Source organism: Bufo bufo, chromosome 7 (genome assembly GCF_905171765.1).
Source record: "Bufo bufo chromosome 7, aBufBuf1.1, whole genome shotgun sequence".
Taxonomy (NCBI): domain Eukaryota; kingdom Metazoa; phylum Chordata; class Amphibia; order Anura; family Bufonidae; genus Bufo; species Bufo bufo.
Genome location: NC_053395.1, coordinates 42,120,609 through 42,408,966, shown reverse-complemented (window position 1 = coordinate 42,408,966; position 288,358 = coordinate 42,120,609). Strand labels below are relative to the sequence as shown.

The following is a 288,358-nucleotide window of genomic DNA, read 5'->3' as shown; positions in this document are numbered from 1 at the left end:
AACTGTGTCAAAAGCCATTTTTTGTCTCCTTACATCACAAAAAGTGTAAAAGAAAGCGATCAAAAAGTCATATGCGCCCAAAATAGTGCCAATCAAACCCTCATCTCATCCCGCAAAAAATGATACCCTACCTAAGACAGTCACCCAAAAATTAAAAAAACTACGGCATTCATAATATGGAGACACTAAAACATGTTTTTTTTGTTTCAAAAATGCTGTTATTGTGTAAAACTTAATTAAAAGAATAAAAAAAAGTATACATATTAAGTATTGCCACGTCCATAAGAACCTGCTGTATAAAAATATCACATGACACTTTAAAATATATATATTTTTTAAAGTGTGTCAAAAAAAGCTATTTTTTGTCACCTTACATCAGAAAAAGTGTAATACCAAGCTATCAAAAAGTTTTATGCACCCTAAAATAGTACCAATCAAACCGTCATCTCATACTGAAAAAAATGAGCCTCTACATAAGACTGTCGCCCCAAATTTTTAAAAACTATGGCTTTCAGAATATGGAGACACAAAAAAAATCTTTTTTTTTCCAAAAATGCTTTATAATGTAAAACTGAAATCATACTTGGTATTGTCGCATCCGTAACAACCTGCTCTACAAAAATACCACATGTTAGATGAACACTGTAAATAACAAAAAATAAAAACTGTGCCAAAACAGCTATTTTTTGTTACCTTGCCTCACAAAAAGTGTAATATAGTGCAACCCAAAATCATATGTACCCTAAAATAGTACTAACAAAAAAGCCACCTTATCCCGTAGTTTCCAAAATGGGGTCATTTTATGACCACATATGGGGTGTTTCTGTAAATGACAGAATCAGGGTAATAAATATTGAGTTTTGTTTGGCTGTTAACCTTTGCTTTGTTAGCAGAAAAAAGAAGATTAAAATGGAAAATCTGCCAAAAAAGTTAAATTCTGAAATTTCATCTCCATTTTCCATTAATTCTTGTGGAACACCTAAAGGATTAACAAAGTTTATAAAATCAGTTTTGAATACCTTGAGGGGTGTAGTTTCTAAAATTGGGTGGTTTCTATTATGTAAGCCTCACAAAGTGACTTCAGACCTGAACTGGTCCTTAAAAAGTGGGTTTTGGAAATTTTCTGAAAAATTTCAAGATTTGAAATGGCATTCACAAAATGATCCAAACATGAAGTAGACATATGGGGAATGTAAAGTAATAACTATTTTATGGAGTTATTACTATCTATTATAAAAGTAGAGAAATTGAAATTTGGAAATTTGCAACTTTTTAAAAAATTTTGGTAAATTTGGTATTTTTTTTTATAAATAAAAATAAAAATGTTTGACTCAATTTTACCACTATCATGAAGTACAATATGTAACGAGAAAACAATCTCAGAATGGCCTGAATAAGTAAAAGCGTTTTAAAGCTATTACCACATAAAGTGACACATGTCTGATTTGCCAAAAATGGCCTGGTCCTTAAGGTGTTAAATTTGTGGCTGTAACATTGAAAAATGTGGAAAAGTTCAAGTGGTATGAATACTTTTTCAAGACACTGCAGGAACAGTCCTAGCAAGCACTGAGTGACATCGAAGTATCATCATCTTCTGCTCTTGTCACTGCTTGAATTAAAAGCCACTTCTTGTCCCATGATTTAGACATCTGCCTATTGCCGTGGACTAAGATACAACATTTTGCACCAAAATGACACCACAATTCTGGTGTAAAATTGGTCTCAAACTAAGGCAACCAATAGTTGATATAAAATTTGGCAAAAGTGCATAGCAGTGTAACTGACATAACTTTGCTTGGGGCCCCAGAAATGTCACATCCACCCCTTTGCAAATGAGTACTTAGAGGGAGCCCATATGGCTGTATGAAGAAAGCGTGCACAGTCAAAACTGATACCAATGGTAAGAACCTGTTTCAGTCTGGGAAAGCGCTGGCTCCGAGATGAGAAAAGTAAGATAATTTATATTGTGCACAATCATTCCGTGATTCCAAGGACAATGGGCTTTATAATTGAAGTCATCCATTTACGAGGGCTCAGAGAGCCATCTGCTGGTTGAAAAGAGTACTGCATACTTGCAATCATTTCCCATTCAAACATGACATTACTGACCATGCTCCCCTTTTTTGGGGGATATCACAATGTGGCAAGGCTTCAATAAGAAAAATCTGTGTTAGTCAAAAGTGAATGAGTAAAAAAAAAAAGGAAAATTTATTTTGCAGAAGTTCATTTATTAGTTTATGGAAATTTCCCATACAAATCAAACTTAATTACAGCATCGGACTGTATATTTCATATACAGTATCCACAATATACAAAATAAAGGTTCACATTATGAAGACGTTTCAATGTATTATCAGCACTGAGACTTGTACTGCTGGCTCATGATGGACTCCCCCAACCCTCAACAGAAGCTTCAAGTAAGCTGCAGTAATTACAGCCTAAGGTAGACATGGACGAGCTACGAGTAAGTAAGTTATCCCCAAGACTAATATTCTGTGTAGGCAAGGTGGCTCAGTGGCACTTTGTCCCAGCAGCACTAAGAACCTGGGTACAAATCTCACCAGCAACATCTACATGAGGTTGGTATGTTCTTGTGTTTCCTCCAACACGTCAAAAACATACGGAAAAGTTAAAAGGTACCTCCAATGATAATGTTTTCCACCTTCACCAAGTGATACTGGGAGGGCAGGGAGCCCTGATGCTTAGGCACCCTTTCCTCCAAGGCTTGCTCTATCTTACAGATGCATCATCTTAATTTGAGGTGGGATCATCCTTGGATTCAAGCTGGGACTACATGGTGATCTTGGCTAGGACACCCATCATGCAACCAATGATCACTGTGCACTGAACTGAATTGGGTCACTGTAGCTGTGCAAAAAAACATTCAATGCTGCTCCATATGTGTGAGAGATAAGGGAAATCACATATTGGGGGAATTCGTTATGTGTAAGGCCGATTCATTGGCCTGTATTTGTGGGAGGGGCTTGGCTGCCTACTTCAACGGCCAGCGCCCCTTCCACCTTGTACGACGCAGCAGAGTTTCCCCACCCACCCACCCTTACTGCCTACTACTCTCAAAGGGGATGCCCTCTTTCAGGCGTCTCTACTACGGCGCGGTTGCGGCATGACTCTAACCGCTTAGGGGCAGGGTAATTAGGTAGGACGGGGTGCATTCTCTTGGTTGCCACGACCACAAATAACATATATGCAGAATGTTGGTGCCATATAAAATATTAAAAAAAAGAAATAAATTGAGGCACACTTGAAATTTTACCAAATTCTGTTGCACGCTGCAAAACAAAAATGGAGACATTTTTTTTAAAGGGGTTTTCTGTTTAAGGGCTCATGCACATGAACGTATTTTCTTTCCGTGTTCGTTCCTTTTTTTTTTTGCATACCGTATGGGGAACCATTGATTTCAATGGGGCCACAAAAAAACCAAAAGTTAACCTATGTGCATTCCGTTTCCGTATGTCTATTCCGCAAAATAATAGAACATGTTCTATTATTATTCACATTACGGAAAAGGATAGTTCTGTTCTATTAGGGGCCAGCTGTTCCGTCCTGCAAAATACGGAATGCACACGGACGCCATTCGTATTTTTTGCGGATCCGTTTTTTGTGGACCTCAAAATACATACGGTCGTGTGCATGAGCCCTAATACTGATGCCTATTCTAAGGATAGGTCATCAGTATCTGATCGGTGGGAGTTCGACTCCTGGTACCCCAGCCAATCAGCTGGTTGAAGAGAAGGCCTGTTCCGTGCGAGCACAGCCTTCCCTTCATTATGTACATGCTCGCCGTCGACATCGCAGCGGTGAGCAGGTGTAATTACAAGTTGTCCCGTTTACTTCAACGGGACAGCTCTGGAGTATACACTTGAATAGGAAGGATATGTCCCATTGAAATGAATGGGACGGCTTCTTGTAATTACACCTGATCGCCGCTGCGATGTCGACGGCGAGCAGGTAAACAATTAAGGGAAGGCTGCGCTGGCACAGAGCGCGGCGTTCTCTTCAACCAGCTGATCGGCAGGGGGTGCCGGGTGTCGGATCCCCGCCGATCTGATCCTGAGGATAGGTCATCAATATTAAAATCCCAGAAAACCCCTTCACACACTTGGACAACCCCTTTAATGTGTTTTAGACACTTCTAACTAGTGCTGTGCGAATCAAAGTCAGGATAAATTTCCTCATGCCTCGTGGCAGCAAATAAATTTTACCTGAAATAGTGTAAAACACAAAAAAAATCATACTTACCTTATCCATTTGCTCGTGACGGGTCGGCTGCTGCCATCTTGCTTGAAGATCTCACATGAAATCCTGTGCACAGTGACTTATGACGTCACCATGGCGGCCAACGTGATGACGTCATCATGGGCCACGCAAGATTTTGCGCCAGATCTTCAATCAAGATGGCGGCGGCCGACCCAACACAAGAAAATTGATGAAGTAAGTATGATTTATTTAGTTTTTTTAAAATTTTATTTAACACTCTGTTATTACTATCAGATTCCGTGATCATCTATGAACGCGGCATCTGAGGGGTACAATGACGGGGAGCGGCACAATTGCCATTTTCCTGTCATTGCAACCACTACTTACAAAGAAATGTACTTCGTCGCAAAGCAAATTGTTTTGTAAAATTCGGCAAAACCGTTGAATCGTATTTTGGAATACTTGGCTCATCTCTACTTCTAACGTCAGCTGTCTTAAAGAGGGGCACGCCTAAGAGAAGCGATAAAATGCATCATTACAGACGGTGCCACTTTTTGGCACCAAAAGATTAGTGAAAATGGACGCCAGTCAGGTGGGGGCACAAAAAAGACAGAGGTGATTCGAAGGCCTAGGAAATTGTAGCAAATTTCTAATCCCTAGCAATTGGTCTCCAACAACTGGGCAGCAGATCCATGACAGATGGGCACCTGGTCCACCGGGATGTCCAGCATGCGTGGTGCTGACGCCATGGCAGGAAGTGCTGGATTATCAATTACGTCTCTATGAATAGAACATGGGACTATTTTTGTAGCATGGATTCATTGAGTCTAGTCCAGATTAATGGAATTTTACATTCACTTTTATTCTCCGCTGGTTGTCACAGAGGGTAATTAGCAGGGTACAGGTATGTAGCAGGTTACGGAAGGAATGTCTCACACAGTCCTAATGTTTAAACTGCATGACTGATGTTGGTATGTGAACCAGGTGTGAATGTGTACTCCAGACAAGAGTTGTCAGTCGGGATTCTTCACAGGCTAATGTGTGTCCACTAGCCCGACCGTCAGTACTGGCCTCATCGTGCTCCTAGTGGTGTAAAATCTATGGCTTCATTGGTGGAACGCGTCTCTCAATGGGCCCTCCTAGTACTGTATAGTGAGGGCAATCCTGCCATGATTGCAGTGCCCGCTCCGTCCTTTTCCTACAATTTTCTTATCTGTTTATGGCATTCGATGGATGACTTTTCTGTAAACTTGCATTCAAGCAAAGGCAATGCAGTGCATTATTCTCAAAGCAGGGGGGATTTATCAAAACTGGTACAAAGGAAATATAGAGCTTTTGTCCATAACAGCAAATCAGATTTCGGTCCTAATTGGCTCTTATGGGCAACTGCTCCACTTTTTCGTTGCACTAGTTTAGATAACTCTCCCCCATTTAGTTTTGCTAGGTACAGTTGTGTACAAAATAATAGCAGTGTGTTTAAAAAAGTGAATAAAGCTCAAAATCCTTCTAATCGCTTTTATTTCCATACACACAAATGCATTGGGAACACTACACATTTTATTCCAAATCAAAACATGAAGAAAAATATATCAAATCTGTGTTGTTCCTCTAAAAAAATTGAAGAAAAGTGAATATTAGACTGTTCAAAAAAATAGCTGTGTTTGTATTCTTCTTTACAAACTCAAACATTCACTATATAAACTGAAAAATGTTTGAAGATTTTGCTTTCCTTTGAATCACTTCACTAATATTTAGTTGTATAACCGCTGTTTCTGAGAACTGCTGTACGTCTGTGTTGCTCGGAGTCAGACAACTTCTGCCCCTGTGAACAGGTGTTCCAGCCCAGGATGATTGGACTACATTCCACAGTTCTTCTCTATTTCTTGGTTTTGCCTCAGAAACTGCATTTTTGATGTCACCCCACAAGTTTTCTATTGGATTAAGATCCGGTGATTGGGCTGGCCACTCCATAACATCAATCTTGTTGGTCTGGAACCAAGATGTTGCACGTTTACTGGGGTGTTTGGGGTCGTTGTCTTGTTGGAACACCCATTTCAAGGGCATTTCCTCTTCAGCATAAGGCAGCATGACCTCTTCAAGTATTCTGATGTATTTAAACTGATCCATGATCCCTGGTATGCGATGAATAGGCCCAACACCGTAGTATGAGAAACATCCCCATATCATGATGCTTGCGCCGCCATGCGTCACTGTCTTCACAGTCTACTGTGGCTTGGATTCAGTGTTTGGGGGTCGTCTGACAAACTGTCTCCGGCCACTAGACCCAAAAAGAACAATCTTACTTTCATCAGTCCACAAAATGTCTCTCTAGGCCGGTCAATGTGCTCTTTGGCAAATTGTCACCTCTTCAGCACATGTCTTTTTTTTTAACAGTGGGACTTTGCGGGAGCTTCTTGCAGACAGCTTGGCTTCACATAGGCGTCTTCTAATAGTAACAGTACTCACAGGTAACTTTAGACCTTCTTTGATCTTCCTGGAGATGATTGTTGGCTGGGTCCTTGCCATTTTGGCTATTCTCCTATCCATTCGAATAGTAGTTTTTCGCTTTCTTCCACGTCTTTCAGGTTTTGGTTGCCATTTTAAAGCATTTGCGATCAGTTTAGCTGAGCAGCCTATCATTTTCTGCACTTCTTTATATGTTTTCCCCTCTCCAATCAACTTTTTAATCAAGGTACACTGTTCTTCTGAACAATGTCTGGAACGACCCATTTTACTCAGAATGCACTGTAACCAGCATGTACAACATTTTCTGCCTTCCTTCCTTTCGTAAATAAGGACAATAATTGCCACCTGTTTTTCAAAGAATGAATGACCTCACTCATTAAACTCCACACTGCTATCATTTTGAACATGCCCCTTTCAATAAGTGATTGAATTACAGAGAATCGGCAGCATGCATGTCATGACTGTTGGGTCTGTTGGGTTTCTAATACTCTACTACACCTGCTAGTAAATTTTTTGCCATGTAGAAATATCATTTCTATCAAAAACAGTGATTGATCAGGTTAGTGATGTATGACTGCTATTATTTTGAACACAACTGTATGTCCTAATAATGCATTCAAAACTTACAGTCCCGTGGGTACAATAGTGAACTGTACAGCAAGCACAGAGCTCATTAAGGCAACACTATAGGCAGCGCAATATTAAACCCAGGTCACAAAGTGTAGCTCCTCGTGGGTGTGGCTGATGGATGGAGGAGGGGCTGGGTTTCTCCACTCTGCTCTCCTTCCTCAGAGGGGCTGACAGAAGTGCAGTATGAACAGCATAGGTGTCCTGCCTGGATTTCTTTGTACTCTGGAAGAGCTTCATACTTCTCACTAACCGGAGAGAAATCAAAGTCTGCCACCTGGAAAGAGAGAAAAAAAGTCAGAAAAATAGGAAACATATGTAAAGGAATTATCATCCCCATACTTACTATTTGTTGGGGACGTAAATACTGTATGTATGAGGGGCCCGGGCATTGTGAGTGGGTTTTTCAGGTTTGGATAACCCCATTAAGGCACAGGCTGTCGGAACGAAGCGCCAAATTTATGTAGAGGCCTGTGCTTCTACATCACCTTGGCGCTTCCTCTAGCATGGAAAACTCTGGCCTTAATAAATGTCTACCTTAATGTGTATGTTCTGCTGAAAGGGGTTCTCCGGGCTATAGACAGTAATGACCTACCCTCTGCACAGGACAGCAGTATCAGATTGTTGGGGGTCTGACACCCGGCACCTTCACCAATAAGCTGTTTCGGGCTGCTGTGGAGCCAGAGGCAGACAGCTCTATATACTATGTTGTGGCTGTGCAGAGATACCGTGCGGAGCCTTCTATCCTGTACAATGTTAGTGTCTGGCGCTGCAGCAGCCTGACACAGCTGATCAGTTTGTCAGACCCCCAACGAGCTGATATTGGTGACCTATCCTGCGGATAGGTCATCAATATCTGTAGCCCGGATATCCCCTTTAAGGGCTCAATCAGAATGGTAATAGTGCCTATATTCCAGACCAGATACCCACTGCACCACAGCTCCAGCACCGCAGTGATCGACGTGATATTTTACATACTGTACACTCTTACAGTACAGCTTTATCCCTGCCCTACTGGAATTGAGGCAGAAAAAGGAGCAAGTACAGTCACTTTCTATAAAATACCATCTTTACTGCCGCCCACGTGAATTGTCACCTCCAACAGATCAAGGACAAAATGGGGAAAATATGCAAACACCTCCCCCAAACTTCCATCACTCTGCAAGGCTGAAGTTTGGAACTGCCTGTGCTGCTCATTACAGAACAAGAAGTCCAAGCCGGCAGCTGGGAGTTTTGTTATTTTTGCACAATCTGACATATTGCTTCTCCATTCGACGCCTTCACAGATACTAACAATCACTCTCAATACTGCCAGCAGACTTACAGTCACACACAATGTGAGAAGAATGTTCGGCGCCTGCGCTGCAAAAAAATTCACTTATCGGTATAGCAGAACCTCAAGCTCAGGGTGCGGGGTGCAGGAGTTGTGTCACCCTATAATCTGTCAATATGTAAAAGAACAATGGAAAATGTCAAAGTCTGGAGAAAGTGAGGCCAGACGAAGCGGCACGCTTCAAGGGAGGCCGGCATGAGGGGTTTTGTGAGCAAGGGTCAGGCAAGGTAAGGGTTAAGTGGAAGCGTGCAGGGAAAGGGGGGAGGAGCTAGGAAGGGGCGGGGAGCGGCAGGCTGAAGTAGTGGTGAGGCAGGATAGCGCCCGCCATTTTAGGAAGCAGAGAGCCAGCATCTAGCATCTGAAGTGCAGCATCGCATACTGCAATGGCAGAAGCAGTGGAGGCGATGCTGCGGCGATTGAGGGAAGCGGCGGACACCAGGGGCAGTGACTGGCTGGAGCAGCAGGTGACCGCATTGCTAGGGGGGGCGGAGGTGGGCACGTCTAGCCCTAATCCAGCAGCTACACGGCCGCGGCGGGTACGGCCGCCGGCGCGCCTGAGCCCCGATTTACCCCCCCGGGTCCGGCGCCGTGTCAGGAGCCCCACAAGGGACCCTCCACGCCGGGAGCATTCCAGGGCTCCTGCGGCCTCCCGGCGTGGGAGGAATCCATATGTCCGGCGGGACCCTCCAGAGGCTGTGGGGCCTTCCCCTCAGCCCATCGTGGCAGCAGCAGGGGAGTCAGGACCTGGTTCGGCAGGATCCCCTCCTGTTCCCAGGAGCCGGAGGCCTGCTCAGCGAGGGAGAGGTAGTGGCAGCAGAGGCAGCAGCGGGGCTGCGCGGTCGGCCAAGGCGGCCCGGCGCAGGCCCTTACAGGATGAGCCCCTTTTATTGGCACACGAGGCTGCGCCTGTAGGTGCCAGGGACGGGCGCAGGCCTTGCCAAGATGAGCTTCTTACAGAGGATGAGGACGAGGCTGTTCTGGCCGGCTCCCCGCCCCAGAGCAGGCCTCTTGGGCATGAAGACAGGTGCGCAGATGCTTATGTGGAGGACAGGGAGGTGCGCAGGCCATTTCCTGAGGGCGGACAGTTCGCTACTGGTCCTGACACCGTCGAGGATAGAGGGCGTCCCGGAGCCATCCCTAACGCACCCAGCAGTGATAAGGCTGGGGTGCTGCCGGCGAACAGCGCAAGTACCCATCAAAGGAACGTCGTGGATCCAGGAGTCGTCCGTCAGGAATCAGGACCTGCGGCTGCCGGGTTCACAGCACCCGGGCAGCTAGGTGAGACATCACTGGGAACACTGTTATCTTTATTTAATGTGGCGCCTGAGGTGGGTGGGAGCAATAGTGCTATTATCGGTGGTTTGGGGCGCTTGCTGTGTGGTTTAGCGGGGATTAGTCAAGATAGGGGGGCAATGGGGGCTACCCCCTTAGCAGCGTGGGGGTTGGGGACAGAAAATAGCAATGTACCGGCGACCGCTAGCAATAGTAATGTAGCAGTGACCAATAGCACAGGTGTAGCCGAATCAGTGTCAGTGCAGACGCAGGCGGGAGGTGAGGAGGATAGGCCCAGATTAGATGACGCCGCAAAAGGGGAGGTGTATGTCTGCTTTGAGGGTCCCCTGGGAGCGCATTTGAAAACGGAGGTTCGTGAGAAAATTTGGAAGGGAGAGTATATAGAAATTTTTTCGCTGCTTCCGTTGGAACGTTTCAACCTTGATGTGGTAAAGAAGGACGGAGTAAGGAAGGAGGAGGATGATAAGCGTCGTTATCGCCTCATCCCCAGGTCATTTAGTAATTGGCTGCAGGCCTTTGCTATTTTGGCGAGTGTAATTGGGGAGAAGAGTCCGGAATGCTGTTCCCCTTTATTTTGCTATTTAGATGCTATTGGGGAAGCCTATAGAGTGTATGGGGGTTCCGGGTGGTTACGGTATGACGAACAGTTTCGTCAGAGGAAAGCGGTCCGTCCTAATATGAGATGGGACCATAAGGACATTGCGTTATGGATGAGGGTGACAGCGCCAGGCAGGAGTGGTCAGTCCTTTCGGAGTGAGTCAGGGGTTGGGGTACAGCAAGGTACAGGGACGCCCCCAGTTGGAAGAGGATACTGCTTCCTTTTCAATGAGGGAAATTGCAAATTCGGCCAAAAATGCAAATTTAGGCATGAATGTTCCGTGTGTGGCGGGGGCCATGGGGCTAGCAGATGTTTTAGAGGGGGTAGACAGAGAGGTGGGGATAGTTTTGCAAAAGGGGCAGACCCCAGTGCGAGTGGAAAGGATGGTGGGGCATCTAAATAGATATCCGAACCAGGAGTTAGCTGAATTTTTGTGTTTGGGGTTTAAGTTCGGTTTTCATATACCTTCATACCCGTTACCAGTCATAGAGAAGCGGAAGAATTTGCGTTCGGCATTGCAGTTCCCGGACATAGTGACAGCAAAGTTAGCTAAAGAGGTTTCCCTAGGGAGGATGGATGGTCCGTTTGTTAAATCACCCATCAGTAACTTGCGAGTTTCCCCTTTGGGTTTGATCCCTAAGAAGGAGCCTAACAAATTTAGGCTCATCCACCATTTATCATTCCCTAAGGGTGCGTCGGTCAATGAGGGCATTGACCCCGAACTTTGTTCTGTGGTTTATGCCTCCTTTGATGCGGCTGTGGAATGGGTAAGGAAGCTGGGTCCGGGTACCCTGTTGGCAAAATGTGACATTGAAGGGGCATTTCGGTTGTTGCCAGTTCACCCGGATAGTTTGTATTTACTGGGTTGTTTTTGGAATGGCGCTTATTTTGTGGATAGGTGTTTGCCAATGGGCTGTTCAATATCGTGTGCATATTTTGAGCGTTTCAGTTCTTTTCTGGAGTGGGTGGTGGTTCAGGATTCAGGTTGTCACTCTATCATTCATTATTTGGATGATTTCCTGTGTTTGGGGCCGGGGGGATCTAGGGTTTGTTCGTTGTTGTTATCCACATTGCAGTCTGTTTTTGAGTGTTTTGGAGTCCCTTTAGCGGTGGATAAAACGGTGGGGCCGGCTACTGAACTAAGCTTTTTGGGTATTGTCATCGATACACTGCGGATGGAGTGTAGGCTACCAGTAGACAAAGTGTCAGATTTAAGGACAGAGGTGGCGGCGGCATTGACAGCAAAAAAGATTCGCCTGCGGGACCTGCAGTCTTTGTTGGGCAAATTAAATTTTGCATGCAGAATCCTCCCAATGGGCCGCATTTTTAGTAGGAGATTGGCTTCGGCGACAGGAGGTGTGGTGTCTCCCCACCATTTTATTAGGCTAGGCAGGGAGTTGAAAGGGGATTTGAAGGTTTGGGATTCTTTTTTACAGCAGTTTAATGGCAGAGCATTAGTTATGGGGGGGGTGGTTGATGCGTTTGATTTCGAATTGTTCACGGATGCTGCGGGTGGAGTGGGTTTTGGGGCGTACTGTGAAGGGCAGTGGTGTGCGGGTCAGTGGCCTGAGTCCTGGGTACTAAAAGGATGGGTAAAAAACGTGGCATTGCTGGAACTATTCCCCATTGTGTTGGCAGTCACGCTCTGGGGGGAGAAGTTTCGGCACAAGAAAGTCCGTTTCCATTGTGACAACTTGGGAGTTGTGCAAGCCATCAATAGTGTAACGGCTTCTTCCCCCCCGGTTATTTGCCTGTTGCAGCAGTTGGTTCTCCGGTGCTTGTCCCTTAATGCTTGGGTGTTTGCGGTGCATGTGCCTGGTTCCTCTAACTGTATAGCTGACGCACTTTCTCGTTTTCAGTGGGAGCGGTTTCGCCAGCTGGCCCCGGATGCGAGTCAGGTCGGATTGGTGTGTCCAGAGTCGTTGTGGGAGATCCTGGAGGTACCGTAGCTGCTCTCTTGCAGGCATCATTGAGTGAAGGCACGTGGAGGATGTATGATAGGGCTTGGAGTAGGTGGCAGCAGTGGTGTAAGGACCTAGGGGTCGAGGTACTGGACGGGGAAATTCCGTTGTTACTTTTCATTGGCCACGTGAAGGATCAAGGTTGGTCGGTTGCCAAGATCAATGGTTGCATGGCGGGCTTGGCTTTCGGATTCAAGTTGCGGAATTCCTCGGACATTACTAAGTCCTTTTTGGTCCGACAAATTTTGAAGGGTTATAGAAGGTTTCAGCGCGTAAAAGATTCCCGCCTACCGGTGTCTTTTTCATTATTGTTACAGTTAGGGGAGCAGGCAGCTGAAGTGTGTCGCTCGGCTTGGGAGGTGAGCTTATTTAGACTAGCCTTTGCTCTGGCTTTTTTCGGGGCCTTTTGTTTAGGGGAGTTAGTGTGTGCAAGTGTGCGGCGGGAAGGGGGTCTGAGGTGTGAGGATGTAACGCTATATGACGACAGGGTGGTGATTTCTCTGAGATTTTCAAAGACGGATCAGGAGGGGAGGGGTCATTTAGTCTCATTGTTTGAGGTGCCGGGATGTCTCTTGTGTCCAGTACGGTGTTTGCGGGATTTTCAAGGAAGGGCAGGGGTCGCGGCAGGCCCGATTCTCAGACACGAGGATGGCTCCTTTTTATCGCGATTTCAATTTATAGCGGTATTCAAGAAATGTTTGCGTAATCTGGGAATGGACTCTGGCAAGTTTACGGGTCATTCCTTCAGGATAGGTGCTGCCACGGAGGCTGCTCGCTTAGGGGTGCGAGATGAAGTGATTAAGCGTATTGGGAGGTGGGAGTCGGAACGTTTTCGGCTGTATGTGCGTTTAGGGGCAGTTTAAGGCTGAGTCTAACCATGTTTGTCTTGTTCTTTTTTCAGGTGATGCCCCGTTGTTAGTATGGATCCTGGGCCATTCGTTCGTGTTCTGGGGGGCATTGCGAGCGGATGTTCGGCAGAATAGGCGGCAGTTGGGGTTTGATCGGGGGATGGCCATAGTAAGATGGATCGGACGTAGAGGTATGGTGTGGGGTAATGTTTTGCAGGAGGTTCATCGGCAAGCCAGGTTAGATAGAGTCCCAGATGTCTTGGTGTTGCATGTTGGGGGAAATGACCTAGGGGTCCGACCTTGCAGAGAGTTGATCAGGGATATCCGTTTTGATTTTTTGCGTTTGTGGTCCCTCTTCCCGTCAGTTGTCACTGTGTGGTCGGACATTGTCCCCAGGAAGGTCTGGAGGGAGGCGAGATCGGTGGAAAGGTTGAATAAGGCTAGGATTAAGCTGAACAGGGTGATTGGGCGGTTCTGTGCCAAACATGGGGCGGTGGTGGTGAGGCACCCCGAGTTGGAAGCAGGAACAGGAGGCTTTTGGAGACAGGATGGAGTCCACCTCAATGCGGTGGGCATTGATTTGTGGTCACTGGACTTGCAGGGAGGTATTGAAACAGCCCTCCGGGTGTGGCGGAACGCGCGAGCTTAAGGGCTGTCAAGCTGCGCGTTGTTGGCGGGGGGAGGTCATAGAAGCTGGGGCTACTGGATGGTAACGGTGAATGAGAGGGCCTCAATGGTGGGGCTGGACTCTCAGAGTTGGGGCACCTGGTTGGCTTGGTATGGCGTCCGTCAGTTGGTGTCCCCGAGCTTGTGGTACGCGGCTGGGGGCAAGATGGAATTGCCGTGGTGGTTTGTGGTCGTTTAAGGTGCAGTTAGGCGGCTTCTAGGACCTCCCTCGTCAGTTAGACATGTATATATATTTATATATATATGTCATTGTTATATCAAGTGTTATGTTTATTCATGTTATTTATATTATTTAATAAAAGACGGCTGCTGTGGCCGATTTAATCCAAACAGTGGCTGTGTGTGGTTATTGAGAGAGAAAATGGGGAGGGTTAGTTAGCTAAAGGATGGGGTAGTGGACCCGAGCGTAGCCAATAACCCTACTCAAGTGAGGCCAGACGAAGCGGCACGCTTCAAGGGAGGCCGGCATGAGGGGTTTTGTGAGCAAGGGTCAGGCAAGGTAAGGGTTAAGTGGAAGCGTGCAGGGAAAGGGGGGAGGAGCTAGGAAGGGGCGGGGAGCGGCAGGCTGAAGTAGTGGTGAGGCAGGATAGCGCCCGCCATTTTAGGAAGCAGAGAGCCAGCATCTCCCTCCCTCCCTCCCTTAGTGTTTACTTGGATGTTTCAGGGCGGCAACGGTATATTATAGAAGGGATGTATATATATATATATATATAAAAAAAAAGGTATTTTATAAATAAATAAAGGTATGTAAAAAAAAAAAAAATGGATAAGGGGTGGTGGACGGAGTGTGTCTTTAAGTGTTGCGTTTGTCGCAGCAGTCGTGGCGGGGGGAGGTCATAGAAGCTGGGGCTACTGGATGGTAACGGTGAATGAGAGGGCCTCAATGGTGGGGCTGGACTCTCAGAGTTGGGGCACCTGGTTGGCTTGGTATGGCGTCCGTCAGTTGGTGTCCCCGAGCTTGTGGTACGCGGCTGGGGGCAAGATGGAATTGCCGTGGTGGTTTGTGGTCGTTTAAGGTGCAGTTAGGCGGCTTTTAGGACCTCCCTCGTCAGTTAGACATGTATATATATTTATATATATATGTCATTGTTATATCAAGTGTTATGTTTATTCATGTTATTTATATTATTTAATAAAAGACGGCTGCTGTGGCCGATTTAATCCAAACAGTGGCTGTGTGTGGTTATTGGGAGAGAAAATGGGGAGGGTTAGTTAGCTAAAGGATGGGGTAGTGGACCCGAGCGTAGCCAATAACCCTACTCATGATGGATTCCTGGAAAATCATTCAGGCTCCAGTGAACCTTGAGGAATCTTTCGTTTTGGCTAGGGCTACATAGAGACTTGCAAATTGCAGTTGCATGGTGAGATTGCATCGAAGGAATGTTGTGTGGTTATGTTGGGGTATGCAAAATAATGCAACCAAACCTGTTGGATTTTTGGTCACATGCTCAATCGTAGACTGCAACGCAAGCAACATTTGACAGCAACTTGCTGGCCACCAGGTTGAAGTTCAGTGGGTTCTTTGACAGCTGACCCACAAATCTAAAATAGTTAACGGGGTTGTCTCATCTCAGACGTTGGTGATCTATTGGAAGGATATGCCATCCATGTGAGATAGGTGCGGTTCCCACCTCTGGGATGGGCTCCGATTTCCAGAACAGGCCCCCAAAAGTGAATGAAAGCGCACCCTGCCGATCAGCTGTTTTGAGAAGGCATCGATGCTACAGTGAGCGCCTGCCCTTTACGTTGTATAGCGGCTGTGCTTGGTGTGGGGCTGAGCTGCGTCTAGGCCACATGACACATGAACGTGTCGTCACTGGCCTAGGAAGGGCAAAGAAAAGGTTGCAGCGCTCACAGCTTTTAAAAGGGTAGAGATTATCTCCCTGTATTAGGCTTGACAAAGGCTGGGATGCAGCCGAAACGTTGCTGCTTGATTTTATGGCACACTTTCTGTAAAGTCCGTCTAATAAAAGATTCACTGGAGATGCTGCCGCTACCTCTCTTCATTTACTATACGGTTGACTGCTGAGGATCTGTGGTCGTGGCTCGGCTGTTGCATTACCGGTGTGGCCATTTATGTCCGTGGGTGCTGCTCTACAAACACTTTTGTCTACTATCCAGAGGATAAGTCATCAGTATATCTTGGAAAACCCCTTTAACTCTATGACCTATGGATATATAACTGGTCAAAGAAAAGAATTCTTGGGTGACCACTGAGCTCTCCCCATGCCAGGGCATACATTCCATAGTGGTGTACCATTTGGCTAATATTGGGCTCTTGAAGGTAGGGGGCTAGTTCTACCTGTCTCTACAAATTTTGAGATTATCCAACCAGTGGTAGATGTGTCAAGCGGTGTAGGGACACACTCTTATTAACATGGGGAATGCTAATACCCAGTTGTCAATTTATTTAGTAATTTCCAGGAGGAATAACAAAGGACAAGTACAATGCAGAATTCTACTACGCCGGGTCAATGGGAGTTTATGGCTACAACCAGCATATGCACTATGCCGGGTCAATGGGAGTCTATGGCCACAATCAGCATATGAACTATGCCGGGTCAATGGCAGTCTATGGCTGCAATCAGTGTATGTACTATGCCGGGTCAATGTGAGGGTATGGTTACAACTAGTATATGTACTGGGAGCATTCTGTAGCCATAAAAAAACTAGATTAACCAAAACTGTAGACAAAAAGCCAGGGATCCCCCATCCACATGTTACACTTTATGGATTTATTCCTGCTAAGTAATTGTAAAAAAAAAAATGAACATAAGGTTCTCATTCTGATCCACTTGACAACTTCACAATGACCTCTTTCAGGTGGGCCCTTGAACTGTAGTCGCTATGGTGTGGATTAGTGTGGACCAGAGTCATTGGAGCCTAGTCTCAAAGCAAGGCTGCAGTGGGGCTGTTGGATTGCCTCCTCCGGTGGGTGCTGCATGGGCGGATTGGCAATAGACCCTACAGGGAGATTTCCTGGTAGGTCGATGCCCAGGGGGGCACTTAATCCCTGCTCTTGGCCACCAGCAAGGTACATAAAAACCTGATGCTCTCTGCGTTAATTAATGTAGGAGAATCAGGCACTTATGTACCTGGCCAGTGGCCGCAGGTGCACTTCTGAATTGAATGATATTGCCATCCTTAGGACGATGACAGGTTCACACTGTGGGGCAGACAGCAGTATTTTGTGCTGCACTGTGATATCTGGTTCTGCTACGGCAGTATGTTGTGCTGCACTGTGTTATTTGGTTCTGCCGGGGTGGTATTTTGTTTGTGCTGACCACACCTACTTCTGTTGTCCCACCTTTTATCAACTTGGACCCACGTACTACATGGGGCCACTTTTAGTTTTTTTTTCCAGGGCCACTTTAAGCTCCCAGTCCACCCTTGGGGTGCTGAGTTATAGAACAGCATCGCCATGTGGTGCCTCACCCAATAGCATAGGGGCCCACTTAAACGAGGTCGCCATGAAGCTGGCAAGTTGGCTTACAGAGTTAGATCAAATATGTATACTAAGAAGCTGGATAAATGTGGATATGAGCGCCATGTTTTTCGCTCTACAAGATGTGCACAATCTATCAGTTTAAGACATTGTTCACACAAATATAAATTACAGCTGTGTGCTGGCCGTGGCCCACAGAAGAAAGTGGTACTATTCACGCCTCCGTTTTTTCCACACAGACCCATGGGGCATACACTATCCAGATCCGAGTCTCACAGAACACGGACCTGAAGACCACTGGAAACAACTATCTCCAATGGTCGTATGCCATGGAGACCATTGGAGACCAAAATCTCTGACAAGACACAGGGACATACAGATCTACTGCCGTATTAAAACCGTCCCAGTGTTTCGGCTGATGATTTATAATATGGAGTATCATAAAGAAACCCTGTAGCTTTTGAGCCAGGATCCAAATGGGTGGGGGATTAGTTAGTTTAGAAGGGGGCATTAGAGTTATATATGAAATGTTAATTTCAAGTCATTTCGAGTCAAGAATAAACCTAAATCCTACCTGGTTTATACATTTCATTGCACTTTGAAGAACTCTATCAAGCTGCCCCACATTTATGACCTCTAAGGTTAATTATGACATCACCTCAAGCAGGGGCGGACTGGGAACTTTATGTTTCAATGGGGTATTTATTGAAGGATTTATGCAAAAAAAATCATGTCAATACATAATAGAATATGTTGTAAACATGAACATAAGTTGAGGATACAACATTATTGGGTGGCATTCCTATTATAGCATATACATTAGTTAAACAAAGGTATGCAGCATCAGCGATTTGCATAGCCAATATGAAGTACAGTTTCAATTGCCAAGAATTCGAAGAAAACATCCAGCTAGGTTAATATCAATCACAAAGTAATGCAATAACGGAGATCTGTGGAGTGGGAGGAGGACAGCCATGGTTCCCAGAACTTTTCAAAAGTAATGAAAGTATCCATACGAATAGCCGTTAGCCGTTCATATAAAAGGATCCTGTTAATCCTATCTAAAACTGCTTGATAACTAAGTGAGGGAGATCGCCATTTGAAAGCTATATGTATTCTAGCCGCCAGGAGTATGAATTGTGATAGTTTAAATTTGGCATATTGAAGCCAGGAGGGTTTGTCTCCTAGGAGACATAATTGGAGAGAAGTAGGGTAAACACAACCCAATACGGATGTTAATATTTTGCTAATCTGGTTCCAAAACCTCCTAACTATTGGGCACGTCCACCAAATCTGGAGCATTGTACCATCCTCCTCACAGCCTTGAAAGCATCTGGGAGATACTTCAGGATAAATACGGTGCAATCTTGTTGGTACCAGATAGGTCTTGTGTAGGATTTTTATAGACGTATCTGCTAATGTGGTTTGCCATCACCCCTTGGTAAGGGTCTGGGAACGTTGGCACTATCCGGATACAGAGTAATCCATATGTATATCCTCCTCCCACGCCCTCATACAGTCAGGTCCATAAATATTGGGACATCGACACAATTCTGACATTTTTGGCTCTATACACCACCACAATGGATTTGAAATGAAACAAACAAGATGTGCTTTACCTGCAGACTGTCAGCTTTAATTTGAGGGTATTTACATCCAAATCAGGTGAATGGTGTAGGAATTACAACAGTTTGCATATGTGCCGTTAAGGGACCAAAAGTAATGGGACATAATAATAATCATAAATCAAACTTTCACTTTTTAATACTTGGTTGCAAATCCTTTGCAGTCAATTACAGCCTGAAGTTTGGAACGCATAGACATCACCAGACGCTGGGTTTCCTCCCTGGTGATGCTCTGCCAGGCCTCTACTGCTACTGTCTTCAGTTCCTGCTTGTTCTTGGGGAATTTTCCCTTCAGTTTTGTCTTCATCAAGTGAAATGCATGCTCAATCGGATTCAGGTCCGGTGATTGACTTGGCCATTGCATAACATTCCACTTCTTTCCCTTAAAAACCTCTTTGGTTACTTTTGCAGTATGCTTTGGGTCATTGTCCATCTGCACTGTGAAGCACCGTCCAATGAGTTCTGAAGCATTTGGCTGAATATGAGCAGATAATATTGCCCAAAACACTTCAGAATTCATCCTGCTGCTTTTGTCAGCAGTCACATCATCAATAAAAACAAGAGAAGCAGTTCCATTGGCAGCCATAAATGCCCACTCCATGACACTACCACCACCATGCTTCACTTTGAGGTGGTATGCTTAGGATCATGAGCAGTTCCTTTCCTTCTCCATACTCTTCTCTTCCCATCACTCTGGTACAAGTTGATCTTGGTCTCTTCTGTCCATAGTATGTTGTTCCAGAACTGTGAAGGCTTTTTTAGATGTCGTTTGGCAAACTCTAATCTGGCCTTCCTGTTTTTGAGGCTCACCAATGGTTTACATCTTGTGGTGAACCCTCTGTATTCACTCTGGTGAAGTCTTCTCTTGATTGTTGACTTTGACACACATACACCTACCTTCTGGAGAGTGTTCTTGATCTGGCCAACTGTTGTCAAGAGTGTTTTCTTCACCAGGGAAAGAATTCTTCGGTCATCCACCACAGTTGTTTTCTGTGGTCTTCCGGGTCTTTTGGTGTTGCTGGGCTCACCGGTGCATTCCTTCTTTTTAAGAATGTTCCAAGCAGTCGTTTTGGCCACGCCTAATGTTTTTGCTATCTTTCTGATGGGTTTGTTTTGTTTTTTCAGCCTAATGATTGTTTGCTTCACTGATAGTGACCGCTCTTTGGATCTCATCTTGAGAGTTGACAGCAACAGATTCCAAATGCAAATAGCACACTTGAAATGAACTCTGGACCTTTTATCTGCTCATTGACACAATAATGAGGGAATAACACACACCTGGCCATGGAACAGCTGAGAAGCCAATTGTCACATTACTTTTGGTCCCTTAACAAGTGGGAGGCACATATGCAAACTGATGTAATTCCTACACCGTTCACCTGATTTGGATGTAAATACCCTCAAATTAAAGCTGACAGTCTGCAGTTAAAGCACATATTGTTCGTTTAATTTCAAATCCATTGTGGTGGTGTATAGAGCCAAAAATGTTTGAATTGTGTCGATGACCCAATATTTATGGACCTGACTATATAGGGTAACTTGACCCCCTCTGGTGGTGCGTTAAGCACTCCATAAATCTGGGACAATAAGCCTTGTTTGTATAGTGAGTAGGTAACTAATCGCTCAAAGGGAGTGAAATCAATGGTTTGATTATTTGCCCGCAGCGAGTATAGGAAAGAAGAAATCTGACTAGTAGTAAACTGCTCCCGTTCAGGGGGGGGAATATTTATCTTTAAATTCGGATAGAGAAAGCAATTTACCTCTAGTTAGGAACCTATGGAGAGTGCATAGTTTATTAGAGATCCACCATGTGAAAGCATGTGTCTGAAGGCCCGGGAGAAAAACGGGATTACCTATCAAGTATGTTAATGGTGAGAGTTTAGATTGTAATGAGAACTTAAATCTTACAGATCTCCATAGGAGAAGGGAAAAGTGTGACAGAATAGAATTAGTGCGAATGACATCTGGTAGGGGGAGAATAGACCAAGTTAAGGCCCTCCAGGTGTAAGGAGCAATCATAGATTGTTCCAGTGGGATCCATAACAGATGTGTTTTGGGATCTAGATGGGTTAGGAACAATTGAGCCAATCTGGCTGCTTTGTAATATTTTATAAGGTCTGGAACTGAGAGGCCTCCTTGGGTTTTATGTCGGCACATCGTTATCCTGGATATTCGGGGGCGTTTGTTTGCCCAGATGAATTTCATGATAACAGCCTGGAGAGCCCGTAGGTCTTTGGTAACGATTTGTACGGGGAGGGTTCTAAATAAGCAGAGAAGTCTGGGGAGAACTACCATTCTTATTATATGGATCCTTCCTACCCAGGATACTGGAAGAGCATTCCAAGACACGAGGTCTTCTTTAATCTTGCGATATAGAGGCAGGTAGTTGATTTTGTAAACTGAGTCAATTGTTGTGGGCAGTTGCGTTCCCAAATATGGGATATGGTGAGGTTTGCATTGAAATGGGAAGTTTCGGAATATGAGGGATTTAGTAAGGGGTGTAACATTGCATAGGAGAAGCTCTGATTTAGTATGGTTAATCTTAAGGCCTGAGGTCATTGAGAAGGAATCCAACATCTTCATTAGAGAGGGAAAGGATATAATGGGGTTGGTAATGGACAATAGGATATCGTCTGCAAAACGGTTTAGTTTATATTCCTTCCCTCCAACTGAGATACCGGTAATATCCGGGTGAGCTCTTATGTGGGTAGCTAGGGGTTCCATTGCCAAAGCAAATAGGGCCGGGGATAGAGGGCACCCCTGTCGTGTACCCCTATGAATCTGAAAAGGTGAGCTATGCGTGGCTGGTAATTTAAGGCTTGCTTCGGGTGTGGAATACAGGGATTGTATTGCTGTCAGGAAAGGCCCCCCAAAGCCCATTGAGGAGAGGACCTTATATAGATAGTGCCAAGTCACAGTGTCAAAGGCCTTTTCTATATCCAGTGCTAGCACCGCCAGAGGGATATTGGTTTTGTTGGCTCTTTGTATTAGATTCAGGATTTTTCGGATGTTATCTGGGGCTTCTCTACCGGGAATGAAGCCCGCTTGGTCTTTATGTATGAGGTCAGGGAGCAGCCTATTAAGGCAGCGTGCTAGAATAGAGGTAAATATTTTGTTATCCAAATTGAGGAGGGAAATGGGTCTGTAATTGGAGGGCGATAAGGGGTCCTTGTTTGGCTTGGGTATTACAGTGATTTTGGCAGATAGGAATTCTGACGGGGGCTTGGAACCTTGCATTAAATGGTTACAATAATGGGTGATGTGCGGGATTAGTGAAGGGGCAAATTTCTTATAATATAGTGCAGAAAACCCGTCAGGGCCAGGAGCTTTACCAAGTTTTAGGTTTTTAATTGTAAATTCTACTTCCTCCCCCGTAATATCTTCGCCTAAACATGCTGACGCTTCAGGGGTGAGTTTCGGAAGTGGGATAAAAGATAGAAAATCTTCCCCAATCGATCCAGGATGCGCCCCAGGATTAGAATAGAGTCGTTTGTAGAAAGCATGAAACGTATCGTATATAAGGTCAGGATTTGATGTGGTCTGTCCTGAGCTTGTGCGTATTTGGAATACCTGATTGATTTTCTGTCTAGCTTTAAGTTGGCGGGCTAGCATCTTGTCTGGTTTGTTGGCATATCTATAGTAGTAGGAAGCTGTCCAGCGGAGGGCTTTTTCTGTATTGTTGGAGAGTAGCATATTTAGCTGTAGTTTAACACCTTTGATCGCTTTTAGAAGGTAAAGTGAAGGGGCTTGTTGGTGAGCTCGGACCAACCTGGTCAATTTAGCTTCTAAAGCAATTTGGGTTGAGGGACTGGGAACTTTAGGGAACTTAAAGTGAAAAAAATAAAAAAATAAAAAATGGACCCATGTTGTAGGTGGGTCCAAATTGACAGAAGGCGGGAAAACACAAATAGGCAGGGACAACAAAAGTAGGCGGAGCCACCAATACTGTAGTGCAGCACAAAATACCGCCCCAGCAGAACCAGATACCACAGTGCGGCACAAAATACTGCCTCTGCAGAACCAAATACCACAATGCAGCACAAAATACTGTCCCATCAGAACCAAATACCACAATGCAGCACAAAATACCGCACCAGCAGAACCAAATACCACAATGCAGCACAAAATACCGCACCAGCAGAACCAAATACCACAATGCAGCACAAAATACCGCACCAGCAGAACCAAATACCACAATGCAGCACAAAATACTGCTGCCAGTGCCACAGCATGGATGGATGGCAATACAGGGCCTGATGCTCCTACATTAATTAACGCTGAGAGAATCAGATCTTTATGTACTTGGCTGGTGGCCATGAGGAGGGCTTGGGCGGCCCCCCTGCACATTGGTCCACCAGGAATTTCCCTGTAGGGTCTATGGCCAATCTGCCCCTGGAAGCCAGAGATACTAGGTAGCACAGCTTTGATTTTTCCAGATATACATTTCATCTCCCTTTGTTTTCTTTGTATCTTTGTGATCCAAGGGAGGCTTACGTCATTCCAGTTTATTTTCACACCCGCTGCTTTCTATACGTCCGTGCAGCAGTCCATTTTTCGCAGAGCCTGTCTTCTCTGTACATCACACCAGGAGTGTAAATTAGCTTTCTGGTCCTGTGAAATATCCTTTCTCATTCATTTCCCTTGAAACGTGTGGCCCTGGGTATTGTACCTGCCTTCATCTGCAGCCAAGAATATCAAGATGCTGCCTCCTGAAACATCAGCCGTCATTATCGGTGAAAACCAGAATGTTCTCACTCAACACGTCCTCGAACGCCATTGTAGGGCGCATCAAAGGACGGGGACAAACAACTAGCCACCAAATTGTACCCCGTGCCGGTAATGCTCCTCAGTCTACCTGGAAGATCTGAGTATGCAGGTTTTTTGTGTATTATTTCCAATCATGAATCGTCTTTCTGTTTGATGGAGGGCGCTGACGTGCAGAGAAGAGGATTTACAGGTAATAGTGAGTCATAGCTGGAGATTGGGCAGAGGTCGTCAATGGCTTGTGGGTAGGGGGGGTGCGTAAATGATGCATCGGGACAAGGATCCAATTCTCCCGCATGCTATTGAAACGTGTTGACAGCCTATAATGAAATGTATAAAGAGGATGACGTCTTCTCCATTCAGTATCTGGAGGCCATTCACAATTTACCGAGTTACGGGTCACATTGAAGTGCAAGGACGTCATGTCAACAGCGTCAATCACAGGCACCATGCACATAAGTGATGGAGTCATGGCTGGCAATCTGTATCTCCATTGTCAGCAGTGAAATTTCCCTAGTCTTTGTTCTTCAGTCCATCAACAGAAAAACAAAAGCAAAACAAGCATACAGAGAGAAAAGACTTGTGCTGTGCAAGGTCTGCAACTTCTAACGTTAAAGGGGTTTTCATAGAGCTTAAAGGGGTTATCCAAGACTTAGAGAGTGGCTAACCAGTGGTGGGGCTCATACTTACCTGGTCCCCTCAGCTGGGTTCCGGCTCCATTGCTCCCCGGCCGTCTATGCAGCTCCGCGATGCTCTGGCATCAACATCCTGGTGACTGTCACCCGTGTGGCATGTAACCCAGTGATGTGCTGCATGGGTGACAGGTCACCATTGCATCTAGTGATTGGCAGCAGCAGTCACGTGGGGCCCGTCAACAGGAAGTTGATACCAGAGCATCATGGAGCTGCAGAGGCGGCCGGGGAGCAATGGAGCCGGAACCCAGCAGTGGGGACCAGGTAAGTATGAACCCCACCGCAGGTCGGCCACTCTCTGAGGTCTTAGGTAACCCCTTTAATACTAAGAACTAATCTTTAGGATAGGTTATCAATATCGATTCGGGGTGGGGGGTCTGACTTGCACCCCTGTGTGAACTGGTTCCACTTCAGAACTGGCACTGTAACAGTACAGCTCCGTACACTGTGCAGTGGCTGTGAATGGTAGTGCAGCACTGTTCACTTTTAAAGAGGACCTGTCCCCTCTCCTGACATGCCTATTTTAGTAACTACTTGCATTCCGCATGTAATAACAATTCTGATTCTTATGACTCTTTGTTGAAACTGGCTGACCTGTTACATGTGCACTTGGCAGCTGAAGGCATCTGTGTTGGTCCCATGTTCATATGTGCCCGCATTGCTGAGAACAATGACGTTTTAATACATGCAAATGAGCCTCTAGGAGCAACCGGGGCGTTGCTGTTACACCTAGAGACTCTGCTCTCTCTGCAACTGCCGCGCCGTCTGCACTTTGATTGACAGGGTCAGGTGTGATCACGTTTACATTTCCAGGCTCTGTCAATCAAAGTGGAGAGGGAACGGTAGTTGCAGAGAGAGCAGAGTCTCTTGGTGTAATGACAACGCCCCCGTTGCTCCTAGAGGCTCATTTGCATATACTAAAATATGAACATGAGGCCAAGCACACATGCAACAGGTCAGCCAGTTTCATAGCTACAAATCTGCTGGCCTTTAAACATTGCTGGCCTATTCTTGGGATACATTTCACCTCCGGGACCCCCACTGATCAGCACAATGGTGAGCCCTATATTCTGAATCCTACAGGCCAAGAGCTGACACACACACTAAGGTCTGTTTTATTGCATGCTACTTTTTCTATTGGTACATTCTTGGGTTGCGGAAAGACACCAGAGAACCCAAAAGAACCCAAACAAAACTCACTGAAATATGAGAATTAGGGCTGGTGCACACATGAATGGGTCTGCAATCCAGAAGGTGTGGTGCCCATGCCTCCACACAGTGTAGTACATGCACTACTTTATTGTGGTGCGGACCATCGGATGCAGATCACGGACCCCATTTAAGTGAAACAGTCCTGCGTTCGCATACGGCGGCCCTATAGTCCACTAAATGGTCACACAATTTCGTCTAAATCAATAGTGCAAGAGAAAAGAAACTTTGTAATATATATTTTCAGAGAAAACGCCTTGTTCTCCAGTTATCAGCTCTTCTCCCCCTCTTTTCACAAACTAGCATGCTCTTCAAATTGTGTGATGAATCCATCTTGTTAAAACCAAGATGGGGGCTGTCAGCTCACTGAAGGATTGCATTACATCATCCCACAGAAGTCTATGGAGAGGGAAGGGGTGGAGGAGTGAGCAGCAGAGCGAGACAGACAGGCACAGAGGCTGGAGCTAATAGTAATTGTTAGATCTCACCCAAGTGTTTATTCACATCCATACTGATCTGTACTTTTCTATAATATCATATATGGTGAGTGAGAGAGCAGGGAGGAGAATCTGCCGTCTCCATGTGTAGTCTATGGGGAGACTAGTTTATACTGACAAGACCAGAGATAACTGAGAATCAGAGATGCAGCCTGCAGAGGAGAAAACTGCTACAAATGCCGGCTACAAGTCACATAGTGGTCAGATATAATGCTGTCACTGTTATCTGAAAGGACCTGTACTCTTTAAAGATATGACTAATATGAATAATATGGCTCTTACCCAAGTGCTAATTACCAGCCATTGGTTGGCTGTCCCATGAACAATATTCTACATTTTTCAAACCAGGACGTTGATCTGAATACTTTTGTAATTGCATGTAATTAAACATTTAGTATAGCCGCTGAGTCATTCTCTGAAATCTTTATAGCGCCACCTGCTGTTTTTTTTTTCTTCTAAATTCTCTGAGGTGGACACACATGCTCAGTGCCACCTTTCAACTGCGACCAGCTGCAGCAGAAAGTACACGCCCCCCTGGGAAAATGCATGACCCCTGCGCTGCCAGCATGAAATACATCTAACAGAGCAATTGAAGCAATGAATCTCTGGATCCATGTGAGGTACAGGGCTGGTTCTAGCTTTGTTAGAAAGAGATTGTCATGTACTATATGATGTCTGATTGTCATTTTTTACATTAATCATGGGAGAACCCTTTTCATACCACATTTTAGAAATACTAGGACCATATAATGTACGATAATACCTATAGCTGCCCACATGCAGAATGCTGCTAGACACTGGTGGGGGAACCATAATTTACAGAATAAATCCATATAATGTTCTATCGGACAGCGGACATTCCCTGGTGACTTGGGTTCCTCATACGGTAGATCCACCATATATTACTTTCTGTGCATTGGATCCCGTTATCTGACAGCTAGGACACAGGACAGAATGGGTTTCTCCTTACAGGATAACATATGGCAGCTTATAGACCCAGTAACATACCTCCACCAATGACTTCTGATAGGGGCTGTGACTGCCGGCTCGGAATAAAGTATAGAAGATGAAACCAATAGCGATGGCAATGAACGCACAGCATGGGAGCACAAACCAGACTGGGTGCGCGCCTGTAGGAAAAGAAGCGTGGCGTTAGGACTGACAGTTCTGTGGTGTCTATGACAGTTCTGTGGTGTCTATGACAGTTCTGTGGTGTGTAAGTGGGTAAGTGACTGGCTCAGTGACCTAAAACCGCAGGTGGTTATTAACAGCGGACTGGGTCACTGTTACTAGTGGGGAACCTCAAGGGTCAGTATTGGAGGGGTCACCATTACTAGTAGGTACCACAAAGGTCAGTATTGGAGGGGTCAATGTTACTAATTGGTACCACAAGGGTCAGTATTGGAGGGGTTACTGTTATTAGTGGGGAACCTCAAGGGTCAGTATTGGAGGGGTCACCATTACTAGTGGGTACCACAAGGGTCAGTATTGGAGGGGTCACTGTTACTAGTGGGTACCACAAGGGTCAGTATTAGAGGGGTTACTGTTACTAGTGGGTACCACAAGGGTCAGTATTGGAGGGGTTACTGTTACTAGTGGGTACCACAAGGGTCAGTATTGGAGGGGTCACCATTACTAGTGGGTACCACAAAGGTCAGTATTGGAGGGGTCAATGTTACTAATTGGTACCACAAGGGTCAGTATTGGAGGGGTTACTGTTACTAGTGGGGAACCTCAAGGGTCAGTATTGGAGGGGTCACCATTAGTAGTGGGTACCACAAGGGTCAGTATTGGAGGGGTCACTGTTACTAGTGGGCACCACAAGGGTCAGTATTGGAGGGGTCACTGTTACTAGTGGGTACCACAAGGGTCAGTATTGGAGGGGTCACTGTTACTAGTGGGTAAAACACAAGGGTCAGTATTGGAGGGGTCACCATTACTAGTGGGTACCACAAAGGTCAGTATTGGAGGGGTCACCATTACTAGTGGGTACCACAAGGGTCAGTATTGGAGGGGTCACCATTACTAGTGGGTACCACAAAGGTCAGTATTGGAGGGGTTACTGTTACCAATGGGTACCACAAGGGTCAGTATTGGAGGGGTTACTGTTACTAATGGGGTACCACAAGGGTCAGTATTGGAGGGGTCACCATTACTAGTGGGTACCACAAGGGTCAGTATTGGAGGGGTCACCGTTACTAGTGGGTACCACAAGGGTCAGTATTGGAGGGGTCACTGTTACTAGTGGGTACCACAAGGGTCAGTATTGGAGGGGTCACTGTTACTAGTGGGTACCACAAGGGTCAGTATTGGAGGGGTCACTGTTACTAGTGGGTACCACAAGGATCAGTATTGGAGGGGGTCACCATTACTAGTGGGTACCACAAGGGTCAGTATTGGAGGGGTCACTGTTACTAGTGGGTACCACAAGGGTCAGTATTGGAGGGGTCACTGTTACTAGTGGGTACCACAAGGATCAGTATTGGAGGGGGTCACCATTACTAGTGGGTACCACAAGGGTCAGTATTGGAGGGGTCACTGTTACTAGTGGGTACCACAAGGGTCAGTATTGGAGGGGTCACTGTTACTAGTGGGTACCACAAGGGTCAGTATTGGAGGGGTCACTGTTACTAGTGGGTAACACAAGGGTCAGTATTGGAGGGGTCACCATTACTAGTGGGTACCACAAGGGTCAGTATTGGAGGGGTTACTGTTACTAATGGGTACCACAAGGGTCAGTATTGGAGGGGTCACCATTACTAGTGGGTACCACAAAGGTCAGTATTGGAGGGGTTACTGTTACTAATGGGTACCACAAGGGTCAGTATTGGAGGGGTTACTGTTACTAGTGGGTACCACAAGGGTCAGTATTGGAGGGGTCACTGTTACTAGTGGGTAACACAAGGGTCAGTATTGGAGGGGTTACTGTTACTAATGGGTACCACAAGGGTCAGTATTGGAGGGGTTACTGTTACTAATGGGGTACCACAAGGGTCAGTATTGGAGGGGTCACCATTACTAGTGGGTACCACAAGGGTCAGTATTGGAGGGGTCACTGTTACTAGTGGGTACCACAAGAGTCAGTATTGGAGGGGTCACTGTTACTAGTGGGTACCACAAGGGTCAGTATTGGAGGGGTCACTGTTACTAGTGGGTACCACAAGGGTCAGTATTGGAGGGGTCACTGTTACTAGTGGGTACCACAAGGATCAGTATTGGAGGGGGTCACCATTACTAGTGGGTACCACAAGGGTCAGTATTGGAGGGGTCACTGTTACTAGTGGGTACCACAAGGGTCAGTATTGGAGGGGTCACTGTTACTAGTGGGTACCACAAGGATCAGTATTGGAGGGGGTCACCATTACTAGTGGGTACCACAAGGGTCAGTATTGGAGGGGTCACTGTTACTAGTGGGTACCACAAGGGTCAGTATTGGAGGGGTCACTGTTACTAGTGGGTACCACAAGGGTCAGTATTGGAGGGGTCACTGTTACTAGTGGGTAACACAAGGGTCAGTATTGGAGGGGTCACCATTACTAGTGGGTACCACAAGGGTCAGTATTGGAGGGGTTACTGTTACTAATGGGTACCACAAGGGTCAGTATTGGAGGGGTCACCATTACTAGTGGGTACCACAAAGGTCAGTATTGGAGGGGTTACTGTTACTAATGGGTACCACAAGGGTCAGTATTGGAGGGGTTACTGTTACTAGTGGGTACCACAAGGGTCAGTATTGGAGGGGTCACTGTTACTAGTGGGTAACACAAGGGTCAGTATTGGAGGGGTTACTGTTACTAATGGGTACCACAAGGGTCAGTATTGGAGGGGTTACTGTTACTAATGGGGTACCACAAGGGTCAGTATTGGAGGGGTCACCATTACTAGTGGGTACCACAAGGGTCAGTATTGGAGGGGTCACTGTTACTAGTGGGTACCACAAGAGTCAGTATTGGAGGGGTCACTGTTACTAGTGGGTACCACAAGGGTCAGTATTGGAGGGGTCACTGTTACTAGTGGGTACCACAAGGGTCAGTATTGGAGGGGTCACTGTTACTAGTGGGTAACACAAGGGTCAGTATTGGAGGGGTCACCGTTACTAGTGGGTACCACAAGGGTCAGTATTGGGGGGGTTACTGTTACTAATGGGTACCACAAGGGTCAGTATTGGAGGGGTTACTGTTACTAATGGGGTACCACAAGGGTCAGTATTGCAGGGGTCACCATTACTAGTGGGTACCACAAGGGTCAGTATTGGAGGGGTCACCGTTACTAGTGGGTACCACAAGGGTCAGTATTGGAGGGGTTACTGTTACTAGTGGGGAACCTCAAGGGTCAGTATTGGAGGGGTCACCATTACTAGTGGGTACCACAAGGGTCAGTATTGGAGGGGTCACTGTTACTAGTGGGTACCACAAGGGTCAGTATTGGAGGGGTTACTGTTACTAATAGGGTACCCCAGGGGTCAGTATTGAGGGGTTAATGTTACTTGTGAGGCCCACAGGGGTCAGTATTGGAGGGGGTTAATGTTGCACAGGGATTAGCATTTGAGGGGTCACTGTTACTACAGAAGTCAGTATTGGAGGGAGTCATTGTTACTAGTGGGGTGCAACAGAGGTCAGTATTGGAGGGGTTAATGTTGATAATGGGATACCACAGGGATTAGCACTGGAGGGGTCACTGTTACTAGTGGGAGTCAGTATTGGAGACGTCACTGTTATCAGTGGGAAATCCGATAAACAATCCGATAAACAGTGGCGTCGCCAGGGGGGGGCCAGAGGGGGCCACGGCCCCCCCTACATCATGCTGTGCCCCCCCAACTAAAATGCCCGTGCCCCCCCAAGTTAGCCGCCGCAGTCGGGCACAGCCAGGGAGATGAGCGCTTCCATTGCGCTCATCTCCATATTCATCTGCCGGCCTGTGTGCTGCGGCAGGGGAGGGAGAGGCGTGTCCCTTCCCCTTTCTCTGATAGGCTGCAGGCACTAGGCCGGCAGCCTATCAGAGGCCGCAGGCGGAGCCATACAGCGCGGGACACAGGCCGGAAGAAGAGGCCTGCATCGCATCGCTGACATAGAGGTAAGTATGATTTTTTTTTTTTTTTTTTTTACAACAGTGTTATTGGCACATTGGGGGGGGGGGGCAGCTTATTCTTGGCACATGGGGGGAGGGGGGAGGCAGCTTATTCTTGGCACATTGGGGGGGGGAGGCAGCTTATTCTTGGCACATGGGGGGGGGGGAGGCAGCTTATTCTTGGCACATTGGGGGGGGGGGGCGCAGCTTATTCTTGGCACATTGGGGGGGGCAGCTTATTCTTGGCACATTGGGGGGGGGGGGCAGCTTATTCTTGGCACATTGGGGGGGGGCAGCTTATTCTTGGCACATTGGGGGGGCAGTTTATTCTTGGCACATTGGGAGGGGCAGCTTATTACTGGCACATTGGCGGGGCAGCTTATTACTGGCACATCACATTGGGGGGGCAGCTTATTACTGGCATATTGGGGGGGCAGCTTATTATTGGCACATTGGGGGGGCAGCTTATTACTGGCACATTGGGGGGGCAGCTTATTACTGGCACATTGGGGGGGGCAGCTTATTACTGGCATATTGGGGGGGCAGCTTATTACTGGCACATTGGGGGGGCAGCTTATTACTGGCACATTGGAGGGGGCAGCTTATTACTGGCACGTGATGGAGGGGTCTTGTTATTGGCACGTGATGGGGGCACTTGTTACTGGCACGTTATTGGTGGGCACTATAGGGGCATCTACTGAGGCCACAAAGAAGGGGTATTTTATATGGGGGGCTCTGTACAGTAGCATTTTATACTGGGACAAATTATGGTGGGTACTATGGGGAAGGGGGGAGAGGAGTACTATGGAGTCATCTACCGGGGCACTAAGAAGGGGTATTTTATACTTGCAAATTATGGGGGACACTGAGGGCATCTACTGGGGCACTATATATGGGGCATTTTATACTGGTACATTATGGGGGGCACTAGGAGGGAAGGGGGAGAGGAGCACTATGGGGGCATTTACTGGGGGCACTATATAGGGGTATTTTACACTGGCCCATTAAGGGGACATTAGCTCACCTGGGGGCATTACAAGGGGGTATTTTTGCACTGTCACATTATAAGGAGAATTATTTCTACTGGGGGGGCATTAAGGTGGGCTTTATTACTCCCCCATGGTATGAGCCCCCTAGTAGCAGCACCAGCCTCTCCCTGCTCTGCTATCCCTCTGCCCCTTCTCCAAATCCTTATTATGAAATCTTTCTCATTAGGATGAAACAGAACATCAGCTCCGCCGAGCCCCCGGCCAATGTGGTGAAGTGGCGTCCGAGATCCCCAAGGGCCAAGCCAAGTAACTGTAAGTTTTCATGTGAAATATGTTTGTTATACACATATAGCCTACACTGTGCCCCACAATGTACAGTATACCGCTACACTGTGCCCCACAATGTACAGTATACCTCTACACTGTGCCACACAATGTACAGTATACCTCTACACTGTGCCACACAATATACAGTATACCTCTACACTGTGCCACACAATATACAGTATACCGCTACACTGTGCCACACAATATACAGTATACCTCTACACTGTGCCACACAATATACAGTATACCTCTACACTGTGCCACACAATATACAGTATACCGCTACACTGTGCCACACAATATACAGTATACCTCTACACTGTGCCACACAATATACAGTATACCTCTACACTGTGCCACACAATATACAGTATACCGCTACACTGTGCCACACAATATACAGTATACCTCTACACTGTGCCACACAATATACAGTATACCTCTACACTGTGCCACACAATATACAGTATACCGCTACACTGTGCCACACAATATACAGTATACCGCTACACTGTGCCACACAATATACAGTATACCGCTACACTGTGCCACACAATATACAGTATACCTCTACACTGTGGAGTCTGTTCTATAAGCACCCTTGTTCTGTGGCGGTGGACAGAAAATAATCTGGAAGTGCCCCTCCCGAGACCAGCCTCTGGATCCGCCACTGGACCGCTCACAGGAGTGTACATTTCTTCTAAACTGTAATCCGTATCCTCTGACTTGCAGAAATCAGCACTCGCTCGGTAACAACTAACAGGCAGTACCTGAAGGCTGTAGCCTGGCCCTGTTATCGAAGCTAGCCGAGTGGTGTAAGGTTAAGGTACTAGTAGAGATGAGCGGCCCTTGAATCCGGATTTAAAGTTAGTTACTGCAGGATATGGATTACAGTTTAGAAATGTCAAATGTACACTCCTGTGAGCGGCGGGGAGGGAGATCTGTGGATGACACTGTTATAGAGAGGGGGATCTGTGGATGACACTGTTATAGAGAGGGGGATCTGTGGATGACACTGTTATAGAGAGGGGGATCTGTGGATGACACTGTTATAGAGGGGGAAATGGGGATGACCCTGTCATGGGGTGGATCTGTGGATGACACATATAGCATAAGATGCTATATACGGTATGTGTCATCCACAGATCCCCCCCCCATAGCAGTGTCATCCACAGATCCCCCTCCCTATAAAAGTGTCATCCACAGGCAGCTAGGACATGTTGAAATCTGAGTGATTTTTTTTTTTTTTTTTTTTAAACCACAGACAGCAGGACTTTTCTTCCCTGTTGCGGTTTTAGGTATTGGGTAAAGTATTGCAGCATTTCTAAGCGTACTTGTGTAAATGTATCGTTATAGCTGCCCCCCCTACTTTTGTCCTGGCCCCCAGTGTGCCCCCCCAAAATTTGAAAGCTAGAGACGCCACTGCCGATAAACAGTCCGAGGTCGGGGCAGGCAGTTCAGGGTCAGTACAAAGAACAGTCAGAGGTCAGGTCAGGCATTGAAGGGTCAAATCCAGAAGTAGATGAAACAGGCAAACAAGATAATGGCAGCATACTAGAAGATATTACTCAGGCACCTCCTAGAGGGGAAGGGACTAACATAATCCAGGGTGGACAGCCATGGGCTGGAGAAGGTGCAAGCACCCTGCCCTTCAAGAGCTGTAGAGAGAGCGTACGAGCGCTCTATAGGTAGTGAGAGGCATTGCCGGCAGGAAGGAAGCCTCGGCCTGAAGAAGGGAACATCTCTATTGCTCATTCATCACTGAAGAATGTCATAGATTACCATCCATGTCTTACCTGGAGAGGTGACGGTGATACTCTGATGTCCTGACAACCTGCTGACTTTATTCTGGGCTTTTACACTCAAGCAATAATGTCCGGCAGATCTGAACTGAAATCTTATAATGCTGGTAGTGCCATTTATCACCACTGGGTGGCACTCTTCTCCTTCCAAAGAGACACAGTCAGACTTGATTAGCCAGCAGACTGTCAAAGGGGGGCTGAAAGATGAAGGATCATGTCATCGATTTCATCTCAATCACCACTTTAAATCTTGAAACATTTCTAAAATAATTAGACATGTATTTTTATATATTCAGTCATCTTGTCCATAATCCTACACAGTTTTATTTAGGTTCACCTTAGAAGATTGTTTAAATATCCCAGATATACAGTAGATAACTCTGCCTTAAAGGCAACCTGTCTTCAAATACACCGCCTCTGCACTGCCGTCACAGCGCTTTACAGCATGGTAATAACTCTAGTCACTCCGTTTTACCATTACAAGCCAGCTCCAGCGGCAGATGAAGCCTGGGCCAGTACACCTCTCTTCACTGCGCATGCGTCATATTCTGCTGGTGCTGGCTTGGAATTACAGAGGAGCAAATTATTGGAAAATTCGATTTGCCTGCTTCGCCGAATTTTACCGAAAAGTTTGCTTTGTGACAAATTACTTCGTCACAAAGCGCATTTCTTTGTAAGTGCAATGACAGGGAGCGACGGTTGCGCTGCTTACCCGTCATTGTATCTGGCAGATGCTGCGTTCATACATGATCGAGGCATCTGATATTAATAACAGAGTAAAATAAAAAATACTTACCTGATCCATTTGCTCGCAACGGACCGGCCGTCGCCATCTCGCTTGAAGATCTAGGGCGAAATCTCGCGTGACCCGAGATAATGTCATCACGCCGGTCAGACTGCTCACGGATTTCGTGTGAGATATTCAAGCAAGATGGCGGCGCCTGGCCCATTGAGAGCAAATGGATCAGGTAAGTATGATTTTTTTTTAGTTTTTTACACTTTTTCAGGTTAAATCGATTCGCTGCCACAAAGCACCAGGAAATTCGGCTTTGCGGCGAATCTAATTTATCCTGAAATTCAGATGGAAGTCAACTTTGTGGACTTCGATTCGCTCAACACTACCTGTAATGCCAAGACTGACTGTACTCCTGAGACTGGGAACAATTCCATGACACAGCCAGCAAGTTCTACTTTATAACTTTACTTTTTCCTTTGAGCTCCAAGGCCCATTTGAGAAAGTTACTCCATCCAGTACGACACTATGCATTCTTTCCAGCTATATAGTTATAGGTAAACTTGGGGCATGTTATGGTCTTTTGGGGGTTCCTATATTTGATAATAGGTAAATTGAATAATTTAAATGTCTCCCACATTCCAATTAAATTGTATTATTATGGAACTGCCATAGGATCAGACAAGCCCACCAAAGTACCAAAAAGTTTCAAAAGGGTTTCTCGAGACCCCCAAGAATGCAGGTAGGTAGAGGCAGGGGGTGTCCTGTTTGATCCTCCACTGTTACAGCGCTGCTGCTCTGATGCTCCATGCCGGTCTCTGTTTCTGGAGCTGTAGTCTCCGACTACCCCATTTGATCGCTGCAGCCTGTCACTGGCCTCAGTGGTCAGGTAGGTGGACAGGGACGTCATTGATGGAGCGCCGGTCTCTCGGCAGCTGTGATGACTACCCCACATGACCACTGAGCACCGGCACTGGATCGGACAGGTTAGTAAGGCTTTATGAACACTTCTCCGCTATTATTCACACACTAGTAGTGACATAGACAGGTTTCTATACCACAAAACCTGCGTCAGCAAATCTCATCTGGAAGCAGGACGTGCCGCATATGCCCTTTACCTCTTCCTTCCTCTTCTGTCATCTGTCAGATCGGCATAAGGCAATGCTCTCGTGACTTGTGTCACTTGTAATGGCCACACGCTGGGTGTTATATATTAGGCAGACAGGGCAAAGTACAGTACGTCCCAGGTGCTGTTTGGTAAATGGGAAGAACATCTACAATGTCATAGATTAAGACCACTTTCACACAGGGGGATCATTTACTTACATCGCTATGCCAGTTTTTGGGGTAAAAAAGTCTTAAAGGGGTTGTCTGGGTTCAGACCTGAACCCGGACATCCCTCCATTTCCCCCCCGGCAGCCCCCCTGACTTGAGCATTGGAGCAGTTCATGCTCCGATGTTCTCCTTTGCCCTGAGGTAAATCGCGCAGGGCAAAGACATTTTCAGGAGTTCTGGTGTCGAAGCGGGGCTCTTTTTAGTTTTTTGATCATTGCACAATCACTTTACAAGCGCTGCGGCGATAAAAAAATCTGTTTTGATATTTTTTATCAATTGCAGCGGCCTCCGGTACTTCGCTAGCCTCCCCTTTGTAAGACAGGCTTGCTTTTTTTCTTGGGTAGTCTCAGGGAATACCCCTAAATTTAGTAGTCCAAATGTCAAACAGGGGGTATTCTTCTGAGGAGGCCTTCAGGATTCTGACCCAGTCGGATGAGGAGTGGGAACCCTCATCTGACGAATCTAGCGGGTCAGAATATGAACCTGTAGAAAGCAGTGGCTCTCTGACCCAAAGTTCGGACGAGGGGGTTGAGGTCCCTGATACCACCAGGCGTACCCGGCCCCGTGTCGCTAGACCACAGGTTGTGCAGAATCCGTTTCAAGGGCAGCAGAGTGGGGCTGGCGCTGTCAGATTACGTGGTGAGGCATACACCAGCAGCGCAGCCCATCTTGGACCTAGTACCAGCACTGCCGTACAACATGGTGAAGTGGCGAGCACCAGAAGGGCAGTTGAAGCTGGTACGGTGTCACGTGCAATAGTTACCCCGTCGCAGCCACCGCAAAGACAGGCCCGTAGAGCCCCTAGAGTCCCTGAGGTGCTGGCAAACCCTGATTGGCAGTCACCAACTTCAGCCGCACCTGTAGTACCCCCTTTCACCGCCCAGTCTGGAGTTCGGGTTGAGACGGCTCAGATCAGTACGGCCCTGGGATTTTTTGAGCTGTTCTTGACTGCGGAGCTCTTGGATTTAGTCGTGGCAGAAACAAATCTGTATGCCACTCAATTTATAGCCGCCAACCCGGGAAGCTCTTATGCCCAGTCTTTCTGGTGGAAACCAGTCCAAGTTTCCGAATTTAAAATTTTTCTGGGCCTTCTCCTGAACATGGGTCTAACCAAAAAGCATGAATTGCGGTCATATTGGTCCACGAACCCGATTCATCACATGCCCATGTTCTCTGCTGCTATGTCCAGGACACGTTTTGAGGCCATCCTGCATTTCCTGCACTTTAGCGACAACACCACCTCCCGTCCCAGATGCCACCCAGCTTTTGACCGGCTCCACAAAATTCGGCCCCTCATAGACCACTTCAACCAGAAATTTGCAGATTTGTATACCCCTGAGCAAAACATCTGCGTAGACGAGTCCCTAATACATTTTACCGGGCGCCTTGGCTTCAAACAATACATCCCAAGCAAGCGCGCCCGGTATGGGGTCAAATTGTATAAGCTCTGTGAAAGGGCCACAGGCTATACCCACAAATTTCGGATCTATGAGGGAAAAGATCAGACCCTGGAGCCGGTTGGTTGCCCTGACTACCTGGGGAGCAGTGGGAAGACAGTCTGGGACTTGGTGTCACCCTTATTTGGCAAGGGGTACCATCTTTATGTGGACAATTTTTACACAAGTGTGGCCCCTCTTCAGGCATTTGTTCCTAGAACAGATTGGCTGCTGTGGCACCGTGCGACCTAGTCGCCGGGGGCTTCCTCCAACGGCTCGTTACCACCCGTCTTGAAAGGGGGGAGAGGGCTGCCTTGTGTAACGAAGAACTGCTCGCAGTGAAATGGAGAGACAAGCGTGACGTTTACATGCTCTCCTCCATTCACACAGACACGACAATCCAAATTGAACGGGCAACCCGTGTCATTGAAAAGCCCCTCTCAGTCCACGACTATAATGCGCTCATGGGAGGGGTGGACTTCAATGACCAGATGTTGTCTCCGTATTTAGTTTCCCGACGCACCAGACGCTGGTATAAGAAGGTGTCTGTATATTTAATTCAATTGGCTGCCTATAATAGTTTTGCACTCTACAGTAAGGCTGGGAGAACAGGATCCTTCCTCAAATTTCAGGAAGAGATCATCGCGAACCTCCTGTATCCAGGAGGTTCCGTGGCCCCATCCACCAGTGTAGTGAGCCGTCTACACGAGCGACATTTCCCCAGTGTCGTTCCTGGTACCTCAAACCGACCGCCACCCCGAAAAAAATGTCGTGTCTGTAGCAGGAGTGGAATAAGGCGTGACACCCGCTATTTCTGTCCTGACTGCCCTGACCACCCTGCCCTATGCTTTGGTGAGTACCACACACAGGTACACTTAGCATAGGGATTGCATCTCACAGGACAGGCACACAGGGCTATTAGGGCCCTTTCTCTCACAGCTGCTGCAAACCTCTCCTTTCACCTGGGATAAAGTGCATAATGTACTTCGCCACATCTTTGGGCGATTTGCACATTGTCCCATGGGGAAGGAGAGGTTTGTCCTATAAAAGGTAAAAAAAAAAAACAAAAAAAAAAACACCAGTAAGCATGTCATTTTACATATACCCATGCTGGGTGAGAGAAATATCTTGGTCAAATGCCAACTTTGTATAAAAAAATGGGAAAAGTTGTCTTTTGCCAAGATATTTCTCTCACCCAGCATGGGTATATGTAAAATGACACCCCAAAACACATTGCCCAACTTCTCCTGAGTACGGCGATACCAGATGTGTGACACTTTTTTGCAGCCTAGGTGGGCAAAGGGGCCCATATTCCAAAGAGCACCTTTCGGATTTCACCGGCCATTTTTTACAGATTTTGATTTCAAACTACTTTGAACGCATTTGGGCCCCTAAAATGCCAGGGCAGTATAACTACCCCACAAGTGACCCCATTTTGGAAAGAAGACACCCCAAGGTATTTCGTGATGGGCATAGTGAGTTCATGGAAGTTTTTATTTTTTGTCACAAGTTAGTGGAATATGAGACTTTGTAAGAAAATAAAAAAAATCATCATTTTCCGCTAACTTGTGACAAAAAATAAAAAGTTCTATGAACTCACTATGCCCATCAGCGAATACCTTAGGGTGTCTACTTTCCGAAATGTCATTTGTGGGGTGTTTGTACTGTCTGGGCATTGTAGAACCTCAGGAAACATGACAGGTGCTCAGAAAGTCAGAGCTGCTTCAAAAAGCGGAAATTCACATTTTTGTACCATAGTTTGTAAACGCTATAACTTTTACCCAAACCATTTTTTTTTTTTACCCAAACATTTTTTTTTTATCAAAGACATGTAGAACAATAAATTTAGAGAAAAATTTATATATGGATGTCGTTTTTTTTGCAAAATTTTACAACTGAAAGTGAAAAATGTCATTTTTTTGCTAAAAAAACTTAAATTTCGATTAATAACAAAAAAAGTAAAAATGTCAGCAGTAGGGGTGCACCGAAATTCCGGCAGCCGAAAATATCGGCCGAAAATGTACCTAATCCATTTCGGACGATATTGTTACATATCGACCGAAAATATGGGGTGTAGGATTTGTCACCCACCATCTGCGGGCGGGCGCCGGGCGGGCGGTTTACTGCATCTTTATTTTACCTTACAATCGTGACGCTCCAGTAAGAACTCTGCAGGCAGAGCGGAGGGCGGCGTAACGTCACTTACTCACGTGACGCCCCTGCTCCGCCTCCTTCATTCATAAAGTGGGCGGAGCAGGTGCGTCACGTGAGTAAGTGACGTTACGCCGCCCTCCGCTCTGCCTGCAGAGTTGTTACTGGAGCGTCACGATTGTAAGGTAAAATAAAGATGCAGTGAGTGATGCTGTGAGCAGCAGGGCCGGGGCTGTTATGGGTAGGGGGATCGGTCTATGGCCCTGCTATGGGGAGGGGGGATCTGTGCACTGCTATGGGGAGGGGGGATCTGTGCACTGTTATGGGGAAAGGGATCTGTGCACTGTTATGGGGAAAGGGATCTGTGCACTGTTATGCCCATAACAGTGCACATATCCCCCCCCCTCCATAACAGCGCCACCCACAGATCCCCCTCTCCATAACAGAGCCACCCACAGATCCCCCTCTCCATAACAGCGCCACCCACAGATCCCCCTCTCCATAACAGCGCCACCCACAGATCCCCCTCTCCATAACAGCGCCACCCACAGATACCCCTCTCCATAACAGCGCCACCCACAGATCCCCCTCTCCATAACAGCGCCACCCACAGATACCCCTCTCCATAACAGCGCCACCCACAGATCCCCCTCTCCATAACAGCGCCACCCACAGATCCCCCTCTCCATAACAGCGCCACCCACAGATCCCCCTCTCCATAACAGCGCCACCCACAGATCCCCCTCTCCATAACAGCGCCACCCACAGATCCCCCTCTCCATAACAGCGCCACCCACAGATCCCCCTCTCCATAGCGCCACCCACAGATCCCCCTCTCTATAACAGAGCCACCCAGATCCCCCTCTCCATAACAGCGCCACCCACAGATCCCCCTCTCCATAACAGCGCCACCCACAGATCCCCCTCTCCATAACAGCGCCAATCATTAAAAAAAAAGTATTTTAAAAGTATTTGGGCAAAAAGGCAGTTTCGGTTTCGGTTTTCGGTCAAGGGCATCCTGAATTTTCGGTTTCGGTTTCGGACCAGAATTTTCATTTCGGTGCACCCCTAGTCAGCAGCAATGAAATACCACCAAATGAAAGCTCTATTAGTGAGAAGAAAAGGAGGTAAAATTCATTTGGGTGGTAAGTTGCCTGACCGAGCAATAAACGGTGAAAGTAGTGTAGGTCAGAAGTGTAAAAAGTGGCCTGGTCATTAAGGGTGTTTAAGCTATAGGGGCTGAAGTGGTTAAACACGTGCTAAAATATTTTGTCACGGGGCATTTTTGCGCCATGCTCACCACCTGGTCCAGGCAGCTCAGGCCCATTTACTTGAAAGAGACTGGGCTGAGCCCAGACCAGGGATCAGCAACCATTGACACTCCAGCTGTTGTGAAACTACAACTCCCAGCATGCAAACTTACACGGCTGTTCTTGTAACTCCCACAAAAGTGAAAGGAGGATTCAGAGAGTTGTAGTTTCAGAAGAGCTGGAGTGCCGGAGGTTGCTGATCCCTGGCCTAGACCATGGGCCCAATGAATGTGACATCACTGATTTAGGGCTTGTTCACACGACCGTGCCGTGTTTTGCGGTCCGCAAAACACAGATGCCGCCGGTGTCCCTTACGCAATTTGCGGAATGGAACAGCCGGCCCTTTATAGAAATGCCAATTCTTGTCCGCAAAACGGACAAGAATAGGACATGACTTATCATTTTTGCGGGGCCACGGAACGGAGCAACGGATGCGGACAGCACACGGAGTGCTATCCGTATCTTTTGCGGCCCCATTAAAGTGAATGGGTCCGCCCCCGAACCGCAAAAAATGCGGCTTAGATGCGGAAACAAACCACGGTCGTGTGAATGAGCCTTAGGAAGAGGCCTAGCCTCTCACTGGTGCACGACAGCCTCTTCACACTCCTGGGATGCTGGTAGTTGGACCCCCACCGATCAGATATGGATGAATAATCCTGAGGATAGGCTGTCAATATGAGACTCCTGGAAAGCCCCTTAAAATTGCTTGGACTCCAGACTGATACATTGTAGCAAACAGAACAGGAGACAGACGTGCTGATGACGTATTGGCAACATGTAACCAATCTACAGTACGTAGAAAATCGTCACCCTATTAATTTTACAGGTCGCCCTTACCTTCCACAGATATGCAGAGACATGTTGACTCGTTGCCTGGTGGTGGTCTCTTTAGGGCCGGCGATGGTGATACTACTTATAACATCTGGAAACCAAAAAATGTATAACTTGTAAACTTTCCTTATTCTATGTCCTGATCCTATGATGTTCCAATAATCCAGAATACCTGATAATCTGGCTTTAGTGGCAGTAGTGTTAGTAGAGGCCCATAGTAATAATAAGGCCCCTTTCACACAGGCACAGGCGAGATTTCCGCGCGGGCGCAATGCGTGAGGTGAACGCATTGCACCCGCACTGAATCTGGACCCATTCATTTCTATGGGGCTGTGCACATGAGCAGTGATTTTCACGCATCACTTGTGCGTTGCGTGAAAATCGCAGCATGCTCTATTTTGTGCGTTTTTCACGCAACGCAGGCCCCATAAAAGTGAATGGGGCTGCGCGAAAATCGCAAGCATCCGCATTACAATGTTTTGCACTCGCGCTGAAAAATCACGCATTTTCCCGCAATGCACCCGCACCTTATCAGGGCCAAAAACATGACGCCCGTGTGAAAGAGGCCTAACTGTAGAGCAGTAATGGTGAGTGTAAGAGAATCTTCCTGTTCGTTGCTGCTTTGCCATAGAGAGCAGCAGCAGGAAGAGAGACCGGAGTCTCCTCATACAGCTGATTGGTGGGGGTCCTGGGCTTCGGACCCCCACCGATCTGATATTGATGACCTATCCTGAAGACAGGTCATCAATATTAAAAGCCCAGAGAACCCCTTTAGGGTCGTCTGGTGTAAAAATAGTTGCTCAGGGCCTTTTTGCAATTATTTTACCACTTGTGTGACAATAATTTGTCACACATGCGTTTTACGCCATGTACAACTGATAGGCGGGATGCGGGTGTAGCTGTGGGGGTTTTGGGGGTCGTGCCAAGACCAGAGTACAAATTTACTAGTAATTTACTACTAATTTACTACATATTTACTCCCGGGTGCAAAGACTGCCATATACAGTATGTGCCTAATTTCTGATAAGGCGCACGCATACTACGGTAGTGCAGGGGGGGCAACTAAGACGGGTGTAAAAAGTTATCTTAGTAAATGTCCCCCAATGAATTAAAGGGTTAGGAACTAATTTAATCCACAAGTGAGAAGAAGAAGATTGTCTGGTAAGTAGGCCAAATGAGCCTCAGGAAGAAAAAACCTTGACACCCACTTTACATTTTCTCAGTGGAAAGGAATATGACTTTAAAGAGGACCTGTCCCCTCTCCTGACATGCCTGGTTTAGTAACTAATTGCATTTCCGATGTAATAACATTTCTGGAGCATCTCTTTTTATGACTCTATGTTTCACCATTCCTTTATTATTCCTGCGAGAAGTCATGAATGAAATACTAGCAGCTTGTAATGAAGGTCCTGCTGGATGTTACCAGATGGGGGCGTGTCCCTGACACTATCCAATCAGTGCTGCCACCAAGAAAGAGATGTCGTTTGGCAGCAGCCAAAGGAATATAAAAGGGAAAAGAAGAGCAATACGGCATTTTGCACATTTACCTTGTAGTGTCAGGACAGCTGTGAAGATTCCGGATTTTTTATCAGAATGTCTTTGGTATTTGGCATCATGGAGATGAGCAGTGACGTGAAGGGACACTTTATAGTCTCCTGGTGATGGGTAGTTGTGATGAACAAAAGGATCTGATGACAAAACTGAATTCCTGAAAATAAAATACACAAATGCTATATATATATATACACACCAAGATGAAAAGTAATAGCAGCACACACTAAATGCCAGGTGCTAAATCCTTGATCTGGATATATGAAATCCCCAAACAATGATGAAGGTAACGACACCTAATGAACAGCTCAAAAGTACATAAGTGTCATGCACAATCACATACAACCACACCAATTAAATGTGCACAGCATAGATAGTCAAATATTGTCTTTATTAGTACAAATCAAAATCTTTACATAAATGAACAGAGGATAAAAAATACACAGGAACAAACAGGACCATATAACTGGATCACAAGTAAATGTTAACTACAGTCCAAGCTGTATACTGATGCTGGAACAGATATCTAGTAATACCAATATAAAACCCTGAGCTAGGATACAATATACCATAAGTATATACCAGCAAGTAAATATATATATATATGTAAAGGGCATAGTGCCGAAGCAATCAATAGACAACAATAAAAAGTGGGATTTCTTGCCTTATAAATGGGGTTGGGACCATCAGTTGCGTTGAGGAGAAGTCAGGTGGATACACAGCTGATAGTCCTACTGAATAGACTGTTAGAATTTGTATTATGGCAAGAAAAAAGCAGCTAAGTAAAGAAAAACGAGTGGCCATCATTACTTTAAGAAATGAAGGTCAGTCAGTCAGCCGAAAAATTGGGAAAACTTTGAAAGTAAGGGCTATTTGACCATGAAGGAGAGTGATGGGGTGCTGCGCCAGATGACCTGGCCTCCACAGTCACCGGACCTGAACCCAATCAAGATGGTTTGGGGTGAGCTGGACCGCAGAGTGAAGGCAAAAGGGCCAACAAGTGCTAAGCATCTCTGGGAACTCCTTCAAGACTGTTGGAAGACCATTTCAGGGGACTACCTCTTGAAGCTCATCAAGAGAATGCCAAGAGTGTGCAAAGCAGTAATCAAAGCAAAAGGTGGCTACTTTGAAGAACCTAGAATATGACATATTTTCAGTTGTTTTACACTTGTTTGTTATGTATATAATTCCACATGTGTTAATTCATAGTTTTGATGCCTTCAGTGTGAATCTATAATTTTCATAGTCATGAAAATAAAGAAAACTCTTTGAATGAGAAGGTGTGTCCAAACTTTTGGTCTGTACTGTATATATATTTACTTGCTGGTATATACTTATGGTATATTGTATCCTAGCTCAGGGTTTTATATTGGTATTACTAGATATCTGTTCCAGCATCAGTATACAGCTCGGACTGTAGTTAACATTTACTTGTGATCCAGTTATATGGTCCTGTTTGTTCCTGTGTATTTTATCTGCTGTTCCTTGATGTAAAGATTTTGATTTGTACTAATAAAGACAATATTTGACTATCTATGCTGTGCACATTTAATTGGTGTGGTTGTATGTGATTGTGCATGGCACTTATGTACTTTTGAGCTGTTCATTAGGATTCATTTTTCCCGCAGGCATTAATTTGTTTTTCTTGCAGAGGTTTTTCAATTCCATTATAATGGATTTTTTGGCTCGGGAAACCTCTTGGAGATCCCGGGCAGAAGCAATTTTTAATCAAAGCGGTATTAATACACAGGATGTGGAACAACAAAAGAACACACGTGAACTGAAGGGGGCCTTCAAAAATCTCCTACATAAACGACTAAGAATATAGTGGAATAAGACTTCCATGGAACAGTATGTACTAAAAAATGTAATCCCTTGAGGATTAAAGGGTGCAAATTTTCCCTCTTATGGGTTGGAAGTGGACCAACTGAACCCTAAGTGGGAAGAGGCATGTAATAATTGTTCAACTACTTTTATGAAATTGCTTATTTCGGCTAATGATGTGATGTTGGTAGAGATCGATAAAGACTTAGTGAGTACGGAGACACAGCTCAAGCAAGCGATCAGCAATACAGATTTTGAAACCTTTAAAAATGAGATGGAGGAAGCCCACAATGCGTGGGAAGAACAGATTAAAGAGCGTAAAGCCAATACATTTCTAATCTCCAAGATTATGGGCAGAACCGTGTTTACAAATGGAAACAAAATAGATGGGATCCACGTAGCAGGAGTGTGTCCGTGTCTTCCCATTTTTCTACAGATGCTGAGGGAGCCAATCATGATGCTGGTTCCAAGGTATGGTGGGAAACAGAAGATCCGTCTCTCTAATAAAAGACACCGTACAGGAGAATCTGGTCACTCAAGACCACAGGTAATCAATCTATCGGATGTAGTCTTGACAGAGACACAAATAGAGGTTTGTACTTTGTCGCGGTAACTAAATTTGATCTTTTCACAGCAGTAAAAGACCTTAATTTATTCGCACGGAACTTGATGTTTAAAGAAATCTTTCATAAGGAGGGCGAGGATATAGCTGCGTTTACTAAAGAAGAACAGGGAGCCATACAAACTTTATGTGACTTATCGGATGAACAAGACCAAGGTCCGGTAAGTCACTATTGCCAAAATCTAAGAATTTTCCATCCACTTCACTCTATCCTAATATAGACATCTTTGTCAAATTAGTGACAGAAGACCTGAAGGGTATCTCGGCCGGGATTCAGAATGATAACTTAAACAAACAACAACGGATTGCAGTTAAACAATTGAGCAAAATGAAAAACTTGATTATCAAACCCTCCGATAAAAGGAGTTAATGTTGTCATCTGGCCAGTAAATCTATATGAGAGAGAGGCATATCGCCAACTACGTGATTCTAGATGCTATAAAAAGCTAACTTTCAATCCATTAACTGCCTTTCAGGTTGAACTTGGCAAGATACTTCATGTAGCCTATGATAAGGGTATAATCAACCAAAAAGAATTAAGATAGATAGATAAGAGATAGGTAGATAGAAAGATAAATAGAGCGCATAGGGCTTAGGTATTATAGCTCAGACTAGGCCATCAATGTAGGATTATTTGGGGTCAAATCTGAGGGACCACCATTGAGGACAAAGGCCACGCTTACTAGAAATCCCTGCTCCCTTCACAGCGGTACTTGACTCAGTGCTTCTCTTATTCTATGTGGCTATTTCTGGTACTGCAGCTCTATTCACCTGAATGGGCCTAAGCAATAGCCCTGCCTACAGAGTCCCACAGACCCTCGTTATAAAGCAGCTCTGCTGAACACGTGGGTCTCTGTATGGAGAAATTGGCCCTCGCCATGAACTCTTATTTTATTATTGCCGATGGATAATCTATGAATAGAGCAATGGATTTTGCATCCATCACGGTGCGCTGTGCAGTTTTTGCAGAGTTCTTTGAAACTGAATTGATTTTTTTTTCTAGAGCTCTGTTTTGTACTGTTTCATGGTTACTCCGGGAAATGTATGAGTAAATTGACAGCAGAGACCTACCATTATCCTTGTCAGTAGGACATGTCCTTACACAATATGACACTGCCGACGCGGACTGGTCAGTGTATAGGGATGCATCTTATTAAAAAGTGGAGTGTTAGCCCCAGAGGAATAGATGAATGGAGAGTTTTTGTGTTTGTCTTGCTCAGTCAGTTCCTAATCTCTGAATCCTCCCCTACATACAAGTCATTCTCCAGCACAAGCACTTCTATGTGGATTATTGATTAGATGTGTTACTAAGGTACTGACAGAGGGCGCAGCTGGCTGCATAAAGCCGAGTCGGGCTGCGCCAACCCGCAGCAGATTTTTCTGTAAAATCGTACTATTGTTAGCTTCCAAGGTTGGACGTGACTGGGATGCCTACGGCCACCCATGCTGTCTGGCCGTTCCCTAAGGGTTCATGCCCTAGGCCACTTTAGAGCTCTGCATGAAGCCGCAATCGGGCGCAAATACCAGTCTATGGGCCCACAATGCGCCAATTTCATATGCAGCAGATGGACAAAAAAAATTGGCATGCTTTATTGCATGCTGTAAGGTGTATCTTGGGGCTGTATGGCGGCACCCTACTGCACAGAATTGTGTGTAAATGAGGCCTTACTTACAAGCACAGGTAAAACGACCACTGTTCTCTGTACTGACAAACCTGTCATCGAAGGTCCATCTGTAGGTGAACGCAGCCGACTTAAAGAAGTCACTTGGGTCGTGAATGAGGAAAGATAATGTCACATTGCTGTTCGTAGCCAAGAAGAAGCCGTCTCTCCAGTGTGTGCCGTTTCTGTCCGCCTGTGACACCGCGAGACGCCCCACAATTCCTCCTGCGGAGTAAATCATTATGTCAGTCTATGATAATCAGTCCTATCTTCTGTAAATCAGTACAACAAAAAGCTCTACAGCATTGTAATTAGGGCTGCAGTAAACGATTATTTTAGAAATCGAGAATTCTATCGATTATTTTTTACGATTAATCGAGTAATCTAATAAGAATAAAATGAATTAATAGACTGTTTTCATTTATAAAAACTCATCAGACCCCCTATCATCAGTCCCCAACACCCTTCATTCCCCCCTGTGCGATCAGCTCTACTATCCCCCAGTGTCATCAGCTCCGTTCCCCCAGTGCCATCAGTTATCCCCCACCCCAGTGCCATCAGCTCTCCCCCACCCCAGTTTGGCAGGCGCAGCACTATGGAGTGCCTTTTGCGCTGTGGCATTAGAAGAATTCTGATATTTCTGACTTTTTAGTCTCACCAGACTGTCTATTACTCTGTAATTCCTCTAGCGCCGTTCTATGGAAACAGTAGGTTTAAAGAGCACACCAAATGATTAAAAATAACTTCTTTATTAACTTCAACTTTTCTTCATATATAACACTGCCACTTCTGCAGCAGATAGTCCATGTACATAACACGTGTTGAAAATATATCACAAAATGGCGGTATGCATAGGATGGTGGTTCAACTGTTCAATCTTGTCACTCAACATAAAATGGTGGATATATTTCTCTCTTCAGTATCTGTACTCTCACTTTAAGTTATTTAAGCACTTTATGATCTCTCTGAGAGGTGTATCTGAGGTCTAACTAATATTTCTACTTGCTGAATTTGGTCACAATTTGCAGTATGCAGTTAGCAGTAACTATTTGCAGATTGGTTGAGTATGAGCTGGTATGGTTGTATGCAATTTGGATTGCAATATAGAATTTGAATTTTGAACTTTGTAGTTTGCAATTGGTGGAACTGTAATTAAACACACATATAACTGTTTCAGTATACAGTTCTAATCACTATATTAACAGTAGGAACATTATATAACTGTTTTAAATGCCTATTTTGGCCTCTCTGCTTCCATAAAACACAGCTCATAGTGGAGTGAATGTCTGTTAAGCTTCTCTCCTCTGGTGTAATGATTCTAGCATCTCCTGCTAGGGGGATTTCCCACACAGATTGTGTGTGAGGCTGGCTGTGATTAGTCAAAACTCCTGCTCTGTGTGAGGCTGGCTGTGATTGGTCAAGACTCCTGCCCAGCAACAACAGTTTAACTCTATGCTTTCTGTTGTTTCTGCTGTGTCAATGAGCTTACCTTACATTATATAATGAATCTTAAAGGCATATTATCTTTTCTGCTTCTGTGAACACAAAATATAACTATTACATGACATCTTAACATGAAGTCACTGTAAATAACTCTGCTTTTGTCTTTAATGCACAAACATAGAAACTGTATTAAGGTTATTGGCAGGTTTAGCTATATAAACATATGAGCTATATTAGCAAACTAGGGCAGGTCTTAGCTGGCCAGCTACACTCCCACCAAAATTACCTACAATTCTATGTTCTAAGTAGTAGGACTTAAACATGAATTTGAGGAATTTCCCATCATGTTCTCAACTCTCAAATGTCTTTTATCACTCTCAAGTAGAACAACTAACTTCTGTATAGGACGTTCCAACTTGAGTGGAGTAGTGAGACGTTTTCCTTTTTTGTTAAGTTATGAGTCTCCTATTTGTATCTGCCCACCTTGGCCTCAAATTTTCAGGTATAGGTTCATCCCATCCTAACTTTTGTCTGCATAATTCTTGCAGTATTTCTCTTGCTTTCAGGATCACTGGGGCCAAGAATCCAAATGTATCAAATATAGAAGCCACTGTGGAAAGAATGGTACGTCTAGTTGCAACTTTCTTTTCAAGAGATACTTCAAAGAAGAACTTGTCATTCTCTACATTCCATCCCAATCCAAGTAAGTTTTTAACTGGAAGATGATCATAATTGAGATCTACATTTTTCATTGATGATGCACGTTCAGAGTCAATGATGGCTTCCAGTACCTCTCTGTTGTTTGAGATGAATTTATGAAGGTGCAGGTTTCCTTTTGCGCATAACTCTTGGCTTTCTTTCACAAGTTTAATTGCAGATTCTGTGGACTCTAGACTTATGAGACCATCATCTACATAAAAGTTTTTCTTCAGAAAATTTGCTGCTGATGGGCAATCCTTTTCATTCTGATTGGCCAGGTACTTCATACCATAATTGGCGCAACTTGGAGATGATGCTGCTCCAAACAAGTGTACTTTCATTCTGTATTCTGCTGGCTCTGAATCTGTATCTCCGTCCTCCCACCATAAAAACCTCAGGAAGTCTCTATCTTCATTCTTCACATGAAACTGGTGGAACATCTTTTCAACATCACACATGACCACTACGGGATACTTTTTGAATCTACAGAGTACTCCAGGCAGAGTGTTTGTAAGATCTGGTCCTTTTAGTAGATGATCATTCAATGCAACACCATCGTACTTTGCTGAGCAATCAAATACTACTCTAATCTTATCTGGTTTCTTTGCGTAGTAAACACCTTGATGTAGGATGTACCGCACTTCTCCTTCTTTAGGCTGGTTATTAACTTCTCTGCATGTCCTTCTTCGAGGATGCCTTCCATGAATTTCAAATAATCATTCTTGAGTGTGGGATCTCTTCCCATCCTTTTCTTCTAACATTGGCTAGGGCAAGATTTCTGTTATTTGGCAGACGGGGTCGTTCTCTAAAAGGTAAGGGCATTTTAAGATGACCTTGTTGATTCTGCTGAACAATTTCTTCTAGAATGTGTGCGAACTTTATGTCTTCTTGGGATACACTCTTTTCTTTAGAACTTATGTCTGCAAAGTTGGAGTCAAGAATCTTGATGACTTTTGCTGGACTTACAGTTGGTAACTCTGGAACAAATATTCGATGACACAATCCTGTCACCTGTCTTGAATTTGCGATCTGCTGTTTTCCTCCAACAACTCCCCATCCTAGATCAGTCTGAACAGCGTAGGGTTCACCCTTTCCTCCTGTGATTACCTTTCGTGGTACCAAGGCTTCGGGACAATCATAACCTATCAACAGTCCAACACCAAACTCCTTCAGCGGGGACATTTCATGAGATATGACAGATAGGTGCTCCCATTTATTGGCTGTTTCACAGGTAGGTATGCGATCTCGATCTTAGAGGTATATCGTCTTTTGTATAAGCTGGAGGTAGATCTAATGTGAAGTTTGAATGAAGTCCTCTAACTCTCAGTCCTTTGACCCTTTGACTGTTCACTAATGTGTCTCTCCCCGTCATTGTGGTGAGTTTGAGCTACACTGGTTATGTAGCAACTTGTAATTTCTTGCAGACTTCTTGATCAATGAAGGTGAAGTTACTCTGGGCATCCAGTGGCGCATAGGCGTATACCTGCCGTGACACTTTCGCCGCGCATGCTGGTTGCCAGTGGCAACTTGTTGGTATGCATGTGTGTGCGCTTTCCCTTTAAGGATGTTTCCTTTCCCTGCTTTGGTGTGCACGAGGTTAAGGTGTGCTTGGTAGGTGTGGTGGGTGTAACCTCAGGCCTATGTTTGTGTGGTGGAGCCTGAAGGTCAGTTTGACTTTGCTTCAGTCTGTGTAGGAGCTTTGCTCCCTGGCTGAATGATTATGTCTGTGTGAGCTATCCCTATTTGTTATTATGTCACGGCGGGGAGTGGGGAAAACCCCCCACCGTGTAATGACAGTGGCTGCAACGCCAGATAGCAGGGAGACGGTCACCTCCTAGTGCAACCCTGAACTCTCCCTAGACTCCTAACGCATGAGCCGCCTCATAATTAGCTGCAGATGAAAGTTCTCTCATGAGCTTTACTAAATCTTTAGTGACTGCAGTACATGTGTCCATGTTCCTTACAATATCCTGGGAAGGTGTCGTAAACGACCGCAGGTTGACATATGCTGCCATAAGCTCTGATTCAGATTCTTCTACCGTCTCTACTATATTACTTATCATACATGCTGGCAAACTTTTTTCCTTTCAGTGCTGCTTCTTGCTCCAAATCTTCCAGCATCTTTGGGGTCCGTTTTTTGGCACGTGATAAATGTCTTAGTTCATCTGCTTGAGCTATATTTGTTTGAGGCAAGACTAATGCTGCATCCGACTCTTCTACCTCAGACAGGTTCCCTTGCTCTTCAACTTCTACTCTATTTATCTTTGCATCCTCTAACAGTGGCATGGTAATACTAGACTCAGACAATTTACTTTCAATGCTATCACAATCAATACAAATAATAAGATGCCTTTCACTTTAAATGCAATACTGACAAATGCAGAAATAAATGACTTTCACTTTAAATGCAATACTGACAAAATGCAAAAATAAATGACTTTCACTTTAAATGCAATAGCAATAGGTGCAGGCAATAAATGACTTTCACTTTAAATACTTTAGAGTCCATATACTACAAACTGTTCTTTGTTTTTACTTTAAAGTCTCTTATTTCTGAACACAAAAAAATGTATCTTTATGCCAAAGCCTATATGCAACGATAAGTAATAAAAGGAAAGCTCTGACCTTATTCTGAAGAGCAGGAACAAATGTCAGTCTTAAAGGTGACATTTATTTTCTTGATATGATGCGATTCTCTGCGCTGACTTGCGATGCTCTGTGCAGACATGAGATGCTCTGTGCAGACTTGTGATGCGCTGGCTTGGATACGCTGCTTGCAGGCTTTGGGCCTAGTGGTGGGAAACTAGCTGGCTGCAGTACGTGGTCTCTCTGTGGATAGCGGTGCTTTGGACTTTGGCCTCCCACCAAGCATCTCTATCTCTCTCTAGGGATCACAGGAGGGTTGGCGCTCTTTCTCTGACTATTTTGCCTTTGCCGTTCTGCCACTTTAAAAGTCGGCTGCAGTTTGACTAATGCACATGTTCTATGGCCTCTATGGTAGCTCCGCTGAGGTGTCTTTGCTTGCTCACTCAGAGAAAAGTTGCTGCGCGGCGGTATATGATGGTGCTCGGCTGCTCTAATGCGCTCTTTACTGTGCAAGTTGAGAAGCGATATCACTCCGCCCTCTAAGGGCAATAGTTCCACTGTGGCAGGCGCAGCACTATGAAGTGCCTTTTGCGCTGTGGCATTAGAAGAATTCTGATATCTCTGACTTTTTAGTCTAACCAGACTGTCTATTACTCTGTAATTCCTCTAGCGCCGTTCTATGGAAACAGTAGGTTTAACCTGTTACGGACCTGATGTCTGGTACTTAAGGACACAGGGCATACCTGCGGTCGGTGATCGGAAGCCGGTGGCTGCTCAAATCATTGAGCAGGCACCTTGGGTAAATGCGAGAGGGGGTCCCGTGACCCCCCCCGTGTCAGCGATCGCCGCAAACCGCAGGTCAATTTAGACTTGCGGTTTGCGGCTTTTCAATGGTGCGGCGGCGGCGGTGCCATCGGGTCACCATGCGGCTGTAGGGGGGACCCGATCGCATGGAAGGCAGTGCGATGCCTTCCTGAGGCATCGCCGCTGCCTTCCTGTGACGTGCCTGTGAGATCCAGCCCCCTGGATCTCACAGGAAGCTGTATGAGTAATACACATAGTATTACTCATACAGCCAATGCATTCCAATACAGAAGTATTGGAATGCATTGTAAAAGGGATTAGACTCCCAAAAGTTAAAGTCCCAAAGTGGGACAAAAAATAAAGTAAAAAAAAGTTGAAATTAAAAGTTTCAAGTAAAAATAAACAAAAACATCATTTTCCCCAAATAAAGTAAAAAAAATTGTTAAAAAATAGAGGGAAAAAAAAGTTGATATATTAGGTATCTCCGCGTCCGTATCGACCGGCTCTATAAACATATCACATGACCTAACCCCTCAGATGAACACCGTAAAAAATAAAAACTGTGCTAAATAAACAATTTTTTTGTCACCTTACATCACAAAAAGTACAACAGTAAGCCATCAAAAAGGCGTATGCCCACCAAAATAGTACCAATCTAACCATCACCTCATCCCACAAAAAATTAGCCACTACCTAAGACAATCGCCCAAAAAGATAAAAACTATGGCTCAGAATATGGAGACACTAAAACATAATTTTTTTTGTTTTAAAAAAGCCTTTATTGTGTAAAACTTAAGTAAATTAAAAAAAGTATACATATTAGGTATCGCCGCGTCCGTATCGACCGGCTCTATAAAAATATCACATGACCTAACCCCTCAGATGAACACCGTAAAAAAATAAAAATAAAAACGGTGTAAAAAAAGCAATTTTTTTTGTCACCTTACATCACAAAAAGTGTAATAGCAAGCGATCAAAAAGTCAGATGCACCCCAAAATAGTGCCAATCAAACCGTCATCTCATCCCGCAAAAAATGAGACCCTACCTAAGATAATCGCTCAAAAACTGAAAGAACTATGGCTCTCAGACTATGGAGACACTAAAACATGATTTTTTTTGTTTAAAAAATGAAATCATTGTGTAAAACTTACATAAATAGAAAAATTGTATACATATTAGGTATCGCCGCGTCCATGACAACCTGCTCTATAAAAATACTACACGATTTAACCTGTCAGATGAATGTTGTAAATAACAAAAAAAAAACTGTGCCAAAATGCCTATTTCTTGTTACCTTGCCTCACAAAAAGTGTAATATAGAGCAACCAAAAATCATATGTACCCTAAACTAGTACCAACAAAACTTCCACCCTATCCCATAGTTTCTAAAATGGGGTCACTTTTTTGGAGTTTCTACTCTAGGGGTGCATCAGGGGGCTTCAAATGGGACATCGTGTCAAAAAACCAGTCCAGCAAAATCTGCCTTCCAAAAACAGTATGGCATTCCTTTCCTTCTGCGCCCTGCCGTGTGCCCGTACAGCAGTTTACGACCACATATGAGGTGTTTCTGTAAACTACAGAATCAGGGCCATAAATATTGAGTTTTGTTTGGCTGTTAACCCTTGCTTTGTAACTGGAAATGTAAAGTAATAACTATTTTTGTAGGTATTAATATGTATTATAGAAGTAGAGAAATTGAAACTTGGAAATTTGCTAATTTTTCCACATTTTTTGCAAATTTTGTATTTTTTTATAAATAAAAATGTGTTTTTTTTTACTCCATTTTACCAGTGTCATGAAGTACAATATGTGACAAGAAAACAATCTCAGAATGGCATGGATAAGTCAAAGCGTTTTAGAGTTATCACCACTTAAAGTGACACTGGTCAGATTTGCAAAAAATGGCCAAGTCCTTAAGGTGAAATAAGGCTGTGTCCTTAAGGAGTTAAAGAGCACACCAAATGCTTGAACTTCAACTTTTCTTCATATATAACACTGCCGCCTCCGCAGCAGATAGTCCATGTACATAACACGTGTTGAAAGGATATCACAAAATGGCGATATGCATAAGATGGTGGTTCAACTGTTCAATCTTGTCATTCAACATAAAATGGTGGATATATTTCTCTCTTCAGTATCTGTACTCTCATTTTAAGTTATTTAAGCACTTTATGATCTCTCTGAGAGGTATATCTGAGGTCTAACTAATAGTTCTACTTGCTGAATTTGGTCGCAATTTGCAGTATGCAGTTAGCAGTAACTATTTGCAGATTGGTTGAGTATGAGCTGGTATTTGTATGCAATTTGGATTGCAATATGGAATTTGAATTTGTTTGCAATTGTGAAATTTGTAGTTTGCAATTGGTGGAACTGTAAGTAAACACACATATAACAGGTTCAGTATACAGTTCTTATCACTATATTAACAGTAGGAACATTATATAACTGTTTTAAATGCCTATTTTGGCCTCTCTGCTTCCATAAAACATAGCTCTTAGTGGAGCGAATGTCTGTTCAGCTTCTCTCCTCTGGTGTAATGATTCTAGCAGCTCCTGCTAGGGGAATTTCCCACACAGATTGTGTGTGAGGCTGCCTGTGATTGGTCAAAACTCCTGTTGTGTGTTAGGCTGGCTGTGATTAGTCAAGACTCCTGCCCAGCAACAACAGTTTAATTCTATGATTTCTGTTGTTTCTGCTGTGTCATTGAGTTTACGTTACATTATATAATAAATCTTAAAGGCATATTATCTTTTCTGCTTCTGTGGACACAAAATTTAACTATTACATGACATCCAAACATGAAGTCACTGTAAGAAGTCACTTTTGTCTTTAACACACAAACATAGGAACTGTATTAGGTTATTGGCAGGTTTAGCTATATAAACATGTAAGCTATATATTAGCAACCTAGGGCAGGTCTTAGCTGGCCAGCTACACCCAGTGCCAACAGCTCTCCCCCACCCCAGTGCCATCAGCTCCACTCCCCCAGTGCCTTCAGCTTTTTCCAACCAGTGCCTTCAGCTCTCCCCCTTTTGCCATCAGCTCTCCCCCCCTTGTGCCATCAGCTCTCCCCCCTTGTGCCATCAGTTCTCCCCCCCTTGTGCCAGCAGCTCTCCCCCTTGTGCCAGTAGCTCTCCCCCCTTGTGCCAGCAGCTCTCCCCCCTTGTGTCAGCAGCTCTCCCCCCTTGTGCCAGCAGCTCTCCCCCCTTGTGTCAGCAGCTCTCCCCCCTTGTGCCAGCAGCTCTCCCCCCTTGTGTCAGCAGCTCTCCCCCCCTTGTGTCAGCAGCTCTCCCCACTTGTGCCAGCAGCTCTCCCCCCTTGTGTCAGCAGCTCTCCCCCCCTTGTGCCAGCAGCTCTCCCCCCCTTGTGCCAGCAGCTCTTTCCCCTTGTGCCAGCAGCTCTCCCCCCCCTTGTGCCAGCAGCTCTTCCCCCTTGTGCCAGCAGCTCTCCCCCCCCTTGTGCCAGCAGCTCTTCCCCCTTGTGCCAGCAGCTCTCCCCTCTTGTGCCAGCAGCTCTTCCCCCTTGTGCCAGCAGCTCTCCCCCCCCTTGTGTCAGCAGCTCTCCCCACTTGTGCCAGCAGCTCTCCCCCCTTGTGTCAGCAGCTCTCCCCCCCTTGTGCCAGCTGCTCTCCCCCCCTTGTGCCAGCAGCTCTTTCCCCTTGTGCCAGCAGCTCTCCCCCCCTTGTGCCAGCAGCTCTTCCCCCTTGTGCCAGCAGCTCTCCCCCCCCCCTTGTGCCAGCAGCTCTTCCCCCTTGTGCCAGCAGCTCTCCCCCCTTGTGCCAGCAGCTCTTCCCCCTTGTGCCAGCAGCTCTCCCCCCTTGTGCTAGCAGCTCTCCCCCCTTGTGCTAGCAGCTCTCCCCCCTGCTCCTACTGACACCCAGAGTGCACAGCGTCATTGGTCCATATGACGATGTGCACTCGGGGTGCCCGGCCTTAGTCGCACCAACTTACCTTTCCAGCAGGGGCACCGCCGACACTCCATCGTTGGCGGCGCCAAAATTTGCATCGAGGATTTTTTTGTGTCGAATTAGTTGATTTAGTGGAGTACTCGTTGCAGCCCTAATTGTAATACACCTTGTGTATTATGCCTCACCATTTCAAGATCTCTGCTTGCTGTCAGTAAAAGTTACAGAGTCAAGGAAAATCCCTTTTTCTTCTATACAGTGTGGAAATTTTCTGAATGTTAATTGACCAGCTGTGCAGATTCTGAAATGTCAATGGTTTGTGCAGCTTTTCAGTGCAGATTTTCCTCTTTGCAGGTTTTACAGCTTAATTGAAATTAATGGGTCTGCAATTTTGCGGAACGGATGCAGACTCATTCATACGGTCGTAAAATCACCTCGTGTGAATGAGCCCTAATTTTGGTGTGGTCAGCCGTGCTGAAATTCTGCCGAAAACCTGCCTGAGGTTGCGCCCTTTCTGCCTCTCATACATCTCAATGGGAAGCAGCACTGAGGATCGCTGAACAGTAACTTATAGCTGCAGCTGCGCCAAGCGGGGATATGTCCGTTTTCGGCGTGGCCGTGGCTTTAAGCTGCCGCTCCGCCATCCTCAATGCTGCCTCCCATTGAAGTGAATGGGAGACAGAAAGGACGTGGCTGCTGGTAGCTTTTCGGCGAAATTTCGGTGCGTTTGTCCACAGCAAAATGACAATGTAAAACCTGCTGTGTGAACAGGCCCAAAGGGTAAGATCTCGGCATATCCACAACAAAATCTGCAAGTAACACATGTGGATATGGGAGCGGAAACGCACCTATGTAAACGGGAACCTGCCGAAGACCCCCCACAGGGATATGCCATCACTTTGGGATTGTCAAACACTGTCAGCCCAAGGATGTTCTGCTGGGGGACCCCAGGATGGCTTGTTAAGCCACTGGCCGGGACAAATTCACAGGTCATATCAGCACCCAGAATCTTTATGATACCCCGCCATCTATGTACACCTCAATACACCCTGTATGACACAGGACATGATGCCTACTTGTAACCTGGAGCTCTGTGGTGTTCCTTGCGATGGGTTCACATGCAGAGCAGTGTCTTTCTGTCACCCGGGCCGATATAAGGTAGGACCCCGGAGATTCGCCCCGCACAGTAATGGCAGAGCTGGACTCTTTCTGTGAGTGGTGGGTGAGGAGCAGAGGGGTGTAGATCCAATGGAAATGGTAGCGTCCTGGGTCCGCTATGAGACTCGTGCTTTCATTCGCTATCAGCAAGCTGGCGTTTACTGTCGCCTGTGCCCCGGACGTTATGGGGCCGTCTGAGGAAACCATCAGGAAGTATGATTCATCTGGAAGTCAATGAGGAGACAGGTCAGGACATAGTTATAGCTGGGCATACACATGAAGTTGTATGGCATACATCTAGCGTATACAGGGTGTATATAGGACGGACCGACACCCCAAACATGGTTTGAACAGAGCCAGATATGGTAATGTTCTGTGGGTACGACCTGTAACATAAAAGTGGTTGTGCCACAAAAAATATTCTACATTTTTCAAACCAGCACCTGGATCTGAGTACTTTTGTAATTGCATATAATTAAAATGTAGTACAGCCACTGAGCTATTTAATAAAACGTATCTGTACAGCGCCACCTGCTGGTTGTATTTTTCTTTATTGTTAAACAAAACATGCAATGCAACAGCTCACTGCAAACCAAATAAAGTACAAAATTGCATCATAATTGCAAATGCTATACTAATAAGTTAGAGATGCTTGGCAAATCGTTTTGTACAAAACTATTTGAGCCCGTCTGCCATTTTGGCACCAAAAATGACAGAAATTCAGGCGGATCCAGCATGCATGTGGAACCTGCACTTTCTGAATTATACGATAGCCGTCATGGCACATAACAGGTAAAATTTAGTGTTAGGAACCCGTCTAACTAGAGATCGCCTTGACGTGCGGCAGACGGGCTCAAATAATTTTGTACAAAACGATTTGCCAAGTATCTCTAACTTATTAGTTCAGCATTTGCAATTATGATGCAATTTTGTACTTTATTTGGTTTGCAGTGAGCTGTTGCATTGCTTGTTTTGTTTAACAGTCTTGTTCTCAGCCATAGCAACGTGCCCCTGCGCTTTGGGATGTGCTGACTGACTCCCTTTTTCTTTTCTTTATTGCTCCGTCCACCTCACTGAGGTGGTCGCATGCGCTCAGTGTAAATATTCAACTGCCACCTGCCATATCTCGATCTACTTGTCCCTCATGACAATCTACTTGTCCTGATACAAAAAATAATTTGAAATCAAAACCATATTTAAATAAGGTCTTTATTGATAGCAACTTAGAAGACAGGCCCAAAATGTACTGTAATTCAATCAAACAAACCAAAAAATAGATTGTGAGCTTAAACAGAACAGATTTCCAAACGAGAACTGTAGATTATTTTATCCAAAAACTTAAGTTAACAGAGGAACCCTCATGAACATGCTTGGTTATGCTAGATGAGCTTGAACTGAACATAACACATAAAGGAAAATTAAATGACAGTGCCTCTCTGTTATGACAAGTAGGGTTAATTGGCAGACGGCAGCTCCCTGGCAGAGGTCGGGTGACGGGAATGTTTCTACAATGTTTGCATTAGTGGGCAGTGCGCCCCCCCCCCCGGTATTAAAATCATTGGTGGGCAGTGCGCCCTCCTCCCTGGTATTAAAATCATTGGTGGGCAGTGCGCCCTCCCCCTCCCTATCACTGCATGCGCGCAGTTCCGATTGGAGTCCCAGCAGTGTAATGCTGGGGCTCTGGTCGGTTACCATGGCAGCCAGGACGCTACTGAAGTCCTGTCTGCCATGGTCAGTTACTCACAGACCTGTGAGTTACAAGAAGAAGGAGCGCCGGGCGGCCACAGTGCATGTAAGTATAATGCTGCTGAGTAACTGACCATGGCAGACAGGACTTCAGTAGCATCCTGGCTGCCATGGTAACCGATCGTAGCCCCAGCATTACACTGCTGGGACTCCGATCGGAACTGCCACTGCCACCAATGATGGAGGGGGGAAGGCGCACTGCCCACCAATGATTTTAATACTGGGGAGGGCGCACTGCCCAATATATGATTTTAATACTGGGAAGGGGCGCACTGCCCACCAATGATTTTAATACCTGGGGGGGTGCTATATGGTGTCTGATTGTTATTTTTTACATTAAAGGGGATAAATAAAAATTACTGAAAAAAACTTAAAGGGGTTATCCGGGTTCAGAGCTGAACACGGACATACCCATATTTTCACCCAGGCAGCCCCCCTGATGTTAGTATCGGAGATGCGCTCCCTTGCCCTGCACTAGATGGCGCAGGGCAAGGGCTCTTTTGTTTACAATAACACACTGCCGGGCGGAAGCTTCCGCCCAGCAGTGTGTTCGGTGAAATCAATTTTACTGGCTAGGGCAACGCTAAAGCCCGCCCATTAGTGCCGGTGATGTCACCAGGCTTCCTGGCAGCCCCATGGAGAGCACGGTTCGTCACCGGAACTCCTGATAATGCCTTTGCGATTTAGCGCAGGGCAAAGGAGAAAATCGGAGCATGAACTGCTCCGATGCTCAAGTCAGGGGGGCTGCCTGGGTGAAAATGGAGGTATGTCCGGGTTCAGCTCTGGGCGGAGAGTTTTCTGAAAGTGCCCAAGGTCCCCCGCCTCACTCGCGCCTAACTCCGCCCCTCAGTAAGCTCAGGCCAGCCCTGTGGCTCTGTGACATCATATTTCCCTGTAGGCTGTTCGCGCATCACTGCCGGGCCCGGGCATGCGCACTGTTCTGCCCACTGTGGGCAGAGGGACAGGGATATGGAGTGCGCATGCACCAGTTACTGGCGTGAAATTGGCAGAACAGTGCGCATGCCCGGGCCCGGCAGTGATGCGCGAACAGCCTACAGGGAAATATGATGTCACAGAGCCACAGGGCTGGCCTGAGCTTACTGAGGGGCGGAGTTAGGCGCGAGTGAGGCGGGGGAACTTGGGCACTTTCAGAAAACTCTCCGCCCCGGGGCACTTGCAATGGCTCATTAGCATATGATAAAAACGACTTTTTGGGCGATTTGAAGCATCAGAAGAACTAACCACGGGTAACATCTGTGTCATGTCTTTGTGCCCCACTGAACAATGTCACCTGTTTGAAACCGGTCAGGTAGGTGACAGACTCCCTTTAAATGTTCAAAGAATGTTATACATTAAAATCCAATGAAAACTATTTTTAAAATAAAAAAATAAGTACATTCTGAAATACCTTTCATTAGTTATAATGGCTCGTTTTGTCTGGGAAGCAATGATTAGGAGAAACAAAATGGCTGCCATCCTATTAGTCCACACAGAACCTGTCCTAATCACAGAGGAGGACAAGTTACCGTATTTTTCGCTTTATAAGACGCACCCGATGATAAGACGCACCCCAGATTTTCGAGGAGGAAAATAAGGAAAAAAAATTTTTTCATCAGACCTCAGATAAGACCCCTACAAATATCCGGACATCATATCAGCCCTTCATGTCAGACCCCCAAGGAGCTCAGAACAGCCCTTTTTTTTAGACCCCATCAGACCTCAGATCAGCCTTTTTCTTTTAGACCCCCATCAGACCTCAGATCAGCCTTTTTCATTTAGACCCGGGTCTAGAAAACACATCCATGCCCCATTGACTTTCAATGGAGTTCATGACGGATCCGTCATGGCTATATAAGACATAATACAACCGGATCCGTTCATGATGGATGCATGCGTTTGTTTCATTGTACCACAAGCGTTTTTGCAGATCCATGTTGGATCCGCAAAAAACGCTAATGTGAAAGTAGCCTAAGCTGAGAGAAGGCTGAAGTACCACTGCAAGCGCCGCTGCCTTCTTAAAGAGCTGATTGGCGGGGGTCCCGGGTGTCGGACCCCCACCGATCAGATACTGATGACTTCTCGGAAAACCCCTGTAATGTGTTTATCCACACAGTCTTGGTTTTCCACGGGCCATGGAGCACTACTTTGGTCCGCGGTGTGGAAGAAACACGCTCATTGAAGTCTACAGGTCCGTGAAAACCACTGATAGAACACAGATGGCATGGACCAAACACGGATCTTCACGGATGAAGACACTGACCATCTTATCACGGACAGACGATCCGAAGTAAAAATGGACGTCAGCTGTATCTACACATCAACCCTAGAATGACAGCTTCAGTGGGAAGTGTTGGAGAAGCTATGGGCGGCTATGCGCTTCTGCTGCGGCGCGGGCAATGCAGTATAATATGGCGCAGCCATAGAAGAGCTGATCGTCCAGAGTGAGACACGTTTCCATCGACTTTCCACTCTGGCTAACAGAATGGTGGTCACCAGAGGGGCACTATCCTCTATGACAGGGATGCTCAACCTGCGACCCTCCAGCTGTTGCAAAACTACAACTCCCAGCATGCCCGGAAAGCCTACAGCTATCAGCCTACAGCCGAGCATGATGGGAGTTGTGGTTTTACAACAGATGGAGGGCTGCAGGTTGAGCATCCCTGCTCTATGACATTTATATGATCAAAAAAAATAAAATAATAAAGACCTTGTGAATCAGGAAAAAAAATCTGCATAAGAAGTTTGCATTTTGGGGGATTTTGTCCACATGAATATTCCAGTTGTATGGAGCAGCCATTTGTAAATTGCAGAGAGATGCACAGATTACAGGTGACAGCTCCTGCCTCTGATATGGACAGGCTACTTACCTCCAGATGAGGAGCCCACAGTAGCAGCGAGGAGAAGAAGGCAGTGGGTCACAGGGGAGAAGCTGGAGGAGGCCATGACACCTCTGTGGAAGGGGAGCGGGGGAGATCTGGAGCAGCTTTGTGCAGTCACATAATATGACAGCATCATCTTCCTGCTCTGTGCCAGGGCTTTGTAGCCCTCTAGTGGTAGTAAGTGGAAGTACAGGGACGTGAAGACACTCTAAAGCAGGGGTACTCAACTAGTTTTATTAAAGGTCCACATACCTGGGTCTGCAGTCAGGTGAAGGTCCGAGCTGAACGCCAACAGTAAAGATGCCATGCGATCATGTGATACATGCGCGTGGGGCGCTCTGACGTTATAGTGGAGCGCCCCGGGTAAGTCCCAGAATTAGTAATGGCCACATTAGTGCCCCAGTAAGAATAATGTCCCCATTAGTGCCCCCAGTAAGAGTATTGCCCCCATTAGTGCCCCCCTTCTCTGCTTTTGCAAAAAATAAAAAATAATTTGCATTCACCTGGCTGCGGTGAACATTCGCTGCTGACTGCGCGCTCAGGACCGGTGCTCCAACGTGATGGCGTCTTGTAGGTCCTGTCCTGAGCTTCTAGTCAGCAGGGAGTGTTCTCCACAGCGTGAGCAAATGGAGGTGGAGGTACCGTAATAATATATATTTTTTTTTACTAGCACAAGTAGCGGTGGAGGTAAAGGCTGTACTAATGGGCGTTCCATGATGGAAGCGCTCATTAGTAAGGGTACTTTCACACTTGCAGCAGGACGGATCCGACAGGCTGCTCACCCTGTCAGATCCATCTTGCCACTACTTCGCCGTGCCGCTGCTCTGTGCCCATCGACTATAATGGGGATGGGGGCAGAGTTACGGTTCAGCACGGTGAGAGGCCGCCAGACTAAAAGTACTACATGTCCGACTTTTTCGTCTGGCGGCCCCCTCAATATAATAAACATTGGTGGCGCAGTGCGCCCCCCCTCAAAATAACAAACATTGGTGGCGCAGTGCGCCCCCCCCATCACCCCGATATAATAAACATTGGTGGCGCAGTGCGCCCCCCCTCAATATAATAAACATTGGTGGCGCAGTGCGCCCCCCCTCAAAATAATAAACATTGGTGGCGCAGTGCGCCCCCCCATCACCCCAGTATAATAAACATTGGTGGCGCAGTGCGCCCTCCCTCAATATAATAAACATTGGTGGCGCAGTGTGCGCCCCAATATAATAAACATTGGTGGCGCAGTGTGCCCCCCAATATAATAAACATTGGTGGCGCAGTGTGCCCTCCAATATAATAAACATTGGTGGCGCAGTGTGCCCCCCAATATAATAAACATTGGTGGCGCAGTGTGCCCTCCAATATAATAAACATTGGTGGCGCAGTGTGCCCCCCAATATAATAAACATTGGTGGCGCAGTGTGCCCCCCAATATAATAAACATTGGTGGCGCAGTGCGCCCCCCCATCACCCCAGTATAATAAACATTGGTGGCGCAGTGCGCCCTCCCTCAATATAATAAACATTGGTGGCGCAGTGTGCCCCCCCTCAAAATAATAAACATTGGTGGCGCAGTGTGCCCCCCCTCAAAATAATAAACATTGGTTGCGCAGTGCGCCCCCCCCATCACCCCAGTATAATAAACATTGGTGGCGCAGTGCGCCCCCCCATCACCCCAATATAATAAACATTGGTGGCGCAGTGTGCCCCCCAATATAATAAACATTGGTGGCGCAGTGTGCCCCCCAATATAATAAACATTGGTGGCGCAGTGTGCCCCCCAATATAATAAACATTGGTGGCGCAGTGTGCCCCCCAATATAATAAACATTGGTGGCGCAGTGCGCCCCCCCTCAAAATAATAAACATTGGTGGCGCAGTGCGCCCCCCCATCACCCCAGTATAATAAACATTGGTGGCGCAGTGCGCCCCCCCATCACCCCAGTATAATAAACATTGGTGGCGCAGTGCGCCCCCCCCAATATAATAAACATTGGTAACGCAGTGGGCAGTGCCAATGAGGGTTAAAAAATTATTTACTCACCTCCTCCAGTTGATCGCGTAACTGCCGGTCTCCAGTTCTTACTTCTTTCTTCAGGACCTGTGGTGACATCACTGAGCTCATCACATGATCCATCACCATGGTAATGGGCCATGTGATGAGCTCAGTGACGTCATCACAGGTCCTGAAGAAAGAAGTAAGAACTGGAGACCGGTAGTTACGCGATCAACTGGAGGAGGTGAGTTAATTTTCTTTTATTATTTTTAACCCTCATTGGCACCTCCCACTGAGTCACCAATGTTTATTATAATGGGGAAGGGGGGGGGGGGGGCGCACTGTGCCACCAACGTTTCTTATACAAATACAGGAGGCGGGTGCTGGAATCAAATAGCCGGCACCCGACCTTTGTGACAGGGGGCTGCGATCAGCTACAATTAACCCCTCAGGTACCGCACCTGAAGGGTTAACTCAACTGCAGCTGATCGCAGCTCCCTGTCACAAAGGTCGGGTGCCGGCTATTTGATTCCAGCACCCGCCTCCTGTATTTGTAATACAGGTCAGTTTTCTTCATTGGTGGCGCAGTGGCCACAGCCCCTCCCCTCCTCCTCCTGCCTCTTCTTATTGGCAGCGGCGGGGACAGCAGCAGCACAGGGGGGAGGGAGAGACTCCTCCTGCGCTGCTGAGAACGATCATCTCCTGTGCCCCGCCGCTGTATTGAGCAGAGCTGCCAGAGTGTGCAGGAGGAGGAGCGCTACATGTGGAGGAAGCCCTGTCTCACTGCGCTGTGGGACAGGTGGAAGTGCGCCGGTAAGCTCCTCCTCCTGCACGGCACAGTGTGCAGGAGAGGAGCAGCGCTCTAAAGGATGGCCGGGGTCCGGACAACTGGCGGCCGCGGTCCGTATTTGGACCGCGGTCCGCCAGTTGAGTACCCCTGCTCTAAAGGCAGGGCTCTTGGCAACTACAGATTTTTTTAAAATATATTTTAGGTACTAAATGGCTCCCACCAAGCTTTTTTTTTTTTTTTTTAACGGCACAAATAATTTAATTTTAAAACAGTTTTACTGAACGTCTCTGAACACAAGAGTGTGGCAAATCTACCACGGCAAGTCATCATGTCCAATGTATTTCTCATACACAGAGACGCTGATCCTTGTGGATGTGCAGTGCGGCTCAGAGGTGTAGCTAGGCTTTCCAGCACCGGCACAAGGGTTCAGCATTGCGACCCCCCCCCCCCCCTTCCCCCCCGCCACTGAAATGTACATAAAGTGTATAACTGTACTCACCTAGTCCCACTTACCTAATAACTAGAGTTGAGCGAACACCTGGATGTTCGGGTTCGAGAAGTTCGGCCGAACTTCCCGGAAATGTTCGGGTTCGGGATCCGAACCCGAACCGAACTTCGTCCCGAACCCGAAACCCATTGAAGTCAATGGGGACCCGAACTTTTGGGCACTAAAAAGGCTGTAAAACAGCCCAGGAAAGAGCTAGAGGGCTGCAAAAGGCAGCAACATGTAGGTAAATCCCCTGCAAACAAATGTGGATAGGGAAATGAATTAAAATAAAAATAAAAAAAATAAAAATGACCCAATATCAATTGGACAGAGGTCCCATAGCAGAGAATCTGGCTTCACGTCAGCAGAGAATCAGTCTCTTCATGCCATAGCAGAGAATCTGGCTTCATGTCAGCGCAGAATCTGTCTTCATGTCATAGCAGAGAATCAGGCTTCACATCACCCACCACTGGAACAGGCCACTGTCACACATTTAGGCCCCGGCACCCAGACAGAGGAGAGCGGTCCCGTAACAGAGAATCTGGCCTTATGTCAGCGCAGAATCTGTATTCATGTCATAGCAGAGAATCAGGCTTCACGTCACCCACCACTGGAACAGGCCACTGTCACACATTTAGGCCCCGGCACCCAGACAGAGGAGAGCGGTCCCGTAACAGAGAATCTGGCCTTATGTCAGCACAGAATCTGTCTTCATGTCATAGCAGAGAATCAAGCTTCACGTCACCCACCACTGGAACAGGCCACTGTCACACATTTAGGCCCAGGCACCCAGGCAGAGGAGAGAGGTCGCGTAACAGAGAATCTGGCCTTATGTCAGCACAGAATCTGTCTTCATGTCATAGCAGAGAATCAGGCTTCACGTCACCCACCACTGGAACAGGCCACTGTCACACATTTAGGCCCAGGCACCCAGGCAGAGGAGAGAGGTCGCGTAACAGAGAATCTTGCCTTATGTCAGCACAGAATCTGTCTTCATGTCATAGCAGAGAATCAGGCTTCACATCACCCACCACTGGAACAGGCCACTGTCACACATTTAGGCCCAGGCACCCAGGCAGAGGAGAGAGGTCGCGCAACAGAGAATATGGCCTTATGTCAGCACAGAATCTGTCTTCATGTCATAGCAGAGAATCAGGCTTCACGTCACCCACCACTGGAACAGGCCACTGTCACACATTTAGGCCCCGGCACCCAGACAGAGGAGAGCGGTCCCGTAACAGAGAATCTGGCCTGATGTCAGCGCAGAATCTGTATTCATGTCATAGCAGAGAATCAAGCTTCACGTCACCCACCACTGGAACAGGCCACTGTCACACATTTAGGCCCAGGCACCCAGGCAGAGGAGAGAGGTCGCGTAACAGAGAATCTGGCCTTATGTCAGCACAGAATCTGTCTTCATGTCATAGCAGAGAATCAGGCTTCACGTCACCCACCACTGGAACAGGCCACTGTCACACATTTAGGCCCAGGCACCCAGGCAGAGGAGAGAGGTCCCGTAACAGAGAATCTGGCCTGATGTCAGCACAGAATCTGTCTTCATGTCATAGCAGAGAATCAGGCTTCACGTCACCCACCACTGGAACAGGCCACTGTCACACATTTAGGCACAGGCACCCAGGCAGAGGAGAGAGGTCGCGTAACAGAGAATCTTGCCTTATGTCAGCACAGAATCTGTCTTCATGTCATAGCAGAGAATCAGGCTTCACGTCACCCACCACTGGAACAGGCCACTGTCACACATTTAGGCCCAGGCACCCAGGCAGAGGAGAGAGGTCGCGTAACAGAGAATCTGGCCTTATGTCAGCACAGAATCTGTCTTCATGTCATAGCAGAGAATCAGGCTTCACGTCACCCACCACTGGAACAGGCCACTGTCACACATTTAGGCCCCGGCACCCAGACAGAGGAGAGCGGTCCCGTAACAGAGAATCTGGCCTTATGTCAGCGCAGAATCTGTCTTCATGTCATAGCAGAGAATCAGGCTTCACTTCACCCACCACTGGAACAGGCCACTGTCACACATTTAGGCCCCGACACCCAGACAGAGGAGAGCGGTCCCGTAACAGAGAATCTGGCCTTGTGTCAGCGCAGAATCAGTCTTCATGTCATAGCAGAGAATCAGGCTTCACGTCACCCACCACTGGAACAGGCCACTGTCACACATTTAGGCCCCGGCACCCAGACAGAGGATAGCGGTCCCGTAACAGAGAATCTGGCCTTGTGTCAGCGCAGAATCAGTCTTTATGTCATAGCAGAGAATCAGGCTTCACGTCACCCACCACTGGAACAGGCCACTGTCACACATTTAGGCCCAGGCACCCAGGCAGAGGAGAGAGGTCGCGTAACAGAGAATCTGGCCTTATGTCAGCACAGAATCTGTCTTCATGTCATAGCAGAGAATCAGGCTTCACGTCACCCACCACTGGAACAGGCCACTGTCACACATTTAGGCCCCGGCACCCAGACAGAGGAGAGCGGTCCCGTAACAGAGAATCTGGCCTTATGTCAGCGCAGAATCAGTCTTCATGTCATAGCAGAGAATCAGGCTTCACGTCACCCACCACTGGAACAGGCCACTGTCACACATTTAGGCCCAGGCACCCAGGCAGAGGAGAGAGGTCCCGTAACATCGAATCTGGCCTGATGTCAGCACAGAATCTGTCTTCATGTCATAGCAGAGAATCAGGCTTCACGTCACCCACCACTGGAACAGGCCACTGTCACACATTTAGGCCCCGGCACCCAGACAGAGGAGAGCGGTCCCGTAACAGAGAATCTGGCCTTGTGTCAGCGCAGAATCAGTCTTCATGTCATAGCAGAGAATCAGGCTTCACGTCACCCACCACTGGAACAGGCCACTGTCACACATTTAGGCACAGGCACCCAGGCAGAGGAGAGAGGTCGCGTAACAGAGAATCTTGCCTTATGTCAGCACAGAATCTGTCTTCATGTCATAGCAGAGAATCAGGCTTCACGTCACCCACCACTGGAACAGGCCACTGTCACACATTTAGGCCCAGGCACCCAGGCAGAGGAGAGAGGTCGCGTAACAGAGAATCTGGCCTTATGTCAGCACAGAATCTGTCTTCATGTCATAGCAGAGAATCAGGCTTCACGTCACCCACCACTGGAACAGGCCACTGTCACACATTTAGGCCCCGGCACCCAGACAGAGGAGAGCGGTCCCGTAACAGAGAATCTGGCCTTATGTCAGCGCAGAATCAGTCTTCATGTCATAGCAGAGAATCAGGCTTCACGTCACCCACCACTGGAACAGGCCACTGTGACACATTTAGGCCCAGGCACCCAGGCAGAGGAGAGAGGTCCCGTAACAGAGAATCTGGCCTGATGTCAGCACAGAATCTGTCTTCATGTCATAGCAGAGAATCAGGCTTCACGTCACCCACCACTGGAACAGGCCACTGTCACACATTTAGGCCCCGGCACCCAGACAGAGGAGAGCGGTCCCGTAACAGAGAATCTGGCCTTATGTCAGCGCAGAATCAGTCTTCATGTCATAGCAGAGAATCAGGCTTCACGTCACCCACCACTGGAACAGGCCACTGTCACACATTTAGGCCCAGGCACCCAGGCAGAGGAGAGAGGTCCCGTAACAGAGAATCTGGCCTGATGTCAGCACAAAATCTGTCTTCATGTCATAGCAGAGAATCAGGCTTCATGTCACCCACCACTGGAACAGGCCACTGTCACACATTTAGGCCCCGGCACCCAGACAGAGGAGAGCGGTCCCGTAACAGAGAATCTGGCCTTATGTCAGCGCAGAATCTGTCTTTATGTCATAGCAGAGAATCAGGCTTCACGTCACCCACCACTGGAACAGGCCACTGTCACACATTTAGGCCCCGGCACCCAGACAGAGGAGAGCGGTCCTGTAACAGAGAATCTGGCCTTATGTCAGCGCAGAATCTGTCTTCATGTCATAGCAGAGAATCAGGCTTCACGTCACCCACCACTGGAACAGGCCACTGTCACATATTTAGGCCCAGGCACCCAGGCAGAGGAGAGAGGTCGCGTAACAGAGAATCTGGCTTCATGTCAGCACAGAATAAGTCTTCATGTCATAGCAGAGAATCAGGCTTCACGTCACCCACCACTGGAACAGGCCACTGTCACACATTTAGGCCCCGGCACCCAGACAGAGGAGAGGTTCATTCAACTTTGGGTTGCCCCGCAATATAATGGTAAAATGAAATTAAAAATAGTATTGAATGAGGAAGTGCCCTGGAGTAGAATAATATATTGTTAAGGGGAGGTAGTTAATATCTAATCTGCACAAGGGATGGACAGGTCCTGTGGGATCCATGCCTGGTTCATTTTTATGAACGTCAGCTTGTCCACATTGGCTGTAGACAGGCGGCTGCGTTTGTCTGTAATGACGCCCCCTGCCGTGCTGAATACACGTTCAGACAAAACGCTGGCCGCCGGGCAGGCCAGCACCTCCAAGGCATAAAAGGCTAGCTCTGGCCACGTGGACAATTTGGAGACCCAGAAGTTGAATGGGGCCGAACCATCAGTCAGTACGTGGAGGGGTGTGCACAGGTACTGTTCCACCATGTTAGTGAAATGTTGCCTCCTGCTAACACGTTCCGTATCAGGTGGTGGTGCAGTTAGCTGTGGCGTGGTGACAAAACATTTCCACATCTCTGCCATGCTAACCCTGCCCTCAGAGGAGCTGTCCGTGACACAGCTGCGTTGGCGACCTCTTGCTCCTCCTCTGCCTTCGCCTTGGGCTTCCACTGGTTCCCCTGTGACATTTGGGAATGCTCTCAGTAGCGCGTCTACCAACGTGCGCTTGTACTCGCGCATCTTCCTATCACGCTCCAGTGTAGGAAGTAAGGTGGGCACATTGTCTTTGTACCGGGGATCCAGCAGGGTGGCAACCCAGTAGTCCACACACGTTAAAATGTGGGCAACTCTGCTGTCGTTGCGCAGGCACTGCAGCATGTAGTCGCTCATGTGTGCCAGGCTGCCCAGAGGTAAGGACAAGCTGTCCTCTGTGCGAGGCGTATCGTCATCGTCCTGTGTTTCCCCCCAGCCACGCACCAGTGATGGGCCCGAGCTGCTTTGGGTGCCACCCCGCTGTGAACATGCTTCATCCTCATCCTCCTCCACCTCCTCCTCATCCTCGTCCTCCTCGTCCTCCAGTAGTGGGCCCTGTCTGGCCACATTTGTACCTGGCCTCTGGTGTTGCAAAAAACCTCCCTCTGAGTCACTTCGAAGAGACTGGCCTGAAAGTGCTAAAAATGACCCCTCTTCCTCCTCTTCCTCCTCTTCCTCTTGGGCCACCTCCTCTTCCATCATCGCCCTAAGTGTTTTCTCAAGGAGACATAGAAGTGGTATTGTAACGCTGATAACGGCGTCATCGCCACTGGCCATGTTGGTGGAGTACTCGAAACAGCGCAACAGGGCACACAGGTCTCGCATGGAGGCCCAGTCATTGGTGGTGAAGTGTGTCTGATCCACAGTGCGACTGACCCGTGCGTGCTGCAGCTGAAACTCCACTATGGCCTGCTGCTGCTCGCACAGTCTGTCCAGCATATGCAAGGTGGAGTTCCACCTGGTGGGTACGTCGCATATGAGGCGGTGAGCGGGAAGGCCGAAGTTACGCTGTAGCGCAGACAGGCGAGCAGCGGCAGGGTGTGAACGCCGGAAGCGCGAACAGACGGCCCGCACTTTATGCAGCAGCTCTGACATGTCGGGGTAGTTGCGAATGAACTTCTGCACCACCAAATTCAGCACATGCGCCAGGCAAGGGATGTGCGTCAAACCGGCTAGTCCCAGAGCTGCAACGAGATTTCGCCCATTATCGCACACCACCAGTCCGGGCTTGAGGCTCACCGGCAGCAACCACTCGTCGGTCTGTTGTTCTATACCCCGCCACAACTCCTGTGCGGTGTGGGGCCTGTCCCCCAAACATATGAGTTTCAGAATGGCCTGCTGACGTTTACCCCGGGCTGTGCTGAAGTTGGTGGTGAAGGTGTGTGGCTGACTGGATGAGCAGGTGGAAGAAGAGGAGGAGGAAGCTGAGTAGGAGGAGGAGGAGAATGTTGCCCTGCGATCCTTGGCGGCGGAAGGACGTGCGCCAAACAGCTCTCCGCCTGGGGCCCAGCCGCCACTACATTTACCCAGTGTGCAGTTAGAGAGATATAGCGTCCCTGGCCGTGCTTACTGGTCCACGTATCTGTGGTTAGGTGGACCTTGCCACAGATGGCGTTGCGCAGTGCACACTTGATTTTATCAGACACTTGTTTGTGCAGGGAAGGCACGGCTCTCTTGGAGAAGTAGTGGCGGCTGGGAACAACATACTGTGGGACAGCAAGCGACATGAGCTGTTTGAAGCTGTGTGTGTCCACCAGCCTAAATGACAGCATTTCATAGGCCAGTAGTTTAGAAATGCTGGCATTCAGGGCCAGGGATCGAGGGTGGCTAGGTGGGAATTTACGCTTTCTCTCAAATGTTTGTGAGATGGAGAGCTGAACGCTGCCGTGTGACATGGTTGAGATGCTTGGTGACGCAGGTGGTGGTGTTGGTGGTACATCCCATGTTTGCTGGGCGGCAGGTGCCAACGTTCCTCCAGAGGCAGAGGAAGAGGCCGAGGCGGCGGCAGCAGCAGCAGAAGAGGCCGAGGCGGCGGCAGCAGCAGAAGAGGCCGAGGCGGCAGCAGCAGAAGAGGCAGCAGGGGGAGCCTGAGTGACTTCCTTGTTTTTAAGGTGTTTACTCCACTGCAGTTCATGCTTTGCATGCAGGTGCCTGGTCATGCAGGTTGTGCTAAGGTTCAGAACGTTAATGCCTCGCTTCAGGCTCTGATGGCACAGCGTGCAAACCACTCGGGTCTTGTCGTCAGCACATTGTTTGAAGAAGTGCCATGCCAGGGAACTCCTTGAAGCTGCCTTTGGGGTGCTCGGTCCCAGATGGCGGCGGTCAGTAGCAGGCGGAGTCTCTTGGTGGCGGGTGTTCTGATTTTGCCCACTGCTCCCTCTTTTGCTACGCTGTTGGCTCGGTCTCACCACTGCCTCTTCCTCCGAACTGTGAAAGTCAGTGGCACGACCTTCATTCCATGTGGGGTCTAGGACCTCATCGTCCCCTGCATCGTCTTCCACCCAGTCTTGATCCCTGACCTCCTGTTCAGTCTGCACACTGCAGAAAGACGCAGCAGTTGGCACCTGTGTTTCGTCATCATCAGAGACGTGCTGAGGTGGTATTCCCATGTCCTCATCATCAGGAAACATAAGTGGTTGTGCGTTAGTGCATTCTATCTCTTCCACCCCTGGTGAAGAGCTAGGTGGATGCCCTTGGGAAACCCTGGCAGCAGAGTCTTCAAACAGCATAAGAGACTGCTGCATAACTTGAGGCTCAGACAGTTTTCCTGATATGCATGGGGGTGATGTGACAGACTGATGGGCTTGGTTTTCATGCGCCATCTGTGCGCTTTCTGCAGAAGACTGGGTGGGAGATAATGTGAACGTGCTGGATGCACTGTCGGCCACCCAATTGACTAATGCCTGTACCTGCTCAGGCCTTACCATCCTTAGAACGGCATTGGGCCCCACCAAATATCCCTGTAAATTCTGGCGGCTACTGGGACCTGAGGTAGTTGGTACACTAGGACGTGTGGCTGTGGCAGAACGGCCACGTCCTCTCCCAGCACCAGAGGGTCCACTAACACCACCACGACCATGTCCACGTCCGCGTCCGCGTCCCTTATTAGATGTTTTCCTCATTGTTCCCATTCACCACAATTTTGAGAATGGCAAATTTGGGAATAGTTTTTCAACCCAGAAAAAAAAGTGTGCTTTTACGGTCACTACAAATAACTTGACCAGCTAAAACAGTACAGATTTGCTTGAATAGAAATGTGAGACCTGTTTTTTTTTGCACTGTGTGACAGGTTAAGGTTTAATCTCAGAATCAGACTTCTATCTGCACGGTAGCGTGTGTCTTAGGTTTTTCTGAATGACACTATCAGTACCTTCAATGTAAGATATCCTTTTTGGGATAGATTTCAAGTAGGCCTCAAATACCAGAAACTAGTTATTTTGAGAATGGCAAATTTGGGAATAGTTTTTCAACCCAGAAAAAAAAATGTGCTTTTACGGTCGCTACAAATAACTTGACCAGCTAAAACAGTACAGATTTGCTTGAATAGAAATGTGAGACCTGTTTTTTTTTTGCGCTGTGTGACAGGTTAAGGTTTAATCACAGAATCAGACTTCTATCTGCACGGTAGCGTGTGTCTTAGGTTTTTCTGAATGACACTATCAGTACCTTCAATGTAAGATATCCTTTTTGGGATAGATTTCAAGTAGGCCTCAAATACCAGAAACTAGTTATTTTGAGAATGGCAAATTTGGGAATAGTTTTTCAACCCAGAAAAAAAAATGTGCTTTTACGGTCACTACAAATAACTTGACCAGCTAAAACAATACAGATTTGCTTGAATAGAAATGTGAGACCTGTTTTTTTTTGCACTGTGTGACAGGTTAAGGTTTAATCTCAGAATCAGACTTCTATCTGCACGGTAGCGTGTGTCTTAGGTTTTTCTGAATGACACTATCAATACCTTCAATGTAAGATATCCTTTTTGGGATAGATTTCAAGTAGGCCTCATATACCAGAAACTAGTTATTTTGAGAATGGCAAATTTGGGAATAGTTTTTCAACCCAGAAAAAAAAAAGTGCTTTTACGGTCACTACAAATAACTTGACCAGCTAAAACAGTACAGATTTGCTTGAATAGAAATGTGAGACCTGTTTTTTTTTGCACTGTGTGACAGGTTAAGGTTTAATCTCAGAATCAGACTTCTATCTGCACGGTAGAGTGTGTCTTAGGTTTTTCTGAATGACACTATCAGTACCTTCAATGTAAGATATCCTTTTTGCGATAGATTTCAAGTAGGCCTCATATACCAGAAACTAGTTATTTTGAGAATGGCAAATTTGGGAATAGTTTTTCAACCCAGAACAAAAAGTGTGCTTTTACGGTCACTACAAATAACTTGACCAGCTAAAACAGTACAGATTTGGTTGAATAGAAATGTCAGGTCTATTTTTTAGGCGCTGGGTGACAGGCTCAACTTACCCCTGATGTAGTATATGGCCAAAAAATAACCACACTGTTGATGGTTAAATGCACTTGGGTGACACAGGCTCAGCCTGCACCAGATGTAGTATATGGCCAAAAAATAATCAGACTGTTGATGGTTAAATGCACTTCGGTGACACAGGCTCAGCCTGCAGCTGATGTAGTATATGGCCAAAAAATAACCAGACTGTTGATGGTTAAATGCACTTCGGTGACACAGGCTCAGCCTGCAGCTGATGTAGTATATAGCACAAAATAACCACACTATTGATGGTTAAATACACTTGGTGATAGCTTGTGCTGGCGCACCACAAGTCACAAAATGGCCGCCGATCACCCCAGAAAAAAGTGATCTAAAAACGCTCTGGGCAGCCTCAAAAAAGTGAGCAAGTCAATATTAGCACTTCAATGATCCACAGCTGCAGATCGATCACAGAATGAAGTCTTTTGGAGGAGTTAATTACTGCCTAATCTCGCCCTAACGTCGCAGCTGCAACCTCTCCCTATGCTTCAATCAGCAGAGTGACGTGCAGCGCAACGTGACCCAAGCTTATATAGAGGCTGGGTCACATGCTGCACTGGCCAATCACAGCCATGCCAATAGTAGGCAAGGCTGTGATGGCCTCTTGGGGCAAGTAGTATAACGCTTGTTGATTGGCTGCTTTGCAGCCTTTCAAAAAGCGCCAAGAAAGCGCCGAACACCGAACCCGAACACAGACTTTTACGAAAATGTTCGGGTTCGGGTCCGTGTCACGGACACCCCAAAATTCGGTACGAACCCGAACTTTACAGTTCGGGTTCGCTCATCCCTACTAACATCTATCATAGGGTACACGGCACCAATACACCCTGAAGTATATGAAAGAACCAACTGGTCCGACCTCATCCAGTGTGTCGCTGGCATAACGGCGTGATCTCCGCTGAACCGGAACAAGGTCCCTGAGGTGATAGAGTAAAAAGATTAATGACATAAGGAAGGGATGGTGACTGTCCAAGTTAAATACCTACGAGGGGGCACTGTGCCCGAGCCATCCCAATGTATATCAGGGTAATCTGGGGCATTTCCCCTTAGTGCTACCACACAGTACTAATGCCCACATTGTGTCTCCTTTACAGCAGAAATGCCCACACTATGTCCCCTCACAGTAGTTATGCCCACCTTTGTGCCTCTTCACAGTAGTTATGTCCTCCTTGTGCCCCCTCACAGTAGTTGTGCCCAACTTTGTGCCCCCTTCACAGTAGTTATGCCCACCTTTGTACCCCTTCACAGTAGTTATGTCCTCCTTGTGCCCCTTCACAGTAGCCATGGCCACCTTTGTGCCCCCTCACAGTAGTTATGCCCACCTTTGTGCCCATTCACAGTAGTTATGTCCTCCATGTGCCCCCTCACAGTAGTTATGCCCACCTTTGTGCCCGCTCACAGTAGTTATGTCCTCCTTGTGGCCCCTCACTATAGTTATGTCCTCCTTATATAGTTATGTGTAACACCCCTGAGTTGTGTTACTACACGCCTCTACCCCGCTACTATCTTCTGAGAACCTTTATACTATCATCTGATGTAATTTATATTATGTCTTCCACAAGTGTGCATATACAGTAAATCAATGTTAAAGAGGACCTTTCATCAGAAAATAGTGTGTTCTATTCTTATACGACCTTATGGGGCTGCTCTCACTGATGTCCGGACACTTTTCTTTTTTTCAAATGGACCCCCCGTTCGGCCGCTACGCTCTCTGTTAGTTTCGTCGCCTCATATGCAAATGAGGCGATGAAGTTATAGTAGGCGTTGTTCTCTAAGTTCTGGTGGGCGTGGTTATGCTCTCCCTGGCAGCGAGCGCATCCAATCGCAGCGCCCCGCTCTTAGCCAGGGAGAAGGAGCTCAAGTTCTCACAAGATTCGTGAGAACTTGAACTTCTAGACATCCGGACCGAGCGCCATCTTGGAGTCCCCAGCGCAGAGCATCGCGTATTTGCATATGAGGCGACTAAACTAACGGAGAGCGTGGCGGCCGAACGGGGGGTCCATTTGAAAAAAAAATAAGTGTCCGGACATCAGTGAGAGTAGCCCCATAAGGTCGTATAAGAATTTAACACACTATTTTCTGATGAAAGGTCCTCTTTAAATTCAATTGTTCCTGTAATTTGCTTGGTTACCAGTAGGTGGCAACAACACATTGGCAGGTACAAGTCCCAGTTTAGTGAATCTAAGCTGGAATGGATTATTCCAGCTTAGCTCCCCCTCTGTGGAGAGAGTGGGCTGGTCCCACATCATGCAGCAAGGGTGGAGAAGGAAGTTAGAGTCAGTGTGCCAGCCACCCCTGTTGGGGAAGGCTGTGTGTTAGTGTCCAGGAGAACCCCTGCATAGGGAAGACATCAAGGACCTAGTCTCGGCTGAGACTTGGCCATATACCCAGTCTGAGCACCTTCAGCTCAGCTGGATGAGAAAAGCAGAAAACTACAGACAACCTCCAGAGTTCCAGGAAGAAAGCATCCCCTGACAGAGCATCTGTGAGATAAGTTCATAAACCTAAGAGAAGCTCATTCCTCCTCAGCTAGTCTTTCCCCACCAGCAGAAGGTACCAGATAAGTAGAGAAGCTAATCCTGCCACAGTTACAGAGCTACCAAGCAGACGTTTATCCTGCAAACAACACATTTAAAGCAGAAGTACTCATTCCTGCCAATGATTGCCAAAACCTGCTGGGACCAAGAGACCAAAGCTGTATACCACTTAGATAAAAGTTACCTCAAGTAAAGAAATGTTTGAACATCAACTAAAAGTCTGGACTTCATTTATTTTGCAAAATTCCTCTATTACTCCTACTATCACTACACTCAAATTTATTGCAAGTGAGCCAGGAGTCCGGCTGTACCCAGGTAGGGGACACCATGACACAACTACCACAGTACCACGGAGACATTATAGGCCATTACACCACTCTGGCATTCCTAATCTGGGACGTGCGTTATAACACCTTGGAAGGGCCCTGGGATAGTACCCTGGATTTTTTATCCACTTGACCCTACCACTGCATTACAGTGGCGTCAGCGAACCCGTTCCTGGTCACTGCATATGTCCTCCCTGTGTCCCCCTTTGGCCCCTAGTGTCCTCCACAGCTCCATAAAAAAAATGCAAATACCATACCCCCCAACGTTTGGAAATCGCAGAGAGGGATAATATGTGTGGCGGTCATCACAGCAGTTTTTTTCAGATTAGGCCACGCCTCTAACTCCGCCCAAAGCATAATTGCTGACTCCATCAGAACTGCAGGAGCTGGGGATCGGTTAGATGAGTATAAGTTCCTTCCTTTTTTTTTTTTTACCATTTTTTTCTTGAGCTTCCATATCTATTTTAATATTAGCACATAAATGATCAGATTATAAATATTTTAAGGTCCAAATTGCACCAAATAAGGAAGTTCTGGTGTAATATACAGGCACGAATACAGCGCCACATCAGTCTAACGCATGCCGTTTTTCCATAATGAAATCAAATCATATTTGCCTATCAGCGCTGTCAGGAACTGAATATCTACCTATACATATGGCAGGTATTAGGCCACAAGGAGAACATAACTACTGTGAAGAGGCACAAAGGTGGGCATAACAACTAAATGATTTTCCTATTCCATGACGTAAAGTCATAGTTTTATTAAAGACACGGAGGCGAGTATTGCTATCTCCTTCTTTACTTTCTTTACTTTCCACCAATAGCAGCAAAGAAGAAATTTACATAATCATAACAATAAAGGACCCTCCCCTGATAGATCCTATAATAAGCAGTGTCCTCTTCTGTATCTTCCTCTTTCTTTGTATCCGTGACACCAACCGCATAACCGTAACTGGAACCGGAACCGAAAACTGGAACTGGACCCGAGAACGACCACCATTCTGGTCCATCAAACTGTCGAATCAAGCCAACTTGGCCAACGCCTCAGGAAACCTGGAACAATGTAGAATTCCATACACCGTGGAAACTTCAACCTGAAACAGAGTAAATAATATAGCCATTGTAAGAAGCAGGCAGAAACTGAACAAGATCGACCCTGGAAACGGTCGTACACCGTAAGGTCGCCGATAAAATAGAATCATAAATACTCAGCAATATAAATATAGGTAATAAATATCAATAAAAGACAATGTAAACAGTCCAATAATCACACAATAAAAGGGCGGGAAGGAAAAACCCCGGGCGGGCAATACTCGCCTCCGTGTCTTTAATAAAACTATGACTTTACGTCATGGAATTGGAAAAATCATTTAGTTTTACAGCAAGACACGGAGGCTCATATTGCAAGTTCAAAGCTGATCAATAATAGATGAAAACACATGAGGGGGCGGACGAAAATAAAATTCTCTAAACGTCGCGGCCCTAGACCAGTCAGCCAAACGCAAAATGTCCTCCAAACGAGCCCCCGAAACAGCCAGGGCAGTGGCAGCCGCGCCCCTGGCCGAATGAGCGGTAAAGACCGCCGTATCAACCCACGAAAGGGACATGACCCACTTCATCCAACGCGCCAAGGTGGGACTAGTCACCGGGCCAAAAGGATGGCAAATAGAGAGGAACAGTTGTGGGATGTCCGCAGAGCGGTGAGTCCGAGTGCGCAACTCATACTCCCGCAAGCAGGCTACAGGACAGAGCACCGGAGAAGACGGGAAACAGGGATAAGACACAGACCGAATATTGGTCTTGGTGTGTCGCGTAATGTTAAATGTGACGCCCTCGGGAGTAAAGGACCTAGCATCATGATCCAGAGCCCTGACATCAGAAACCCTCTTACAGGAAATGAGGCAAAAGAGGGTCAACAACTTGGCTGACAGCTGACGGAGGGAGAGACCCGCGTTTTCGGGCCACGCAGAGAGGAAAGAAAGGACCAAGGAAACGTCCCACGTAGTGGTGAAGCGTGGTCGGGGAGGCCGAGCCAAGCGTGAGCCACGTAACAGGCGCGACACCGAAGTGTGTTGTCCCGCCGGAACGCCATCAAAACCCTGATGAGTAGAAGAAATCGCCGAACTGAACAAATGGTCCGATAAGCTTTTCCTGCTTCAAAAAGAGACGTAAGGAATTGTAACAAATGGGTCACAGGCGCCGAAATGGGATCCAAGTCCCGTTCCACGCACCAGCTAACCCAAGAACCCCAAGCTGCCCGGTAAGATTTTCGGGTGCCAGGAGCCCAAGCGTTGTCCAGGAGGCGTCTAGTTGCCTCCGAAATGCCTTCGACCTCTCCGGGAGTCCTGAGATTCGGCACGCCAGAAGTTGAAGGGAGCCGTCGACCAGCAGGGGATGTGGAACACCCAGAGGGCCCTGGAGGAGATCCGTCCGACCCGGAAGGAGGAGAGGTACATCCACCAGGAGTTCCAGGAGGATCGGGTACCAGGCTTGAGTCCCCCAGAAGGGAATCACCACCACCAGTTCCGCATCCTGACGACGAGTCTGTAGCAGCATCCTCGGGATCATGGCAAAAGGTGGAAACGCGTAATGTAGAGCTGACGACCAGTCCTGGAGAAACGCATCCACCGCCTCCGCCTCCGGATCCGGGCGCCAGCTGAAGAACCTGGGTAGGTGAGTATTGAGCCGTGACGCAAAGAGGTCTATGGCGCAAGGACCCCAGGTGTCCGAGATCGTGGAGAACATCTCCGGTGCGAGCCTCCAGTCACTGCCGTCTGTGAAGCATCGGGAACTCCGATCCGCTCGGTAGTTGTGTAGACCCGGAAGGTATTCCGCTTGTATCATGATGTCCCTGGAAAGACAGTAGGACCAGAACTCCTTCGCCAGTCGAGCCAAGGTAGCCGATTGGGTGCCGTCCAGGTGATTGACATAGCGGACCGCCGACACATTGTCCATGCATAATCGGATGCATGCATGTGCGATGCCATTGGTAAAACTCCGGATGGCAAATGAGCCCGCCAGGAGTTCCAGCGCGTTGATGTGAAGTTGGGTCTCGGCCTCCGACCATCGACCCCCTGTAGAAATACCCTCGCAGTGGGCACCCCAGCCTTGGAGACTCGCGTCCGACTCCACCGTGAATTCTGGTTAAAATCCGAAGATCGCTCTGCCGTTCCACGCTTCCAAATTGCATATCCACCAACGAAGTTCCTCCCGAGCTTCTTGATCCAGAACCACCGCGTCCGCGAACGTGGCCCCGGCACGAAGGTGGGCAATCTTCAGACGCTGTAGGGCCCGGTAATGGAGAGGAGCGGGGAACACCGCCTGAATCGAAGAAGCCAGCAGGCCAATGATGCGAGCCAGGTGGCGTAGGGATAGGGAGGCAGCTGAGAGGGCATGTCTCAATTCCTTGCGGATCGTCCGCAATTTCTCTGACGGAAGACTGAGAGATTCCGCAACAGAGTCTACTGTGAAGCCCAGGAACTCCATCCGTCGAGACGGCGTGAGGCAGGATTTCTCGGGGTTCAGCAGAAAACCAAGAGCCAAAAGGAGGTTCGAGGTCCACTGGATGTGTTGCAGTAGCGTCGACTGACATTGATGCATAATGAGGATGTCGTCTAGATAGATGACTAGACGCACACTCCGACTCCGTAGCCAGGCCATGACCGGGCGCAGAAGCTTGGTAAAGCACCATGGCGCCGAAGAAAGGCCGAACGGAAGGCAAGTGAAGCGCCACACTTCGCCCCTCCACAGGAAGCGCAGGAGATCCCTGGACGTAGAGGCAATTGGGACCGTCAGGTAGGCATCTTTGAGGTCCAGCTTCACCATCCAGTCCCCCGGAATCAGCAAGTCCCGAAGGAGGTGAATTCCCTCCATTTTGAAGTGGCGATAGCGCACCACCGCGTTCAGGGCACGGAGATTTATCACCGGACGCATTTGTCCACCCTTTTTCTGAACTAGAAAAATGTTGCTGAGCACACCCCCGGGAGTAGGGGGAGCCCTTTCTATTGCCCTTTTTTGAAAAAGGGAATACAGTTCTAAGTCCACAAGCTCCCTGTCTGGTCGCGCCAGAGGCAGTGGAGGGGGTGAAGGGATGAGACTTGGCGATTCTGTGAGTTCTATGTGGAATCCCTGCACAGTGGTCAGCACCCATGGGTCTGATGTAATGTTGGACCAAACGTGGGAACAAAGACGGAGTCTGCCCCCGACACAAGGGTCCAAAGAAGTCCCCACTGGGGAAAGACTTACCTAAGGATTTTCGGAAATTCGGATTCCCTCTAACGGACCTCGAACGCCATTGGCCGCCTCTGGCCGGGAAGAATGGAGGAGGATTCCTCTGGTCCTGGAAGGGTGGTCTTTGGGCGAAGGAGCCTCTGCCCGAGCTGCGGGCCTGGAAACTGGAACGGCCGGACAGACGGCCCCTACTACTGCCGGCCCTAGTGGAGACCCGTCCCTGAAAAACCCTACGCATGGAGGACTGGGCCTTGTCCAGGGCCGTAAATGCTCCCACAAATCTACTGAAGTCCTTGATAAAGGAATCCCCGAAAAGTAGACCCTGTGCATCCTTCCCTGCCTCAGTGAGTGCCAGGTTAGCCAATTTTGGATCAATTTTGAACAGTATGGCTTTACGCCGTTCAATGGCCAGGGAGGAGTTGGTGCTGCCCGCAATACAAATGTCTCTCTGTATCCAGCCAGTAAGCTCCTCCAGATCTATCGGAGAGCCGTCCACTCTGGCCGATTCGGCCATCTCAAATATTTTGGCAAGGGGGCCAAAAATGTCAAGGAGCTTGTCCTGGCAGCTCTTTATTGCCGAGTCCAACCCCTTACGGGGGTTCCAGCCAGATTTCGCCAAGAACTGTGTCATCTTGGGATCAACTGCTGGCGTTTCACAGACCTTGTTGGGGATCAATGGTCTGGGGCACTCCGATCTGAGCTTGCTGCGCGCCTCTTTGCTCAGAGGACGGCGCACCCAATGCTCCAAATAATTGCTCACATGAGCTATAGGCAGCCACTCCGCTGACCTAGGGTGGTGGAGGGCATCAGGGTCGAATAAGGGGGTGCCAGAGGGATCCACCAGGGCAGATGCCGCATTAGGGGCGGTGGAGGCAGGACCCATAGACCCAGAAGTGGAAGGCACAGGGCCAGCAGTGCCTGGAATATCATATTCCATCTCCTCCTCAGAATGGCAGTTCGCCTCCGCATTAGCCTCCGTATCAGAATCCAATTCTGATTCCACATCGCTATTTTGTGCTCTAGCACATTTCCACGTGCGCGCCCTTTCTGCCTGGAGCGGTAAGGCTCTTTTGCGTGATCTATGCACGCTATCAAGGGTGGCTGAGATCACACCAGTCAGGTTCTCCTGTATATTAGGAGTATCATAAACGGCAGGCTGCGGATGAGGTATAGCAGGCGTCTGACTAGAGGGGCCAGGGGCATGGGCAGACAAAGCCTGGGAGATGGTCTGGGATATCATGGATGACATGGATCCCATGGCTTCAATTATTGCGCTAGATACTGAGCGCTGCAAATCCAGGGCCTGCACATTCATCTCAGACCTTCTGGGCTCCCCAGATGGAGGGGGGTAGGCCCAGATGGGGATCGGTCGGATGACATGTTTAGTTTTTTCAGATAATAATAATAATAAAGTAGGTCTACAGCAGAAGGTAACCTAAGGGGGGACTAATAATGGCAAGTGCTAGCCTAACAACCCCCCAACTAACCAAAACGAGGGGTTAATCACCCCAGGAGCCGCAGAGAAGGAGCCGAGACCGTCCGGTGAAGAGGCAGTGCCGAAATCCTGCGAGAACGCGCGCGGGAGCTCCCAAAATGGCCGCCGAGATCTCGCGACCCGCGGGAAATAAGCAGAGCCTGTGCCGGAGAGAGATGGTGAACGGAGCACCAAGAAGAAGAGAGAAAAGAGTGGAGGAACACCTCCGGACGCAGGAGCAGGCCGCAGGTAACGGAAAGAATAAGGGTGGGAATCGGAAGCCACAAAATCGCAAACGGAAAATAAAACAGGAAAAAACAAATCGGGTAACAATAAGAAAAAGGGGGGGGGGGGAGAACCCCCAAGCAAGGTAAAAGGGGCCTAGAATGAATCCCTAAGATATGAAGGCCTAGAAAGAAATATACAAATATATATATGGGGAAAAAAACTCAATTAAGAGAAACAGTCTGACATACAATAGCCTGAGCAAGCAGAAGCTCAGAGCTTAACCCTTAAATCACAGCAATCATACCACAAAAATACCACAAAAATATACTGAATAGATGTTACTTATCTTGGTGGAAGCAGCAAAGAAAGAGGAAGATACAGAAGAGGACATTGCCTATTATAGGATCTATCAGGGGAGGGTCCTTTATTGTTATGATTATGTAAATTTCTTCTTTGCTGCTATTGGTGGAAAGTAAAGAAGGAGATAGCAATATGAGCCTCCGTGTCTTGCTGTAAAACTGTGAGGGGGCACAAGGAGAACATAACTACTGTGAAGAGGCACAAAGGTGGGCATAACTACTGTGAGGGGGCACAAGGAGAACATAACTACTGTGAAGAGGCACAAAGGTGGGCATAACTACTGTGAGGGGGCACAAGGAGGACATAACTACTGTGAAGAGGCACAAAGGTGGGCATAAATACTGTGAGGGGGCACAAGGAGGACATAACTACTGTGAAGAGGCACAAAGGTGGGCATAACTACTGTGAGGGGGCACAAGGAGGACATAACTACTGTGAAGAGGCACAAAGGTGGGCATAACTACTGTGAGGGGGCACAAGGAGGACATAAATACTGTGAGGGACTTGGGTCAAAAAAAAAAAGGGACTCCAAAAGAGGGGCACTTGGGAGGCATGAAATACCCACTTCCCCGATGACCGGCACATCCAGCAGCACGATGCTGTGCAGGAGGCTGGCTTCTGGGCTTTTCACCGCTCCTCCCATGATGTGCGGCTGCTGAGGAGCGCAGGCGACCAACAGAACGGTGAAGCAGGGAGCGGATGGCTCCCCGCTTCACCATGTAAACGAACCGCCCGGCGGTGTGCCCCCCCCCCCCCCCCCACGTCCGGGGCTTGTGCCCTGGCTGCCCCCCTGCTACGGCTGACACCATTATGTGTTTTCTGGGGAGAACACGGGACTGTGAGAGAGAGGGGATGGGCTGGATCGCTGCTTTGTGACTAGTAGGGTACGTCCACGCGAGACACAAATTCTGTGTAAAGGTTCCACCACATGTGGATTTGTTACGGATTTTGCTGCACTACAAATGGATAAAACCGCGGTGGAAATCGGCAACATAAGTTAACATGCTGCGGATGTACAGGCTACGTACAGCTTTGGGGGAATTTTTTTTATTTTTTTTATTAACCAATGAAATTCAATCCATTTCATGAGAGCTCCTTTGTAAAAAAATATGTAGAATCTGATTGGTTGCTATGGGCAACTAAGCCCGTTCTACTTTGCACCAGTTCTGGCAGATCTCCCACATAGGGCGCTCACGTGCCATGTGACCCTTATGTATACTCCAGATATATCGAAATCAAAAGATGTTTTACCGCCCACATTTTTTTTTAAACACTGGATAAAAACAATGAAATGTGAACGGAGACCTATTTGCAATCCTTTTATTTTCACTGGTTTTTGATTAGCACTGAGCCCTACAGCACCACCACCTGTACCTTCTGCAACCAAGCTTTACCAGCAATCCCTAACCAGAGACTCCACCAGAGCCAATCAGAGCGCAGAACGTTATTCGCATGCTGCCGTCGCAAACCGATGACGTCAGAAGACATTCTAAATGAATGGTCTTACTGAACAATATCCCTCCGCCCCGCCATATAGTTCCTTTCCTTACAGATCGGTTTGCCGTATCAGTTTCTTCTATAGAGAACGGGGACGATGATGGATTTCGGACATGGCCTGATTTGGCCTGTCATTAGAAACTATTAGATCAGAAGGTTTTATTCTGGATGTGTAGAAGACCCTGGTCGCTCACGCGCAAGGGCTGCTGGGACGGGATGCTGGCTGTGTGCTGAGCGGGAGACGGCGGATGTGGCTGGTGCTGGGGCTGAATGCCGGGCCGGTAGAGACGAGGTGATCGCCGGGGTAAGATCTGAAGGTGGGGTGCGCGGGGGATCAGGATCTGACCATTATATGGTCCTTATCATGATATTATATGATGGGGGAGGCCTGAGCTCTTGCCTCTGTCCACACTGGGAGGGAGGGATGCAGCTGCAGGCTCAGTGCTAATCCTGACCACATCTGCTATGGCTGTATGGAGGAGTATTGTGTATTACTATGAGGGTTAAGACCTGATTGTATGCTCTGTACCTTATGGCAGCCATGGATCTCCCCAGAACACTGGATGGTGTACACCTGGATGGCACTGGTATTGATGGTGGCGCTGGTATGATGTGCAAAAAGCCATGTTTTTAGGGCTACATGACGCCGTGTGTTGTGCGATATATAGGGTACAGCTGCACTGCGACATATTCTGTGATGCTAGTGAATGGTGTCGTACTGCGACACGACAGTCGCACAAAAATCCATCTTTTTTGCGACTGTCGTGTCGCAGCGCAACACCGTAGACTAGCATCACAGAATATGTCGCGCAACACGTCGTCGTGTACCCCTAGCCTAATACCTGCCGTATGTATAGGTAGATATTCAGTTCCTGATAGGCAAGTATGATTTCATGATGGAAAAACGGCATGCGTTACACTGATGTGGCGCTGTATTTGTGCCGCTATGTATAAACCCTTTTGAACACGAATGGACGATCGGATGCGGACACGTTTATTTCAATAGGGCGGCAAAAGATGCGGACAGTGCACCGTGTGTCTGTTCTGTGCCCCCCCCCCCCCCCCCAAAAAAAAAAAGATGGTGGCATGCACTCGGCTGGGAATCGTGTTTTGCGGACCGCAAAACATATACAGTTGTGTGCATGAGGCCTAAGGGTACTTTCACACTAGCGTTTTTTTCTTTTCCGGCACTGAGTTCCGTCAAAATGGCTCAATGCCGGAAAATAACTGATCAGGATTATCCCCATGCATTCTGAATGGAGAGTAATCCGTTCAGGATGCATCAGGATGTCTTCAGTTCAGTCTTTTTGACCGATCAGGCAAAAGAAAAAAACGTAGCATGCTACGGTTTTATCTCCGGCGAAAAAAAACTGAAGACTTCCCTGAATGCCGGATCCGGCTTTTTTTCCATAGAGATTCAGAATGCTGGACCTGTCCTTCCGGTCTGCGCATGCGCAGAATGAAAAAAAGGTGAAAAAATAAATGCCGGGTGACACCGGAAAGACGCATCCGGCATTTTTTTCCATAGGAATGTATTAGTGTTTAGCATTCAAAATACCGGAGTGCCGGATCCGTCTTTCCGGTGTGCGCATGCGCAGACTGAAAAAAAGGTAAAAAAAATAAATGCCGGATCCGGCATTTTAATGCATTTTTTTGACTGATCAGGCATTTTTAAGACGGATCAGGATCCTGATCAGTCTTACTAATGCCATCAGTTGGCATATGTTTTTCCGGATCCGGCAGGCAGTTCTGGCGACAGAACTGCTTACCGGATCTCTCTGCCGCAAGTGTGAAAGTAGCCTTAAGACTGTGTTCACATTTCCATAAAAAAATTATACATATATTCTTCCATAGGCAGCGCTATTTTTCCCATCATGATGGCTCCCTGTTGTAAGTCAGTGGATCTTTGTGTGATGGGTCAGCTGCTGTGTGAACAGAACCTTACAGAGCAGATACATTCTCCCCTTTGCCTGCTCGGACCAGTGACTAGCTGCTGGGTAGCGGTGATTCCCGTCCTGTGAATATGGCCTGTTATCATGTCTGTGGCAGATGTTCAGCATCAGCTGTTTGGCGGAAGCCGATCGGTGTCGATCAGTCTGGACTCTGGAGAGATGGTTTATCTGAGGAGCGGAGGTGCGCGCTGCGGACAAGTACCGAGGCTTTATGACCAGTTTTATGCCTTGTGCAGATCCTGTCAGTGGGAAGCGGACTTTCCTCTGATGGGATCCAGTCCTGAGTACGGTCTCGTGAATGGATCCTCAGGACTCTTTCATAATGTAGCTGAATGTTGGGATCCGTAATTTGCCAACATTACCCCCGCCTTGTGTGTTTCTACAGGATGGTACTTGGGTGACTATGGGACCTTTTGGTGATCCAAGCTGATCATAGTGCAGCCGTAAGGCCTCGTGCACATGGCTGTGTTTTCGGTCCGCACCCCATCTGCATTTTTTTTTTTGCGGATCAAATGCGTATCTATTCACTTCTGTGGGGCAGCATAAAATGCACACCGATATCATCCATGTTCAGTCTGCATCCGTGCAGCTGTGCCGCAAATGATGGAACAGGTCCTATTGTCCATTTTGCAGACAAGAATAGGCATTTCTACAATGAGGCCCGGATCGTATCCGCAAAACGGATACGGTTGTGTGCAGGAAGCCTAGGGTGGATACATTACAGAAATTTCTAGGACTGTCACATCCATGATTGGGGCTTTCAGATCCATGCGGCTGAAACGTTGCACTCTGGGTGACGATGATGAGGATGGGCTGACATTGTTTTGGAAGGAGAGCCAGCAGCAGCTTGAAGAGACGTGGCCCATAGCGGTACGCTGCAGTTGTGGCTAACTTAATGTATGGTGGTGGTCAGTACTGTGGACAGCAGGTTAGTCCACCATTTGTTGGCCACCTCAGATCCCACGTAAGGCTACTTTTTCACACTGGCGTTTCTGGGTCCGCCTGTGAGATCCGTTTCAGGGCTCTCACAAGCGGCCCAAAACGGATCAGTTCAGCCCAATGCATTCTGAATGGATAAGGATCCGCTCAGTTTGGCTGCGATTGGTCTCCGTTCTGCTTTTGAGGCGGACACCAAAACGCAGCTTGCAGCGTTTTGGTGTCCGCCTGACGATATGGTGCAATTGAAAACGGATCCGTCCCCCATTGACTTTCAATGTAAGTCAAGACGGATCGGTTTTGACTTAGACTTTTTTTTAAAAGAATAATGCAAAGGGATCCGTTCTGAACGGATACAAGCGATTGCATTATCAGTGCGGATCCGTCTGTGCAGATACGAGACGGATCCGCACCGAACGCAGGTGTGAAAGTAGCCTCACAGTGCAGGATGTCATTGATTATATTTGTAGTAGTCTTTCGGCGTTGCAGGTCGAGGTGCCCACGGTTGGGTCTCCCTGGGACATGTTCTTACTCGTAGGGTCCATGCACATGACTGTATTTTTGGCACGCAACCGATCCACATTTTTTGCAGTTGGGACGCAGACCCGTTCATTTCCATGGGGCAGGAAAAAATGCGGACAGCACATGGATGTCCTATTCTTGTCCGTTTTCGGCTGAGTTCACATCACCGTTTAGCTTTCCATTCTTCTAATTAGGGATGAGCGAATCGACTTCGGAAACCAAACCGAGTTTGGGAAGTGTTTTTTTACATTATAAGGCTACATGCACACGACTGTTGTTTTGGTCCACATCCGAGCCGCAATTTTTGCGGTTTGGATGCGGACCCATTCACTTCAATAGGGCCGCAAAAGATGCAGACAGCACTCCGTGTGCTGTCCGCATCCGTTGCTCCGTTCCGTGCTCCGCAAAATAAATATAGCCTGTTCTATTCTTGTCTGTTTTGCGGGCAAGAATAGGCAGTTATATTAATGGCTGTCCGTGCCGTTCCGCAAATTGCGGAATGCACACTGACGCCATCCGTGTTTTGCAGATCCGCAATTTGTGGACGCGCAAAACACACAACGGTCGTGTGCATGAGGCCTAAATCAATTTCTGAAGTTATTATGCGAAGGCTCGCAAGACTTCGCGAAGTAATAACTTCGGCTCATCGGAGCCAATACATTCTGATACTGTACGCTCGCTCCGTACTGTCTTGAAACGAAGTTTGATGCGAATCGACTTCGGATGTTTCATCTGAAGTCGATTCGCTCATCCCTACTTCTAATCTGTGAGAAGAAGAGAAAAAAACAAACAAAAAAAAAATGGAACCTGCTGCATAAGTTATGCATAGGATTGCTTAGGATCAGTCTTTTTTTTTTTTTTTTTTTTTTAAAGGATCCTGTAAAAAACAAAAAACGGAATCTATTTCATCAGCTGTCATCTGTTTGAGCCATTTCCGCCTGAGATCCGTTTTTTTTAATGGGGGGGGGGGGGGGGGGGGGGGGAAAGGAAAGTACTGCATGCAGGACTTTTTTCCATCTAAAAAACATTTCTGTTCTGTAGATCGTGAATAATTGACCGCCAGTCGCTTGCGTATTGCAACGAGCTGTGTGCTTCTGCTGTATACCTGTTGACAATCGATTTTTAATATTATATAGAAAATCGCAGCGGCTTGTACTGAATGAAAGGTGTCTGGACGCTTCACCTGCTTCTCTGTGAGATACCTGCATCGGCACTGAGGAGAGGGGAGCCAGGGAAGCTACTGCGCATGTTAGGCCTCATTCAGACCACTGTATGTTTGCGTACGCGTTGTGGAACGGATGCGGACCCATTCATTCCAATGGGGCCACAAAAGATGCAGACAGCACACTGTGTGCCGTCCGCATCCGCACTTCCGTTCCGCTGGCCTGCAAAAAAAATAAAAAAATATAGAACATGTCCTATTCTAACAGGCATTTCTATCACAGGGCTGGCCTTTCCGCAAAATGCAGAATGCACCCAGCTGGTATCCGCATTTTGCAGACCGCAAAAACGAATACGGTCGTCTGAATGATCCCTAAGAGTACCTGCACACGTGTGTGGGTTGGCAAACAGAACCTCCACTCAAAAATGTTTGTCTGGATTTCTCTGCATATGTTGTTTTTTGTTTTTTTTTGCCGATTTGCCGCAGATTTGCCGCAAATCTCATCCTTTGCTTAGCAATAATCCGCAACGTGCAGGTAGCCTTAGTCCGCCACTGACTGCAGGTGGAGGCGAAAGATAAACAGCAGGGGGCGCTACCAGAGAGGAATAGGGAAACAAATAGTCTCCCATGGAAAATAATCTATATTGCATGATATACCCTCCTCTGTATGGGATACGTGGTCCGTGTGTCATCCGCAGCTCCTCGGCTAACTGCAGCTCCCCTGACCCAAACGCCCTGTTCAGACTTGGTGGGGTTGATGGAAACCACAGAGGGCAGTGACTTCTCGGCCACAGTAAATAAATGTACGATTCTTCCTTGCTGACTGACCTCCTTTATACCAACCCTGAAAGCTGGAAGTGTGACCCGTGCCAGCCAATCACATTCCGGCTCTCATTTTTCTGGAGCAGGTTAGAAAATAAAAGCTGCGCTCTGGTTGGTTGCTATGGGCAACTGCTCTTGTATTGCTTTGTATGGGTGAGGCCTAGCGCGCAGTTGATCGTTATATGTTGTAGCAGTTGGCAAGGCTAGGTTCACATTACTTTATTGTCACGTGATAAAATCTGATAATCAATCTGTAGTTGAAACTCAAGGCGGAATCTCAGATTTCTGTCGCCAATTTGCGGTTTGATACGCCACAGATCTACATGGAATAAGTGACGCGAATGGCAACGCAGATTCTAGTTGGAAACTGGGGTGTGCATTTTGCATGGGTTTCGACATGGAATACACGCTGGAATCCCCATAAAATTTGCATGTTGTGGGTGCGTTGCAGATTTTTTTTGTCGCAGAATTTGGTGCGGATCTTCTTCAGTGTATTCGTGCCAGCAGAGTAAGAGATTTTACTTAAAGGGGTTGTCCACCTTGATAAATGATGGCCATAAACCCTACTTGGAGGACTCTTAGCGAACTGATGCTGGATGCCGGGTTGTGTTGGCCGTTCACAGATGCTGGATTCCTGTTCCTTCGCTCATGTCGTTTGATGCGGGTCACGTGGCCGCTGCAGCCAATGACTGACCGCAGCTGTGTGACGTGTTAGGGTACATGCACACGTTCAGGATTCATGTGCGGAGAATCCGCACTTAAATCCGCAGGTGTTCGCAGGCAAATCTGTGCGGTCAATCCGCATTAATTGGTGCGGATTTGCGTGCGGATTCGGTGCGGATTTTCCGCATGCGGATTTCACTAAGTGAATGAAGAAAATCCGGTCAGGAAAAAAAAAAATTAATTGACATGTCGCGGATTTTAAAATCCGCACCGCAGGTCAAAATCCGCGCGGAAAAAATCCGCATCGTGTGCATTGAGAATTTCAAATTCTCATAGAATACAATGGACATGACCTACGGTGCGGATTTTCCGCACGCAAATCCGCACGCAATCCTGATCGTGTGCAGGGGGCCTTAGGCTACTTTCACACTCGTGTTTGGTGCGGATCCGTCATGGATCTGCACAGACGGATCCGTTCAGGTAAGGCTACTTTCACACTAGCGTTCGGAGCGGATCCGTCTGATGTTTCATCAGACGGATCCGCTCCGATAATGCAGACGTTCGCATCCGTTCAGAACGGATGCGTCTGCATTAAAACGTAGAAAATTTTCTAAGTGTGAAAGTTGTCTGAGCGGATCCGTTCAGACTTTACATTGTAAGTCAATGGGAACGGATCCGCTTGAAGATTGAGCCATATGGTGTCATCTTCAAGCGGATCCGTCCCCATTGACTTACATTGTAAGTGTGGACGGATCCGCTCGCCTCCGCACGGCCAGGCGGACACCCGAACGCTGCAAGCAGCGTTCAGGTGTCCGCTCACTGAGCGGAGCGGAGGCTGAACGCTGGCAGGCGGATGCATTCTCAGTGGATCCGCCTCCACTGAGAATGCATTGGGGCCAGACGGATGCGTTCGGGGCCGCTCGTGAGCCCCTTCAAACGGTGCGCACGAGCGGACACCCGAACGCTAGTGTGAAAGTAGCCTTATTCAACCGTCTGCATCCGTTCAGAACGGATCCGTTTGTATTATCTTTAACATAGCCAAGATGGATCAGTCTTGAACACCATTGAAAGTCATTGGGGGACGGATCCATTTTCTATTGTGTCAGATTGTGTCCTAAAAAACGGATCCGTCCCCATTGACTTACATTGTGTGTCAGGACGTTTGGCTCAGCAAGCAGCGTTTTGGTGTCCGTCTCCAAAGCAGAACGGAGTCAAACTGATGCCTTCTGAGCGGGTCCTTTTCCATTCAGAATGCATTAGAATGCAAACTGATCCGTTTTGGACCGCTTGTGAGAGCCCTGAACGGATCTTACAAAGGGAAAGCCAAAACGCCAGTGTGAAAGTAGCCTTACCCATGCATCATGTCTCTGGGTCACTTGATGCATGGGTGACATGCCACCCTTGCAGCCAGTCATTGGCTTCAGCGGCCACGTGACACTCATCAAACCGGATGTTGACGTGAGTAAACTGGGGAGTGAAGGAGCCGGAACCCAGGATCAGGTAAGTATGGTTCCCTCTACAGGCCTGCCAGAAGGGCCCCTGGTGGTGAAATGGTACATTAGTAGCTGATCCCGCTCCATATGTTGCAGGTGCCAGCTTTACAAATGCTCTACGACTCGATAGATTTGCAGCATGGCAACCTTTTAGTCCATATTCAAAGAGCAGTTACGTGCACTGAGGGCGGGCCCAAGGCACTCTGTGCACCCTTGCTCCTCCTGCTTCCTCTGACAGCCCCTCCATCTCTTTCTTGATTGACAGGACCAGGCAAGGAAACTGGGGCAGAAACCTGTTTCTGTCAATCAGAAGGAGAGGGAGGGGCTAGCAGGGGGAGCAAGGGTGCACCAAGTGGTTTGGACCCGCCCTCGGTGCACTTGCATATGGATTAGAGGAATATGAAAGCAACACTTGTACTGGGTGCCCAGAGACCTCACTGCTTCTGTGTCTGGACAGGTGGAATGACTCAACTGTACTGCTGAAAAGAACAAGAAGAAGATAAAGAAGAAAAATGGCGTTCGTACCTCCGACGGTGCCCACCGTGGTGGACCAGACCACCTTAATGAAGAAATACCTCCAGTTTGTGGCTGCACTTACAGATGTCAACACACGTATGTGTCCTGGAAAAGCAAGAGTGATTTGGGATTTAAAGGGGACGTCTCATCTCAGACATTGGTGGCAGATTGCAAGGATCAAAAGCATATTCTCTCCCTCTGGGACCTGCACCTATCTCCAGAATGGGCCCTCGAAAGTGAAGGCGAGCACACCATGCCTACACGGCCACCCTCCAATTATTCAGCCAGGCTCTGGTCTGGCTACCTCCGGCAGTCTCATAGAAGTGAACGGAGTGGCGGCTGCAAGTGTGCGGTACGCTCTCTATTCATTTCTATGGGACTTACGAAAATAGCCAAGCGCGCTCGCTCAGCTCTTTTCGGGGCGCCCATAGAAATGAAAGGAGAGCACGTGTGCATTGTGCTCTCCTTCACTTTCGAGGGCCCGTTCGGGAGATACCGTAGATGTAGGACCCACACCTATCTGACTTTGGTGACATATCCCATCCTAAGATGAGACCACCCCTTTAATTGCCCCCCTTGTGGTGTAGGGGAGAGGGCCCCAGCAGGGGGCTATTTCAGCCGTTTTTTTTGGCATTGGTGACGCACAGCAAATCCTTGTTCTCGACACTACTTCTCCTGGAAGTAGCAATGTTGTCTCCTCAAATTTGAGGAAACTATCTTAAAGGGGTGTGCCAAGATGCTAACGTGTCTACTATCCAAAGAACAGTTTGATCAGTGGGGGTCTGATAGTTGGGACCACCACAGATCATGAGAATGGGGTTGTGCGTCTTGTGGATGGAGAGGTGGTTGAGCATCCGCATTGACGCCCCACTCTTCTTTATGGGACTGCTGAATGGAAGCAAAGTACAGCACTCGGCCGTTTCCGGAACTCCCGTAGAGATCCGTGGAGCGTCAGTGCGCATGTGGGACCTCCTCTCCGTTCATTTGGGGGGGGGGGGTTACGAGGGGTATGGGGTCCCCATTCTTGTAATTAGTTTGGACCCCAACCGTTCTAATGGTTATCTCCTTATCCACATGATGGCGGATAACTTGTCACTACCGGAATACCCCTTTAAGTCATTTTAACTTTTTTCCTCTTTGGATGTTTCAGCCGATGAAACCAAATTGAAAATGATGCAGGAAGTCAGCGAGAACTTTGAGGTAGGTGTTCCAGACTCCCAAATCACTTGATGCTTTTAAGGGTGCATTTACGCGACTGTGTCCGTTTTGCGGACCGCAAATGGCAGGTCCTCAATACACGGACATCACCCCTCTTCCGTGTGCTTCCAGGTCTTTGTGGCCGCGCCACAAAAGATAGGACATGTCCTTCCTTTGGCTGCAACATGTGGATTGCGAACCTATTGAAGTCAGTGGGTCCGCGATGCAGGGTGCACACGGCCAGTGTCCATGTTTTGCAGATCTGAGGTCCACACATCGGACACGGTCGAGCGAACGCAGCCTAAATTTGAGCTTGTTTGGCCTACCTGACATTTGAGCCCTTTACGGTCCCTTCCGCGGAGAGGATTTGTGGGTGCTGTTAGTGTCCTACTTTCTTGGTAGCAGTCATGCAACGTGCAATGGATGGATAATTGTTAATTTTTTATTTATTTTTTGCTCCTCATAGAATGTCACCACCTCCGCCCAATATTCCACATTCCTGGAGCACATCATCCCACGATTCCTTGCTTTCCTGCAAGATGGGGAAGTTCAGTTCCTTCAAGAGAAGCCAGCCCAGGTATTGGTATTACCAGGGCAATACTGCTGCAAGAGGGAACCATCTCCTGTCCACGGCCAAACAAATGCTAGAACTTCAGGTTTTGAGGGACATGAGATATTGTATTTCATGAGGATCTGGCATGTTTCATAAAAGAATTGCAAAATGATGAGAATATCGGTCTTGAGCCCATATGATGTGATGTGTGTGTGTGTGTGTGTGTGTATGTGCATGTATGTGTGTGTGCATGGGAATAAGCTCACATCGGGTACTGAGAGTAAAACTGATAAGATCTGACTCCTGGAATGATGAAATTATCAGGCTTGAGCCCCCAAGATGTGACTGTACGGATGCGCTGGGTGATTGTGTGTGTATGTGTGCGTGCGTTTTGTGTGTATCCCTCACATCGGGCGCTGAGAGTAAAACTGATAAGATCTGATTGCAGTTACTCTCCTGATTTAGACCTTCGGCACTCCAGCTGTTGTGAAACTACAATTCCCAGCATGCTCCTTTCACTACTGTGCACGAGGGGAGATGTAGCTTCACAACACCTGGAGTGCCTGAGGTTGCCTACCCCCGATTTAGACTATTGGTTGAGGGAATTGAGAAATGACTTGGCTGACAACCCATAATCCAAGCATGGAGACCCAGCAGCCATCTTCCACCCCTTAGTGGCCAGAAATGGAAATGTTGGAGGCATGAAATAGTATGCAGGCCCATAGTAGTCACTTGTCGATTGGGAATTATATTGCAAAGCCAAACATACAGTACTGTGCAAAAGTTTTGGGGGAAAATGCTAAAAGTAAGAATGCTTTGGAAAATAGAAGATTCCATTTTTAGCTATTAACAAAATGAGAAGCGAAATCGAAATCCAATCAGTATTTGGTGTGACCACCCTTTGCCTTCAGCCTCAGTTCTTCTAGGTCCACTTGCATAAAGGTTTTTTAAAGGAACTTGGCAGAGAGGCTGCTCCAGACATATGGAGAACGAACCACAGTTCTTCTGTGGATGTAGGCTTGCTCAGATCCTTCGGTCTCTTCATGTCATCCCCGGCAGTCTCGATGATGATTAGATCAGAGATCTATGGCGGCCATATCATCACTCCTGGGACTCCTTGTTCTTTACGCTGAAGATAGGTCTTAAAGATATTGCCTGTATGTTTGGGGTCGTTGTCCTGCTACAAATAAATTTAAAGGGGTTCTGCACTTTCATCCTCTGGATAGATCATCAGCTTCTGATCGGCAGGGGTCCGACACCCGGGACCCCGCCGATCAGCTGTTTGAGAAGGCAGCAGCGCCGCGGCCTTCTCACTGTTTACCCGCCGGCCCACTGACGTCACGGCTAGTATCAACTAGCGTGGGCAGGGCTAAGCTCCGTTCACTTGAATGGAGCTTAGCCCCGCCCACGCTAGTTGATACTAGTCGTGACGTCAGTGGGCCGGCGGTAAACAGTGAGAAGGCCGCGGCGCTGCTTCCTTCTCAAACAGCTGTTCGGCGGGGGTCCCGCATTTTCCCTTTGCAGCATTTTACCCACCTGCCTAAAACTTTTGCACAGTACTGTATCTCTGCTGATGCTTAACAAAGAGGTTTTTTGCTCAGAAGTGATTCCTCTTTTTCCTTTACGCTAATGACCCTGTATGGGTTAAGGCAATGCGATGACACTTTTATATCCCTTTGTAATGTCTTTCTTGCAGCAACTGCGGAAACTTGTCCTAGAAATCATCCACCGGATCCCTACCAATGAGCACCTGCGACCCCACACCAAAAATATCCTGTCTGTCATGTTCCGCTTCCTGGAGGTAGAGTGGATGCGTTGACCTCTTCATGTGATGTCTGTGTCCAGTCTGCTACTCAATGCAATGCTAAGTGATCTCTGTCTGCTTCTAGACCGAGAACGAGGAGAATGTCCTCATCTGTTTGAGAATCATCATTGAGCTGCACAAGCAATTCCGACCGCCAATCACTCAAGAGGTACGTTGTGTGTTTTTTTTTGTTTGTTTTTTTGGGGGTATGAGAACGTCAATTGCTCAGTCTTTGGCAGTTGTGAAATTAGAACTCCGAAGCTTGCTGGGACTTGAAGTTTCTATTTTGCTGGAGAAACCCAAGTGGCCAGCAATTGATTTTATTGCCCTCGGTGCGTTCATTCAGTTACATTAAAGTGGTTTTCGGGGACTCTGTATAGGTCATCAATATCTTATTTGTGGGGCTCAGACTCCCAGCACCCCTGTTGGATGGGGCCGAGAGAGAGACGTCACGTCCATCAGTCACCTGGCCTTTCCGCAGCTCAGTCTCGTTCAAATGAATTGGATTGAGCTGCAGTACCACACGCTGCCACTATACAATGTACGGCGCTGTGCTTGCTAAATTATAAAAAGGCTGCAGCTCTCCTCTGAGTGTTGCAGCCCCTTCCAACAGTTGATTCCACTGAGTGCCAGATGTCAGACACCCACAGACCAGATATCGTTGACCTATCCTCAGTACTTGAGTCCTGGACATATGGCTGATTCTTTTTCCTTTCACTGGTTTTAGATTCATCATTTCCTTGACTTCGTAAGACAGATTTATAAAGATCTTTCTAAAGTTGTGGTAAGTGTTATGTTCCTTTACTTGTCTTTTATGCCATTAAGGGGCACTAACAGAAGGAGACATATCTTTAATTTTTTCCCCTTTTTTTTTTGCAGTAGGTGTTTTATAGTCATAAGTATTCAAGTGACCTTTCACTCCATGTTGTCATTTTCAGTATAGACTTGTGTCTTAGGGCTCATGCACATGACCGCGATCGGCCTGGGAAACACGGCCCGTGTACCAACCGCATGTTCTTTGCCAACTGTGGCGACCCTGAGCCGGCCTTACTGCATCGGTCTCTGTCTGATCATCATGTGAGCGCAGTACAATTGCCCCGAAATCAGATATGAACTGACTGTACTATAAATGACTATAACGCGGTCAGTTTGGGTCAGGGGGGCTGTGGTCAGTTCGGGAGATGCGGATGACACACTGATCGTGTTTCCAAGTCCGATCCAGGTCGTGTGCATGAGCCCCTAAGGTGTCTTGATCTGGTAGTAGGTTCTAAATTTGCCTCCCTATGTCTTCAATCCTAGAATCGCTACTTTGAGAATCCTCCTGTGATCCCAGAAAACTCTGTTCCTTCTCCGGAAATGGTTGGCATGATTTCCACCATCGTGGTCAAAGTAAATCCGGAGCGAGAAGACAGTGAGACTCGGACGGTAAGCAGGGCAGCCCTCCGTGTCCCCTCCTTCATGATGTTCAGATGATTGTAAAGGGGAAGCAAGTTGTGTGAAAGTGGAATGGATCCAACCGTACCGTTGATCATCTAGGCAGTAAACGTGAGGAGCATGATCCGTATATGGCATCTTTCTAAGGCTACTTTCACACTCGCGTTTTGGGCAGATCCGTCATGGATCTGAAAAAACGGATCCGTTACTATAATGAACTGATCCGTTTGTATTATCTGTAACATAGCCAAGACAGATCCGCCATGAACTCCATTGAAAGTCAATGGGGGACGGGTCAGTTTTCTATTGTGCCAGATTGTGTCAGAGAAAACGGATCCGTCCCCATTGACCTACATTGTGTGCCAGGACGGATCCGTTTGGCTCAGTTTCGTCAAGCGGACAGCATAACTCTGCAGGCGGCGTTTTGGTGTCCGGCTCCATAGCGGAATCAAGACGGAACGGAGGCAAACTGATGCATTCTGAGCGGATCCTTCTCCATTCAGAATGCATTAGGGCAGTGTTTCCCAACCAGTGTGCCTCCAGCTGTTGCAAAACTACAACTCCCAGTTTGCCCGCACAGCAAAAAGGCTGTCCGGGCATGCTGGGAGTTGTAGTTTTGCAACAGCTGGAGGCACACTGGTTGGGAAACACTGCATTAGGGCAATAACTGATCCGTTTTGGACCGCTTGTGAGAGCCCTGAACGGATCTCACAAGCGGAAAGATAAAACGCGAGTGTGAAAGTAGCCTAACACAATTCCGCTCCCCTCCGCCATTTTATGTACACGATAACTCATCGGTGGTTCAATTCATGGCTGTGTATTTTCTTCTTGCAGCATACCATCATCCCGAAGGGTTCCCTCTCCCTTAAGGTGCTGGCGGAGCTCCCAATAATAGTTGTTCTAATGTACCAGGTAAGACTCCTTCTCCAAGGACCATGAGCAGGCGCGGAAATACCGATCGTCTGGAAATGTGATTGTGTGAACAGATTTAAAGGGGGACGCATGCTGAAACATTGGAATTCATCTCAAATTCTTCCCTGTGGTTCTCTATTAGAAGGAACCTGTCACCATAAAAATCCAGTGCAATCTGCAGGCAGCAGGACAGGGCGCAGGAGGAGCGGAGCAGATTGAGGTCTAGTTTTGTGCGATAAAATTCAGTCTGACCCGTATTTCATTCATTTAAATCCCTGCTCAGCCGTCTGTGTGTACAGTTGTACAAGGGAACACCTCCTCGACTCCATAGCCCAGAAAGAGCAGGAATCTAAATGAATAAAATGCAAGTTATTCTGGATCTTTTCTATACAGGGGTCCCTCGGACAAGATGATTTGGTTCTGGGGCGACCACTGTATGTTAAAACCATTGTAACTTGAGTCAATAACTGTACGGAAAACTGGTTATTGGGACCAAAGCCCTAAAATGTCACCCAAGATGAGAGAAAATTAAAAATGAAGAAAAATAAGCAGATAAGGGTACTTTCACACTTGCGGCAGAGGATTCCGGCAGGCAGTTCCGTCGCCGTAACTGCCCGCCGGATCCGTCAAAAGGCATGCAAACTGATGGCATTTGTCTGACGGATCAGGATCCTGATCCATATGACAAATGCATTGAAATGCCGGATCCATCTCTCCGGTGTCATCTGGAAAAACGGATCCAGCATTAATTTTTTTTTTTTTTCCTAATTTTTTGCGGTCTGAGCATGCGCAGACCGCAATGCCGGATCCGTTTTGGAGGGGCTGGGTCCAGCATTAATGCATTTCAATGGGAAAAAAGGCCAGATCCGGCAAGTGTTTCGGAATTTTGGACGGAGATAAAACCGCATCAAAATGACTGAACTGAAGACATCCTGAACGGATTGCTCTCCATTCAGAATGCATGGGGATAAAACTGATCAGTTCTTTTCCGGTATTGAGCCCCTAGGACGGAACTCGATGCCGGAAAAGAATAACGCTAGTGTGAAAGTAGCCTAACTGAGACAGATCCAGCCAGGCCTTACACATAACAGCCAGGAACAGATGCTGGGAGTTGTAAATTGCATTCTATGATGAGGATAGAAGCTTCTTTGGGGTCCTGTATAGCACATAGTTTGCCAGAAAAAGGAGCCGCCCTCATATGACATCCACAGGAGCAGCGCGTCCTGGTACAAACAGAGGGCAGTACCGAATATGTAGTACCGCACTGTACTGTAAAGAAGAGCTACTAGGCCAGGGATCAGCAATCATTGGCACTCCGGCTTCTGTGGAACTACAATTCCCAGCATACACACCAGCTCGGCTGCTCTTGTAACTCCCATAGACGTGAATGGAGCATTCTGGGAGTGGTAGTTGCTGATCGCTGTACTAGACCGTAGCCGCGGCTTCCTCAGACAGCTGAGTCCTGAGGATAGGCTTTCTATATGAAAATCCAGGAGAACTCCTTTACATAGGGTCAGATTTGGAATTTGCCTTGAATGACAGTCTGCTTTGCTCTGCTTTTTCCCCCCGACAGCTCTACAAATTGAACATTCACAACATGGTGTCGGAATTTGTACCACTGATCATGAGTACAATCGTCACACAGGTTTCTGCCAATGCCAGGTATGTGACCGTTTTCGTGCAAGCGGCCATGTTGAGGAATCCATATCGGGTCGGTTGGGGGTCTGAATTTTGACTTTAGGGTTACGGCCACGAGGGACAGATTTTCCATAGCAGAATCTGTATGCGTCACATGCAAATTTTGCCAATTTTCCAGCAGATTTTACCCTATGCATCGCAAAGCATAAATCCGCCCCCATTGGTCAGCGTGTAGATTTAGAGCAGGCATCCTCAAACTGCGGCCCTCCAGCTGTTGTAAAACTACAACTCCCACCATGCCCTGCTGTAGGCTGATAGCTGTAGGCTGTTCGGGCATGCTGGGAGTTGTAGTTTTGCAACAGCTGGAGGGCCGCAGTTTGAGGATGCCTGATTTAGAGCTACTGTAATATGCTGCCTGACAGAAAACCCGCTCCATGTTCTCTTTGTGTGGCTGTACCCCTTTAAGAGGTTTTCAAACCCTTTTGGGCTTCCCCCTGATGGACCTGTGGAAGGAGACATACTTACCTGGTTCCACCTCCTTGTTTATCAGCTTCCGGAGTGGATGGGGGTGACGTGTTCCAATGAAGCCAATGACTGGCTTCAGCAGTGACATGTCCACACAGGCATATGACCCAGTGATGTGCCTCTTGGGACATGTCACCCGTGGCTGCAGCGGGGCATGTGATCCCCATCCATTCTGGAAGTATACAAGCAGAGGGACTGTAGTGCCATGGTGGACCACGTAAGTATGGTTCTCTTCACTGGTCACCTAAAGGTTTAAAAACTAGACAACTCTTTTTTTTAAAGTACCAAAAGAGAGCGTTCATGGGTTGTCTCATCAATACATTGGTTGCATATCTCTCGCATATGCCACCATTGTCAGATGGGTGCGGGTTCCTCCTCTGGGACCCGCTCCCATCTCCAGCGCGGGACCCCTAAGTGAGGAGAGAGTATCTGCGCATGAGCGTCCGCCATCCATTCATTTCTACGGGACTGCCAAAAATAGCCAAGCGCGCTTGCTCGGCTATTTCGGAACAGTCCTAGTAATTAATGGAGGGCGCGCTGGTGTGGTCTCATTCATTTTCAGTGGCACTTTTTAGAGATGGGTGCGGGCCTCAGAAGTGGTACCCGCACCTATCTGACTTTGATGGCCTATCCTAGCAATATGCCACCAATGTCTCGAATGAAACATCCCCCTTAATCTAGCGGTCCTGCGAATCTGAATGGTAATTGTATATCTCTGTCATTCCACTTTGCGTCCTCTTTTTCAGGCAGCACAAGTTATACAATAAAGAGCTTTATGCCGACTTCATCGCCGCTCAGATCAAGACGTTGTCCTTTCTGGCTTATATCATCCGAATCTATCAGGTAGGTCGCTTCATTACAGGACCTCTGTTTTGTCTGGATCTCTAATATGCTCTTTGTACTTTTATGTTACCTTTTCACTTTTGCTGTGTAGGATACCGTAGCAAAGCACTCCCAGCAAATGGTGAAGGGCATGCTACAGCTCTTGACCAACTGCCCGCCTGAAACCGCCCATCTTCGGAAGGAACTGCTGATAGCTGCCAAGCACATCCTCAGCACGGACTTGAGAAGCCGTAAGTACTTGTTTCATGGGTTTTTGGCTCACGCATTTTTGTCAGCTTTATTCATAAAAGAAAGCTTTCTCTTCGGAGTATATATGGACGCACTGCTGTGACGGTATATCTGTATCTGGCCACTAAATTCATACGACAGTTTGGCTTCCATTGGATTTAATGACGTTGCCTAGGCTCCGACTCCAGCCACAGATTACCCGGTGATACGTTGTCATTTTTTACCTTTCAGAGTTCATCCCCTGCATGGATAAGTTGTTTGACGAGTCTGTCCTCATCGGCTCTGGGTACACAGCCCGGGAGACACTCCGGTAGGAGTCAGCAAACGTTTATTCATAAAATCACCCAGAAATAGAAATCTTTGACTTTTCGTCTTCTATCCGTTTATACACTTTTTTTTTTGAAGGTTATACTGACGTGTTGGATTCTTTTTGCCTCCATTGTTTAAAAGGGCTCTCCGGGCTTTAAATATCGATGACCTATCCTCAGCATAGGTCATCAATATCAGATTGCCATGGGTCCGACACCCGGCACCCCCGCCGATCAGCTGTATGAGGAGACGGTGCGCGCAGTGCGAACGTGCCGTCTCCTGTCTCTCTTCCTGTTTGCTGCTGCTTTGCCATAGACATACAGCGCAGAACAGGAAGAGGGAGAAGGGAGACACAGCGCATGTGCCGTCTCCTCATACAGCTGATCGGTGGAGGTGCCGGGTGTTGGACACCGCTGATCTGATATTGATGGCCTATCCTGAGGATAGGTCATCAGTATTTAAAGCCCGGAGAGCCCCTTTAATGGAGCCCTATGGACACTCTTAGTGTGTACAGTGGGAGCTCCTTCTGGCGCATCTGCTTAAAGGGGTTGTCCACTTCTTTTTATATTGAAGCTCATCAATATTTGTTTGTCAGTGGCTCTGGCATCAGCTCCTGCCGTAGTGTACTAGATTGAGCTGGTTATTGCAGCGTGGCTCCCATTGAAGTGAATGGAAGCACCTCTCCGGTAACCTGTATACTACACAATGGACGGAGCTGTGTTTTTCCAGTGCCTGCCTCCGAGCATTTGATCTGTGGGGTGCGCAGGTTGTCGGATTCTCACTAATCGGGTGTAATAGGCCGTCCGTTTTAAAGGCGTTGACAACCCCTTTGAGGTTAGATCAAAATTGTAATTTGAACAGGGCCTTTCTCTGATGTATGAAAATTCGGACGTGCTTGTAACCTGCCACTTGTTACCAGCAAGGAAACCTCTCAAGTTCTCCTAATGGGACATCTGATAATCCAGCATCTGTCAGGCTCTTCTAATACCGTGGATCTGTATCAGCGTTTCACTTGATATTCCCCGTTTTGCAAGGTTGTAGAATTGACTCCTTGTGTAATCTGCAGGCCTCTGGCGTACAGCACATTGGCAGATCTCGTGCACCACGTCCGGCAGCATCTTCCACTCAATGACCTATCCCTCGCCGTGCAGCTCTTCGCCAAAAACATTGACGACGAGTCAATACCCAGCAGCATCCAGACCATGTCCTGCAAGCTGCTGCTCAACCTGGTGGATTGCATCCGCTCCAAAAGCGAACAGGAAAACGGCAATGGGCGAGATATTCTGATGCGAATGCTGGAGGTAAGGAATACTGGGATGGTCTGTGGTTGAGGAAACGCTTCGAAAACTGTCTGCAATTTAAAGGAGCGTTCTGGTTTCTGCAAAGTCCGCCGTTATTCTTTGTTTTCCAATATACCTTATCAATTCCTTGCGGTTTTCCAGACCTCTGCTTTCTCTGTCATTCAGTAAGAACCTCCATGAATTACGTTCAGTGGATATAAACCTGTCCTGGTCACGGTACCATCACAGAGGGGCATGGCTCATTGCAGGACACACCTCAGATAACTTTATTGGACCTTAGGCCTAGTTCACACGAACGTATGGCTTTTATAGTTTTTTGCGGTCCATTTTTTCCGTTGTTCCGTTTTTGAGTTCCGTTGTGTTTTCGTTTCCTCTCCGTTTTTTCGTATACTGTATACAGTAATTACATAGAAAAAATTGGGCTGGGCATAACCTTTTCAATAGATGGTTCAGCAAAAACGGAACGGATACGGATGCATTTCCGTATGTGTTCAGTTTTTTTTGTGGACCCATTGACTTGAATGGAGCCACGGAACGTGATTTGCTAATTGCGGGCAATAAGAGGACATGTTCTATCTTTCAACGGAACGGAAATACGGAAACGGAATGCTTACGGAACACATTCCGTTTTTAATGCGGAACCATTGAAATGAATGGTTCCGTACACGGAACACAAAAAAAGGCCCGTACACTCGCAAAAAAAAAACAATCGTGTGAACCAGGCCTTAGAGGGACCATGAGTAGTGTTGAGCGAACTTGTGTTTTAAGTTCGGCGTCGGGTTATTGAAGAATCGAGTTATAGATTCTAAATTCCGTTATGGTCCGTGGTAGCGGAATCCATAACGCGATTCTTCGATAACCTGAACTTTAGACGCCGAACTTAAAACACAAGTTCGCTGAACACTACCCATGAGTAATCTTTTTTTTTTTTGTAGAATATCCCTTTAACCCTGGACAATCGCTTTAAAGAGTCCCAAGCGTTTAACCTTTACCATTTTGTGTAGTAATATGTTGCCTATAGGGCGACTGTTGTGACCTCACCGTGTCAGGGGAAAGCCCTTTTAATATGGCTCTGAACCTGCTATGGAGTCATCTTTGCTCCTCCCGGAAGTGCCACCATTTTAACTCTTGACCTTGCATTTCTCCATCAGGTATTCGTTCTGAAGTTCCACACTATTGCCCGCTACCAGCTATCTGCCATTTTCAAGAAGTGCAAGCCCCAGTCTGAGCTGTGCGCTGCCGATACCATCCTTGCCAGCGTTCCAGTGGCCACTCCTGCCAATGCCTTACCCGCCGCTCCTTCTACTCCCCTGACCCAGGTCCCTCTTCTAGTGTTTGATAAGCAAGGTGAGAAAGACAAAGAAGACAAGCAGACCTTCCAAGTGACGGACTGCCGGAGCCTGGTGAAGACCTTGGTGTGCGGGGTGAAGACCATTACCTGGGGAATCACTTCATGCAAAGCACCAGGAGGTAAGCTCCTCACACAGCCATTTCTCATCTGGTCAAAGCTCTCCTTTTCCTGACGTTTCTTCTCTTGACTTTCCAGAAGCGCAGTTTGTCCCTAATAAGCAGCTCCAACCTAAAGAGACACAGATTTATATCAAGCTTGTGAAGTATGCGATGCAAGCGCTGGACATTTACCAGGTAACTGTAAGGCCATATATGTGTAACTATAAACCCCTGATCTCTGCTGGTTCCAGGGAAACGTCATGGCTCATTCTTTTTCTGGAACTTCTATTTAATTGCATGAGAGTTAGAGGACCTTTCACCGCTCCTGACGTGCATGTTTTAATAGCTGTTCCCCATGTAATAACCGTTCTGGAGCATCTATTCTTATGCCTCTATGTTGTGCCATTCCTTTATTATTCCTGCTAGAAGTTATGAATGAATTACTAGCAGTCTGCAGTAAGGGTACCGAGGGGAGGTTTCTGCACAGACTGACTATGGCAGCACTGATTGGATAGAGCGAGTCTGTGCAGGTGCACCCCCCCAACTGGTTACCGCCCCTCTGTACCCTTACTGCAGACTGCTAGCAATTCATTCAGAACTTCTAGTAGAAATAATAAAGGAATGGCACAACATAGAGACATAAGAACAGATGCTCCAGAATTGTTATTACATGGGGAATGCAAGTAGTTACTAAACCAGACAGGTCAGGAGTGGTGACAATTCCTCTTTAAGGAAAGGGTTAAGTTCTGGCCGCAACATCCAGGAGTAATGGGATCTCGGCAGGCATCATTTTCAAGTTAGGTGCAGGTCCAGACGTGGGACTCGCACTTATCAGACATTTATGACGTATCCTCTGGATATGCAATTCCTTTAAAAGGGGTTGTGTCTTGGAAATAACCCTAGACGTCGTAGAGGATGGTCCTCTCCTTGTGACCCCCCGATCTGTAAGCCAAAACATGGAGTTGCTTTGTGTGAGCGTCTCCTCCTAGAAGACGAGTCCTGTCCATGAATGACATGGATGACCTCTCAGTGGCTTGTCTTCAGAAGACTATTGACGGTGGCTGCAGTTTTCTTGTGGAGTACAGATGGGAGTGTGTGCCTTGATCCCTGTTGCTGCGTACCTCATACGCAGAAGCTAGGACTACTGGCACGTCCTCCACCTTCTTCAGCGGTATAAACTGTTTTAGCCTATGTATTACAGAAAGGATCATTTTATCCCCTGCCTGTTGTTTTAGCGCTGCTTCTCTCATTAGTAATGTCCTCACTTCTGGTAGTTTGCCACCGACACAACAATCACATCTGAGACTCCAATACGTGGTTTAAATGCCAGACGTGTTAATCTCCATTCTGTGCTCGGGGGGGGACGCTCTGCGCTTTATGAATATATGTATTTCCCTTCCAGGTCCAGATAGCGGGGAACGGGCAGACTTACATACGCGTCGCCAACTGTCAGACGGTGCGGATGAAAGAGGAGAAGGAGGTTTTGGAGCATTTTGCTGGCGTTTTCACCATGATGAATCCTCTGACATTTAAGGAGATTTTTCAGACTACTGTCCCTTATATGGTGGAACGGATCTCCAAAAACTATGCCCTGCAGGTGCGTGGACAGTCTGAATGCTTTCAGTGTTGTGTTTTAGAGGTTAGGCGCAAAGACTGGTATCTTAAAGGTGTTTTCCAGGCTTTTAATATTGATGACCTATCCTCAGGATAGATCATAAATTTCCGATTTTCGGGGGTCCGGCACCAGTCTGTCCCCCCCCCCCCCTTGCCGATCAGCTGTCTCCCTTCCTGTTCGCTGCTGCCTTTCCATAGACGGCACCGGTGAGCAAGAAGAGAGGCGGGAGACGGCACGCTCAGTCACCTCATACAGCTGCTCGGCGGAGGTGCCGGGTGTCAGACCCCCGCCGATCCTGAGGATAGGTGATCAATATTACAAGCCCAGACAACCACTTAAAAAATAAAATTGCCATTTTTTTTAATCAAGCAGATTTACCTTTGTCTGTGAAGAGAGATCCCGCTGACCTAACCTCAGGCAGCGTGGACTACTGACCGGCTCCCACTTTGCAGAAGGGATTTACACTGCTCTTATCGCTTATGGCTTAGCAGGAGGGAGCGTGGCCTGTGCCTGTCACTCGAGTGCTTTTTTATTTTATTTTATTTTTTATTTTTATTTAAAGGGGTTGTGCAAGAATTGGGAACGGGAACCTGTAAAGGGAAGCTTACTTTACCTGCTTCTAATCCTGGCCTGCGATGCTCCGCTGGGCTCTCTCACTGCAAGCATCTGGCTTGACATGGCTGTAGCCTATCGCTGGTCGCGGGCGGAGACTGAATCTCGTTGTGTCATGTGACCATTTGTCATGACTTAAGGGGAGCCGGCCTGCAGCGATGTCCAGCCGGATGTTTACAGTGAGGGAGGCCAGCAGAGCATCGCAGGTAAGTAAGCTTCCAAGTTGGGGGGGGGAGGGAGGTTTGCTAGACACTCACCCTATTCTTGCACAACCCCATCAAGGAAATCGGTCACTAGTTTTATGGCCTCCTGTCTGGTGAAATTGAACCATTTTGCAAAAATCTGTATTTAGCAGCTCCACTGCGAACCTAGTATTGGAGTCCATTCAATAATACATCACACACCTGAGAGCCCCCGGATCTCCACTTCTGCACCGGCGGTTTTTGCTATCCGGTTTTGCTATGTGTTGGTGACAGGAGGAGTCTGGAGCTCGTGAATTTCAGGACTCTCTGGTGCACTCTGTAGTGAACCGTTCCAGCACTTGACGCACACCTGGGCTGTTCAGTACAGACTTGAGCAACATCGCTGGGACAGTTCAACTAAGTGACTTTCTTTGGGTGTCTTTCGCCAGCCTACGCTGCATGGGCACCAGGGGAACCTGTGCAGCAGAAAACCTGAAGGCCTGTTTTTGCAGTGTGGTTCGGGCTTCTGACTGGCTCCCTATAGTGCTTGCTGTAAAATGATTGGCAGCAGTGACGGTCAGTTCGCAGTGTTCGCCAGTGTACACATGTGGGCTGCCATCTTTAGCAAGGTAGACTCACCCATCCGGCGATGCACAGGTAAGCCCTTGCCTGTGCTGGGAGCCGGTCTGAAATCAAATGCCGTCACCGGGAGCAGGCAGTTCCGAGAACAGCCGCCGGGGGCCTTCATCGGGCTGTTCTCAGAACTGCCTGCTCCCGGTGACTGCATTTCATTTTAGACTGGCTCCCGGCACAGGTAAGGGCTTACCTGTGCATCGCCGGACGGGTGAGTCTACCTTGCTAAAGATGGCAGCCCGCATGGGTTCACTGGCGAACACTGCGAACTGACCGTCACTGATTGGCAGCCCTTCAAAAGGTTGAGCTGCTGTGCACGGCATGGTTTCTTTCAGTCTTTACCATTTCTACATTATGGACGGTCTCTGTGGTAATCTTAGGACCCCCGGGGAAACTTGTCTTTTTTCAGGATTGTTGCATTTCAAACAAACCGTCTTGTTTTCTCAGATTGTTGCCAATTCCTTCTTGGCGAACCCCACCACGTCGGCTCTCTTCGCGACCATCCTGGTGGAGTATTTACTGGAAAGGCTTCCGGAGATGGGATCCAACGTGGAGCTGTCTAACTTGTACCTCAAGCTGTTCAAGCTGGTGTTTGGCTCGGTTTCCCTGTTTGCTGCGGATAACGAGCAAATGCTTAAGGTGAAGAGCTGAATCTCCGCGCAGACTGGCCGTTTCACTAAGAATCCTGTTCCACACGTCAGGCCTGTTCTGAATAGGGATCCTGTTCACATGTATAGTAGCTGATGATTAGGGCCCAGGAGGGGTACGAGGCAGGATATTGGGCATCCCAGTACATCCTACTGATAATAAGGTGGTGATAAAGTTTTTCACATTTTTTTATGAGGCTTCAATTACTCTTAGGCCTCATGCACACGACCATAGTTCTGGTCCGCATCTGAGCCGCAGTTTTTGCTGGTCGGATGCGGACCAATTCACTTAAATGGGGCCGCAAAAGATGCGGACAGCAGCACTCCGTGTGCTGTCCGCATCCGTTGCTCCGTTCCGTAGCCTCGCAAAAAAAATATAACATGTCCTAGTCTTGTCCGTTTTGCGGACAAGAATTGGCATGTCTACAATGGGCCTTCCGTTCCGCAAATTGCAGAAGGCACACGGGCGGCTTCTGTTGTTTGCTGATCCGCGGTTTGCGGACCTCAAAAAACGGAACGGTCGTATGCATGAGGCCTTAGGCTACATTTACATCTGCGTTTTTGCTATCCGGTTTTGAGATCTGGCAGAGGGATCTCGATACTGGAGGAAAACGCTTCATTTTTGTCCTCATTCATTGTCAATAGAGACAGAACGGAGTGCACCAGAATGCGTTCTGTTCCGTTTGGCTGCATTCCCACGCCGGACGCAAAAACGCTGCAAGCAGCGTTTTGTGTGAGTCAAGGGATACTGATTGCGACAGATCCGCCATGAAACACAATATAAGTCAATGGAGACGGATCCGTTTTTTCTCGGACACAAAAGAAAACGGATGCGGCGCCATTGACTTACAGTGGTTTTAGTTCCGGATCCGTCATGGCTATTTTAGAGATGATTCAACCGGATCCGTTCATGTATTATCATGACGGAAACTTTTTTGCTGATCCATGATGGATCCGGCAAAAACGTGGGTGTGAAAGTAGCCTCAGGGGTCTCATGCACACAAACGTATTTTCATTTTGTGTCTATTCCGCTTGTTTTGCGGACCGTATACAGAACAATTCATTTCAATGGGTCCGCAAAAAAAATGGAAGGTACTCCGTGTGCATTCTGTTTCCGTATGTCCGTATTTCTGTTCCGCAAAAACCTAGAACATGTCCTATTATTGTCCGCATTATGGACAAGGATAGTCCTGTTCTATTAGGGGCCAGCTGTTCCGTTCCGCAAAATACAGAATGCACACTGATGTCGACCGTATTTTTTGCGGATCCGTTTTTTGCGGACCGCTAAATATATACGGTCATGTGCATGAGGCCTTAGATGAAGTTATTACTGGTAGGACCCCAGTGCTAGAAGCAGCCCCTTCAGAATAGCCCCATTGGCTATAAACACCCAAATCGAGGGTCCCAGCAGTTGGACCGCCACTGATCAGTAAGTAAGGGCACATCTACCTGCTGTACACATCTGGTGTTTGGACATAAAAAGCTCTTTTACATAATTACTGTTATGTGAACAGTTCCCTCACCGTTTTCTACATCTTTGCTTGCTGTCATTGAATCGTAACCTTCTTTTTGATGTTGCGGCCTGGAGTAAGATGGGAATATGAACCGTGTTGGTAATGAAATTATTTTCCAATGTTTCTCTTCTGCAGCCCCATTTGCACAAAATTGTGAATAGCTCAATGGAGCTCGCCCAGACTGCCAAGGAACCGTACAATTATTTCTTACTTCTCCGCGCCTTATTCAGGTCTATTGGGGGAGGCAGCCATGATCTTCTCTATCAGGAGTTTCTGCCTTTGTTGCCAAATCTACTGCAAGGTGAGTCCCCCTCCTGCGCCAGTCCCTGTATGGATGTCTAATGACGGCAGCATGATCACTTTTGTCTCGTTTTAGGCCTGAACATGTTACAGAGCGGCCTGCACAAGCAGCACATGAAGGATCTCTTTGTGGAGTTGTGTCTCACCGTGCCCGTCCGCCTGAGCTCTCTGCTGCCCTATCTCCCCATGTTGATGGATCCTTTAGTGTCTGCGCTCAATGGCTCCCAGACTTTAGTAAGTCAAGGCCTGCGGACCCTGGAGCTGTGCGTGGACAATCTGCAGCCCGACTTCCTCTACGATCACATCCAGCCCGTCCGTGCTGAGCTCATGCAGGTATTCTTCTGTTTCACCACTAGGGGGCAGCAAATGTGCACTTCAGCCAGGTGATTCATGGCAGCACTTTTCTCGATATCCCCAACGGTGGCGACATTTTGTTCTCGTCTCCTGGGTGACTTTGGTGGCATTTTCTGTGCATTTGTTTTCCGATCGGCATAATCGCTGTGTAAAATATTTAAAGGGGAAGCTTGTGAAAAGTAAACTTTCACACATTCTTTTCTAATGGGAAACTTTCTGCCTTGATTTGAGCTGAAGTTCTTTCCAGACCTGGTTGCTATACGGTTGTGTGGACTTTGTATGTTATTTTGTGCTGCCTGTGGTTACTTGCAAGTGTTTGCAATCTGTCATTGATGGGAGGCTACTGGTATGCCATAGCTCCTATGATTATTCTAGCCATGGCATACTTTGAGCATTTAGTTGTCTGGGAACTTGGGTACATACGTCATATAGGAGCTTTTCTAACCTTGAATATTTGCTCGGGTTGTTCTCTGGTCCTAAATGTTCATCCACTGACGGGGAAAGGGTTTCTGAGCCCCTTCCTGTTCCTGGCGTCAGTGGCGGACATATTTCAACATGACCCTCCAGCTGTCTATGGAGAGTTGAGGGGCCCCCCAAACACATTACACTGTCGGCCCGGGCGGGTTCGACTGACTATATCTAGTCATGGAGGGGGCCTTTATAGCCATATCTCAGACTATATACCAATAGTAGCGTCAGTGAAAATCATTAAAACATAACCTATAATAAATATGTACTAAAACATCTTATGAGACCTCACATCGTGTCAAAAACGCCCACATGAAAACCGTATAAGCGCCCATCGTGTAAAAAGTGTGATGCAGCAAAAGTCCTATAAAGGTGTAGTGCATGAGTGTCAATGTGAACGTAGCATGCCAGGTAGTAGGGGGTCTTAACCCCCCAAGGACCCTCGCCGTACATGTACGGCGCTGGTGGACGACACTTAAGGACCAGCGCCGTACATGTACGGCCGGCTGATCGGGTGGGTGCAGGAGCATTGACAGCCGGGCCCCTGCTGCATACGCCGTCATCGGTGAAAAAACACAGATTACGGCGTTTAACCCCTTGTATGCCGCAGTCAAAGCTGACAGCGGCATGCAGAGGGTTCCAGGAGGGTACGGGTGCCCTTTGCTTCCCCATCGGGTCCCCGCGCTGCAGGAGGGTACGGGTGCCCTTCCCCTTCACATTACAAAAAAAAAATAAAGAATGATAGTTACTATTTAAGGCGCTTTTAGACTGGCCAGTTGTTAGGCAGATTATCTGGATCAAACCTTTGTACGGCTGCTCGTTCCCGATAATCGACCCGTGTAAAGGTGCCCCAGGTCCCCCAATGAGCAAGCAAAACGCTTGTTCATCGGGTGAAATAATCTTTGGTCCGGACACCTCAACCATCAGTTTTGGGCTGTGTAAATAGGGATCTGGTGCCCAGAAACAATGAATTTGTATGAGGGAGAGCGATGGCAGCAGGCATCGCCCATCCTCGGGCAATAGAGGTGATTGCGGCATGTAAACTTTTCACCTCCAGTGACGAACAGGCAATTGCCTGCTCATCCGCGCTTTGTACATGTGCCTGTATAAATCCAGTACTGTACTCCTAGCCCTAAAGCAAGTATAGGGCTGTCCCTGTATAGCTTTGATGAGGTTAACCAGATCCAGCTTCTGTATAGGTTACACCGTTAATTTCCTAGGGTGGGAGCACTAAGGTCGCTTTCAGACAAGCGATTTCCACGCATCGCACTCGTATCGTAAGTATGCTGTAGCTCCCGTCCTGACCTCCCAGCACTGACGTAGTCGCATAGCATTATATTGATACATGATGCTTTGTAACCCTTACAGTTCTGGAATGTATTATATGACACTGTCAGTGTTATCTAATAAATTCCAGAACTCTAAGGGGTACATGGCATCATAAATCAATATGATGCTATGCGACTCAGTCAGTGCTGGGAGGTCAGGACGGGAGCTACAGCATACTTGCGCTACGAGGTCGGAGGGTGGAAGTCGCTCATCTAAAAGGGTTAACCTATAAATGATTACAGCTGGTGGTGGTGTGGGATATACAGCTGCACAGCTAGCTGTCATATTTATTTGGTCACCTTTATAGTGGCTCCCCAGATGGGTCTTAACAGATGAGGTCTCATAAGATGTTGCGTGTTATAAGCAATACCTGCCATTTATAACATCTTTAGTTTTAAGTTGCTGTTGGCTATTATGCATACTGCCTGTCTTCTAGGCTTTGTGGAGGACCCTGAGAAATCCAGCAGACAGCATTTCCCACGTGGCTTACAGAGTCCTTGGAAAATTTGGTGGAAGCAACCGGAAAATGCTGAAAGAATCACAAAAGCTTCAGTATGTTGTGACGGAAATCCAAGGGCCAAGCATCACGGTGGAGTTTGTGGACTGCAAGGCATCGATACAGCTGCCCATGGAAAAGGTAATGGATTGAATACTGCGCAAGTTCATTCTATACCGTATGTGCACCAACCTATGACCAGCAGAGGGTAATATTTTGTGTGCAGCGACCTTGCAGATAGGAATACCCTGCCGCATGAACACTCCCCAAACCTGCAAGCCGTAAATGTCTGATAGCTGCAGGTTCAACTTCCAGAAGTCCCACCTGTCGAGAGAATGGGTGATCTCCTTCTCTCCCAGTTGGCACCATGCCCTGCATATGGTTCTCTCCTTTGCAGATTCTAGGTGTTGTGGTTACAGCATGGCAGGGGACCCCATTCTCGTGATATATAGGGGAATCGGAGATGGCTGCTCAGTATACCATTAGCATTTTCTGTCAGATGGTTGAGGGCCACACAGAATAGCATCATGTCCCGTACGTGGCCTCAGGTTGTGCAACTCTCCTGTAAGGGAATACCTCTTTATTGGGGTTGACACTGATGGTGTGTCCTAGATAGACCATCCGTGTTAGATCGGTGGAGCCTGGCTTTCGGGACCCGCATGGATCAGTTGTTTCAAGGGACCGCAAAATGTGAATTTCTGTGGAAAGGGAAAGTTTATTTTTTTTGTGACGCGTCAGGCGTGAATGTACCCCCGAGACACAGTGATATTTTGACTTGTGATCTTTAAAGGTCACATTCAATTTCATATTAATTAAGGTTTAATCGGGTATGAAATTCATGTTTCCTTCAGGAGAAAGTTTAAATGTCTTATTCCAAGCTCTTAAATCCTGTTTTGTTTCCAGCCACTCTGGTTGAGGGAACAGGAATTATGGAGCTGGAGGAGATGCTGTCAATATAAATGTGTGTAGATTTGGATTGTCGCTGTTCCATGTCATCTCAGATAGGTACACTGAGAGAGAGGGGTAGGGCAGGCTGAGAGAGGTGGGGCTAGGGCAGGCTGAGAGAGAGGGATAGGGCAGGCTGAGAGAGAGGGGGATAGGGCAGGCTGAGAGAGGTGGGGATAGGGCAGGCTGAGAGAGGTGGGGCTAGGGCAGGCTGAGAGAGAGGGGGATAGGGCAGGCTGAGAGAGAGGGGGATAGGGCAGGCTGAGAGAGGTGGGGATAGGGCAGGCTGAGAGAGAGGGGGATAGGGCAGGCTGAGAGAGAGGGGGATAGGGCAGGCTGAGAGAGAGGGGGATAGGGCAGGCTGAGAGAGAGGGGGATAGGGCAGGCTGAGAGAGAGGGGCATAGGGCAGGCTGAGAGAGAGGGGGCATAGGGCGGGCTGAGAGAGGTGGGGATAGGGCGGGCTGAGAGAGAGGGGCATAGGGCAGGCTGAGAGAGGTGGGGATAGGGCAGGCTGAGAGAGAGGGGGATAGGGCAGGCTGAGAGAGAGGGGCATAGGGCAGGCTGAGAGAGAGGGGCATAGGGCGGGCTGAGAGAGAGGGGCATAGGGCGGGCTGAGAGAGGTGGGGATAGGGCGGGCTGAGAGAGAGGGGCATAGGGCAGGCTGAGAGAGGTGGGGATAGGGCAGGCTGAGAGAGGTGGGGATAGGGCAGGCTGAGAGAGAGGGGGATAGGGCAGGCTGAGAGAGAGGGGGCTAGGGCAGGCTGAGAGAGGTGGGGCTAGGGCAGGCTGAGAGAGGCGGGGATAGGGCAGGCTGAGAGAGGCGGGGATAGGGCAGGCTGAGAGAGGTGGGGCTAGGGCAGGCTGAGAGAGGTGGGGCTAGGGCAGGCTGAGAGAGAGGGGGATAGGGCAGTCTGAGAGAGAGGGGGATAGGGCAGGCTGAGAGAGAGGGGCATAGGGCAGGCTGAGAGAGAGGGGCATAGGGCGGGCTGAGAGAGAGGGGCATAGGGCGGGCTGAGAGAGAGGGGGCATAGGGCGGGCTGAGAGAGGTGGGGCTAGGGCGGGCTGAGAGAGGTGGGGCTAGGGCAGGCTGAGAGAGGTGGGGCTAGGGCAGGCTGAGAGAGGTGGGGCTAGGGCAGGCTGAGAGAGGTGGGGCTAGGGCAGGCTGAGAGAGGTGGGGCTAGGGCAGGCTGAGAGAGGTGGGGCTAGGGCAGGCTGAGAGAGGTGGGGCTAGGGCGGGCTGAGAGAGGTGGGGCTAGGGCAGGCTGAGAGAGGTGGGGCTAGGGCAGGCTGAGAGAGAGGGGGCATAGGGCGGGCTGAGAGAGGTGGGGCTAGGGCGGGCTGAGAGAGGTGGGGCTAGGGCAGGCTGAGAGAGGTGGGGCTAGGGCAGGCTGAGAGAGGTGGGGCTAGGGCGGGCTGAGAGAGGTGGGGCTAGGGCGGGCTGAGAGAGGTGGGGCTAGGGCAGGCTGAGAGAGGTTGGGCTAGGGCAGGCTGAGAGAGGTGGGGCTAGGGCAGGCTGAGAGAGGTGGGGCTAGGGCAGGCTGAGAGAGGTGGGGCTGGATATATGCAGGATGGGTAGATAGACTGAAAGCTATATATAGAGAGGGCAAGACAGGCAGGGAGGGATGGATAGATATGAGAAAGTACTGTAAAGCAAAGCAGACAGAGGAACACAGTATCTGACACTGACATCCATACTTTTGTGACTCTTCAGATCAGTCCTGTCACTTAGGTGGGCTAAGCTGTAGTACCGTACTCTTACAGTGAAGGGGCTGGTATGCTCCAATGAGCCCTTCCCTATATCCCCCCCCCCCCCCCCCCCCCCCGATCACCTAATTTAATTTGGAAAACTCTTTTTAACAGTTTCTAGAAGTAATTCTGTATGTCACTCCGTCAGAGCTGAATGGTAGCCTCATATTTGCAGAGAAGAGGGGGTTGTTTTTCTGGGAAGTTGGGCAGCTGAAGTTTGATGCTGATTTCCTAGGAGACCCTGACGCCATAGTGTGTTTTTTAGGTTGAATCACTGTTTGCTCTTTCAGGCCATCGAGACAGCGTTGGATTGTTTGAAGAGCGCAAACACGGAGCCCTACTATCGGAGACAGGCCTGGGAAGTGATCAAATGTTTCCTAGTGGCGATGATGAGCCTGGACGATAATAAGCACGCCTTGTACCAGCTGCTGGCACATCCCAAGTAAGGACTAAGGGCTTTTTTTCATATAGTTTCATTGGATAAGGGAGAACTATGAGATCGGTGGGGATCCTACCACTGGGATGCCCTCCGATCATGAGAACATGGGCTCTGTACCCCCTACAGCCCCCCAAAATGAACAGAGTGGCCGGTTGCCAAATTCAGCTTATGGCTATTCCTCGCAGGTCCCATAGAGAGGAATGGAGCAACCACGCGCATGCCCAACTGGCCGCTCCCTTCATTTCATAGGGTTCCAGGGGTTACAGAGCCTCCGTTCTTTTGATTGGTGGGGGTCCTACCACTAGGCCCCTACCAATCTAAAAGTTATCCCCTATCCTGTGGAGGTATACATGGAGGTACCCAAGACAAATAGCAGAGGTTGGGGAGTGAAGGAGCCGGTTGAGATCATTCCTCGGTGACGTGGCCTTGGCGCAGTTCGGTGCCATTCAAGTGAATGGGGCTGAACTGCAATGCCAAGCACATCCGCTGTCCTTGGTAAGCTGTGAGGAGGCCTCGGTGAGCGATGTGGCTTCCTCAAACAGTTGGTGCCGGGAATCGGACTCCCGCCGATGTCCTGAGGATAGGCCATCAGTTTGAAAATCCTGGAGAACCCGTTTAATGCCGCCCCTACGGGAGTCATCTTTGTAGTATATTTATGAATTCTGTCTGGCCAAAGAGTTTTGAGCTTGGCCTCCCCCACTATAGTGGAGAACAGAGTACCGTTCTATACGAGCGCCTCTCCTTCTGGCTGACTCGAGGCTTCCTAGTATTACACAGACGACCATTCCTCTGACGGGCATGTCGCACTGCACTGCAGGGGACGTGCCTGGCCGTCCATAGCTCTTTTAGGCAAAGATCAGCTGTTTGCTGGGAGCAGGACCCCAGACGATTGGCGGATCATCCCCGTAACCTTTTGCGCGGGGTTGTCTCTGATTTGATGACTACCGCTTTGTGCTTTGCTTCTCGTCGGCACTTAATAACAATGTGTTGTGTAGTCAGGTAATGAAATATATTACAAGTTCATTGCGGCCTCCCAGCAGGATAATCGCCGGCTTTATCGTGTAAGTTCTGTGCGCGCCAAAATGTCAAGCAAACACGAGAGCGAACAGTCCAGCTGTTAAAAGGTCTGCGACAGTCCCGCCCCGTCATTATCAAATCAATATCAAACCTTCCCCTGGTAAAGGCCAGGCTGGTAATAGCCTTCTCCCGCGCCGCCTATTCACTGCGTTTCCCTCGCCGCTGCCTTTAAATGCTGCCTGTCAAATGGAGCCATCCGTCACGTTTTAGCCTAATAGGTGACAAAATGAAAATGCAATAGATGAGTCGGATCAGAGCTGTTCCAGCGTGGAAGACGTATGGGCAGGGAAGCTGGGTGATGAACAGAATTTATGGCTTCCAGCGCTGCTGCTAGCGGTTGTTTTGTCCCGTGTTTTTTTTTTTTTTATATATTTTTTTTTTCTCTACAGTTTTACTGAAAAATCCATCCCCAGTGTCATCATCTCGCATCGTTACAAAGCTCAGGACACTCCAGCCCGCAAGACCTTTGAGCAGGCTCTGACAGGAGCCTTCATGTCTGCCGTCATCAAGGACCTCAGGCCTAGCGCCCTTCCGTTCGTCGCCAGCCTGATCCGCCATTACACAATGGTAGCCGTTGCCCAGCAGTGCGGTGAGTTGGCATTTGGTGGCCCTAAGTCTTGTCCTTTGGTTCCATACTAGAGTGGTATTTTAAAAGAGCACCTGTCGGCAGGATCAACCCTATTAAACCAGACCTAATCGAGGAGATTTATCAAAACTGGTGCAAAAAAAAAGAAAAGTAGGAGAATGACGGTCCCATACAACAAGGCTCCTTTGGAAAATGAAACGTGGGATCTGGTTGGTTGCTATGAGCAACTACGGTAAATCATTCCCTACTCCCCCACGGTCTGGTAGGGCTGATCCTGCTGATTAAAATGGTACCCGTCTTGTGAACATCTGTTATGACGCTCATGAGAAAAAAAGTTTTTTTTTTTTTAATGTAAATGAGAGCTTTATTGTTCTCAGGGGCGGTGCTTAGCCTCTGGGCCCTCCCCAGTTTTCCAGAGCTGGCCACGCCTCTCGGGGCACTGAAGCCCTCATTTGCATAAAGAATAGAAGTCTCTTTTTCTCTGGAACGCCACAACCAATTTTCACACGACAGGTATCATTTTAATCAGCAGGATCCAACCTTTCCTGGCCGTATGCCTGGTTTAATAGAGTTGATCCTGTAAACCTTTTGCGGGGTTGTTCCAGCTGGAGTGCCTACACACAAATAAGGAGAGAGCTGCCAGTCATGTTGGGCTGAGCTGGGAGGAAGCTGAAGAGGAACCGCCCAACGGACACTTGTCCCCGAGCCTGGCGCTTAAAGAGGACCTTTCATCTGTTTTACTTATAGGAGCTAAATGCCTGTACTTGCGGGGTACCCGGCTGGTGCTGCGCCCTCCTGAAGTTTTCGCGCCCAGTATGCTAATACTAGGCATCGGTACAGGGAGGAGGAGACGCCAGGGTTTCTCGCCCAGTTTCCTTGGGGGACACAGAAGACCTTGGGTATAGCTCATCTCCATAGGAGGCGTGACACTAAGTGAAGACTGTTAAGCCCCTCCTCCACAGCTATACCCTCAGCCTGGAGAGAGAGACTGCCAGTTTTTGCTTAGTGTCCAAGGAGGCAAGACACTCCCTGCTCTGCAGGGCTGGTTTCTCCTTGTTTAAATTTTAGATTTTTACTTTTTTCTTTTCTTTTTGTTCCAGATCAAGGGATAACAGAGACGCACTAGACCTCTCTGTTCTCCCGGGGTTGAGCTGCGCCAGTGCCGGTCACCCGCACTGCTGCCTCCCCCACAGAAGGCAAGGTGGATCAGGGCAGCCCAGCTCCCCTACATCCCGCCAGCGCAAGGGTCGCCCGCACGCCAAGTCCCTCTTCCAGCGTCCTGCCACTACGGTGCCAGTAGCTGAAGGGGCGACCCTGCTGGAATGGACCGAGGGTGAAGACGGCTGTGGTAAGAGAGAGGCTTCTCCAGCCCTACGTTCCCCTCCCTGGCCTCCTGCGTGCTGGACCCCCATGCTGGTCCCGGCTGGACCTACGCTGGCCCCTGGGGTGCCGTAGGTGAACAGCCATGTTTCTGGCTCCAGGGCTGTCGCTCATATCTAGCTGTTGCCCAATAATTATATAGCCCCACACCACCACCATACTGGTGACCGCGGGGCGACAATACAATGCCCCTCCATAGGGGATTGCACAGGGGTGAGCATTGCATTGCTGTGGAGGAATATAGGGCCAGAGACCTGCTCCTAGCTGCCCCTAACACAGGGGTTATGCCGACCCTCCCCCTTACCGGTCGCAGATTCAGTACAGGGGGCCCGCGCTAGCTGCCCCTGTCTCTCCTCTACGGGTGCCTGTCCATTAGGGCAGGGGGTGCAGTGCTGGACTTCAGGGTCTCCCTCCTTACCGGTGTGCTAGGGCCAAGGGGCCGCTCCAGACGCTGCCGGACGCAAGGACCTCGCGGCCTGCATGTGGAACGCGATGCTCCAACAGGCCCCAGCCGACTGCTGATGCTTCCGGTCGGCCGGGTGCCGCAAACTTTGACCCAGGCTTTGGCCTGCTCGACCGCAATCCGGTCCTCTGTCTCTGCCGGCCCGCGGGGTGGGCACCCGCGGCCGTTGGTACATGCGTCAGCCGGCTCCCTCCAGGTCCCGGCTGACCGTCGTTGCCTCCTGGCCGGCCGGGCGCCGCAAAAATCTAGGCCCCGGCTTCGTGACCTACTAGGCCGCAAAATTCCGGCCTCGGTTGGAGGGGGCGGGAACGTCTCGCGGCGCGAATTCTTCCCGCCCGCAGGTCCCCCGCCCCCCAGGGGATCGCAGCGCCGCCCCCCAGGCCGGATCTTTGTTAACCTGTTGGGTACCGGCCATCTCCAAGGGCCGGCTCCCATCTAGAGGACCCCCTCTATGTTCTGGTGGGCTTCCTAATAAGCCTGTACGAGGCTGTGCCCCTGTATGGTGGCCCCTTTCTTGTCTCAAGAGTGGTTGTGTTTTTAAAAAAAAAAAAAAAAAAAAAAAAAAAAAAGGGCTTCCATGGCGGGAATGGCTGCGCAGGATGCTGCAGCATGATACAGTAGTGCTGGCCGCACGCTATGCCCCCCTTCCGTAGGCAGCATGTCGCGCTCCCCGGCTGCAGTGCTGGCCAGCTGCATGTCTCCTTTTTAGGCGGACCCTTGCCATCTCCCGGGATACGGCGCTGGCCAAGTGTAGGCGCCCCTCTTCCGCCCGTTCTATGGCAGGACGTCACCTCTCCAGTTATGGTGCTGGCCATGGGCATGAACCCCTTCCTAAGTGGAATTCTGCGCTCTCTGGCCGCAGGCTGGCCATGTGCATAACTCCCTTCTATAGGTGGAATACTACATTCACCGGATCGGTGCTGACCATGGCACGACACCCCCCTTCCTTAGGGGAACGCTGCACTCACTGGATTTAATGCTGGACAGGTGCATGACCCCCTTCTGGGGCGGAATAATTGCACTCTCACCGGATATAGTGCTGGCCATGTGCACGACCCCCCTCCTTAGGGGAACGCGGCACTCTCACTGGATTCCCTGCCGGCCATGTGTGTAACCCCCTTCTTAGGCGGTACGCTGCACTCTCGCTTGTTCGCTGTCGGCCATGTGTATGAAACCCTTCTATAAGAGGAACTCCGCACTCTCGCCAGATGCGGTGCTGGCCATGTGCACGTCCCCCTTCCATAAGCGGAACACTGCACTCTTACTGGATTCACTGCCGGCCATGTGCATGACTCCCTTTCATAAGCGGAATGCTGCACTCTCATTGGTTTTGCTGCCGGCCTTGAGCATGCCTCCTTCTCTCAGGCGGCATACATACACTCTTACTGGCTGGGGTTGTTCTCTCGCGGTAGGTTGCTGGCCACGTGCCTGACCCTCTTCCATGGTTGGGTGCTTGCACTCTCACCGGATCCGCTGCCGGCTATATGCATGGCCCCCTTCCGTGGGCGGTGTTCCGCACTCTCGCTGGATTGCTGCCAGCATGGCCATGCCTCCTCTCCTCAGGCGACATCCATGCACTTTCACTGACTGGGTGTTATTGTGCCAGCACGTTGCCGGCCAGGTGCATGACCCCCATCCATGGCGGGATGCTCGCGCTCTCCTGGGATGCGATGCTGGCCATGTGCACCCCCCCCCCCTTCTGGGAGGATCACTGCACTTTCACCGAATACGTTGCGGGCCGTGAGCATGGCTCTAACAGGGGTGCGCTGCTTGCACTCCCTTTGGAAATGGTGCTGGCCTTGTGCAGACCACTTCTCATTCCATGGGCGGAAATTTGTATGCTCTCGAGATTCACGGCTGTCCTTGTGTATGCTGTACTGGACGTTCCCCTTTCATGGGCGGAGTAGTTGCACTCTCACGAAATTCGGTGTTGGGTAGATTATTGCACAATCATTTAATGCTAGGATAATCCAGTGCATGCCCCCCTTTTCACCAGGTCCTTTTGGTGCGGGCCTTTGCACTCTTGCCATCTGCAGATTTTGCCAGGTACCTTCCCCCCTTTTTCCGGGCGGACTGCTTGCGTTCCATCGCATGCTGGTACTGGTCTTGTGCATAACTCCTTTTCAGGTTGCACTTTACATTTCCGTGGATACTGTGGGACGCTGTGGCTGTGCGCTCTGTGCGTTGTTTGGGCCGTGTATGCCTTCTCCTTCCGTGGGTGGGTTGGCCTTCTCGCTGCCTGCAGGGTTGCTAGTACGTATGCCTCCCTTCTTCCTGCGACATACTTTTTTCTCTTGGGGTGAGGTTGCTTGTCGCAAGCTTTGCACTCTTCTCTGAGGAGATCATTCTGTCCACTTATGAGCCCAAGGTGTTGTTGTCCAACACGCAACAATGAATGCTCAATGTATTCACAGCTGTATATCTTGTATATACGTAGACGAGCTCTGCTGGCTCGCTATTGCACTGAGCTGAGTGGTACCCTTTTTTCTGGTGTGGTCCCGTTGTGTCGGCACCCACCTTGTTCGTTGGCCTTTCCACCTGGGGAGTGTTCGGGGTTCCTTGATGCGTACCCATTCGTCATCCCGTGACATTGTTTCCCCACGCAACCGGTCGGGGTCGAGAGTGTTGTCTGCAGTGCCGCTCGACTTCTACGTTGGCTCTGGCGGGACTACGGTTCCCTCGCCTACTACCATTTCCTCCTCTCGGATGCAGTGTGGTATGGGTCCTTCCTATTGGCGCCCTTTGCGCTTCAGTCTGTTGCTACCAGGTTCAGACTGCTCCTCTCGGGTAGGTCACCCAACTCTTCTTGGGTGCTTGATTATCCAGGTCCTGGGGACCTCCACTTTTGGTTTCTTTAGGGTATTCGCCTGCTGCGAGGCGGTGTGCAGGTCGTCTCACAGAGTAGCGGGGATTCGGCTCTGCTTTTCCTCGCCGGCTCGGTTTTTTGGCTTCTGCTCTGGGTTTGTCGCTCCAATATGGCTTCTGCCCCGGCCAGGCCTCAGAGGCTGTTCCGTCGTTGCCCCCCCCCCCCCCCCCTCTGGGGTGAGCATGGTTGTTCAATTGGATGGTTCCGGTGTTACTTGCGGTCTCGTACCATCTCCCTCGTTCTCGCTGGCAGTACTAGCTGTTTGCCGGGCCTACCGCGTTTTGTCCTCCCACTGGGTGCAGATTGCCTTTCCATTCTGGGCATATGGTCCTGCGGGACTTACTTTCTCGGTAACTTGGGAGGACTACCCTTCGGTCAAGATTGTCCTTGGATCTCCCACACCGGGACTGTAGAACTCCTTTCTTTGGTGGCTACATCGACTTGGACTTGGCCTGTCTTGTCTGGGCATCTGTCGGATGCTGGGCAGACCCTTCCGGTTTCTTCCGTCTGTCCTTCTGCCCCCCCACTCCGGTTGGATACGGGACTATGTTGTTCGGGGGCCGACAGGACCGTGTTTTTCCGATCCTTCGGCCGTGTTACTGGTCTGCGCCTGATCACATTGGGTTTTCTCCCGCTTGCTGGGTGATTCCTGCGAGCACGCTAGTGTTCGCTCCCGACTGTGCTTCGTCCAGGTTTGGTTGTCGGACTTAGGGTTCTTACCTGGGGTTTTGTGGGAAGCGGGGCATTCCCCCACTCTGCCTTTCTCTCCCTTGGTTTTGTCTTTCTCTAGTCCGGTCTGACCCTGGGACTGGGACTCTGTTACTTGAAGTGTCAAGTGTCTGCGCTGTCCTTCCCCTTCCAGCGTTTCCTGGCCCTCCTGGGCCTTGTCATGACCTTCTTCCACAGAGTGGCTCTTTGGTGGTTCTTTACCGTTTTCCTGGTTCCGCCCTGGGAACTACATACTGAGCTCTCGGCGCTCCAATCTTTCCCTTGGAGCCGTTGCAGAAGTTCTCCATACTCCTTCTGTCCTGTACAGTTGTGTTTCTGTTGCCATCATGTCTGACGGGTGCCTGGTTGGCGGCCCTTCGTGTCTGTGCCTTCTGTCCTTTTCCAGGACAGGGCTGTTCTCCGTTCTGTCCCTTCCTTCCTTCTGAAGGTGGTATCTGCCTTCTTATCAACGAGGCTTTCGTCCTTTTCCTCCCATCCCCGGGAAAGGACGCTTTACCGTTTGGAGGTTGTTGGGCCTTGCAGTTGTTTACTTGGAGATCTCCGACTTTGGTCGGCGTTCGGTCTCTTGTGTTTCCAGGAGGTCAGTGCAAAAGGTTGGTGGCTTCCTCCGCTTTCTCAGAGTGGCTTTTGCTGTGGTTATCGCACCAATGGCAGGGTTCTGCTTTCGGTGTCACCGTTCATTTCACCAGAGCGGTCGGTGCCTCCTGGGGCGGAGGCATTAGGTTTCGGCCATTCATTTGTGCAAGGCGGTCACTTCTTCCTTGCACACCTTACCGAGTTCCACAGGGTGCATACTCGGGCTTCGGCGTATGCTGCCTTGGGCCGCCTGGTCTGCAGGCGGTGGTTTCTTGATGCCTTCGGGTGCTTCGCCTTGGTGCTGTGGTCCCTCCCCTCTTGGACTGCTATTGAACGTCCCAAGGTCTTCTGTGTCCCCCAAGGAAACTGGGCGAGAAAACGAGATTTTTGTATAACTTACCAGTAAAATCTCTTTCTCGCTCTTTCCTTGGGGGACACAGCACCCACCCATTCATTGTTTTTCTCTACACGGTTTCCGAGTTTGTGTTACCCGTTGGGTAGTTGGCTTGTTGGTTCCTTGTTGGACTTTGCCTTTTCTCACTGCTTGGACACGCAACTGGCAGTCTCTCTCTCCAGGCTGAGGGTATAGCTGTGGAGGAGGGGCTTAACAGTCTTCACTTAGTGTCACGCCTCCTATGGAGATGAGCTATACCCAAGGTCTTCTGTGTCCCCCAAGGAAAGAGCGAGAAAGAGATTTTACTGGTAAGTTATACAAAAATCTCGTTTTCTCAATGGGCGTCTTTTTCTCTCTGGCTGTGACGCTCTCCGCTGTGATTGGACCGCGCTACAGCCAGGGAGAAGGAGACGCCCATTGAGAAACCCTGGTGTCTCCTCCTCCCTGTACCAATGCTCAGTATTAGCATACTGGGCGCGAAAACTTCAGGAGGGAGCAGCGGGGCGATGTTTAAAAAAAAACACACAAAATAAACGGGTGGCAGCATCAGCCAAGTACCCCGCAAGTACGGGTATTTAGCTCCTATAAGTAAAACAGATGAAAGGTCCTCTGTAACACTGGCTGCAACACTTTAAAGTAAAACATAGGAGTGGGATGCTTGTCAGCAATCATGCTGCCTTTGCTTAGGGCGTTCTTGCTGACAGTTTCCCTTTTATTCTGTTTTCTAGGTTGTTTGGCACCTACATTTACCCTTTTTTTGCCTCCTTTTAAATAATATGGCATGCAACTTCTTTTCTCCATATCCAGGCCCCTTCCTATTACAATGCTACCAGGTTGGCAGTCAGCCCAGCACGGCCATGTTTCACAGCGAAGAGAACGGTTCGAAAGGCATGGATCCCCTTGTGCTGATTGATGCCATAGCAATCTGCATGGCCTACGAAGAGAAGGAGTTGTGCAAGATCGGAGAGGTCGCCTTGGCTGTGATATTTGACGTCGCCAGTATTATCCTTGGGTCAAAAGAAAGGGTAAGGACGCTGTTAAGTCTGTTATGTCTTATGGACTGTAACGACCTATGACATTACTATTTTTTTTTATTTTTTTTATTTTTTTATGGCATATTTTCCAGCATCCGCAGCAGCATATATTTCACTGCATACGCTGCACATTTGAGCCTTTTTCTTTCGTATCGTATATAGTGCAGAATTAAGTGTACTTTTATGCTTCAGTTGCAGTGGACAGTTTGGTCGCAGCCAGTGGTCTTCCAATTGGGCCTGTATTTAATTTTTTTTTTAAAAACCATGCTGTTTCTTTTTAATGTGTAGATGGCGCTGTAACACTTAGATTTGGCTATTTGTAGTACATGGCGCCTTATGTGGGAGAATTCATTTGCAATGAGTTTTTTCTTCTTTGTCTCTTTCAGGCATGCCAGCTTCCCTTGTTCTCTTACATTGTGGAACGTTTATGTGCGTGCTGCTATGAACAAGCCTGGTATGCAAAGCTTGGCGGAGTGGTTTCCATAAAATTCCTCATGGAACGCCTTCCTCTGATTTGGGTGCTTCAGAACCAGCAGACCTTTCTGAAAGCCCTTCTCTTCGTCATGATGGACTTGACCGGAGAGGTATTTAATCTGTTCCGGTTTGTACATGCTCGGGGCGCTTTCAGAAAACTTGTAATCCTTCTGCTCAGGGGACCCACGTGGAGAAAAGCCTTGTCCTATAGCAGCCGCAAAAATAGACTGGAGGAATTGGGTCTGCCTACTTCATTGTCTTCATTGTCCCAACATCAGTCTGCTTCTATAGATGATCCTTTTATTATTTATTAGTTTCTTTTTGATAATTTGAGGTGTCTTTCAGGAGACCTTGGGAGGGAGACTTCTCCTACACCAGTCTTGATCTCCTAAATAGGCCTCTTAATAAGGCTCCTTTAGGCCTCTTAATAAGGCTCCATTCACGCGTCCGTATAATGGGTCCGCATCCGTTCTGCAAATTGTGGAACAGGTGCGGACCCATTCATTCTCTATGGGGACGGAATGGAGAATGCATCCGCATTTCCGGAGCGCGGCCCCGATCTTCCGGTCCGCGGCTCCGCAATAAAAATAGAACATGTTTTATTCTTGTCCGCAATTGCAGACGAGAATAGGCAGTTCTATGGGGGTGCCCACCGGGTGTATTGCAGATCCTACGGACGTCTGAATGGACCCTTAATGAATAGCTTTAATTTTAGAAGGTTACATTTATTCTAGTTAGAGGCTGGCATAGGCTTATGCTATAATTTATGCCAGTTTATGGTGTAAATTGTAGTAAATCAAGGAGTTTGTGGAGGCGCCGTCCCTCTCGCTAAGCCCCACCTCCTTTTTAATCACGTAGTCGCTATCCCATGACTAATGTAAATAATTAATATCAGACATCATATAGTACCTCACATGGATCCAGAGATCTCCACATTCATTGCTCTGGTAGATTCTCTCTGGCAGCTCAGGGCAGTGTCCTGCAGCTCTGTCCCTATGACAACTCGGTGTGGGGGGGGTTTGGGGTCTTCTTCAGCTTTCTACCTATCATAGTTCGGGGTCATATGTCTTTTCTGCTGACGCTCTCTCCCTGTAACGTGCAGCTTCTAACAGTTTCCTCCTAATTGGAGGCAGTTGAAGGAAGGAACTGAGCACGTGCGACCATCTCAGGGAGGTGGACGGAGAAATAAGGAAATGAACAAACAGCAGGTGGCGCTATACAGAGATTTTTATTGAAAAGCTCTCTGGCTCTACAAAATTTTGAACTAGATGCAATTAGAAAAGTATTCACCCAAGTGCTGGCTCGAAAAATCTAGAATATTTTTTTTGTGGCATAACCCCTTTAAGCACAAAAAGTTACATCTTATGGTGCAGGTATGGCGCGCGTCATCATTTGTGACTTTAATGCCGTGTTTGTGGTGTCAAAGCTTTGATATACATCTCTCTGTGAGTGTTTGCTTGTGCGCCTTCGTGGTTGGTGAGATTTGTCGTTATATTTTTGGGGGAGATTTATCAAAACTGGTGTAAAGAAAAACTGGCTTAGTTACCCATATCATCCAATCAGATTCCATCTTTCATTCTGCAAAAGAGTTCTGAAAAATGTTAAGCCATTTTTACGCCTATTTTGCTAAATCTCCCCCTTTGTATGAAGAAGAGTCTCAGTGAAGAAGTAAGAGGAGCACGTGGCATGGCTTTGGTCTCTAACCTGTGGAACACCAGCTGATGTGATACTACTACTCCCAACATGCTCTTCACAGCAACTGGGTTGTCGTCACAGGTTGGAGTCCAGTGTGAGGGGTGCCATGTACGACTGCTTCCCAATTCTCATTCATATCATTAGCCACTTTGAGCATGTATGTGACAGGAGATGGCCTATGACTAGATCTCGATACACGTCTATAGATTCGCTTGCCCTGTCTCAGGAAATCATTTGCTGTGCTGCTTCTTAGGTTTCCAACGGAGCCGTCGCTATGGCAAAGACCACCCTGGAGCAGCTTTTGATCCGATGTGCCACCCCACTGAAGGACGAGGAGAAAACGGAGGAGATCGTGAGTGCGCAAGAGAAGTCCTTCCACCTGGTAACGCACGACCTTGTGCGCGAAGTGACGTCGCCTAACCCGACGGTGAGGAAGCAGGCCATGCACTCTCTGCAAGTCCTGGCCCAAGTGACCGGCAAAGGTGTCACCATGATTATGGAGCCCCATAAAGAGGTAATGTAGAGGTCTTGTAAGAATTTTTTGGAAATGTGCAGGGTTTCGGTTATAATTTCAGCAAGCCGGACCTCCTCTGTTTAAACGTTCTCCATGTCATAAATAGTTTTCTAATAATTTTAAAGGGTGTTTTCTGAGACTTTTCTACTGATGATCTATCCTCTGGCTACGTCATCAGAATCTGATCGGTGGGGGTCTCGCACCCGGGACCCCCTCCGAACAGCTGTTTGAGAAGGCATTGGCGCGGTTTGGTATCAAAGCTCACTACGATGGGGCTGAGCTGGGCCTAGGTCATGTGACATATGAACGGGATGTCACATGGCCTAGGCCAGGGACGGGCAAACTCTGCCCTCCAGCTGTTGTAAAACTACAAATCCCATCATTCCCAGTCTGCCTACAGCAGGGCATGATGGGATTCGTAGTTTTAAAACAGCTGGAGGGCCGAGTTTGCCCATCCCTGGCCTAGATTAAGTGCAGAGAAAGCCAAGGTACTGGTGCCGCTGCCTTCTCAAACTGCTGATGGGTGGGGGTCCCGGGTGTCGGACCGATCAGTCTTGGAAAACCCCTTTAAATCTTATTTCTATAATTTTATTTTACTAGTATATATTTATATTTTTTTCCATCTTCTGCTTTGCTGCCTTCAGTGCTTGTTCTGTTTTATTAAATTTATTTTTTTGCTGGGATTTTTCGCTTGATTATGACTTGAAAATACTCTTATGACGAATGAAGGCTAAAATGGGAGGTGGTTGGGTTACCATTTACAGTCCTATTGATTATTCCCCCATAGGTATTACAAGACATGGTTCCTCCTAAGAAGCACCTGCTGCGTCACCAGCCAGCAAACGCTCAGATCGGCCTCATGGAGGGAAACACCTTCTGCACGACCCTGCAGCCCCGGCTGTTCACTATGGACCTCAACGTTGTAGAACACAAAGTCTTTTACTCGGAGGTAACCTAGTAGGATACGTGGCTGTCATTCCGTGACCTACAATATCAGAAGTATTTTTTTTTTTTTTTTGGAGGAGCTGTCCTGCATTCCTGACATGACTTAGTAAATAGCTGTATTCTCCATAGAATAATTTCTAAGAACTTTTGCATTGTGCGGTTCCCTGGTTTTGGTCCTGTAAATGTATGAATGCCTTGGCAACGTAACATTGTGTTGCAAAGGAAACGTCCCCTGTCAATAGGGCGTGCCCCTAAATGGTCAGTAGTGATTTGACAATATAGGACCAAGAAGAATGTTGTCAATTAATTTATACAGTTCCAGGAGGAGTAACAGAGGAACCGAGTTCTAAGGGAAGATGCTCCACAATGGTTATTTCATGGGAAGTGCAGATATGTTATGCCTTCATTTTATGATTGGTAGGGATCCGATCTCTGGGATTCCTACTGGTCCTTACAAGGGGTTTGTCTTGGTTTCTTGGTATTGATGACCTAGTCTCGGGATCAGTCATCAATCTACTCCTGTCACTACCACCGATCGGCTGTTTTTAAGGGGCCGCAGCTCTACATCCTCTGCAGCCATGGCAGCATACATACTCCACTGATACGCTATAACCAGCTTGCAGGTATACACTGAAGAAGATGCAGCACTTACACGAGCGCCGCAGCCTTTTCAAACCGTGGACTGGCCAGGAGTTGGACCCCCACCAGTCTAATATTGATGGCCTATCCTGAGGCCTCTGCTGTGCTGTCGCTCTGCGTCCTATTACAATGCCACTGTTTAGGGAAAACATAGAAGGGAATGCAGAGCTACCCTTCATTTGCAGGATGGGTGGGATTTCCAGGGGTCAGACCCCTGGATGGCATAGTCTAACGGTGGCATGGAAATAACCCTTAAAGGGCATCTGTCAGCAGACTTGTACCTAGGAAACTGGCTGAGAGTACTTTCACACTTGCGACCGTGGATTCCGGCGGGCAGTTCCGACACTGGAGCTGCCCACCGGATCCGTCAAAACGCATGCAAACTGATGGCATTTGTCAGACTGATCAGGATCCTGATCCGTGTGACAGATGCATTGAAATGCCGGAACCGTCTCTCTCCGATGTCATCCGGAAAAACGGATCTAGCATTTTATTTTTATTTTTTTCTCATTTTTTTGCAGACCGCAATGCCGGATCCGTTTTTGCCGGAACACTCTGGGCCGGATGCGGCATTAATGCATGTCATTGGGGAAAAAATGCAAGTGTTCCGGAATTTTGGACGGAGATAAAACCGCAGCATGCTGCGGTATTATCTCCGTCCAGAAGTAAAAAATACTGAACTGAAGACATCCTGAACGGATTGCTCTCCATTCAGAATGCATTAGGATAAAACTGATCAGTTCTTTTCCGGTGTTAAGCCCCTAGGACGGAACTCAATACCGGAAAAGAATAACGGTAGTGTGAAAGTACTCTGACCTGTTACATGTGCACTTGGCAGCTGAAGGCATCTGTGTTGGTCTCATGTTCATATGTGCCCGCATTGCTGGGAAAAATGCTCTTTTAATATATGCAAATGAGGCTCTAGGAGCAATGGGGGCGTTACCATTACACCTAGAGGCTCAGCTCTCTCTTCAATTGCTGCACCATCTCTACTTTGACAGTGTCAGGCATGATCACGTTTCTGCTGCCTGGTCCTGTCAGTCAAAATGCAGAGGGTGCAGCAGTTGCAGAGAGAGCAGAGCCTCTAGGTGTAACGGCAACGCCCCCGTTGCTCCTAGAGGCTCATTTGCATATAATAAAGCAACATTTTCCTCAGCAATGCGGGCACATAGGAACATGGGACCAACACAGATGCCTTCAGCTGCCAAGCGCACATGTAACAGGTCAGCCAGTGTCCTAGGTACAAAACTGCTGACAGATGCCCTTTTTAAAAGAAGTTCCCTGGTTCATTGTCTAAAGAAAAGTTCATATTCAAATGCTGCAAAGTGGTTCTGATCATGTATAGATGTCACAGAACATGACTTGGTGATCAGTACAAGTTCCCAGCTTTTGAGTGTAAACAAGGTTTCTGTTCACTGACAGCAACCACAGACCTTGGGTGCTGGGAGGATTTAAAGCTGCAGAACCTCTTGGTAGAGAAGATTCGTTGTCTTTCTGCAGTTTACTAGAAGAGCACTGCTCCAGTTGATGCCTTTTCCCCAGATGCCTTCTATAAATTTTCTTCTATAAATTTTTCTCTTTCCTTTTAGCTCCTAAACTTGTGTGAAGCGGAGGATGCGACGCTCATGAAGCTCCCCTGTTATAAAAGCCTTTCTTCTCTTGTGCCGCTGAGAATTGCTGCTTTAAGTAAGTCTGTCTGATATTCTTGTAAATCTTGAAACTGTTTCCCAGAAATTGCCTGCATTTAAAGGGATTGTGTCATCAGAAAATGACTTTTTGTATGAATCAAGTATTTTTGCAGTAACATGGCAATAAAGGTGAGAAGACACAGGAGAGTAGTAAGAATAGACTATATTTTCAGCTGCCAGAGGGAGAAGAAGACTAATTCTTCCTAGATTCCTTCCCCCAGCAGATAAGCCCAAAAAAAAATCATGAAAAAGGTATTTTTGTATATTCGAAATGCTGAAAAGTACTTTAAAGTAGACATTTATAACCTTTCAGGACATTTAGTATGAAAACGATTCATGGAATACCTTTAAATATGTTGCTGTCTTGACCAACCCTTTCCATGTGCCCTCCTATTAAATAGGGGTGGCATATAGGGTTGCACCGGATATCGAATTATCCATACCCAATCGATACTTTTGTCCCGGTATCGATACTGGGATTTGCCATTTACCGATACTAGGTTGCTCTACTGTGCAACATAACATGGTGTGCGCTGCTCTCAGCGCGCACCATGTTCCCTCAGCAGCACAGGGGAGAAGGAGTCTCTCCCTCCCCCCTGTGCCGCTGCCACCAATGAGAAGAGAGATGGGCGGAGGAGGGGAGGGGCTGTGGTCACTGCGCCACCAATGATAACTAAACCATTAATACAAATACAGGAGGCGGGTGCCGGCGGCAGAATCACATAGCCGGCACCAGCCTCCTGTATTTGTATTAATGGTTTAAAAAAAATTAGGGCGCAGTACGCCCGCCCCAACCCTCCCAGTATTAAATCATTGGTGGCAGTGGCCACAGGGTCCCCTCCTCCTCATTGGTGTGCAGTGGCAGTGAAGTTTCTGGGCTCCGGTCAGTTACCATGGCAGCCAGGACGCTACTGAAGCCCTGGCTGCCATGGTAAGCTCCCTACTGCTGCTGTGTGCACAAAGCCCAGGGCAGCAGGGAGAGTGTGAAGTCTTATTCACCCTGATAGAGCTCTATTAGGGTGAATAGGGCAAGGGATCAAAAGATCCCAGGTTCTAGCCCCTAAGGGGGAAATAGGTATTAAATAAAAAATAAAAGTAAAAAAATAAAAATAAAACACCAAAATATTAAGTATAAATCACTACCTTTCCCAATTTTACATATAAAATATATAAACAATAAATAAATAAACGTTACATATCGCCTCGTCTGAAAAGTCCAAACTATTAAAATATAAAAAATAGTTCCTATGCGGTGAGCGCCGCAACAGAAAAAAAATAAAATAAAATAACCGCACGATTCGCAATTTTTTTTTTGTCACCTTGTCCCCCCCCCCAAAAACTAGGATAAGACTGTTCGATTATGCGCCGGACGTTCCATAAAATGCGGAATGCACACGGCTTTTTTGGTGGTTTTATTTTTTTCGCATGGTATCTGGTATCGCAATACTTTTTTTATGGTATCGAAATCGAATCAAAATTTTGGTATCGTGACAACCCTAGTGGCATATGGGATGTCCCCCTCTATCAGCCACTGGCCACCAGGAGCTCTGATAGACCTACTGTGTCCAGTACATGGATGGCCATCTGTTGAATTACTACTATGTAATACTAAATTTCTCCTGTAGAGGCCACTGCAGGGCAAATGTATATCCGTCCTCATGTTTGTCTAAAGGGGTTGCGCCAGCTTGGTCTTTCATGGCTGAGATGGCAATAACCGCAGTAAGTGCCCGCCAGGAGTTAATGGACTTACGGGAACATCTGAGCAGCTGGAGTTTGATGTTCTATGCTGTTATCGTAGCTCCCATTCACTGCTATGGGAGTTATGGACACAGTGCTTGCTGAGGTTATTCTCATCTCTGCCATGAAAGGCTGAGATGAGACAACCCCTTTAAGATAAAAAAAAAATTCCCTTTAAAGGCATCTGTGTTGGTCCCATGTTCTTATGTGCCCGCATTGCTGATGTTTTATTATATGCAAATAAGCCTCTAGGAGCAACGGGGGCGTCGCCATTACACTTAGAGGCTCAGCTCTATCTGCAACTGCTCTTTAATTGACAGAGCTGGGCAGTGTAAACGTCATCACACCTGGCCCTGTCAATCAAAGTGCAGAGGGCGCAGCAGTTGCAGAGACAGCAGAGCCTCTCGGAGTAACGGCGACGCCCCCGTTGCTCCTAGAGGCTCATTTGCATATATTCAAACATAATTTTTCTCAGCAATGCGGGCACATAGGAACATGGGACTAACACAGATGCTAAGCGCAAATAGCTGACAGATGCCCTTTTAAAAATTTTCATTATGAATATTGTTTTTTTAAAGTTTTTTTTTAGTCCTAACTTTGGTTTTATCTGAACAGATGCTCTCGCTGCCTGCAACTATCTGCCGCAGTCCAGGGAGAAGATCATTGCTGCGCTGTTCAAGGCCCTTAACTCCACAAACAATGAGCTTCAAGAGGCTGGAGAGGCTTGTATGAGGAAGGTGAGGCGAGCGCCGATAGGTCTGCATTCGTTTTCACCCGCATACAATGCACGCTTAAGAGCAGGGCATGCTTATTATGCTGCGCCAATCGCTGGCTGACTACAGGGTACAAGACCCGAGGCAATAAAGGCGTTTGGAGCAGAGATATGACACGCGCCGAGGATTAATGGCGAATCTCCGACAATAGCCCAGAGAGCCGTCGGGTTGTCATGGTGATCCCAAGTTCTTCATACCAGGAGTGATACGGTCAGGCCGGTCTGATCAAAATGTGTAATTGAAGAGGCCGCGTGGAAAAGCATTAAAATTCCAGTAAGGGGGTACGTTCGCATTTGCGTCATGCCTGATCCGCAAAGCCCCGGCTGTCGGAAGTTCGGAACAAGCAGAAAACGTTGCTTGCAAAGGTTTTTGCGCGGCTGGAAAGGGGCCAGGTCAGCGTCGGAGATCTGGCGGGGAACTTGTTGAATCCGGAACGCCAGTGCTTGTCGGATCCTCTACCATATATGCGAACGTACCCTAATCTGGCATGTGATCATTCACCAGTTGTAATAGTCTGCGGTTCTGTCAGTGTAATGTTCTGTTCTGGACACCGGTCCAGTAGGTTATGTGTGTGCTAATGATCCTCTCGCACAGTATCCACCAGACTCGCTGATTCTTTATCCCCCCCGTGTAGTTTCTGGAGGGAGCCACCATAGAAGTAGACCAGATCCATACACACATGAGGCCCCTTCTCATGATGCTCGGAGACTACCGCAGCCTGACCCTCAATGTGGTCAATCGCCTGACGTCCGTGACCCGTCTCTTCCCCAATTCCTTCAATGACAAGTTCTGCGATCAGATGATGGTAAGACACGTATATTACAGTGCACCTATACCATTCACACTTTCATCTTTAACCCTTTCATGACCGGGCCTAAAAGAGGCTTGAATGTCCAGGCAATTTTTTGTGATTTTGTGCACCTGGTGGTTTAGTGACCCTAATTATTATTTATTTTTTATTTTTTTTATTTGTCTGACTACCAAAATAATTTTTGCGATGTTTTTTACTTGACACTTAGGACTTTTTATCAAATGTTTTTTTTTTTTCCGGTTTAATTTGGGGAAAACTGCTAATGGTGCGCTCCCATTCACTTGTATGGGGAGAGCATTTGGCGGTGGCCCGAACCCCGGGAAACCCATGGTCCTCCAGCCACCACTCTGCCCGCTCTATTCTCTGTGTAGGTGCGGGTCCCAGAGGAGGGACCCGCACCTATCAGACAATGGGGGTATATCCTTGCGATATGCCCCCATTGTCTCAGATGGGAATAGCCCCAAAAATCAGATCTTTGACTATTCCCCTAATCTATAGAATTGTCTATTGTCCCCACAGCAACACTTGCGCAAATGGATGGAAGTCGTGGTCATCACCCACAAAGGAGGGCAAAGAAGCGAGGGGAATGTAAGTATAGTTTACACTGACTTTTTGTATAGTTTTTCGCTTTTTATTCGTCACCATTGACGGCATTAACCCTCAGGCTACCGGAGGTTTTTTCATTTTTGCGTTTTCGTTTTTCTTATCTATTTTCCTTGAGCCATAACTTTTTTATATTTCCGGCCACATAGCTGTATGAGGGCTTATTTTTTGGGGGACAGGTTGTACTTTCTAATGCCACCATTTAATATGGCATACAATGTAGTGGGAAGCAGGAAAAAAAATTCCAAATGGGGTGGAATTGGAAAAAAAACTTAATTCCTCCACCGTTTTACGGGTTTTGTTCCCACAGCGTTTCGTTTGCGGCAAAACTGACCCATGCCCTTCATTCTCTGGGTTAGTACGATTACAACGATACCTCGTAAGTGTAGGTTTTTTATGTCTAAATAGTGTAAAAATAAATGTAAACTTTGATAAAAAAAAATTTTTTTACATCACCATATTCTGACCCCCATAACTTTTTTTATACTTACGGTATGTCTACTGAGCTTTTTAGGGGCTCATTTTTTGAGGAACAATCTGTAGTTTTTAGAAAAGCAATAAAAAAATGGCAAATTGCCCATTTTGACCCTTTTTTCTGTTACGCTATTCGCCTTATTTGAATAAAAAAAATATATATTTTAATAGTATGGACGTTTTCGGTCACGATGGTACCCATCATGTTTATATTTATTGTTATTTAGGTATTTATTTTTTCATTATACGGAAAGGGGGGTGATTTAAACTTTTATATATATATATATATATATTTTTTTTTTACATTTTGTGATGATTTTGAAGCTCATATATGAGCCTATAAATAATGTTTTTAATTTGATTTTTAAATTGACATTCAAACTAGAAGTTGCTCATTTCTTATCCTGGCCAAAATAAGAATTGCAGCATGAACACTTTAACCATTGTCAGCGAGGCTTACAGTGTTCAGCGCAGCTACCGATGCCCACATTGCCGGTCACGGTAATTAGCCGCATTATTAAACAGCAGAGACCTGCCGGCCATGGCGCCCGCTGCACGTGCGAGTGGGTGCCATGTGTTCATATCGCTCCAGCGCCGTGCATGTACGAACGGGTTAAAATAACCTTGTAATATTGCCGATCCAATTAGGCACGGTTAATGTTTCCCACACAAGCGGAGAGCCCTGGTCTAGCGAAAAATCGAATGAGAAAAATGTGGAATTGATTTTTGTGACTTTTGGACATGACGGTCATTAGCAGTGTTTGCCTTGCGGCATTGGATTCTGATAAATGACAGGGCCGGGTGTTATCTGCTGCGTTCACCTAGTCTCCTGCATCACGTAGATTTAGACCAGGAATGCCCAACCTGCGGCCTAACAGCTATCAGGGCATGCTGGGAGTTGTAGTTTTACAACATCTGAAGGGCCGCCGTTGGGCATCCCTGATTTAGACAGCATACTTAGATTAGGCAGTCTAAAATGTGACTGATGCTGGATGAATCTGATATGTCTTTAGACTGTCTAGTCTAAGGGCCATATTTATTAAGACCGTCTGTCTTAATAAGCCCCTGCGCTGGCGGTGGATCCGCAACAGTTATGAAGAGGCGCCGGCCTCTACTTTGGCGGATCCACTGCTCCTCCTAGACCATTTTCTACACCTATGAACGTTGTCACGGAGCGATTCACATGTGCCGAGACTGCGACCCCCTTAATCTAAAAAAATCCAGCAAAGTTGGATTTTTTTGTGATTTAGGGTTCCTAATTGTGGTATGTGTGCGACCCCCATTATTTTCTATGGGATTACAGCTACACTGCGATGCCCCTGCGATCCTGGCCATGACAGCTGTCCCACGACCAGTGTCGCCCTACCCTTAAAGGGGTTGTCCAGGAAGTAAATATTGCTGATCTATTCACTGATAAAAGGGCTACAGTGCTCGACCTCTTCCCCAGCCTGTGAGGTAACGTCCATTGACCACTTGGCCTTCCTGCCGCTGACTCAAGTGAATGGGATTGAGCTGCAGTACCAAGCACAGCCACTACGCAATATTCGGCGCTGTGCTTGAGGATAGGTCACCACTATTTAGTTCTTGGAAAACTCGCTTAAAGGGGTTGTCCACGATATGTAATATTAATGGGCTATTCTAAGTACAGGCAATCGATATAAGATCAGAGGGGGTCCGACACCCCCACCGATCAGCTGTTTGAGTAGTGTTGGCGCCAGGACTGCACAGCTGCGGGAGGAGCTGGTATCGCAGCACCATTTCCATTGAAGTTATTGGGAGAAGCGTTGCGGTTGTGCATTGGACTGAGCTCCGGAGTTAGGATGCACTCACACGAGTGGTCCGCAAATCAAGTATCTGCAAAATACGGATGGGGTCTGTGTGTATCCTGCGCTTTCCAGGGGCCCCATTGAAAATGGGAAAAATGCCTATTCTGGTCCATAAAATGGACAAGAATAGGACACGCTCTATCATTTGCAGTGCGGACATCCGTGTGCTGACGGCATTTTTTTTCCGACCCCATAGAAATGAATGTGTCTGTGTACGATCTGTAAAAAATGCGGAATGAATGCGGACGGGAAATCCAGTCATGTGAATTCACCCCAACAGCTGATCTAGTATGAACTGGCCCATCCTGAGGATAGGCCATCCGTATTAAAGTCCTGGGAGACCCATTTAGTACATAGACGGTAAATAATACGTACGCCATAATCCCTGTGCATTTACGGTAATCTGCCCCACGGTGTCTTTCTGAAACGGTTTATATATTCGGATTCTCTTTGATTTGTGGGGTTTGTTCGTTTTCGATGACTGCAGTTGATTGAGGTAGTGTTATAGAGATGTCGGTCTCGCGGTGTCTTCTACAGGAGTGCGTCCACTCTGCGAGGCTTCACTTGAGCCAACTCACCGTTTTTTTAAAAAGATTTGACTGGCTTGGCGGCACTTGTTCTGTACTGCTGTGCGATTAGACCAGGGATGCCCAACCTGCGGCCCTTCAGCGGTTGCAAAACTACAATTCCCAGCATGCCCGGATAGCCTTTCATTGGAGAAGACTGAGAATTCTGGCTCCGTAGTTGAAGACAGTTTGCACTAGACAGAACTGCTAATAGCCCTGGCAAGCAGATGTGACGAGTTCCGTTCTTTACGGCCCTGTCATATTCTGAATATATCAGCTGTGCAGTTAGATAAAACGTCCAGCAGGGGGGCGATATCCGTATAGGAAGTAAGCAGCATATGAGAATTTGTGCATACCTTGCCGCTGTGCCGTATCGGTAAAAATGGAATTGGGGCGTTTTGCTTCCGATTGTTAAAATGGTCATGAATTATTATTATTGCGCTGCTATTGCCACATTGTGTCTAGTGGGGGGACGGGAATTTCGTCATATCTTACATATCCTGTACACACGTGCGCATGTTTTGTGCCAGTCTTCAATTTTAAAAAGGTTCTTTGCACCCGTCCCCTTTGCCCCCTTTCTACATGGCGTTCTTTGGGTCATATCGGAGTGAGATTAGGTGGTTTGCTCTTGGTCGTGTAGGTTAAAGCTGGCAAAGTTTTACAGGCAGTCTTAAAGGAATTGTCCAAATAAAATAAAAATAAATATATATATATTTTTTTCAAAACAGTGCCACCCCTGTACACAGGTTGCATTGCGGCTCATGTCATTTCACTTTACTCGAACCTGAGCTGCAATACCAGACACAGCCCTGGCACATTCGAAAGCAGACATGTTTTTCTATATCTAGACCTCCCCTGAAAACACACTTGCAGTTTTTTTTCCATCTCTGGTTTACCCCTTTGCAATGTAGAGGGAGAAATCCACAACAAAATCCAAACCAAACCTGCAGTGGAAATTCCATTCTTTGTGGCCGTACCCCACAAAGAGGTTATTATTTTTTTTTAAACAGATTTTGTAGTTAATCACATTAAAGGGGTGTCTCATCTGAGACAATGGGGCATATCGCTATATGCCCCCATTGTCTGATAGGCGTGGTTCCCACTGCTGGGACCGGCACCAATATATAGAAACGAGCCCCTGACAGTAATGGAGGGCGCACAGCGCATGCGCAGCCACCCTCTATTCATTTGTATGAAAATGCTGGCTCGGCTATTTCCGTCAGGCCCATATAAGTAAATGGGAGCGGTGGCCGGTCATGCGCGGTGCGCCCCCATTGGCTTCTATGGTGAGAGCACTTAGTGGTGGCCGGACCAGAGTCCTCCAGCCACCACTTTGTGGGGCTCCATTTAGGAGATAGGTGTGGGTCCCATCTATAAGACAATGGGGGGGATATCCTAGAGGTATGCCCCCCTTGTCTGAGATGAGACAACCCCTTTAATCTAGCCTTAATGCAAGCACACTGCAGGCGACCATGTTACTTTTAATGCCAGGGTACTTGTGTTAGAAGGAGGGACTAAACCCGACACGTTTTTCGGGAATAAAGACCTTTTTAATCTAATTCCCGCAGCCTGCCTCTGTAAATATAAGAGTCCTACTTACCTGCCCCACCCGCCGCTCTGGTCCTCAGCGCTGCCCCCGGCATGTCTATGTCCCGGACTGTTTACATCCGATATTGCATGGTCCCAAGCTCCACTGCAACCAGTACATGGCTTCTGCGGTGACGTGGCCACATCACTGCTGAATCCGTGTGACCATACCAATACTTGCATTTCTAATCTTGCACAACTCCTTGAAATGATATGTACTGATCCGACCCCCCTCCGCTCTTGGTGCTCCCGCTCCTCATCCTCACTGTCCTCTTTTTTTGGTCCAGCCTGCCGTGGAAGGGGTAGAGGTGAGAATTGGAGTTATCGAGAACGTGTTGTTGTCCTGGTCTCTTGTATCTTTTTCTTTGCCTAAAACCTTTAGTCCTCAAGCCTGTCCTCATACACCCCCTGACAGTGTCTCCAGTTCATTAACCCTTCACACACCCATCCTGTATGGAGGTGCGGACGGTCGTGCATTGTCGGGGGTGTCTCGGAACAGATGTGAGAACCCCGCATCGTACCGTGTACGAGGTCTTGTGCTTTTTGTACCTTTCAAGTGTTGTGTGCCGTCATCTATGTGTTTGTATGTGGCGCCCGTCGTTCAGGCGCTTCCTGCATGGCTTAACTGTAATGGTTAGGAGTCCTTGTTTGAGACGTTACGCTTCTCCTGTACTGTTTTCATGGCCGCTGCTTGTTGTCAGTGATTGGAAACCACCTTGGTTATGCCCAGACGCCTAATCGTGTCTGGCCAGTGCAGAAGCCTAGCTGTTCAGTCTGTCTGGTAAACACAAAGGAGTGCACCTGTTGTCAGCAAGCAGTGATCTTGAAAATGGCGAGGCATTGAAATACACAGTATATTAGTAAGTTTAAGAGCTTTCCACTACACACCGACGAGACATCTGCTAAAGAAGGTATCAATGTGTCAGACGGTGAAAGCAAGAGTACCTATCATTTTGACAGACTTTATCAGACGTTTTGATCAGTGGTGGTCCGGGTGCTGAGGGGGGCAGAAAACCTCAGCTGAGCACTGTGTTCCTTTGGTTCTCCAAGTGAGCGGTGTACGAATTTATAGAAAATCCATAGACTGAAGTGGAGCTGAAGGGGAACGAAGGGGCGCAGCTGTCATCTGAAGACTTCTGCCCCTTGGTTTTAGCAGTTGATGTGGGGTCTCAAGACCTAGACCACCACCAGTCCAAAATTTTTACAATTCAGAGGTTTGTTAAAATGATAGGTACCCTATAATACTCGCCCTACTTTTCACCTGAGAAATTCTCTGCCTTGTTTTTTTTTTTGGAACACCCCCCCCCCCCCCCCCCCCCCAAATTTAATTACTTCAGTAACCGTTTATTATATTTGTGTCATGTTCGGATAATGTCCAGCTCCCATAGCGCCAGAACTATTTAGCAAAATCTCATTTTGGGCAGCAGAAAAATCTATATTCCCTTATCCCAGCATCAGCAGCAAGATTTCGGAACAGAACATCCACAGCCGAGAGGGTTTGCATGAGCCGAGCGGCCGGCGGTCTCTCCACATCCCTGGCGATTACCCTTGTGACTCCGTGTCCCTTTCTGTTCTTCTAGGAAATGAAGATTTGTTCCGCAATTATAAATCTCTTTCACCTGATTCCGGCTGCTCCTCAGACCTTGGTGAAGCCTTTACTGGAGGTGGTGATGAAAACGGAGCGAGCCATGCTCATAGAGGTACGGCTGCAGGCGGGTTTTCCCAACTTTTTTTATATTTTTATTTATTAAACCTATATTTCCTAACTTGGGGTTGCAAGGCGACTTTGGTGGTGGATTTCCAGTCTTGAAAATTGTCACTATGTTAGATTTGCTAGGTATTTTAGGTCGCAAGCAAGTGGCAACTTTGCAGATGACCAGCAACCAAAAAATTCAGCGGTTTTGCAACAGTCATGTCGCGGTCGCGTTACATTGGGTACCGCAAAGAAACCACACTGACATTTGTTGCAATGTGTGACATTGGCTGCTTGCTGTCGCCCAACTGAAGTCACCATGTAGCCTTAAAGGGGTTATCCGAGACAAAAAAATGCCCCCCATATGCCCGAGCCCCTCACACTGATTCTACTTACCTGGTTCCCCGCGTGGCTCCAGGTCCCCGCATAGCCGCCGCTGCTTCTCCCCGTGTGCGGATGAAAACATCCGGTGTCGGGTAGGGGTAGCCAATGGCAGGCGTTGACAGGTACATACCGCCATGGCATCGCGGGTGACGCTAGGGAGGCTCGTCCCCGTCACTGGCTGCCTCCCCACCCGACACCAGATGTTTTAATTTGTGCAAGGGGAGAAGCAGCGGCGGCCGTGCGGGGACCAGTAGCGACGTGGGGAGCCAGGTAAGTGAAATCAATTTGAGGGGCCCGGGCATATGGGGAACATATTTTTTTTTTTTGTCTCGGTTGACCCCTTTAACCTAGAAGTTTACAGCCACTTAAAAGGGGTTTATGACATGAGAATAACATGGCTGCCTTCCAGAAACCGCACCCCTCGTGCTTGGTCTGCGGCCCATGACGAGGTCTGGCGCTCTTTCTAGAAGTTTTGTCTGCAATTGTGTTCAGTGTTTTTCCGCGCGGGTGCAATGCGTTTTGATGCGTTTTTCACGTGCGTGAAAAAAAAAAACAATGACGATTAACAAACAACATCTCCTAGCAACCATCAAAACGCATTACATCCGGAGGCGATGCGTTTTTCACTGAAGCCCCATTCACTTCTATCGGCTCAGGGCTACGTGAAAAACGCAGACTATAGAACATGTTGCGATTTTCACGCAACGCAGGAATGATGCGTGAAAAACAACGCTCACGTACACAGACCCGTAGAAATGGGTCAGGATTCAGTGCGGCTGCGATGCGTTCACGTCACGCATTGCACCACCCGCGCGGAAAACTCGCTCGTGTGCAAGGGGACCTTAAAGTGCAGACAGTAAGAATATATGTGAAAACGTCTCTCTCTGGTTATCCATAGGCTGGAAGTCCCTTCAGAGAGCCTCTGATCAAATTTTTAACTCGTCATCCATCTCAGACTGTGGAGCTTTTCATGATGGAGGCAACGCTGAATGATCCTCAGTGGAGTCGAATGTTCATGGTAAGTTTTTGTGGTATCATGTTTTACGTGTTCCTACTGGATGACCTATCCTTGGGATAGGTCATGAATATCTGATTGGCGGCCCCGCTGATCAACTGTGGCCCCTGGAGAGGGGGGGGGGGGGGGGGGGGTGCCTTCAGCGTGGACCCATCCTGATCACTGGCCATCGGTATTGACATTCTGGACGACCTCTTTAATGCTAAGCCTGTGACATAGCAGTGCTGACTGTGACACATATGTACTGACACAAGTCCATCAGCACTGGACAGGAAGTAAGATGTCTTCAAGTCCACCTGTCCTCGGACGGCATAATCGGGGGACAGGTCAGGGGTTGTCATGTATGCACTGATGTGTGACAGACTGTCAGTTACCTCTGGGGGGGCAGGCAGAGTCCAGAGAGGGCTCCTCTCATGTCTCTGGTGTATTCCATGATGGCTCCTATAGCCGTAGGACACACTATTTGTTTGTGCTATAGAAGATCTGTCCCCATTAAGGATGAGCGAACCCGAACTTTACAGGTTCGGCATTCGGGCACTGTAGGAATTCCGTTATGGATTCCATTATAACGGAATCTAACAGAATTTGTGACGGAATGTAAATCGGAAGCCTTTAAGAGGCATTCCGTCATAATAGAGGTCTATGGGGCCAGCATTACGGATCCGGATGGTTTCCGTTATGCAGGACCTATTGTAACCGAATGCAAAACAGAATGCCTCTTAAATGCTTCCCTTTTGCAGTCCGTCACAAATTCTGTTGTATTCCGTTATAACCCTAGTCCCCATACTTGGGGTCCATTCAGACGTCCGTGAATTTGTCCGCACCCGTTCCTCAATTCTGCGGAACGGGTGCGGACCCATTCATTCTCTATGGGGCAGGAGTGGGTGCGGACAGCACACAGTGTGCTGTTCGCATCGGCATTTCGGGAGCGCGCCCCCGATCTTCCGGACTGCGGCTCCGGAAAAAAATAGAACATGTCCTATTCTTGTCTGCAATTGCGGTTCTATGGGGGTGCCTACGGATGTGTGAATGGACCCTTAAACTGATGATACATGTAGTTCGAGGTTCACAACTGATTTATTTTTATTTAATTTTTTTCCTTTTTAGAATAAACTTGGTTGATGGTTTTGTACTGATTTATATTGTATTTTTTTTTTTTTATCTTTAGAGCTTTTTAAAACACAAGGATGCGAAACCTTTGCGAGACGTCCTGGCTGCTAACCCAAACCGCTTCATTACACTCCTGCTGCCCGGGGTCACGCAAACCACTGTGCGGCCGGGCTCCCCCAGCACCAGTACCAGCACAATGCGGCTTGATCTGCAGTTTCAGGCCATCAAGGTAAGATAGGACAGTGGCGGACCGGATAGAAGACCTTGGTTCTGTACAACTACAGATCGCTCCTACAGTGCCTCCCTGAAGGTTCTGATCTGTCAGGTTTCTATTAGACCGTGGACATGTATTTCAGTCCTACGTCTTCCGTTGCATTCGTATAGGCATGAAGCTTTCTCGTCCTTATCACTTCTAGATAATCAGCATCATAGTGAAGAACGATGAGAACTGGCTGGCCAATCAGCATTCCCTGGTAAGCCACTTGAGGCGCGTGTGGGTCAGCGATGCCTTCCAGGAACGCCATCGGAAGGACAATATGGTGGCGACGAACTGGAAAGAACCCAAGCTCCTTGCCTTCTGCCTCCTCAACTACTGCAAGTGAGTACCGTAATATGGAAGGAGGTGACCTCGCGAGCCATTCTCGCTGCTCTGATGTTATTCCCTCTTTGATTTCTTTAGGCGCAATTTCGGGGATATCGAATTACTCTTCCAGCTTCTTCGCGCTTTTACCGGCCGCTTTCTGTGTAACATGACTTTCCTGAAGGAGTACATGGAAGAAGAGATTCCAAAGACCTATAGTATTGCCCAGAAGAGAGCATTGTTTTTTAGATTTGTCGAATTCAGCGATTCCAACTTTGGAGATGAACTTAAGTCTAAGGTGATTGTTATAACCATAGCAGAACCGCCCTCCCCCCATCCAATTCCTGCCATACTACCTATAGCTTACCATCTTAATTGTTCCCCCATTTGGGTTAAGGGGGAGTAGAGGAAGAAATTGTTCATTTTCACACATATATATATATATATATATATATATATATATATATATATATTACATATGACTTGTCTGTACTTGCATTGTGTCCATAGCTCCCTATGGCAGCATCCCCTCCATGGACCATTATGTTCTGCAGACCCTTTCTTCGGTGTCGCGATGCTTGAGGTTTTTAGTGTTTCTGATCTCTTGGCCATTCTTTTATCCAGGTCTTACAGCACATTCTGAACCCAGCATTTTTATACAGCTTTGATAAAAATGAAGGGGAGCAGCTCCTGGGACCACCAAACCCTGAAGGAGACAATCAAGAAAGCATCACCAGTGTATTTATTACCAAGGTAGACTTGTCTACTGATTCTAGTTCATGGGGTCTTCCTCAAACTCAACCAGCACTTGAGTGACCTCTGTTTGTCGTCTCTTTTAACAGGTGTTAGACCCTGAAAAACAGACTGACATGCTGGACTCGCTCAGGATTTACCTTTTGCAATTTGCAACACTCCTGGTAGAGCACGCTCCCCATCACATCCACGACAACAACAAAAACCGCAACAGCAAGCTGAGACGTCTCATGACGTTTGCCTGGCCGTGCCTGCTGTCCAAAGCTTGTGTGGACCCCGCCTGCAAGTACAGCGGACATCTGCTCCTGGCTCACATCATCTCAAAGTTTGCCATACACAAGAAGATTGTTTTACAGGTGAGGAACCTTTCCAGATTTTGACATTTTACATGGTCTGTCTCGAAAATTCCAGGCCACAGTGGAGGTGGTGATGAAATGTCACCGTTCGCTTCTTGTTTGCTAGGTCTTCCACAGCCTCTTGAAAGCACATGCAATGGAAGCTCGAGCCATTGTCCGTCAAGCAATGGCTATCCTCACACCAGCGGTTCCTGCACGGATGGAAGATGGCCACCAGATGCTGACCCACTGGACTCGGAAAATAATTGTAGAGGAAGGACACACTGTCCCACAGCTCGTCCATATCCTGCATTTAATAGTACAGCATTTCAAGGTTTGTCGCGTATCAATACAGTGAGACGGCTAATCATTTATGGTGTAAAATAGCACCTGTGGGTTTGAGGAACCTAGGCTCCTGTAAGATATCTGCCGTTCCGAAATGTATTTCATGAGACTTCAGATACACTACAAAATGTCACAATCAAAATCCCCATGGGTGTTCCTAGAGCTTGTCGGTGAAATCATACAGTCCTTCATCACATAACTTCAGTTTAACAGATTTGAAGAAAAGATCATGTTTCTCCCTGTTTCTAAGCCAAGAACCTTTTCTAATTTGGTGCTTCTCACACGGTTAGGCCAGCCTCATGGGTGAGGCGCCTCCCAGTTGTTGGTAAGGAGTGATTATATGCTGCAAAGGTTGGGTGTCGCAGTCTCTGGTTTAGCACCATGTGTGCCTAATTTATGGCCCCAAAAGCGGTGCAAATAAATTATACAAAAGTGCCCCCAAGTTAAAGGCATTATCCAAGTTATTTTTTTGTTCTTTTCAATTCACTTGCTTCATCTCCAGTGGCCCCCGTTCTCCTAGTTAGCTGAGCATCACTTGACCTGTCATGTCCGCTTCTTTCCCTGCAATGAGGATGTTCTGTGCACAAGCCTGTGCTGCAGGAGGAACCAGGTCTGAGTCTGTGCACTAGTTAGAGTGACAAGCCACGCCCACTGCACTGCCTGATCTGCTGGCCACGCCCCCTGCACTGCCCGATCTGCTGGCCACGCCCCCTGCGCTGCCCGATCTGCTGGCCACGCCCCCTGCACGATCTGCTGGCCACGCCCCCTGCACGATCTGCTGGCCACGCCCCCTGCACTGCCCGATCTGCTGGCCACGCCCCCTGCACTGCCCGATCTGCTGGCCACGCCCCCTGCACTGCCCGATCTGCTGGCCACGCCCCCTGCACTGCCCGATCTGCTGGCCACGCCCCCTGCACTGCCCGATCTGCTGGTCACGCCCCCTGCACTGCCCGATCTGCTGGCCGAGCTGTCTGCACTGTGTCTCCCCTCTCACAGGATTATTCAGCACAGTTTAACCCCTTCTACCATCAGCAGCACAGACTCGGGGCAGGAGGCTCTGCCTCATATGCTGAGCAGCTGCGGGGTTTCCTCTTCTCCAGGCACTGAGAAGATAAAGGCAGTGCACAGAATCTTCCCTCCCTCCTCACCCTGCAAACATAGAGCTGACAAAAAACAGAGAAATTCTCTCCTCTGTATTCTGCTGCTGGCTGTGAAGAAGTGTCTGCAGAGCATTGCACAAGAAGATGTTGTTGTACTGTACAGCTGGGACATGAGTATCCCAGCAGTCAGACTGCAGGCAGAGCAGCAATTGTATTCACTCCCTTGGCAGTGCAGGGGGATGGGGACAGGAAGTCTTTTTTTGACACCCACAAATATTCATGAGGAAAACCTCAGAGGTGGTTGTTATGCGCCCCGACAGCTCTGCAACTGCATGTCAACAAAGGGGCCAGAACAGAACTAGGGAAATGAGTAAATCTATATATTTTGCTTGCTTCGCTTATGAATATATTGCTGACGTCCGATTTATAGTCCGTGTGCAACCCGCACTTTATTTGGGCCCCATTGTAGAAATGCCTGTTCCTGTCTGCATAATGGACAAGAATAGGACATGTTCTATAAGTTGCAGCACGGATGCGGACCGATAATAGTCATGTGCATGAGGCCTTAATTTGGATTACTTGTTCTGTCCTGTGTTTAATGAGAAGGTAATCAAAGAGTTAATAATTTATTGCTATAGGTTTTATTTTATTTTTTATATATATATTATTAAGTTCCCCCCCAGCAATGCCCGTGAAGAAAGCTATACTTACATGTGTTCCAGCTTCCAGTCTGTCTTCACTGGACTTCCAGTCCCCATCTATCAGCTCCCTTCATGGGTCACATGCACTGCTGCAGCCACCAATGACTGGGGTCAGCAGTGACATTGACCCACGTGATGTGAAGACAGCCCGGGAGTCCTAGCCGGCACACCATGTGAAAAAGTATGTGTAGCCTTAATAATAATCATCTTTATTTTTTATGTGTATATCTTTAGGTTTACTATCCCGTGCGGCATAACCTGGTGCAGCACATGGTTAGCGCGATGCAGCGACTGGGCTTCACTCCAAGTGTTACTATTGAACAGAGAAAATTGGCTGTCGACCTGGCGGAGGTGGTCATCAAGTGGGAATTGCAGAGAATAAAAGACCAGGTAAAACGATGCCTCCATGATCTGATGCCGGAGGGATCTCTTTTTTTTTTTTTTGTTTGTTTGGGGTGGATGATGTAATTAACCATTTAATCTTGCTTGGCCGCTTCCCTTAGCCCGATTCTGACATGGATGCAAATGGCAGCAGTGATGCTGGCAGCTCCGGTGCAGGAGGAGTGAAGAGGAGTATGACGGTAGATGCCAGCCAAGAGGTGAAGCGTTTCAGGACGGCCACAGGGGGCATTAGCACGGTAAGGCTGTTGACCACCGGTTTTCATTTCTTTCCTGTATAACCGTCCATCTCCAGTTGGCTTCACCTGGCTCTCTCTCCCCATGTTCAGAGACTCAGGACTTGATCTTTTTCATTGCAGGTTTTCGGTCGTAGCCAGACGCTCCCAGGGGCCGACGCTATTGTTACAAAGCCTATTGAAAAGCAGCATACTGATACTGTGGTGAATTTCCTGATTCGGATAGCTTGCCAGGTACTAATGGTATCCATTCATACAGCAAAATGTTTAATGCTCTCTCGTGGAAATATCCGTAGTCACATGTCTGGTATCTTCCTAGTTTCACATTTGGTTGGTCATATGTCCTTACTCCTTATTTCACATCCAGTATCTTACAATGGAGTCCAGTCTAAAATGCAAGCATTTGGTCCATGATGGAGACCACCAGGGCTTACCCCCCCCCCCCCCCAAATGTAGGTGCATCCATATGAGTAACATGCTCCATGGCAATAATACATACACAGGGTTTTCTTATGACCTTTCATCATGGTCGGGTCTTCTGCTCGTGGTCTCCATTACATATGGTTGTGTCAGGTTATGATATATATTCTTAGAATCTATTGGTGGGACCCCCATGGGACCACCTCCAATCCTCAGGGGGACTGAGAAGGGTGCTTTATCACAGCCTAATCATTGTGTGCCCATCCTAGAAGGATATTCTCATGACGTGGCTAGAATATGGTGTCACATTATGCTGGTGGTCAGACCTGTGGGACCCCTACAGATCGTGATAATGAAGGAACGGCTGCGCTGACTTAGTTCTACATCAGCGGCGCCCCAGCCACCCACTCTAAAGCTGCATTCTAGTTTTTTTCACTTATTTTACTCACTTATATAACGCTGACGTATTCTGCAGCACATTACAGACATTATGATCGCTGTTCCCTGTGGTGCTCACAATCTAAGTTCCCCATCAGTACGTTTTTGGAGTGTGGGAGGAAACCCACGCAAACACGGGAAGAACATACAAACTCCATGCAGATTTAAAGTATCCCAGTGCTGCAAGGCACCGCTGCTAACTACTAAGCCACCGTGCAGCCCATGGATAGTCGAGTGGCGCTGCTGATCTGTTTCTTGGTCCCTCTTGACACACAAGAAATGTCAGGAGACGTCCGCCATTCACTGACTAATCGGATCATTGCTGCGGCCAGTGATTAGCTGAGTGGGCATCTCCTGCCATTTTCTATGAGCTCAGAGCCGGTCAGCAACCTGTGAAGTGTCAGAGCAGCAGTGCTGGGGGATTGGTAAAGTGGGTAAAGCTGATTTTATGCCAAGTTGCTTCCTTTACTTTATCCATAAGATGGAGAATGTTTGTCATCTGTGATGCTCATTGGTTCCCAGGTAAATGACAACTCCAACACAGCTGGATCTCCAGGAGAGCTGCTATCTCGACGTTGTGTCAACCTTCTGAAGACGGCTCTTCGTGCTGACATGTGGCCTAAATCTGAGCTGAAGCTGCAGTGGTTCGATAAGCTGCTAATGACTGTGGTAAGTTTGCTCTGTGACTTGTTTACATGGTTCCAGAAATAGATACCCATCTTAGAGGAGCGTCTGTGTCCCTCAGCAGCATTTTGGGGTCTGCTTCTTCTGCCTCTTCTTGGAGGGCGCTTTCTAAGCTATATATATTACCCGTACACCTAAGACTTCTGATGGTCGCTGGAGGGCCACATTGGTCAACCAGGCTCCAGATTGGGGCTTGGCATCAATTGGGCAATGAGTGGTTTAAGGTAATGCCACCTTTGTGATCTCTGGTGGTCTAAGGTATTACCTCTACCTTGGGTGGCCTAGAATGGTCGAGCTCCCTTCCAGCCCTTACTGGACCAGAAGTTGACATGCTGACTACATGCATGCTGCTGGCCACCAATCTAACGGTGGCAGCGGTCACAAGCTGGACCTGCACTCGTCACAGTTTGAGGCCATGATTGGCTAGCAGCAGCGTCTGTAAAAGGGGAGTTTTTTTGTTTATATGGTTGTCTGGGTTCAGAGCTGAACCCGGACATACCCTTATTTTCACCCCTAGCCTAGCATTGGAGCATCAGCATGCCTCCGATGATCGCTCCCTTGCCCTGTGGGCTAAAATCGCGCAGGGCAAGGGCTCTTTTGTTTATCATAACACACTGCCGGGTGGAAGCTTCCGCCCGGCAGTGTGTCCGGTGACGTCACCGGCTCTGATGGGCGGGCTTTTAGCGCTGCCCTAGCAGTTTTTACTGGCTAGGGCAGTGCTAAATCCCGCCCATCAGTGCCGGTGACGTCACTGGGCTTCCTGGCAGCCCCATGGAGAGCCCCGGTATGTCACCGGATGTCCAAAAAAATGCTTTCTTTTCCCTGCGCGATTTAGCGCAGGCAAAGGAGAGCATCGGAGCATGAACTGCAGGGGGGCTGTCGGGGAGAAAATGGAGAAAATATCGGGTTCAGCTCTGAACACGGACAACCCCTTTAATATTGTACTCCCCCGGAGGTCTAGTTTAGAGGGATTAATACTAAGTGGTCTAGGGCCACACAGCGCTCTGCTCAGTAGTTTGGGAAGCAGTCGTTGGGGGTCTGCTGGCATTGGGCTTTTCAGACTCCAGTCTTTAAATGCAGAGAGATTTTTTTTTTGCTAAAATGACATCTTATAGTCCAAAAAAACAAGGTAATTTTGAAACCTCTTCTTCAGTGATAACGCGGCCTCGTATTCTTGGTTATTTCGTTTGCTCATCCATTGATTCTTGCACATAACAAGCTCGCCAATAATTAGCCGCTGAAATCCCAAGTCTGATTCAGCTGGTGAGTGCAACTTATTAACGGGGAAATGTGCTGAACAAGGGATCGGCTGAGAGGATTTCATGTAGTCTCGTGTAATCTTGTCATTTTTAGGGGGACATCGTTGTATGTCCTAATTGCGGTGTTCGGCAAACCTGCTTGCAGATACCATTTGCCTGTGTTTCGAAATGCTGAGCGGCCGCTCGTGTGATGCTGATTAATTAAGCTGTGATACATTAATAGCCACAAATCAGGTCCCGAAGCCTGAAAAACAGGCGATGAGCTTTTATCACAGCGGGCCATCCCAGGGAAGGAGCAGATTCCTCTATAAAGATGACATTTTGACATCTCCATCTACGCAGAGGAGCCCGTACCGGCACTTTCAGCCCGTTGGCAACGTTTAGCACTTAGAAAATGGCATCTGACATAAGACTGACAAGTGTGGCTCCATAGGCTCCAAAAAGTCCCTTAGGCCCCTCTTCGAAAAGCATGTGCCGGTTGCTTTAGCTCCATTCTGTTTCCTTGCCCTCTTTTCATAGGGGGCTGTGCAAGACTGCTAAAAGAAATGTCATAAGTTTAAAAAAAAAAATTTTTCCACCATGGTCTGCAGTCATTTTACTTCTGCTTTGAGGGACATTAAAGGGGTAATCATGCCCCCCAAAATGCCCGGGCACCACATACAAGTTATGCTTACCTCGCTCCCCGACACCCACGTCGCTCCTGATGCCCGCACGGCCGCCACTGCATCTCACCGCCGCACGGTGACAGGAGGGTGCAGCCAATAGCAGGCCGCAACGAGAACTAGGGAGATCTAGCGGTGGGGATGCCGGCATCAGGGGCAACTTGGGTGCTGGAGAGTGGGGCAAGTATAACCCATATGATGTGCTCGGGCATTTTGAGGGGCATTATAGAGGTTGGATAACCCCTTTTAACGGTCAAAGCACTATTTTATGGACAACTACTTTAAAAACGAATTCCCCTAATGACTCTTAAAAATTATGCTAAGCTATTCCCAGGCTGTATTCACATTAGCGGCATGGCCGCCTTCATAGCAGATCAACGATGGTTTTTCAGAATCCATTTTCACATGTAATGTGGATTTTTTTTTAAATTTTTTTAAATTTTTTTTTATAACTCTTGATGTCAAAATAGCACTGCAGACAAGAAAAAGCAGCTCTGATGAAAAGGACCTATTGTAAATGTGAACAGAGCCGTACACATCCATTAGCTGTCGGCAGCCATTTCTCCCCGATTTCCCCCCCATACACATGCAGGGCCTGGTCTGAATAGAGAGAGGGATGCAGGGACCAGCAACCTCCAGCTGCTGTGAAGCTACATACTAATACGACGTTGTATATCCCTGTACTTTTCTATGACTGTAAATCTTTTCTCATGTTTGCCCCCTTACAGGAGCAGCCCGCACAAGCCAATTTTGCCAACATCTGTACTGGTCTGGAGGTTCTGAGTTTCCTCCTCACCGTGCTCCAGAACACGGCTGTTCTCAGCAGCTTTAAACCTCTCCAGCGGGGCATCTCCGCCTGCATGACCTGCGGAAACACCAAAGTCCTACGAGCCGTCCATACTCTGCTTTCCCGACTGATGAGCATCTTCCCCACGGAGCCCAGTAAGTTTTATACAAAAGGGTGTTTAGGACATTGATGTATTCTGGAGCGGAGTACTAAAAGAACAGAACAGTGCCGCCTTGCTTAAGGTGGCAATACACCCTTGGATAGCCATCGTTCAGCCGACCGCCATTCCTACCGACCCGTTCTGTTCACGTTGAACGCTCGGCTCAGCCTGGGATGCAAGTATTCTCATTAGGGAAGAAGAATAAACTGCTGCTAGACTCCTCGGGCGGTGGCTCATCTCTTGAGAGCAGAAGGTTCGGGCATGTTGAATTCCAGCTGCCCGATCTTTCTTTCCTCTACATCTGCCGCCATTGGAGAGTTGGGGCACCCCCATATACATTCAGTGGTTGGTTGGCTGGTCTTGCCAAATTCAGCTGGTTTGGCTGCAGTTTGTATGTGAATGGCCACTTAAAACTCCACTGTTTCTTCTGGCCATGATCCCTTTGTCTGACCCCATTGGGTAAGTCTTATGCTGGAAGTTTGCAGTAGCGTAGTGAAGAGTAGTCTTGACCATGGTTAGATCGGTCTAGGATGTATAGCTATCCCTGCTGGAAGCGGAGGATCCCTTCAGAGTCTATCACAAGGAAATTCACTGTTAAACCTTCATCTTGCCTGGTCCTGTCAATCAAGAAGGAGAGGACGAGGCTGGCAGAGGAATCAGGAGCAGCAAGAGTGCACACAGCGGCTTGGGACCGCCCTCAGTGCACTTAACTGCTCATTTGCATGTAGATTAAATTACAAATTAAAAGACGTTGTGCCTGGTGTATCAGTGAATTTCTGAAGGTGCAATAGACAAATGATCGTTAGCCGGAAGCCTCTCTGACTCCCCCGCATATACACAATTGAATTCAGCTGAGCATGCATGTGTTTTCAGAAGAGAGGAGAAAGCCTCTGCTAGACGACACCTCTGCTAGAAAAATGCATCATCTGTCGGGATCTCCCCATACAGATTTCATGAGCGCTTGGTCTCAGCTGTATGTGAATTGGGGGGCTTTTAGTGTTAGTATGTTGTTTGTCCCCCCCTATATGTGAGCGTGACCCTCCCAAGCATATTAAGTCTCACCCCCCCCCCCCCCTACTCCAGAAAAGCAGGTAGGTCACCAGGCTTGATGAAGGTACTTGGTTTCACAATGAGCTGTATTGTATCAGGTCACAGCCTGCACTTTTATACGGCCTGGTCTCTCGTTTATCCGGTTGGGCCTGAAAACCGTCCTTTAGAAGGCCGGCTAATTCACGGCAGTGACTTAAAGCTCGACAGTCCCTCATGTCCATTCTCAATTGGATCCAATGCCGGCGGTTGAGGACAAGTGCCCCTTTCAGGAAAGGACCCATTGTGCTCCTCTCTTTGTGTATAATCCTCTTCTCGGCAGTGATTTCCCGCGTCGCGCTCACAGGAGCTTTCCAATCTTTTTCTATATAATGAAATACATATTTGTCATACGTTGTTGACCCCACACACTTTACATGAGCGTTCGATGCATTGTAAAGCGTGCACCCGGTCACTGTAAATCTACATTATACTTTATTACATCTCCTTGATACAACACCATTTTATTTATTTTTTTGGCTTTAGGATATTTACCAGTGCCGCTTCCCACTGGGACAGGGCAGAGGGTTAATAGATTCCCCAGTATAGTACTTAGGTTCTGACGTCACAGAAATAAAGTGACCGCTGGAAACCGTCCTTGTAGTGGTGTATCACGGTCCTCAGAATTTTTTCCTCGGGCCTTTTTCATCTTCTCCAGGTTTGGATGTGAAGACATTGTAATCAGCTGGCTGTATTATGGGGTGCTCAAAGGTGGCCGCCTACCCGATGACGGCACAGGACGACATTACTTTCAGGCAGAATTAAGACCTGGGGTAGACTGACCGAAACCCATGTGAGAGCGGTGTGCACCATAACACAGATAACAGCAGTGCCTCCCATTATAGTGACGGTGGCATTACCCCTCCTTAAAGCGGTTCTGCAGTTTGTTTAAACAGGATGAGCTATCCTCTGGATAGATCATCAGCATCTGATCGGTGGGGGGTCCGACCCATGGGACCCCTGCCGATCAGCTGTTTGAGAAGGCCGCGGCGCTGTGGCTGGAGCGCCGCTGCCTTCTCAAACAGCTGAGTCAACGGGGGTCCCGGGGGTGAGACCCCCGCTGATCAGGTGCTGATGATCTATCCAGAGGATAGCTCATCAGTTTAAACAAACTGCAGAACCGCTTTAAGACTAATCCCATGACAGTGCCCCTATGACAGTGATGGTGCCGTACATAAGAGTGACAGTTGCAGTGCTCTACCATAACTGTGACAGTTGCATTGCCCCCGTAACAGTAGCAGTGCTCTTCCTTAAGTGACACTTGCTCTGCCCCTGTTACAATGAAGTGCCCTACCAGAACAGTGACATTTGCATTGAAGCCCATAACAGTGGCATTGCCTATCTATAAGTGACCGTTGCGGTGCCTTGCCATAGGAGTGACAGTTGCATTGCTCCCGTAAAAGTGGCATTGTTTCCCCATGACAGTGCTTCTACATAAGAATGACAGTTGCAGTGCCCCCCGTGACAGTGACAGTTAAATGCCCCTCCATGACAATGGCAATTGCAATCCCTACCATGACCGTTGCAGTGTCCCACCATAACAGTAATAGTTGCAGTCCGCCACATAACAGTGACTGTTAGTGTCCTCCTTAACAATGACAGTTGCAGTGCCCCCTCCATAACCGTGACAATTGTGCTGCCCCTTCTCCATAACAGGTTCAGCCTCGGTGCCTCATCTGCAGTATTAGTATACAGCATGAGACAGCTGAGGTCAGTGATTGGCTGCAGTGGTCATGTGGGGTATACAGCTACATCACCTCGCTTTAAACAAAACCTGGCAAAGAGCAGTGTCTGAGCTGGATGCAGCTGGGAATAGCTTTAAAAAAAAAAAAATTTAACACAAATCCTGACTTGCACCAAGTTTTCATTATCACTGTAACCCCTTTCCCCCGGGGGTGTCAGCTGCAGCCATCGTTTGGGTGTTGTGTTACTGATTCTTGTCACCGGCTTGTGGATCAGGTACCTCTTCCTACACAGTCTTTCCCCTAGTGGTGGAACGTATTCCAAGTCCTTGATTCCAGGTGATGCCCGTAGTGCAAACCGCAGCTTTATCATGATACTAAATCTGTGAATTCTGTCCTAGGCACCTCGAGTGTTGCCTCCAAGTACGAGGAGCTGGAGTGCCTATACGCAGCTGTGGGCAAAGTCATTTACGAAGGTCTTACGAATTATGAGAAAGCTACCAACGCGAACCCGTCTCAGCTCTTCGGTAAGTGCCGAACCCCCCCCCCCCGCCGCCCCCGTCTTCAAAGCCTGCCTGTAGGAATACGTCTCTGAAGATGCACCCACGGACTCCGGTCAATTATGCCACAGCGTGATGCATCCAGTTTCCCAGAATGCCGCGCTGTAAATATTCGTTTCTGAGACTGATGGCTTTCGGAGTGGTTATTAAGAGAAGTTCATCCCTTTCCCCGTAGGAGTAATGCATAAACACACATTTACACTTATTTCAAGGGACACATTTGGTGGTGGCGTTTAGTGCGCACGTTTTTATATAAAAGTCAAAAGTGCTATAAAATAGTCTTATCGACTAGATATATGCACTTTCTCTCCCCCCCAGGGGGTTGCTCCAACAGGGTGATCAGTGTTTTTCCAGAACAATACCTCTCTGTCGGCTGCCGCAAATTGGTTCTGTCAATAAAGCAGGTATAGCACCACAAAAGAACCTAGGCTGTGCAAAATGGAAATGCTGGCTGTCCCCCACTGCCCTCCCCTGTGATCGCCATCCATAGGTGGAATTTTATATAAAGAATTGCCTGCTTGTCAGGTGTCATGGCGCATTGTGCGAAACACTTAGAAAGTCTGTCGTTTAATTGAATCAGTTGCTTGCAAAGCGCTTCAAGGTCAAAAGCAATATGCTTTGTACTGTCAATGAAGGTGTAATCCACTTATGCGCAGCAGGCGCCAGCCGCTAAATTTACCTTCATTTGGTTCGCCGCTTTAGTTGCAATGTCCTGGGAGTGTAGGCAACAGCGATGGCAATTTCTGCACAGACCGCTGACACCTACTCTCTTCCCCCCCGCAAAGGAGACCTTAGAAAGTGTCACTGACCTGTCAAGAGATTGGTGGGGTCCTGGTGCTGAGACCCCAAATGATTGTTGAAATGCTCAGGTTAGGGCTACGCCTTTTCGCTGTGATCGCCTCAGCTCGGCCGATCCCTGGAGTGGTCGGGTAGAGATATATACGAGCTCATGCAAGTTATCCATACACTGCTCCGTTTGAGTCTCAAATCGATTACCGCCTAAGGCCGCATTCACGCGACAGTGGGACGGGCGAGCCCATTTTGCAGACCGCGGATCCCCACACGGGCACCAGCTGTGTGCATCGCGGTGTGGACCCATTGACTTTAATGGGTCCACGATCGGCAAGATGCGGCCAAAAACAGGACATGACCTATCTTTTGGGGCGTGGAGGCACGGACTCTTAAAGGGGTTGTCCGGGTTCAGAGCTGAACCCGGACATACCCATATTTTCACCCAGGCAGCCCCCCTGATGTTAGCTTCGGAGCGTCTCGTGCTCCGTTGCGCTCCCTTTGCCCTGCACTAGATCGCGCAGGGCACGGGCTCTTTTGTTTACAATAACACACTGCCGGGCGGAGGCTCCGGCCCGGCAGTGTGTTCGGCGACGTCACTGGCTCTGATGGGCGTGCTTTAAAACGGCTAGGGCAGTGCTAAAGCCTGCCCATCAGTGCCGGTGATGTCACCGGGCTTCCTGGCAGCCCCATGGAGAGCCCGGTTCGTCAACGGATCTCCAAAAAAAGCCTTTGCCCGGCGCGATTTAGCACCGAGCAAAGGAGAGCATGGAACGAGCTCCCTATTAGTTAACGTTCGACTTTTTAACAAGCCTTGGAGCATGACAAGGGAAAATAGCCAAGCCATATATCCGTCCTTCGTCATAAGTATAGTAATAGGGTTTGGCCTGCTTAGTGAGACTGAATAAGCCTTGGACGTAGCGCTTGTGGGTGGGCACTGGTCTTCTCATCTGGTATATTGATATCGCTAGGACATGCCATCAATGTCAGATAGCTGCAGATCCCACCTCCTGGGACCCTCTTCTATCTAAGTGAGAGAGAGCACACTGCGCATGCGCGGCACGCTCTTGATTTATCTCTATGGGAGTTCCAAAAGCAGCCAAGCGAGTGCGCTCTGCTATTTTCAGAAGTCCCATAGTGATGACTAGAGAGCGCACTGTGTGTGACCATCTCTCCTTTCACCACCATGGGGCTGCCGGAAGTAGCCGGGCCCGAGCTACTTCTTGTCACAGCTGGGTGTTTGTTATAGTGTATACCGTTTAGGTAATGCTTTGTGCGCCATCAGGAGCAGATCTGTCCTCTGCTCCTGATGGTTTGCTACAATGTATCGGGGTAGCTGGAATGAGTTAAACGTACGGATCAAGTGGTAAAATGAAAAGTTCACCTCTGCTACATCTGCTTTTTTCTGTCGAGTTAGATGCCTTTAGTATAACGAAGAAAAGGATATTCTGGGCAGTAATCTCAGTAGTACGGCGATCCAGCACTTAGAAAAATGTGTTCACTACAAGGGTTAACCAGTCCGGTACTATAGGCAATAGAACGTACATTGGAGCCGGTGCATTTTAAATATACAGGGGAATAGATTTGTGGCTAGAAATGGCATTTACTACATAAAGTGGCCCCTTGTGCGCCCAAAAGTGACTTGTGTTTGGTTTGGCCAGGCACGCTGATGATCCTAAAGTCGGCCTGCAGTAACAACCCCAGCTATATAGACCGGCTGATATCCGTCTTCATGCGCTCCCTCCAGAAGATGGTGCGGGAGCATCTGAACCCACAAGCCGCCGCCGGAACCGCCGAAGCCAATCCAGGTACGTGAAATGACACGGAAGTGGCCAGATACAGCTACTGCTGGGTTCTCTGCACTTTGGAAGGAATTCCCTCCTGCTTGAATTTCAGTCCCTCTACATGATGGATGACGATCCATGGTGCCAGCTCCCGGGGTGGGATCGGCTGACATTCTTTCTTTGAAAATAATTCCACTTTCTTTTGCTCTCCAGCGGGCACCAGCGAGCTGGTGATGCTCAGCTTGGACCTAGTAAAGACGCGTCTGGCAGTCATGAGCATGGAAATGAGGAAAAACTTTATCCAGAACATCCTGACTTCCCTCATTGAAAAATCCACCGACGCCAAGATCCTGCGGGCAGTCGTCAAAATAGTGGAGGAGTGGCTGAAAAATAACACCCCCATGGCGGCAAATCAGGTGAGCGCAGTGTGAAAGTGAGCTGTGGCACTACTACTCCCAGCGTGACCTGACCGCTTCAGACTGCAGACTACCAATCTATGCCGTGCATTAAAAGCTAGGTTTCTGCCCACCAGCTCTCGCTAACTTATCTGCAATCTACAAGCGAGCAGGTAATTTGGAGGCCGGGATTTTCAGCTTCCTAATCCGGAGGGGCTTAGGTTGCCATCGTAACTTGTGACTGCCTTGGGCTCTATACGAGCTCTTCGTCTTCTCCCCACAATGCTCCTCTCCGTAATGTGGATAGCAGATAACTGAACAGGGCACTTCTGTCGGAGGAGAACACGAAACGCGGGCGACTGCTTTGCAGGAGATGATGGCGTGTCAGTTGGCTAAAACGACAGTTAAAGGGGTTATGCCATGACCATCAGACATCATATAGTACATGACAATACCTTTCTAACAAAGCTAGAACCAGCCCTGTACCTCACATGGATCCAGAGATCTCCACATTCATTGCTCAATTTGCTCTGCTATCTTAAGCCTGGCATCTCAGGGGGCATGTCCTTTCTGCTGCAGCTCTCTCCTTGTAACTGCTACAGCTTCTAACAGAACGTAAGTCTGGAGGCAGTTGAAGATTTAAACTGAGCACGTGCGACCAGCTCAATGAGACTGACAAACAGCAGGTGGCGCTATACAGATACGTTTTATTCAATAGCTCACGGGCTATAATACAGTTTTAATGATATGCAATTACAACAGTATTCAGATCCAGGGGCTGGTTTGAAAAATGTAGAATATGTTTTGTGGTGCAACCCCTTTAAATGTCAACTGACCAACGTTCGTCAATATTAAAATAGAAAAACTCCTTTAAATTGATCTCAAAACAAACAAACTGTCCTCAGGGTCTGACACCTAGCACCCCCGCCGATCAGCTGGTTGAAGAGAAGGCATTGTTTACCTGACATCGCAGCGGTGAGCAGGTGTAATTACAAGAAGCCGTCCCATTCATTTCAATTGGACGGCTCTGTAGTATTCAAGTGTATAGGAAGGAGCCGCCCCACTGAAGTGAATGGGACGGCTTGTATTTACACCTGCTCCCCGATGCGATGTTGATGGCAAGCAGGTAAACGACAAAGGGAAGGAAGCGCTCGCACGGAGCCTGGCCTTCTCTTCGACCAGCTGATCATGGGGGTTGCCAGCAGTTGGACCCCCGCCTTATCTTATATTGATGACTTATCCTGAGGATAAGTCATCAATATTAATATCCCGGAAAACCCCTTTAATGCCACATTCACACAGACCGCAAACCGTGGGTCCGCAAAACACGGGCACTGGGCACTTTGATGGGTCCACAAGATGCGGCCAGAGATAAGACCTGTCCTATCTTTTGCAGAGCGGAGGCACAGGCCTGCAAGCAGATGGGCCGGTGTCTGTGTTTTGCTGATCCCAGGCACGGCTGTCACCCATTCGTGTGATTGCAGCCTAAAGCTACTTTCACCCTGGTGTTTTGGCTTTCCGTTTGTGAGATCCGTTCAGGGCTCTCACACGCGCTCCAAAACGGATCAGTTTTGCCCTAATGCATTCTAAATGGATAAGGATCCGCTCAGAACGCATCAGTTTGCCTCCGATCAGTCTCCATCCCGCTCTGGAGGCGGACACCAAAACGCTGCCTTTTAGTGTCCGTCTGACAAAACTGAGCCAAACGGATCCGTTTTCTATGACACAATCTGGCACAATAGAAAACGGATCCGTCCTCCATTGACTTTCAATGGAGTTCTTGACGGATCCGTCTTGGCTACGATACAGATAATACAAACAGATCCGTTCATGACGGATCCGCCCAAAACGCAAGTGTGAAAGCAGACCAATGTGTACGGCCATCGTGATAAGTCAGCAATACGTTGGATGGTTCCCGTACAGGTTGTAATCTAAGACCTCACATTGTATATGCATGGGCGTTGTATGCTATAACCTTTCTTATCATGCAGACTCCCACACTGCGGGAAAAATCCATTTTGCTGGTGAAGATGATGACTTACATAGAAAAGCGCTTTCCAGAGGACCTTGAGTTGAACGCACAGTTTCTGGAGCTCGTGAATTATGTTTACAGGTAGGTAAAGCATTAGACGCATGCTTTGTGTAGGGTTGTGCATCAGCGTGTGGGCCTTGTGCTGACGAAAATACCATCAGTTGACATCGCTGTAGTCTTCAAGGGGTTGTCCAGTTTTCTGATATCGATGACCTACCCTCGGGGTCGTCTGGATTGTAGCAGTGCTGCTGGTTATTACAGCGGTTCCTCCCATGTAATTCAATGGGAGTGGAATGTAGAACTCCTCTGCAGGCAGGTGAACATTACAGGGGACACAGCGCCGGCACAAGAGCTGATCGGCGGGGTGTGCCGGCAGGATTGAGCCGTAAATGTCAGGGATGTCATTTCTCCATGACTTATTCTTGCAGAGACGAGAACCTGTCTGGAAGCGAGCTGACCGCCAAGCTGGAACCCGCCTTCCTATCTGGACTGCGCTGCTCGCAGCCCCACATTCGGGCGAAGTTCTTTGAGGCCTTTGACACGTCCATGAAGCGCCGTGTGTATGATCGGCTGCTGTACGTCACTTGTTCTCAGAACTGGGAAGCAATGGGCAATCATTTCTGGATTAAACAGTGCATAGAGGTAAGCCGGCGCTGCTCTACCGTCCAATGGCCGTAGCGCTCCTGACATGTCTGTTTTAGTAAATACTTGCATTCCTCATGAATTTACGTTTCTGGAATATCTTTCCTCAAAACTCTGCATTGTACCATTTGTTATAGAAAGGGAGGATTAGATGGACAGCTGGGTGTCACCGGTTGGGTTCTAGCTCTACACGACATTGCCCAATCAGTACCGGATTGTGACAAAGGGAATGGTCGCACCCGCTTGTCGATTTATTCATCCGTTTCCTAAAGGAATAACAGTGTAGCCGCACAATGTAGAGTTCTAATGAACGGGAACGCAATAGTTTAGTAAAGCAGACATTACTAGAGCCGACCGTCCCTCTTTAAAGGTGCTCTGCAGTTTGTTTAAACTGATGACCTATCCTCTGGATAGAGCATCAGCATCTGATCGGCGGTGGTCCGACACCCGGGACCCCCGCCCATCAGCTGTTTGAGAAGGCAGCGGCACTGGCAGCAGCGTCGCGGCCTTCACGCTGTTTACCGCTGGCCCAGTGACGTCACAACTAGTATCAACTGGCCTGGCTAAGCTCTGTTCACTTGAATGGAGCTTAGCCCTGCCGGGACCCCTGCCGATCAGATGCTGATGGTCTATCCAGAGAATAGATCATCAGTTTTGAACAAACTGCAGAACCCCTTTAAGGCATTAGAAAAAGGCAGAAGGGTTTTCCTGCCTGTCATGTGACTAGTCAGGCATTTAAAGGAATTTTCCATTTTGAACAGCCCCCCTTATCACATTACCCTTTAGGGTAGGGGGGATGTTGGACATGTTTGCTGGAGGTGTACCTGTTGACAACAGCAGTTCAATGCATTCATTGGAGCAGATTTATCAAAGCCGTCTTTGTTGCCCATAGCAACCATTCACAGATCAGTTACATTGTTACATAGTTGCTACGGTTGAAAAAACACAGGTTCTTCAAGTCCAACCTAGAGCCTATTGTCCTTCCAGACTGCAAATGAGAATAAATGAAGATTACTTCCCATTTTCATGGCGACGGGTTCCCTTTAAGGGTACTTTCACACTTGCGTTAAACTTTTCCAGTATTGAGTTCCATCCAAGTTTTATCCTAATGCATTCTGAATGGAGAGCAATCCGTTCAGTATGCATCTTCAGTTCGGTCACTGTGCGGTATTTCCTCCGTCCAAAATTCCGGAGCACTTGACGGAATGCCGGATCCGGCCTTATTTTCCATTGAAATGCATTAATGCCAGATCCGGCCCCAAGTGTTCCGGAAAAATTTGAAAAAGATACATACCGGATACGTTTTTCCGGATGACAACCGGAGAGACAGATTTGGTATTGCAATGCATCCGGATCAGTCTACAAATGGTATCCGTTTGCATGCAGATTGCCGGATCCGGCAGGCAGCACCGGCGACGGACCTGCCTGCCGGAATCCAACAACGCAAGTGTGAAAGTACCCTAATTGTAAGATCCCAAAAAGTATAACGTTTTTGTGAAAAATCCCACTAGTGCAAAAACGTGGGTCTTTTGTCCACCAGAAGAACTTCCCTACAGCGCTAATACATTCTCCAGTCCCACGATCTGAGCCGCAGATACTAAAGGCTACTTTCACACTTGCGTTCGGAGCGGATCCGTCTGGTGTCTGCACAGACGGATCCGCTCCTATAATGGAAACGATGGTATCCGTTCAGAACGGATCTGTCTGCATTATATTTCAGAAAAAAATCTAAGTCTAATTGTTAGTCAGACGGATCCGTTTGAAATTGCACCATATTGTGTCAACGTCAAAAGGATCCGTCCCCATTGACTTACATTGTAAGTCTGGACGGATCCGTTTGGCTCCGCACGGCCAGGCGGACACCCGAACGCTGCAAGCTGCGTTCGGGTGTCCGCCTGCTGAACGGAACAGAGGCCAAACGGTGCCAAACTGATGCATTCTGAGCGGATCCGCATCCACTCAGAATCCATTGGGGCTGTACGGATCCGTTCAGGGCCGCTTGTGAGAGCCTTCAAACGGAGCTCACAAGCGAACCCCGAACGCAAGTGTGAAAGTAGCCTCTGATGGGGGCCATTTTCCTATGGAACTTTCCAATAGTAGCAAGTCCTGTTTGCACTGAACCAAAAAGCAGATTCTCCGTTTATGTTGACTATATAGCGGGAGGAGTCAGATTGTATGAAATGACCAGATAGTCAGATGTCTGTGAGCGCTATAGAAGTAGATGTTAGGCGCGTATATGGCTCCATACTGCAGTATATAGGTGACGCAGCCTCCCAGGAGCAGAGGAGAAAGCGTTAAGGAAAACTTTGCATTTATTCATTTATTTTGTGGCGTTTTCTATCATTTCCCTTTCACCTTCTCCCTCTTTTGTACAGCCCTTGTCCTATTAACCCTTTGAACCCCTTGACTTTGACCCCTGCAGCTCCTGCTGGCCGTGTGCGAGAAGAACACTACAATTGGCACAAGCTGCCAGGGCGCCATGCTCCCATCTATCACTAATGTCATCAATCTAGCAGACAGTCACGATCGGGCAGCCTTCGCTATGGTAACCCACGTCAAGCAGGAGCCGAGGGAGAGGGAGAACAGCGAATCCAAGGAAGAGGTATTGTTTTTTGTTTTTTTTTAAAGGATTTCGTACATCCTTCAGAGCCGCCCTTTGGTTATGAGAGTTGTGTACTTTGCGCGGCTTCGCAGTCCTCGCCATTGACTGTATACAGGTCATGTGCCTCGGGGTTCTCGAGGGATGAGATCGCTTTTACAGACTCTTCTAAAAACTTCTTCTCTCCCTTCTGGAGTTTCGATGAAACTTTTCCTAACAGTCGTACCATTGTTCCACGTGTGAAAGCAGATCTGTCCGATACCTCCGCACCCCGGGGTACAAGAAACGAAAAATAGTGGAGAGACTCAACAGTCTGCATGTGCCATAGTAGAAGGGTACATCCATCCACGTTGCACTTTAGCCTTTTCACTAGGTAGTGGGAAATGGCCTTTATTGCAAATTCCTAAAATACTTACATTAGCAGATTCTGCAGGGACTGGCTGCTCCCGCTCTAAATTTCATCTGCAGATTGCGTGTTTATTCAGGGTCACCCAAATTTGTTCACTTGAACCCTTGAGAGTCCAACTCTTGCAACCTTAAAGGGGTTGTCTCACTTCAGTAAATGGCTTTTATCATGTAGAGAAAGTGAATACAAGGTACTTACTAATGTATTGTGATTATCCATGTTGCCTCCTTTGCTGGCTGCATTCATTTTTCCATCACATTATACACTGCTTGTTTCTAGCAATAACTTCGCCTCATCAGAGCCAATACATTCTAATACTGTACGGAGTGCCTGCTCCGTACAGTATTAGAACAAAGTTTTATGCGAATCGATTTCGGATGTTTCTTCCGAAGTCGATTCGCTCATCCCTAGTTATGGCCACCACTGCAGCGCAGATACAAGGAGGCCAGGACGGGCGCTGGTGTGCCTAGGCCCTCTCTCAAGACCACCAGAGATGCCAGTGCTTTTTTTTCTATAATGTGCAAGCACGACCACCGTTAATGGATTGCAGGGTGGTTGCAACCAATGAAAACGAGCAGTGTATAAAGTGATGGAAAAATGAGTCCAGCCAGCAAAGGAGGCAATATGGTCAATCACAATACATTAGTAAGTGCCTTGTATTCACTTTCTCTACCTGATAAATGTAATTTGCTAAAGTGAGACGAGCCCTTCAAAGGGGTATTCCAGTCTCCGATATTGATGTCCTCACTGATGTCTCTGGATCGGTAGCAGCCATAGAGTTGTTTCTAGTTTTGTTTGAAAGCTGATAGTCTAGGCTTTAAAATATGTCCTCCTGCTTTTACTCTTGACCCTATTTCTAACAGCTATCTCACCCAATGTAGTGGAGATAATGCTGCTGTTTTGATCTTGTTTTAAGGCTTCGCTTTTAAACAAGTCCATGAACCATAGCTGCTCCCAATCCGGAGATATGGTTAAAGCAGCACTCCCCCTTCAGCTGTTTGTTACCTAAGCCAGCTGGAAAGGGCTTAATGTGTGTGTGGGGGGGGGGAATCATATCGGGGAAAGGACTGGGCATGTTGAATTTCAGTGCCGGTCCTTTTGTTTTCAGGAGAGATAAGCTGCCACCACAGTTGAATAAAGTATTCAGCATATTGGCTTTTATAACATTGCTGGAGAATGTGCTCCTACAGATGGTAATTCTCAGAAAAACTTTTGAGGGGTTAAAGGGGTTCTCTGGGCTTTGCTGAAAAATTTGGAGCGTTCTGACCTTGTCGTGGCAATCTAGTTTTTTCAGTGGCCACCCCTACGTTGGGCCCTCCGTTGCCTCCATCCCCGCTACGATCAGGCCAGCGGTGGGCTCTTACGCTCAGGTCCTGACCAAATGTGTTCCCACGTCTTCCTGTTCAGCTGCTTAGACAGAGGCCCAACCGAGGGGTAGGTACTGATAAAACTCTTTCTTCCACAGCGTCAGAACACTCCAGGGGTTATCCAGGAACGGATAATGATGACCTATCCTCAGGATAGGTCATCATTCTCACATTAGCGGGGTTCTGAGTCCCGTCACCCCTGCCGATCAGCCGTTTCAGGGAGCCGTTGCACTCACCAGAGGTCTGGTGAGCGCAGCCGGCTCCTGGCAGCTTTCCAAGCACAGGACCATACATTGTATAGCGGCTGCGCTTGGTATTGCTGCTCAGCCCCATTCACTTCAATGGCACTAAGCTGTGGCCGATGTATGGTGATGTCACATGGCCTAGGACAGTCATGGCGAACCTATGGCACAGGTGCCAGAGGCGGCACTCGGAGCCCTCTCTGTGGGCACCCTGAAAAAAAGTCTACGGTGTATCAATACGCCTTAGGGCTCTTTCACACCTGCGTTCTTTTCTTCCGGCATAGAGTTCCGTCGTCGGGGCTCTATGCCGGAAGAATCCTGATCAGTTTTATCCTAATGCATTCTGAATGGAGAGAAATCCGTTCAGGATGCATCAGGATGTCTTCAGTTCAGGACCGGAACGTTTTTTGGCCGGAGAAAATACCGCAGCATGCTGCGCTTTTTGCTCCGGCCAAAAATCCTGAAGACTTGCCGCAAGGCCGGATCCGGAATTAATACCCATTGAAAGGCATTAATCCGGATCCGGCCTTAAGCTAAACGTCGTTTCGGCGCATTGCCGGATCCGACGTTTAGCTTTTTCTGAATGGTTACCATGGCTGCCGGGGCGCTCCAGAGTGACGTCAGGGCGCCCCACGCGCATGGATGACGTGATCACATGGATCACGTTATTCATGCGCATGGGGCGCTCTGACGTCATTCTGGAGCGCCCCGGGAGCCGCACTGACGGTAAGTATACTGCTCCCCCGCTCCCCACTACTACTATGGCAACCAGGACTTTAATAGCGTCCTGGCTGCCATAGTAACACTGAACGCATTTTGAAGACGGATCCGTCTTCAAATGCTTTCAGTTCACTTGCGTTTTTCCGGATCCGGCGGGCACCTCCGGCAAATGGAGTACACGCCGGATCCGGACAACGCAAGTGTGAAAGAGCCCTTAGACTTTTGCTATCATTCATCAGCGCAGGCGCACTATGATCGGCACAGGTAGCGCACTGAATGTAGACAGGCTATTATAGCTAAATGATAAAGTACATGGAAGATATGCTATATATACCTATAGGATAGGTCATCAATACTAATTACCGGATGACCCCTTTAAGACCATTAAAACCATTTGTTCTGTATTCAGGATGTGGAAATTGACATTGAGCTCGCCCCAGGGGACCAGAGCACCAACCCCAAGACTAAAGAGCAGTCGGAGAAGGACATCGGCAATCAGCTTCACATGTTAACCAACAGACATGACAAATTTCTGGACTCTCTGCGTGAAGTAAAGGTCAGTGCTGCTTTTCCTTCCTTCGCCGTGAAGTCCACGGGCTTTCACGCTAATGTACGATAATCTGGTCGAAGCCTTCAGTTTCATCTGTGATTGTGTTCCCCTGGTTGTCCACCGCAGACCGGAGCTCTCTTGATTGCCTATGTCCAGCTGTGTCACATTTCGACCCCCTTGGCTGAGAAGATTTGGATACAACTTTTCCCAAGATTGTGGAAAATACTTTCTGACCGGCAACAACATGTAAGTGGCCCTTTGGTAGGTTAGTGTGGTTTTTGGCAGTAGATGGTTTACTCCCAGGACTGAAGGACGCGCTCTTATGGTAGTGCTCTGCTGGGCGGATAATGTGGCTTAGTGTAGGTGATAGGTTACCTCTAAGGTGGGCCATACACATTAGATTAGTCTCGGAGAACCGTCTAGTGTGTGGTGGTGTCCTGACTCTCTGCCGATGGCCGATGTCTTGGAAAGGAAGGATTGCCTATGCTGCATTTTAACATGTTTGATCCTTTAATGTGGATTTACACGGCCCAATCTAATCCGCCTGTGCAGATCACCCGATGAATCCTTCAGAGATATCGCCGCTACCCGGCAAATATGGCAGGAATTGGCCGGCCAAAATGTGCTGCACACAACCGCTTTTGTCGAGCCAATTCCCAAGGCACAAGGTCGCAGATGGGAAAGTAGCCTAAAAAGAGATCTGCTGCCCAGAAACAATGACTCTATATGGGGACGAGCGATCACTCATCCTCATACAGTGGAGGGGATTGCTGCATATCAATGTCACTCTGCACCTCCACTGATGAGCAGGCAGTTGTCGGTAAACGCTTCCTCCCTGATAATGGCTTCATCAGGACGTGTAAACCCACCTTTATACTCAAGGAGATAAGCCACTGCCAGAAGGGTCTAACAACTGCTTACTCACCTTGGACGAGAAATGAGCCTGCCACAGAAATGTATGGCGGTCTTAAGCTTCCCATACGCTTGGTTTGGCTGAGTGTGTATGTGTTTTCATGGGGGGATTGAGGAGAAAGCCCCTGTCAAGACACCTCTTATCTTCCGGTAGAGCGAAACAGTCAGGTGTTTGAAATGAAATGCTCTCGATCCTTCTCTTCTCTGACCTCAACCGTCTGAGGAGAGAGTCAGGACCTCCAGGTTCGGTTGACAATTCATGTGTTTGGGGGCCTTTAGTTAGGATCCGTAGGACCGCAAGATGTCGGGTTGTTACAGCCGTAATATAAAATGCAGCCATTGGCTGGGTCCATACGTAGAACCAGAAGGTCTCTACATGTGACCGTCTAAATGGGTTTTACACCTTCACTTAAATGGGTTTTCTCATTCCATATACCATCACTTTGATTGGTGGGGTCTGACCTCTGGGATCCTGGTGTAGCACAACGTCCCCCTTTTTACCTGCACTGCGGCGCTCCGGCTAACACTGTGCGGCACAGCTCCATTCAAGTGCATTTGACCAACTGGACTCCATGCAGGAAACAATTGTGCTGTGGCCCCTTCGTTCTCAGGAACAATGAAGGGTCTCATAGGATGAAACCCCCCCCACCACCACCGATCCGATCCAAAAGTAGGGATGTATCCTAGCAATATGCCATCAATTTGTCACACTCCCTTTAAGGGGGTATATCTTACAGCTTATCTCCTAGCCACTGGGTTATGTCTGATTGGTGGGCTCTGACCACGGGGGCCTCCATCATGAAAATGGGGGCCCGCTTCCCCCTGTTTTGAAGGAAGCAGTTGTCACATGAACGCTTCTGCTCCATTCAACTCTATAGGGCTTGCTGGAGATAGCCAAGCGCTTGTACTTGAGTATCCCTGCCATCCTATAGAGTTGAATGGAGAGGTGGACACACATACCTGTCTGCGGCTCCATTCAGATGGGGAATCACAGGGCCCCAGTGGTCAGACCCCGCCGATCAGACATACCACAGTGGATAAGGGGATACTTTGTTTTAATGGGACAACCCCTTTAATTAGTCGGAACGTTTCATCCATGGGATTCTGTATCTATTTCTACATATATATTTTTTTTAATTATTATTATCACACATTTACTAAACTTAGTATTAAGAAAACTATTTTATGTAGGAGGAATTGGCTGAGGTTTCTTCTAGACTGACACTCGTTCTTCTCAGTGTATGTCTCGCCTCTGTCACATCCATGTGTGTGTGTCTCATTGAATGGGGTGTGAAGTTCTAATATCGGGTGCCGATTGTTTAAATGCTGTACTCGTGCAGCTCAGATACATGGTGACGATAGACGGAGGTGTAGCTGTTTATCATTCACGTGAGTGATGTACTGATCCAGGTGCTCCGGAGATCCCAGTTCGCTGGAGCTTGCAATCATTGCTCTTTCTTTTTTTTGTGTTCGCAGGCGCTGGCTGGGGAAATCAGCCCGTTCCTGTGCAGCGGGAGCCACCAGGCGCAGAGAGATTGTCAGCCGAGCGCCTTGAACTGCTTTGTGGAGGCCATGTCTCAGTGCGTCCCTCCAATCCCCATCAGGCCTTGCGTGCTCAAGTACCTTGGAAAGACGCACAATCTGTGGTTCCGCTCCACCCTCATGCTGGAGCATCAGGCCTTCGAAAAGGGTCTCAGTCTGACAATCAAACCCAAGCAGACGACAGAATTTTACGAACAGGAAAGCATCACCCCGCCCCAGCAAGTGAGTGTCGTTTCTTCTGCCTCAGCGCTTTCGGAGAAGGTATTTCTGTCGATTCTGGCCGGCAGACAGGAGGGGGGAGTAATATCTTTTACTGAGCGGATAATGTTCTCTGTTTTTCGTGCCAAATGCACTATGAACACGTATCCCTTGCCATTATAACTTGATTTGATTTTCCCTTTGCTCAGTTCTTTTTTTCGGCTCTTTTCCTGTAGACAGAGATGGTCTAATAATAAAGTCAGACGATGGCCTGCTCTTAAGGGCAATTAATAAGGAGCCGCGAGCTTCCAGCGTTAATATTGGAAGGTGCCATGAGAATGTGCTGGCGTATCATGCAGACATCAAAACCCACAAAAGCAGCCCATTAAAGCTTCATAATGGCGTGCAGTAAACACTGGCATACACTGGCGCAGACAGCTGCCAGCTAGGAGGGGCGCAAAGGTCATAGCGTGGGTTGCAGGTCTGTGCCCTGCTCTCCTCTTTATCCTGACAAAATATGATGTTCATGAGATTGTCCACGTATGACTTGCGTCCTTTGCAGCGAAAAGGGTAAGGGCTCATTCAGACGGCCGTGTGCTGTCCGCAAAAATGCGGATCCGTTTTTTTGCAGATTAAATGCCGTCCCATTCACTTCTATGGTGTCTTTTTCTTCCATTGCACGGCTCAGAAAAAAAAAATTAAACATGTCCTATACAGTGAAAATCAGGACATGGCCCTATTGAAGTCTATGGATCAGCAAAAAAACGCAATGCAATCTGTTTTTTTTTTGCAGACATGCTAAAATGTCCGCAAAAAATCCGCATTTTTGCAGACGGCATATATGGCTGTCTGAATGAGCCCTTAATCTGTATAATAATGAGCACGTCCACCTACTGAGCTGGATGAGCATTTGGTCGCACGTGCTTCATTCCATCCTTCAACTGCCACCAGTTGTGACAGTTGCAGGGTGAGAGCTGCAGCAGAAAGGTCACACCTCCTGAGCTGTGAAGGGGGAGAGAGCTGCAGCTGAAAAGACACACCACCTGAATTGAGAGAGGCTGAGACCTGTAGCAGAAAGGACACGCCTATTATTAGGTTGTTATAGAGAGACCTTGAGCAGAAAGGGCATGCTTACTTTACTAACCTGTGATAGAGAGAGCTGCAGCAGAAAGGACACGCCTATTGAGTTGAGATAGGCAGATACCTGTAGCTGAAAGGGCACGCCTCCTAAGCTGTGATAGGGAGCGATCTGCAGCAGAAAGGACACGCCTATTGAGTTGAGATAGGCAGAGACCTGTAGCAGACAGGGCACGCCTCCTAAGCTGTGATAGGGAGCGATCTGCAGCAGAAAGGATACGCCTATTGAGTTGAGATAGGCAGAGACCTGTAGCAGAAAGGAAACGCCTATTGAGTTGAGATAGGCAGAGACCTGTAGCAGACAGGGCACGCCTCCTAAGCTGTGATAGGGAGAGATCTGCAGAAGAAAGGACACCTCCTGAGCTGTGAAGGGGGAGAGAGCTGCAGCTGAAAAGACACACCTCCTGAGTTCAGAGAGGCTGAGACCTGTAGCAGAAAGGACACGCCTATTAAGTTGTTATAGAGAGAGCTGCAGCAGAAAAGGCATGCTTACTTTACTAACCTGTGATAGAGAGAGCTGCAGCAGAAAGGACACACCTCCTGAGCTGTGATAGAGAGAGCTGCAGAAAAGACATGCCTATTGGGTTGTTAGGCAGAGACCCGTAGCAGACAGGGCACACCTCCTAAGCTGTGATAGAGAGAGCTGCAGCAGAAAAGACACGCCTATTGAGTTGAGATAGGCTGAGACCTGTAGCAGACAGGGCACGCCTCCTAAGCTGTGATAGGGAGAGATCTGCAAGAGGAAAAAAAAATCCTTTTGAGCTGTGATAGAAATCTGGTGGGAGGGAGAGCTGCAGCAGAAAGGACACGCCTATTGAGTTGAGATAGGCAGAGATCTGTAGCAGACAGGGCACGCCTCCTAAGCTGTGATAGGGGGAGAGATATGCAGAAGAAAGGACACCTCCCGAGCTATAATAAGGAGAGAGAAGAAAAATTCCTTCTGAGCTGTGAAAGAAATCTGTGGTGGGAGAGAGAGCTGCAGTAGAAAGGACACACTCCCTGAGCTATGATCTTACCTGACAAAGGGATCAGTATGATCCTGAAACCGGTAGTTTTCTACACCAATAAAACCTTCTTCTTTCACTTCTTGGCAATCCTCTAGTCCTTTTGGAAGTGCCGGCAGAAGTTCCCGTTTTTCTTATAAGAAGTCCTGTAGTCTCGAGGTAGCCCTGCCCTAATAGAGACCAGCCAAGATGCCGCATCGGAGGGGAATGACTACACGTTTGCACGGTTGCTCCAACACCTGTCACTGTCCAGCCTAATAGCTAAGCATTTAGTAGAACTGGGTCAGTTCTGGTTCTTATTGTGCACAGGGAAGTGGTACGATTCAAAGCACCCCCTCCCCGAGGTAGAGCATCAGGTAGGGCACCAGCTGCCTGTAATCCAATGCCATTGAATTGAAGTCATCCATGTTCCTACGCTGTGCCTGTCTCTTTCAGGAGATTTTGGATTCCCTTGCCGAATTGTATTCCCTTCTCCAAGAAGAAGACATGTGGGCCGGTTTGTGGCAGAAGCGGTGCAAGTTCCCAGAGTCGGCTACGGCCATTGCGTACGAACAGCACGGCTTTTTTGAACAGGTACGAGATCTTGCCCTGTCCTCAGGTGTCCTGATACAGATCTTCTGGCCTCCAGGACGCCCTGTTCCCTAAGGAATGACTGAGCGATCTTGAGCACCTCTGCGTCACAAGAGGGCGCCTTAACACCGATACTCTGCCGAATTCTTAGGCTAGGGTCACACTACGACATTTGTCGCCGTAATTAGGGATGAGCGAACCCAACGTTTTCAGGTTCGGTGTTCGGGCGGTGGAGGAATTCCGTCATGGATTCCGTTAGCACGCAATTCTATGATGGAATGCCAAACGGAAGCCTTTAAAGAGGCATTCTGTCATAATAGAAGTCTATGGGCCGCATAGCGGAAAACAGGCGGACCTGTTAACGCTGCCCATATTCTGTGCTAATGGAATTCAGAACGGAATTCCTGAACGCCGAACCTGAAGACGTCGGGTTCGTTCATCCCTAGCAGTAATGTCATGCGACATTTTTTGTAATCGTAGTCTGTGCTGTCGCACTGAGACGTGCAATATGCTGCGACACGACAGTCGCACAAATGTCCCCATCTAAGTTGGATTTTTGTGAGACTGTCATGTAGCAGTCCGGCAACATAGACTGTCATTACAAACAACATTGCGCAACATGAATGTCACGCGACGCATGTCACAACGTAGTTGTACCCTTTTTGTCGCTGTGTAGTCCTAGCCTTAGGCCGAATGCACACGGCCGTGTTCCGTGGCCGAGAGCGGTCACTGTACAGCAGCGGCGGCATGCAGCGCACGGCGTCGTAGCAACCAATGACGCCGTGCGCTCCTGCTGTCAGCAGGAATCCCGGCCGGGTTACCATGGACCGCTCTCGGCCGCGGAACACGGCCGTGTGCATTCGGCCTTAGTCCTATTGTTGGATTGTGCAATAAAATGCCTTTAACTGGTCCACCACTTATATAACTACCATAGAAGCGGTAGTGTGGTGGAAACGTGTTGTGGATTACCGCTCCGTGCCCCTTTAAAAGCACAAAGGGATCAAATCTGAGCTACTTTCTGAAACTTTGCAGGTCTGATCCAGTTCTGTTCTTCATGTGTTGGTAGATGTGTGAACATATTGATCTGTCTCCGTTTCAGAATGTGCACGTACAGATCCTGTAGATGAAAAGCTATTGATTCTTTTGAGCTTTTGTTCTTTTAGGCTCAAGAAACATATGAAAAAGCAATGGAAAAGGCCAAAAAAGAACATGAAAGAAGCAACGCGTCTCCAGCTGTTTTTCCAGAATATCAGTTGTGGGAAGATCATTGGATTCGGTAGGTGTGAATTGTGACTATTCTTTCTCCTGCCTTTTTTTTTTTTTAAAGTTTTGCGCTGAACTTTTTATTTTATTTTAACCCCTTAAGGACTGGGCCATTTTTCACCTTAAGGACCAGACTGATTTTTGTGTCACTTTATGTGGTGATAACTTTAAAACGCTTTTACTTATCCAGGCCATTCTGAGATTGTTTTCTCGTCACATATTGTACTTCATGACAGTGGTAAATTTGAATCAAAATATTTTATTTTTATTTATAAAAAAATAAATAAAAAATTTACCAAAAATTTAGAAAAATTAGCAAATTTCAATTTCTCTACTTTTATAATAGATAGTAATAACTCCAAAAATAGTTATTACTTTATATTCCCCATATGTCTACTTCATGTTTGGATCTTTTTGTGAATGCCATTTTATTTTTGGGGATGTTACAAGGCTTAGAAGTTTAGAAGCAAATCTTGAAATTTTGCGGAAAATTTCCAACACCCACTTTTTAAGGACCAGTTCATGTCTGAAGTCACTTTGTGAGGCTTACATAATAGAAACCACCCAAAAATGACCCCATTTTAGAAACTACACCCCTCAAGGTATTCAAAACTGATTTTATAAACTTTGTTAACCCTTTAGGTGTTCCACAAGAATTAATGGAATATGGAGATTACATTTCAGAATTTCTCATTTTTTGGCAGATTTTCCATTTTAATCCATTTTTTTTTTTTGCTAACAAAGCAAGGATTAACAGCTAAACAAAACTCAATATTTATGGCCCTGATTCTGTAGTTTAAAGAAACACCCCATATGTGGTCGTAAACTGCTGTACGGGCACACGGCAGGGCGCAGAAGGAAAGGAACACCAAATGGTTTTGGAAGGCAGATTTTGATGGATTTTGTCTCATTTGAAGCCCCCCTGATGCACCCCTAGAGTAGAAACTCCAAAAAAGTGACCCCATTTTATAAACTACACCCCTCAAGGTATTCAAAACTGATTTTACAAACTTTGTTAACCCTTTAGGTGTTCCACAAGAATTAATGGAAATTGGAGATGAAATTTCAGAATTTCACTTTTTTGGCAGATTTTTCATTTTAATCATTTTTTTCCGCTAACAAAGCAAGGCTTAACAGCCAAACAAAACTCAATATTTATTGCCCTGATGATTCTGAAGTTTGCAGAAGCACCCCATATGTGGTCGTAAACTTCTGTACGGGCACACGGCAGGGCACAGAAGGAAAGGAACGCCATATGGTTTTTGCAGGGCAGATTTCACTAGGATAATTTTAACGTCCCATGTCACATTTGAAGACCCCCTGATGCACCACTAGAGTAGAAACTCAAAAAAAGTGACCCCATTTTGGAAACTATAGGATAAGGTGGCAGTTTTGTTGGTACTATTTTAGGGTACAGATGATTTTTGGTTGCTCTATATTACACATTTTGTGAGGCAAGGTAACAAGAAATAGCTGTTTTGGCACTGTGTTTTTATTTTTTGTTATTTACAACAGAAGGTGACAAAAATGGCCTTTTTTTACACAGTTTTTATTTTATTTTTTTATGTTGTCTAAGTAACTGCCCACACACAAGCTCTTTTCCGCCGCCCCCTCCGCTATGTGAAATCTCACGAAGGCGCAGTACCGCGGACTGCCTGCGCGATGTAGAAGCTCCTGAGGGCAACAGCTTCAAATGTGTCACTGGGCATGCGCCGAGCCCAGTGACAAATTTAAAGCTATTGCCCTTTGGAGCTTCTACATCGCGCAGGCAGTCCGCGGTACTGCGCCTTCGTGAGATTTCACATAGTGGAGGGGGCGGCGGAAAAGAGTTTGTGTGTGGGCAGTTACTTATGCTGGAGGAGGTGTGCTTACGCTCTAAAGGAAGGGCGGGCTGGGCACTGTACGGGGGAGTTCCTGGGCTCCAGATTAGGATAACGCCCCTCTGGGCACCTTGGACACTCATTTGCATAACATAAAAAGTGGAAATAAGGTATTTTATTGTACATGTTAGTAGTAACACCTTAATATGCTCAAACCAGGTGACAGATCCCCTTTAAAGGCTATGTACACCTTTTGGAGTAATTTTTTATTATTATTATTATTTTTTTATTTTTTTTTAATGATTGCATTTAACTTATTTTTGGCAAAAAAATCATATTTTCAATTGGCCTTTATTAAAAATATTGAGCTGTTCAGTCACAAAGAGTTAACTGTTTTTCTAACTGTGTGACTGGTACTTTCACTTTCACTTTCACTTTGTGCCCGTCATCTAATTACCCTTATTTCTAAACTACTGAAAGGTCATAAACACTTATTTTTTATCAGTAAGGTAAGGATTGAACTTTAATGAGTGTTTATGATGTGAGAGAGCAGAGATAAGAAGTCTGTCTGCTCCTCAGATGACTGAAAGGACAAAAAAAATCCACAGGCAGCTAGTCGAGCTTGTCAGCTCTGTACAGAAAAAAGTATTCCATATTGTTAATAAAGACCAATTGAAAAAATGATTTTGAGCTCAAAATAAGTGTAATGCAATAATTAAAAAAAAAAAATGCCCCCAAAGGTGTACATAACCTTTAAATAACAGCCTGGTTGTCAGAGCAATGCGTTGTCGTCTCCCCATTCCCATTATGCGCCTTGTCTCTTTCCTAGATGCTCTAAAGAACTGAATCAGTGGGAGTCATTGACGGACTACGGCCAATCAAAGGGCCACATCAATCCATACCTCGTCCTTGAGTGTTCCTGGCGAGTCTCTAATTGGACGGCCATGAAAGAAGCCCTGGTCCAGGTCAGAATCCTCTCCCTTCACTTCTGCTTTTGAACATTCGTTCCCTCGTTCTTCCGTGCAGTGTTTGCACACAGTCAGCATTACAGCTCATTTCACAGAGGCAATAAACCGCTCTTTGGGGAATCTGTTTGATTTAGATCACAGCTGCGGTTTCTGGCACGTAAGGCGGGTTGCAAATAAATGTTTTTGTGTGTTTTTGATACAGCCCTGTTGCCTTAGAGGAGAATGATTAACCGTTTGCGGTCGGGGCTTGGGTTGAGTTTCTTGGGTTCATTTAGTCACACCTGCTACAGATTTCATGAGTTAGGCCTCCTGCACATAACCGTATGGCTTTCTCGCCCATATTCATTGGGGGACACAGAGACCGTGGGTATAGCTATGTCCTCTAGGAGGCGTTGACACTAGTAAAAGCTGTTAGCTCCTCCCCTGGCAGCTATACCCCCTCCAGCCTGGAGAGAGAGCTTCCGTTTTTTCTAGTGTCAATAGGAGGCGAGACCTCCCTGCTCTGCAGGGATCTCCTGAAGATTTTTTATTTTAGTTTATTTTTTTCCTTCTTTTTCAGATGGGAAAGCAGGGACGCCTCGCCTCCCTGTTCTCCCGGGGTCGAGTTGCGCCAGTGTCGGTCATCCGCACTGCTGCCTCCCCCACAGAAGACAAGGCGGATCAGGGCAGCCTCGCTCACCTGCATCTCGCCAGCCAAGGGGTCACCTAGGTCCGCCAAAGAGAAGATCCTCCTGCCATACCAGACTCCTGCCACTCCGGTGCCAGCTGCTGGAGAAGGTGACCTTATGGGCCCACTTAGGGAGGGTGAAGAGAAGAGGAGGAAGACAGGTGAGTACACGGGACTAGGTGAGTATGTTAACCCTCTCCCTCCCTCCCTATTTGGCAAGCACTGGGCCCCTCTGCTTCCCCCTTCCTCCATTATCTCTGAGCAGTATCCCTAGCCCTGGACTTTGGTCGATTCCCTCCCCTCTGTGCCGACACAGTAAGTGCCCAGCATCACCGGCACTGGCAGAGTAGCGGCACTGTTGTTCCGCTTACTCTGTGGTTGTTCATGAGGGGGGCGGCCACGGGCGCATAGGGGGTTAATGGCCCTTTCTTGGAGTCACTGTTAGGCATAGCGGGCGGCCGTGCACACAGCTGTGCTCTGTATTTGTTGGGGGCGCTTGCTACCTTGCTACAGGAGGGGAGCGGAGGAGGTTCCCGCCCCCCAGCGCCATAATCCGCCCATCCAGGGAGCGAGCGCTAATCGCGCCGCTCCAGTAAAGAACCGCCAGCACTCTGTCCGGGCGCCCTTAAATTTAGGGTCCGGCTTCTTTTCGGGCCTACCCCTTCCTTCTTCCTCCGGACCCGCGCGAGCGACCGGAGAGCGCATTCGGATGTGACGTACGGCCCGAGCGGAGCTGCATTCCGGTCGGCCGTGTCACAACTTAGGCCCCGGCTTCGCGGCCTACTAGGCCCTGCAAATTCATCCCCGGGTATGGGGGGGGGGGTTGCTTAGGTCCGGCGCGAACTCTTCTCGCATTGCTTCCCCCCCTCCCCCAGTAGCCTCAGAGCCCCGCCCCCGTTTTTTTTTTCAGGCAGTTAACCCTTCCTGGCCAGCCATCTCTTGAGGCTGGTGCAGGATAGTGCCTATCTGCAGGGCAATGAGCTTCAATGATTTAACCCCTTCCTACCTCTTGTCCCCTGAGGCTGGGCGTCCCAGTTTATTTAAAAACAAATAAAGAAAGTCCATAAAAGATTCGGGTCCTGCCCCATCAGGCCTCATCGCCGCTGGACCGCTCCGTCTGTGTCAGGCTGGGCCGTGTCCTAGTACGGACAGAGGAGGACCTCTCAGTTCCCAATCCACCCTCCAGGGTCGCTTGATTGGTATTCTCCCCCTATGTACTCCAATGGTGGACCTCCGGACCTTCCCAATCGCCCATCGGGCCGTTTGGTTGATAGGCACCACCTACGCAGTCCTATAGTGGACCTCCGGACCTTTCCAACCAACCTCCGGGGTCGCTTGGTTGATAAGCACTGCCTCGCAATCCAATGGTGGACCTTCCCAATCACCCTCTGGGCTGTTTGGTTGATAGGCACCACATGCGCAATCCAATGGACCTTCCCAATCACCCTCCGAGGTCATTGGGTGATACAGTACTACCTGCGTAATCCACTGGTGGATGTCTGGACCTTCCAAATCACCCTCCGGGGTAATTTGATGGATAAATCGCTACCTGCAAAATCCACTGATGGACCTATGGACCTTCCCAATCACCCTCCTGGGTTGTTTGGTGGATATTCTCCACCTGCTCAATCCACTAGTGGATGTCTGGGCCTTCCCAATCACCCTCCGCGGTAATTTGGTGGATGAATCACTATCTGCGAAATCCATGCGCACTACAATGATGGATCTCCGGTCTTCCCAATCTCCCTCCGGTGTAGTTTGGTTGATAAACACTGCCTGCGCTATCCGGTGAGTGATCCTCTAGAAGGTCCCATTCCACCCCCGGGTAGTTTGGTTGATAACTCCCACCGGCGAGCCTGCGACTGCCATGGCTAGACTCTGAGAGGTAAGGCTACACACAGCGGGCCAGAGCAGGATATTTCCTCCTCTGTCTCCTCCCCACCCTTCCTCCCTAGCGTCAATGGCGTCCAAGGTAGACAGCAATACTTGTCGTATGCATTACCCCCTTCGTTAGGTGGGGTATTTGCACTACTGCTGGATGCAGTACTCCCTGGGATATTACCTCCCTCCATTGGGGTCTGCCGCACTAGAACTTTTCAGTGCCGGCGGTAGGCGTTCCCCTGTTAGGTGGCGGAACTACATTCCCACTGGGGACAGTACTATGTGGATTAGCCTCTTCCATAGGTGGCGCTATGGCATTATCCCTGGTTCAGTGTTTACTGTCTGTCCTACCCCCTTACCTAGGTGGGAAATTGATGCGGGACTCTCCATATGCCTTGCCCTTTCAGTAAGAGGCGTATTCTCTCTACTTGGTTTCAGTTCCTGCTAGATGCATTTCTGCATTGCCACACTTCATGGTGGAGGGCTTGCACTACGACTGAGCGATGTGCTTGCCGTAAGCTTTTTCCCCCTTCCTTGGTGGGATATTTGCATCATTGCCCCTTCCACAAGTGGTCCACTACCGTGGGGAATGGGTGCACATCTTGGATGTTGCACTTCACCTACGCCACGGCTATAGGTGCCTTAGCTTCTTCTACAAGTGGAGCTCAGCGAGTATCGTTACACGCTGGTGCCCTTTATTTTTCCTCTATTGGTATTTCGGTGCCGCCAGTGGATACTGTGGCTGTTTTCCACGTTGTGTCCTTTTCCTTCGGTTCCGTTTTGGGGCATGAATATGACAACCCCTCTCCTCAGGGGGTTGCCCAGAGTCTCTCATTTGTCCTAGCGTTCCCCATCTCCATGGTCCTGTCACTGTTCCAATGTGTCTTCAACTATATGTAGTGCGTACACCATGGCACGTAATATTGTGATTACGTCCCAGTGAGTCGAGTGTTACACTGACTCTATTCTCCTTCCACTATTTCTGATGGAGGAAGTGGTTGCGCTGGTACTCTGGTTTAGCTTGAAGCCTTTTCTCCTCTGCTGGTGCGGATTTTACGCTGGTACTAGCGTTCGCAGTCGCTACATTGGGGCATTCCCTCAAGTAGGGGTTTTACCCTGACGCTGGCTTGGCGGTTGCTTCTGTTCAACGCCCTTCCCAGGTGGAGTGTTGAAGGTTAGCTCTCCTTCCCTGGGGCGGTATGATACCATGGCTTCTACTGGATTCCTCTACTCTGCCCCTCAGTTGGTGCTGGCTGGGCACGCGGCAGCTCCTACAGTATGGGGGTCCTGGAGTAACCATTACAGTCTCTGGCTCCTCCTGCACGGTTCCTTCGTCCGGTGATGGATTCTTCTAACGCCGAAATCCGTGCTGTACGCTGTATGGCCGCCTCCTTAGGCGGAGTATGGCACCACCACTATCATGCGGTGGCTTCTTCTGTGTACTACCAGGCTCAGATGGGGAATGGGCTTCGCCCTGCCCCTTTTTTCCTTCCGTTTGTTCCTTCTCTGGCTCAGGGTTCACGGCCACTCCGCAGATCTTGGTAGCTCACAAATCTCTCAGCTTTCCAGGCACAGCGCCTTCCATTGTATAGTGGCTGTGGTTGGTATCGCACTGAGCCCCATTCACTTCCATGGAGCTGAGCTGCGTCTAGGCCATGTGACTGTGAACCTGACATCACATGGCCTAGGAAAACCTGGAGAAGGCTGCAGGGCTACTGCGAGCGCCGCTGCCTTCTCAAACAGCTGATCGGCGGGACCCCCCGCCAACCAGATACTGATGACACATCCAGAGGATAGCTCATCAGTAAAAACCTAATGGATCGGTGGATAGTGCACATGCCGGTCAATCGCTTTATTCGCTTTTATGGCGCTGAAGGTGTGCTGTCTATGTCGGTCCCATAGAAGTGATGGGAGAGGTGGAACGATATGCACACTACTGCTCCATTCAGAAAGGGTACACTCAGGATGGTGGGAAGTCCAATGGGGTCAGGCTGTCCGCAGTTATCTTACTTATTCCCTATCCTGTGGATGATGCGACTTTGGCCCGACACATGCTGTGCGGCCAAATGCATCATAGAGATGCGATATGTGCTGTGCATCTCACTGTAATGAAAGTAAATGGGGTCACGCCGTGACCAGCTGACGTGGATTTCTTGCGATTGCTGGGTCCCGGTAAGTTCCGACCCCCTTTGCTTTCATTGCTTTGTGATGCTCCATGCAGCTTTATTGACGGCTGTGTTAAGGGGTACTTACAAATTGATGACCTATTCTCAGGATAGGTCATTAATATCTGATCAGCGGGGGTCCGACACATGGGAACCCCCACCGATCAGCTGTTTTGGGCAGCCTCCAGCACTGGAAACTGTACAGTGGACACAGCGGGAAGCAGAAGGCTACATACACCGTGTCACATATGATCGCCAGCGGTTGGGTTTTCCATTTGTCCAGACAGCTGTCCGGTGCACCCACTTTTCCTGGTAAGAATCGTTGTGCATTAGAGAAACCCATTAGGGCGTTCGTGTGTTTTTCATTTAGACCAAGACTTCTTTTAGATGATAGATATGAATAAGTTCAAGTAATTTGCATCCGTCCTCCGTTTATTCTAAGAACATACTTGCCCGTTGAATGCCACTTCTCATTATAAACCAGAGGCAGACCATGAATTCGAGACGCACCTGCCTAATGAATTCTGATTCATATACCAGACCTGTCATTCTACGTAACCTTCAGCTTGTCCTTGGTGAAACCTCAGCTCGGTGGGATACTCGCTGCGCACAATGGTTCGTCCTGACAAATGAATCGTTCACGAAGCCTCGGAGTGATGGAGAGCAGCTGGTGGTAGGCGGTGTGACAGCGCGGTCTTAAACAAATGACATGGGTCTGCGAGGTCCCTGGCTGGAAAGGCGCAGAGCCTCAGTTATCTTATATGGCGGCGGCCAGAGGGTCATATTTCCTATTAATTGACCAAACTGCCTTGTATGAGAACTCGGCGGGCAGGTTGTGACACCACGCGCAAATTAATAGAAGAACCCGATCAATCAGAGTTCGGAATGTGTATTGGTAGGGAAGCTGGGTGAGAAACCACTGAAGCACATTCTGATGTATTGCACTGGATCGATGGGGGCGAGCCGTCATGTGTTTTAGTTACTCTAGCCAGTAAGGCCTCTTTCACACTTGCGTTGTTGGGATCCGGCATGCACTTCCGTTGCCGGAGGTGCCTGCCGGATCCGGAAAAACGCAAGTGTACTGAAAGCATTTGAAGACGGAACCGTCTTCCAAATGCTTTCAGTGTTACTATGGCACCCAGGACGCTATTAAAGTCCTGGTTGCCATAGTAGGAGCGGGGAGCGGGGGAGCGGTATACTTACAGTCCGTGCGGCTCCCGGGGCGCTCCAGAATGACGTCAGAGCGCCCCATGCGCATGGATGACGTGATCACATGGATCACGAGGATCCATGCGCTTGGGGGGCGCCCTGACGTCACTCTGGGAGCGCCCGGGAGCCGCACGGACGGTAAGTACACTGCCCCCCGCTCCCCACTACACTTACCATGGCTGTCAGGACTTTAGCGTCCCGGCAGCCATGGTAACCACTCTGAAAAAGCTAAATGTCGGCTCCGGCAATGCGCCGAAACGAGTTTAGCTTAAGGCCGGATCCGGATCAATGCCTTCCAATGGGCATATTAATTCCGGATCCGGCCTTGCGGCAAGTGTTCCGGATTTTTGGCCGGAGCAAAAGCGCAGCATGCTGCAGTATTTCTCCGGCCAACAAACGTTCCGTACCGGAACTGAAGACATCCTGATGCATCCTGAAACGGATTACTCTCCATTCAGAATGCATTAGGATAATCCTGATCAGGATTCTTCCGGCATAGAGCCCCGACGACGGAACTCTATGCGGAGAACAAGAACGCAGGTGTGAAAGAGCCCTAAGCTTGACATCTTCACTTATGTTGCCCTAACGGGAACCTGTCCCTTGGTTTGGGGACGCTAAGTCACCAGCATGCCTTAATGTAGCAGTGGTATAGGATCCCAAACCTGCCCATAGCAAAACCCACCCGTCTCTGCAAAGAAATAGTGAATAAAACTTACCAAGAGAAGAGGTCCTGGACTCTTCTCCAGCAGCATTAGTTGCACTGATAAAGCTGATGGGTGTTACACCTTGCTTCAGTGTGCATGCGCTGCACATCGGGCACATGCACAGTGAATTAAGGCCTACTGTTTTTGACTTTATCGTCGCAGTGTGTGTGTGTAACCACTGCTTCTGGAAAGAGTCCTGGACTCTTCTCCTGGTAAGTTTGAGTTCATTTACTATTCGTTGCAGGGACGGTTTGGTTTGCAGTGAGCAGCTTTGGGACCTTGTACCACAGCTTCGTAACGGCATGCTGGTGGTTTAGTAGCACTCTAACCAGGTGACGGGTTCCCTTTAACGTTAAGGGCCACTGGTGAGCATGGGTGCATGATAGGATCTGCCGTCCAATGCTGCTACCATCTGTCTATGTGGTTCCACGTTCCTCATGGCTACATTTGGCCATCTCTCCATTCATTCTCCAGTGGGTGTCGCGGGCCACCTTGCCAGTGGGTATGTCCTAAGCACCTGGGATAGGAATAGCCCACAGAGAGCACACCGGTATTAACTTCCCTGTAATCCCTTTCTTTTCAACTGGTAGACGGCCGACAGGGATGAGACTTATGCTCCTAGTTTTCTAAAGCCAACACCAATGGAGGAGGGCTTCTGGTCCAGCCAGACCTCTAATCCAATGGATGCAATGAAGGAAATGGGAGGAGGGAAATGAATGATCTCCTGGGACAAACAAAGAAGAATATTGAGTATTGAATGCAATGTAAGGCAAAGGCCTGGAGGATATTAACTGAATCTGTGACCAGAATCACTCCTGCTGGTGAAGGAACTTTCTAGACTACTGGCTGCTGTGAATGCCCTAACTTATTTAAGGTGGCTCCTAAGCCAGATGCAGTCTTTTGAATCCTACCTTAAAGTGAAGTTCTTCCTGATTGCGTTGATCATTCAGTTAAGGCTAGGTACGTTGTTTAGTCAGTATTTAATCCCCAAGATGAAACTCTGAGAATTGATCATGTCTGACAGGACTACGTTGTGACGCCTCGAACGTTAACCGAAGGTGACAGCCACCGGTGACTGCAGGCGCAGACCTGGATAGAAAAATGTTTTCCGTAATGAGGCATGTACTAATTTACTAAGCCAGAACGCTAAAGCCACCTACTGTGATTCTGCTGCCGTATTCCTGTCTGTGAAACACGCTTGCTTGCCAGGCGCACTTCAGAGCTGCAGTCTCTGGATAATGTGGGATTCTGTCAGTGCTTTGTTCTGCTCTCCTGCTGATGGATCCGTTTCCTACCTGGACTTTTTGGGCTTTTAGTTTATGAACTTGGGGCCACCCCTCGCCATGAACACTGCCTCTGCTTTTCTTTTCAGGGGAGGTGTCCTCACTGGTATATCAAATAGCTTACTGATCCACCTGTGAAATACTGGTTTAGGGTGGTTTCACGCATGTGTCTTTTTAGATTGTCCAAGATATTTTTGACCGATAGCCTATCCTCTGGTAGGTCATCAGTATCTGATGGTGGGGGTTCCGGGTGTCTGATCTCCACCAATAAGCTGTTTTAGAGGGCACCGGTGCTCACAGTAGTGCAGCAGCGCTACTGCGAGCACTGGTACCTTCTCAAACAGCTGATGGGTAGGCATCCATCCTGAGTGTCCGACCCCCCGCCAATTAGAAGTCAGACCCCCTACCCATCAGATATTAATTGAATGAAAAAGTACTAATTCAAATAAAAATAAAAAATAAAAATATATATATAAATTGTAAAATAGAAAGACCTCCTTCGTGCTACCAATCCACCCAGATACGTCTATATTTCGACACAACCCCATACATTTTTTATTTTTTTGCGTAATTCCTGAAAGCTGCTCTTTTGAGTATTTAAGACCTAGAATGTTCTTACAACATAGTTGCTTTAGGCTACTTTCACACTTTCGGAGCGGATCCGTCTGGTGTCTGCACAGACAGATCCGCTCCTATAATGCAAATGATGGGATCCGTTCAGAACGGATCCGTCTGCATTATCTTTCAGAAAAAAATCTAAGTGTGAAAGTTAGTCAGACGGATCCGTCCAGACTTTGCATTGAAAGTCAATGGGGGACGGATCCGTTTGAAATTGCACCATATTGTGTCAACTTCAAACGGATACGTCCCCATTGACTTACATTGTACGTCTGGACGGATCCGTTTGTCTCCGCACGGCCAGGCGGACACCCGAACGCTGCAAGCTGCGTTCGGGTGTCCGCCTGCTGAGCGGAACGGAGGTCAAACGGTGCCAGACTGATGCATTCTGAGCGGATGCGGATCCACTCAGAATGCATTGGGGCTCTACGGATCCGTTCGGGGCCGCTTGTGAGAGCCTTCAAGCGGAACTCACAAGCGGAACCCCGAACGCAAGTGTGAAAGTAGCCTTAAAGGGTTGTTACACAATGTACATTTATCACCTAATCACAGGATATGTGATCTGTCTGATTACTGGGGCTCCCACCCACACCCAGACCCCGCGATCCTCCTCAATGCTTAGAATAGAGTAGCGGGGTGCACGATGGATCACCGCTCCATTCAAACTCCTTACTCTGCTCATACAGTGAAGAGGAATAGGGTGGGGTCCCTGCAATGAATCCCCCTGATATTTATCACCTATACTGTGGATAAGTGATAAATACCCATTGGAAGGCATCCCCTTTAATGCTCCTGTGACAACTTACTGGCGACACTGGGTAATTAATGGCCTTTCTTTTGCTTTTCACATTTTGCAACTCTTTGGGAAGACAAATGGCTGCTTTATCCGGTCTGCAGTCCCTGAAGTCCCCGGCCGCTCACCACGTTATAAAGACATCAATCCCTCGGTTCTCCGCTGCAGTCGTTTGACTTTGGTTGTTTTTGTGCAGCGCTCTTCAGTTGCTTAGAGGACGTCATTCTCATCCCCACGGGGCAGATGTTGGCAGGCATTTTTTATTTTATTTTTTTCCAGTTCACCTTATACCACTAAGCACGGCTATGGTCTTACAAGTAGGGACCGACATTTAAATAATTCATTCTCTGTAACCCCGTGCCCCGCGCCGTCTCTGCTCCCCTCGCGTTTGATCCTTAGCAATGTCACAGCTTCCTGAAATAGATTGCATTAAAGAAGCGAGGTTCGGCCTGTTTACCTGATTCTGAGTAAACCGTGAGAAATGGAAACGCTTGTTAATATTTTATTAGGTCCTGTTCCGTCGGCACAGATTTGTTAGGAGAGGTTAAATCCTGTCACTAGCACACATCGTAAGGTATTATTGTCTGCAGCTTAGATCTTCCCATACTTATATTTCTGGTGGCCCCTAGTTGGGGTATACAATGGAATACTTTGTTCTGCAGTAGTTAATACAGTTCTTCTAGCTACCACTAGATGGGAGCCCAGTGGGAAAAGATTTCGTTTCAGTTAGATCAATGGAGCCTGTATAATCTGTTTAAAGGAGCACCCTCTAGTGGTGGCTGCAGGTAAAGAGAATTTTAACATTTCTCTCACTGGAAACAAAGGCAATAAACTTCCCTATCCACCCCTTACCACGGGCCCCGCATGGTCTGGCTCTGGGTAGGTAGGCCACTAAGGATCAATGGCTGTGTGCTTTATGTATCTCATTTTCAGTGTAGAAACCTTATTACACAGAAAGCATTATAGTAATGGGATTTCTCCAGTTTAGGTTCTGAAGAGGGCCCCGGGCAGGATATTTGGTTCTGATAGTCTTTTTGGGAATAGGTTATCAATATTGGATCTGTGAGGATATGACTCCTGCCGTTCCCACCAGTTAGCTGACTGATGAGGCGGCCGCACCACTCCAATGACGTTGCTCCCTTTTAACATGGCCTGGTATGGCAGCTCAGTCCCCTTCCTTGAATGGGATTGAGCTGTAGGAAACTGCAGTACCAGGCACGGCCACTACAAAATGTACGGCGCTTGGGTTGGTAAATGGTGAAGGCATGTGGCGCTTGCAGGAGCACCATCATCAACTATCGATGTGGTGCCAGGATGTGGACCTTCTACTGGTCAGATGTTGATGATTTATGCTCGGATAAGATATCAATATCCAGGACCTTGGAGACTCCTTGAATTGACCAAAGACACATGAATAACTCCTCTTGTCCATTGAGATCTTTTTGCTACCATGTCTTCAACATTTTAGCTTGTGTCTGGTCGTGTGTAGAGGCTACAGGTAGAATCCTTTTAGGTGTCACAAAGTACATGAAGCTCTTGGTTGAGGTTACATTGAATGTCACCCATGTCTTTCTGATTTGACAGTTTTTTTGACTCTTTTTTTTTTTTTCTAGGTGGAGCTGAGTTGTCCAAAGGAGATGGCATGGAAGGTGAACATGTATCGCGGCTACTTGGCTATTTGCCACCCAGAAGAGCAGCAGCTGAACTTCATAGAAAGACTCGTGGAGATTGGCCAGCAGTCTGGCAATCCGGGAATGGAGGAGGCTTCCATATGTGGTGTCTCATGTTCACACACCTTATTACAGGTAATAATCCAGCGCCAGAATATTGCGCATGGATTAACCATTAACATGGTGGTTAGGATGTCGATACTATCAAGATCAATAAGTGACAGGTCTCCTATTAAAGTAAGTTCTGCCTAGAAACGGCGGCTGGTTGTCACACATGAATTAGCAGGATATCTTACTTCAAATCCTGGACGGAAACTATTGGCTTTTTTACGCAAATCAGTGTCTGTTTTTTTTTTCTTCCACATGCGAAAACCGTTGTCTGAATATTCCCTTAGAGCTGGTTGTCAGAAAGTTCTAAAATAATAGGTATGGTGGTGCGTTTGCTTCTTAGCTCCCTCTGTGGTGGCTGTCATATAAAGAAAAAAAAGTGCCTGTCTGATCGGCAGGGGTCCAACTGCTGAGGCCACCAGCCAATCATGAGAATAGGGCCCCCGTGTTCCCCTTTTGAATGGAGGCAGCGGTGACACGTGCACTGCCACTGCCAGAAGTAGGTTGTCCCATGACGAATAAGTATTCTCTATCCACAACATAGAAGATTAATGTCTGGTCTCCGGGGGTCCAACCGCTTAGGCACTGTCCTGACCAATCAGACACTTTAGGCCCTGTTCTGTGTGAAAGGTGCTAAGTCTTTGTCATGGAATCTCCAGCAGTTCCGTAGAGTTTAATGGCGCAGCAGCATGTGCCGCTACTTTCAAAACGGGGAGGCGGGGAAGGCCTCCGTTCTTGTGATTGGCTGGGGGCCCCGTCCTTCTGACCCCGCTGATCAGACACTTTTTTTCCCCCAATCCGTTGACAGGTCTTTTTCATGAAAAACCCTTTTAAAAGAGTTTTCTGAGATTTTTTTTATCCAGAGGAGAGGTCATCAGTTATCAGTGGGAATCCAAAACCCGGGGCCCCCCCGTCGATCAGCTGCAGCGATGCTCACAGCTCACCAATCACAGCGCCGTACATTGTATAGTGGCCGTGCTTGGTATTGCATTTAGACCCATTCAATTGAAGCTGCTCCTAAGCCGCGTGATCAATGAACTTGGTGTCACTGGCCTAGGAAAAGTAGAGAGAAGGCGGCAGTGCTCACAGGAGCGCCGCTGCCTCTCAAACAGCCAACCGGTGGAGTCCCGGGTGTCAGACCCCCACCGTTCAGATACTGATGATCTATCAAGAGGGTAGATCGTTAGTAAAGAAAATAATAATAATCTTGGGAAAACCTCTTTATAGGACCTGTAACCTCTCCTACTTGCAACCCCCTTGTAACAATTCTGGAGCGTCTATTCTTATGACTTTATGTTGTGCCATTCCTTTATTATTCCTGCTAGAAGCTTAGGAATGAATTACTAGCAGTTTGCCATCCTGTCCAGCAGGGTGTTACCAGTTAGTAGTGTCTGACACTGTCAGACTGTGCAAGGGCACACCCAGCCGGACCTTCATTGCAAACTGCTAGTAATTCATTCAGAACTTCTAGCAGGAATAATAAAGGACTGGCAGCACATCACAAGAATAGAGGCTCCAGAATCGGTATTACATGGGGGATGGAAGTAGTTACTGAAACAGACATGTCAGGAGAGGAGACGGCTCCTCTTTCCGTATCTGACGGTCCAATTAGTGTCTATATTGAGCGGTGCACTATTTGAGCTGCTCCCCTGCATATATACCCGCGACTCTTCACACACAAGGATTAAAGACATTGAATGACAAAAGTACAAACTGAGCCGTGAGTTTGCAGCTGCGGTAATTACTTTTTTTTTTTAATATCAGATAGCGTGTGATTAAATACCTGCAAGAAAATTAAATTTACATGATGAATGGCGGAAGAAAGGAGGTTAAGGTATTGTGCGAGCTGATACGGCGATAATTGTGAAAAATATTACTTTGCTTAATTTATTTTGTTTCAGGAGATTTGACTTTGTAAATGTGAGCCGAGTCCTCGGGCATTTATCTTATTTAGTTGATTAGCAGCAAATACAACCGTTATCTTCCTCTTGTCTCTCGGACGCTCGGAGAGGTTTATTTAATGGCTATGCTAATGGGATGTGCAGGAGAGTGTCCCCCCCAAATCTTCCTCCTATCCTCTTTCGCAGTGGAAGCTCTTTTAGTCTTGCGCTCGCTTAAGGTTTCATGTGATTTCAATTAAAAGTTTTCGCGTTTTTACAAGGGCCCTCTGCGTCTTTCTCCTGGTAGATTGACATTAAACGGGTTGTCCGAGATTTAAACGAAAAAGGATTTTTTTTTCTTCCTTTTTCACCTTTACTTAAATGGGAACAAGCTGCAATACCAGAGGCAACTCTGGCAAAAGAGGGGCGCTGTTTCTTAGGAAAAAAGTAAACTTGCCCTTAACGTGTATTTTTGTATAACTGTACCTATTACAGAAGTTGTAATTGTAGTAAACATAAAAATTGCACAAAACATAAAATTTCGTCACCTCGATATGGATAGGTCAACAATATCTGATCGTAAGGATCCGACACCCCCGTCTATTAGCTGTTTGAAGAGGCTGCGGCGCTCTGTTTACCACTACAGTCTCTTCCTAGGCCAGTGATGTCACCTTCATCGGTCACATGACCTATTTGCAGCTCAGTCCTATTTAGGCTACATGCACACAAACGTTTGTTTCCGTGCCCGTTCCGTTTTTTTTTTTGCAGATAGGATGCAGACCCATTCATTTCAATGGGTCCGCAAAAAATGCGGACAGCACACCTTGTGCTGTCCGCATCAGTATGTCCGCTCTGTAGCCCCGCAAAAAAATAGAACATGTCCTATTCTTGTCCGTTTTTGGCATTATTAAAATGGATCCGCAAAAAAAAAAAAAAAAAACCTATAGCATACGGATGTTATCTGTTTTTATTTGCGGACCGCAAAACACATACAGTCGTGTGCATGTAGCCTTCAAGGGGTTGTCCAAGTTATATTTATTGAAATGAATGGGATGGCTAGGTGTAATTACACCTGCTCACCACTGCAGATGCAACGGCGTGAAGGTTAACCGTGAAGAGGAGGCAGCGTGCCTCCTCTTCAAACAGCTGATCTTCGGGGGTGCCGGGTGTCGGACCCCCGCCCATCTGATATTGATGACCTATCCTGAGGACAGGTCATCAATAAATATAACTTGGACAACCCCTTTAAGCAAATGGGTCTGGGCTGCAATACCAAGCACAGCCACTATACGATCTATGGCGCTGTGATTGGTAAGCTTTGAGAAGGCTGCCGTCCCATTGAAAACTTAAGAGGTGGATTTGATATATGAAACTCGTGTTGTGTGGCCCCAAGACAAAAAAAATAGGTCTACAAAAACTGCTAGCAATACATTGTTTCTTGAAGAGGATCAAGAACTGTCCATATTGTCTCCATTTTCAACATCTGTCTGCAGTGGAGACCTGGTAATCACCCCAGTTTCCCAGCAGTTGGTTCCTAGCAGAAAGTGGACACCTGTTCTCTACCCGATATCTAGATTTTTAAATCAGCGTTTGATAGAATTTTGCTCTTGATTCAACCCCTGGTGGCAGCTTTCATTCCTGCCCCGTGTTTTAAGATCAGTCTCACTTGTGTCTTTCAGGCAGCACAGCAGATCATTGAACTTCAGGAGGCCGCTCAGATTAACGCAGGCCTGCAGCCCACCAATTTAGGAAGAAGCAACAGCCTCCACGATATGAAAACCGTAGTGAAAACCTGGAGGAACAGACTGCCCATCGTGTCCGACGACCTGTCTCACTGGAGCAGTATCTTCATGTGGAGGCAGCACCATTACCAAGGTGGGTACGGTGGGCAGTGGACCCCGTCATATTGAGATACATCGGTTGGTTTTAGTTCAGCACCCTCAGCCATTGCTTTAGATTAGGCCTAATTTACATGACCATATTCCGGAGCTGCGTCTGATCTGCATTTTTTTTTTTTTTTTTTGCGGATCGCACGTGGACCCATAAATTTCTGCTGGGCAGCAAAAATTCTGACAGCACATGGATGTCATTCATGTGCTGTGGACATCCGTGCGGCTGTTCCACAAGTGATAGAACATGTCCTATTCTGGTCCATTTTGTGGACAAGAATAGGTATTTTTATAAAACGGACCGAGCAAAGTGCGGGATGCACATGGCTAGTATTCGTGGATCTGCAAAAACGGCAACGGCCATGTTCATGAGGCCCTATATGAAGTCCTTCTGTGTCGCAATTCCCTTATCTTGTGCTGTAGTAACTTAGGATCACTTCTCGTCATCTCGATAGCTATAGTGAACGCCTATGACAACAGCACTCAGCACGACCCAAGCTCCAACAATGCATGCTGGGGGTACACGCCTCAGCTTCTGCAATCATCCAGTATGGCAGATCGCCAGAAAGCAAGGACTGGTGAACGTGGCACTGGATATCCTGAGCCGCATCCACACCATCCCCACTGTGCCCATCGTGGACTGCTTCCAGAAGATCCGCCAGCAGGTCAAGTGCTACCTTCAGCTAGCTGGAGTCATGGGAAGAATGAATGCATGCAGGTAAGACTATGCTCAAATGAGTTATAAATACCTTGCACTCAATATAAAATTGTAAAAAAAAATACAGCAGATCTATAGTTGATCTTTTGAGTTGAGGGGATTGATCCACTGCAAATGGTTAACAAAGTATGTACTGATCCTTAGAACATGATGCCGTCTTCCGAGTGGTCTTCATTTTCTTGGAACCAAATGTAGACGCATGAATGCACAAAGACAATCTTCCATTGAAAGAAAATGGAAACCTGCGAACGCCTAAGCATGTGGATGCCCATACTTCAGTGTAGGGTTGTCTTCTGTGTTTTGCAATAATCCAGGTAGGGACAAGAGCTGAAACTGGTATTTCAGTGAAATTAAAAAAAAAAGTTTGTTATGGCTGCAAATGAAAAAAATAACCAAGGTTATACTCACAGATTCCCCGCCATTGCCCTTCCTGCAATACCTAGGTGCCTGCTGCGCCTCCGCTTCCTTTTCCTAGGTGCCTGCTGCGCTCCGCTTCCTTTTCCTAGGTGCCTGCTGCGCTCCGCTTCCTTTTCCTAGGTGCCTGCTGCGCTCCGCTTCCTTTTCCTAGGTGCCTGCTGCGCTCCGCTTCCTTCTCCTAGGTCCTGCTGCGCTCCGCTTCCTTCTCCTAGGTGCCTGCTGCGCTCCGCTTCCTTCTCCTAGGTGCCTGCTGCGCTCCTCTTCCTTCTCCTAGGTGCCTGCTGCGCTCCTCTTCCTTCTCCTAGGTGCCTGCTGCGCTCCTCTTCCTTCTCCTAGGTGCCTGCTGCGCTCCTCTTCCTTCTCCTAGGTGCCTGCTGCGCTCCTCTTCCTTTTCCTAGGTGCCTGCTGCGCTCCTCTTGCTTTTCCTAGGTGCCTGCTGCGCTCCTCTTCCTCCTCCTAGGTGCCTGCTGCGCTCCTCTTCCTCCTCCTAGGTGCCTGCTGCGCTCCACTTCCTCCTCCTAGCTCCCTGCTGGGCTCAACTTCCTCCTCCTAGCTCCCTGCTGCGCTCCACTTCCTTCTCCTGTGTCAACACAGCAGGAAATGTCTGTGAGTGCCATTCAGTCAGTCACCGGCAGCAGCCATGACTCCCCCTCATCCTGAACTGGCATATCTTGTTTGTCAAGAGGGACCAGTGGTGGCCCAGTAAGTGTACGGGAGTGGCAAAGGATTGGTCAGACGAGTACATTTTTCTTTGGAAAAAATGTATATATGTATTGGCCAGGCAACCTCTTTAATAACATTGGCAGCTGCCTTGCCTTTTCACCTTTGCCCGTTTTCTTGCTCGGCGGTGATCGCCGCAGTCAGCCATGTTATTGCAGGGAGCAGGTAAACAGCCGCTTTATTATCTCTTATACACCCGTAAATCATTGAATACATAAAATGATCTTGAACCCGTCTGTGCCTGATCATCCCTGAAAGACAAAAGCAAGTAACACAGCGGTGCATCTTTGATATCCGGCCATTATGAGATTAGTTTAAGTGGATAAACCGCTGTAGAGTTTAGCAGATCCAGAGCCAGACAGTCGCCCGGGTCAGATGACGAAGCCAGAAGAACCAATAGGGGACATTGCGTAAAAACCCAATTACCAGAGCCTGAAGCGTTAATTGGACGAGCCTGGTTTAACCTTGTACAAGGACCCATTAGCTGCCGCGTTCTCTCTGTAGGACGCTGTCCCATTTCATGGTAATGTTTCCAGGGAGCTTTAGGTTTAGGTTGTGCTTGGCTGAAATGCGGCATCCTCTAAATGTTTGTTTTATGGCAGCAGACGTCTGATCAGTCTTCGCACTCAGGAATTCATGGCGGGGTGTCCACATACCTCCACATGGAAAGCCTCAAATTTCTTATTATGATTTTTAATCTCCAAAGAAACAGAAATCCAGCTTCCAGTACAAAAAAGTGTCAGCTTTTATTGGAAAGAGTGCATTAAAAACCAAACAGGGTATTCATATCTATCATGAAATGCGTGAACCCTGTGGGATGTCTCCTACTCTGGGTCCCTCACCAGCCGCCTCCTGGCGCTACTTCTTAGATTGACTGTGGAATCTAAGGGGTTAAATAAGCCAAGGCAGGTACAGACACTGCATCGTCCTGGAACGCCCTGCTGGAAAATGGCACCTTCTACGAGGATGGGCCTCAATAGCGCTTTGACGGGTAGTGGTTAAAGTTGAGATCTTACGTGTCAAGATCACAGTGGCAGGGTCACTCAGAAGACGTGTCCTCAGCCTTCTGTCCCACTACTTTTGACAAGAGGGATGATAACACATGTTTAAGTCCCTTCTTTTGAGATCATTATGTTTTGAAGCAATAGGAGGGATTTTTGCGGTGCAGAAGCTGATTGGCTTGATGGCCTTGGGCGAGGCGTCTCTTGGTTGCATTCTGGAACCGTTCATCGATCTTGTTTTTCCTTCCTCTAGGGTTTGGAGGTGATTGAATCCACCAACCTGAAATACTTCACCAAGGAGATGACAGCTGAGTTCTATGCTCTCAAGGGAATGTTCCTCGCTCAAATTAACAAGTAAGTGGTGTACATCATGTGCACCGGTAATGACCATGCAGGCATTAATAAAATGTGCAGGATTAGACCAACAGGAGTAAAAACCTTGGAGCATCCCACCTTATTTTCCAGTATTCGTGGTAAGGGATGGGTTGGAATTCCTCGGCCTGTTGGAACATTGAGATAATATTGCTTAGATTCCACTCTTACCCAGTGAAGCAAAGCATTCTTGCCTGTTCCCTGATGTCCGTTTCAGCCTCAGTGGTGATGTATCCCCAAGCCTGAGGCTGCACTACTGAGAGAGATCTCCCTTCTCTGTTCTGACAGATGCAATCTTCTTATGAAGACCCAATGTGGCTCCAGATCACCATCTATGTATGAAAATTGATGGGGCACGTCATCGGAACCTCTCAGTGGGGCAGCCTTGGGCTTTCAGTCTGTTAATTTAAAGGGGTTGTCTCATCACAGACAATGGGGGTATATCGCCAGCAGTGGGACTTGCACCTATATCCAGAATGGAGACCCAAAAGTGTTGGGAGGGCGCACTGTGCATGGGCAGCTGCCCTCCATTCTTTTTTTCTGGGGCCGCCGAATATAGCCGGGCCCATAGAAGTGAATGGGAGTGGTGGCCGGTCATGCATGGTGCGCTCACATTCACTTCTTTTGGGAGAGAGTTTGGTGGTGGCCGGACCGGAGTCCTCTAGCCTCCACCTTGGAGGAGGGACCCCCGCCTATAAGACAACGGGGGCATATCCTAGCGATATGCTCCCATTGTCTGTGATGATGCAACCCCTTTAAGTGATGCCATCTCCGCGCAGAAGATTTTGAAGGGAGCATGCCACCAGGTTTTACCCATTCTGTACAGTTGATCTGTGTGGATGACGATGCATATGTCATCCACAGTCTGCTCAGTGTTTCGCTTGTACATTGTTGCATAGAATCGGCACGTGTGCAGTGTGCGCGCCCTGTTCTGCGCTTGTGCCGGTCCCAATGTAACTTCCGGGTCATCAGCTTAAAAGTCATTTGGCTGCAGCAAGAAAAGCAGTTATATTGAGACCAGTCGTTCTTAGGAAAAAATGTATTCTCTGTCCAGAACAGGGCAAACGCACTGCACATGCGCCATTTTCTTTGCTGTACTGCGCAAGCGCCATACTGAGCAACCTGTGGATGGCGTTTACAGCGCCATACACGTTAATCAAAGCAAGAGGCATCAGTGTTTTTTTTTTGTTTTTTGTTTTTTTCATAGAAGTGCTTTCAAGGCATACCATTTCTAAAGGTTCCCTTTAAGACATTTTGCGCGCTAATGTTTTTTTCTGGTAGGCCAGCTTTAAGTATAAGGGGGGGGGGGGGGGGGGGTAACTTGAGTAATCTCTATCGTCTTGAGAGCAGACGCCCATACAGTCATGTGGCACAGCAGGGCTTATAACGGCGCAGCGCCGCAGATTGCGGAGCGAGCGTCCACGTACCGGTCCTCTGTAGAGGTCAGCCGTGGACACACATCTTTCTCTGCCTCCTGGTATGTGAACAAGGTGATAGCGCAAGTATGAAGAAAGTCATCAGAGGTGTCAGTGTGATAGATCACCCGGGGCGAGGAGAAAGAAAAGGAAGTCCTTGTGACAAATCTGGTTAGAGAGGGAAAGTGTTGATAAAGTGAGTCATTTATCAGCGCGCTCCCTCAGTAATGGCGTTCCTGGGCGCGCAGTCCGCCAGACTGGTAGATACGCCTGTGTGGGCTTTTTTTTTTTTTTTTTTCCTCTCCTCTTAACTTCCCCCTCTCACTAAAGCAAGGGACAAAATTGGTTCTGCTATATTAGGGCTAATTAGCTTTTTAATAGACTCGCTGTCAGTTGGAGTTATTGGCTTATGCATCATGCTTTCTTAAGTTTTCGGAGCAGTGTAGGGGGAGGGGTAATACCTTTGTGTCCCGTAATCCTCTGCTTGCACCATCACTTACACAATGGAAGCCATTAGAGTAGCAGAAGTTTTGCAATGTTGGGTGTTTTTTTTTTTTTTTTGTGGATTGGCAGCTTCAGGTCGAGGACGGAAAGTATTTTTTTTTTCTATGAGGACTGGAATCCGCTAAACACTGGTCGTGCTCATGATTGGGTCCTCGGTCAAACCTCTGCATTCGGCAATAGAAATTTCTCTGCCGTGTCCTCACTGTAGCAAAAAATGGGCATCCATCATGCCGAAATAAAGCTCACAGGGCAGGAGTAGTGCTCCTTGTGGTTTATATTCTCACTGGTGCTTAGGATCAGTCACATTGAACCAATGATCGACTGTATATTCGGTCAACCTGCCCTCCAACCATCTCAGGGTACCCCCCCCCCCCCCCCTCGAAGTCTGATCGGAGGGTCTGAGTTTTTATTTCCACACGAGAAATGCTCTGTACTCTGCTTTGAATGGAGCGTCAGGATGCATGCTCGATCGCCGCTCCATTCAAACCCCTTTCCCTGTGGATCTGAATTGAAACCTCTGTGACCTTTTACAGAGGTCATTGTGCAGGGAAGGGGAAGGAGGCAAGTTGCATCCATCGCTTAAAGTGAATGTGTTGTCTGTCGTCGTAATCCAGCCTGTGATGATAATGAGATGGCTGCTGAGGAGTGATCTCCCTGACGATAACATTGTATTAGGAAATGGCTCAAAATGCAATCCCATAATGTCAAAGTTTAAGTCCAAACTTTTGGGAGACCGTAATGTAGGGCTAATATTACTAATCTGCACGTCCCCGTCCCCCCACAATGTATTTGTTCACCACCATTTCGCACATACTAATTCTTTATTTAGTGAACAAATATGCAAATACATATTTTGGGAAATCATTAGTCAGGATTCATAAACGAGCTCGTAATGGTCCAATTAATCAGATGAAAATGCAGGACAAACCAGAGCGAACATTAAACCGTTTCCGGCCCTACGTGTAGCCGGGAGCCAATTAGTAATGCAGCATTGTAATGATCTTTAAATGAGTCGGTATAGGCCTCCAACGAGCTTGTGTGGGTTTTTAGATATAACGAGATCCTTCAAGTTTTGTCAGATTTTCATAATTGTTTTTTAGTTATCTCTTTGACCATAACAGATCATTTTATATCTTTTCTCTTTTTTTTTTTCTCTCCCAAGGTCAGAAGATGCCAACAAAGCCTTCTCTGCTGCGGTGCAAATGCATGACGTTCTTGTCAAGGCCTGGGCCATGTGGGGCGACTACTTGGAAACCATCTTTGTCAAGGAGCGTCAGCTGCATTTGGGCGTGTCAGCCATTACCTGCTATCTCCATGCCTGCCGTCACCAGAATGAAAGCAAGTCCAGGAAATATTTGGCAAAAGTACGTTTTTGGCCCTAGTTTTTGACCTGCATTAACCCGAATAAGCTACTTTATTCACTAATGGCACCATGTATTCATCGGATTGGGTTCTCCATGTACTCTGTCCATCCTAGACCCACCGGGCCTACTAGATTGTTGATGGACCCTGTCGGAACTAGTTGGAGCAGATTCTAAATGTGTGTTGACCACCTTTTAAAGGGGTATTCCCATCTTCCAGAGGAATAATGCCATCAATATTTGATAGATTGGGTTCACCCGACTGGTTGAGGTGTCCTCTGGCCACCGAACCCAGGAGAGGAACAAAAAAGAAATGGTGGTCACGTAGGTGTGCAAGTCTCTCTATTCAGTTCTATGGGAGTTAGCCGAGCAAGCTTGCTTCCACGAATGTCACAGAAGTTATTGGGGGGGGGGGGGGGGGGGGGGGGGCGCGCACACCTCTCTATTCACTGTGCCTAGGTGTAACATCCAGAAGCCGCCTCACCAAGGCGGGGCAGGTGTCAGAGGACCCTCCATTCTGGAGTTAGAGGTGAAACCCACCCCCATTTATGGCATATCCTAGAACTACGCACTAAATGTTTAAGATACGGTAATTAACAAAAATATGCAGTGCCTACCGATTGCCAGGGGTTTCATCATCCATACCCAAGGTCATTCAACCGAGCAAGCCTAATCGGCCAACCTCTTATTTACCTTGACAGCGAAATAGATGGCATCCATTGAAATGAATAAGAAACCACAAGAGTGGAAGCCACTATTTCCATCCACTCTAGCTAAAGGAGAGGACTCGTGATTTGTGGTACTTTCCTTCCATGATGTTCATATGCCTGGGGAAATCTTCAGGGAAACGCCTTCTAGATCAGATATCGGCAACCTTTACCATTCGAGCTGCTGTGAAACTACAACTCCCAGCGTGCACACACATTTGGCTGCTCTTGTAAATTCTATAGAAATGAAAAGAGGATTCTGGGAGTTGTAGTTTGATAACAGCTGCTCTAGATTGTGAACAGATCCTGCCAATAGTGACAGGTCCCACCTGCATGCATTTTGTGTATGTGACCTTCTTTTCTATGTCCTGTGCTGTCTTTTACATGGAGCTGAACATGTACATTTTATTTACCTCCGTGGTCGCAGGTCCTGTGGCTCCTGAGCTTTGATGATGAGAAGAACACTCTGGCGGATGCGGTGGATAAATACTGTATTGGGGTCCCCCCTATCCAGTGGTTGGCTTGGATCCCTCAGCTTCTTACCTGTTTAGTAGGCTCCGAAGGCAAACTCCTTCTGAATCTCATTAGCCAAGTAAGTTCTCCTTGCTGGTATTTTTTGGTGTATTCTACAATTATCCAAATATTCAAAACCCTGCTTTTGGCTGCCTTGTTGTTTTAGCAATCACACAGCTCCTCATATGGGAGAAATTACCCTGGCAGTGTAAGTGCGGGTTTTCAGGGAGTAAAATATTGGTCACCTATCCTCAGGATAAATCATCGATATCTGATCAGGGGAAGGTTCTGACTCTCGGTACCCCACCGATCAGCTGTTTGGAGAAGCCGTAGTGCTCCTTTGAGCATTGCGCCTTCGTCCTAGGCCAGTGATGTCATCGGTCCCATGGGGTTGTCCAGGTTCAGAGCTGAACCCGGACATACCCATATTTTCACCCAGGCAGCCCCCCTTGATGTTAGTATCGGAGCATCTCATGCTCAATGCGCTCCCTTGCCCTGTGCTAGATCGCGCAGGGCAATGGCTTTTCTGTTTACAAGAACACAGTGTGTTTGGTGACGTCACTGGCTCAGATGGGCATGCTTTAGCGCTGTCCTAGCCGTTTTACTGGCTAGGGCAGCGCTAAAGCCCGCCCATCAGTGCCGGTGACATCACCGGGCTTCTTGGCATCCCCATGGAGAGCCCGGTTCGTCAACGAAAATCCTGAAAATGCCTTTGCCCTGCACGATTTAGCGCAGGGCAAAGGAGAGCATCGGAGCATGAACTGCTCCGATGCTCAAGTCAGGGGGGGCTGCCTGGGTGAAAATGGAGGTATGTCCGGGTTCAGCTCTGAACCCGGACAACCCCTTTAAGTGATTGCGCATGGGCTGCAATACCAAGCGCAGCCACTATACAGCGCTGTGTTGGTTTCTTGTGAGGAGTAAGGATGAGCGAACTTGTGTTTCAAGTTTGGCGTACAAGGTTCGGGTTATCTAATAATTCTGTTATGGATTCCGCTAACCACGGACCATAAGTTATGGTCTGTGGTAGCGGAATTCATAACGGAATTCTTAGATAAACCGAACCTTGTACGCCGAACTTGAAACACAAGTTCGCTCATCCTTAGTGAGGAGGTCTCAGTGCTGTGGCCCTTTCAAACAACTGATCGGCAGGGGGGGGGGAGCCATTTGTTGGATCCCCACTAATCTGATACTGATGACCTATCCTGAGAATAAGGTTAAAGGGATTCTGTCACCAGGTTTCACCCCCTCCAGATAAAAATATGGTTATGTTCAGGGAGCTTTCACGATTCCTAATGTGGTCTTATAAATGTAATCTGAAGGCTCATTTTGCTAAAAAAAATACGCTATTACTAACCTGTCATTCAACAAAATAAGGTGCCCAAGGGGATGTAAATGGATCCAAGCTGCCGCCCGCACCCGCCGCCGTTCGTGCCCAGCTCCGCCTTTCCCGACCTCAGCGCCGCCTCATAATCCTGTGTGACGCCTCCGGCTCTCCCTCCCCCCCCCCTCCTTCTGCTCTAACATCTCGCGCGTGCGCACAGGGCTCTGCCTGATGCGCCCGTGCGGACTTCTCCGTTCGGTTTCAAAGAGCGAAGTGCGCATGCGCTGGCACTTCGCTCAACCTCTCGATGACCTGCACACTGGCAGAGCCCTGTGCGCACGCGTGAGATGTTAGAGCAGAAGAAGGGGGGAGGGAGGGAGAGCCGGAGGCGTCACACAGGATTATGAGGCGGCGCTGAGGTCGGGAAAGGCGGAGCTGGGCACAAACGGCGGCGGGTGCGGGCGGCAGCTTGGATCCATTTACATCCCCTTGGGCACCTTATTTTATTTGAATGACAGGTTAGTAATAGGTTTGTTTTTTTTTAGCAAAATGAGCCTTTAGATTACATTTATAAGACCACATTAGGAATCGTGAAAGCTCCCTGAACATAACCATATTTTTATCTGGAGGGGGTAAAACCTGGTGACAGAATCCCTTTAAGTATACTGCTGGAAAAGCCATTTAAGGATACTTTCACACTCGCGTTTGGTGCGGATCCGTCATGGATCTACACAGACGGATCCGTTCAGATAATACAACCGTCTGCATCCGTTCAGAACTGATCCGTTTGTAATATCTTTAACATAGTCAAGACTTCCCCATTGACTTACATTGTGTGCCAGGAAGGATCAGTTTGGCTCAGTTTCGTCAGACGGACACCAAAACGGAATGGAGGCAGAACGGAGGCAAAATTATGCATTCTGAGCGGATCCTTCTCCATTCAGAATGCATTAGGGCAAAACTGATCCGTTTTGGAGCGCTTGTGAGAGCCCTGAACGCATCTCGCATACGGAAAGCCAAAACGCTAGTGTGAAAGTAGCTTAAAGTGGTTGTCCAGGATTAGAAAAACATGCCTGCTTTCTTCAAAAAAATGCACCACCCCTGTCCATGAGTTGTGCGTGGAATTGCATTTTCAATGGGGCAGAGCTGCAGTATCGCAAACAACCCATGGACAGAAATTTTGCAGTTTTTCTTTTGAAGAAAGCAGCCATGTTTTTCTATTCTGAGACAATCCCTTTAAAGTCAGGGGGTCCACTGAGGTTTGCAAGTATACATTTGAAAACCCTTCTAACATTGTTGTCATGGCTCGGTTATGAAGGAAATCCTTGACGCTAGTGTGAGCAGAGTCTTCGAGAAAGATGGCTGTATGTGACGGTATCAGAGTACAAGAAGCACTTAGGAACAATGGCAGTTCACCTAAGATGAAGATCTTCCATTGTCCCCTGATGTCACTTGTATTGGGCCATTTGGATGTGAAAACTTAACTGCAAGCTCCCACACCTCTGGTAGCTAGAGAGAGCCTTCGTCTGGAGGGCACACACCGACAGATTTTAATGCGTGCCATGTAAAGTTTAATTTTGTTGGAAAAAGTGAGAACTCACGACCGCTGCAAAGACTATTGTGGTACAATTTGTAAAATACCTTTTAAATGGTTGCTACATTTTGACACCACTTTGGATAAATCAATAGTACTGGTGACTATAAGAAAGTTTGTAATATAGAAAAGTGCTGCTTTCTCTACTTAATAGTTTCCTCTTTCGCCTTCCTCCTAAACTGAACTCCTCCTGTCTCTGTAGTCTCCTGGGGCAGCATGTAATCTGATCCTTTAGTCATCTTACAGTCCGTCTCAGTTGCTTATGGCAGAGATATATTATAAAGTTTCTTATGTTCCCCTAAACTATTGATTTATGCAAATTTGGGCTAAAGATTAATGAACATTTTAGAGCAAGTTGTTCATGAATTCTTTAAAATGCCTCCAACAGAGGTCTAAGCCCCCGTACTATATATATGCAGAGTGGTCTACTCTCTGCACTGTTGTTTTATGTGCGTGACGGTGTATTTTGTGTTTAACTCGTGATTAATTTTACATATCACCAATGATTTCTCTATTAAACCCCCTGGCTTTGTATGACTCTTGTATGTAATGTAGACATTTTGGGTATTGGGGGGGGGGGGGGGGGTGTTATTTTTTATATAGTGGAGCTAAAGTGGTGCTTTCCTGTGTAATTTGCAAATCTAGTTAAGTTATTGGATGTAAGTGCTTGCTAATTATTTTATAAAGGCAAAATGGAAATGAGCAGAAATTACCTCGTGTTTCACAGTAATTGTTATGTGCATTGTGCGGATTACGGGAGACGGCGAAATCGTTTCTCAGATTCCATTAAGCCAATTCAGCTAATGTATATGTGTGTGTATGTCTGATTATAGGTAAGGCAACACTCTACATGTATAGGCTATATATAGATAGATACAATTAATGTACGTGTTGTGTATTTTCCACGTTCCATCCATTTTCTCCATTCTTATCCAAACCTGCCAGTGCATTGTGGATGTGGGTCTTATCTATAGGGATGTTTGTATGCGTATCCTGCAAAGGAGCCGCCCCGGTAACGTGACCATCTGATCTCCTGCCATGGTTTTCATAATTTTCGAGGGAGGTTCGATCATACTCGTCTAAGATACGTTTTTTTGCATAACCTCCAGACTGATTACGGAGCAGAACTTTTACAGTGCGGCTAGCCACATGTGGCCAAGCCACGTCCATTCTCCTGAGCAAACTTGGCCGCATGTGGCCAACTGCACTGTGGGATTGCACCCTAAACTCTTGCTTTTGGAATTTTTGGCTTTTATGTAGAAAATGCGATATAAGTGAATCACTGAAAAATCTTTAAACTTTAGGGCAAGTGCTCAGCAGTTCCCTCTTTGAACAGGCGGTCTTAGCGCTGATTGACAGTTTTCTGTGCATATACAATCATAGAGGGAAGGCTGTCAGCCACTGATAGGACCGCCTCCTCATAGAGGGCAGGCTGTCAGTCACTGATAGGACCGCCTCCTCATAGAGGGAAGGCTGTCAGTCACTGATAGGACCGCCTCCTCATAGAGGGAAGGCTGTCAGTCACTGATAGGATCTCCTCCTCATAGAGGGAAGACTGTCAGTCACTGATAGGATCGCCTCCTCATAGAGAAAAGGCTGTCAGTCACTGATAGGACCTCCTCCTCATAGAGGGAAGGCTGTCAGTTACTGATAGGACCGCCTCTTCATAGAGAGAAGGCTGTCAGTCACTGATAGGACCGCCGCCTCATAGAGAGAAGGCTGTCAGTCACTGATGGGACCTCCTCCTCATAGAGGGAAGGCTGCCAGTCACTGATGGGACCTCCTCCTCATAGAGGGAAGGCTGCCAGTCACTGATAGGACCGCCTCCTCATAGAGGGAAGGCTGTCAGTCACTGATAGGACCACCTCCTCATAGAGGGAAGGATGTCAGTCACTGATAGGACCGCCTCCTCTGTTAGTCACTGATAGGACCACCGCCTCATAGAGGGAAGGCTGTCAGTCACTGATAGGACCTCCTCCACATAGAGGGAAGGCTGTCAGTCACTGATAGGACTGCCTCTTCATAGAGAGAAGGCTGTCAGTCACTGATAGGACCTCCTCCTCATAGAGGGAAGGCTGTCAATCACTGATAGGACCGCCTCCTCATAGAGGGAAGGCTGTCAATCACTGATAGGACCTCCTCCTTATAGAGGGCAGGCTGTCAGTCACTGATAGGACCTCCTCCTCATAGAAGGCAGCCTGTCAGTCACTGATAGGACCGTCTCCTCATAGAGGGAAGGCTGTCAGTCACTGATAGGACTGCCTCTTCATAGAGAGAAGGCTGTCAGTCACTGATAGGACTGCCTCTTCATAGAGAGAAGGCTGTCAGTCACTGATAGGACCTCCTCCTCATAGAGGGAAGGCTGTCAATCACTGATAGGACCGCCTCCTCATAGAGGGAAGGCTGTCAATCACTGATAGGACCTCCTCCTTATAGAAGGCAGCCTGTCAGTCACTGATGGGACCGCCTCCTCATAGAGGGAAGGCTGTCAGTCACTGATAGGACCTCCTCCTCATAGAGGGAAGGCTGTCAGTCACTGATAGGACTGCCTCCTTGACTTTAAAGCCCAGAAAGAGCAGGAGTTTAAAAGAATAAATTACAAGTTTAACTGAATCTTTTCCCATAAAACTATATATCAATCTGCCTAATTCCTCACGCTCTATAAGATGCTGCCTGCAGAATTATTCGCATTTTCATAGTGACAGCTTCCCTTTAAGACAGCAAAGAAACAACTTTTCCATTATCCGTCCACAGTCTTCCATTTTCTCGGAGGCTGCTCGTTCCTTCCCCACAGTGAATCCAGAAAAAGTTGCAGCGAGCGAGAATCCTGCCTGTTTCATGATCTGACCGGTTTCCATGGCAACTCGGTCCTTGTTATAAATTACATTGCCGCGTCCTGCCTCACAAGTGACACAATTTGTGCATATTTTATGAAGCCTTGTTAGGAGAACAGCCCTTATGACAAAACGCTCCACCACAAGATCGCTCCTGCTCATCAGTATGCCGACGAGGCGCCTTAACCCTCCAGCTGCCGCAGGGCCGGCTCTATTTGCAGGGCTGCTAATGAGACTCTTTCAAGTGCACGGTGCCCGAATGTAATGGAGCACATAATGCGCGACGGCTGAAACCCTCCATCTCCTAATTCTTCCTTAAGCAGGCGTGCGATTTTGCACTCACGGAGGATATTTTTTACCTTTGGAGCCTCAATTATGTAGAGTAAGATTACTCTCTAATGGGCACTGCCAGTGCGCGCCATTGGGTACGTTGGGAATTGTGGCCTCATTTCGGAGACTTGCTGGCTGGTGTCATTACGCCTGCTGTTTTTTTCCCCTCTATCTAGTACCATACCTAGCTGGTATCGTGCTGCACTGATCACATTCTGCTGCCTCGTTGTTTTAATCAAGAGGACGCTCTTTAATTGACCCCTAGCACCAGGCGGAAGTGCTGAGGGGGCACATTTTGAAGGCGTCGCCTGTTGCTTTTTTCGTCATGGCATTGCCAAAGACACAGCTTCGCATTGATATTGATCGGCAAGTTGGTGCATTGTACAGAGGGAACCTATCATTTCCTGTCTTATTGCACTGTATAAATCAATCGAATCGATTAGCCATGTTTTTTTTTGTACTGTAACAGTGTTGATGGCTGGGCATATATGAGCGTTCATTTCACGAACTGTCCCAATAGATGATATACGTATATATGTGATGGACCTCTAGTCATCAACTGTAATCCGGCAGCAAGTGTTTGCCTGCAGTGCCTCCGCAGGGGAAATTAAGTATGACATGGTGCTCGTCAAAAAGATTTTACAGATTGATGACCTACCCCCAGCTCCAACTGCTAGCAACCCTCACCGATCAGCTTTTTGAAGGGGCTGTGGCTCCTATACTAAGCACCGTGCTTTACTTTGTACAGTGGCTGTGCTTGGTATTCGCTTGAATGGTACTGAGCTTGCGCCTGACTGGTGTGACTGATGGATGTGACGTCACAGGTCTCTTCAGAACAGCTGATCAACCAGGGGGACCCGGGAGTAAGGTCCCTGTCAATCAGAGATTGATAACCTATTCTAAGCGCAAGTCATCGATGTAACTGTAATGCCACTCCTGGAAAAGTTCTTTGAATGCTATGGACACCTTCAGGCAATACATATTTTTTGTGATTTGTGCATTTTACTCATTTTGGGCTAAATTTCAGCCGTTTTTGGGGTTAAAAATCAGTCTATTTGCAGACTGTCCCTTCTGAGTTCCGTCAACTGACTGCTCATGTAAAGCCTCATCTCTGATCTCCTGGCCTCCTAAAAAAAAAAAACATTATAGCTAAATTGATATCAAACTGTTTATGAGGTCAGGAGATCAGAGATAAGTCTGCACATGAGCTCCGGAGGGGCAGTCTGCAAATAGACTGATTTGTAAGCCAACGTATCACAAAAACTGCTGAAAATTTGTAAGAAAGACAAATTGTGAAAACGATTTTAGCCCCCCCCCCCGAAGATGTCCATAGCCGTTAAAATCGCTGGGCTTTTTTTTTGTACTGCATGGACATGCTGGGCCCTCCAGAAAGATAGATGCGCTCTGTAGCCACTTTCGTGTAAGCTCCTTTGTTGCACAACTAAAAAAGAATTAACATTTGCAAATACCATCAGTTCCTAAAAATGTAGCCAAAAATCCATCCAGGATTGTCTTGTCAGAGTTACATCCTCCATTAGTTCCCATCCTAACAGGTGGAGCATGCGCAGACCTGAGCTGCTGTTTCAGCATTAAGAAATGGCGCATGCGCGGTCTTGCTATCATCGCGGCACAGGGTATGGGTGTGTACTTCAGCCGTGCTTGCGCTGTGTGTCCTGTCCACCAGGCAAATGTCAGTTCTAGTGCCAAAGTGAGCAGCCCAAGTGCTGGAACGCCCCCCCCACCCCCCTTCCTATCTTTTTTTTTTTTTTTTTCTCATTCTATGGCAGGAGTGCCAATTTTGACGGGAGGACACCAATGCAGGTATGAGACTGCGCAGTTTGTGCACATTTGCAATGTCTGCGTGAATGTAGACGTTATAAACATCGTGCCCTATTCCCTATGGAGATGTATGGAGCCCGTCCATGGACCTAATTCCGATGGTTTGATATTCTAGCCTATTTCTAGTCCTTTTACACGCTTGTTTCCTTTTCGCCCTCCATAGAAATGAGCGTAACGTCTGAACTCTTTGCCTTTCTCAGGTTGGCAGAGTATATCCTCAAGCCGTGTATTTTCCCATCCGGACGCTGTATTTAACCCTGAAGATCGAGCAGAGGGAGCGTTACAAAAGCGGTGAGTCTCGGGGGGGCCCCCGGAGGAGCTAATCTCCGGGTTTTACACATAGATTACATTGGGAGAGGAAGTCATTTCATGCTTCCTATTTGTGTGCTGACACAGCGTAAAGATCTCAGAAGAGTGGAAAATATATTTTGTTTCTTGCTAAACGCTTTTCTCTGGAATCCTATGAACAGGTTTTTATTGAGGGCGGCTGCGCTTTCTACTCCGCATCACAAATTGATTCCATATCCCATTAGTCGTCTGAGGACTGTTCTTGTAGCGCAGAGTGATCCCGCCATTCATGCATTTAGATTAGGGTCTGGCCGTCTAGAACAGGTTCAGGGGTAAATGGCCCCAAATCCTCTGCCATACAATGTCCCTCTTCTATACGCCTTTGTGTCCGACGCGACCTAGTGTATGTAATTCAGCGCGAGTGCAGTAGCTCCAAAAAGACTGGCTGTACCCACTGTATTCCAGGTAACTGATGACGTTGCATACATCGGGGCAGTGATATTCCTTTAAGGCCTCCTGCACACAACTGTATGTATTTTGTGGGCCGCAAAATACGGATACCGTCTGTGTTGCATGAGCATTTTTCACTGACCCGTTGACGTCAATGAGTCCATGGTTCGCATTTTGTGGTTCTATCTCTTTGCGGACCGGACATACCGATGTGTAAAACACACAGACGATCCGTGTGCTTGCCGCATCCGTAGGTCTGCAAAGTGCAGACCACAGACCCACTGAAGTCAATGGGTCCGCAAAAAAAATGTGGACAGCACATGGACTACTTACGTATTTTGCGGACCGGTCTTGAGCATTGGGTCTTATTAATGAAAAGAGCATTCATGAATAAACGCAAAAAGTCCTGGAAAACTCCTTTTAAGGGTATGTTCTCATGATGCACTTTTGCCGCCAGAATCATGGCTCAGATTCCGACCAGTTTAAAGCCGCGACCACACCGAGAAAGCACAAGTCTTTTTTTAGGGTTGTGCTATCAAATAGAGTTTAAGAGGACCTGTCGCCGCTCCTGACATGCCTGTTTTAATAGGTAATAACAATTCTGGAACATCTATTCTTATGGCTCTATGTTGTGCCATTCCTTTATTATTCCTGCTAGAAGTTATGCGTGGATTGCTAGCAGTCTGCAGTAAGGGTACAGAGGGGCGGTAACCAGTTGGGGGTGTGTACCTGCAGAGACTCACTCTATCCAATCAGTGCTGCCATTTTCAGACTGTACAGGTACACCCCCCCCCAAATGGTTACCTCCCCTCTGTACCCTTACTGCAGACTGCTAGCAATTCATTCATAACTTATAGTAGAAATAATAAAGGAACGGCACAACATAGAGACATAAGAATAGATGCTCCAGAATTGTTATTATATGAGGAAGAGCATGAAGCTATTAAAACAGGCATGTCAGGAGGGGTGAAAGGTCTTCTTTAAGCCACGAATTGGTCCATGGCATTCAAAGTGGAAACCAGCTGTGGATTTTGCCTCTGCATCGTCTGCCGCGTGAACATACCCTAACAGATCATTCTGACTGCAACCATCACTAGATGGAGCTTGAAAGCTATGATAAAACCGTACGAAGCTCCCTCTAGTGGTGGCTGCAGATATTTTATCTTTCAACGGCTTGAGTTCTCCTCATTTGTGAAGTTCTCAGATTCTGATCAGCTTATTGTTCTGGATGATCTCCAAGTTCACGATATCTGCCTTGGTATGCATCATTTTCTCCCATATTGCTGCATAATTAGGCAGAGTGGGCCATTCAGGACACTGGGAAAGCTAGGTGGCACCCCCCCCGACGCTGCTTTAATGGCGTCTGTATTCCTTTCGCGTCCTGCTTACCCACATACAGATAGAAGGCTAGCTGCACAGAGCTTTTAGTATGAAACCTTTGTAATATATCCCAGCGGACAGCACGGTGACTTACAGCGTCCCGTTATTGTTTCATTGGTTATTCTTCAAGCATTATGGGTGGATGTAAAATGTTCTTGTTGCAGTAATGTCTCCGATAAAATCGCTTTAGTTTGTAGAAAAATGAATACGAACGGAAGATGCGCGGAATAGAGCGGCAGCTAAAATGGATTTTTTCTTTAAAGGGACTGATCCTTCTGCATAGCCTTCAGATATACAAGGCTTTCTAAAGCTCCAGAGCTTAAAGGGGTTAAATATTGATGATCTACTTTCAGGATAGGTCATCAGTATCCGATCGGAGGGGGCCCAACTTCCTACACTGTCGCCGATCAGCTGTTGTAAGGGGCCATGGCACTCGGGAGAGCACTGAGGCCTCAGGTGAATGGGATTGAGCTGCAATACCAAGTTCAGCACCTACAGAATGTAGGCGCTGTGCTTGGTATATTAAGAAGAGGGCACAGGGATTGCCCTTTCAAACCGGTGATCGGCTGCAAAATCTACCACTAAATCTACAAAGGAAGTGTCTGCCTGTATGATGGGGTGGGAACTGGGAATCTACTGAAACAATCTCTACCTGTAATTTGTGCCTATGCTGTAAAGTGATTGCATCTATATTGCTCTCTCGCAGACTCTGGGCAGCACCAGCCAAGCTCTGTGGGTACCCAGTCCCATTCTGCCTCTGACCCGGGGCCAATCCGTGCCACAGCACCCATGTGGAGGTGCAGCCGAATCATGCACATGCAGAGAGAGCTGCACCCCACCCTGCTGTCATCCCTGGAAGGCATCGTAGACCAGATGGTTTGGTTCAGAGAGAACTGGCATGAGGAGGTAAGTGCGGAGTCCTGTACAATGATACAATCAATGGGTGGCTACTGGTCATATACCTTAAAGGGGTTGTCCGGGTTCAGAGCTGAACCCGGACATACCTCCATTTCCCCCCCGGCAGCCCCCCTGACATAAGCATTTGAGCAGTTCATGCTCCGATGCTCTCCTTTGCCCTGCTCTAAATCGCACAGGGCAAATGCATTTTTAGGAGATCCGGTGACGTACCGGGGCTCTCCATGGGGCTGCCAGGAACCCTGGTGACGTCACCGGCACTGATGGGCGGGATGTAGCGCTGCCCTAGCCAGTAAAACGGCTAGGGCAGCGCTAAAGCCCGCCCATCAGAGCTGGTGACGTCACCGAACACACTGCCGGGCGGAAGTTTTAGGAGAGCTTAGTGACGTTCTTCTTGATTTTCTTCTTTCAGGTCCTCAGGCAGTTGCAGCAAGGACTGGCGAAATGCTACTCCGTGGCCTTTGAGAAGAGCGGAGCCGTTTCTGATGCTAAAATCACCCCTCATACTCTGAACTTTGTCAAGAAGCTGGTCAGCACCTTTGGTGTGGGGCTGGAGAATGTCTCCAACGTCTCAACCATGTTCTCCAGCGCAGCCTCCGAGTCACTGGCAAGAAGAGCCCAGGCCACGGCACAAGACCCGGTCTTCCAGAAGCTGAAGAGCCAGTTCACAACAGGTAACGAGGGCTTGTTTCATCCTATTCTGCTTCCCTTCACTACTTATAGGTTCCGCTCTGCGTCCGGAATTGAGGATGCAATATTATAGCCTACCCTATAGCAATAGGTTAGGGACAAACCCTCCTTTTTGTTTTCCGTTTTAGAGGTCAGCAACTAGTATTTAAACCATTTGCTCCAGAGAAACGGACTTGACCATATAAAGCTGGGTACGTGAATGGCGTGGCTTTGACAATGTGGTTGACGTGTATAACAAACCACGAGTGTCACCGGTGTAGTTGGGCTATGCTTTACCACTGACGCCCCCATCAAACAGCAAATTTTGGCGGGGGAAGCCGAGGCCAACCAGACACCGTTGTGTTGTCTTGGCGGCCATTTATATGTAATACATGGATAGCTTGAGACTGCCAGAGCGACAATCTCTGCTCTGTCTGATAGTCGGGGTCACGCGTACTAGGACAGAGGGAACGGGGGATGTTGTAAGGAGGTGACACAGACTAGATGATGCACTATCAATATCTGCAGTGTTTATTCCTCCCTGACAACTGTTGGAATAAGTCAAAAATGGGGTCAGTGCAGTTGTCATTCCCTAAGGCTACTTTCACACTGCGTCTTTTGGAGGTACAAAAGACATAGTAGGATTTTTCAACCTATACCTCGGATGGATGCCACCTGGTTGGCGTTTATTGGCATATGTTACCCATAGGCTCCTATTGTAAGGAAAACCTATACTGTGCGGTATACTTTTTTAAAAAGTTTTTTTCCTGTATGGCATAGCACAGTCTGCGCCCCTCTTTCATACAGCCATAAAACCATTAAAAAAAAGTATACTGATGTACTCCAGCCCAAAAGGACACTCTCTTTGATTTGGGACCTATGATCGGGTTTGACGTATGCCACCTTACACCATATTAGACATAATTGGTATCGATTGGATTGGACTCGGGGACGTTGGTCCCTTTTTTGCCTTCCCTTTTAACCCCCGCCATTACATTTTCCAGTCTGTACAAACTATTTGGGGCACTTTCCCCTTTCTAAGACTTGCAGGCCATCTGGTGGGACGCTGATTTCTCCGGCCATGTGGAGCCGCCGCGATATGGAAATTGGCTGATGGGATTCACTTTAAAAGTAGCTTCCAGCTTTAAATCTGACCTACATATCTGGAGCCCACGAAGTCTTTCCTTGATGCAGGCCGTGTGGCACAACAGTCGCATGACAGCAGATAATGGAAGACGTGAACCATGTGATTACATTTAATGGATGAAGGCCGGCAGGGTAAGAGGCAGCAGCCATTGTTTGCCCAGCCTCAGAAAGTCAGTTGCGGTTAATGCTCTGAAATGTTGCTTTCCTTCTGTTTAATGGGTCGACGTTGCTTCCGGAAATGCAGTTTTGAATAGAAAAAGCCCTTCGGAGGGAGACGTGCCTGATTAACCTTTTAAATATCTATTTATGGCTCTATATAGTAAAATGTCTCCTGACCGGTGGGAGCTGGAGAAGGCTTGTGTGAAGAATGGGCACATCTCGTGCACCAGGGACTCGGAGTCCTCTTGAGTATATATCGCAGCAGATGTTTATTTTTTCTTCTTAATAGTCTAACTTTATTCAGTCCATCGCCGGTCCGTTTTTATGAGCGGTGTGCAGCTGTGTTCGGAAGCCTCCCCAATTTAGCTAGCTGTTTTAACATAGTGATTGCATCATTAGGAATGGGAACAGCTGAAGAACGCCCTTCAACTGCACTGGCGCATGCCGTTTCGATTTGTCGTCTACTCTCAGTGATCACTGCAGGAGACCTTGGGATGATGACATTGTAAAATGTGAACTTAAAGGGGTAGTCCATCCTTAGACATTCATCGCTCATCCACTGGCTGAATGGGTCTGATGTCTGGGTGGGTCCCAAACGCTTGACTGTTTTATACACTTTTGGGGAACAAAAATGGTCAATTATTTCCTGGTTTGCTCCGTGCTTGCTGTTAAAAACTGGGACAAATTCGGAAGGGGGCACTTCCTACAGAACGGGACACCCGAAGTGAGAGGATAGCAGGCACACATGCGCGGCCGCCCTCCATTCATTTCTGTGGGACTGTCGAAAATAACCATGCACTATTTCGGCTATCTCCGCCAGTCCTGTAGAAGGCGCGTTCTTCGTTCAGTTCTATGGGACTTCCGAAAATAGCTGATCGCGCTCACTCCCATAGTATTGAATGGAGAGCACGCTGTGCTAGTTTTCACTTTCAGGGACCCATTCTGGTGACAGATGTGGGTCCTATCCTAGTGATGTGCCACCAATGTCTCAGATGAGACAATGTTGTTGTGTGTTGTTTTTTTTTTAAGACTGGTATGTGAAACTCCAGTCTTAAAGGGGTTCCCCCGGAATTTTCAGATTGACGGCCTATCCTCAGGAGAGGTCATCAATATGAGATCCGCAGGCGTCCGACTCCTGGCACCCCTGCCGATCAGCTGTTTGAGGAAGCCTCTGCGCTCACTGGAGCTTAAGTGAGCGCCGCACCCTCTTCGCAGCTTACCAGTCACAGCGCCATCCATTGGATAGTGGCTGTGCTTGGTATTGCAGCTCTCACCTGCATTCATTTGAATGGGACTGAGCCGTGCCTAGGCCATGTGACTGATGAACGTGACGTCACATGGCCTAGGAAGGGGCGTAAGCGCCGTGGCTTCTTCATGCAGCTAATTGGCGGAGGTTCTTGGAGTCGGCCCCCCTTGATCATAAAGATAGGCCACCACGATCAAAATCCCAGAAAACCCCTTTAATAAATTCCACCCATAATGTTGCCTAGACAGATACATTGTTCCAAACCCTCAGTTGTGTAAGCATGACGGGCCTTCCATGCGGCCTGTCAATAGAGCGGAGCTGAATAGTTCAGCCGCCATTCTGTCCTCTAGTGATCGATGAGGGTCACAGCGATCGGACCCTTGCCGACCACAGTGAGGTGTATAACGTTGTGCCGGTAATTTATGAACTGTCTCCTCCATTGAGTCTGCAGGGCTTGTGGCTTGGATATAGATGGTGGTCACCCTCTGGAATAGGTCCACACTTATTCATTCCGTTCTCTCTCTCTCCCCTTTAGACTTTGACTTCAGCGTCCCGGGCTCCATGAAGCTGCACAATCTCATCTCCAAGCTCAAGAAATGGATCAAGATCCTGGAGGCCAAAACCAAGCAACTGCCCAAGTTCTTCCTCATCGAGGAGAAATGTCGCTTCCTCAGCAATTTCTCCGCCCAGACGGCAGAAGTGGAGATTCCCGGAGAGTTCCTCATGCCGAAGCCAACGCATTATTACATCAAGATCGCCAGGTAACGTGAAGCCCCCCCATTGCCCAGAGAAGGCGCTCACCTTACAATGGGGATCGCTACCTTTGATGATGGCTTTGAAGCAAGTTTCATTGTTTGCAACTTTGTGACCTCCCGGTTGTCATAGCGTGATGAATTGTTTATTCACATGGCCATTGTGGCTAGCGCTCTTAGCGTTACCTTGCTACCTGATTGTTCCGGAAATGTGTTCTCATTTCTCTCGTTGCTATGACAGTTCTGGGGCATTGTCCTTTCTGGATAGTAAAATGCTAGAATACAAAAGAAACATTGAATGCGGCCAAACTAATGGCTTCCCGAGTGAAGTCCTTGACAGGTAGCGGCAGGCTGGGTCAGAATAATAGTTTAAAAGGGATATTGTAGGAAATTAATCTTATTCAACAAGACCTAAAAAGCTCAAGGAAAAGGGCGAGACATGCACGCACACTCCGGCCTCACGCGAAGACCTGCGTTCATGTGGGTGCCTTCTGTTTGCATGATTTTTGGTGATTTTGCCGCTATAGATATGCAGCTTTGTGCCATCCATCATCAGAGATTATGAAGAAGGGTCTCCTCATTAACAGCGCCGCTCTTGTCCGCAGGCTGTTTCTGGTATTGCAGCTCAGCCACATTCAAATGAATGGAGCCGAGTATTAATGCTAGACACAACCCGTGGGCAACAGAGTTGTCGTTTTAGTGACATCGTACAACCCCCTTGAAATGACACTCGGAATAGCTCAAAGCTGCCCCCCTCCACTATTTGTCCTTCTGCTCCAAAAATTGATGACCGAGGAGATGAGACGGATTTCTGGGTTCTTTCTTACACTTTATTAAAGGGGCTTTCCAAGACTTTTATACTGATGACCTGTTCTCTGGAGAGGTTGTTGGGGGTCCGAGTGTTGGACCCCCACTGATCAGATAGTGGTGACCTATCTACAGGCTAGGTCATCAATATAAAAGTCTCAGAAAGTCCTTTTAAGGGCATAATTGGCCATGAATATACCGCAAAATAGCTGTTGGCCAACAGTAATTTCTCCCAGCCCCTTCTCCCATACACATGCATGCCGGGTTCAGAAAAGTCATGCCTGTGTTCTCAACGGGTAGAGAGGAGTACTGGCGGCCAGACTGCCTGGCACATTTGTATCTCCTTCAAGAGCAAAGGATTGGGCATGTTTAAATTCGACATGTCTGATCCTTCCCCCCCCCCCCCCCCCCCTTCATCGCCCTATACACATAAGATAGTTGGCCAGTCCTGCCCACTTTGCTTGTATGTGTAGGCCTGCTGACTAAATTTAAAGGGGTCGGTTCAGATGATAGACTCCCTTTGAATATGTTCTGGACTTAAAGGGGTTGTCCAGTTTCCATTACGGGTGACCTATCCTCAGGAAAGGGCATCAATATCAGATCGCCAGGGGTCCCACTCTCTGCATCCCCGACGATCAGTTGTTTGAAGGCAGCGCTAGTGATTACAGCTCCTCCGTCCCATCCACTTGAATGGGAAGGAGCAGTTATAGTTCCGCTTCCCATGAATGGGGCGCAGGACCGAGCAAGTTGATTTTGATGACCCATCCTGAGGATAGGTCATCAATATAGGGAACTCGACGACCCCTGTAAAGAAATGTAGACGTGACGCTGAGGTAGCCGTTTCCGGTGTGTATGAGGACAGTTCCACATTTTGCATCCCCTTTAATAGGTCAATAATCGGCTCCTTTCGTTTGGACACTTATACGAGTTGATTTATGGACCAGCACGGTGTTTGGACTTGGGAAGGGGGGTGGGGGAGATGAAAAGCACTTCTGCACCCAGCGCTTCAGCGGTCAGTGATGGATGTCGCCCTGTCTATAAGCGTCCCTGTGGGCCAGGTGTCATTTACAGCATCACCGCTCGTAAATGAATGGTTCCTGAACTAAAGTGAGAAACGACCGCACTGAAGATGGTATTTGGCCGGGAAAGTGATTCTAGCTGGCCGTCTGAGCTGCAGCATCGCTTTCCCCATCAGGCTGATTACCGCCGAGCATACATTTACAACTTGGCAGCTCGTCACCGAGAACAAGAGCTTCTCCTCATTTTTGCTGATTGGACTTTGAATCCAAGTAGACTTATAACCGTCATCTTTGCAGTCTCATCACCGCTTTAGTGCTTTAACCCTTAAAGATCCAGATCCGCACTCTTGGGAGGTCCGCCTTCATCTCTAGGAACACGCTTTCCATCATAGTGCTTTGTGGTCGTTTTGTCCCATTATTTTGGGTTCAAGATGGTAAAATCTGTACCAGTTATATTGCCTCATGGATTGGCGTTCTGCTAGGTTGGCTATCAGAAGGTGGCCTCTCTCTCGTCGAGAAGCCATGACCTCCTGTTGGCCGTTTTGGTGATGACAATCCTCTTGTTGTTGTTTTCTATAGATTTATGCCCAGAGTAGAGATTGTCCAGAAGCACAATACGGCTGCCAGAAGACTCTACATCCGAGGTCACAACGGGAAAATTTACCCCTACCTGGTGATGAATGACGCCTGTCTGACCGAGTCCCGGAGGGAAGAGCGGGTCTTACAGCTCCTGCGTCTCCTCAATCCATGTCTAGAAAAGAGAAAGGAGACCACAAAGCGCCACCTTTTCTTCACTGGTAAGTCGGTGCCTCTGAGTGTTGGGGATATAAAGCAAATGCTTGATATAAAAAAAAAAATTAAAAAAAATGGATCAAAAGAAAAATTATGCAAATGATATTGATCCTCGAGGTGGACATATATAAACACCTCCAAGAGTTTGATCGAGAACCTAATTATTTTGTGCAATCAGTAAAAACAGGGTACAAGCGCCTATACATAACAACAGACCAAGAAATGGCGCCTATTATTAGGCTTAGTGGCCAGTGCGAAAACTGCAGGATTTTATGGTTTTTGTTTAAACCTATATAGGGACATGAAAAATTTAATATAGCTATAAATAATATGTTTAACATAAAAACTTGAGTTAAACGATAGGTCGTTTAAGGGTAAATGCATACCACCCGTCTAGGTGACATTTTAACACCTCCATCTACATGCTGCGGAGATTAAATTGACCTGCGGCACAGATTACAATGTACCGGGGGGTGAAATCGGCAGCAAAATCCATATATTATACATGCAGATCTTGCCGCCGATTCGCGGCGAACCCCGACACTGGCTTGGATATGTCTGAGTGACTTCCCTGCGCTCTTTACCATTGATGAGACCGCCTCACTACGTGGTTCTACAGCAGATCGCAGCCTCTAGCACCGCATTTATAGTTAATAAATTATGGATGGTGCTCAAGCTCGTGTGGGGTTATTATTATTATTCCATTATAAGCCGGAGCCTGTCTACAGCGATGCTTCTAGTCAACCCCCCCCCCCCCCCCCCCCCCGCTCGAGTGATTTGGAAAGAGAATGCAAGATCCGGCTGACTAATGAAGAGACGGCACGTGACCCATATTGTGCTAATGAGCCTGTAATTATCAGAAAGATAGTGCATCTCGAGCCATGTAATCAAGACTTTCTCTTCTCCCCACAACCACGATTAGAGCCCGGACTTTAACCCCTTTTATTCCTTCCGTATTGCATCAGCCATCATTGCTGGCCCTTGGAGCGCATTCGGACGGTGCAGATAAACCTGCACGTGTTTTCCGGGCCGGTCGTGGACTTGGCAGGTGAAACACATTCACCTGTGAGAACGGTGACAGAAAACACTCGCTACTTATTTCTGTGTGGTTGTCTGAATGTGCCTTAAAGGGGCTGTCTCACTTCAGCAAATGCCATTTATTATGTAGAGAAAGTTAATACAAGGCACTTCCTAATGTACTGTGATTGTCCATATTGCCTCCTTTGCTGGCTGGACTCATTTTTCAATCAATTTATACACTGCTCGTATCCAGGGGTTGTGACCACCGTTGCAGCGCAGATACAGGGCGGTCGGGACAGGAGCGGCAGCGCATGCGTGCCTATGCACGCTCCCACAATCCTATCCACCAGAGAGGCCGGCACTTTTTTCTGTAGTGTGCTAGCACGACCGCCGCTGCTGGATGGCAAGGTGGTCGTAACCCCTGGATACGAGCAATGTATAATGCGATGGAAAAATGAATCCAGCCAGCAGAGGCGGCAATATGGACAATCACAATACATTAGGAAGTGCCTTGTATTAACTTTCTCTACATGATAAATGCTCATTGCTGAAGTGAGACAGCCCCTTTTAAAGGATTTTTTGAGGGTTAAGGGTTTCACATGGGGCAGATTTCTCATCCTGATTTTACACCCTGAAAATCCACTGCTCATTACAGTAGAAGCAAATTGGATTGGATGCGACTTTTACCAACTCTCATCCTCGTGCTGTGAAAAACATAATCCGCTCGGAAATTAACTTGCGGTGCAGATTTTTAAATCTGCCTCGTGTCAATTTATGTTTCAAACTTCACCCTTTACAATATATGGGGTGAAATCCGAGGGCGAAGCTGCGATAGATCCACATCCAACTCGGGCTTTGCTGTGGTTGATTGCAATTTATATATATATATTATATTTTTTTTTTGCACAATTTGCATCCCCCAAAGAGATTGATGGAGATGGAAGGCTTTGTGTTTTTCTTGAGCTCCAGGAGAGGGCACGAGGTTGCAGATTTCATTGTTTTGTCCGGCTCGGTAATCCTCCTTTGGTAAATATTCCTTCTGCTTCGTGCGAGACGATGGAACGGCTCCTCTAATCTCATAATGCCAATTGTAATCCTCGGATGACAGTCTGTACCCGCTCAGCTTCATTTTTCAGCCAAGCTGTCACTATTGCCGCAGGGTTGTGGTTATGGCGCACTACAGGTTTGTGTGGCACGTGTTTTTCGACTCCGTTATTTGGAAAAGCCGGTACATTAGGAGCCGCGTCTAAGGAATGGGCGATGTGATCGGGTGTGTGACCATCGACAGTCTGATATGAATCATCAGGACAGGCCCTCGTTGTAGGATCAGACTGGCTGACAACCTAATGCACACAGCTTTTCCCCGGCTGTTGTCAGCGGAGCGGAGGAGCGAACACATTGAATTTTCGGCAACCAAATGCTCAGTAGTCTATTTAGAGGACTGAGAAAAACAAAATTTGGTCTCTGCCATTCCTGCAAAGGAAGGAGGACCGGGCAACTTTATCACAAGTATTATAGAGGGCCCGTCAGCTCTTCTAACCCTCTGGTCAATGATTGTATTTCTCCATCCTTCTTAGGACTCTGCATTGTGCCGTTCCTCTGTTATCCCTCCTGGACACGTAATACTGTCAGAGCGTAGGGCAGTCTCTGTTGACAAAGGGAGTCCGTTTTCCCGCCTCTGCGCTGCTTGTCATCTATGGCCCTTTCCTTTATAATTCCTCCTGGAAATATGTGAATACAGAGACAACTGGGCATTATCCTTCTCCTTGGCAGTAGACTGACTGACTGACCTGGTCCAGGAAGTGCAGACGGTCCAAGGGCAACCCTTGTTGACAAGGGGATTGTTGATTTTCAGGAGGAGCAACAGAGGAGCAGGCACTGTGCAGAATTCTAAGAGGAGATACTTCAGAATTGTAATTTAATGGGGAATACAAGTATTTACTAACACAGACACGTCGGAAGAGGGGACAGGTCCTCGTCATATTGGGTGACCAGGGCCGAAATGGATGTAACCGGTAGGGAGTGTCTCCCCACTTTCCATTGCTGGAATTATCATAGGTGCAAAGTAGATCACGTTACATGTAATTTAAAAAAAATTATAATTAATAGTTTATTTTTTTTTTATATTATTATTATTCATTTATTGTTACAATTTATTATCTATTTTATTGGTCATTGTTATGATATGTGTTTGCTGGACCTGTGATGCTTAGCACATGCCTTGTAGTTTATGTCAGAGGTCAGGTAATTAGAGGTATGTACACGCGACGCTCAGGCCTCCACATCTGCATTAATCCATCTCCCTCTCCTCATTTCCAGTCCCCCGTGTCGTGGCCGTCTCACCGCAGATGCGTCTGGTAGAAGACAATCCCTCTTCTCTCTCCTTGGTGGAGATCTACAAGCAGCGCTGTGCCAAGAAAGGCATCGAGCATGACAACCCTATTTCGCGTTACTATGACAGACTGACCACAGTTCAAGCGCGAGGGACGCAGGCCAGTCATCAGGTACGGGATCTCTGAGTAAGGATTTTGGAAGCCGCGCTGTAGAACCCTTTGTGCCCCTTGCTCCGGCGTAGTCGCCCGATGGAATGCGCTGCTGTGCGAGTATGTCATGTCACTGGAAATGACACAAGATGATAGTAAGCTTAGTCATCTTCAGCTGCTGGACCGGCCCTACTGAGGCTCAAGTGGTCATCTGCTCCGTGAAATGATGCAGATGTCCCCGTGCATTGATTTTCTTTAACTCCCTAAGTGATGACAGATCATCAGATGTTCTGGATTATCAGGCGATCCCTGGAAATCCTGCACAGCTTTACTTTACGGCTCATGCACGCAATGGTTGTTGGCTGATGCGTGTATTGCGGCCCGCAAACAGCAGGTTTGCAATATACGGGCACAGGCCTTTTGTGCACCGCATCACGGATGCGGACCCATTCACTTGAATGGCTCCGCAATCCAGAAGGTGCGGTGCCGAACAGGTGCGGTTCTATTTTTTTGCGGTGTGGATGGATCACTGATCCATTCAAGTTGAATGAGTCTGCATCCGTCTGCACCACCCCCACGGACGGTGCCAGTGCATTGGGGTTGGCAATTTTCAGTCCCCAATGCACGGAACGGGCAGGACACGTTCGTGTATATGAGCCCTTAAGGATAGTCAGTCTCTCGAAGACGACCTAAAGGAAGACGCTAACATAACCTACATTATGAGTTCTTCATCTGATAATCCAGAATTTATTATAATCAGCCATCAATATAGGATTGGTGGGCGTTTAACCTTCACAGATCATAATGAAGGGGCTTCTTCCCTCGTGCAGCTCAGGGATGCAGTACCAGGCACCGCCACAGTTGTATGTATGGCGCTCTGTCTGAGTAAACAATGAAGGAGACATGATGCTCCAGGAGACTCCATTAGGGGGCATTCATGTGACCGTATCTGTTTTGCGGTCCCCATATTTCGGATCCACAAAATACGCATGCGCTCCATGTGCATCCCGCACTTTTCGCGGTCCCCATTGAAAAAATGCCTGTTCTTGTCTGCCAAACGGATAAGAATAGGACATGTCCTGTAATTTCCGGATCAGCCATACGAATGCGGACAGCACACGGATGACATCCATGTGCTCTCTGCCTTTTGCTCATTTTGGCCCAATAGAAATTAAAGGGTCCGCGTGCGACCCTCAAAAAATGTGGATCAGACGCGGACTGAAAATACGGATGTGTGAGTACCCTTATTCCAGGGTCAGGCGGCTGTCTGAAGGATTAGCATCCTGCACCAGGTCTGGTCTGAGCGCCACACAGCCTCCAGTGAGTTATGAGACCTCGTGGCTTAATATGACAGAAGTGTTAATATCCAATAAAGAGCAATTTCTCTAATTGAAACAAATGGATTGTATAATAAAAATAAAAATGGCTTCCAGGGCATAAGATTGTATTCTCTTAATTACCGTGAAGATGTTGTCCTGCCTGCGCTGACTGGTTTAAAGAACAGTCTGCTTTATGTCTGTGCTATAACGTACTTTTTAGGCCTCATGCACACGACCGTTGTTTTGGTCCGCATCCGAGCCGCAGTTTTGGCGGCTCGGATGCGGACCCATTCACTTTAATGGGGCCGCAAAAGATGCGGACAGCACTCCGTGTGCTGTCCGCATCCGTGGTCCGTAAAAAAAAAATATAACCTGTCCTATTCTTGTCCGTTTTGCGGACAGGAATAGGCAGTTGTATTAATGGCTGTCCGCGTTGCGGAACGCACACGGACACCATCCGTGTTTTGCGGACCGCAAAACACTCAACGGTCGTGTGGATGAGGCCTTACTGATAATAATTCCCCCTGTAAATGATGTGATAGGTGGCTGTTCGCAGGAAAGATCTGTCTAATAAGCACTGTTGGATCAGTCTACCATGGTAGGGACCTTCCTCTAGGGCAACGGCTGCCATGGAAGGGACCTCCTTCCTCACAGGTAAGGAAGAAGGTCCCCACCGTGGTAGATGCATTGTCAGAGGATAGTGTGTCCCTCTTGTATACTGAAACTTTCACGTGCCCCTAGAGCCACCTCAAATCCAGAGATCCTCATATTCCCTAAAGGCTTCAGGGCAGTTTTTTTTATGATTGCATTTTACTCATTTTGGGCTACAAAATATTTTTTTCAATTGGTATTTATTAAACATTTAAAATGATGTTTTAATATATGCAAATGAGCCTCTAGGAGCAACGGGGGCGTGGCCGTTACACCTAGAGGCTCTGCTCTCTCTGCAACTGCCGCGTCCTCTCCACTTTAAATGACTTGAGGAGAAGTCCAGGTAAGGCGTGATGACTTTTCACTGCCTGGCCCTGCCAATCAGAGTGCAGAGGGTTAATCGGCGGCACTATTACACTGCCAAATCATAACCTACGAGCATTCATACGAACGCTTGTTAGCGGCGATCTGCGCGATTGTCTGTGCGTCTAATATAAGCGAAGCACTCCATTTCCAAGTTCGACAGTAAAGGGGCACAGGAGGGGATATAGTGAGACACACGTTCCAATGAGTATATATATATATATATATGTTGGCTCCACTCAATGCCAATCAGCTGCAGTCAGTGTTTCTCCATCCATTGAACTGCTATCTAGGGAGTCATCAAGCAAGTGAGCCCTCTTGGAGACGTTGAATGACCAAAAGAACCATCTTGAGCTGGGGTTGGGGGGGTTTTGTTCTTATGGTTGTGTTTGGGAAAGAATATATCTCGCCTCCTCCCCCGCTCTGCCCGTTATTACTAGAGCAAGCAGTTTCTGAGATGACTTAGGCACTGGCTCACCGGGAGGACCCCTTTCCAACCATCATAGAGAGAGAGAGAGAGGTCCTCCACCTGGTCCAGGTGTAAAGCAATAACTAGGACCATCCTCTGGCTGATTTTCCCCTGGTGAAGACCTTTCTCACCAGCACTTCACATCCCCAGTCTCCATCATTCGCTCTGGAGGCAGCAGCTATGAAGCCATCAATCAGCTTCTGAAGCCTCTAGATTACACCCAAGGCTGCAGGCTGAAATAACGCCAACCCTCTTGTGATTTGTTGTAGGTCTTGCGTGACATCCTGAAGGAAGTGCAGAGCAACATGGTGCCACGCAGCATGCTGAAGGAGTGGGCCCTGCACACCTTCCCCAACGCCACCGACTACTGGACCTTCCGGAAGATGTTCACCATCCAGCTGGCTTTGATCGGCTTTGCGGAATTTGTCTTTCATTTGAACAGGCTTAATCCAGAGATGCTGCAGATTGCCCAGGTGCGTGGAGTATTTGAAGAAGCGGCAGATATTGTGCAGGACACGGCTGTACAAATCCTCCCTTAATTGCACGCTCGGCCTCACCCTTTCAGCGCCAGCTGCTTGTGGACTAGATGAGCAGTTGTGTGCTTTGGATTAAAGCGATGTGTGCTTTGCATCAGATGAGCGTACAGCGACTTAGTGTAGCGGAATGACACAATGAAAACGTTGCGTTTCGAGAATACCTGAAATCATCCTAAATCTGATTATTCAGGAGCATTGCTTTTGTGCTCGGAGACTTCAGTAAATGCTAATGCCTGCCCAATTCTGCCGCTACAGGTTCTGAACTACATAGAGAAGGTCTGATTTACCTACTTACTTAAAGGGGTATTCCCTTTAAGTACATAGATATTCAGGGGTATTCACCTAAAGCGGTTACATAAAGTTATCGCCTATCTAAAGCATAGAGGATAACTTTTAGATCGGTCGGGGTCCTACCACTGGAACCCCCATTGATCACAGGAATGGGGACCCTGTACCCTCTGAAATGAACTGAGCAGCCAGTCTGGCATGCATGTGGCCGCTCCATTCATTTCTATGGGAGTTCCAGAGATAGCCGAGTACAGCACTTGGCTATATCCGGAATTCCCATAGAAATGAATGGAGCGGTTGCACACACGCCTGACCGGCTGGTCCGTTCATTTCAGGGGTTACAGGGCCCCTGTTCTTGTGTTCGTGGGGGTCCTGTGGATGGGATATAACTTAATGTAACCGAAATACCCCTCTAATAGGATTATCTGGGATTCACATATTAAGGACCTATTCTCAGGATGGGACATCAGGATCAGTTTGGTGGGGGTCCGACTCCTGGCTTCCCCACCGATCGTCTGTTTGCAGGGGCCTCCTAGTTCAGACCAATACTGCGGCCACTTCATTGTTTACAGAGCACAGTGCCACATGTTGTATAGTGGCTGTGCTTGGTATTGCAGAAAGGACACACCGCTCACCTGAGCTCCACAACTGATCAGTCTGGGTGGCGGGGAGTCGCCCTACCGAAATGATACCGATGGCTTATCCTGAGGTTAGGCATCAATATTTGAGTCCTGGACAACCCTCCATTATGTTTGGTTATACCTGGTATAGAATCAGGGGTGGAGCATGACACAGGTGTTGTTTTTTAATTTCTTGTGTCAGGCACTGCCCCTAAAGCCCTTCGCTAGGCATTTATCCGATTTATCCCCTCACGTAGGTCTCTCAATTACACTTGCATTGTACAGTACCAAAAAACTGCCCCTAGAGAAGCTCATTCTCCTAGAAGAGCCTAGTGCGTCCTGAATATACTGGTTACCTCCGCACAAAGCGATGCGAGAATGCCCTCATACAATGCTGTAGTATCACACAATGCATGGGCCTATCCTGTGTTATTCCTCTTGGAAATGTATGAATAACTGAGCGTTATCCTTCTCCTTGTCAATAGGTTGTGTCCCTGCACGGTCTGATGTTGTCCGGTCAGTACGGACAGTGTCAGACTAGGTCATTGACAATTTATTCATACATTTCCAAACAGGTATTACAGAGGAACAGTTGTTCTATGAGTAAATGCACGGATGCACCAAAGGATTGCTGACATTCACCAGGGTCCCTAATTTCTTTTTCGTTCACCTGTAGGACACGGGCAAGCTGAATGTTGCTTATTTCCGGTTCGATATCAATGATGTCACTGGTGACTTGGACGCTAATCGCCCGGTCCCATTCCGGCTCACCCCAAATATTTCAGAGTTTCTGACAACCATCGGAGTATCCGGTCCACTGACGGCTTCCATGATCGCAGTTGCTCGTTGCTTTGCACAGCCAAATTTCAAGGTATTTAAAATTTATTATACAAATGTCGGACTTGAATAACAGAATAAAGTGGTCTTGGGGTACTTTCACATTAGCGGCAGGCGACTCCAGCAGGCTGTTCCGGCGGGTGAACAGCCTGTCAGATCCGTCCTGCCGCTAGTTCACGGTGAGAGGCAGCTGGGCTAAAAGTACTGCATGCAGTTCTTTTAGTCCGGCTGCCCCTCTCCGTGCGCTGCCGTGCCGCCGCCGGAACTCCTCCCCTGCCCCCATTATAGTCAATGAGGACGGAGCTGCAGTCCGGGGCACACGTGAACTAGCGGCAGGATGGATCCGACAGGCTGTTCACCCGCCGGAGTACCCTGCCGATAGTTTAAAAGACAGAAAATGCTCAAAACCCCAAATGCTGTTGCGCATTTTTATACTAGCATTGATACTAGTCGTGACGTCACTGGGCCAGTGGTAAACAGTGAGAAGGCCGCAGCGCTGCTATATCGCCACTGCCTTCTCATAACAGCTGATCGGCGGGGGTCCCGGGTGTCTGACCCCCGCCGATCAAATGCTGATGATCTATCCAGAGGATAGATCATCAGTTTAAACAAAGTGCAGAACCCCTTTAATGACCTGTCCTGAGGATAGTTCCTCAGTATACCACATATCTATTGTACCTTTTATCCATTTCACAATATCTATAAGCTCATTACAGACCCAGAACAGGACAGCGCTGCTTTAGCACACAGGCTTTCCGCTGCCAATATCTGAAATCAATAAAATCTAGGGACGCAGTCATCCAAACGGGGGAGGTCCCTGCAGGGTGGAACTTATTCAGAGCCGGCCGCCATAATCCCTGTTCTTGCACATTATCTCATTTCCGCCCAAATTCCTTCCTGCTGAAAGCTTCTATGTGAACAGGCCTGGGCCGACGAGTAGAGCCGCCCGGTCCTAGCAGCTGCTACCATCTCCTGCCAAAACCATCGAAGGCAGTTTGACAATTCCGAAGCGTTGGCTCGCATATTTTATTACAGAGGGTAGAACATGAGCTGCATCACTCTGCACAGTAGATGAAGTAACTCCCCGCGTCGTCTTATAAATCCCAGTACTCCTATTATTACTACACGCTGGGAGTAGCTGTAGGCGAGCTCATACTGAGACCAGGGTCGTCGCCGTCTTTCTTGCATTCGTATTCTAGTCATTCAGACCCATTTTTTTCCCCCCTTAGGAGATAATTGGATGCCAGAGCAGATCTCATCCCATCTCTGACATGCAACGCTAAGGATTTAGAAATAAAAAAAAAACTGTGACTTGTGGTCTGCTAAGAAAGACGCAGGAAAAATGTTACTGTCCCTTTAAATGCACTCTTCAACATTTACAGTAAATCTCGTACAGAAGTCGGTTTGCAGGTCGCCAAATCCTCCCTCCCAGCTGAATGTAATCATACAAATTTTTTTTTTTCGCCCCCTTTTACCCAGGTTGACGGCATCCTGAAAACCGTTCTGAGGGACGAAATAATTGCCTGGCACAAGAAGACACAAGAGGACACGTCTTCTCCGCTATCGCCGGCCGGGCAGCCCGAGAACATGGACAGCCAGCAGCTGGTTTCACTGGTCCAGAAAGCCGTCACCGCCATCGTCACCCGACTGCACAATCTGGCCCAATTCGACGGAGGGGAGAGCAAAGTCAACACATTAGTGGCCGCCGCCAACAGTCTGGATAACCTGTGCCGTATGGACCCTGCATGGCATCCCTGGCTCTAACCCGACTTGTGCTACCAAGAGAACCCTTAACCAATAAAGGATTTTTAATGCTGTGAAAAAAATGTTTTTTTATTTTTATTTTATTTTTTGTTACTTTTTGTACAGCTTTTTCCCCGAACCGACCATAATGTAAACTAGAAAAACCGTCCCTTATGGGCCACTTCTGGCTTAGTCGACGCACCACCGTTACAGCACACGTGACGGGCTTTTTGGGGACAATCTGCCGGTCTCGAAGGAAGCTAATCATGTTTACAGAACACTTCTTTCTCATGTCATTAAGCGCTCCCCTTTTTACAAAGAGAATATTGATTTTCTTCAAGTTCAAACACATTTCAGAGCTTATAAAATAGCAGCTATAGAGGATGAAAAACACAAAGGGACCCTGTACAGACACATAATGATTTTTTTTTTTCCCCTTCCCTTCCCCTCTCTATTGTTCTCTTGCTTTATACGAAGGGAGTTGTAATATTTTATATTTTTAAATAGCGGTGAGGCCACAATGGCGCCTTGGTATGGAGCCACGTACCTTTCATACGCCGGGGGCAATGTTCATCTGAATGGTTCTTTAAATAAGACTTGTACAAAATGATGCATCGTGTATAGATTTTTTATTTTTTTTTGTCTTCTTGTTACATACAGTTCTTAAAGCCGTGCTTTGGAGCTCACAAAGCCATTATGTGAATGTGGGAGCATTAAAGTACAGATATGCGGGACTTAACTTGCGGCAAAATCCGTATTCGTTACATGCAGATATTACCCTGTACATTGCAAAGGGTGAAATCCGCAGAATTAATTGACGTGCTGTAGATTTTAAAGCCGCTGAATTTTCACATGGATTTATTTTTTTGGGTAGCCACTTTGCTGCCGCCGGAAATGCTGCAGATGACATGCCCTGTGTGACCATGGTATGAAGGCCTTTAAAGGGACCCATGGACTGTTTTACTGTTTCTTGGCGTTGCCTTTTATTTCTTTGCTGTTTGGGGAATTATTTGTCAACACTGAGGAAGACGACTGGTTTATACTTTTTAAGGACCGGCGACGCTTCCATCATTCTTTGCTATGAGCTGTTTTATAAATGCCCAGTGTTAAGAGAGTTGGTTCTTACAAGTATTTGTACATGCATTTTCAAATTAAATATTTTGAAAAATTTCTCTCAAGGCTTCTTCTTTTTTTTCGTCATGAAGGTTCGCGGTTTAAGGCTTTGTTCACACTGTAATGAATGGAAGTAAATGGACAGAGAAATGTCAATGATTAGAGTCTAGGACAGGGTTTCAGCCACCTCCGGCACTCCAGCTGTTCTGAAACTACAACTCCCAGAATTCTCCTTTCACTTCTAAGGGAGTTAAAAAAAAAACAGCCAAGCAAGTGTGCATGCTGGGAGTTGTAGTTTCACAGGAGCTGGAGTGCTGAAGATTGCTGATCACTGGTCTAGGAAGTGATGAATTATCGCCTCCCTCCCTAAACACCCAGGGATGTGTTTTTTTTTAAAACGCCATCCACATGTAGCATAAATTTTCCAGGGAAAACAAAAAAGAATGCTTTGGATTTTCCAATCCACAGCATGCTCATTCTGTTGCCCGTTCTGCATGCTCATTCTGTTGCCCGTTCTGCATGCTCATTCTGTTGCCCGTTCTGCATGCTCATTCTGATGCCCGTTCTGCATGCTCATTCTGTTGCCCGTTCTGCATGCTCATTCTGTTGCCCGTTCTGCATGCTCATTCTGTTGCCCGTTCTGCATGCTCATTCTGTTGCCCGTTCTGCATGCTCATTCTGTTGCCCGTTCTGCATGCTCATTCTGATGCACGTTCTGCATGCTCATTCTGATGCCCGTTCTGCATGCTCATTCTGATGCCCGTTCTGCATGCTCATTCTGATGCCCGTTCTGCATGCTCATTCTGTTGCCCGTTCTGCATGCTCATTCTGTTGCCCGTTCTGCATGCTCATTCTGTTGCCCGTTCTGCATGTTCATTCTGATGCCCGTTCTGCATGCTCATTCTGATGCCCGTTCTGCATGCTCATTCTGATGCCTGTTCTGCATGCTCATTCTGATGCCCGTTCTGCATGCTCATTCTGATGCCCGTTCTGCTTGCTCATTCTGTTGCCCGTTCTGCATGCTCCGTTTCACCACTCATTTCACCCCTTCAAGAGGAGAAATTTGCCACAAAAATCGCAGTGGATTTGTGGCAAAATCCTGACAAGATCTTTAGATTTACCCTGAGTCTCCCACCCTCTGCATACCCTGTCCCAGTCTACACAGCAAAGCTGAAAAGTGAGTTTCAGAAATGTCCTGTGATTGTGACAGCTCTAGTGGCCAGTGTGAAAACTGCAATGTTTTAGGGTCCCTGTTATATTGATAGATGCATACAAAATAAAAACACTACAACCATTTAAAGGGAGTGCATCAAAAATTCGTAAAACATGTTTAAAGGGGTTGGCCACTTTCTGGGTACTGTTAACCAATGTGTTTGCAAGATGATTACACGACGCTTACTAATATAGCCTTTGTTGAAATTCTGCACCATTTTCTAGATATTATAAGTTATGCCTCCTTGTTTACAGAGTCTTTTGTGCTGTCCACACAGAGGTCCTGTCCATAAAATGGCTGCTGATGGAGGGTCATGTGACCAAGCAAATCACCTCCTTGTGACGTCTTCTGCATTCTCACACACTGCATCTGCTCTAAACTCCCAACTGTGCAAGTACAGATGGCAGGGGGAGCATATTTGGACGGAAGAGACATCACATGGAGTCGATTTGCTTGGTCACATGACCCTCCATTAGCAGCCATTTTATGGACAAGACCTCTGTGCGGACAGCAGAAATGACTTTGTGTACAAGGGGCCATGCCTTATGAAATATGGAAAATGGTGCAGAATTTCCGCGAAGACTAGATTAGGAAGTGCCATATAATGATCTCACAAACACATTGGTCATCAGAAAGTGGCCAACCCCTTTAACATAGAAATTAAATTTAGACAATTGGACATTTTCTGATGACATATTTCTTTTAAAAGGATCCTGTCACATTGAAAACAATAGGATTTTTTTTTTGTTGTGCAGAAATACAGAAAAGGTCTACCTGATGAGGGGGATAATGCAGTGACAGCCATAGTATCCAGTGGTAGAGCCCATATGCCACCTGCTGTGGGGTAAAGGCAATAAGTATGTATCATCTCTTGACAATATTCCACCTGGGGAAGTGGAGTAATACAACAGAGTGTACATAGCGATAGCAGTACCTCTTCCAGTGCTAGTGCCAATATTCCACAGTGTCCGGAAGTAGAGTGGTGGTAGGCACAGTATCCAATGTTAGTGCAAGTACTCCGCCTGTGGAAGGGGGTAATGTGACAGGATGCACCAAAGCTGTAATAGCTCCCGCTTTCAGTGCTGGTGGGAATATTCGGCCTTTGCAAAATTGCACCTGATGGTGCTGGTGGAACATGTATTGATGATAGGGGAGAGGGCCGGTGGAGAGTCTGTCTGAAACTGAACCGGATATACAGTAACCAGGGGTTAAGTGTTTTATTTTTATGTATTTAAATATTTATTGAAACCTATTTATTGAGCTATCCTGGCTTTATGGAGAGGCCAGGAAGAGGTAGACTTGGGGGAAGGAGCACAGCGTTTAGTTTGAGGAATGGGGGAGGAGCACAGCGGGCTCCTCGAGGTCAAGGGTGTATGGGGAGCAAAGATTTTGTGCCTGGAGGACAATGTTCTTGCCCCCCAAAACGGCCCAGAAGTTGAGGCCACAAAAGCCGGGGCCTCGAGTAATGAGGGGGGCTGACCAGATGCCCGTAATGCCAGATGGGATGCGACTGCTGCAAAAAAGGCCCGGTGGCCCTGGAGGGAAAGGAAGGATTTATGCTAGCAGCTCTAGGGGAAATGAACAGGAGGATGCCCTGGTCTTGAGGGAGGGGGGATGGTCTGTGCCCCTAAGGGGGAGCGGAAGGATAGAGGGAGTTATACTCGCCCAGAGTTCACCACACTCGCCCCATCTTCATCCTCTTTTCGCCTCCACTGTGGGTACCAGCAGAGTCACTGCTTCAGCCGCTAGCACCGGGGAAGGGGGTCTCCAGAAATACAGGTGACTCCAAGGCTGGCTGGATGCAGGGGAGCCGGGCTGCCCTGGTCTACTTGGTCTTCTTGGAGGAGGTTGGGAAGTCAGAGGAACCGACACCAGCCTTCCTCCCGAGGTAAACAGAGGCAAAGCGTCTGTTTCCATACCTAAAGAGGGGATAAAAGGTAAAGTAACAAACTAAAATAAATCAAAAGGCAGATAGGTGGTCTGCCTCCTATGGACCCTAAGCCAAAACTGATTAGCTCAGTGTCTGCAGGAGGGGTATAGCTGAAAGGAGGAGCTAACAATTTTTAGCTTAGTGTCGCCTCCTAGTGGCAGCAGCTATGCCCATGGTCTTCTGTGTCCCCCCAATGATACGAGCGAGAAATATAATTTTGTGGAAAAAAGATTCAGTATAACTTGTATTTTATTTATTCAAATAGTCAGTAGGACTCCTAAGCATAGAAAGAGCAGGAATATAAATTACAGGAAACACTGTATTTAGGAGCAGAATCTGGCACAATAAAAGTTCATATTCACATTATTTCTGAGAAAAGAACCATAAAAGTTATCTTTGTACTGTTCTCCCCAGCCCCTATCTTGTGCCGTCACCAGTTTTGCATGGTCAAAACTGCTGACAGATTCCCTTTAAATGTCCACAGTAGGCAGTAAGCGCCATCTAGTGGTGGCTGTAGGAAGACACTGTTTTATATAAGGAAAGGGGCGCTATATAAAGAAAATCACAATAATAATCACACATAGGCACAAGCAGGAGGTTGTATTTTTATTCCCTTAAGAACATACACTCATTTAGGTAACAGTTTAAAAGGAAAAAAAATCTCCAGAGAGAAAAACCTGTATTATCACTACATCTCAGCTGTGTATATAAGTGAAATGTAATTTGGGAACTTTTATGATTTTCTCCCCATAGAGGTTTTTCTAAAACCTTGAAGTAATTTCCTTGGACAGAATTCTTTTTAGACTTCAGGTGCTCGCTCAGTAAGATTATTAATTCCGAATGCAGCCTTGAAGACACCTTGTCATTCACAATAGGAATACATCTCCTGGGTATACCTACCCTACTGAAGCTGCTTGAAAGCGGTCTGTCCATTAACCGTTTCCTGTACCGGTTTCTTGGTTTTGAGTAGAACGGTATTGCAACTTTACCATCTAAATGGTATTGGAAAGAAATAGTTTGCCCATTTGTTAAATGTAGAAACTTTATGAAGAGGGTTTTTTCCCCATCTTATAAAATTATGGCTTAGGACAGGGATGGCCAACCTGAGGCTCTCCAGATGTTGCAAAACTACAACTCCCATCATGCCCGGACAGTCTACAGCTATCAGCCTACAGCAGGGCATGGTGGGAGTTGTAGTTTTACAACAGCTGGAGAGCCGCAGGTTGGGCATGCCTGGCTTAGGATAACCTCGATTGATCCTGGGAATGAAGGTGACACAGTGCTGCTTTGGCATCTTCTTCTAAGGCCTCTTTCACGCGGTGGCGTTGCGGGAACATGCACGATTTTTCCGCGCGAGTGCAAAACATTGTAATGTCTTCACAGAAGTTCGGGCTTGGGATCGGTGTTCTGTAGATTGTATTATTTCCCCTTATAACATGGTTATAAGGGAAAATAATAGCATTCTGAATACAGAATGCTATTATTTTCCCTTATAACCATGTATTTTTTTCAACCCCCTAGCGCTGGAGGGGTTGAAAAAATTAAATTTAATAATTTAACTCACCTTAATCCACTTGTTCGCGCAGCCCGGCATCTCTTCTGTCTTAATCTGTGAGCAATAGGACCTTTGATGACGTCACTGCAGTCATCACATGATCCATCACCATGGTGAACGCACTGAATCCGGACCCATTCATTTCTTTGGGGCTGTTCACATGAGCGGTGATTTTCACGCATCACTTGTGCGTTGCGTGAAAATCGCAGCAAGCTCTATTTTGTGCGTTTTTCACGCAACGCAGGCCCCATAGAAGTGAATGGGGCTGCGTGAAAATCGCAAGCATCCGCAAGCAAGTGCGGATGCGGTGCGATTTTCACGCACGGTTGCTAGGAGAAGATCGGGATGGAGACCAGATCATTATTATTTTCCCTTATAACATGGTTATAAGGGAAAAGAATAGCATTCTGAATACAGAATGCATAGTACAATAGGGCTGGAGGGGTTAAAAACTCACCTCAATCCACTTGTTCGCGCAGCCTGGCATCTCCTTCTGTCTTCATCTTAGCTGTGTGCAGGAAAAGAACCTGTGGTGACGTCACTCCGGTCATCACATGATCCATCACATGATCCATCACCATGGTAAAAGATCATCTGATGGATCATGTGATGACCGGAGTGACGTCACCACAGGTCCTTTTCTTGCGCACAGCTAAGATGAAGACAGAAGAGATGCCGGCTGCGCGATCAAGTGGATTAAGGTGAGTTCAATTATTATTTTTTTAACCCCTCCAGCGCTATTTTACTATACTGTATTCAGAATGCTATTATTTTCCCTTATAACCATGTTATAAGGGAAAATAATACAATCTACAGAACACCGATCCCAAGCCTGAACTTCTGTGAAGAAGTTCGGGTACCAAACATGCGCGATTTTTCTCACGCGAGTGCAAAACGCATTACAATGTTTCGCACTCGCGCGGAAAAATTGCGGGTGTTCCCGTAACGCACCCGCACATTTTCCCGCAACGCCCGTCTGAAAGAGGCCTTAGAGAAGTTCTCTTCTTTGGGCATTCCCTTCTTATTATTGATTAGATTCTGTGGCAACCCCACCCATTAAGTACTCACCTCCCCTTGAAGTTTCAACGACACCGGGTTCCTCCTTTCTTATTCCATGTGAGCAGTCTGTCTATAGTTGCCCTCATCAATGACATCTAGGACCTGCCACGATTAGCCTGTCTCTGAAAAAAAATTTTTTTGCTGTTACATACATGTTATGGTGCCCCCTGCTGTTCTTTTTGATCCTTCTCAGAACTTCACCTCATGTGGCCAGGGCCAGTAAGAAGCTTCTTCTATGCTGACTTATTGTTTGGACTGTGCAATAGAATGAATCACTCAGCTGTCTGTGTATAAGAGGATCCAGACCATAGGACTGAGATACCAAGCACGTGTGACCACCAGCACTGGACACTAAGTGGATGTTGTGAGGAAAAAAAAAAATGAACACCAGGGGGTGCCATAACAATTCCTTTAAGTAAGGGCTCATGCACACAAACGTATTTTCTTTCCCTGTCCATTCCGTTTTTTTTTGCGGACCGTATGCAAAACCATTCACTTCAATGGGTCCGCAAAAAAGTGGAAGTTACTCTGTCTGCATTTCGTTTCCGTATGTCCTTATTTATGTTCCGCAAAAAAATAGAAAATGTCCTATTATTATCCGCATTACGGACAAGGATAGTACAGTTCTATGAATGGCCAGGTGTTCCGTTCTGCAAAATACGTAATGCACACGGATGTTACGTATTTTTTGCGGATCCGTTTTTTGCAGACTTCAAATACATACGGTTGTGTTCATGAGCCCTAATACAGTAAAAACTTTATTTTCCAGCTCAACCCTCATGACAGCACCACAGGAGGATGTTCACCTTTGACCTTCTTGGGACAGGAAGCAGAGGGGTTAAAAAGGTCCCTCCCACCTCCACCCACCAGTGTTCTTCCTGTCCCTACAGGGGATAGACGCAGAGAGGTTTCCTGCTCTAGGGTTGAAAAGATTCTACAAGAACTTTCAGGGCCTAAGGCTGGGACTAGGATTGGGGGGGTGTCCGACCTCTTCTTCCAGTTCTCGAATAGCCTTGCTAACACCTCTCGAGGTAGAGGTCCCTTAGCAGCCCGGGAACCCACCGGGCGGTGTCAGAGCCTATAGGTGGGTTCTCTAATGGCCTGGGTTCGATCGGTGGGTTCATCTTCATCCTTCCTACCCTATGAGCGGCCGTATGAGTACCTTCTAAGCTGGAGGTCCCCTGGCTTGCTCCTAACTCCCATGAAGTGAGTAATGCAGCTGGTGGTTACCTCACTATGGACGGCTATGGGTTCATGGAGCTTAGATCTGCTGTTCCTTGGTGGAGTTCAGCAGGATCGCACCTCAGTGCGCCTGAAACAGTCAGAAGCTGGAATGTGGCCATTTCTCCTCTCCTTACCAATGCTCTGTATGCAAGTGTTGGCAGAAGCTGCATGACAATATTGGCTTTGGCAGCACATACTCCAGATTGGTAAGCAAACCATGCAGACTGTTTGTCAGGTAAGTAAATCATGCTGTAAACCATTAGGTCTAGCAACCTGTCTTAGATAAAGGAAATCAAGTCAGACATAACTAAGAAAATTTATACTGAGTGGATTCCTGACATGGCCCCTGTACCTGATGGCCTCTGTGCCTGGCGAGCCCCCTCATGGCCTCTGTGCCTGGCGAGCCCCCTCATGGCCTCTGTGCCTGGCGTGCCTCCTCATGGCCTCTGTGCCTGGCGTGCCTCCTCATGGCCTCTGTGCAGGGCCTGCAGCCACTTGCCTTGGTGCAGGGCCTGCTGCCACTTGCCTCGGTGCAGGGCCTGCTGCCACTTGCCTCGGTAAAGGAAATCAAGTCAGACATAACATATGATTCCTGACATGGCCCCTGTACCTGATGGCCTCTGTGCCTGGCGTGCCTCCTCATGGCCTCTGTGCCTGGCATGCCTCCTCATGGCCTCTGTGCAGGGCCTGCAGCCACTTGCCTTGGTGCAGGGCTTGCTGCCACTTGCCTCGGTGCAGGGCCTGCTGCCACTTGCCTCGGTGCAGGGCCTGCTGCCACTTGCCTCCAGGCATGGCCTGCTGCCTAATGCCTCCGGGCATGGCCTGCTGCCTAATGCCTCCGGGCATGGCCTGCAGCCACTGGCATTTCGGCAGTGGCAAACATCTTAACCGGTACACAAGACTCTGCAAAGGTAAAAACGTATAGGGTTTGCATGAGGTGAGCTAATGTCACCTGATAACAACCTTACAGGCAGGCACCCCAGTCACCCCTAGGTGGTACTGGTGCCCTGACACATAAAAGTATCAAGGTAGGAGGCAGGAAGTTAAGTTAAGGCCTCATGCACACAGAGATGGGGACCCATTCATTTCAATGGGTCAGCAAAAAAATGCTGATAGTTCATCCGCTTGTGTTCCGCCTCCGTTGTCCGTGTTTCCCTTCAGCAAAAAAAATTGTGCATGTCCTACTTTTTTCACATTTGCGGACAAGGATAGGCATTTATTACAAGTGATCTGTGGGGAAAAAACGGATCCTCCCAAAAAAACGGATGCCGCATCCGTTTTTTTTTAGTGGACGCACAATTTGCGGAGGCAAAAAACAACTGTCGTGTGCATGAGGCCTTAAGCTAATGCGCAACCCAAAGGGGTCAAAAGGTGAACAACCTCAGGTAAGGGACCCAGTGTGACAGAAAGATTAGGGAAAGCCTAGTGGAGATTCGTGGTAGTTCAATTTATGGACTCTACTAGCATTCGATGAACGAGATTAGCCTACAGTGCCTATCCACAATCTAACGTTTAGCGCAAAGCTGTATTTGGAACCACTTTCCTCCATGAACAATGTGGACAATATTAATGGAAATTGTAAGCAACTCAACGAGTGCAAGACATATACAGTACAGACCAAAAGTTTGGACACACCTTCTCATTCAAAGAGTTTTCTTTATTTTCATGACTATGAAGGCATCAAAACTATGAATTAACACATGTGGAATTATATACATAACAAACAAATGTGAATCAACTGAAAATATGTCATATTCTAGGTTCTTCAAAGTAGCCACCTTTTGCTTTGATTACTGCTTTGCACACTCTTGGCATTCTCTTAATGAGCTTCAAGAGGTAGTCCTCTGAAATGGTCTTCCAACAGTCTTGAAGGAGTTCCCAGAGATGCTTAGCACTTGTTGGCCCTTTTGCCTTCACTCTGCGGTCCAGCTCACCCCAAACCATCTCGATTGGGTTCAGGTCCGGTGACTGTGGAGGCCAGGTCATCTGGCGCAGCACCCCATCACTCTCCTTCATGGTCAAATAGCCCTAACTTTCAAAGTTTTCCCAATTTTTCGGCTGACTGACTGACCTTCATTTCTTAACCACTTCCCATCTGGGCCCTTTGCCCCCTTCCTGACCAGGCCAAATTTTTCAAAACTGACATATCTCACTTTATGTGGTAATAACTTTGGAACGCCTTTATTTATCCAAGTCATTCAGAGATTGTTTTCTCGTGACACATTGTACTTCATGATAGTCATAAATTTAAGTCAAAATATTTCACCTTTATTTATGAAAAAATCCTAAATTTACCCAAAAATTTGAAAAATTCGCAATTTTCTAAATTTCAATTTCTCTGCTTTTAAAACAGAAAGTGATACCTCATAAAATATTTATTATTTAACATTCCCCATATGTCTACTTTATGTTGGCATCATTTTGGAAATGTCATTTTATTTTTTTAGGACGTTAGAAGGCTTAGAAGTTTAGAAGCAATTCTTCAAATTTTTAAGAAAATTGCCAAAACCCACTTTATAAGGACCAGTTCAGGTCTGAAGTCACTTTGTGGGGCCTACATAGTGGATACCCCCATAAATGACCCCATTGTAGAAACTACACCCCTCAAGGTATTTAAAACCGATTTTACAAACTTTGTTAACCCTTTAGGCGTTCCACAAGAATTAAAGGAAAATGGAGATCAAATTTTTAAATTTCACTTTTTTGGCAGATTTTCCATTTTAATCAATTTTTTTATTTAACACATCGATGGTTAACAGCCAAACAAAACTCAATTTTTATTACCCAGATTCTGCGGTTTACAGAAACACCCCACATGTGGTCGTAAACTGCTGTATGGGCACACGGCAGGGCGCAGAAGTAAAGGAACTCCACATGGTTTTTAGATGCCATGTCCCATTTGAAGCCCCCTGATGCACCCTTACAGTAGAAACTCCCAAGAAGTGACCCCATTTTGGAAACTAGGGGATAAGGTGCCAGTTTTATTAGTACTATTTTTGGGTACATATGATTTTTTGATCATTCATTATAACACTTTATGGGGCAAGGTGACCAAAAAATTGGTTGTTTTAGCACAGTTTCTATTTATTTATTTTTACAGCGTTCACCTGAGGGGTTCAGTCAAGTGACATTTTTATAGAGCAGATTGTTACGGACGTGGCGATACCTAATATGTATACTTTTTCTCATTTATTAAAGTTTTACACAATAATAGCATTTTTGAAACCAAAAAATTATGTTTTAATGTGTCCATGTTCTGAAAGCTATAGTTTTTTTTATTTTTTTGAGAGATTTTCTTATGTAGGGGCTCATTTTTTGCGGGATAAGGTGACGGTTTTATTGGTACCATTTTGTGGGACATACGCGTTTTTGATCACTTGGTGTTGCACCTTTTGTGATGCAAGGTGACAAAAATTGCTTGTTTTGACACAGTTTTTTTTTTTTTTTTTTTTACGGTGTTCACCCGAGGGGTTAGGTCATGTGATATTTTTATAGAGCTGGTTTTTACGGACGCGGCAATACCTAATATGTATACTTTTTTTTATTTGTTTCACTTTAACACAATAATAGCATTTTTGAAACCAAAAAAATGATGTTTTAGTGTCTCCATGTTCTAAGAGCTATAGTTTTTTTATTTTTTGAGAGATTTTCTTATGTAGGGGCTCATTTTTTGCGGGATGAGGTGACTGTTTTATTGGTACCATTTTGTGGGACATACGCGTTTTTGATCACTTGGTGTTGCACCTTTTGTGATGCAAGGTGACAAAAATTGCTTGTTTTGACACAGTTTTTTTTATTTATTTTTTACGGTGTTCACCCGAGGGGTTAGGTCATGTGATATTTTTTATAGAGCTGGTTTTTACGGACGCGGCAATACTAAATATGTCTATTTAATTTTTTTTTTTATTCCTTACTTGGGATTTTTTATTTTTTTACATGTGAAACTTTTTTTTATTTTATTTTTTCAACCCTTTATTTTATTTTTATTTTATTTTACCCTTTTCGTCCCCCATAAGGTCATACAAGACCTCTGGGGGACATTTACTTCACTTTTTTTTTTTTTTTTACACTGTTGATTTCTCCTGTAACTGGGGCTGACATAGTAGCCCCAGTTACAGGACAAATGCACCCCTATAGAGGCTGTACAGCAGCAATCCTGCGCTGTACAGCCTCACAGCAGGGCTGATCGAGGTCTCTGAAAGACCTCACACAGCTCCTGCACTCTCCGGTCACGGCGGTCACATGACCGCCGGGCCGGAACAGGAAGCGCACAGCGCTTCCTGCTCTGCAGACACAGCGCTCGGTGAGCGCTGTGTCTGCAGCGATCGTGAAGGCAGGGACACCTGGGAACTGTCCCTGCCTTGTTATAGGGTTGCCCTGCTGTCACTGACAGCGGGCAACCCGATCAGCAGCTGCACGATTAGCGTGCAGCTGCTATTTCTGACAGGACGTTTTAAAACGTGCTGTCAGAAATAGACGTCCACCCATAGGACGTTCATATCCTATGGGCGGACGTGAGGCGGTTAAAGTAATGATGGCCACTCGTTTTTCTTTACTTAGCTGCTTTTTTCTTGCCATAATACAAATTCTAACAGTCTATTCAGTAGGACTATCAGCTGTGTATCCACCTATCCATCCTCAACGCCACTGATGGTCCCAACCCCATTTATAAGGCAAGAAATCCCACTTATTAAACCTGACACGGCACACCTGTGAAGTGAAAACCATTTCAGGGGACTACCTCTTGAAGCTCATCAAGAGAATGCCAAGAGTGTGCAAAGCAGTAATCAAAGCAAAAGGTGGCTACTTTGAAGAACCTAGAATATGACATATTTTCAGTTGTTTCACACTTGTTTGTTATGTATATAATTCCACATGTGTTAATTCATAGTTTTGATGCCTACATTGTCATGAAAATAAAGAAAACTCTTTGAATTAGAAGGTGTGTCCAAACTTTTGGTCTGTACTGTTGGTCATGTGAATTATAGGGTATAGTATACTCTACATCTGGAGATAGTATGGGTCAGTCTGAAGTTAAAGGAACATTATTGTGACCAGAGCACTGCAATTTTGTAAAGATCTTACCCCAACCTGTTATAGTGAGAGGCAGCACCAACCTAGTTGTGAATTCCTTCTATGGCAATAAATTTGTATACCTACCTCAAGACAAGTGATTTTCAGTTAACTCTGCTCTATGTTATTCTACCTATTTGCACCTATAAGACTGCCTCTGACCTTGAAGCTATGTGGCAGGTGGGTTCTCGGTTGGCCTGGTTTCGTCAGGAGGGTTCTTCTCCCTGGAGTTCATAGCAACACCTCCTGGTACGAGGTCCCGAGCTTGTCCTGGACCGGTATGATGTTAAGGGTACAGTTTTGGTTACCTCAACATTGATGTCCATGCCTGCTGTGCGCCAATGGGGTCAGCTTGGCTCGGCTTCTTACTTATAGCTTACAGACATACCGAAGATAGTTATTTTTTCCGTACGCCTCCCACAACGGCACTTCAGCAGGAGGATACCCCGCCACCAGGGAAAGGAAACAATGTAGAAAGCAGAAGTTTAAATGCCTTCTCCCCATTACCTTCTCCAGTCATTTCCTGTCCCTTGGGATGAGTGGAAAGCTGGCGGGCTCCCTCCTGCCGAATTCCATGCGCCCATCCTGCGGTGAGTATTCCCTGCTTGTCAGGAGGGCTGTGGCAGAGCGGCGGGCGCTGGGGGCGAGATACGGCTCCAACCGCATGCTTGTGGCGTAAGTCCTGAGTTCAGGCAGCCCCCGGACGGTGCACAGGCTCAGGGGAAGCCAGTTGCAGGGCCAGAAGGCGCGCGGGATCTCTGGGCCGAGATCTTGCGAGATCCGGTCACGTGACGCGCCGGCAAGTCATGTGACCAGGAAGTGATTTAAATTTGGCGGCGAGAAGCTGCAAAAACGCTGTAGAGTGTCTCCAGCAGAGCAGAGTGGATGCCTCATCATGTCTCTGCAGCAGGAGAAGCCTTCTGATGCCCCTAAGGCCCCCAGTCCGGTAAGCCTCCTCCTCTGGAGTAGTTTATATATACTATCACCTGTGGGATTTTGTTTTTTGTAATCCTGGTGACGGCTACCCCACTCCTTCCCCTGCACTAAAGAAGAGCCCCTGCTCTCTTTTTGTACTTACAGAATAGAGAAACCGGAAGGAGTGGGGAATCTGCGCAGAAGAAAAAATTTGCTATTTGCAAAAAGCATCTGGCAGGACATAGGTTTTTTGCTATCTGCCAAAAGTGTACTGACAAAATAATGGCTGAAGATTCCCCTTCTCTAGTGTAAAATTTACGATCCATTATAAGATAAGAAGTGAGTTCAGCAGTGGAAGCAAAAATGGCGTCTTTTCTCCAAAAGCCTTCCACTTCTAAAATGGTCACGGATCGCCAGATGGAATGGGATATGGAGGACGACGATTTTAATGATTTGGCAGACTCAGGATCCTCCTCTGATGAGGAAGTCAGCGGTCCGTTATGCTCATTAGAAGACACTGACGGTCTCTTGAAGGCTATATGATCAACTCTGAATATTGAGGAATCTAGACAGTCACAGTCTGTTCAGGATCAGATCTTCAAAGGGCTGGGTGATAGGAATCCATGACAGAATCCGAAAGCTTATATGGGACGAGTGGAAAGACCCAGAAAAAAGGGCCGGTACTTCAAAAAACTTTGAAAGGAAATATCCCTTTAGCGAGGAAGATTCGGCTCTTTGGGATAAAACACCAAAGGTTGACACCCCTGTTGCGCGAATCTCCAAAAAGGCAGCCTTGCCTTTTGAAGATGTCGGCTTATTAAAAGATACTATGGATAAAAAATGTGAATCTGTACTTAAAAAATCTTGGGAATCCAATACCGCTATGTTGAGGCCTAGCATTGCTGCCACCTATATGGCTAGATCTCTGTCTCTCTGGCTCTCTCAGCTGGAGGAGCACCTGGTCTCTGACATCCCCAGAGAGGATATCCTGGCCTCCTTGCCGGTTTTGAAACAGGCCTATAACTTCCTGACGCTTCTGACGATCTTGTAAAGTTATCAGCTAGGTCAGCGGCTCTTTCTAATACGGCAAGGAGGTCAGTCTGGTTACGCTCTTGGTCAGGCGATACCGCTTCAAAAAATAAACTCTGCAGTATCCCTTGCAAAGGAGATCGTCTATTCGGTTCAGTCTTAGACGATATTTTTGAAAAGGCCTCTGATAGAAGAAAGGGGTTCCCGCCAGAGTCCAGGTTCTTCCAACAGCGCCGTTCCTTTCGCCCCCCAAAAAAAGGGTAGACAGGACCGTAGAAAAAAGGATCCCTCTAGTTCTTGGCAGTCCTCAAAGGGGAGAGGTAGGAATTTCCTCTTTAGCCAGGATAAGTCTACAAAACAATCCTCCCAATGATGCCATGGGCCCGGTGGGGGGGGGGTTGAAAGAGTTTGTCCCTTCCTGGGAAAAGATCTCAAACTCAGCCTGGGTCCTAGACGTAATCCGTCAGGGATACCAGCTGGAAGTTTGCACTCCCCCTCCAGACAGATTTGTATTAAACAACAAATTGAAGTCAGATCACAGTCTCCTAGAGTCTCAGATTTCCCTTTTGTTAGAAAAAAGAGCGGTGGTTCTAGTTCCAGCAGACCAGGAAGGAAGGGGATTCTACTCCCCAATTTTTCTCGTAAAAAAACCAAATGGCTCCTTCAGAGCAATAATCAATCTAAGGCTCCTGAACAAGTATATAAAATACAAAAAGTTCAAAATGGAGACGGTAAGATCTACAGTAAACCTTCATTTCATTTTCCAAGGAATCCTGGAATCCCACTCTTCCCCCAGATATGAGGGTAATCCTAGACTTCCTTCAGAAGGGGCTAGATAAAGGTCTTCGTGTCAGTACCATCAAGGTCCAGATTTCAGCAGTTAGTGCCTTCTTGGATATGAGATTGGCGGATTTGGATGTGGTCAAGAGGTTCATAAAGGGAGCCAGCAGACTTCGCCCAGTTATTAGATCTACGGTTCCGCCTTGGGACCTTAATTTGGTCCTTTCCGTCCTTATGGACCATCCCTTTGAACCTCTTGAGTCAATCCCCCTAAGGTTGCTGTCCTTTAAATACGCTTTTCTCATAGCTATCACCTCAGCTAGGAGAGTGGGAGAGATCCAGGCTCTTTCATGCAGACCTCCATACCTATCCATCCTTGACGACAGAATTATATTGAGACATGAACCCTCCTTCTTACCAAAGGTATTCTCAAAATTCCACTGCCAACAGGAGATTTCCTTACCCACCTTCTGCGCACGGGAAAAATCTTCAAAAGAAAAACGTTTTTCACCATCTGGATGTACGCAGATGCATACTTGCCTATCTGGAAGCCACAAAAGGACTGCGAAAATCCGACCGTCTTCTGGTCCAGTATGCAGGCCAAAATAGGGGGCAGGCAGCATCAAAAATTACTATAGCCCGCTGGATAAGAATGACCATTGCAATGGCCTATACAGTTAAGGGTCTTACTCCTCCAGACGGTTTAAAAGCCCATTCAACCAGAGCGATTTCCACCTCTTGGGCAGAATCCGCCTCCTTGTCTCAGATCTGCCAAGCCGCTACATGGTCAAATCCTTCCACCTTTTTCAACCACTATAGGTTGGATGTTCAGTGCAATTCGGATTTGTCGTTCGGACGAAAAGTCCTGTCAGTGGCAGTCCCCCCTAATGGGTTCCTTTGTTATTCCTCCTGCTGAAGTGCCGTTGTGGGAGGCGTACGGAAAAGATGATAATTACTCTTACCGGTAATTGGATTTTCCGTATAGCCTCCACAACGGCACTGGGTTTTCCCCACCCATTGTTTGCTTGTATTCTTTTGTCTATTATATAACTTGATTCATATCTCCCTACAAATAAAAGGTTACTTCTTCAGCATCATCCTGGTTCCTTTGGTACTTACTGGAGAAGGTAATGGGGAGGAGGCTTTTAAACTTCTGCTTTCTACGTCGTTTCCTGTCCCTGGGGGTGGGGTATCCTCCTGCTGAAGTGCCGTTGTGGAGGCTATACGGAAAATCCAATTAGAGTAATTATCATCTATCATAACCATTAAGCTCTGGGGAATGAACTGCAATGGCGATCTACCGTAAATTCTTACTCTGTACAGTGGTTATATATATTTTATCTGGTAACGGGTCACTTTTATGCAATGGTACTTATCATATAGAATAAGCTTAAAAGTAAAGTATCCTTTTTTTTTATTGCTGATGTCTAATAAGACAATTTATTCTTCCTCTAATTAAGAATATAAGTCTATAAACAGAGGTAGGTCTGTTGGTCAAGGATGCAGATAAAGTGACATTTCAGAGTTACGACTGGGTTCACAAATTCTGTCATCAGTATTTAGTTCTCTTGCAGGATCAAAAAGTTTCTGTCTCAGGTTTATTTCCTGATTCTATGAAATTGTATTTTTATCTAATGAGAAATATCTGGGATATGTTATCCTTAGACTAGACTTGCGCCCCCCTAAAATTATAATCTGGTACTTCTCCTGTGGTGCTGTCATGAGGGATGAGCTGGAAAATAGGAATTAGACTTAGGCCTCATGCACACGACCGTTGTGTGCATCCGCGGCCGTTGTTCCGTTTTCCGTTTTTTTTCACGGACCCATTGACTTTCAATGGGTCTGTGGAAAAATCGGAAAATGCACCGTTTTGCAGCCACATCCGTGATCCGTGTTTCCTGTCCGTCAAAAAAATAGGACCTGTCCTATTTTTTTGACAGACAACGGTTCACGGACCCATTCAAGTCAATGGGTCAGTGAAAAAACACGGATGCACACAAGATTGGCATCCGCGTCCGTGGCCGTAGGCTACTTTCACACAGACGGATCCGCAGATCCGTCTGCATAAAAGCTTTTTCAGAGCTGAGTTTTCACTTCGTGAAAACTCAGATCCGACAGTATATTCTAACACAGATGCGTTCCCATAGTGATGGGGACGCTTCTAGTTAGAATATACTTTGAACTGTGTACATGACTACCCCCTGCTGCCTGGCAGCACCTGATCTCTTACAGGGGGCTGTGATCCGCACAATTAACCCCTCAGGTGCTGCACCTGAGGGGTTAATTGTGCGTATCATAGCCCCCTGTAAGAGATCATGTGCTGCCAGGCAGGAGGGGGCACCCCCCCCCTCCCTCCCCAGTTTTAAATTCATTGGTGGCCAGTGGGCCCCCCTCCCTCCCCTGTAGTTAACACAATGGTGGCCAGTGCGGCCGGCCCCCCCTCCATCCCCTGTAGTACTGTAGATTCATTGGTGGCCAGTGGGCCCCCCCTCCCTCCCCCTCCTAATTAAAATCTCCCCCCCTATCATTGGTGGCAGCGGAGAGTACCGATCGGAGTCCCAGTTTAATCGCTGGGGCTCCGATCGGTAACCATGGCAACCAGGATGCTACTGCAGTCCTGGTTGCCATGGTTACTTAGCAATTTTTTAGAAGCATTATACTTACCCTTACCTGCGAGCTGCGATGTCTGTGACCGGCTGGGCGCTCCTCCTACTGGTAAGTGACCGGTCTGTGCTATAAGCAATGCGCCGCACAGACCTTTTACTTACCAGTAGGAGGAGCGCCCGGCCGGTCACAGACATCGCAGCTCGCAGGTAAGTATAATGCTTCTAAAAATTGCTAAGTAACCATGGCAACCAGGACTGCAGTAGCGTCCTGGTTGCCATGGTTACCGATCGGAGCCCCAGCGATTAAACTGGGACTCCGATCGGTACTCTCCGCTGCCACCAATGATAGGGGGAAAGATTTTAATTAGGAGGGGGAGGGAGGGGGGGTCCCACTGGCCACCAATGAATCTACAGTACTACAGGGGAGGGAGGGGGGGCCGACCGCACTGGCCACCGATGTGTTAATGTCACGGCTGAGGATACAACACAAGAGACAGAGCACACACCACACAGGAACCCAGGACCATAAGCTGCAATAAATAAGCATAACACAAACACATCTTGATAACATCGTGTATCACATTTTATGACCACAAGGGTGGCCCTCACTGGCAGATGGTATAAGGAACCAGGAGGGTGCCTCCAGCTTACAAACAAGGCTGGAGTACCCCTCAGACATCAGGTCTCAACTGAGGCTATATAGCCCAAGTAGCCACACCCACACAGACACACCCAGTGCTCACATACTAGGAAGGGAATTAACCCTTCTCACACCAGGGAAGGGAAGACAGCCACTTAAAGGGGACGTGCACATATAACTAAAACCCTGTGCACACCAGACATACAAAAGCCACACCTGACAAAGATAGGTTGCCAGATGCAACCGCATGCACATTGCAGCAAGCTGCCCAGCACCAGCTCAGGCTGCTAAACCGCCACATACATTATGTTGCCAGCGGCAACCACAGGTGAGGCAACATACTACAGCCCTCAACCTGTGATTTACAACAAGACAAGACTGCAGGCAACTGCATGCGGTTCCAGGAGTCACGGCCATGAACATGGTCGTGACAGTTAACTACAGGGGAGGGAAGGGGGGCAGGCCACACTGGCCACCAAAGTGTTAACTACAGGGGAGGGAGGGGGGGCCGCACTGGCCACCAATGAGTTAAATACAGGGGGGGAGAGGGGGGGTCTGCCCCCTGCTGCCAGGCAGTATACCATGGGAACGCCTCTGTGTTAGAATATACTGTCGGATCTGAGTTTCACGATCTAACTCAAATCCGATGGTATATTCTAACATAGAGGCGATGGTATATTCTAACACTTCAAGTTAAAATATACCATCGGATTGGAGAAAACTCTGATCCGATGATATAAAAGGGACTCCTGACTTTACATTGAAAGTCAATGGGGGACAGATCCGTTTGCAATTGCACCATATTGTGTCAACGTCAAACGGATCCGTCCCCATTGACTTGCATTGTAATTCAGGATGGATCCGTTTGGCTCTGCACGGCCAGGCAGACACCAAAACGAAAAATCAAGGAAGACCCACGGACGAAAAAACGGTCACGGATCACGGACCTACGGACCCCGTTTTTGCGGACCGTAAAAAAAAAACAGAGACATGTAAAACACATGATTTTTATGATCTCCCCAGCGTCGTATAACTCTCATCTTGATGTATATTTTATAGTGTTGACTGTATCTTCTACACAGATCACAGAGAAAGCATGAATCCAAATGTAAGTGAACCCTTGTACGAAGGGGGGGGGGGGAGGTACATATTTCATTTGTGGCCTCTGGCTACTGAAATTCTCAATTGTACAAAATTTATATCAACATAAAATCCACAGAATCGCTCTTTACGCCTCATATATTTCTCAAGACTTGGACCGCTGTAAGTACCGATCTTCCTGCCTCAGGGGAAATTTAAATATTACGCACATATGTTGCTAGCTGCCAAAGTCCACATTTCATGAAACCTTGCATTTCCTAAAATTATTAAAAGGACAAACATCTTTTACAACATGACTACTGGTTTTCCTGATACTACTGTTCAGATATGCAATCTCCAAGAATATGCAATTGCGTAACTACTGCCTTATAATCTTATTATGGAGACCACAACCCTTGTCATCAGGATCAGTCTAATAATACACATTAAAGTATATGTCTAAAATCAAATAAAAAATGAAGTTCTTTTGCATATAGTCTTGATTAAAAATCTACCGTTTTGTGTCCACAGATCAAATGCAGACAAATGTTTCCATGGTAACAGACTACAATGAACCTTGTGTGTATTCGGATCCTGCAGTCATATTCCCTTCTCGTTGCTCCTTATTTCTTACATTCAGTATATCAAGATGAGTTTCTTAAAAGGAAATGGTGGGCTTGTTTAGCTTAAAGGGGCTGTCTCACTTCAGTAAGTTGCATTTTTCATGTAGAGAAAGTGAATACAAGGCACTTCCTAATGTATTGTGATTGTCCATATTGCTTCCTTTGCTGGCTGGATTCATTTTTTCCATTACATTATACACTGCTCGTTTCCATGGTTACAGGCCACGCTGCAATCCATCAGTGGTGGCCGTGCTTGCACACTATAGGAAAAACTGTGAGTGCATGCAGCTGCGTCCAGTGCATGCAATGAAATGGGTGCCCACAATATTCCTCACAAAAACCAGGCTAGGACCAGTTACGTGTGGAGGAACGAGGCTCCATCTTCAATATAGGAAAGGATTCTTTCCAGTAAGAGGAGTTAAACTTTTAAAAGCCGGCAGAATAGCCCTTGGGACCCCATGATGATTTTGCCAAAGGGCCTCCATTCCTCTGTGTATGCCTCTGTCAGGATATGAAGAGGTAGGTACTGTAGGTAGCTGTATACTCATATCTTTGTTGGATGTACAATCTAATTAAATAAGCCTTAATGTATTTCCTGGGCTTATCATTCCTATGAAGTGAGTTGTAAGATGCACCTATCTCATTTGAAGCCATTTACTTTTATAATTTGTCATTTTTCCCCTCATCAGAGATGCCAGGCACATGTGTAATTGCCTTTCCTATAAAAAGCCTGTGTGGTACGGCTGGATGCGTGTATCTGTTGGATTTGGATAGCAATTATTTCCCAGCCTCAATATTCTCTTTGAGTCATTGACCAGGAACCGCTCCTCTAACACATGACATGGCCCTTAACATTTTCTCTCAGATATTTCAATATCCGGTTAAAAAAAACAGCATTTTAAGTACACTATTGTATGCATCAATGCTTAAAAAGTCCCTCAAACTTAAATTGTTTTTTCACGCTCTTCTAAAGTGCCTTTAAAATCTGTTTCCTTCTAACTCATGGAAAATTTAGGATAGACTTCAAAAGACCTGTGAATGTCACTTTGTAAATGTTATCGAATCCCACCAGATACTCAAAAAGTGCTTGTGCCAGGACACTGCCAAAGTGCTCTAGGGGCATCAACCCAAGTCTAGACTGGCCCTCCAGAGTACGAGAGAATTCTCCAGTTGGTCCAAGCACTGTGACAGTAATAGGCCTAAAAGGTGGACCAAAGACAACCTCGTTTGGAAATGACTGGAGCCTTATCACTAGGGTCTATTTCTTATGGGACGATTGACAAATAACCTATTAGATCTCAATGATATGTCTGGTGTGCAACGAACAGGGGCAGACTGGGAACTTAAAGTGGCCCCAAGTTGTAGGTAAATTCAAATTGACAGAAGGTGGGGCAACACAAATAGGCATGGCCAACTCAAACCACAAGTAGGCAGGGATAACAGAAGTAGGTGGGACCAGCAATAACGTAGTGTAGCACAAAATACCGCCCCAGCAAAACTAAACACCACAATGCAGCATGAAATGCTGCCGTATCACCCTACTGACGACGGTGATACAGTTGAATTCAGGAGGCCATCTGAGGCTGTGGCCATGAGAAGGACTTGGTTGGCCTCCTGGGCTTTGGCCCACAGGGAAATTTCCCTGTAGGGTATATAGCCAGTCCGCCCCTGGCACCAAAAATGATAACATTTAATAGTGTACGTTTTATGTGTAGGTGGAAGGAAGGCTTGGTGATCCCAATAAATCTAAGTCCGACTGATTGGCCTGTCACTGAATTATCAGCTGGAATTCATACAGGGTCTTTATGCAGTTAACGTTATTATGGGAGAAGAGAATCAAGAGATCTCATGTGGTAACGCAGGTTAAAGGGCTTTTATCAGACTTAGATATTGATGGTCTGATCTCAGATTTTTGTGGGAGTCCGACACCGGCACCCACATCGGTCAGTGGTTTGGGTAGCCATCAGTGTCAGGAAACTATTCCGTGGACAGACCAGAAAGCACATGCCTCCATCCACTGTGTAGTTCAAGTGGATGGAAGCTGAGCTGCAATACATTGGTGCCAGAAACTACACCGTGGACAGAGTCTTCTGTTCAATGTATAGTTTCTGGCATTTGCATCTGTCTGAAACAGACAATCAGTGAGGGTGCTGGGTGTTGGACCCCACCAATCTGATAATGATGACCTACCCTGAAAATAGGTCATCAATATCTAAGTCTCACAAACACTTTTTACCCACATATCACCATTGTCTCATAGGCATAAATATCCACACTTTAGAAATATCTGAGTAGTATATAAGTATTCACAAATTCTCAAAATATAGTTTTGCAAACCTCAGATTGGTATGGCAGCTAGATACAGAAAATTTGAACGGTATTAGTAACTTGAAGCCTCCTCCAGTGGCGTGCTTACATAGAGACAAACCAAGAAATTTCACAGCTTCCATTGATTTCAGTAGTAATTGCATAAACTCCTCTGCCCTGAGCAGTGGCGTATCTATCACGTTACTAGGGCGGCACTTGCCAATGGGGCGGCAAAATGCCTTGTTTGCCCCTTTGTCCCATCCGTCTTATACGCCGGTATACTCAGATCTGATGGTATATTCTAACCCCCAGGCGTTCCCATGGTGACGCTTGCCTGTGGGTTAGAATATACCATCGGATCTGAGGTTTTCACGATCTCAGTGAGGGGGGTTAGAATATATAGGGCCACGCCGCTCACAGGAGTACATTTATAAACTGTAATCAGTAACTTTAACTTTAATCATCGCTGATCTCTTTACTTGGATACCTTACTCTTAGCTCCGGTAACAGCAGGCAGTGCGGGCGGCGCTCACTCACTGACATCATGCGCCTGCTCCTCCTACTAGGCGGCGCAGGTGCGTGACGTCAGTGAGTGAGCGCCGCCCGCACTGCCTGCTGTTACCGGAGCTAAGAGTAAGGTATCCAAGTAAAGAGATCAGCGATGATTAAAGTTACTGATTACAGTTTATAAATGTACTCCTGTGAGCGTTGGGGAGGGGGATCTGTGGATGTCACTGTTTAGGGGGGAGATCTGTGGATTTCACTGTTTAGGGGGGAGATCTGTGGATGGCACTGTTTAGGGGGGAGATCTGTGGATGGCACTGTTTAGGGGAGGGGGATCTGTGGATGGCACTGTTTAGGGGAGGGGGATCTGAGGATGACACTGTTTAGGGGAGGGGGATCTGCGGATGGCACTGTTTAGGGGAGGGGGATCTGTGGATAGCACTGTTTAGGGGGGATCTGTGGATGGCACTGTTTAGGGGGGGATCTGTGGATGGCACATAGGAAGGGGTGGGGTTTAGAGAGTAAGGGGTTTGGCCTTGACAGGAAGTGGTGGGTCAAATTTTTATTAGGGGGGTGCCCGAGTTTAGTCTCGCCTAGGGCAGCACAAAACCAAGATACACCACTGGCCCTGAGTTTAGGGGTGAACCAGGTGAGATATGGACCCCAGGCGGTTCCCCAGTATATATTTACAGCTATATGTATCCACTAGATTGAGCATCCGGCGGAACAAGCCCTGACATTCCTGTCGCGTCATCGCACTGCCTGCGACGTTCCACAGGAGCAGGCCGAGTCTGCACCACTGTATTGTGGGACCATGCCACAGGCAGGTGATTAGAGAGTGCCCTCCCCCTTTCTATGTGCCCTAACTAGGGATGAGTGAATCGACTTTGGATGAAACATCTGAAGTCAATTTGCATAAAACTTTGTTCTAATACTGTATTGAGTAAGGTGCCAGTATTAGGAGCAGTATTAGAGTTAGGGACCAGTATTAGGGTAAGGAGCCAGTATTGCGGTTAGAATATTCGAATAGCGAATATTAATTGCGAATATCGGCCCTTCGAGAATTCGTGAATATTTAGAATATAGTGATACAGTATATTCGTTATTTCGAATATTCTAGATTTTTTTTTTCATCAGTAACCTCCCTTCTTGCTTGTGGGCCAATGAGAGCTTAGCAACATCCCTAGCAACCAATAGGAGAGCTGCCTACCCCTTACTATATAAGAACCTTCCCAGCAGCCCTTGCATGCAGTATTTTACAGATCTGAGAGAGACAGCAGTGTTATTGCTGTGCTCTCTGCTTCCCTGTGTCATTACATTCGATAGTTAGTTAGCTTATATATATATATAATACAGTCAGTGTAGGTTAGATAGTGATATAGTGTAGCTGATAGGCTCTGCTGTCCATACTGTAGGAAGGAACAAGGGGCCATCATTGATGGTCGGTACGTGTCACTGAGGTTCCTGGCCTCGGTGAGGTAAGAGATGTTTTTTTTTTCCCTGAAGTGTCAGTATTGCAGATTTCAGTCTGACACTTCAGATGTTTACTATGGCTGTAAAGCTGATCCAGGACGGCTCTTATTGGGAGTAGCCAAAGTGCTGGGTGGGTGGCTTCTCCCCACGTTCCAGGCCGGGTCTTGGCAGGTTTGAAAGCAGTCAGCACTGTCAGGTGGGGTGGATTACTCCTCTCTGACAGGGGAGCGCAGTCAGTCTGTGTTTGGGATCTGAGGCTTTGTGCCGTGCTGGTGGGCTGTGAGCCACATGCGGGGAAACAGGCCCCCTAAAGCCTGTTATGGACTGCTGGTGAAAAAACTTCTAATAAGGTGATTGTTTTGTTCCTTCGACTTTCCATTGTGTGAACTAACACCAAGACTGCAAACTGTCATTTAGTTTTTTCCTTATGTGTGAATCAACACTGAAGTTTTGCTTTACCAACTGGTTTTTGCCTCTGTACTGCGTCCGCTTACCCTGCCTACCAGAGCAAATCCCCACAATACATATATGCTGCATACCTAGTGCTACATACTTAGTTCTTATATGTATGTATGCTACATACATACATACATAGTGCTGTGATGTCACAAGTTCACAACAATACTTAGTGCACCAATCACTAAAAAGTAGTGAGACCTGTAAAAATGTGAAGTTGCACGTATTGCGCCCAAATATTCGTATCATTAGTGCCGTTTCGCAATCGCAAATATATTGGAGCGCTCTATCTGCATATAAAGCTATTGTAATGTTCTTCCGTGCCAACCATTTTCTCCAGTCTCAGAAAACTTCTAGCAGCTTGAAAAATGTAGCAACAGTGACCCACGCCTGTATTTCGCGCGCATTACACAAATATATTACATTGCCGATTTTTCGCAATCAAGAAAATAATCGTGATGTCGCAGCCTGACAAAACCCTCATCCTGCGCGGTCTCTGCCGCTGTCCTGTGAGTTGAGTATGGGGAGAGACGTGGCAAGAGCTCATGTGCGGGGAACAGTGTTCCTGAAAATGATTAATAGAAGAATATTGGAAAAGGGAGAGTGCAGGTATATAGTAGGGAGAGTGTAGAGAGATAGTAGAGATATTTATTCTGTGTCAGTTTTATTTATTTTTTCCTACATTTACTTATTCCTACATCAGCCATAAACTAAGATATGTAATTCAATGCCAATAAGACGGAAGCCTTTGTTATTCCACAGGCAGCGTGCCAACCAATACCATCCAGTCTGCACTTCTTAGGGGAGCAAGGTCTTAATGATGACCATCCTCATCTTTTGCTGACTTTACTTCTTCCAATTCATACTTCTTGGTCTCCAGGTCCTAGAAAAGTCAGTAAGATGCAGAGAGAGGAGGAGCTGGATGTTCGTGATGACATATTCTCATTGATATTAGATGATGTGGCCCGCTCTACACCTTCTGCTACAATACACCCCACAAGCTGCCCGTCAGGAGCAGGGCAGGAGAGGAGAGCGTGTCGATACTCAAGGGCCGTGGTGACTGCTGGGTTAGTAACTAATTTCTTTAAGAGATTGACCAGCGGGCTCAGCTTGGTCTATGTCCATGCCATTGCCATGCCTGCCATTCCTTTACACTACACTACTACAGTAATGAACTTGTCCGGAGTGACACTTACCCCAGAGATGCTGCATGTCCCCTCCTCCTCCAGATTGCTGGAGATCTACAGGATCCCATAAGTGATGAGGTGGAGAGACTGGAGACAGGAAGCGGCAGGACCAAAATCACCTTTAACTACCAGGGTCACAAACAGCTTCAAAAATAATAATGCAGTGATTGCTTTGATTTGTTATCGTTGCAACCATAGGATCAGGAACCAATCATGTTCCTGGTTCTGCTAATGATCAAGCTGTTGCTACAAACTCAATCATGTACTGTATCTGGGATTGCACATGTGGAGCTCCTCCTAGTGGTGGCTGGACGCAGACAGTTTTATCATGTAATCTCTAAAGTAAGGACCTTACTATAGAGATCACTTTTTTTAGTTTGGAACTGGTCTGTAGGCACCAGACAGGTGAGAGTACTTGGCATAATCCGATTTGATGTAATTATTATTTTTATCCATATACAGTACAGACCAAAAGTTTGGGCACACCTTCTCATTCAAAAAGTTTTCTTTATTTTCATGACTATGAAAATTGTAGATTCACACTGAAGGCATCAAAACTATGAATTAACACATGTGGAATTATATACATAACAAACAAGTGTGAAACAACTGAAAATATGTCATATTCTAGGTTCTTCAAAGTAGCCACCTTTTGCTTTGATTACTGCTTTGCACACTCTTGCCATTCTCTTCATGAGCTTCAAGAGGTAGTCCCCTGAAATGGTTTTTACTTCACAGGTGTGCCTTGTCAGGTTTAATACGTGGGATTTCTTGCCTTATAAATAGGGTTGGGACCATCAGTTGCGTTGAGGAGAAGTCAGGTGGATACACAGCTGATAGTCCTACTGAATAGACTGTTAGAATTTGTATTATGGCAAGAAAAAAGCAGCTAAGTAAAGAAAAACGAGTGGCCATCATTACTTTAAGAAATGAAGGTCAGTCAGTCAGCCGAAATATTGGGAAAACTTTGAAAGTAAGGGCTATTTGACCATGAAGGAGAGTGATGGGGTTCTGCGCCAGATCACCTGGCCTCCACAGTCACCCGACCTGAACCCAATCGAGATGGTTTGGGGTGAGTTGGACCGCAGAGTGAGGGCAAAAGGGCCAACAAGTGCTAAGCATCTCTGGGAACTCCTTCAAGACTGTTGGAAGACCATTTCAGGGGACTACCTCTTGAAGCTCATCAAGAGAATGCCAAGAGTGTGCAAAGCAGTAATCAAAGCAAAAGGTGGCTACTTTGAAGAACCTAGAATATGACATATTTTCAGTTGTTTCACACTTGTTTGTTATGTATATAATTCCACATGTGTTAATTCATAGTTTTGATGCCTTCATAGTCATGAAAATAAAGAAAACTCTTTGAATGAGAAGGTGTGTCCAAACTTTTGGTCTGTACTGTATATCACTGAGCCGTCCATTACTTGTACGTTTTATCATGCATAATGTCAGTTGTCAGATGGAATTATTTTTGAGAAATATGGTGTTAAAAATGAGCGCCACAATTATGGTATACAGCACCTGTTTCACTTTTTCCAAGTTAGGGTGAGGCAGATTTTTTTTTTTTTTTACTAAAAAAGCCTTCGATATTATAAAAACAATTACAAATATGTCATAAATCTCACTGGGGCCCTATGACATGTGTACCCCTTGCTCTTGCTTTGTCATCAACTCAATGTCAGCTCAGCTTGAGCAGAATAACTGAATACATTTAGGAGACATGCCTTAATTGACTATCCGTGTCATTTTAGGTCCAACATCCTGTGCTGATTAGCGATTTATTACATATAGTTCAGTTCTCCTTTCTTCTGTTGCTTAGCTCCAAATGCCCTGCATAGATATAAAGTGGAATGCGACAATTCTGTCTGCCTGCAGCTACCACTAGGGGGAGCTTCTGAGCTTACTGCATACTGGATACATAACTCAATAATAAATCAGTGCGCAGTAAGCTTACTGGCCTCCCTTGAATGGTGAATGCAGGTATTCATAGTGTTATTTTTTTTTTCTTCAGCCTGTGCAGGGGATTTGGAGCTCTGTATCAGAAAAACAGAGCATCAATTGCTGTAATGATTAATGAAGAAATTAAACGGCACAGATTTCTGAAGCTAATCACAACAAGATGGTCAGATAGACATTCAAATGGCATGCAGTATTTCTGCTACCCAAAGACAAAAGAACGTGGATTTGGTGATCACCCGGCTCTACGGCTTGTTTGATCTCCCTTCCTTCTCTCACAAGTTATATATTTCTAAGTATATATGTATCAAATCAACGTATCTGTATTAAATACACGAGTCCATGTCAAAAGTTAAGATTAGAGTAAAACAGCATTAAATTCCTTTCCAATATCCGTCTGATGAATTGGAATTTTTTTTTTTTCTTTGATTTGCCGATCTCTTTGTTAAAAATCCCATTTGGGCACCGCACGAATCGGCTATCACAAAAAAAACAACTCTTTTCTTTGGGGTTAGTGCTCATAGAAAATTAAAGTGTTATCTCAATACCGTGGAGCAAAAGAGACTGCCGAGGCATGATAAAAAATGAGAAACCGCCAATCCAGGTATATTCCTTATGGAGGTCTAAAATTGCTTTCACCTTTTGATGCAAATCTCTTTTTTGAAGGTGAAAATAGCGCCGCTTGGAAATTGAAAAGGGTTTCGAACAATTACATTTGGTGAATATGTTATTTGGACAAAGATCCACTGGAAGAAAGAAAAAAAAAATTCTGCTTTTCAAGGGAGAAAGACAAGAAGTTCTCCTTGGTTATTTAAGATCTCTTCAGTTCTGAGAAAATGGTCTTTTGTAGAAATCCGCCGGCCGATTCAATGGCTCTGAAGGCGGTAATAGATACGTTTAGCGAGCTGCAGTAAAGCTTTCTTTCAAAGCAAATGTTTTACAATAGCTGTCAAGTGATAAGGAAGACAAAGCGTAATCTTAATCTCAATAGGCGACATCAAATATTGAGATTTAATCTACAGGTGCAAAGGGAAGAGAAAAAAAAACTTCACGGCCATGCAGATCTGAGATGATTTAATTTCAAAGGCTGGGTTTAGCGCTCAGCCTAATTGCCAGGTGTTAAAGGTTTTGGAATGTGACAAAATTACTGACTGGCTGGTAGGGGGCATCTGTTGTACCGCGATGATCTGTCAGTCACAATTAACCATTCGAGGAGAAACACAATGCCTAGTGGTTATATAAATAGGGATCCTCGGGTAAATTTTGATTCTTGGTTCTACAGAAGGCGTACCTACCATGGAGGCAGACCATGCGACTGCTATGGGGCACAGGTCTAAATTCTTTCTTCTGTTTCCAACACAAAACAATGGCTATTTCTGACAGATACCACTAGGGGGAGCTGACTACAAAGAGATTTTCTCACAGCTTCAATTCATTTCATAAAATGTTGTCCACAGAGCTCCCCCTAGTGGTGGCTGCAATCGGCCAGTATGCTTTATTCGGGAGATTTATAAATTTACCAGTTGAATACTGTAAATACATTAAGAAAGATCTTCTCTCCGTGTAGGCCAGGGGAGACAGAGGCGTATCTTCAATGGAGGCAGACACTACATGACTGCTATGGGCCCCAGGAGAAATGGGCAGCTGGTGGTGGACTCCTTCTCTTTCTAATGTAAAAACACAGCATTTTTTATGCAGCCACCTCTAGGAGAAGCTCAGTGCCAACATGATTACAGCTTCCATTTTCAAGCTGAAGCTCAACCTAGTGGTAGCTTTGTAATAGATGGGAAGCAGGAGATTTATCAATGTCCCGGCTTGAATAGATTTAAAAAAAATTAGTGTTCAGGAAGAGCGCCACATTTATGAACCACCTGTTCCACTCTTCTCTAAGTGTGCTTTTTTTTATCTTAATTACTTTCCTCTGCATAATAAAAAATTATTATTATTTTTTTAAAATCTGACTGGGGTGGGCTTGGGGGTTGGGGGCATACTACATTTTGCTATGGGGTTCTGTAAGATATGTTTGAGACCCAGATAAAATGTGAACACTGTAATAAAAGTTGATTATTGGGAGAGAGAAAGCCCAGCCGGGGAGATAAGAGTCCATGCAGGACCCACTTCTGTGACAATTTGTCATGATGTAAGGGGAGCCGGTCATGGCCAGTGATTGACCGTGACGATGTCAACCCGGATGTTAACATCTAAGGATCCCAGTGGAGCATCGCAGGCCTGGAAGATAAGGAACGGGTACCCAGCACTGGGAATTCCTTTACAGGTCAGGCCCTTCTTTCGTAACCCCTTTAAGGCTGCATTAAAGAGATTGTCCAGTACTTTGATATTGATAGCCTATTCTCAGCATAGGTCATCAGTAACAGAGCGGTAGGGGTCTGACAACCCACATCCCCTCTGATCACCTATACAGCACCATTCAGTCTGTAATGGACACAGCAGATAATTTCACTTCAATGAAAGTAACGTTGCAGCTACCAGCTTCATCCGCTATACAATGGTGGTGGGCATGTGGGGTGTCGGACCCCCGACAATCTTATATTGACGGCCTATCCTATCCATATCAAAATCCTGGACAATCACACATGTAAATTTGTATAATTTTACCACATTTAGGGTATATCACCAGGAAAGCAATATCTTATATATAAGATAATGGGTTGCATCAAAAGGGGCATAGATGCCCGTGATTAGAACATAGTCCTACCACTTTACAAATCACTGGTCAGACCACACATGGAGTACTGTGTACAGTTCTGGGCTCCTGTAAAAAAGGCAGACATAGCGGAGCTGGAGAGGGTCCAGAGGAGGGCAACTAAAGTAATAACTGGAATGGGGCAACTACAGTACCCTGAAAGATTATCAAAATTAGGGTTATTCACTTTAGAAAAAAGACGACTGAGGGGAGATCTAATTACTATGTATAAATATATCAGGGGGCAGTACAGAGATCTCTCCCATCATCTATTTATCCCCAGGACTGTGACTGTGACGAGGGGACATCCTCTGCGTCTGGAGGAAAGAAGGTTTGTACACAAACATAGAAGAGGATTCTTTACGGTAAGAGCAGTAAGACTATGGAACTCTCTGCATGAGGAGGTGGTGATGGTGAGTACAATGAAGGAATTCAAGACGGGCCTGGATGTACTTCTGGAGCTTAATAATATTACAGGCTAGAGAGGGGTCGTTGATCCAGGGAGTTATTCTGATTGCCTGATTGGAGTCGGGAAGGAATTTTTTATTCCCCTAAAGTGGGGAAAATTGGCTTCTACCTCACAGTTTTTTTTTTTGCCTTCCTCTGGATCAACTTGCAGGATAACAGGCCGAACTGGATGGACAGATGTCTTTTTTGGCCTTATGTACTATGTTACTATGTTACTGTGTATTGTACGTGGCCCAAGCTCAGCATGCATCTACTTCAAAGCTCCTGGACCATGGAGGTGTTTGGTCTCCAAAAGTAAATGTCACCTTGTAATTAATCTTCTTAATAACATAACAAAATAGATCAAGTGGTAATAACCAAGCGATAAAACTCCCACACGTCCAATATTGTCATTGATGGTTCACTGGATGTATCTAAAGACATTGCATCAAAATAAAAGGGACACCAAGTAGTGTTGGGCGAGCATGCTCAAGTCTCCTCCCCGCACGTTTGTTGGCTGATACGCAGCCAATAAATGTGTGGGGAATTACTGGCACTTACTGTAATGCCATAGCCATGTTGGTTATTGGCATTACAGTGATTGGCTGGCCAACACGCGTCATCGGGTGCTATATAGCACTTGATGACACGTGGTTCGACTCAGTCTTAGTCAGGGAGCGCTGCAGCAGAAGGGACAGATAATGTAGGGAGAGGAATTGTTTAGTGTTGAAAGGTGTTAAAGACCCAAAAGTCCTTTTAAGGACTATTGTTTTATCTGGCTGCTATATATATTATTAGCGCAACCTGCGCTAAATTGCGTGCAATTGTTTGGCCGCTGCTGACAGTAACATTATCTGTGTTACATCTATTATGTTACATTAGCGCATCCTAAATATCTGTGACATGCAGCGTAATTGTTTGGCCGCTGGTGACAGCGACATTACCTGCGCTACATCTCCTGTATAACGTTTGCGCATCCTAAATATCTGCCACATTCAGTCAAATTTTTTCCCCGCTGGTGACATTGAAATTACCTGCATTACATCTCCTGTATAACGTTTGCGCATCCTAAATATCTGTCACATTCAGTCAAATTTTTTCCCTGCTGGTGACAGCGACATTACCTGCGCTACATCTCCTGTATAACGTTTGCGCATCCTAAATATCTGTCACATTGAGTCTAATTTTTTCCCTGCTGGTGATAGAGAAATTACCTGCGCTACATCTACTGTATAACATTTGCGCATCCTAAATATCTGTCACATTCAGTCTAATTTATTTGCGCATACACTTACAAAACCTGAGCTACTGTACATGTGATATACTTGCAAGCATATATACCATTTAATATGCTCAAGGCGAGCAGTAAGAGATGGGAAAGTGGCCGTGCTGCTGATGGAGCATGCAGAGGCCATGGCCCTGGGCGCGGTGAAACTATACCTGCTGCCAGAGCACAAGGAACACACTCATCCACGATACCTAGCTTCATGTCCCAGTTTGCAGGTCGGTGCAGGACACCCCTCTCGAAGTCACACCAGTGCGACCAGATGGTTGGTTGGATTGCAGGAGATAATGCTTCCAGTCGGTTAAGCACCACCCTGTCTTCCACAAAGTCCAGTCTCAGTAGCCAAGAGTCTGGTCCACAGAATCCTCACCCTGATCCTCTTTCCCCTACCATGGAGAGTCTTGGCAAACAAGTGATCCCACACTCGGATATTCCGAGGCGCTTGAAGAGGGACATGAGGAGATCTTGTGTACTGATTCCCAAACTCTTGAGCATCCACAGTCAGAAGAAGATGACGGTGGGGAACAGCAATTAGTGTTTCACGAGGTGGATGATGATGATGAGACACAGTTGCCAATAAGTCAACCACAATTAGTGTCTCAAGAGGTTCATGATGATGATGAGACACAGTTGTCAATAAGTGAGGTTCTTGTTAGGTCAACAAGTCAGAAGGATGACCAGAGTGAGGAAGTGGAAGAGGAGGTGGTGGACGATAAAATCACTGACCCAACCTGGGAAGGTGGCAAGCCGAGCGAGGACAGCAGTACAGAGGGGGAGGGATCGGCAGCTCCGCAACAGGCTGGAAGAGGCAGTGAGGTGGCAAAAGGGGGAAGGCGGGCCACACCAAACAGGCCCGCAACTGTTCCCCGGAGCACCCCCTTGCGGCAATCTTCCTTGCCAAGGGGTAGATGTTCCGCAGTCTGGCGCTTTTTTGAGGAAAGTGCGGACGATAAAAGAATTGTCATTTGCAACCTGTGCCGTACCAAAATGAGCAGGGGCACGAACACTAGCATGATCCGCCACATGGCATCAAAGCACCCTTTTAGGTGGGCTGAATGCCTGGGTCCACAATCAATGTCTCCGGGTCACACCACTGCCTCCTCTTCCCCTGTGTTACGTGCTGGCAAATCCCCTGTCCAATACGCAGGCCTGGATGCCTCCCACCCTGCATCTGGACCTTCGCAAGCCCCATCAGCTAGCACATCCACTTCTGAGTCCCAGCGCAGTGTACAGATGTCCATACCCCAGGTCTTTGAACGAAAGTGCAAATACCCAGCCACCCACCAATCCACAGGCCATAGCACTAAATGCGCACCTTTCCAAATTGCTGGCCCTGGAAATGTTGCCATTTAGACTTGTGGACACTGAGGCTTTCCACAGCCTGATGGCGGTGACGGTCCCTCGTTACTCAGTCCCCAGCCGGCACTTTTTCTTTCCTGGTGTGCTGTCCCCGCCTTACACCAGTATGTGTCCCGTAACATCACCCATGCCCTGACCAATGCAGTTATTGGAAAGGTCCACTTAACAACTGACACATGGAAAAGTGCTTTTGGCCAGGGACGCTACATTTCCCTGACGGCACACTGGGTGAACATTGTGGAGGCCAGGAGCGAGACGTACCCTGGGATGGCACAGGTGCTACCAACGCCAAGGATTGCGGGCCCTACTTCCATCAGGATTTCCGCCACCACCTACATTAGTGGCTGCAACGCCCCCCCTTCTCCTCCTCCACCTCCTCCTCCACTTCCACCTCTGAATTCTCATCTTGCTGAAACGAATTTGCTTAGGTGACAAACAGCACACCGCCGCAGAGCTGTGGCAGGGTAAAAGGGACCAGATGAGCTGTGGCTCTCGCCACTCAACCTATAACCAGGCATGGTTGTGTCTGATAATGGCCGTTACTTGCAGGTGGCTTTGGAGCTCAGCAAGCTCACACACATACCATGCCTAGCCCACGTGTTCAACTTAGTGGTTCAGTGGTTTCTCAAAACCTACCCCAATTTGCCTGAGCTACTGGTAAAGGTGCGCTGCGTGTGTGCCCATTTCCGAAAGTCATCTACAGCTGCCGCCAGTCTGGCAACGCTGCAGCAGCGCTTGCAATTGCCAGCTCACCGACTGTTGTGCAACGTGAGCACGGGCTGGAACTCGACGTTCCACATGTTGGCCAGGCTTTGTGAGCAGCAGAGGGCAGTAGTGGAATACCAGCTGCAACATGGTCGTCGCCTTTCCAGTCAGCTTCCGCTCTTCACAAGCGACGAGTGAGCATGAATGTCTGACCTCTGGGAGGTTTTACGCAACATCGAGGAATCAGCACAGATGGTGAGTGACGATGTCGCTATTATCAGCTTCACCATCCCACTTCTGTGTCTACTGAAACGCTCGCTGCTCACAATGAAGGCAGATGCTTTGCATGTGGAAGAGGTGGAAATGGAGGAAGACAGTACACAGGGTAATAGCCAGACCACGCTCAGTTCGTCTTCTCAGCGCAAATTGGATGATGATGAGGAGGAGGAGGAGGAGGAGCAGGAGACGGTTGCCTTCACTAAAGAGGGTAGTGCCCATAGCAGGTTTATTCCATCTGTTCAGCGTGGATGGGCCGAAGAGGATGAGGAGATTGAGAGAAATCCTCCTGATGATGACAGTGGTCTTGTCTGTTGGGACTCTGGCACACATTACTGACTTTATGTTATGCTGCCTTTGCCGTGACCCTCGTGTTATACGCATTTTAGCCAACACTAATTGCTGGTTGTTCACCCTTCTCGACCCCCGCTACAAAGAGAACTTATCATCTCTCATTCCTGTGGTGGAGAGACCTAGCAAAATGGTGCAATGCCAGAAGGTCCTTGTGGAAAAATTGCTCCAAAAATTTCCAGCTGACAACTCTGGCGACAGAGTACGTAGTTCCTTGGGCAACCGAGGAGGGGAGATGAGGGGAACACACAGCAGTTCTATCAGAGGCAGGGCAACACTCTCCAAGGCCTGGGAAAGTTTCATGACACCCCGCCAGCACCCTCACCCTGATACACGGCCTAGTGCCACAAGGAGGGAAAGGTTTTGGAAGATTGTGAAGGAGTACGTAGCAGACTGTGTCAGCGTCCTCGGTGATCCCTCTGTGCCTTACAACTATTGGGTGTCCAAGCTGGGCAAGTGGCACAAACTGGCACTCTACGCCTTGGAGGTGCTGGCCTGTCCTGCCACCAGCGTTTTGTCAGAGCGGGTATTTAGTGCTGCTGGGGGCATTTTAACTGATAGGTGTACTCTTATCAAAATGAACAAGGCCTGGATTGGCCCTGACTTCTCTACTCCCCTAGAGGAAAGCGGCTGAACATACAGTGCCTTGCAAAAGTATTCACTCCCCTTGACTTTTTTCATATTTTGGTGCCTCACAACCTGGAATTAACATGGATTGTCTGAGGATTTGCATAATTTAATTTACAGAACATGCCCACAACTTTGAAATGTTTTTTTTATTTTTTTATTGTGAAGCAAACAACAAATAGGACAAAATAACAGAAAAAGTAAATGTGCATAACTATTCACTCCCCCTAAAGTCAATATTTTGTAGAGCCACCTTTTGCGGCAATCACTGCTCCAAGTCGCTTTGGATAAGTCTCTATGAGCAGTTGCCACATCTTACCACTGGGATTTTTGCCCATTCCTCCTTGCAAAACTGATCCAGCTTTTTCAAGTTGGATGGTTTGCGCTTGTGAACAGCAATCTTTAAGTCTGACCACAGATTTTCTATTAGATTGAGATCTGGGCTTTGACTAGGCCATTCCAACACATTTACATGTTTCCCCTTAAGTGTTGCTTTAGCAGTGTGTTTGGGGTCATTGTCCTGCTGGAAGATGAACCTCCATCCTAGCCTCAAATCACGCAGAGAGTGGTACAGGTTTTGCTCAAGAATATCCCTGTATTTAGCACCATCCATCTTTCCCTCAACTCTGACCAGTTTCCCAGTCCCGGCTGCTGAAAAACATCTCCACAGCATGATGCTGCCACCACCATGTTTCACTGTGGGGATGGTGTTCTTTGGGTGATGTGATGTGTTGGGTTTGCTCTAGACATAGCGTTTTCTTTAATGGCCGAAAAGTTCAATTTTAGTCTCATCAGACAAGAGCACTTTCCTCCATACATTTTGGGAGTCTCTCACATGCCTTTTTGCAAACTCACAACGTGCCCTTTTGTTTTTAGCTGAAAGTAATGGCTTTCTTCTGGCCACTTTGTTATAAAGCCCAACTCTATGGAGCGTACGACTTATTGCCGTCCTATGTACAGATACTCCAGTCTCTGCTGTGGAACTCTGCACCCCTGTTAAAATATCAGGTTTCTGTGATGTAAAAAAATGAGACAAAGATAAATCATTTCAGAACTTTTTGCACCTTTAATGTGACCTATAAACTGTACAACTCAATTGAAAAACAAACTGAAATCTTTTAGGTAGAGGGAAGAAAAAATATAAAAATAAAATAATATGGTTGCATAAGTGTGCACACCTTTAAACTAATACTTTGTTGAAGCACCTTTTGATTTTATTACGGCACTCAGTCTTTTTGGGTATGAGTCTATCAGCATGGCACATTTTGATTTGGCAAGATTTGCCCACTCTTCTTTGCAAAAACACTCCAAATCTGTCAGATTGCGAGGGCATCTCCTGTGCACAGCCCTCTTCAGATCACCCCACAGATTTTCAATCGGATTCAGGTCTGGGCTCTGGCTGGGCCATTTCAAAACGTTAATCTTCTTCTGGTGAAGGCATTCCTTTGTTGATTTGGATGTATGCTTTGGGTCGTTGTCATGCTGAAAGATGAAGTTCCTCCTCATGTTCAGCTTTCTAGCAGAAGCCTGGAGGTTTTGTGCCAATATTGACTGGTATTTGGAACTGTTCATAATTCCCTCTAGCTCAGGGCTGGCCAACCTGCGGCTCTCCAGCTGTTGCCAAACTACAACTCCCAGCATGCCCAGACATCCTACAACTATCAGCCTACAGCAGGGCATCATGGGAATTGTAGTTTTGCAACAGCTGGAGAGCCGCAGGTTGGCCAGCCCTGCTCTAGCTTAACTAAGGCCCCAGTTCCAGCTGAAGAAAAACAGCCCCTTGGCATGATGCTGCCATCACCATGCTTTACTGTGGGTATGGTGTTCTTTTGGTGATGTGCAGTGTTGTTTTTGTACCAAACATATCTTTTGGAATTATGGCCAAAAAGTTCAACCTTGGTTTCATCAGACCATAACACCTTTTCCCACATGCTTTTGGGAGACTTCAGATGTGTTTTTGCAAAATGTAGCCTGGCTTGGATGTTTTTCTTTGTAAGAAAAGGCTTTTCTCTTGCCACTCTACCCCATAGCCCAGATATATGAAGAATACAGGAGATTGTTGTCACATGTACCACACAGCCAGTACTTGCCAGATATTCCTGCAGCTCCTTTACTGTTCCTGTAGACCTCTTGGTAGCCTCCCAGACCAGTTTTCTTCTCGTCTTTTCATTAATTTTGGAGGGACGCCCAGTTCTTGGTAATGTCACTGTTGTGCCATATTTCCTCCACTTGATGATGACGGTCTTCACTGTGTTCCATGGTATATCTAATGCCTTGGAAATTCTTTTGTACCCTTCTCTTGACTGATTCCTTTTAACAATGAGATCCCTCTGATGCTTTGGAAGCTCTCTGTGGGCCATGGCTTTTGCTGTGGGATGCGACTAAGAAAATTTCAGGAAAGACCAACTAGAGCAGCTGAACTTTATTTGGGATTATTTAGAGGCACTTTAAAAGATGGCAGGTGTATGCTGACTCCTATTTAACATGATTTTGAATGTGATTGCTTCATTCTGAACACATCTACATCCCCATTATTTTAGTTTTTTTTTTTTCTTCCCTCCTCCATTTCAGTTTGTTTTTCAATTGAGTGTTACAGTTTATAGGTCACATTAAAGGTGGAAAAAGTTCTGAAATAATTTATCTTTGTCTCATTTTTTTTTTTACATCACAGACACCTGACATTTTAACAGGGGTGTGTAGACTTTTTATATCCACTGTATGTAATGATAAATCATGTGACACTTAGATTGCACATAAGTGGACATCATTTTACTAATTATCTGATTTCATTTCTGAAGGTACTTGGTTGCACTAGAGCTTTTTATGGGCTTCCTAACAAAGGGGTGAATACATACGCACATGCCAATTTTCTGTTTTCTATTTCTAAACAATAGTTTTATTCAGTGGCGTAGGGATCGCCATAGCAGCCATAGCAATGGCTATGGGGCCCTACGCCACTGGGGGCCCGCCGCCGACTGAGGATTAAAAAAATAAAAATCAAATTCATGTGGCCAGCGGGCCGGCCGTGGTGCTGTGATAGGGGGCGGATAGGGGGCAGTCGGACTCGGAGCTGAGCTTTTTCCATTAGCCAAATAGTGAGTCTCAGCCAGCACCACTCCCCTCCCATGATGTCCCATTTACTTCTAATTAGGACACGCTGTAAGATTTAGCATGGAGAAGTAGTACTTGTAATGCTAAATCTTTAGAGCGTGTCCTTAGTAGGTGTTGTCAGTAGTTACTGTCACACAGCGCTGCTGTCACCACCAAGTATCGCTGATGACCCACCTTTAGGGTCTAGTCACACGACCGTAATTCTGGGTCCGCCTCCGTAATTTCAATAGGACCGCAACAGTTGTCAGTGTTCCCTGTACAGAGAGAGAAGAAGGGGGCCCGTATAGAAAGGATCAATATGAGGCTTCTTTCACATCACCGTTCAGCCATTCCGTTCTCCTGCTCAGTTTAGGAGCAGGAGAACGGAAAGGACGGATTCGGAACATAACGGAGCCTACAGACCCCATAGACTATAATAAAGTCTGTTAGGTTTCCGCTCAGAAGATTAATTTGGAGCAGAAACAAAAGTAGTGCATGCAAGACTTTTGTCTCCGCTTCAAAAATCTTCTTCTGAGCGAACACCTAACGGACCCCATTATAGTCTATGGGGTCCTTAGGATCGGTTCGGCTCAGTTATGTGCCAAATCCGTCCTTTCCGTTCTCCTAGTCCTAAATGGAGCAGGGGAACGGAAATGCTGAACTGTGATGTGAAAGAAGCCAGAGTTGTCACTGGGTTTTCACCGCTGTCTCAGACGGCTGCCTGCATGGCCCAGCTTATGAGAAGCCAGGCCATGCAGGCAGTGTTGTGCTCCACTCACTATGCGGTGCTGAGCGGTGAGCCTGCCCCATACACAGCAGGTCCTGTGACGATCTCGCCATCGTATAAGTGTCTGTCCATATGTATGTCCCTGTCCCTGTGTGGGTGTGTGTCTGTCACCTGTGTGTGTGTGTCTCTCCCTGTGTGTCACCATCACCATGCCCACAGTGTTCCTATGTCTTGACACAGCTGCATCAGGACATTCTGTGCGGGGCAAGAAGAAGATGGAAGAGGAGGCAGCGCCGCCAGCATGGAGTCCGTGGGAGAGGCACAGGGAGGCACACTAAGGATGCAGGTAACACTACCACATGATCTACACTAGTGTTATCTGTGGTTTTTACATAGGACTGCAGGTAACACTACCACATTATCTACACTAGTGTTATCTGTGGTTTTTACATAGGACTGCAGGTAACACTACCACATTATCTACACTAGTGTTATCTGTGGTTTTTACATAGGACTGCAGGTAACACTACCACATGATCTACACTAGTGTTATCTGTGGTTTTTACATAGAACTGCAGGTAACACTACCACATTATCAGCTCTAGTGTTATCTGTAGTTTTACATAGGACTGCAGGTAACACTACTACATTTTCTGTACTCAGATAGCCAGTACTGTGTTATCTGTGTTGTTACATAGGGCTGCAGGTGATATCTACTACATTATCTATACTCAGAGAGTTATCACTATGAGACCGGTAAAAATGTGAAAATAAATACAAGACGGATCCGTTCTTGCAATGCATTTGTGAGACGGATCCTCATCTGGATCCGTCTCACAAATGCTTTCAGTCACATCAAAATCAGCGGATCCGGCGGGCAGTTCCGATGACGGAACTGCCCGCCGGATCACACTGCTGCAAGTGTGAAAGTAGCCTAGGTGGCTGTTTCTTCGCCAAAATGCCATTAACCATTACCACACCACACCACACAAATAAATAAATAAATAAATAATGCAGCTGCGCCTGCCAGGCTTGAGCAGGTATATGTGTGAATAGGGAAGATGCTGAGATCCGGCAGTACCTCAAGCCTGGCAGGCACAGCTGCATTATTTAAAGGGGGGGGGGGGCCATAAATTTTTTTTGCTATGGGGCCCAGTCATTTATAGCTACGCCCCTGGTTTTATTTATATATTTTTCTTATTTCACTTCACCAACTTAGACTATTGTGTTCAAATCCATTGCATAAAATTCAAAACATTGAACTTTACTTTTGCAAGGCACTGTAAAGGCACTTTAAATGTGGCTTTTATGGTGTATTGAATACACTGTATTCCCATGCACCCCTTCCACCACAAAAAAGGGTTATTAGGCTGCCCTTGCTCCTAATGTTTTAGAGGGTCAGCTCAGCAGCAGACCCTCACCCCTAATGTTTTAGATGGTCAGATCAGCAGCAGACCCCCACCCCTAATTTTTTAGATGGTTAGATCAGCAGCAGGCCCTCGCCCCTAATGTTTTAGATGGTCAGCTAAGCAGCAGACTCTCGCCCCTAATGTTTTTGATGGTCATATCAGCAGCAGGCCCTCACCCCTAATGTTTTAGATGGTCATATCAGCAGCAGGCCCTCGCCCCTAATGTTTTAGATGGTCAGAACAGCAGCAGACCCTCACCCCTAGTTTTTTAGATGGTCAGATCAGCAGCAGGGCCTCGCCCCTACTGTTTTAGAGGGTCAGCTCCGCAGCAAACCCAGTCTCGGACTGACCCACCGGGTAGCCGGGGAAATCCTCGGTGGGCCCCTGCCCAGTTGAATCCCCTCCCTCTCCCGAGAAGCCCCTCCCCTCTCTAGAGAAGCCCCACCCCTCACAGACATCTCTCCCACCAGGAGCAGCTCCAGAAACTGGACTAAACACTACGTTGTGGTTACAGGACCTTTGGTGATGTCACAGTCATGTGATCAGCCATGTGTGTGGAAGGAGTTAGAGGAACACAGGATGTGTTTTGGAGAATGCAGAGGTACTTCATGTATAGAAGGTGTGTATAAAGCAATGCTATGCCAGTGTAACCAGTCTATTGTACAGTTTTCTGTGTGTAATGTGCACACGGTAGTTCTATGTGTGTAATGGACATGTAGCAGAGCTGTGTGTGCAATGTGTATATAGTAAAATAACTGTTTAATGGACATGTGATAGAGCTGTGTATGTTATGTATATAGTAGAGTCAGGTGGGCCCTTTGTATGGCAGCGTCAGGTGGGCCCTTTGTATGGCAGCGTCAGGTGGGCGCAGTGTATGGCAGCGTCAGGTGGGCACTATGTATGGCAGCGTCAGGTGAGCTCTGTGTATGGCAGTGTCAGGCGGGTGCTATGTATAACAGCGTCATGCGGGCGCAGTGTATGGCAGCATCAGGCGGGCGCAGTGTATGACAGCGTCAGGCGGGCGCAGTGTATGGCAGCGTCAGGCGGGCGCAGTGTATGGCAGCGTCAGGCGGGCGCAGTGTATGGCAGCGTCAGGCGGGCGCAGTGTATGGCAGCATCAGGCGGGCGCAGTGTATGGCAGCGTCAAGCGGGCGCAGTGTATGGTAGCGTCAGGTGGGTGCAGTGTATGGCAGCATCAGGTGGCCGCAGTGTAAGGCAGCGTCAGGCGGGCGCAGTGGTCTTATGTTTAGTGTATGATGTTGGATAAATGTAAAATTGTCTAAAAAAATTTTCTGCATGGGAGACTAGCAATGGTTCCCTGCAGGAATATCAGCCTCATAACGTTATATGGGCCTATGCATTATACAAGTCGCCACCCAAAAAAAAGTTCACACACTCTAATATTTAGTTGGACCGTCTATAGCTTTAATTACACTATGCATAAGCTTCTGCAATGTCACAAGATTTATTTCCATCCAGTGTTGCATTAATTTTTCACCAAGATCTTGCTTTGATGATGGTAGAGTCTGACTGCTGCGCAAAGCCTTCTCCAGCACATCCCAAAGATTCTCAATGGGGTTAAGGTCTGGGCTCGGTGGCGGCCAATCCATGTGTGAAAATGATGTCTCATGCTCCCTGAACCACTCTTTCACAATTTGAGCACGATGAATCCTGGCATTGTCATCTTGGAATATGCCCGTGCCATCAGGGAAGAAAAAAAAATCCATTGATGGAATAACCTGGTCATTCAGTATGTTCAGGTAGTCGCTGACCTCATTCTTGGAGCACATACTGTTGCTGAACCTAGACCTGACCAACTGCAGCAACCCCAGATCATAGCACTGCCCCCACAGGCTTGTACAGTAGGCACTGGGCATGATGGGTGCATCACTTCATCTGCCTCTCTTCTTACCCTTATGCGTCCATCACTCTGGAACAGGGTAAATCTGGACTCATCAGACCACATCACCTTCTTCCATTGCTCCAGAGTCCAATCTTTATGCTCCCTAGCAAATTGAAGCCTTTTTTTCTGGTTTGCCTCACTGATTAGTGGTTTTAGTGGTTTTCTTACTGCTACACAGCTGTTCAGTCCCAATCCCTTGAGATCCCTTCGCATTGTGCGTGTGGAAATGCTCTTACTTCCACTATTAAGCATAGCCCTGAGTTCTACTGTTGTTTTTCTTCGATTTGATTTCACCAAATGTTTAAGTGATTGCCGATTACGATCATTCAGGATTTTTTTCCCGCCACATTTCTTCCTCGAATACGATGGGTCCCCACTGTCCTTCCAGTTTTCAATAATGCGTTGGACAGTTCTTAACCCAATTTTAGTAGTTTCTGCAATCTCCTTAGATGTTTTCTCTGCTTGATGCATGCCAATGATTTGACCCTTCTCAAACATCTTTTCCACGACCACGAGATGTGTCTTTCGACATGGTTGTTTAAGAAATGAGAAGCAACTCATTGCACCAGTTGGGGTTAAATAACTTATTGCCACCTGAAAGATAATCAATCGCCCATGCAGTAATTATCCAATAGGAGGCTCATAACTATTTCACCACACAGTATATACTCAAATAATCACAATGTTTATTAAACATTTCATAAATACAAAAATCTGGCTTCACATAATTAAGAACATTTAAAATTTCATAGGTTGGAGGTATATGGTGATATTAATTCATCAATGTAAAGTGCAAACATATATATAAGGTAGTATGAAAAATGCATACATGCAGTATTATTACTGACCAACAGTGTGTAAATATCATCAGATATCCAGTGTTGCTTCTACTAGACTCATAGGTACTGTATAAAGTACATCAGTGAAGTTGATAAATAGGCATCACAAAGGAATGTTACATAGAGGCCGACTGCTAGTATTATGCAACAATCGGTACTGCGAGATCACAACATAGTTACCAGACTATACCAAATATAACATATGGTCAATGCAGTGCAATACATACTAACCCAAAATATACACCAGACTGTGCCCCGACGCGCGTTTCGCCATCAGCTTTTTCAAGGGGTTATGACATCTACTTAGATAGCCGGATATTTATAGTCAAAGGAGTAGGCAAAGTCTAGTACATTCAACCAATGAAAACGGATTGAGCCAAGTTTGAACCGAGTGAAGTTATTGCTCTCACCTGAGTTTAAACCAATATTGTGCACCGCTGTGTATATGGCGCACGACTCGCCGCGCACCGCCGGTACGTGCGTGGTCACGGCGACGGCGGGAGGCGGCCGCGCTCACTTGAGCACGGAATGCATCACGCCGGAGCCAAGACCACGTCACCACGCCCGCGGCTGCGCAGAGAAACGCGCGCTCTTCGGGCCCCATCTTGGATTTTTTAACAAGGATCACCCAGCACAATATACAATATAAGGATCAATCCATGTAGCATAAAAACTAAACAGAATGTACAAAGAAAAACAAAATAAATAAACAGTAGGTTATAGGGAGGACTAGACATATATCTTCATATTAGATGAATCATCCGTGTAACATACGTGCAGCAGATAATATCACTCACAGCTAGATAAATAATTACATATTGTAACAACACCGATCTAATTGAATATCACAATTGATCACCCCAAAAAACATTACACTACTCAATATTACTGTACTATATATCCTTATTAATAAACACAGAATATATTAGCCCAACATATCAATATGTGATCAAATCATGCACCACCCATGATAAAAAAACATTAATAGTGACTTGATTATAGCAAAAATTATATATAATTATTGACATAATTATATCAAACAAATAAGTGATAACATGATTAAATCTAAAACATAAAAAATAAAAATATAAACAAAATTAAAAAAAAAATTATATTATCTTTTTTCATATTTTTTTAGATACAAAAATGTATTTTATTGTGAAAACCATGATTATTAATGTTAAACAATATGTGTACATTGTTACTTGATCACAACGACCAAAAAACTTTTCAATGTGTAAACAATCCATACCCAATATGAAACCAAAACAGGCTGTGAGACAGATCCAGTGTACAAACATGTATTATGTGATAGCTCAAAAACATAATAGTTTCATAATTTATTCTTCAAATGTATATTGTGTTGATCAAAAATCCAATATCAAACCAATAAAGATAGCTGTGTGTAAAAAAGGCATGTTTCCCATATTCATATTCTATATCCAATATTCAATATCTATATCCTACATAAAAAAGAGAAAGAAAAGAAATATATTGATATGTTGGGCTTATAAATCCTGTGTTTTTTAATAAAGGATATATAGTACATTGGAGGATATAATTGTATATTTATGTCGCACAGAGTGATGATATTTACTATATTTTAATATTGAGTAGTGTAATGTTTTATGGGGTGATCAATTGTGATATTCAATTAGATCGGTGTTGTTACAATATGTAATTATTTATCTAGCTGTGAGTGATATTATCTGCTGCACGTATGTGACACGGATGATTCATCTAATATGAAGATATATGTCTAGTCCTCCCTATAACCTACTGTTTATTTATTTTGTTTTTCTTTGTACATTCTGTTTAGTTTTTATGCTACATGGATTGATCCTTATATCGTATATTGTGCTGGGTGATTCTTGTTCCCAAATCCAAGATGGGGCCCGCAGAGCGCGCGTCTCTCTGCGCAGCCGCGGGCGTGGTGACGTGGTCTTGGCTCCGGTGTGATGCATTCCGTGCTCAAGTGAGCGCGGCCGCCTCCCGCCGTGACCACACACATACCGACGGTGCGCGGCGAGTCGCGCGCCATATACACAGCGGTGCACAATATTGGTTTAAACTCAGGTGAGAGCAATAACTTCACTCGGTTCAAACTTGGCTCAATCCGTTTTCATTGGTTGAATGTACTAGACTTTGCCTACTCCTTTGACTATAAATATCCGGCTATCTAAGTAGATGTCATAACCCCTTGAAAAAGCTGACGCGAAACGCGCGTCGGGGCACAGTCTGGTGTATATTTTGGGTTAGTATGTATTGCACTGCATTGACCATATGTTATATTTGGTATAGTCTGGTAACTATGTTGTGATCTCGCAGTACCGATTGTTGCATAATACTAGCAGTCGGCATCTATGTAACATTCCTTTGTGATGCCTATTTATCAACTTCACTGATGTACTTTATACAGTACCTATGAGTCTAGTAGAAGCAACACTGGATATCTGCTGATATGTACACACTGTTGGTCAGTAATAATACTGCATGTATGCATTTTTCATACTACCTTAAGTATATGTTTGCACTTTACATTGATGAATTAATATCACCATATACCTCCAACCTATGAAATTTTAAATGTTCTTAATTATGTGAAGCCAGATTTTTGTATTTAGGAAATGTTTAATAAACATTGTGATTATTTGAGTATATACTGTGTGGTGAAATAGTTATTTGTTTAAACCTTGATCCATATATTTTCTATTATTGGTTCCGTTTATTGTGATATTGGATCGCATATACATATATGGGAAAAGTATTCGTTGGTTGCTCATACCTATTTGCTTAGCAAAATCCAGGTGGCGACTTTTTTTTTTAGGCAGTGTATATGTGAATTACCGCAAACTTTGTACTCCTTACTGGCTAAAAATACTCCTCAAAATAGTTAGGAGGAGTATTTTTACTCTTCTGGAAAAGATGTAGTGCAACCTCTGGTCTATATAGTAAGGCCTCATGCACACGACCGTTGTTGGGTTCCGTTTTCCGTGATTTTCTGCGGACCCATTGACTTTCAATGGGACCGTTGAAAACTCGGAAAATTCACAGTTTGTCATCCGCGTCCGTGATCCGTGTTTCCAGTCCGTGAAAAAAATAGGACCTGTCCTATTTTTTTTCACGGACAACGGTTCGCGAACCCATTCAAGTCAATGGGTCCGTGAAAAAACACGGAGGCACACAAGATTGTCATCCGCGTCCGTGATCTGTGTCAGTTTTTTTCCTATAATTTTCAAGGCAAACTTGACTTAGATTTTTTTTTCACTTTTCATGTCCGGTGATCCTCCAAAAATCAAGGAAGACAGACGGAAAAAAAAAACGGATCACGGAACAAAGGAACCCCGTTTTGCGGACCGTGAAAAAATACTGTCGTGTGCATGAGGCCTAATCAGCAGTGGCAGGCAGCCCCAGCTTTCTGCTGGCAAGCGCCGCTGCCAGCCGCTTCAATAGGAAGAGCAGAGCTACACAGATATACAGAAGATGGCGGGATGATCTTGATCATCTCGCCACTTAACTTGCCCTGCAGTGATGCTGGCGGCTGGCACTGCCATCTTGATGCATGTGGTGCGGTGCCCGCGCTTCCTTCTCACTCCCTGCGCTCAGGGCCGTCTTTGCCGCAGGGCAAAAGGGGCAGCTGCCCCGGGCCCAGTTGCTCCTGGGGGCCCAAGGGAGCTCCGTTTCCCGAGTCCCGACTCCGATTCACTGACTGTCTATGCAGCAGCGCAGCGCAGCAGTCTTCAGAACAACTTGAACTTACAAGCGCTGCTGCCTGCTTAGTAAGCACGTCGGCGCCCGTCACGTGGTAAAAGGGGGTGTGTGACTCACCGAAGCCTGGTGAGTGGCGCCACGGCGGAGCAGCCAGCAGCAGGGACTAAGTCCCCGCCTCCGGTCCGGAACTAATGGGATTGGGTGGTGAGTCACAGCCTTACGTGACCAGACAACCAGACCAGTGACTCACTCAACTAATAGTACCTTAAGTTACACAGCCAGACCTGCCACTGCCGCGCCAGGAGGGGAGGAGGTAAGATAAAGCAAAAAGCAGTGGCCCTGCATATATATTGACTTTATTTTATATTAGAAACCGGTCAGGTAACCGAATCCGAATTAATAATTGCCATTCATAAATTAGTGGGGGATTATTATAGAGACATAAGGGGTTGGGTTCTTCTCTCTGTCTGCTGCTGAACTGTGGCCTGGGGCCCACCACCGGCCACATTTACTAATCTTTGCTCAGGGGGGCCCTCATGGTGTGGTGTGGAGTGGTCATTTTTTACTAAGGAATATATTTTAACCGTTTATGTGCAGAAGAGAAAAAAAGAAGTCACTAAGTCAGTTCCAATCAGATATCTGCATAGACCCAGAGTCTTGCTCTATGTGCAGATATCTGATTGGAACTGACTTAGTGACTTCTTTTTTTCTCTTCTGCACATAAACGGTTAAACTATATTCCTTAGTAAAAAATGACCACTCCACACCACACCATGAGGGCCCCCCTGAGCAAAGGGTGACACCAGCCATAGCAACGCCACTGCCTCTGTCTGTTAGGAATGGTTCTCACCTGAGCATTTTACAGCGCGTTCCTACGCGCTGTAAAATGCTCAACAGGCAAGAACCAATGATTCCCTATGGGAATGGTTCTCACCTGAGTGTTTTACAGCGCGTACGAACGCGCTGTAAAACGCCCTACGCCCCAAGAAGTTCAGGAGCTTTTTTGGGGCGTCTTGTCGCGCGTTCCCACACATAGACTTCCGGGAACGCGCGTCAATGGGTGTTCGCTTGTTCCGGAGCCGTGATTGTAAACGCGCATACAGTCGTGGCCAAAAGTTTTGAGAATGACACAAATATTAGTTTTCACAAAGTTTGCTGCTAAACTGCTTTTAGATCTTTGTTTCAGTTGTTTCTGTGATGTAGTGAAATATAATTACACGCACTTCATACGTTTCAAAGGCTTTTATCGACAATTAAAAAATGTGGGGGGTTGAGTCCGCACAACCCGTATGTAGGTGCACATCACTATGGCGAAATACATATACAAACGGAAAATGCAAATGTGATCGCACACTGGATGTAGTGTGCGATCACATTTTATCGACAATTACATGACATTTATGCAAAGAATCTTTGCAGTGTTGGCCCTTCTTTTTCAGGACCTCTGCAATTCGACTGGGCATGCTCTCAATCAACTTCTGGGCCAATTCCTGACTGATAGCAACCCATTCTTTCATAATCTTCTTGGAGTTTGTCAGAATTATTGGGTTTTTGTTTGTCCACCCGCCTCTTGAGGATTGACCACAAGTTCTCAATGGGATTAAGATCTGGGGAGTTTCCAGGCCATGAACCCAAAATGTCAACTTTTGGTCCCCGAGCCACTTAGTTATCACTTTTGCCTTATGGCACGGTGCTCCATCGTGCTGGAAAATGCATGGTTCTTCACCAAACTGTTGTTGGATTGTTGGAAGAAGTTGCTGTTGGAGTGTGTTTATGTACCATTCTTTATTCATGGATGTGTTTTTGGGCAAAATTGTGAGTGAATTGTGAGATGAGAAGCAACCCCACACATGAATGGTCTCAGGATGCTTTATTGTGGCATGACACAGGACTGATGGTAGCGCTCACCTTTTCTTCTCCGGACAAGCCTTTTTCCAGATGCCCCAAACAATCGGAAAGAGGCTTCATCAGAGAATATGACTTTGCCCCAGTCCTCAGCAGTCCATTCACCATACTTTCTGCAGAAGATCAATCTGTCCCTGATGTTTTTTTTGGAGAGAAGTGGCATCTTTGCTGCCCTTCTTGACACCAGGCCATCTTCCAAAAGTCTTCGCCTCACTGTGCGTGCAGATGCGCTCACACCTGCCTGCTGCTATTCCTGAGCAAGCTCTGCACTGGTGGCACTCCGATCCCGCAGCTGAATCCTCTTTAGGAGACGATCCTGGCGCTTGCTGGACTTTCTTGGACGCCCTGAAGCCTTCTTAACAAGAATTGAACCTCTTTCCTTGAAGTTCTTGATGATCCTATAAATTGTTGATTGAGGTGCAATCTTAGTAGCCACAATATCCTTGCCTGTGAAGCCATTTTTATGCAACGCAATGATGGCTGCACGCGTTTCTTTGCAGGTCACCATGGTTAACAATGGAAGAACAATGATTTCAAGCATCACCCTCCTTTTAACATGTCAAGTCTGCCATTTTAACCCAATCAACCTGACATAATGATCTCCAGCCTTGTGCTCGTCAATATTCTCACCTGAGTTAACAAGACGATTACTTAAATGATCTCAGCCGGTCCTTTAATGAGCAATGAAATGCAGTGGAAAGGTTTTTTTGGGATTAAGGTAATTTTCATGGCAAAGAAGGACTATGCAATTCATCTGATCACTCTTCATAACATTCTGGTATATATGCAAATTGCTATTATAAAAACTTAAGCAGCAACTTTTCCAATTTCCAATATTTATGTAATTCTCAAAACTTTTGGCCACGACTGTACAATCCGTCATACAGAGCGCTCCATCCCGTACGCTCAGGTGTGAACGCAGCGTAAGTCGCTGGAGTGCACGGCAGGCTCGCTTTTCTGAAGGAAGTGGAACTGTGAACTGTCTGAACTCTGAATGGCTGTTCAGTCAGTAGTGGCATGTGGCAATAATAATGTGTCTGCTGGCCTGCAGCCTGGTAAAGTCCTGTGTCATGTCATGTGTGATGTGCATCCCAATTATGCCATACATACGTGTGCAGATACTGGTCGTGTACTCCTGTGAGGCTGCAAGGCAGGGGTGTGGTGTGGACCACTCATGAGACTGCATTGTGCTTAGGCCTCATGCACACGGCCGTTGTTTGGGTCCGCTTCCGTTGCTCCGTTCCGTGGCCCCGGCAAAGAAATAGAACATGTCCGTTTTGCGGACAAGAATAGGCATGTCTACAATGGGCTGCCTGTTCCGTTATGAAAATTGCGGAAGGCACACAGACGGCTTCCTTTTTTTGCGGATCCGCGGTTTACTCCACAAGGTGTGTGGATTATTATTTTTTGTGTGTGTTGTGGTGGAGGGTGTGATTGCATGCTAGGGTGTGTGAAGGCGGGATCCAGGGGGCCCAAGTAAGGCCTCTTTCACACTTGCGTTGTCCGGATCCGGCGTGTACTCCACTTGCCGGAATTACACGCCGGATCCGGAAAAACGCAAGTGTACTGAAAGCATTTGAAGACGGATCCGTCTTCCAAATGCGTTCAGTGTTACTATGGCACCCAGGACGCTATTAAAGTCCTGGTTGCCATAGTAGTAGTGGGGAGCGGGGGAGCGGTATACTTACAGTCCGTGCGGCTCCCGGGGCGCTCCAGAATGACGTCAGAGCGCCCCATGCGCATGGATGACGTGATCCATGCGATCACATGATCCATGCGCTTGGGGCGTCCTGACGTCACTCTGGAGCGCCCCGGGAGCCGCACGGACACTAAGTATGCTACTCCCCCGCTCCCCGCTCCACTTTACCATGGCTGCCAGGACTTTAGCGTCCCGGCAGCCATGGTAACCACTCTGAAAAAGCTAAATGTCGGGTCCGGCAATGCGCCGAAACGACGTTTAGCTTAAGGCCGGATCCGGATCAATGCCTTTCAATGGGCATTCATTCCGGATCCGGCCTTGCGGCAAGTGTTCAGGATTTTTGGCCGGAGCAAAAAGCGCAGCATGCTGCAGTATTTTCTCCGGCCAAAAAACGTTCCGTTCCGGAACTGAAGACATCCTGATGCATCCTGAACGGATTTCTCTCCATTCAGAATGCATTAGGATAATCCTGATCAGGATTCTTCCGGCATAGAGCCCCGACGACGGAACTCTATGCCGGAAGACAAGAACGCAAGTGTGAAAGAGCCCTAAATTCTTGCCCAGGGTCCAATCAATATTAAAGACGGCCCTGCCTGCGCTGCAAGCACGCTGCGTCCTCACAGAGCCCTGCCATCCCCATGTATTCTAGAGTCTGCAGCGGCGGGCTTTTTCTGTGTTCCTGAGTGTGCAGACGTGCTGCTGTGTCCCCCATAAAACAGAAGCTGCCTGTGACTCAGTGGTGGACATCACAGGCTGCCGCTAGTCCCCCAAGACAGTATTATATAATATAGGTAAATCTATAATTTCATAAAAATATAATTTCACATTTTACTGCATTCCCCTCAGTAAATTACAACTTCTAGCATGCCCTGTGAGATGCAAACCTTCAGGACCTGCTGGGAGCTGTAGTTTTCCTGCAACATGCTGTATTTTTTTTTTATCACAATTATGATTGCATGCTACAAAAATTTGAATAAAAATTGCTAAATAAAGTCATACACACTCCAACATACGGTATCAATATAGTACAGATCGGCCTCTCAGAAAATGAGTCCTCACACAGCTCTGTAGACGGAAATGTAAAAAAATAATACAGTATTTTTTGTTTCATTTTGTGCTTTAGTTGTTTTTTTTGTTTTTTTTTATAGTATTACCTGTAAGATACCTAGGTTTCAAGTAAAAAATAACTAAAACGCAGCTTTCCCATAATAAAGTCATATAAAATTATAAATAACAAAAAAAGAAAAAGAGACATATATTAGATATCGCTGCGTGTGTAACGACCTGCTCTATAAAAATTTTACACGATCTATCCCCTCAGGCGAATGCCATAAAAAAAACTAAATAAAAAACAGTGCCAAAACAAAGTCTAATGCCAAACAATCTAAAAATCTAATGTACTCCGAAATGGTACCAATCAAACTGTCACCTCATCCTGCAAAAAAAAAAAGATCCTACATAAGACAATTGCCAATTTTTTTTTTTAAAAATATGGCTTTCAGAAAATGGTAACACAAAGATTTTTTTCACTGTGTAAAACTTAAAGGGATTGTCTTATCTCAGACTATGGGGGCATATGGCTTATCTTATAGATGTGGGTCCCACCTGTACCAGTAACAGAGCCCCACAAGGTGGTGGCTGGAGGACTCCGGTCCGGCCACCACCGAGCGGTCTCCCCATAGAAGTGAATGGGAGCGCACTGCCCGACGGAAATAGCCTATTTGTGGCTGCCCCATAGAAAATAAACGGAGGGCGGCTGCGTATGCACAGCGCGCCCTCCACTTTAAGGGACTGTGGGTCCCAGCGACAATGGGGGCGTATCCTAGCAATAGATGAGATGAGACAATCCCTTTAATCTAAAAAAAAATAGACATATTAGGCATCGCTGCGTCTGTAACGGCCTGCTCTATACAAATGACATGACCTATCCCCTCAGGTGAATGGCAGAAAAAAATAAAAAAGCAATTTTTTGGTCCCCTTGCCCCAAAAAAGTTTAATATTGAATGATCAAAAAATGATATGCACCCAAAAAATGCATTAATAAATAGGTCAACTCTTCCTGCAAAAAGAGCCTCTACACAAGATCATTGGCAGAAAAATAAAAAATATTTGGCTTTCAGAAATGGAAACATGATTTTTTTTTAAAATGCTTTATTATGCAAAAAATAAAATAAAGATAGACATAATGTCACAGTGTAGTTCACTGTGACACGGGTTACCGAGGTGCTCGCTTTAGTAGCTCTCGGGCGTAATGGCTGCGGTGGATGCCGTGTGGGCTGATTACCTGATAAAGGAACAAAATGCTCATTCATCGGGTACCGTAATTCGATCGTTTGTGCGCACATAAAAATGATCATTTACTGAAAGTAGATTGTGCTGAGTAATCACGATCTGCTGCCGGCAAACAAGTAGTCAGTATGGGGAAGAACAATGACAGCAGTGATCACTGCTCCCCATACAATGGAGATCACTGCATGTTAATACAGCGTTCTCCTCCGTTAATGAGCAGGCAATTGTCGGGAAGGAACGCTTCCTTCGCAACAATCTCCTGCTCTGTCGCCCTGTGTAAAGGGACCTTAACAGATTAGGTTATCAACTACAATGAGCTGCTTAATGAGAACATTTTAATAAAGAGCAGTGCATAATACTGTTCTGCACACTGTATCGTGTGCTAAACTGCAAATATTGTGCATGAGCCCGAAAAATGAACAAGTAATATTTATTTTTGGCAGCTGTAGGGTGGGCCCCTAAAATAATTTCCACTGGTGGGCCCTAGGCACCCCAGTCCGACACTGAGCAGGCCCTCGCCCCTAATGTTTTAGATGGTCAGATCAGCAGCAGACCCTCGCCCCTAATTTTTTAGATGGTCAACTCAGCAGCAGGCCCTTGCTCCTAATGTTTTTGAGGGTCACCAGCAGGCCATCAATCATAATTTTTCAAGGGTGTGTATGATGCCCTCCTTTATGTGTAATAAAGAGTGTAATGGAGCGCCGGTTCCTCGAAATTTTTGGAAGCCCTTTCACTTAATACATAGGCTTTATGAGTGTAGGAGTCCCACTACCTGAACAATTGTACCACACTGTGAATGAGGCCCTCCTTTATGTGATATACAGGTTGTATCGGAGTGCCTCTTCCTTGTAATTTTTGGAAGCACTTGCACTTTATATACAATAAATATACAGGAAAGAATGTTTCCTATAAATTTTTCCTCTAAAATCGATTTTATCTTCGGTTTGGTGCGTATTATTGTCAGTCTGTAAAAGTGGCGTACTACTCCGACAACATCGTTCCCAGCAGCGACCTGGAAGTCCAAGATGCATTTAGACATCCTCCCCGTGCTGTCTACGAACCATTTCAGTGGTGTTTCCATCAATTTCTGACCTTTTCCTGTGAACCAGACACCCTCCCCTCTTCAGAGCAGGGGGTGCCTGGCTTAATGTTCGGGTTCTCCCATTGATTTCCATTATTCATCCCGATGTGTTCTACTCGAGCACCTGAACAGCCGAGCACTTTAGTGCTCGATCAACACTAACGCCAAGAAATGGAAAGATATAAGGCAAGACAGCAGACAACATGTTATGGGAGAGAAGAACATCATTAGATTTCGATCAGTCGGGTTTAGGTGCTCAGCTTTTTATTGTAATTGACCAGAATTGGTTCCTACTTGTCTCTCCTGTCAAAAATCTACAGCACCTGTGTTAATGGGTTTTTTCTTCCATCAAGACATAATGAGGACTGGCAGATCTGCAAAGTCTCCATGAGAATTGGGATGGAGACAAATACCCAATTTTTATTACCGTTTGACAGAGACTTAATGACTGCAGAGAAGCTCGTTATCATTACATTATACGATGATTTAACTTTAAATCTGTGCATTGCTGAAGCATAGCGGAGCCACGCAACATCACAGGGATCGGATCGTGGTTGTTCTTCTGGAGAAGTCATCTTCGTGTTAATTTTCTACTAGTTAACTAGTCCAAAAACTGCACTTAAATTAATGGGGACGGGGGGAATCAAAAACTTTCTGAAATGTTTTTATCACCATTCATGAATATAACCGTACATATAAGATACAGTAAATGTCAGATGAAACCAATGAACATCAAACTAATGCACATGGGTGTCTGCTGACTCTTGCGTGGTGTTCGGCCATTTAATGGCGCTTGTTGAAAGGCTGCAGGGCAGCCAATCAACAAGCGTTTAACTCGTGTGCCCTTAGAAGCCATCACAGCCATGCCTACTAATGGCATGGCTGTGATTGGCCAAGTGCAGCATGTGACCCAGCCTCTATATAAGCTGGAGTCATGTAGCGCTGCATGTCACTCTGCTCTTATTAGTGTAGGGATAGGATGCTGCTGCTGTGAGGGAGAGATTAGGAAAGACTCTGATATCTGCACTTGGTGTGAAGTCTGCGATCTACAGCGTTTTTTGTTTGGGGGTGCAAAAAAAAGTTTTAATCCGTCTGTAAGTTAGGTGGGCGTCGGCGGCCATTTTGTGCAACAGCAGTGCACCAGCACTGCATATGTGCCAGGGACAATCTATTAATCCTGTTCTTGTAGTTCAGTGGCCGACATATACCCATTTTTAAAGTGCACCTGCACTGCATATGTGCCAGGGGAAGGGAAAATAATACAGTTTGCGAGTTCAGGGACCCAGGGGGTGACATATCCCCATTTTTTTCTGTAAAGTACTCCTGTGCTGCATTTCTGAGAGTGAAATATAATCAGTTAAATCCATCTGTTCCATTGTGGGGTGACATATTTACATTTTTTGTTGTAAAGTACCTCTGAGGCCTGCACTGCATATGTGACAGGCAGGCACATAAATTCAGTAAATCCATCTGTTCCATTGAAGGGGTGACATATCCACCATTTTTTATGTAAAAAAAAACCTGTGCTTCATTTGTGAGAGTGAAATATAATCTCAATTAAATCCATTTAGGGTTTAAAAAAAAAATTTTTTTTGGGGCAATTAAGTACCTTTTTGCCCTGTGCTGCATTTCTGACAGTCAAATAAAACCGCCAAATACTACAGTTACATTTTTTGTTGAAAAATTCAAATTTTTGTTGCTAGAAAGAACATTTGCGGCCTACGCTGCGTTCCTGTCAGTCAAATAAAACCAGTAAATACTGCTGTTACATTTTTGGGCTTCAAATTCCCATTTTTGGGTGTAAAGTACCTCTGAGGCCTGCACATGTGACAGGCAGGCACATAAATTTAGCAAATTCATCTGTTACATTGTAGGGGTGACATATCCACCATTTTTTATGTAAAAAAAACTCTGTGCTTCATTTGTGAGAGTGCAATATAATCTCAGTTAAATCCATCTGTTTCATTAAGGGTTTAAAAAAACCTTTTTTTTTGGGCAATAAAGTACCTTTTGCCCTGTGCTGCATTCCTGACAGTCCAATAAAACCGCTAAATACTGCAGTTATATTTTTTGTTGAAACATTCAAATTTTTGTTGCTAGAAAGTACATTTGTGGCCTACGCTGCGTTCCTGTCAGTCAAATAATACCAGTAAATACTGCTGTTACATTGCTGTTTGACAAATTCAATATTTTTTTTTTGACAGTGGAGTATTTGTATTAAATTGTGTGACCTCAAGAAATGTTTTCTCTTTATGACACTGGCACAGCCTTACTGTCAGTGAACTTCATTGTTGACTATTGGGAGCTACATTGTCACCTGACATAAACCATCTGTTAGTTTCGTGGGTGAACGCAAAGAATGAGGAGAGCATCAAATATGGGATGTGGCCCTGGTTGTGGTGCTGGTGGTGTTGGTGGAGCTCCTGTTGCAGGGAGAGGACGTGGTCGATCTGTGCCAGCTACACGCCCAAGTGAAACACCTTCCTCAGGTGCGAGTAGGCGACATAACCTTTAGCGCTATTTGGTAGGCCCGAATGCGGCTCTACGAATGGTGAGGCCAGAACAAGTAGAGGCGGTAGTAGATTGGGTGGCTGAGAGTGCCTCCAGTTCCTTCACATTTTCTCCCACCCAGTCCCCTGCTGAAAGCTCAGAGTTGGCACCTACAGCCAATGGGCATCTGTCTTTCAACTCACCCCCTTGCAAATCAGCCAAGCAGTCTAAGCCCCAAGTCATGGAGCAGTCTCTTATGCTTTTTAATGACTCTGCTGGCAGGATTTTCGTGGGCCATCCACAAAGCCCTGCCCCAGAAGTGGAAGAGATTGAGTGCAGTGATGCCCAACCACTTATGTTTCAGGATGCGACATGGGAAGACCACCGCAGCACGTCTCGGATGATGACGAAACACAGGTGCCAACTGCTGCGGCTTTCTGCAGTCTGCAGACCTACAAGGAGGGCAGGGGTGAAGAGTGGGTGGAAGATGATGTGGAGGATGATGAGGTACTAGACCCCACATGGAATCAAGGTCATGCGAGTGACGTGTGCAGTTTGGAGGAAGAGGCGGTGGTTGCACAGAGGCACTAGCACAGCAAAAGCGGGAGCAGGGTGCAAAAGCGTCTGTTACATTCTTGGGTGACATTTTACCATTTTTGTTGTGAATAAACCCCTGCTCTGCATAGGTGAGAGGGACCAAATTTTTGTAAAAATCGTCTGTTCAATTGGTGGGTGACATGAACCCAGTTTTGTCGTGAATAAACCCCTGCTCTGCATAGATGACAGGGACCTAAATTTCTAAAAATCATCTGTTACATTCTTGGGTGACATTTTACCATTTTTGCCGTATACAAACCCCTGCTCTGCATAGGTGACAAGGACCTAAATTTCTAAAATTCGTCTGTTACATTGATGGTTGACATTAACCCATTTTTGCCGGTGAAAAACTACTGCTCTGCATTGCTGACAGGGAACTAAATTTAGTAAAAACGTCAGTCATGGCCGGACTGGGGGAGCAGCCTTAGGGGAGGGCATCATGACGGGGGTTTGGTTTAGGGAGACCCCAGTGTATAGGTTAGGTGGAGTTAGTGGGGATGGGAGGAGGAATCGTTGGAAGTGGGGGGATTGGGTGGTTTAAGCTTAAGGGTGTGGCTATAGGGTTAAATAGGGTAGCTGAGGTGAGACCGGGGGCCATTTTGTCAGGATCCAAAAGAGCGGGTACCTTGCGCTTGAGCTGGTGACAGAAATGGATCAGCTGGAGGAGACCATCACTCGTTTGAGGGCAGCAGCGGAGGTCTGCGGCGCCGACTGGATTCAGGCGCAGGTACAGCAGATGCTCCAGGGGGCGGCTGAGGCTCCAGCTGGGCCTCAGCCATAGTTAATCCGGCCGCGGCGGGCCAGGCCGCCGGCGCGCTATAGCCCGCAGGCTTCTCAGTCTGCCCAGCCCCCTCCCAAGGCTCAGCGCCGCAAGCGGAGCCCCTCAAGGGACCCTCCACGCCGGGGGTCGGCGGGGAAAGCTTCCTCCAGTACCCCCCGGCGTGGGAGGAATCCGAACAGTAGGCGGAGCCTGCGGGGTGGCCGGGCCCGGTCACCTCGTTCTGCGGTGATTGACAGCGTGGGAGAAGGACCAGGAGCGGGGGTCGTCAGCCCAGGACCGGAGGTTGAGACCCCTCGGCGTGGACAGGTCGGCGGGAGGAGCGGGGCTGCTGCAGTCGTTCCGGTGTCCGGCAGCAGGCCCCTGTCTTCAGTGATCTCGGCGCGCATAGGAGGAAGCCCCGCCCCCA

The 288,358-nt window shown here is 47.2% G+C and overlaps 2 protein-coding genes across 2 annotated transcripts; one reads left to right on the top strand and one right to left on the bottom strand.

The window, feature by feature from the left end:
• Nucleotides 1–22,094: 22,094 nt before the first annotated feature.
• TMEM130 (transmembrane protein 130) lies at nt 22,095–63,228 on the bottom strand. The gene is made up of 9 exons (XM_040441430.1): nt 63,111–63,228; nt 58,416–58,721; nt 47,956–48,127; nt 43,792–43,952; nt 42,251–42,335; nt 34,443–34,645; nt 27,272–27,393; nt 22,672–22,926; nt 22,095–22,193 (listed from the first exon to the last, which is right to left on the bottom strand). The coding sequence occupies exons 1-9, from the start codon at nt 63,184–63,186 to the stop codon at nt 22,095–22,097; spliced, it is 1,479 nt and encodes a 492-aa protein (XP_040297364.1). The 5' UTR covers nt 63,187–63,228.
• Nucleotides 63,229–86,375: 23,147 nt separating this feature from the next.
• LOC121008926 (transformation/transcription domain associated protein) lies at nt 86,376–229,106 on the top strand. The gene is given in 75 exon segments (XM_040441697.1): nt 86,376–86,490; nt 94,194–94,348; nt 95,403–95,452; nt 95,916–96,026; nt 97,699–97,803; nt 97,892–97,975; nt 98,534–98,590; nt 99,106–99,231; nt 100,075–100,152; nt 101,726–101,814; nt 103,062–103,158; nt 103,250–103,388; nt 103,618–103,696; nt 104,762–104,996; nt 106,148–106,466; nt 106,543–106,640; nt 107,848–108,042; nt 109,935–110,126; nt 111,784–111,949; nt 112,025–112,281; nt 114,536–114,736; nt 117,578–117,729; nt 119,193–119,392; nt 126,605–126,822; nt 127,218–127,415; nt 129,254–129,514; nt 130,302–130,463; nt 132,688–132,784; nt 135,139–135,260; nt 135,931–136,101; nt 136,627–136,695; nt 142,744–142,863; nt 144,139–144,258; nt 145,424–145,594; nt 145,782–145,963; nt 146,045–146,243; nt 146,570–146,698; nt 146,788–147,054; nt 147,161–147,367; nt 149,414–149,569; nt 149,683–149,817; nt 149,938–150,048; nt 151,195–151,341; nt 154,006–154,219; nt 157,394–157,519; nt 160,003–160,149; nt 160,339–160,541; nt 162,512–162,633; nt 162,981–163,194; nt 165,617–165,796; nt 168,938–169,084; nt 169,205–169,324; nt 171,467–171,754; nt 174,307–174,444; nt 175,605–175,717; nt 178,354–178,489; nt 189,426–189,539; nt 189,541–189,617; nt 193,131–193,345; nt 193,815–193,865; nt 193,868–193,912; nt 193,915–194,052; nt 194,055–194,077; nt 196,469–196,569; nt 199,669–199,870; nt 201,002–201,166; nt 209,206–209,296; nt 211,830–212,029; nt 212,451–212,712; nt 215,794–216,019; nt 218,416–218,633; nt 221,968–222,152; nt 225,203–225,406; nt 227,054–227,248; nt 228,694–229,106. Coding segments are annotated over 74 exon segments (11,517 nt in total). The 5' UTR covers nt 86,376–86,490; nt 94,194–94,248; the 3' UTR covers nt 228,979–229,106.
• Nucleotides 229,107–288,358: the final 59,252 nt, after the last annotated feature.

Coding starts and splice junctions, on each gene's coding strand:
- TMEM130 (XM_040441430.1), bottom strand. CDS start 63,186: ATGGCCTCCTCCAGCTTCTCCCCTGTGACCCACTGCCTTCTTCTCCTC. Junction 34,646..42,250: donor TCTCTGCATATCTGTGGAAG/GTAAGGGCGACC, acceptor TTCATCTTTCAG/CCCCCCTTTGACAGTCTGCT. Junction 22,927..27,271: donor ATCAGAAGTCATTGGTGGAG/GTATGTTACTGG, acceptor TTTCACTTTAAG/TTCCCTAAAGTTCCCAGTCC.